Source organism: Candoia aspera, chromosome 3, assembly GCF_035149785.1.
Source record: "Candoia aspera isolate rCanAsp1 chromosome 3, rCanAsp1.hap2, whole genome shotgun sequence".
Lineage (NCBI taxonomy): Eukaryota > Metazoa > Chordata > Lepidosauria > Squamata > Boidae > Candoia > Candoia aspera.
This window is the reverse complement of record NC_086155.1, coordinates 4248458-4496076: the sequence shown is the minus strand read 5'-3', so window position 1 is coordinate 4496076 and position 247619 is coordinate 4248458. Positions and strand designations below refer to the sequence as shown.

The 247619-nt window shown below is 44.8% G+C and overlaps 5 protein-coding genes across 13 annotated transcripts; 2 read left to right on the top strand and 3 right to left on the bottom strand.

Moving 5' to 3' along the window:
• Nucleotides 1-2385: 2385 nt before the first annotated feature.
• Nucleotides 2386-11335, bottom strand: ZGPAT (zinc finger CCCH-type and G-patch domain containing). The gene is made up of 7 exons (XM_063296880.1): nt 10971-11335; nt 9588-10330; nt 6978-7111; nt 6327-6485; nt 5358-5489; nt 3871-4288; nt 2386-2914 (listed from the first exon to the last, which is right to left on the bottom strand). The coding sequence occupies exons 2-7, from the start codon at nt 10199-10201 to the stop codon at nt 2776-2778; spliced, it is 1596 nt and encodes a 531-aa protein (XP_063152950.1). The 5' UTR covers nt 10202-10330; nt 10971-11335; the 3' UTR covers nt 2386-2775.
• A 7136-nt stretch (nt 11336-18471) lies between these two features.
• ARFRP1 (ADP ribosylation factor related protein 1) lies at nt 18472-51690 on the top strand. Of its 6 annotated transcripts, XM_063296910.1 has the most exons (8): nt 18472-18491; nt 19998-20097; nt 20914-21001; nt 23364-23455; nt 26567-26648; nt 30152-30222; nt 41595-41695; nt 51416-51690. In XM_063296910.1, the coding sequence occupies exons 2-8, from the start codon at nt 20005-20007 to the stop codon at nt 51558-51560; spliced, it is 672 nt and encodes a 223-aa protein (XP_063152980.1). In that variant the 5' UTR covers nt 18472-18491; nt 19998-20004; the 3' UTR covers nt 51561-51690. The 6 variants fall into 6 exon arrangements, with proteins under 6 accessions (XP_063152980.1, XP_063152979.1, XP_063152977.1 ...); XM_063296909.1 differs by lacking the exon at nt 18472-18491 and having other exon boundaries at nt 19836-20097; nt 51416-51689; XM_063296907.1 differs by lacking the exon at nt 18472-18491 and having other exon boundaries at nt 23373-23455; nt 51416-51683.
• Nucleotides 51691-69458: 17768 nt separating this feature from the next.
• Nucleotides 69459-78013, bottom strand: TNFRSF6B (TNF receptor superfamily member 6b). Its single transcript, XM_063296879.1, has 5 exons — nt 77948-78013; nt 74810-74929; nt 72390-72765; nt 70370-70564; nt 69459-69846 (listed from the first exon to the last, which is right to left on the bottom strand). The coding sequence occupies exons 2-5, from the start codon at nt 74855-74857 to the stop codon at nt 69563-69565; spliced, it is 903 nt and encodes a 300-aa protein (XP_063152949.1). The 5' UTR covers nt 74858-74929; nt 77948-78013; the 3' UTR covers nt 69459-69562.
• Nucleotides 78014-106733: 28720 nt separating this feature from the next.
• RTEL1 (regulator of telomere elongation helicase 1) lies at nt 106734-199341 on the bottom strand. 4 transcript variants are annotated; one of them, XM_063296874.1, is made up of 35 exons: nt 199208-199341; nt 191865-192063; nt 191193-191286; nt 190383-190464; nt 187843-187903; nt 185346-185421; nt 182699-182783; nt 179710-179775; nt 173747-173900; nt 172432-172470; nt 171546-171624; nt 164115-164212; nt 161396-161451; nt 150168-150242; nt 148888-148969; nt 147251-147383; nt 146138-146251; nt 143321-143361; nt 140896-140981; nt 140715-140792; nt 137933-138010; nt 135994-136137; nt 135114-135229; nt 134258-134381; nt 132142-132298; nt 130148-130296; nt 128290-128385; nt 125852-126062; nt 125192-125329; nt 124563-124676; nt 122255-122500; nt 117400-117576; nt 115876-115998; nt 113406-113509; nt 106734-107742 (listed from the first exon to the last, which is right to left on the bottom strand). In XM_063296874.1, the coding sequence occupies exons 1-35, from the start codon at nt 199307-199309 to the stop codon at nt 107650-107652; spliced, it is 3870 nt and encodes a 1289-aa protein (XP_063152944.1). In that variant the 5' UTR covers nt 199310-199341; the 3' UTR covers nt 106734-107649. The 4 variants fall into 4 exon arrangements, with proteins under 4 accessions (XP_063152944.1, XP_063152946.1, XP_063152947.1 ...); XM_063296876.1 differs by having other exon boundaries at nt 125852-126059; XM_063296877.1 differs by lacking the exon at nt 113406-113509.
• A 7942-nt stretch (nt 199342-207283) lies between these two features.
• On the top strand, nt 207284-234338 carry STMN3 (stathmin 3). Its single transcript, XM_063296873.1, has 5 exons — nt 207284-207415; nt 224627-224722; nt 228584-228759; nt 230375-230566; nt 232509-234338. Exons 1-5 carry the CDS (start codon nt 207397-207399, stop codon nt 232566-232568), a joined length of 543 nt encoding a protein of 180 aa, XP_063152943.1. The 5' UTR covers nt 207284-207396; the 3' UTR covers nt 232569-234338.
• The last annotated feature ends 13281 nt before the right edge of the window (nt 234339-247619 follow it).

The window sequence follows — 247619 nt, the reverse complement described above, 5'->3', positions numbered from 1 at the left end:
GAGGGTCAGAGATGAAACCAAACCTGGCAAGATCCATCTCAGCTGAATATGATCTTTTGCCCACAGCTGCGGACTTCTCAATCCCTGGCAATGGAGGGTGAAGGCTCCTTCCTTCCCAAATGTGGCTGCCTATTACTAAACATTTGATCTTGCATAACAACTACAGACGCGGTCTGAAAGCTGAAGCCCCCAAGAAGTCTTCGATGTCCAACCTCGACGTCCCCAGCCAGGCTGGGGATATTCTGGTCTGGAATTTAGCTGCAGTTCCTCTTGAAGACCCCATCCAGTCTTCAGTTTCCATTGCTCGACAGAAAACAGTGAGAAAGGAAAAAATGGAGGCTTCTGAAGGCCAGTATCCAAGGACCATCATCATTAGGCATGTTCTTGTAGCGAAAGTTCTCTTAAATGTTTTAGTCCAGGTGCAAAACCTGACCTTTCTTTCCAGGATTTGGATTTTTTTCTTGAAGTAGGCAAAATATTGTCAGGACCCTAGCTATGTAATCCTATGAATAACCAATTCTGTCCATAGAAATTGGCTCCGTGCTCCTTAATGAGGCTCAAATTTACTTAGTAGACTTCTATCTGGCCCAGTCCCCATGGTTCTAGGGAAGGGGGTTACAATCCAAGGGGGTGGCCCAAAACTTGAGCTGACTGCCCCCCTCACCCCTTGGAGCTTCATCCAGGTAGCATTCCTCATGTGAATGAGAAACCTGTTTACCAGTAAAGAAAGGGTAGACGTGGAAACATTGATGTACTCAAATCTGCACGAGACAGGCAGTTTTCAAGCTGTGTACCTTCCCACCCTTTTGCGGCTCTCGCTTTTAAATTTCAGCAGCAAGCCACAAAACAGCCACGGTCCAATTTCCAGCAGAAAACAAAACAAAACAAAACCTGCTGAAAGATTTCCTGTTGTGCACCAGGACTACATGCAGAGCTTACACATGGTCCAGCAGTCCACGCCAAGCCTACACGCCTCTACTGAGAAGCAAGCATTCATGAATTCAGCGGGTGCCCACGGATGCAATCTTCAAAGGGAAGGGGAAGGTGTTCGGACAGTTAAGGACACCCCACTCTCTGGCAGTTCTTGGAGGAGGGTGGCAGCTAATAGGGAAGACCTCTATTAAACCTGCCAACATGAACAGGAGAACCAGATTAGTTGGCCGCCATCTTCCCCAACAAAGGAGATCACCCCAGTCCATATTTAAAAAGGAAAATGAATGGGTCCTTCCTACCAGCAGGCTGGACTGCAGCCCAAAAGCAAAACCGGCACACACTGAAATCTTTTTCCACGCTCCCCTCCGTGAGAACCCACTACTGTTGCTCCTTGCGAGGCAACGAACTTGAGGCAGCGACAGAAAAGTCTATTTAACAAAACACACCTGGGGGCCGGGGCTTCACAACTGTTCCGATCCGGCATCCTGCTGGTTGGTTATGGGCTTGTACTTTCTGTATTGGCAATGTATATTAAAAAAAAAAGGGGGGGGTGGGGGGAGGTGGAAAGATTCATGGATATCCAGGGTGAATTTTATCCAAAATGGAATCTTCCTAATTGGGGAATTAGAACAGCAAAGAAAACTGCGTCTTCATCTCAAAACAAACAAACAAACAAACAGAAGCCAAGTTGGTCTTTTACCAGTTATAATGGAGTCTGAATTACATAAACGGCTTTCAAAGATGAAAGGGAGTGGGGGAAACCACAGCAAGCTATTTTTCTTTTTCATGTAGAATGATGGTCTAAAAGGAAATGTGCACAGGAAACAACAGCGATATCTGAGTTACCCTGGAACTCTGAATTCATCACTGTTCTCCCCATGCACTCCAGCAGCACACTTGCTGATCCTCTTCCAGAGATCGACTAGCTTCCCAATTTGCAGTTACGGTCTCTGCTGGGTCCAAGGAACAGCAATAGCAATTTCTTTTCCAGACCCAGCCAATGCTAGTTGGCAAGCTGTTTGTATCCCTCCCCCACAAACGTTAGGCCGAGCAAAGGATACAGCCACATATCCCCCAAATTAATGTAGAATTTTAAAATTCCAGCATCTCAGTGATCACTAAATCAACACAAGGCAAGGGCGTTCTTGCGAGAACGTTAAAAGTTGAATGCTTAGGAACACTGAATTTAGGGAGATTGCTCAGAGGGCCTGAAAAAGTTTCCTGCTGCTTGGATTACCCGCTTCTGTCTTGAGCCTTTTCAGAGCAGCCAGAATGAACAGCTTTCAAGTTGCCAGGACGAAACACGGTAGAACTGAAAGAGGCAAAGCACCTGGGGAAGGGGGTGGGGGGATGTTCTGCCAGCTTGAAAACTGATGCAACCCAAGGATGGTTTTGTACAAGAACATCGTTGTGCCTTCTGCTGGGCAAGCAGATTAATGTTAGCACAAAGCCCAGAATTTTTCTTGTTTTATTTTTCTCTGTTCTCCACTGTAGTGTTTGTCTCTGCTGGGAGGGGAGAAGAGAAGCCACCGAGCAGCCATAGAGGTCCTGGAGGAGGCAAGAAACAAAGACGCGGGCAGGACTGTAGCAGAAAACCTTCCCAAACCAGATAAATATTTGCAGCTCTGGGCCTGGCTGTGGATATTTTCTGGGCATTCTGCATAAAGAGGAAAGCAAACTGCTAGGCGGTCCACATTCCTGGGCCACCATTTCATACCCAGCCCACTTGTGCAACTGGAGAGAAGGGAATCCAGAAGAAAGGAACAGGTTTCGGTCTAGCAGCCCTCTGCCGCCCAACCTGGACCGGAATCTCCTTCCACACACAAATCTGATGGGCGAAACCTAGAACTCGGTCATTTTTTTGTGCGTATCGGCTTTCTTCTGCTCTTGCTGAAGACTCGCCTCCAAAGCCTGCAGCTCGCCCAGTTTCTTGTGGGCCCCAGAGAGCTTCTCTTCCAGGTTAGCTGTGGCAACGGTGTGCCTGGAAACCAAGAACAGAGCATCAGGAGCGTATTAGGAAGACTGTTTCCCCAGTTCTCCCACTCCCATCCAGAGAAAGCAAACTCTGCTGGGAGAGCGGAGAAGAAATCCAGAGGTCCGCATGCAAAAATAACCCGGTTATGTTTGTTTGGGCGAATGCTGCCAGAGAAATCAGGCTCTCTTCATCTAGGCCCAAATTCCCTGTTTGACTGGCAAGCCTCAGCTGGAGAAGAATCTGCCTGTCTCTCGCTTCTTGGTCCTGCAAACCTTTTTCCTGGTTCCTGTACTGGGGACTGCTGGTTGCTGAAATTCTGCTTCTCTTTCCCCAAGCTTCCACACTGGGGCATTGAGGCACGAACCCTCTCTGGAGGACCGTCCAGTTCCTGACACCCACAAAGAAGCAAATGCTGGTTTTCACCCCCCTAGCACTGGGAAACTCCCCCATGCTCTTTTGCCCTCCCCCTTCCCTTCCTCACTCCCTTCCCCTATCTCTCTCCTCCCTCCCTCCCTTCCTGTAATCCCCTTTAGAGAGATCCTTGGGTTAAGATCTATTCGTTTTCCTGCTCCCCACCCTAAACCGCACAGGAAAAAATTCACACAACCTCCTGACCAAATTAACTTACTCTCTGAGTTCGCACAATATACTAGATCATGAACTAACCCGACAGTTTGAGTTCCACAACCTGCTACTCCAGAAAAGCCTTCACCAAAGTTAGCAACAACCAGAGTTTGCACGTTGGGCAAATCCAACCTCTGGAAGTTGATCCAACCTCATTAAAGGCATTTTGTAACGGCAGACCATTCGTGGCAACCACCTCGTGCCGAGCCCAGATCGGTGGGTGCCTGCCTGACCCACGCACTAGGCACAAGGGGCGGTGGAATTCCACCCGCAGGGTCAGCGGAGAAGCCGAGACCAGCTGACCGACTGCTCTGCGGCAAAGCAGGCGCGCTCCTTACCGCCCGGCGTTGCGTGCCAAGGCCTCCCGAATCCCCCGGATGTCCTTCTGGGTCTGGTCGATTTGTTCCGTGGTCTGCAAGAGGCGCACGCTCAGGGCCTTCCTGGTGGCCTTGCTGGCGTGGTAGATCTCCTTGCTGCTCCTCTCCAGTGGGGGCAGCCTCCCTCCCGGCTCCCTCTCGGCGTCCTGGCCCTGAAGCTTCTCGTTCAGAAAATCGAACACGCTGCGGGGCCTCGGGTTCTGCTGTCGGAGCCGGGCGGGGCCGGTTCCTCTCGCCCTTCGTTTCCTGGGCTTGGGCAGATCGAGCCTCCCCTCCCGCTTCTTCTGGAGGATCTCGGCACACTGGTCCAGCGACTTCCCCTTCGGGAGCACCACGGCTAGTATCGGCTCCACCCGGCCCTCCGCATTCTTGCCCAGACCTGACGGGGAAAGGGGGGGCAGCAAGGAGAACGACAGCTGAGTCACCGCAGCAAGAAACGGCTCGCTTCCCACCTTCGCCCGTTAGAAAAAATGTTTTGATATGTATGACAACTCATTGCAAAGAATCCCAAAGCAGTTAGCAAATCCAATAAAAGCCGGAATTAAAGTTGATGCATTGGAAAGAAAAATGCTACCCATCTTCTACCGCTGGCCCTTCGAATGGGGTCTTTGTGGCAAGACAAAATGCAAAATGCAATGCACCCTGCAAAAGGAGATGGGGAATCTTATTGTCCTGAGTTTTCAAGACTGTTACAGGGAGGGAATATCCCGTGTTTCTGTCCTCATCAGATCTGGGAAGGGAGGCAAATGCTTACAGGTAGTCCTCACTTGATGACCACAACTGGGACCAGAACTTTGGTCACTAAGCGATGCCATCATTAAGCGAATCCGACCTGATTATACAACTGTTTTTGTGACGGTTAACAGAATCACATGGTCACTGAAGGAACCACATGGCCGTTAAGTGAATCACACGGTTCCCGATTGATTTTGCTCGCCGGAAGCTGGCTGGGAAGGTCAAAAATGGAGATCACGTGACTGCAGGATGCTGTGATGGTCATAAGTACGAGGATTGGTCATCACTCAGTTTTTCACCACCATTGTAAGTCTGAACCATTGCCAAATGAATGGTTGTTAAGTGAGGACTACCTCTATACACGTTGTGTAGAGCCTCAGGAGCACTGGGGAAGCAACAGGTAAGAGTCAGGGTCTGAGCCCAATGTAGCCCTCGACACAGTGGAGAAGTCCTCAAGTCTTTCTGATGAAGTACATTAATTAGAAATTCTGGCTGAGGACAACAGCTAAGGTGACATGAGGACAACAGCTACTCCCATGGGCTTTCTTAACACCTGCTTCTGTGTTTCTTCTAAGGATGGAAATCTTATTTCAGCCCACGACAACAGCTCACCCTCTCAAAATGAAAGCAGAAATAACACTTCCCTTCGTAAATTGGAGGGGAGAGCCTCCTTGGGTGGGCACATCCCGCCTCCCTGCCACACCCACACTTACCTCTACCAAGCTCGTAACCCATCTGAGCCAGAAGTTTAGAGCCGATGCCGCGCGTGTGGGCTTCCCAGCTGCCAAAGGAGGAACAGCAGGTGGATGTTCCTTCCCCGTTCCCCGGAATGCTGCAGTCAATGACTGGATGACAGAAGGGAGACGGATTAGAGCAGCGTTTCTCGACCGTGGCAGCTTTAAGATGCGTGGACTTCAACTCCCAGGGATTGCGCCCTTTGCGGGGATGCACGCGGGGGGGGGGGGTCTCTATTCTGGATTTTTTTCCTTTCCAGCCTCTGGCTGCATCTGGCCCATTTGCAAACCAGATCCTTCTTTTGCCAGCTTCTCCCCCTACACCAATTTTTGTCCCATTTTGTTTGTTCGGGTTTCAGAGAACTAGGGCACTGATGGATAGAAAGAGAGTCTCCAGCTGCCTTACATAATTTCTTTCCAACACACCATTCCGTTGGGGGGAACAGAAACCGCGTGCCTGCCGTTTACAGCACGCCAACGTTTCTGCTAATGGCAGGCCCTAGAAGCTGGAGATGTCCCTTCCCACTCCATCACCCTTGCCAAAGCTGAAAAGATGTAGGTCTGCTGAACAGCGGCTTGGATGGAAGGGGATGCACTAAATGTTCTTTAAGCAGCGGAGGCCTCCAAACTGGGCAGAGCTACCCCATATATGTGGGCAAAACAGATTTGTGGCGAGGGAAGTCTTTAGATATTTATTTATACAAACACTTCATATGCCCGTCCACCTCACTACTGCGACTCTGTCATATGGTGATTTTAAGATTTAAATGACCGTTTCCCCATTTCTCACCTTAAAATGGCAAGAAACGGTGCTGGGAAGCTCCAGCCGTGGTGGCCAGTGGGGGACCTGGGAGGTACGAGGAGCTGGGAGGGTGCAAAGCAAACGCAGTGATTACAGGGCGCTGGAAAAGTCAGAAAAACACAGCTGGAGCCCCCAGCACTTTTTACCTTTAGCGTACCCAGCGCTATCCAATCCATCGTCTTCTGACTCTGAGGAAGAAGAGCTCTCCTCGCTACGCAGCGGAGGGATAATGCCATCCCCTTCCACCACCACTTCCTTCAGGAGCAGCGAGTCAAACTTCACCGTGTAATAACCGCTGTCAATGTCTGAGAAAGGAGAGACAACGTCCTTCAAGGACCATTCATTCTACGCCATGGGAAATCAAGGGAGCACTTTGCAGGGTTTCAGCCTCAGCAACTTTAAGCTGTCTGGACTTCAACTCCCAGAATTCCCCAGCCAGCATGCTGGCTGGGGAATTCTGGGAGTTGAAGTCCACAGGTCTTAAAGTTGCTGAGACTGAGAAACACTGAGTTAAAAGAATGGCAAGGGGTGGGCCGCCTCAGGTCTTGGAAAGCTGTTGAATCAGTGCAGCCCAGGGGACTTAAAAAAATGAATGAGCAAGCTTGGAATATGGCAGCGAAGCTAGCGAAAAAAGTTATCTCTGGACAGATCATCTTTGGATTTTCTTAAAAGAGCAAATATCCACCACATCGGTGTGCAATCAACGGGCCCCCAATGCCAGGCCAGAGTTCTGCCTGTCCCAGGTATAGCTACCAGCATACAACGAAGCCCAAAGCGCATGCTGAAATCGGCCTCACCTGTGATTTTAGCAGCATACCAGATCCCATCCTGATGTCTCGCCAGGCAGGCCGACCCCACTGCCAGGCAAGCAAGGTCAGGCTCTTCGAAGGGACGCAGCTCCTCTATGGATACCACCTGCCCATGGGAAAACCTGCCAGGAGGACCACGAAGGGAGAGTCGACTGTGAATGCCTTGGTTTCAAAACACCAGATCTTTACACCCCAGAAGCTGAAGAATGACATGGAAGAGGGCTACAGCTCTAACATCCTAGCTCCAGGGCTATCCAGTTTGTTTTTGCCTCTTCCCTTTCACCTGTCCCAGTCAGTATTCAAAGGACAATTCGCCATCCATCCTACAAATGCAAGATGACTTTATTCCAGTATTGCAGTAATGCAAATACTGCCTTCAAGTCAGTATCGACTCCTGGCAACTGCCTGGACAGGTCCCTGTAGTTTTCTTGGCAATGTTTCTCAGACGTGGTTTGCCATGGCCTGCTTCCTAGGCCTGAGAGAGGGACTGGCCCAAGGTCACCCAACTAGCTTCGTGCCTAAGGTGGGACCAGAATTCACAGTCTCCTGATTTCTAGCCCGGTGCCTTAACCACTACAGGTAGTCCTCGCTTAATGACCACAATTGAGAGCAGAATTTTGGTTGATAAGCAAAGACGTCATTAAGCAAATCTGACCCGATTTTACAACTTTTTTTTTGCTGCAGTCCTTAAGTGAATCACTGCAAGCATTAAGCGAACCATGTGGTCGTTAAATGAATCATGTGGTTCCCTGGTGATTTTGCTTGCTAGAAGCCATCTGGGAAGGTCGAAGATGCTGCGATGCTCATAAATGTGAACTGGTCGTCAAGCGCCCAAATCATGATCATGTGTGTGAGGACCGATCATAAGACGGTTTTTTTCAGCATCGTCCTAAGTCCAAACCGTACTAATGGTCAGTACGAATGGTTGTTAAGCGAGGACTGCCTATACACCAAACTGGCTCTCACAGATGTAACACACTTTGCCCCAAAATGTCACACATGGAAAGGATCCTTAGAATTTGAGTTCGTGACAAGCTGAGTACAAGTTATTAGTATGACGTGCCTGCTAAGAAGGCAACTGTAATTTTAAGCTGCTTAACACAAATACAGTTTCCAAATCATAGGAAGCAACAGCTTCGTTACCTTCTGCTTTAATCAGACCCAGCCTTGAATATCCAGTTCCAAGTGGTCTGCTAAGACAGGCTCAGAGAAAGTAGACTAGGAGTAAAGAAGGGTAATAAGGATGATCTGGGGACTGACAATGAAAAGAGGCAGAGAGAGTGGCTTTTTTCACTCTTGAGGAATGCTAACTCGGAGGAATGTGAATTGGCAGCAATTACTCCAGATGCTTTATTATTGTATTGTGGATATTTTATGTTGGATTATTTCACATTCTACCAAGTTTTTTTTTTACTGCATCACTAGAGAAATTTAGCAATTAATAACAACAGTAATAACAGGGGTGGCAGCATCCAGCAGAAGGCCAAAACCCGTTCGTAATCAATGCAGGGGAGATGAAAGAATGGTCTTAAGTTACAGGAGGGCAAATATAATTGAATTCTAGGAAAGTCTTGCTACGGCTTTAATGGGCACTTTAATCAGAAAGCCAACTACTGACGAGGAAAGTGCACTCCTTTTGCTGAAAAACCCTTCCCTCGAATTCTTTCATACGGATTTCTGCACTGACTGGGGGGTGGCGGCGAACGCCTTAAAAGGTCTACACCGGCGTTTCTTAAACTTGGCAACTTTAAGGCACGGGGACTTCAACTGGCTGGGAAATTCTGGGAATTGAAGTCCGCATGCCTTAAAGTTGCAAAGTTTGAGAAACACTGATCTACACAGTAGAAGTATGCATACTTTGCATAGCAATTTGGAAGAAATTCTTTGCACCACAGATGACCTTAGCCCTTCTCTGCTGTTCATTGAGGCAGCCCTGCATTTTTTTTTCCTGGTTTCTGCAGAAGACTGAAATATAATGTGGCTGCTTCAAGAGCGGCTTGAGTCATTAATCCAGTTGTATCCTTTTTTCAGGCTCCTGCAGAAAGGCCAAAGCACTTTTTCCAAATCATTTTCAAAGTCTGTACAGCCCTGCTAAATGCTCCCTTCCAACTTTAAGTCCATGAATTTCTGTGCCTATTTTTTCCTGCAGAGAAACAGATGCATTCATCTAGCTTCCAATGCTAATATTTAAACACCCCGATATTTGTCAAAGAAACTTCTAAAAAAGTGTTATTTAACATTTTTATGGACGAATGCATAGTCTGATGGTTTGCAATAATATACCACTGTATCACTCTTAAGCATTGTTCCATTAAACACCGATCACAAATCAGTTTCAGTATTGCAAACAGTAATTCTGCAAGCATGCTCAAACATCTCTGTGAGCGACTCCAAAAACCCTCTTTGGGGCACTACATAATCCGGTTTTTGAAGGAAACTTAAAAGACAGAGCACAGGGATGCCCCACGTAGGAAGACAGTAGGAGAATACAAGCAGCCTTATCACACAGATTCTCCCCACAGGATGTGGCCTGCATAAAGGAAGAAGTGCTTCCTGGATGTATTGGGAACCCCATCCCCTACCAGTTGATCTACTTACCGGCAATTCTCTTTAAATCGACATTTGTCATCCAAGAAAAAGGGACATGGTTTCAAGGACTTGTGAGTTGGGTAGAGGTACAACACTCTAACTCCAGGACTTCCATCTTCCAAGCACTCACTCCCTACAATCATGGCATTGTGGTACTCAAGGGTTCCCCAGGAACTGTAGTAGGGAGCTTTCACTTTCATCCCACTGGCCATTTCTTCTTCGTCCTCTTCCTCCTCCTCCTGTTCTTCCTCTTCATCACCCATTCCTTCTCTCTCATCGTGAGTTCTTAATGGACCATCCTCATCCCCAATTTCTGCAATGGCTTCCTTAAAAGCAGCGTATTCGTCATCAGCACTCAGACGGCCAGCTTCACAACTGCTTTGCGGTGGATGGGCAGACAAAGATGTGGAAAGTGCCTCAGAGTCCAAAACTGAACAGAGCTTGCTTTTTTTCATGGAGACAAGGCTGGCCTCTGTCAGTTCTATCAGCTGCTTTAAGTCAGCCTGCAGCTGGATTAGATCAGACTGTTGTGCTGGGTCCAGGCCAGCTCCCAAAGCCAGGTCTACCTGCTGCAACTGAGCATTATACGACCGAATTGCTGCTTCCAAGCTCTCCTCATCCATGGCTGTGCTCCTGTCCCCCTCCTTCTTTGGGAATTCAATGCATTTTCAGCTTGATGGGTAGCAGAGAAATACGATAGTCATCCAGAACCGCACACTTTCACGGTTGTTGTTTTTTACATCCAAGCTCATCTCACTGCAATAAACACAGATAATATATTATCAGTATGTTTATACTACTTTTCAGTAAAAGCTTTCAAAATGCTGTACAGTGGCATACAAGCCATCAAGGGAGTTACAAAGCAATATTATTGGGAAGCTATGAAGGTAACATCTAAAAAGCAGTTATTCCACTAAGCATTAAAATATTTTATTCTATCTCCTAAAGTGGAAGAAAATTTGGAGTAAAATGTGCCCCGGCATTATGACTGCTGTCGTGAGGGGAATACGCCACGTCAAGTGCCTCTTCAGGAAAGAGAGATCTAAGTTTCAAACATAAACCAGCTTAGAAAAATCCAATAGCATTTTTGTCAGGAAACCAGCTTAGAAAATCCAACACTGTAGATAAAAACTGCAAGTGAGGTATACTTTGCCACCTCGTCTGCTGCTTCTGGTGTGCCTTTAAGAACAGCCAACCAAATGCTTCCTGATATGAGGTGATTAAAAAATCATTTGCTTGATTTCTGTGGCGGGGGAGCAAAGGCAGTAAAGAAAATGCGGCAACTCTAGCTGGCCGCCGGGCACGGAGAAGGAATATGGCCTTTTCTTTTATTCTTCTCGGCAGGGAGGTTGTGCCTCGTGAGCCAGGCAGAAATTCAACCCAAAAAGCCACACCGAAAAAGAAAGGGATTTGCGAGCAGGTCGGAAGCGGCCTCGTTCCAAGCTAGAGCTTTCGTTTGCAGGTAACTCAGACCAAATCTGGGGGAAATCTCAGCCTTCGGAAGACACTGGACTCATTTCCCATCATCCACAGCCACATCGGTCCACTAGGATGGAGGACGATTGGTGCTGTAGTCCTGGGGTTCTGGACGGGGACCGACTGGAGAAAGCTGGGACTGTCGGAAGCTCTCTCGCGCCACCCGAGCGAGGGAAAGCGATTCACCAGCCAGACCTCCCTGGCCCAACGACAGCCAGCCTTTCCGCTTTCAGTACCCAATGACCGCCATGACGGCTCCCGAAATCCGCATCCGGTCTCCTACAGAGGCTTCCACGACCATAGAGAGAAGCCGACCGGAAATGGCTCCGCCTCCCCATCCTTTCCTTCCCTCTCCCGTCTATGGTTCATGTCCGGCGACGCGAGAGAAGGCGCGAGTCGGGGGCGGTGCTCGCGGAGGGAGAGGGCGCGGCGTGGAGGCGCAAGGCCTCATGGGGATGGTGGTCCTTTACGGACAGCGGAGACGCCGTCGCCGGCAGGGGCAGGACTCCATTTCCCAGGCCACCCTGCTCGGGCGGGGCGGGCTGAGGAAGAAGCGCATGAGGAAGGCGAGCAGGAACCGTTAGCCGAATTCGCCCCCTCGCCGGTAAGTCTCCTCCAGCGCTGCCCGCCCCGGGGGGCTCACGGGGACAGCGGAGGCCAAACCCCAGCCTCCCTCCGCCCGGCAAGGTGGGCAGGACTACAGTGCCCATCGCGCCGGTGGGGAAGGCAGCTGGGTGGGTGGGACCCAGAGGCGGCGTGTTGAGTTTCCTCGGGCAAGTGAACTCACTCTGTGCATGCTCAGGGGCCCCCTTGACACTTCCCAGCGGATGTTGGGCGGCCAAAAGATTTAAATACATAATCATAATGGGAGGAGAGGCGGCGCTTTTCACATTCTCAGGAGCCCTCTGTGTCTCGGCGTGGCGTGCCTGCCTGGTGCCCTAATCCCGTGGAGGGACGCGCCCCTTTCCAAGGGAAGGGCTGGGATTCTGGCCTTCGCTGGGCCCGGAATTCAGCCCTGGCCCAGCTTCCCGTCTCCCAGACCCCGGAAAATCCCTTTTTCTCTCCTTTGCACGACCAATCCTGAGCTAAATTTCAGTAAGTCAGGCCTTCCCCCATGCACAGCCCCCATTATTTGCTAGTCTCCTGAGAAACTGCCACTAGAAGCAGGAACGATGCGTTTCACAACCAAGTTAGCCAGTCAGTTTATCACAGTCTTAGACCAGTACAACCAATGTGCCCATGAATGCTTTTGTGAGCCCTTACAAATCTGTCTTAAGAGACGGTAAATAAAATTGAACACAACATTAAAATACATCTGTAAAACAACCTGACTAGAATCCGTGAGCGAAGTCCAAAAGGAGCAATCTTTGTTTAGGTTATAAGGTAGGGTGTTGTTGTTTTTTTAAATCTGTTCACTCACGTCCGATTCTCGGAGACTGCCTTGGCGGGTTTTTCAGAAGTGGTTTCCCATTGCCTTTTTCCTCGGGCTGAGAGAGAGGGACTGGCCCAAGGTCCCCCCAGCTGGCTTTGTGCCTATGGCAGCACTAGAACTCACCGTCTCCGGGTTTCTAGCCTGGTGCCTTCACCACGACACCAAACTGGCTCTCAAGGTAGTATCTAGAATTATACAAAATGTGATAACATCTAAATTTACGAAAATGTGCGGGTATCTAAAACATATGTAAACTGTGATAATATGTAAAATTACAAACAATATCTAAAATTACATAAGATACGTCTGTGTAGCAGGAACGTGGCCCGTCAAGGTCTGGCGGATCTTCCATGCTGCTGTGCAAAACCTAGCCACGTGCACTGTAATAAGTGGCAGTTCATCTATGAGCAGCATCTGGGCATAGGCCGGGTCTATGGTGGTCTATCAGGATATCCACTGATCAGAGGGAGGGTAAATCTGGTTTGAGTTCCTTTGTAAAAGGAGCAAGGAAGAAGAACGTGTTCTGTGGTCTCCCCCTCTCCAGAGTCACAGGGACAGAGCCTTTTAGCCAATGGCACTTTTTTTGTATTTGCCATCCAATACTGCAGGGAGGAAGCTTTCGAAAGGCTGGGTGTTTCTGGCTGTGTGTATACAACCAAATCAGAAAGATTCAAAGTGGCTTGTGCTTAAAAACTCAGGATATGAAATTCAATAAAGAAAATAAACAATATAGTTCCTAGTGGTGTGCTGAGGCCAGATGTCACAACGTGGTCCATGTTCAAAGCAAGGGTATCTGCAAAGGTAGCTAGGAGGCTCAAGCGTCCTAGGAAAGCTCTCTGTGCAAAGAAAGACTTTAGCCTGAGGTCTTCTTCAAGCCGCTGAACATATTTTTGCTCCTGGTGGTAAGATCTGGACGGCAGTTTGAGCTACAGAGGTAGTGGATTCTTCATCTCTAGAGAAGACACTTTGCTGCGCACTGTGGGGGGCTGGACTAGGTGATCCTCGTGGCTCCTTCCAACTCTGATGACTTTGTGGAGCAGTGTTTTCAACCTCTTCGGTAAAAAGGTTCCAAGTTACACTTCATTTGCCAAGCATCTCCAAAGATCATACAGCTGAGAAACCATAATCGCCCAAAATCCATAAAGGAGGCTTAAAAGCACAATCAAATAAAGCAGTGTTTCTCAACAGCATAGCTGGCTGGGGAATTCTGGGAGTTGAAGTCCAGACAGCTTAAAGTTGCTGAGGTTGAGAAACACTTGTAGATAATGTTGATGGTAGTTTCTCGGCAGCAGTATGAAACTGGTTTCTGTTGCCTGCTGGGACCATTTTTTATCTTCCCATTCTAGCCTACTGCTGGGATTTCCTGGTGGTGTCCCATCCAAATACTTGTGGAGGGGGTCCCATTCCCTCCCGCTCTCTTGCTAGATGCTTCCTTGTTCTTCCAATATTATTTAGCTTCTCTGTTGGAGCGGAGACGCCTAAATGCTGGGGGAAAGATTCTATATATACTGCCTCGAGCTCCTTGAAGATAGGTAGGATATAAATATAAAATACTTTTAAAAGTGGCTGCTGTTGGTTTAGTGGCTAAGCCAGGAGGGATCCATAAGTGTCCATTAGAAGCCACAGTAGCATTTCTTCCTCTGTACCATGAATCCTCACAAAGGGATCAATAATATTTTTCAGGATATAGAATTAAATGCTGGGCTGATCCAGGGTTGAACGGCTGAAACACAACTGCATTTCTTATATCTGACAGATTCAGGAGTTTCTTATACAAATGAGTTCATGCCTTCCTAAAAGATGACACAGGATTGGTGAATGTAGAAATCATATGTACAGTATTTATTCCCAATCTATCCTAAGGCAAGACTCAGGAAATCTGTTCTCCAGCCCCCACTTGCTAACCCCTGAAGCCGAACACTGCTGCAAGAGTTTCTGTTTTCGAGGCATTTCCTAAAATATAAAGCTTTATTGTAAAATATAAAGCTTTATTTGCCCCTGCTGTCCTATTATTTTAGTTGCACTACGGTGAAATGTTGCAGTAGATTGTCTGCCTGTAATGATGGTCTCCGGACATCTGTGTTATTCATAACCATAAAAAATAAGGGGAGAATTAATTATGATCCTAGGAAAAAGGGGGGCAGCCATTCCTGCTGCGTTCAAATGTTGAGCAGGCCATGTTTTATTGAACCTAATTGCCTGGGTTCATGCAACACAATAAACATGCAAACAACATCTGGAATTAATGCAGGGGGTGATTTTATCCACATGCTCCTCAGAGGTGAAAGATGGAGAAGAAAAGTTACTTAGCCAGTTCACTTCCAACTGGTGATACTTTTGCTAGGCTACAGGCTTCCCCACTTCCCACAGTGCGGATACCAGTTCATCAGACCCTAAACTCAAGTATGTAGTAAGCTTGTGTTACTAAGAGTTTGCTACAGCACGTCACAGCTGTTCTCCCTGCAAAAGCAACACGGCGGTGCAAGGTACTCTTTTATGATTAGTACTGTAATACATTGCAGGCAATATAACTCATCGTGGGAATATTATTCCAAACATAAATGATAGCATGTGGATGCTGGGGTTTAAAAGAGAGGACTTTTGGCTGCTGTTTGCACAGATCCAGGCTTTTTTCTAATGAATCTCTTTATGGCCCCTGGATATCTCAGCCTTCAAATGGATCCTAAAAATGTATTTTTCTAGTTTTCTAGAATAGCTAGTGGGAAGCTGTTGATTCTGCCTTTTGGTTGTATTTTAATTATGTTTATCATTTTGATTCATAAGGCCTCCCTGTTTTAAAACCAACTCTGAGCAGTTAAACTAGTACAAACCTAAACAATCAAACAAAATAAACAGAAAAAGGATGTCATGGAACAGAGGGAAATACTTGGTTTATTAGATTTCTATTCCAGCTTCCTTCCAGGAGTATTAAATGCCTTCTCCCAATTTTTCCTTATACTAGCCCTGTGAAGTAGGCTGGGCTGGTCCAAATTCTCCCCCTGAACTTCCCTGGCAGAGGGTGAACTTCAACCTGAGTTTTTCTTGATCCTAGTCTAACACCTTAAATGGTGTTTAGATCTAACCACCTTATATGGTTAGATTTATGGAAAAGGACGGCAATACCTAGCCATGCCCTGCCCTATACATTTATATTTTATGGCTTATGTAAGCCATCTATATATTTAAAGGCAGCCTAAATATTTTTCCACAAATAAATGTAGCTTGCCCATTTGTTTTCTCATCATAGTGTAAATTACCAACTAGCATCTGCGCAATTACATATTTGAATGAATGCCAGCAGTGTCTCACTTTCCAGGCATAGGAAAAAAAGGCTTTGAAAGAAATTAAACACCCCTCATCTCTGCAAAACAACTTGGGTTTTGTTCAGATGCTGTATCTACAAAAGAAGCCACAGACCTATCTGCTGGTTTAGAAAGCTGACATCATATTCTTCATGTAGACTATAATTGTTATGAAGTAGGAAAACCACACCACCTGCAATGGAACCTTTTTTTTTTTCTTCTTCTCTACTGTTCGGTAGCCGCCATTGTGGTTTTCCAGCTTCCTCCCTAAAGAGTGAGAAAGGTGCTGATGAACTGAGTGATTAGCTGCGTGCTGAGAGGTTAAAGTGGCAGGCTGGCTGTAACCATGAAGTATTTGCACTTTAACCCAGCCGCTGATGACTTCTTGGACAGGTCCATGTAGTTTTCTTAGCAGCAGTGCAAAAATGTTTTGCTGCTGGATGGATGGTTTTTCAGCTTCTAAGACTACTTTACAAGGGAAGTCCTGGTCTGGGGATTTTTCTGATCATTGCTGCATGCTCATCTGGCCCGACCCTGTGTAGTTTTTCAAGGACAGCTGGAAACAGCCAGGTGCTGCCACCTGTTGTAAGGTACATGCACCTGTGTGTACAGTACTTGTGTGTATATAGATAACATCTCTGTCAAGCTGAGCTTCACGCATGGTGGAGCTGTCCCTGTAGTTTGCTGGACAGCAACATGGAATTGGTGCACTGCCAGTTCTTCTCGTATGAAAGAAGGTAGACCTGGCCTTGGGAGGGAGAAAGGAATGATCTCACAGTTGGGGGCTGGGGTTTACTGAAGAGATTACTCAGTCCAGAGATAGAAGGCAACAGGAGAAAGAAAATAGCCCCACCTTGATTTTGTTTGGTATAAGACGGAGGAAAGAGAAACTCTGATGGGCTTTAAAGATTCTGTTATTCTGTTGTACAACAAGAAAGGACATTCCTGGAATCCCTGCTTGCCTGTTTCTTGACCTGGCCTACCTTGAAGGGATGTCATCTACGGTGTTGTTTCAACTTCCCTGTCTGCCTTCCTGCCCTAGGTTTTCCTGGTGGTGTCCCTTCCAAGCACTAGCCACCTCGGACCCTGCTTAGCTTTTACCAGGTGAGCTAAGATTGCCCAGGTGCCGCTACCTGGTAAGCTAAAGGTAAGCTAAAAACTCCCTTGAGCTGAGATGGCTCTAAGGGGTTCATGACCACATCCAGGCAATTTTTTGGTAACAGCATGGAAGTAGCTTCCCATGACTTTCTCTTGGGATGTTTTTGCAATTTCCCAGTCGAGCTTACAGCCCTGATGATTTTCCCTTCAAGGTACTAATCAGGTCTGACCCTGATTAGCTTTTTGAGATCAGCCAAAGTTGGTTATATACTGCCATCTAGCTGGGCATTGCAGTTACACTTGCTCGCTTATCCTTATTTCCTTTTTCTGTTTTGTATGCATCCTTTTATTTTCCCTTAGAAGACACACATCTCCTCCCTTTCTGTATCAGAAAGATCAACAATTTTAAATTGCAGCTGCTTTTAAATACTGCTCTTCCCCTTTCTTGTTTTCAAAAATCCACATATTGTAACAAGGGAACCTATAGCTGATCTTGGGGAAGGTTGACAGAGCGGTTTAGGGGCACTTACAGAGAAAATTTCATAGTCCTGAAATAAAACGATGAACTCAAGATAACCTTGCCCTGTTTTTGTTTAGCATAAGATAGGACAGAGAGGAACTTGGACAGGCTTTCAGTAAAGAGCATTCGTGGAATCCCTGCCATGCCCTTTTCTTGACCTGGCCTACCTCAAAGGGCTGGCAAGGGCCGTCCATCATACGAAGCCAGGGGTGAGCAATCTCAGTGGCTGAGATACTAATATTAACTGGCAGGTGAGTGGAACAATGACTTGAAGTAGATAGGACTAACAAGGATTTTCTATTTTTCTGGGAGCAGTTTTGGTGAGAATCCCAGCTCAAAATAGTGAGAAAATCGCACCACTAATTTTTAGCAATTTTACCACCATAGTCTGGTAGCAGGGACTGTGAAAAGGGAATTTGAAGTTGCAGATTTCCTATTTCTGCTGTAACGTGATGTGTTTGGTTTAGGATTAGAGCATGCCACACAATTAATGCATATTGCTATTTTCTGTTCACAAAGAAGTATGCAGACGTGGCTTAGTCATATAGAAGAAATAAATGAGGGTCAAGTGAGATAACACATATAGGGAGGAAGAGTGGATGAGCTGAATGGAAGGGGAAGACCATGAAAATTGTGGTTGGATAGAGTTGATGAGTTCTTCAAAAAGAGAAGCGAGAAGTTTAAAGAACAAAATGCCATGTACGAAATGGTATGTGACTGGTGGAAACAAGGGAGGTTCGCAAGGTTAAAAAAGTATGAGCAAAAGTTTCAATTAGACTTCCTTTTATCTCCTCTTATTTTCTTTGCTCACAGTAGTTTTCACTGTTTTTCTGTATAGTGCTGCTTAGCTGAAAAAGACTAGTGAGTGTGATGGGTATTTAAAGGTTATCCTTTTAGACAGGACTTTGGAATCCCTGCCATGCCCTTTTCTTGACCTGGCCTACCTCAAAGGGCTGGCAAGGGCCGTCCGTCATACGAAGCCAGGGGTGAGCAGTCTAAGAATATGCTGAGCTAGAAGTGTTCTGCAAGGAAGAGTGGGAAAAAATACTCAAAGCAAGAAGACTCTTAGCTGGCTAATATAAGGGGTAAAATCCATTGTTTCTGGCTGTCCGGTAAGATCCAGCAGAGTGGGCATGCTCTAGACCCCATCCTTAAAACAGTGCCATCTGATGGGACCTAGACGGAATGGCTTCTCTGTGGCAGATTCTGCCCTCTGGAATAGTATTCCCCTGGAGATTTGAGCTATGCTGACTGTGCCATCTTTAGATCCTTAAAATCCTGGCCCTTTCCCCAGGTGCTCAGTTAGGATCATGTGCCCTTGGGAACTTTTATCAAATGTTTGTTGTTTTTGTCCCTGGTTTATATTGTATCGCCTGTATTTTTAACTCTGCATTGCCCAGAGTAGCTTTCCGTTGGGCAGCTTGTAAATGTGAGCCATGAAGAAATAAATAGTAAGTATGCATCTACATCTGCAGAAAGGCATCATGTTTAGCTTTGTGCCATGTTGAGGTTGTCTCAGCTTTTGAAAACTTGAAAGCATAAAATCTGAACAAAGGTTCCTAAATTTTTGCATGCATCTCTGTGCTGTTCTTCAGTTGTACTCGGTCAGACCAAGCACCTAGCTACAGGTAGTCCTTGACTTACGACCATTTGTTCAGCGACTGTTCGAAGTTACGACCGTGCTGAAAAAAGTGACTTATGACCGGTGCCCAAAGTTACAGCTGTTGCAGTGCCCCCACAGTCATGTGATCAAAATTTGGGTGCTTTCTAGCCCGCTTGCACTTAGGACCACAGGGGCGCTTCAACTCCCCCCATCTCCCCCCCATCTATTCCCTTTTAGCCCCATCACCCAAGCTCCTGAGCCTCAGTGGCCAGGGAGCACCAGCCAGCATTCATTCGCCCAGCCACCTTTGCTGTCTCCTTTTTGGACCCCGGTTCTCCTGCGAACATTTCCTCCACATGGCAAGCTGCGTGCTCTCTGTAGAGCAGGGTTCCTCAACCTTGGCAGGTCTAAGCTGTGCGGACTTCAACTCCCAGAATTCCCCAGCCAGCTTTCCTGGCTGGGGAATTCTGGGAGTTGAAGTCCGCACAGCTTAGAGCTGCCAAAGTTGAGGAACCCTACTGTAGAGCCTTCGGAAAGAGCGCGCAGCTTTCTGAAGTCTGCAGACTTTGTGGTTGAATCACAACAAGATTCAGGACTTAGCATGCAACTGCTATTTTGGCACCGACAGTGGAAAATCAGTACTTTCATCTTGAGACACGAATCAAGCTGTTATTTCGAGAAAGGACTTCACGTGTCTGGAATAATTTTTCCTGAGTCAAAGGCATCTGCTCTGTTTCTGCAGGAAACCCCCCTCCCCCCCAGTTCTTTCAGTGGGAATGACAGCTCTATGGAGGAACTGTAATTGGTCTCCGGGCAGAGGGTTTCATCATTTTAGGAGCTCTTGGAAAAATAACCCTTGTGCCATTTGGTGAATCTCAAACAATTCTGTTTCTCCGAAGCGAACTTATGAAAAGCAAGGTTTGGAGCAGGAAGTGGTAACAGGGAAAACAACTTTTGGCCAGCTAATTTTTGTGGGGTTTGTTTACAGGAGCACAATGTACACACTGCTTTCCGGGCTTTACAAGTATATGTTCCGGCGGGATGAGTACTGCATCTTAATCCTGGGACTGGACAATGCTGGAAAAACGGTGTGTATCTATACTTGTTCGTAGAAACAGGAAAATTGTGCCCTCGCCAATATTTATTCCTAGTCATAAAGTAGAAACTTCCAGACTGCTGGATGAGATCAGTTAAGTCCATCTCTAATTTCATTAGGTGCGGATGCTGTCACACTGACAGCCTTCTTAAAATTAAAATTTTACAATTGTAAAAAAAAATCATTTAAACTGCCAAGGTTTCATGAGCTTGACTGTTGCTTGATGCATTCCAGGAAAAAAACCAGGATGTTCCATTCTGGATCATAGAGTTTTATACATCTGAGCCTGGCCACCGCTGCTTCCTGTGCCACTTGGAGCCCCATTCTGTTCTGATACCCCAGCCTATTACCTGATATAAATGTTTGTTTGATTAGTTATTAAATTTATCGGCTGCCCTGATCTGTATGGACAGCTTACAGGATAGAAGAGGGAAAGCAGAAAGATGCTGAATATGTAATTCAAAATAATGTCCTCAGAGAACCAAAGTCAGTTGAACAACAAAAATATTCCAAAGGGCTCCACGTCTCATTCTAAAACACAGCTGGGGATACAGCCAGATTTTAAGGGCTTGCTTAAACAGTTCCGCATCAGAAGAGAATACTTTTTCTCTAGTTTCTAAACAAATTGCTATTTTAAGCAGAAATGCTGGAGTTAACTGTTCTGAGACAGCAAGATGCTTTTTGCTTAATCTCAGGATCCCGAACCTGCAGTGATCTTTTCCCTGTTCCACGGCAACCAGTGAATACAAACAACTTGAGTTTTCCTTTTCCTTTTCCTTTCCTTTCCTTCCTTTTTTTCTCCCCCCAGACCTTCCTGGAACAGACTAAAACAAGATTCAACAAGAACTACAAAGGAATGAGTTTTTCCAAAATCACAACCACTGTCGGCTTGAACAGTAAGTCGGTCTAGATCCTAGATTGCTAAAGAGTGGGAGAATGCCAGTCGGTTGCACTGCCCACTGACCGTGGCTTGGCCTTGCACAGAGCTGTGGGGGTCACCCAACAGATGCTGAGGAGACAAAAAATTGATCCAATCAATGCACATTCTCAGGAGGAATCTCTTTCAAGTTATCTCCCTCTCAGAGGCCTGCTACAATAATCAGGCTGTTGTCGCTTTCCTGAACTGCAATATTGTTGAAGAAAGTTGACTTTTGGTGGTGAGAGGGTTGGGTTGCTGTTCCACAGAACAAGAACTGGGAAGAGCCCTTTTCCTGAACCCCCTTGATGTACATCCCTTAAGAGGAGAAACCCAGGGGAATACCCATCTTCTGGATCTAGTAGAATGGGCAGACATTTTGGGAGGCACGTGGTCCTGCAAATGTCATCAAGGACCCTATCACTTCCTCTTGTTCTGCTGGCAGTTCCAGCTGCTCCCCATGCTTTCTCCAGCAGGCTCTCCTAGTGAGACTGGATGATTCTCTCTGACCCACAGCCTCAGTCTTGGTTCCTTTGTTCCTCTCCACCGGGCTCCAAACCATTAATTCATCAACACTCCAAAACCACACCATCCTACAACAGCTTCACCATCTCACTTGCTCCCAATGCCAAAACCTCCCACTACTTCTACAGCTTCCACTTTCCTACCCACACAAAACTATCCACTTCTTGGCATCGTTTAAAAAAATTAAGAAGGCATGTCCTTGAAGTCATCAGGATTTGAGCTTGACTCAGAGGAGACATTTGTTGACAAAGGTCTACACAGCCTGGGACCTGACTAAGGGACGTCTCTTGTTACAAAACTGTCCAGCCCTTATGGATCACAGCAGTTGCCCTACTACAAGGTGTGCTGCTGGCACCATGAGATGTGCTGTTGGCTACCGACTGGCTAATGTAACGGGCTGTGAGAATAACCTTGAGGAAGAGGAGGAAGAGCTGCAGCCAAGGCAGCAGTCAGATAAGAGAAATCAGAGTCCAAAGCAGGAATGGAATACGGGAAAGCATCTCAGACTTGACCCTCCCTCGTTCTCTTTAGAATAAAGGTAGGGAGGGCGGAGGCATATTCAGAGTTGCAAGATTCTGTTACTGTAACCCTATAATAAAAGTAGTTTTAATATTCATGACTACCCTTTGAGGCAGGCCAGACTTGAATACCAAAGTCATGAATACTGTGCCTCCCCCCTCCCTGCCTTTATCCTAAAGGGAACTAAGGAGTGTCAAGTCTGAGACGCTTTCTCATATTCCATTCCTGCTTTGGACTCTGATTTTTCTTATCTGACCATTGCCTTGGCTGCAGCTCTTCCTCCTCTTCCTCAAAAGTTATTCTCACAGCCCATTACAGCTAGCTTAAAAAAAAGGTTGGACCAATTCCAGGAAGTCCTGGGGATCCGTGGCTCTTAGCTGTGATGGCAGTGGGACTGCCTCTGAAGGCCATCTGCTGGGAGACCAGTGGGCTTCCTTGTGCAGTTGGGAGGAAACAGCTCTAATTATTTTCTTTTAAAGAATGGGTCTTCTTTTTACCCTCTTTTGTTCTGTTTTGTTTTTTGCAGGCGAGGTGTAACACTCTAGATTCCCCCTACATCTTTTATTTAGCCTATTTCTGGAGTCACCCGTTGGTATTCCAGAGCAGTGTTTCCCAACTTCAGCAACTTTAAGATATGTGGATTTCAGTTCCTAGAATTCCCCAGCCAATTCTGGGAGTTGAAGTCCAGACATGCTGGCTGGGGAACTCTGGGGGTTGAAGTCCACACATCTTAAAGTTGCTGAGGTTGGGAAACACTGCTCTAGAGAATGTTACGCAGTCACTTCATGGAGAGAGCAGGTTTTGTTTATATGAACTCAGCGTGCATATGATTGAAATTCTATATCAGCACGTGGCAGAGGAAGGCTGATCAAAGCAAGCCAACTACCTTTTCCAGGAAGTCCGTGGTATTTGTTCTCCTCATTAAGTCCAATGAATGTCTAGGAAATTTCAGATTTTCCAAGAATGCAGGTTGAAAAGTACTAGCTTAAAAAAGAATCACTAAGCTATGTTCCAGCCTGTGGGCATATCCTGGATATTGAAGTCAAAACAAAAGAAACAAAAAATACCTAAATTCAGTTGAATTACAGTTGAATTAAAATTACATTAAATGAATTGAATTTGGGGGAAAAGATTCAGCAGAAATTTGCATTGGGGTGGCAAATTTTCTAGGAGCTCTGGAATTATACCCAAAGCTCTTTGGGCATCCTGTTGCATGCCTCTGTTTTCGACAGAGGAAACCCTGAAGAAGTTAAATTGATGCAGAAGAAAAAAAATCACACCCTGCATTGTCTGTTTATATCTCCTAGTTGGCACTATAGATGTGGGAAAAGCCCGGCTGATGTTTTGGGACCTTGGAGGACAGGAAGAGCTTCAGTCTCTTTGGGACAAGGTAGGGTGTATAGATGTGATTACAGAAGCATTTTTGTCCTTTTATTGATTTTCTATTTATTTTACAAGATGTATAACTCACCTCGGTCAGAACTGACTTTGGGCATTATACATCAGCCAGCTAAGAAAAAGACACAGTGACACCTAGCTGCGTAATGAAACGTGTGCAAGCAAACAACCAAGCTCAGAAAGCACCAAGAACTTCACAGTTCGAACATGAGCTACAGATATTCTCTTCTACTGGAAAAAGATACAGGTAGTCCTCACTTAATGACCATTTGTTCAGCAACCATTTGAAGTTACGACAGTGTGAACGAATGGTACTTATGACCGGACCTCAAAGTTACGGCCATTGCAGCGCCCCCCCCACCCCAGTCACATGATCAAAATCTGGGCACTTGGCAGCCTGAAGTGTGTACTTCCACTCCCCCCCATCCTCCCATCTCCCCCCATCTCTGCTCTTTTGGACACCCTGCACTCCACCACCGCCTACCTCTGCTGCCCCCTGCTGGCCCTGGCTGACCTTCACTGTCATCTTCCTCCCGCTGCTGACGCGGTGCACCCGGCCAAGGCAGCCATTGGCCCTTCTCCTGCGGCCTCACAAAGCTGCTATATGCTGAATATATATTAAGGGGAGCTGAATTGGAAGAAGAGGAGCGTGGTTTAAAATTGGAGGAAAAAACGTCAATAACCTGCAAGATCTAGTCATAAAAGTCAAGGAACACAGTGAAAAAATGGGACTAAAATAAAACATAAAGAAGTCAAAACTAATGACAACACGCTAAATATACCCAGATCCTTTAACCATTCTTCATAGGGCTTGGTCTTCAGACCCCTTGCCATCTTGGACTAGTTCCAATTTGTTGCTGTCCTTTCCCATGAAAACTCCTTAATCTCATGACACGTGGAGAGACGCAACCACAGTTTCAACTGGGAAACGGTGAGCATCCCAGACCAAGCCAAATCCAAAAATGCTAGGGAATTCCTGGAAGTTCGGCATTCAGGCAAATCAGCCATCAATAGACACACAGGGATAAACCACATTTACGCACCATTCAAAAGAGACAATAAAAGGCTAAGAAGGAAACAGAAAAAGAGCAGGGCACATCCCTTTCAGCAGCCGACACCCAGAGAAGCAGGGATTGACACCAGGCAAGCAAGCAAGCAGAGGACAATACCCTAATCAAGGGACTACCAAGGAGGAAACCAACACGGGCAGGGCAAGCTGCTGGATATAAACAGGGAGCAAACACTACAGTCCCTCGCACTGATGATGTTCCCTAGTTGGGTCATGAAACGTCTGCAAGCCAACAGCCAAGCTCTGAGAGCACTGAGGACTCCACATTGTTTGATATTTCTGGCAACTCCTGATGGACTTTTTGTTGAACCAGGACTGAAAAGGCAGTGATTTCTGGATTGTGTGTAGCTAAAAGTTAGGCTATGGGGGGAAGAGTTTTTTTTATTTGGAACTTTAAAAGAGGGTGAAAAGTTATATTAGCTTATGCTCAGTGTGATCAAGGTTGGAAGTTCTTTATTATTGTCTTTTTCTTTTCTACTTTTTTCTTTTTTTCTCTCCTTTTTTCCTTTTCTTTTTTTCTGCACCTTCTGAGCTTTTTTTTTTTCCTTTTTCTTCTAGTTTAGTTTAGTTTAGTTTAGTGGGGACGCGGTGGCGCTGCGGGTTAAACCACTGAGCTTGCCGATCGGAAGGTCGGCGGTTCGAATCCGCGTGATGGGGTGAGCTCCCGTTGCTAGTGCCAGCTCCTCCCAACCTAGCAGTTCGAAAACATGCCAATGTGAGTAGATTAATAGGCACTGCTTCAGCGGGCAGGTAACGGTGTTCCGTTTAGTCATGCCAGCCACATGACCACAGAGGAAGTGTCTTCGGACAAACGCCGGCTCTTCGGCTTTGAAACGGAGATGAGCACCGCCCCCTAGAGTCGGACACTACTGGACTTAATGTCAAGGGAAACCTTTACCTTTACCTTAGTTTGCAGCAGTTTTTACTATGTTTAGTAAGAACTTCAATAAAACGATGAAAAAGAAAGTAAGTGGTGGGTCTAGGCTCAAAGTGGGCATATGCTCGATCAAAAGACAACTGGTTGATCCTGCTGGTCTAGAACTCCAGTATGGCTAAGAGTTCTCTAAGAAGTAGGCCAACACAGCTGGAGAGTCCTAGCTGGAGGAGAGCATATTAATGTGGTGGGAAACCATTAGGTATCCCCAGCTGCTCTAGGCTTTTCTGTTTCAAAGAAGGGCCTCCTGTTGGAATGATGTCCTGCTGAAGCCTTGAGATCTTGCCTGCCATGACTTGCACATGCCAAAAGCCACCTGTGAAGTCAAGGTGGCAACTCTGGAGAGATCTTCACTGATTCCTCTCCGGGCCAGCCTTAGGCGGGAAGGCAGACTGGACAGAAACAAGCTTTCTCTAGAAAAGGTCACAGGGATCAGCTTCTTTTCATGGCTTTACACTGGGGAAGCATTTGCTTCCACCTCCAGTTGAGTGGCATGTTTTTTTGGCTGTGGGACCTCTACTGTCCCCTGTTGAGAGAGAGAGATTCTCAGTTATTTCTTACCTCGCCCTCTTTAAGATAGGAGAAAATATTCCCGTCCCTCCTTATGACTTTCGAAGGATGAAGTATGTACTGGGAAATGGGTCATTGGAAGAAATTGAGCAAAAGACCATTCCAGCTTCCTCAGGATAGTGCTGGATCCCATGAATTGTGGCCCAAGAAGAAACCAGTCCTCCAGTTAGCCTTGTGAGCGAACTCCTGTGCGTGATTTCAACATCTATTATTAACTTACCACCCTTCATATATTTCAAAGCCCAAATGCTCCACAACTTGGGCCACTGGTTCTTCCGTTTTATAGATTCCTAATATTGTTTAATCTTCTTATTGCTTATGGGTTTTATTACATTTGAAATTGTATAAAACATGTTTTAACACAATGCCATCCAGAGATGCAAAGTATAGGGTGTACATGAAGCTATTAACAGGCTGTGTTGACAAAGTCCAGAAGGAACATTGAGGAAGTCTGAAGGGTTTTAATTTAAAGCAGAAAGTTTCCTTAATCAACTGCACTTTGTTTTGTTTTGTTTTCTATGTGACCTCAGTATTATGCAGAGTCCCATGGTGTCATTTACATTATTGACTCCACAGATGAGGAACGACTCTCAGAATCCAAGCAAGCTTTTGGTAAGTGTGTGCGAGTGAGCGCGTGCATCCCTTCGCTAGCAGAGGAAACGTTTTGTTTATTCATTCAGTCGCTTCCAACTCTTCGTGACTTCATGGACCAGCCCACGCCAGAGCTTCCTGTCGGTCGTCAACACCCCCAGCTTCCCCAAGGATTGCCCAATCTTAAACCAGTCTGTCACCTCTAGAATGTCATCCATCAACCTTGCCCCTGGTCGGCCCCTCTTCCTTTTGCCCTCCACTCTCCCTAGCATCAGCATCTTCTCCAGGGTGTCCTATCTTCTCATTATGTGGCCAAAGTATTTCAGTTTTGCCTTTAATATCGTTCCCTCAAGTGAGCAGTCTGGCTTTATTTCCTGGAGGATGGACTGGTTTGATCTTCGTGCAGTCCAAGGCACTCTAAGGATTTTCCTCCAGCACCACAGTTCCAAAGCATCGATCTTCCTTCTCTCAGCCTTCCTTATGGTCCAGCTCTCGCAGCCATATGTTACTACGGGGAACACCATTGCTTTAACTATGCGGGCCTTTGTTGTCAGTGTGATGTCTCTGCTCTTAACTATTTTATTGAGATTTGTCATTGCTCTTCTCCCAAGGATTAAGCGTCTTCTGATTTCCTGACTGCAGTCAGCATCTGCAGTAATCTTTGCACCTAGAAATACAAAGTCTTTCACTGCCTCTACATTTTCTCCCTCTATTTGCCAGTTATCAATCAAGCTGGTTGCCATAATCTTGGTCTTTTTGAGGTTTAGCTGCAAGCCAGCTTTTGCACTTCCTTCTTTCACCTTCATCATAATGCTCCTCAGTTCCTCTTCGCTTTCAGCCATCAAAGTGGTATCATCTGCATATCTAAGATTGTTAATGTTTCTTCCAGCGATTTTAACTCCAGCCTTGGATTCCTCAAGCCCAGCATGTCGCATGATGTGTTCTGCGTACAAGTTGAATAGGTAGGGTGAGAGGATACAGCCCTGCCGTACTCCTTTCCCAATCTTAAACCAGCCCGTTGTTCCGTGGTCTGTTCTTACTGTTGCTACTTCGTCGTTATACAGATTCTTCAGGAGGCATACAAGATGGCTTGGTATCCCCATACCGCTAAGAACTTGCCACAATTTGTTATGGTCCACACAGTCAAAGGCTTTAGAATAGTCAATAAAACAGAAATAGATGTTTTTCTGAAACTCCCTGGCTTTTTCCATTATCCAGCGGATATTGGCAATTTGGTCCCGAGTTCCTCTGCCTTTTCTAAACCCAGCTTGTACATCTGGCAATTCTCGCTCCATGAATTGCTGAAATCTACCTTGCAGGATCTTGAGCATTACCTTACTGGCATGTGAAATGAGTGCCACTGTTCAATAGTTTGAACATTCTTTAGTGTTTCCTTTTTTGGTATGGGGATATAAGTTGATTTTTTCCAATCTGATGGCCATTCTTGTGTTTTCCAAATTTGCTGGCATATAGCATGCATTACCTTGACAGCATCATCTTGCAAGATTTTGAACAGTTCAGCTGGGATGCTGTCATCTCCTGCTGCCTTGTTATTAGCAATGCTTCTTAAGGCCCGCTCAACCTCACTCTTCAGGATGTCTGGCTCTAGCTCACTGACCACATCGTCAAAGCTATCCCCGATATTGTTATCCTTCCTATACAGGTCTTCCGTATATTCTTGCCACCTTTTCTTGATCTCTTCTTCTTCTGTTAGGTCCTTGCCATCTTTGTTTTTGATCATGCCCATTTTTGCCTGGAATTTACCTCCAATGTTTCTAATTTTCTGGAAGAGGTCTCTTGTCCTTCCTATTCTATTGTCTTCTTCCACTTCCGTGCATTGCTTTTTTAAAAATAATTCCTTATCTCTTCTGGCTAACCTCTGGAATTTTGCATTTAATTGGGCATATCTCCCCCTATCACTGTTGCCTTTTGCTTTCCTTCTTTCTTGGCCTACTTCTAGTGTCTCAGCAGACAGCCATTTTGCCTTCTTGGTTTTCTCTTTCTTTGGGATGTATTTTGTTCCCGCCTCCTGAACGATGTTGCGAACTTCTGTCCATAGTTCTTCCGGGACCCTATCTACTAAGTCCAGTCCCTTAAATCGATTCTTCACCTCCACTGCATATTCCTTAGGAATATTAGTGAGCTCATATCTAGCTGATCTGTGGGTCTTCCCTAATCTCTTTAGTCTGATCCTAAATTGTGCAAGAAGAAGTTCGTGATCTGAACTACAGTCAGCTCCAGGTCTTCTTTTTACCGACTGTACAGATGTTCACCACCTTTGGCTGCAAAGGATGTAGTCAATCTGATTTCGGTGTTGTCCATCTGGTGAAGTCCATGTATAAAGCTGTCTCTTAGGTTGTTGGAAGAGAGTGTTTGTTGAGCAGAGTGAGTTGTCTTGGCAAAATTCTATCAGCCTATGTCCTGCTTCGTTTTGTTCTCCCAGGCCATGCTTACCTGTAATTCCAGGTGTCATTTGACTGCCCACCTTAGCGTTCCAGTCTCCCGTGATGAAAATAACCTCTCTTTTAGGCGTGTTGTCCAGTAGGTGCTGCAGATCCTCATAGAACTGCTCTACTTCAGCTTCTTCAGCATCTGTGGTTGGGGCGTATATTTGGATCACTGTGATGTTAGATGGCTTGCCCTGAATTCGAATTGAGATCATTCTGTCGTTTTTTGGATTGTATCCAAGCACTGCTTTTGCCACTTTACTATTAATTACGAAGGCTACTCCATTTCTTCTGTGGTCCTCTTGTCCACAGCAGTAGATCTGGTGGTCATTTGATGTGAAGTGGCCCATTCCAGTCCATTTCAATTCACTGACGCCCAGAATGTCTATCTTTAATCTGGACATCTCACCGATAACCACATCCAATTTGCCCTGGCTCATAGATCTTACATTCCAGGTTCCAATGGTGTGTTGATCCTTAGAACATCGGATTCGCCGTTCACCACCGGCACCGTCGGCCGCTAGCCGTCCTTTTGGCTTTGAGCTAGCTGCGTCATCACGTCTGGGGCTAGTTGAGCTCATCCTCTGTTCCTCCCCAGTAGCATTTTGACCATCTTCCGACCTGGGGGTCTCATCTTTCGATGGCATACTGACATATCTCTGGTTGTACTGATCCATTTAGTTTTCACGGCAAGAATACTGGGGTGGGTTGCCATGACCTTCCCCAGGGATCGCATTTAGTCTGACCTCTCTGTCATGACCTTCCCGTCTTGGGTGGCCCTTCACGGTTTAGCTCATGGCGTCATTGAGGTGCTCAAGCTCCAGCACCACGGCAAGGTAACGATCCTTTGCTGAAGAGAGGAAACATACTAAGCAATAAATTGAGACCTTTGAGGCTTCACAGGTCTCCAGGTGTTAATCCTTTCCTCTCTGCAGTGATGGCATTTCAGTTGCAGAAAGAGCAAACAGCAATAATACGCACGCCATCTTGCAACCTAATTTTCAGAATGTACTGTGACAAATATAAGCTGGATGTTTAATGTCTCGCTCTCAGAGTTTGTCTTTTACTTCTTTACAGAAAAGATGGTAACCAATGAAATTCTGGAAGGGGTCCCTTTGTTGGTTCTCGCTAACAAACAAGACATAGAGGTGCAGTTTTGTTTTGTTTTTTAATTTTCTAAAATGTACCTTTATTTATTTTAGTAGATCCAGGTTGTTTTTTTCTGTCCGGAAACAAGCAAAGCAGCTAACAGCATTGAAAGATAGATAGATAGATAGATAGATAGATAGATAGATAGATAGATAGATAGATAGAGTCTGTGTGTAAGTAATTAACACAGAGTGGCACACCCCTTTATTTATATATTAAGAAGAAGTAAATGTCATATGAATGTGACAGTGGAAGGGGTCAAATAAAGCAGAAGCCAAAAGAATGGTTTTCCCATGCATGAACTGAAGAGGCCTCACTTTCTGGTGGTTTTAATATAGCATTGATGTATAATCTGTGGTTTGTTTGATGTAGAAGTCACTGGAGTCAGCCCCCTGTTTTGCAGTAGTAAATGGTTGAGCTTCTCTCTCATGGATTCTGCATTACTCACAATGATTCTGCGGGTGTGCATTGGTCAGATTTTAATCTAGGTGTGGGCACAACAAAAGCAACAGAGTTTTGTGAAACCTTGAAGATCATCAGGTATGTTGCATGATGAACTGGCATGGAGTAAGTCTCCTTGGAGGAACCTTGGTCAGTCAGGAGAGGGAAAGAAGGATCTCTGCCCCAGGATGAAGCAGCATGACGTTCAGGACCTGCTGTTTATGGCAATGCGGTGGATGGCTCACGATTTCAAAAATAATAATAATAATAATAATAACAACAGCAATTCATGACAACCATAAATGGGGATAATCAAATACCTTAGGTCAGCTATCTTAATTCCCAGCTCTGTTATTTCAAACCAAGCTCAGCAAAAGGCATCACTTAATTTTACATCTGCATAATCCATAATTATGCAGGAGAGTCCTTGTGAACTTTCCTCCCTACCCCCACAAAAAACAAGTGAACTCTAGCGCAGTGTCTCTCAACCTTGGCAATTTTAAGATGTGTGGACTTCAACTCCCAGAATTCCCCAGCCAGCAAGGCTGGCTGGGGAATTCTGGGAGTTGAAGTCCACACATTTAAAGTTGCCATGGTCGAGAGACACTGCCCTAGAGTGTCTCAAGGGGTAGAGGTCTTTTTTTTTTGTTTGTTTCTGGCTGTTATCCTTTCTGGGGTCATAACTGCCTGTTTATTCTAGAGCTAAGTCTGTTTATTGTATGAAGAAGGCCAAAGAGCACTGTTAACAACTGACAGTAATAGATGCTGAGTGAAGATCACATGCTGTGGCTGGATGCAAGCTGAGGAACAGAACTCCAGGATTATTCCTGATCAAGAAATGGGGATCCATTAAAATTAGTCTTAGGGTGTGCCTATCGGTTGACTTTTATGTAAACAAATTTAGTATCATGTAAGCATCTAAGACTGGCTGTATTTCTTGGACAAATAGGTTTATTGTCTTGCGCCTCCAGTCTTAATCCAGGAAGCCGCATTCTTGAGTAGTCACAGCTCTCCAGATCAAGCCAGTTTTGTTCCTCAGAGCAACAGGTGTTGAAGAGAGCCACCTTCTTTTCCCTTGAATCTCTTCCCAGAATGAACCTGCTTCGCTTTGACTCTTGTTGAACGAAGCACATCCACAGAGTTGCATAATTCTAGAGGCAAACCGTTTGGTCCTCCTTGGGAAGTTCTGCCTGCAATGTATAGCTTCCAAGGCTTGCAAACATTCCAGCTCGTGGCTGATCCCCTATATAGTGCAAGTCATTCCCAGCCTGGAGCCCTTCAGATGTCCTTGACTACAAAGGCCATGCTGCTTGGGATTTCTGGAGATTGCGCTCCAATTTGCCCAGAGAGCACTAGGCTGGAGAAAGCTGACGAGGAGCCTTGCACGCTCTTCAGAGAGATGCCGTTGACCCTCCTATCAGATTTCAATTGCCTTTTCTGCAATCTCAACAGCTGCAGTAGCAGGGATTGTTCCCTAAAGGGAACCAGTCATTTGCTGAAAGTGAAGATTGCCATTCAATGCCACCAAGGGGTCCTTGGTCGTTTTGTGTACAGGTAATCCTTGCTTAACGACCATTCATTTAGTGACGGTTCAAACTTACGACGGTGCTGAAAAAACCAACTTACAACTGGTGCTCACACAACCGTCACATCATCACACTCTGGGTGCTTGGCAACTGGTTCGCACTTAAGACCATCACAGCATCCCGTGGTCACAAGATCACCATTTTCAACTTTCCCAGCTGGCTGCTGGCAAGCAAAATCAATGGGGAACCATGTGATTTGCTTAATGACCACGTGGTTTGCTTAAGAACTCTGGCGATTTGCTTAATGACCACCACAAAAAGGTCATAAAATTGGGTCAGGTTAATGACCGCTTCGCTTAGCAACCAAAATGCCGGTCTCAACTGTAGTTGTTAAGCAAGGACTACCTGTACCTCTTTTCCCATTCTGGCATCACAGCAGGTCCACAGAGTGCATTTTTTGTGTACCACCAAACATGCATTCAGAAAGGAAGAAGCCACTTCTGCTTCCGAACATTTATATATCTAATTCATCACTCTGAGAGATGTAGGACATCACTTATTTACTGTCTAGTAGGGCCTGCTGTCTCAAAACAAGATGTGTGGAGTCTGTTGGTTTGTGTAATAAATCAGCCCTATATCTCACATTTCGTTACTTTTACAGCGGTTGTCTGCTTAAGTCATTACAAGCACGGTTGCTGATTCGTTGTCCCAAATGAACCCTGCTACCTCTTTGCAATCTGTCTAGAAAAGGCCACAGGATTACAAATGTACACAGGAAATGGGTCAAGCATTGCGTGCTCTGTTTTCATCTTTGTACTCCAATTAGGCATGCTCCCCACATGCTTTATTCTCTCAGTGCCAAGGCTGCATTCCTGACAGTTTTTGGAAAAAACGGGGAAAGGACCCAGACCAGGCCTCTTAGTGTTATCTGGAGGCAGAAAAGAAGATAAATAAAATAACCTTGCCCGTGGTTCCACATCCTTCTGGGCTTGCTCAGGACTGGTGTGGTCCCGCCCAGTGTGGTGTGGTCCCTATTTCATTTGCAGGATGCCCAGTCAGAGTTAGCAAAAAAGCTGTGATGAGTTTTGTCTTCAGAGGAATGTCATCAGGTCCCTTGGGATGTGAAGCCTAAAGGCTGACATTCTCTATTCACGCAAAGATGGCCTTCCCATTCAGAAATGGAGGATTCTCCGTGGGCGACATGGCAAATTCTTTAGGCAGGCAGCGTCTGCCTCTAGCCAGGCCTCTTTGGTGGGAGGCTTCCAAAGATGGCTTCCTGGACAAACTGAACAGTTCTCCCACCACCACTGTCTGTGTTTGCAGCAGCACCTCCTCTGAAACAGGAGTGCAAAGTCTCTAGCGAGAAGGTGAGCTGTTGCTGCTGAAGCTCCAGGTTGAAGAATTGTTGTGCTGTTCATGAAAAAGTCGCCTCTTCCTTTTAAATCAAGTAACACGATGCAGTTCTTTTTGGCAAATCTTTGGCCGAGTTATCAAGCTGGCTCTGTAGGAAGTCTCTTAGCTACATGGGAATGAGCAGACATGGAACTTAGGAATGGGGAATGAGAGTTTATCGGGAAGTCCACCATGATGGTGCATCCTCTAAAGTTCCAAGGCCTTCGCTTGGAGGTTCCAGTGGAAATCACCTGGGTGAGAAATGTGGCCGCTGATTAGGAAAGCCTTCAAGAGCAGGTAAAGGTGGGGTGCCCTGTTGTGACACCCCAGTCCCAGCAGGAGTCCATTAAAAGCTCTGCATCAAAATGGAGAAGGTATCCAGATGGTTTGGACAGAAGCAGGAGGAGGAGAGGTGCAGCCGCTACAAAGCTTGGATGGGTAGCAAACATCTCTGAGTAGTGGATTAAGACCGACAGGGTTCTGGGGCAGTGAGAGAAACACCCGTGATGGAAAGTCACAGATACAGCCCTGCCTTTAAGTGTGAAGGAAGTCTGGGGTGGCTTGAACCAACTGCTGCCGTGTGGCTATTGGGAAACAGAGCACAGGATCTGCAGGATCTGAAATGAAATTCCCATTATATTTTGCCTTGGTCTTCTCACAGCTAAAGTACGATTGCCAGTTCTGGGTGACACGGTGAGAAGTAGACGCCGAGAAACCGAAGCCGCTCCAAAGGATAGGGAGCAGACTGGTGAGGCGTCTAGCAAGGAAGCCATAGGATCATGGCATCCTGGCGTTTGAAGAGCCACTTAGATCGTTAGGCCCAACTCCTCTTCTGTGCAGAGCTCCAAGTCAGAGCATCCTGGACAGGGGGTCATCCAGTCTCTGCTTCCAGAAACCCTGCAAAGAGGACACCGCCACCTTTCTGAGTGACTGGTTCCATCACGAGGTTCTCAGGGAATATTCAGTTGAATCTGCCTTGATAGTGAACAGAAATCCCTTCTCTCGTGTCCTGTTCTCTGGAAAGAAAAAGAAGTGGACCTTCCTCTCCTTTCAGGGATCTGAAGTATGTTATCATATTGCCCTTCTCTGATCTGTTCTCAGCGCTGAACATGACCAGCGCCTCCAGCCTCTCTTCATAGGACTTAGTTTCTAGCTCCCCAATCATTCTTACTGCCCTGTTCCGATCCGTGGTGCCCACACCCAGTACTTCAAGTGTGCTCTGAGCCGTGCAGGAGAGAGCGGCCCCATTACTCCCCTGATTTGGAAATTGTACTTCCTGGCCGCTGCCCATTTGATACAGCTGCGTGTGTTTGTGGGAAGCACAATCAATGCAATCAGCGTCTTCCAGCATCTGCACAACGACGAACTTTCTCTTGCTCCAGAAGGCAGGGCAGCGCACAAGAGTAGTGACCTTAGGTAGTGTCCACAAACTCTCAAATTCTAGAGATGGCCAAAATATCCTCTGAGGTGAACAAAACCTTAGAAAACTTAAGCAGGAGAGAGGCGGGTCCGTGATGTGTGATGTCAGAAGCTGTGGTTTCTCCCTGATAGCTGAAGATGAGTGCTTAATTAAATCACCCCAAAGGTTTCTGTGATTCTGCCGCAATTCGTTTCTTTTTTTAAGTGTAGGCCGACTCTCTTTTTTTCTTGGGCACAAGCCAAAAACGTCTATTCAGCAATACTGTTTTCTTCGGAACATTACCTAAAGTTATTCATGAACCTTCTAAGAAAATGTGCAGGTTTTCCTGTTCCCACTGCTTAATGAGTAAACTGTCCTTTCCTGTCCTCATGCATTGTCATGCTTTAAAAATACCTTTGACCTCCATGTGAATGTTTGGGAAACAAGTTCACTTACTGAAGAATTTCAGGCTAGTGGTGTGATGGTGCTCAAAAATAGCTGCCATGTGGCGTCTTAGGAAACATTGATGGCAGTTCAAGCTGGCCCAGGTTGCTGTCGCATTAGCCAATTAGCTGTGAGTCCCTTCTTGTTCTTTTGTTTGCGCTGGTGTTTCAAGAGAAGGGATGACTATTAATTGATTTATTAAGTGGGTTCATAAGGCCGGCCAGCTCACACACTGTGACTCTGTTCCGTCCTTGCGCTGACTTTTAAAGGTCTTAAAGATTTAAAGGGTCAGAAATGTCCAGATGGTGGCCGCAGCTGCACGACTGAAGTCCTCACCCTTTTTTACGAATGTCATGCACACAGCGTAGATTAAAAGGGGGGCTGTTGCAGCCCCCATCTGGACTGTTTTGTTACCTCCCACAGACTCCCTGAAGACCAGCCAAGGTACATCCTAGAGTTGCGGGCAAAACCATAGCAGGGATCAGGAAGTGGTTTGCATGCACTGCTCACCATTGGCCACTACCAGTCATCGTCCCGGACCCTGTCCATGCAGAGCCAAAACTGAAGCAAGTTTGGGCAATTTGGCCAGCAAAATGTGCTAATTGGTCACAGATGCCGGATGGGCTTCTTATTGTTGGCTCTTTCCTAGTAGGAAACCACGCAAAAGACAGCCACAGGATGACAACTTGTTGACACAAGGAGAGATGGATTTTGCCTCTCTTATTGCTATGGAAGAAGCCCAGACATGGGCACATGCTTGTGCTTGGTCAGGTTCACTTCTTGGCTCTCTTCACTGGCACACTAAACATCACTTCTGTTGCTTCATCCCCCACTCTCTTGGTTAACCAAGGAGCCATCCAGGATCAGCCAACAGAATCACTCAGCAGTTTCAACAAGGACCAACAGTGATCCGGGTGCTCAACAGATTAACCCCAAACTGTCAAGAAGTTCCCCAAGTTTCAAATCCATGAGGTGCCTGGGGTGGACCATTCAAATATGGTCAGCCTACAGAGGTGGCAGTCAGTCGCATCTGGATAGGAAGCGTCCCATCCATGGCCAAAGGTTGATGGTAACACCACAGCCAGATCACATAGTAACTACTCTGAAGCAAAAGAGTGGGCCCGAGATTGTCTGAGACAAACCCCTGTTTGCCACAGAGGCCATGAGCTCCAGGGCCCAACTTGGCCCAATATCTGCAAGAGGGAAGTTGAAGTCCCCCAACATCAGGTGATGAGGATCTCCACCATCAGCCCAGCAGCCAGGTCCAGAAGCCCAGGGAAGGGCCCTGCCCGAGCTTATCTTTGCTGCCCATGAGCGCTCACATCCCGCCTCTGCAGGAACAGAAATGCTAGTCACAGGCAAGATTTCCTGGCAGATGGATGCTACCTTCCGTCCCCTGAAAATGCCTTTACAATGGCAGGGAATTGTCTTACTGTGAACAAACAATGCCCGTCTGCCCCCACTCCGCCCGGGAGATTCCAAGCTTGCTTGTTAAAAATCATCTAATTGCTGCTGTTTTCACCTGAACTGAGCCCTCAAGGGACTTAGCCGTGCACAGTTGCAGCGGTGGTGTCCTGACTAAGCAAGAACCACGCTGAGACGAGGAAGAAGTCTCTAGTGCTTTATTATTGCTATTGTAGACAGAAAATCCTACCCAACTGAAGAAGTGTGGGAAAACCCGACAGATAAACCCCAAAGTTAAGGAGGGTCTGACCTGTGTCTCTAAACTACGCATGCGTTTTCCCCCCTGGATAGGGCCCCCTCCTGCTCACCATCAGAACTCATGACAGGTGGACGGTGTCTGCTTTCTCCTTGAGTACTGGAAATGCTTTGTGCAAGAGCCAATTCTGTAAATTTTCAGGAAAGTTTTGCTTTCTGTTGCTGTTTCTTAGAAGTCTGCGGTTTTCAGAAAGCAACTTCTAACATTGTCCTGAAACCACCTGCTGTGTTGAGGACACGGCTTCAGAATTACTTGCAAATCTGGGATTTATTTCCTTTCGGTTTCCATACCTACGCATTTCATTGCTCGCTGCGTGGTTGCGAGGCTGTAAAATTGCTTCCAAAGCCCAGTTAGTTGTTAGGATTAAAGCCAGTACCCAAGTGGGGCATTTTGAATCAGGTGCCTCCCACTCTCCAGGCTTGGAAATATATTTGCGGGGTTTCATAGCCAGAAGTGATGGAATTGATTCCAGCTTTAGAATAGTAAGAGTGGCCGAAGCACCATCAAGGTAGATTAATGGCTGAAAGTTAGGATAAAAGTGTCTGCTTACCCAGAATGTGTGGAATCTTCCAAAATAAATCTGTAATCAAAGGCTTGCAATCCACATTCTGTACCCTGTTAATGTCGCAAATAAGACAAAAACAAGAAGGTGAAACAACACAGCTTTCTCTCAGAACTGTGTGTTTTTTTTAAAAAAATCCCAGCCTGATACAGAATTGTTTTTAACTCTAAATTTCCACAGCAGACTGGGGGTAGCGGTTACTCCTATTACAGACGTCTGGAACAGTAACTTCCAGAATTCCAACAGGAGTTGGACATTCCAGGACATGAGAAAGGCAGGCGCTAGAAGGAAACCCTTTTCCATCCTCTGTCAACGGGTTAGGATTGGCAAAATGGTCGACCTCATGGGAAAGCAAGGGTAGCAGTGTTTCCAAATGTATTTTATTTGCATACATTTAATGATTGCCTGGTTCTAGACAACGCTGGGCGCTGGAACACCGTTTGCAGCCTCACATGGCTCTTCAGCAAAGGATGGTTACCTTGTCATGGTGCTGGAGCTTGAGCATGATGACGCAGCTGGCTCAAAGCCGAAAGGACGGCTAGCGGCCGACGGTGCCGGTGGTGAACGGCGAATCCGATGTTCTAAGGATCAACACACCATTGGAACCTGGAATGTAAGATCTATGAGCCAGGGCAAATTAGATGTGGTTATTGGTGAGATGTCAAGATTAAAGATAGACATTTTGGGCGTCAGTGAACTGAAATGGACTGAAATGGGCCACTTCAGATCAGATGACCACCAGATCTACTACTCTGGACAAGAGGACCACAGAAGAAATGGAGTAGCCTTCATAATTCACAGTCAAGTGGCTAAAGCAGTGCTCGGATACAATCCAAAAAACGATAGAATGATCTCAATTCGAATTCAGGGCAAGCCATCTAACATCACAGTGATCCAAATATACGCCCCAACCACAGATGCTGAAGAAGCTGAAGTAGAGCAGTTCTATGAGGATCTGCAGCACCTACTGGACAACACGCCTAAAAGAGAGGTTATTTTCATCACGGGAGACTGGAACGCTAAGGTGGGCAGTCAAATGACACCTGGAATTACAGGTAAGCATGGCCTGGAAGAACAAAACAAAGCAGGACATAGGCTGATAGAATTTTGCCAAGACAACTCACTCTGCATAACAAACACTCTCTTCCAACAACCTAAGAGACGGCTTTATACATGGACTTCCCCAGATGGACAACACCGAAATCAGACTGACTAGATCCTTTGCAGCCAAAGGTGGCGGTCATCTATACAGTCAGTAAAAACAAGACCTGGAGCTGACTGTAGTTCAGATCACGAACTTCTTCTTGCACAATTTAGGATCAGACTAAAGAGATTAGGGAAGACCGACAGATCAGCTAGATATGAGCTCACTAATATTCCTAAGGAATATGCAGTGGAGGTGAAGAATCAATTTAAGGGATTGGACTTAGTAGACAGGGTCCCGGAAGAACTATGGACAGAAGTTCGCAACATTGTTCAGGAGGCAGCAACAAAATACATCCCAAAGAAAGAAAACCAAGAAGGCAAAATGGCTGTCTGCTGAGAAACTAGAAGTAGCCCAAGAAAGAAGGAAAGCAAAAGGCAACAGGGATAGGGGGAGATATGCCCAATTAAATGCAAAATTCCAGAGGTTAGCCAGAAGAGATAAGGAATTATTTTTAAGCAAACAATGCGTGGAAGTGGAAGAAGGCAGTAGAATAGGAAGGACAAGAGACATCTTCCAGAAAATTAAAAACATTGGAAGTAAATTCCAGGCCAAAATGGGTATGATCAAAAACAAAGATGGCAAGGACCTAACAGAAGCAGAAGAGATCAAGAAAAGGTGGCAAGAATATACAGAAGACCTGTATAGGAAGGATAACAATATCGGGGATAGCTTTGACGGTGTGGTCAGTGAGCTAGAGCCAGACATCCTGAAGAGTGAGGTTGCGTGGGCCTTAAGAAGCATTGCTAATAAGGCAGCAGGAGACAACGGCATCCCAACTGAACTGTTCAAAATCTTGAGATGATGCTGTCAAGGTAATGCATGCTATATGCCAGCAAATTTGGAAAACACAAGAATGGCCATCAGATTGGAAAAAATCAACTTATATCCCCATACCAAAAAAGGGAAACACTAAAGAATGTTCAAACTATCGAACAGTGGCACTCATTTCACATGCCAGTAAGGTAATGCTCAAGATCCTGCAAGGTAGACTTCAGCAATTCATGGAGCGAGAATTGCCAGATGTACAAGCTGGGTTTAGAAAAGGCAGAGGAACTAGGGACCAAATTGCCAATATCCGCTGGATAATGGAAAAAGCCAGGGAGTTTCAGAAAAACATCTATTTCTGTTTTATTGACTACTATAAAGGCTTTGACTGTGTGGACCATAAAAATTGTGGCAAGTTCTTAGTGGTATGGGGATACCAAGTCATCTTGTCTGCCTCCTGAAGAATCTGTATAACGACCAAGTAGCAACAGTAAGAACAGACCACGGAACAACGGACTGGTTTAAGATTGGGAAAGGAGTACGGCAGGGCTGTATACTCTCACCCTACCTATTCAACTAGTACGCAGAACACATCATGCGACATGCTGGGCTTGAGGAATCCAAGGCTGGAATTAAAATCGCTGGAAGAAACATTAACAACCTCAGATATGCAGACGATACCACTTTGATGGCTGAAAGCGAAGAGGAACTGAGGAGCCTTATGATGAAGGTGAAAGAAGAAAGTGCAAAAGCTGGCTTGCAGCTAAACCTCAAAAAGACCAAGATTATGGCAACCAGCTTGATTGATAACTGGCAAATAGAGGGAGAAAACGTAGAGGCAGTGAAAGACTTTGTATTTCTAGGTGGGAAGATTACTGCAGATGCTGACTGCAGTCAGGAAATCAGAAGACGCTGAATCCTTGGGAGAAGAGCAATGACAAATCTCGATAAAATAGTTAAGAGCAGAGACATCACACTTGACAACAAAGGTCCACACAGTTAAAGCAATGGTGTTCCCCGTAGTAACATATGGCTGCGAGAGCTGGGCCATAAGGAAGGCTGAGAGAAGGAAGATTGATGCTTTGGAACTGTGGTGTTGGAGGAAAATTCTGAGAGTGCCTTGGACTGCCAGAAGATCAAACCAGTCCATCCTCCAGGAAATCAAGGCAGACTGCTCACTTGCGGGAGTGATATTAAAGGCAAAACTGAAATACTTTGGCCACATAATGAGAAGACAGGACACCCTGGAGAAGATGCTGATGCTGGGGAGAGTGGAAGGCAAAAGGAAGAGGGGCCGACCAAGGGCAAGATGGATGGATGATATGACTCATCCCTGGGGGAGCTGGGGGTGTTGACGACCGACAGGAAGCTCTGGCATGGGCTGGTCCATGAAGTCACAAAGAGTCAGAAGCGACTAAATGAATAAACAACTCAGATGGCTAGATTGCAGGCCCCAAATTTCTTGGACCTCCTTGTAGGGTGGAGAGCAGAGCCGCTGTTACGTCCACAGTTTTGAGCACTTTCAGAATTTATGCACGCTTCTGCATGCAGAGTTCCAGGGTGTGGCTCTTTTTACGTGCAGCAGAGGGTTGAAGCAGAGGGTGCAGTTGTCCAAGGCAAAGCACGGACATAGATTTTTGCGTCGCATTGTAAACCCGGCCACCTCCATATTTTGGGCTATGCAAAGAAAACCCCCACAGACTAAAAAAATACCATGCTCCTGGGGCAGAGTTGTTTAACGAAGGGGCAGTTGAGAAAGCCCTTCCAATCTATCTCTGTGGTATCTGCCCCCCCTTTTTTTTCAAGCAATAGCAGAGTGCCAGAGGCCTTTCAGGCTACCCGTTCTGTGCTGGTTCTGAGAGGTTCATCAAAGAGATTTGCTGAAGTTTAACTCCGTTTTCTCTTCCTCCTCTAGAACTGCCTGTCGATCCCTGACATCAAGACAGCCTTCAGTGACTGCATCAACAAAATTGGGAAGAGGGACTGCTTGACCCAAGGATGCTCGGCGCTCACCGGGTAGGTGGAGAGCCTGTTGGGGAGGATAGCAGGGGAGGTGCTGCAAAAGGGCTGTTAAGGATGCAGTTGACTCACTCTTATGACCCCCACCCAAGTAGCATTTGGCTGGAGGCTAGCCCAGGGTTCCTCAACCTTGGCAACTCTAAGCTGTGCGGACTTCAATTCCCAGAATTCCCCAGCCAGCTTCCTGGTTGAGGAACCTGGGCTAGAGGATCCTAGAATCCAAGAATGCAAGGCTCAGAAGGGGCTTTGGAGGTCCTCTGGTCAAGCCTTTCTCAACCTTCTGCCCCGGAGGAACCCTTGAAATATTTCTCAGGCCTCGGTGGACCCCTGCACATTCAGGCTCAGATATAGTTACACAATCATTCCATCTGTTTCATGGGTAGGCCTGTATATATGCATTAACCGTGTTCTTAAACTGAAGATAAAGAATGAAGCTTACCTCTTCGATGCCAAGTTGCCCAAATTTGAAATAATCTTTTAAATAAGTCGTGATCTCCCAGGGAACCCCCGGTGACCTCTCATGGAACCCAAGGGTGCCACGGAACCCTGGTTGAGAAACCCTGCGCTAGTCCAATCCCCGCCCAGCCCAGGAGTCCACCACTGTGGCACCCCGACAGATGGCTGTCCAGCCCCCCGTTTAAGCACCTCCAGAGGAGGAAGGCCTGTTACTCCTTGGGGCGGTCTCTTCCGCTGCTGAACTGCTCTTATCCTTCCAAAATTCTTCTGATCTCCAGCTAGAATCTGCTGTGTGAAAGGTCCCCTGTGCAAGCACCGAGTCACGTCTGACCCTTTGGGGGGACGCCGCTTTCGTGACGTTTTCTTGGCAGACTGTAGAGCGGGGTGGTTCGCCGTTGCCTTCCCCAGTCGTCACCTCCCCCAGCCAGCTGGGTGCTCACTTTACCGACCTTGGAAGGACGGAAGGCTGAGTCAGCCTGAGCCGGCCACCCGAGAATCCGGCTTCTGCTGGGATCGAACTCGGGTGTGCCACACAAGGCTCCTTTGTGATTTAAACCCACATATTTGGGGGCCTTTGGTCTGCCACCACAGCCCAGAGGAAGAGATGGTGCTACCATTTCCCACTGGGTTTTTTCGTATTTCCCCCCCCCTGAAAAAAAGGTAAAACCAGAGTCCCTCTAACCGCCCAGAGTCCCTCGTTTGGGGGAGATGGGCGGTGGCTAAATTTGATTAATAAATAAATAAAAATAAATAAAATGCCTGGGAGAAAACACCATGAGAAAATTGACCCCTCTCCCTCCAAAAACAAACAGTAATTCCAATCTGGTCCTGGGTTGACCTGATTGCGCCCCCCCCCCTGCTGATCTGTAGGCTCCTCCGGTGCCGACACGTCGCCTCCACGTGCCTGCTTTGAACGTGCGTATTTGAAAGCTGGGCACTCCTGGAAGGGGAGGCCGAGTACCTGGAATGAACAAGAGGGGTGTATGGAGAAGGCATTCCTAAAGACTAGGGGGGCTCCCACAGATGATTTGGGATCTGTGACTGGCCCTTTTGTGTCTCTACGTTTCTACAGCAAAGGAGTAAACGAAGGGATCGAGTGGATGGTGAAGTGTGTGGTGAGGAATATTCACCGTCCCCCGAGGCAGAAGGACATCACATAGAGAACCACCAAGGATCTCAGCGCCAGACTCTTTTCTCCTGCACAGAGACCCCTTTCCTTTCTCTTCCCCGCTTTTTCTCCTCCCCATTCTCTGTCCCTCAAGGAGATTCTTGGAACCCCTGTATTAAAGGCACACTTGTCCTCTCTCAGTGTCTTGCAAGAGACCTCATTAGCAGAGAAGAATTGGGACAGGATCCTTTCTTTCATGATCGCTCCCCCACTTCTGAGCATGGAGAGAGATGGAGCGATTGATGTTCCAGAAATGCATGGGACTCGTTCCTCTTGCAAAACTATAAACCTGTGGGGTTGAAGACTCTGGGGGCAGTTTATCAAATGGAGACAAGGTGTTGGGACATCGGAACTCCCATTTTCCAGTTGTCTTCTGGGATGTTCCACAATCTGAGTTTGCACTTGTATGGAAAAGGAGCAATTGAAAGTGGGGAGTGGACTCTTCTTTTACGGCGAACGTACACCGATGTACACTTCACAAATGCTGCAGTTGGAGAGAGAGGGCGCTGCCAGAACACTCTGTCCTCCTCCTTCCACTCAGTTCCTGTATTTGTGCGCAGGATTAAAACTGATTTATAGTATTTTCTTTCCTTGTCTGTTACTTTTCTCTACGGTATAGTACAGTGTTTCTCAACCTTGGCAACTTCAAGATGTGTGGACTTCAACTCCCAGAATTCCCCAGCCAGCATGGCTGGCTGGGGAATTCTGGGAGTTGAAGTCCACACATCTTAAAGTTGCCAGGGTTGAGAAACAGTGGAGTAGTAGAAAAAAGATCCAAGGCACAGTGCTGAAGGAGGACTCTTTGAGAAGATGTTTTGCCTCTGGTTGTCCTGGTTAAATGAGGAAAAAGAATAGCCAGGAACCATTTTATAAATGGGTGAAACTAAGAGGCATTGCACATGCCCAGCATCTGGAGAGACTGTAAAAAGATTATTGCCCAATAAAGCTTCATTATCCCTTGGCATAACATTGCCCTGAATGCAGATTGAACAGGATTGGTGCCTGTCTTACGTTTTGTGCAACAGGGGTGTTCAGCGCTGCACGGTGTCCCATGGAAAATGAGGTCACTCCTTGCAAGACCTAGCTTTTTATAGAATTTAGGACCAGCTGGATATGGATTAGAAAGCTGTGACTGGAATTCTTTCTGCCCAGCCAGCCACAACGAAGCAGCAGCTGCTCCACTGCTTTGTCCAACATGGTTACACTTGTTTAGGCCTATTCAGTAAATTCTGTCCGTTAGAAACCAGTACGGGACTCTGGTTTGTGGTCACAGAACAGGATAAGCCTAGCTCATGGCTGGCACAAGATCTCACCTCAACATTGCTTTTGAAGGACTGGCACTGGGATGTTTCAGACTTAGTATGGCATCTGCTTTCAGTATTGGCCAAATGTCACATTACAAGCCTACCAAGCCATGGGTGGCATGGAGATGGTGGTTATGAGCTTATACCTAAAGCCTGGTTTTCCATATCGTACACATACCCTGATAGTTCTTTGCTTTTAATTAAGTTTATATTGCATTGTTAAGAGGGCACTACAGAGCTTCAGAAATAAATGAGAAAACATGCTTCAGAGTATGCAGAATCATGACCGTAGCAGCTCCCTTCAACTCTTTAAAGCAGCTGTGTCTTGTTCTGGAATAAGGCAGCTCCCTCTGCAGCTACCCCATTGCCTTGGGGAAAGACACAGCTGCTTTAAAGAGTTGCAGGTGGCTGTTGGGTCTGTGGCCTCTCACATGCGAAGCGTTTAATAGAATCTGAAGCAATGCACAGACCTGTTGTTTACTGTGTGATTTTGGCTCAAGACTTTCAAACGTCCCCTGTGAAACAGGAAATGATACTGCCAGGATTTGCATGCATTTGGATATAGTTTAAAAAGCAGAAAACTTGGTGTGGTGAGCTAGTTTGGTTTTGTGGACTGGCTGATCGTGTGAGAACAGAATGTTCCAAGGAATGATAATTGTTCAAGGGCCCTTCCCCCCACTCCCCAATGAATACATCAAAAATCAATGACTTTGGTTTCATCATTTTCTTTCCAGCTAATTCTTTCTTGCCTCTCATTTTTTCCTTGTGGTCAGAGGTTGCTTGAAATTAGCTGAGAGTGAAATGTTCTGTGAATGCCTGTGTACTTTGGCACACATTCTCCCATTCAGCTTTGGGATATCCGTAATTGGTTGATGCACAACTTGTTCCCACCTTGTAAGAAGACTTTGAAAAGGGAAAGAGGAAAAAGGCCCTGACCCCGCTGTCCTTCCAAGGCATTGTCAGATTATGTCTGAGAGTAACTAAGCAAGCTACAGGCTTTGGCAAACTGAAAATTAGGCACAAGGGTAAGAAAAGTGCAAAGCCCAAATATGAACAAGGTGTAATGTCCTCAGTATTACTTTGTATGTATTTATTTTTACGGTATTTATTTTAAAGTTGATTACATTCATTAACTGAGCACGGAAAACCCGCTATAAGATCTACTGATCTTCACAGAAATAAATACGTAATACAATCAAACAGCGTGCAAATCTCAAAAGGGCAGTGATGGTGGGGGGACCTCTAATATATGACGTCTTCACTGCCTGGATTTGTTTTGTCCCTCAAGACAGAGGTTCCTACCCAGTGATCTAAACTGAATAGGAATGGTTATGAATGGTTCAACTTTGTTTGTTTCAGGAAGGCCAACTGATTGATTATGTGCCATCAAGTCGGTGTTGACTCATAATGACCACATAGATAGATTTTGTCCATACTAGTCCAACCCCAACCTGGTCCTTCAGGTCTTCCAATGGTGCCCCCTTTGTCATGGCCCAGGACTCAGACTCTGACTCCGAAGAAGCTTCTCCAGCTGAACCAGTGGAATGTCAGCCTCGGGAGACTCTGAGCCAAGAGTTGCCTGAGGCTGATCAAACACAGGCACCATCAGAATAGCTGGAGCAGTCATCACATGATGAGGTATGGCCTCCAAGCCCTCCAATGCTCCTCCAGGAGGCTCCTTGCCAAGCAAGGAGGTCATTCTTAATTAAAGACCATTGGCTGCAACCTGATTGAAGAGGCAGCCCTGACCCTTTTTTCACCACTGGAAACAACTATCGGATTTTCTGCTCTGGTGTGTCTTTCCTGTGCATCCTGCTTGTGAACTTCTGACCTTGGACTGGCTGACAAACCTGACTTGGCATTCTGAACTTTTCTACTCTTCTGCAGGCTCCTCTTTCCAAGAGACTTTGTTGATTTACATTTCTTCCCTTGTCTGCTGTTACCTGCTCAGCCTTCAGTAAATTGCTTTCTTCCCTAGCAACTGTGTGTGTGTGTGTGAGTTTGAGACCTGAAATGGGACACCCATCGCTGCTGGAACTGTGTCCATTCACCTTGCTGCTGGCCGTCCTCTTTCCTTCCACTTTCCCCAGTGTTACGGACTTCTCAAAGGAACTTAGTCTTCACGCTGATTGACTGTGTGCCATCAAGTAGTTTTCACCTCCAGGCCACCACATAAATAGATTTTCTGCATGATGATCTATCCCTAACCTGGTCTTTCAGGGCTTCTAATGGTGCTCCCATCGCCACTGTTACTGAGTCCATCCACCCGGCTGCCGGCTGTCCTCTTTCCTTCCAGGAAGGCAGACATCTGCATAAAATAACACTTTTTCATCTTTGCTTTTCCAAGACTTGCTGCCTTAGCTAAATCAAATCCCTCCGGTGGGAGGAGATGGGTGGTGACAAATTTGATAAATAAATAAAAATAAAATTAGTTAATAAGGGAGAGGATTGACAGTGGCTGATTGTGATGTACTAGCAACAGATAGCTGTGGTGGATGAAGTGCTTTTTAAGGTTTATTGGCCAATAGAGCAAACACAGAGCATTGTCATTAAAATTATAGTATATGTGGGAAATGCTGGTTGGGATGATCTGAGGACAGAATGCGTGTGTACACACTGAACAATATATACTTTGCAGTCAGTTCCAAGTGTATTATCATAAGATGCAGACAGACAGACATTTAAACAGCTTGACCATCATTGAAGTACAAGATTTTGTATTTCTGTATAGCGATAGGCTCAGAACAGAGGTTCAAAGGCTTCTGATCGTGAGCATATTTGACTTGCCATCATTGCTCTGAATGTATGTTATCGCAGAGAATAATTGCGGGGCTCATTAGATGCTTTGAAGGCCTGTGTTGGAAGGATGGAACTATTAGTATCTCCTGAGGAAGGAAAGTGTTGGGAACGTGTGGTGTGTCATTCTACGTACTGTCAATTTCATTTGGCAAAGGTCCTGTGTCTTTGCTTCTTGTAAATGTAAATGCTCCATTAACTCAAAGGCTGTGTTGATTCAGACTAACTGTATTTTTGCTCCAACAGGGAAATTAAAACCAGATAGCTATGGGAAGCCCCCAGTGATGGAGAGCAAGGTGATAGATCCACTTCTAGTGTTCCCCAAGAACAGATCCCCATAAGCATGTCTTTCTCAAAGTCTCAAACGCTGCAATTCCATGACCTCTTAAAACGATAAATGAATTTGTACCAACTGAAGCGACTACTTGTAGCTCAGGGTTGACCTGTGGAGTCCTTGGTGCTCTCTGAATTTGTCTGCATTGGTGCAACTCCCTTATGAATCAAGTTAATGATTTCATGGGAGTTAGGACTGGACGAGAAACCTGTCTCTGAAATGTAACACTTAATTTTAACCATTGCATTTAAAATCATACATCAAATGGTCCTCAAACTGCAGTATTGCAGCTTGAGGTCTCTGTGGGGCTGTCTGAGCAAAGTTTAGGCAGCACAGGCCACGGAGTTTCAACAGGAAACTGTGTCTGTGCAAGCTGGATTAAAATTGTTCTCTCCTCCTCCCCAATTTCTTCCAAGGAATTCTGACTCAGTCTGACAACTGCTCTGTACTATAGTCTTTGTGATTATGGCCCCGTGTTGGGCACTATAATCATTGGAGGAAATCCCTTGCTTCCTGCTTTGATAGGAAGACTCACAAACCAACGTGGAGGAAAATCAAGATACCATTAAGCAATGCTATGGCCTCACCATGTGTCTGTGGTTAAATGTGTCTTTTGACATAAAAGTCTATAGAGTCTAACCCTAACCCAACTGATCAACAGAAACAATGATCGTGGGCAGAGCGATGAGATAAAATATCAAAGAAGAGCTATGGAATTTAGCATAAGACTGGCATCAAATAATGTTAGCTTCATTGCAAGTGGCAGACTTACCTAAATACATTACTTTTGATACAGAATGGAAAAAGCTGATTACAGTCGTTAACTGAGCATGGGAAATGCTCAGTAACCCATGAGTAACCAATGACCATATGGAGACAATTCCTAGAAAAATACTAGCACAATCTTCCACAGTCTTGTATCCTCCAGATGTGCTGGGCTGCAACTCCCAGAATTGCCAGTCAGCAGATCTAGAGCCCATTCGGCGGATAATTTCTGCCGGCCAAGGAGTAATGCAAAGAAGAGAATGTGAAGGCTTGAGATCTCAGATCCAGGACTGGGAGCTGTCCTGCCTTTGGGAAACGGAGCTATGAACCCAGTTGCCAGCAGCTCCAAGAAGGAAATGAAATGGGAGACAGCCAGAGAAGCCAATGGGGCTACCCAAAAAAGACTTAGTGAAGATCTGAAAACAAAAAAGGAAAAGAAAGTGAGTTGCTGAATGTAGGTGGCAAAAAAAAAGAAAAAAAAATAGCAGGTAAAGGCAGAGCTATTTGGCTCCCATGTTGGGTTGCTCTTTTCCAAAAAAAAGTGATGTGTTCCAGAAAGAAATTATGAAGGACTGGATATAGTGGAAGGCTTGAAGTTGGGATTGCTAGAAGGACGCTCAAGGAATGCCTCTTCATCTCTTTAGAGATAGTTTACATCTCCAGGTTCAAATGACTTTTATCCCATGGTCCTGGCTAACAGCCTCACCACAGCCTTACGTCTTATTCCGAGAAATCCTGAAGAATGGATGACTGGAAAGCAAATATGGTCCCAAAGCTAAAGGAAAAAAGGAAAAGGGAGGCTTTGGGGGACTACAGACTGACCGGTCAATCTGAATTCAAAACCTTGAGGAGGTTTTGGAGCAGATCATTAAGCATCCTTCAATGGTCCTTTCCAATCCTGTGAAGCAATTCCAATTCAACATGCCTCCGTGAGCAGGTTCTTCAGCTCAGTCAGACAAAAGACAATGAATCGGTCAATGTTTTTTTTTCCTTTATTTGTAGCATGATCAAAGTCAGAAAAGTGTTTGGTAATTATGCAAGTGGCATTCTGCTCCTCCACCACTTCTAGCTTCTGCCTTCAAAGGGATGAAATGGATTTCTTTATGGACTCACTGTGCTATCATTCCCATATTAACTCTCTCTCTCTGCCAGTACCAGGGTTACTTCTGATATAACAGAGTGCCTACCAAATTCCCCAGAGTTAATCAAGGGCTTTAATTAAAATTTACCTGGCAACATCTCACAGCTAGAGCAACCTTGGTCTTTTCTGGTGTCTTCAGTTCCTCTCTCTAGAAATCTGTGCTGAGTAAATAGATCCTACTCTGCACTGTTCTCTCCTTGGGTAGTGAGTTCTATGACAAGCCATTTCAGTGATCTTGAATCTCCCGGGAATCTGTTTCTGGCCGAATGCATCTTCATGTGCATTGCTAGACATCTTCCTTCCATCTCTGTCTCTGTCTTTTTCTCCTCCTCCCTTTCATTCTCCTCCTCCTCCTCCCCTTCCTTCCTTCCTTCCTTCCTTCCTTCCTTCCTTCCTTCTCCTTCTCCTTCTCCTTCTCCTTTTCCCCTTCCTCCCCCAGTGAGATACTCTGTGTGAAAAACTCACCTCATTCTTCTCTCCGCTCTTTCCTAGACTTACTCTAGGTTATTAATCACAAGGACAGTCTGTATGTCTGGGAGATCAAGTGGCAAGGTGGCAGATGGTGTCTGCCTTCTCTATTGTCACAGCCCCCTTCCAGCTTCATGAAACAATTCTGGTTCTCTGTAGCCCCTTCCAGTTTTATGAAACCTGAGACCTCTAGTGGTTAAGGCACCAGGCTAGAAACCAGGAGGCTGTGAGTTCTAGTCCTGCCTGAGGCATGAAAGCCGGCTGGGTGACCTTGGGCCAGTCCCTTTCTCTCTGCCCAACTCACCTCACAGGGTTGTTGTTGTGGGGAAAATAGGAGGAGGAAGGAGTGTTAGGTATGTTGGCCACCTTGAGTTATTTATAAAAATAATCAAAGCGGGGTAGAAAATAAAATAAAAAAAATAGTGTGTCCTGTTAAATGGGGGCCATTGCCTTAAAAACAATGGCCTGTGGTGAGTTAGTCATCATTAAATGTTTCAGTGTTTGATTTCAGTGGATGTAGTAATTCCAGCTGGTGGAAATAACAGAGACTTAATAAAAGTAATAAAACACAAATGAAAATAACAGTCTTCGAGATTTCGTAAGTGTCAAAAAGAAGGGAGAAGTTGCAGGAATGAGGTTACCAAGCAACGGGAAGCTGGTGGTCTGACTTAAGAAAGGAACCATCTTGTATGACTCCAGTAAACCTGGTTGACAAAACGGGGGGCATGAGCTACAGAAAGACGCAAAACCTGACCTCAGAACATTCTAGGACACACATTTCCCCCTCTTTTCCTACTTTCAGTTGTAGTTGGAGTGTCTCCCATCACAAGGAACACCGAGCTGAGGTTTTACTTACTTAGAGATCCACAGCTCTCCCTTAGAAAGTGCCAAAGGGTTTGCTGATGTTCCCTTCTCTTTCCTTTCCTCATAAACTGTCTTTTTATGTTGAAGTCTCCTACGAAGACATGAATAAACAAGAGTTTATAGGCTTTCTCTCGTCTTCTGGAATTTGTCCATTTTCCAATAAAAAGAAATTGGCAGTGCTCCTTTACCTTCTTCACCCATTCAGGAACCATATCAAAGCCAAAACTCCCCCATGTACCTCATTTTCTTTTCTTGTTTAGAAACAAGTTTTGCAGGGAAATTCCCTGTGCCAGCTCTTAAATCCAAGCAACGGTGCCATCTGGGAACCTGACAGAACAGGTGACGAGACACAACCTTTTCTGTTTCAAGTACAATTCATAGTGTCAATACCTTGTATTTGATGATATCCTTGTTTTCTCAGAAAAGGACACTGGGTGAACACCTTCTCTGCATGTCAGAGTTGGATCTCCTTCAGATATTACAGTAAAAGTCCTGGAGAAGATTTCAGACCCTTCTCGGTATACAACAGTTTCCTTTCCAGCGTTGTGATTCATACCTGGCACTAAATGAAGGATGAACATAGTCACAGGTTGGGAGGAATTTATTTTAACTAGGAATAGACCATGAATAATGCTGAAAATGCTAATCTGTCCCATAGACATGACTCTTCTTTCTGGATATACAGGAGGTATAGATAAAAATACAGATGTAGGTACAGAAATAGATATAGACTCTCAGAGACAGGAGAACACATTGTTTTTCATGTCATGCACCCCTTCTATGAAATACATGCTTCCAAAAGCTTGTATAGTACCCTCCCTTGTTGCTTTGGAAGGCAGTCAAGATAGAGTTCTTCCATAGAGCATTGAAGGTATGAATGACAGAAGAACTGCTCTGATGCTAGACTTTGGGGAGATTAATTTTGGGGAGATGGAAGTGGTGGAGTTTCAATGTTCATTGTTATGGGTTCCCTATGTTGCCAACCAGTCTGAGTGTGCTGGAGATGGCAGGTCATTGTGTGGAATGGCCAATAAGTCTCTAAGTAAATAAGGAAGGAAGTAAATACATGTGGTAAACTAGTACATATCCACCTTAGTTAGGAATAGAAGGTTGAAAGTTGCTGACGTTGAGTCCAGGAGACAGAAACCCAGCAAAGACCAGACGTGGATCTCCAGCTGCAACACCTATTAGGGATAGGAAATTTCCTTAAAGGAATATAGAAGTAAAGGCATGAGAGAGATTGGGCTAATCAAGGCCGAGAAGATGACAGGAATTATCAAGAAGGACATTAACAAGAGGGAGAAAATTCTGGCTCTCCAAATGGATTTAGCCAAAAAACACTACAACTGGGAGGAATTACCTACCTCTTACTCATGCATGGTGGATGAAAAATGGGAAAGAAGAGAAGAATCAAAGCTTCCATTCTCCGTTCCTCTCTCTTGAGGTCTGAACAACAAATGAGGCTCTGTCTTGTCCAGATTGTCTCAAAACCTGGAATCAATATTTTGTTGCATGTGTTACTTGTCTGTGTGTGCTTTTATACAGATGTGTGTGGATAGTGGTGGGTCATCAGATTCAGCCAATCCCCAATCGAGAAGTGACTTGGGCTGATGGGGAAAATCTGGGGAGAGCCCCAAATCATAGATTCATGGGGTTGGAAAGGACCTTGGAGGTCGTCTTCTAGCCTATCCCTTGCCCAGGGCAGGAATCCTCAGACCAGACAAATGGCTGTCCAACCTTTGTTTGAAAGCCTCCCGTGATGGAGCAGCCACGATTTCAAGAGGCAGGCAGTCCCGCTGCCGCGTAGCTCTCATGGTCAGAAGTCCCTCCTCACTTCCAGTCTGAATCTCCCTCTGCAAAGCTTCCACCCACTGCTTCTTGTCCTACCCTGGGGCACTGCAGAGCATAAATCCACCCCCTCTTCCCGGTGACAGCCCTTCAGGTATTAGAAGACCATTATCATGTCTCCCCTTAGCTTTCTGTTTTTTAGGCTAAGCAGACTCAGTTCTTTTAACCACTCTTTATAGGATTTAGTTTCCAAGCCCCTCACCATCTTTCTTGCTCTTCTCTGCACTCTTTCCAGTTCCTCAGCCTCTGTCAGATAGACCAGATTGGAAAACAGGCTCCCCAGGAAGACCAGAACTATGCTTTATGGAGACAGGCTATAATACAGAGTCTTGCAAGCAGGACTGCCTTCTTCCCCCCTCCCTCCGTCAGCCCACGTCTCTTCTTAATGCTTTCTCCCTTCTCAGCATTTCATGAATGCTTCTGTCCTCTGTGTTTACATCATTAATATTTGCCTCAAAGCCATCTCCCTGGCTCTCTGCAGCATCCTTCTCGTGTTGTGGCAACCAGAACTGAACACAGTATTCCAGATGTGGTCTGACGCAGAGTGGAAATATTTCCCATAATTTTGGCGTAGTATTTCTGTTGATATTCTGAGAGTGCCTTGGACTGCAAGAAGATCCAACCAGTCCATCCTCCAGGAAATCAAGCCAGACTGCTCACCTGAGGGAATGATATTCAAGGCAAAACTGAAATACTTTGGCCACGTAATGAGAAGACAGGACACCCTGGGGAAGATGCTGATGCTAGGGAGAGTGGAGGGCAAAAGGAAGAGGGGCCGACCAAGGGCAAGATGGATGGATGATATTCTAGAGGTGACGGACTTGTCCCTGGGGGAGCTGGGGGTGTTGACGACCGACAGGAAGCTCTGGCGTGGGCTGGTCCATGAAGTCACGAAGAGTCGGAAGCGACTAAATGAATAAACAACAAAATTTCTGTTGATGCGGCCCAAGATGGCACCACAGCAGGGTTCCTCTAACATGCATCAGACGGAATTTCAACCATCACCACTAGAAGAAAAATATGGACATAGAAAGAAATGCAGTGTGTCCAAAATAAGCAATACACAAAGCATCAGGTGGCAATATGTAGCCAATGTTGGTTTGTCTGGCAAAGTTAAATAGAATTGGATCTGATTATTACTTGGATGGGAGACCACTGGCTTTAGTTTAGACCAGTGTTTTTCAAACTTGGCAATTTTAAGATGTGTGCTGGCTGCCAAGGTTGAAAAGCACTGATTTAGGCTTTCCAAAAGAAGGAACGGTCAGCTATATTACTTCCAAGGAAACTATTAATACATGATATTTGTCAGGAGCAGACTTGATCTGAGACAGTGTTTTACTTTAAAATAAATGCTGCTCTTCATCTAAATATCATCTAGATAGGTCACCTCAGTCATCTAAAATTCTCTATTTAGATGACTGAGGTGCCCTGTCCAAAATAGCCAATCTCCAGGGTAAGAAGAGGGGAGGCAGGCTGCTTACGGTGTGATTGCAATAAGTCCTGTTGCTACAACTTTCCAGTTAATGGAACTTTGGAGGAAAAACGGTATATTACATCATAAGGCTATTTTAGCACTATAGGCTCTTGGTCTTTTGCATCCCTTCCAGGAAAAAACAGAACACTAAAAATGGTTTGATGGAATCTGCAGAACCCAGGAGAAAAAAAACTGGGGCTGAGCAAAGCCAAAACAAAGCATTTCCTTCTTTTTAATTACCCTAATTACACAGAGTGTGTCACCCATTTTCAGCCTAACTGGGTGTAAGTCATCCTTTTCATCAGATTTAGGTCAATTTCAAATTACTTCTGATTAATAAAACACATTATGTCATTCAGACTGACTGTGTACTAATGGGGAAGTCTGGAAGCCTGTCATAATACTTGTCCTCAAATAACTGTGTTAAAGTGGAAATTTTGATTTCTTGTCAACAAATTATTTTGGTGACATCAATAGGTGACCGGTCTACAGTCTGAACAGGCTTATTTTATTATGCTTACTATGTCAGAAACAGAGGCAGTATCTATTCTTCTTGCATCATATGGATGACAGATAGCATACAGGTAGTCCTCACTTAATGACCATTCGTTCACGTTCAAAGTTATGATGGTGCTGAATGAATGGTAGTTATGGCCGGTCCTCAAAGTTACAGCTGTTGCAGCACCCCCTGATCACATGATCAAAATTTGGGCGCTTGGCAGCCTGCCCACATTTACGACCGCAGGGGCACTTCAGTTCTCCCCACCCGTCTATCTCAACCCCATCTCTGCCCTTTTGGCTGCCCTGCACTCTGCTGCCCCTGTCACCCTGCCACCTGATACTCCCGCTGCCCCTGCCGCCCTCAGCTGACCTTTGCTGTCTTCTTCTTCCTGCTGCTGAGGCTGGCTGGGGAATTCTGGGAGTTGAAGTCCACCAACTTCAAGTTGCCAGCTTTGAAAAACACTTATAAAGTCTCAATGGAAGCAGATGGAATTGCCATCCAATTTCCTTACTTAATGCAAATACTGGGATGAAGGGAGAGATAGAAGGGGCTAGACATAGCTCTATTTCAGGACCGAATTCCTAAAAGCATTTTTTTTTAGGCCTGAAGCAGACTCAGACCACCAATGGGGCATCAGTTCTGTTTGGCTTCCTGGGGAGGTCTTCAGTGGCCATCTGCTTCAGCTGCAGACAAGAGCCCATTGCAGAATGGGAACCTCTCCTGCAGAACTCGGGGTGGGTGAAAATACAAGTGTATTAAATACTAAGGGAAAGCACACGCCTATGTTGATGAAAGCTCACACCGAATGGCATTTTGGAAAGAACAATCCCAGGTGCATTAGCTAGCTTGACAAAAAACTGCCTTGATGACTCTGAATCAATACAATAAGAAAGGGGAAGAAAAAGGTAAGGTGTGTCAGTGTTGCAAATTCACTTTATATGTCTCTTCATATAAAGGAAGAAAAAAAAAAACCATTTGTTTCAGGTAATGACTGAACACAAAATTCTGTGTTCCTGGTTCCAGGGAGGCTCAGTGATATATTTAAAAAAATCTCAAGTATGTCTGGCAGCTGTTTTGCTAAGGGCTTAAAGAGGGCCGTAAAAGGAGATTTACTAAATCAAAAAGTACATTGGATGGAGCTCTCGGCTCTCCAGTTTACTCCAAATTAGGTTTGTCCGATGCTGGGCTTCTGTGATGCTCCAGGATATTTGGAGTCTTAGAGCAAGATTATGCATGCAGCGTACTTAGATCTGTCAAAGTCTTGGAAAACTGAAGGGCAAAGAATGGAGGTGGAAATTGGTGTGAGATTATAGTGGCTATTAGGTGCCCCTTCCAGTCAGAAAGCTCCAGGTAAACGTGAAAATGTGGCCAGTTCAATGCCGGCATCATGTGTCATCAAGTCGGTGTCAACTTTCAGGGACCGCGTAGGTAGAAATATCTGGGTACCACATCGTACATGAGTGAGAAGCACCACCTTTGCAGAAGCTGACTGGCAGCCAATGCCATGACCTCGAATTGAGTGCAGTTCTGCAATGTGGGTTTTCCAGATTAGCAGTTTCCCCCATATCATATTGTATGGGAATAGGTAACAGGAAAGCATGCAGATGCTTTTAGTCATCAGCCTCATTTTCTGTCTGTGTGTGTCTGTGTGTGTGTGTGTGTCATTTTTATTAAAACCTTTAAAAAGAAAGATAAACACTAATACAGACTAATATAAAGGAAGGAAGGAAAAAGAGAAAGAAATCAAACAGAAAGTTTGAGAAAGTACAAAAGGGGGGGGGGAGTAAAAGAAAAATTGAAAAGAAAGAAAAAAGACGCAAAGAAGTGGCTTCCGATCTTCTTCACAGCAATTAGAAGAACAATTATATATTTAACCTCTCTCTTTAAAGTTACATTGTGACTCTCTTCTTTCTATAATCTATCCTGTCTAATCATCAAAGTCATAGATCACAAGTTCTTTTTTTTTTTCATTTTTATGCAAAAAGTCCATAAAGGGTTTCCAGTCACCAATAAAGGTAGATATTGTCCATCTTGCTGAGATGGACAGAAGTCAATCTGTCCATCTCAGCAAGATCTGTCAATATCACCAGCCATTCCTCCACAGCGGGTAATGCTGAGTCTTGCCATCTTTGTGCATACAATAATCTCGCTGCAGTGATCATACACTGAAATAATCTTCCATGACTTTTTTCTAACTGTGTATCCATCAGTCCTAAAAGGAAAAGTTCTGGCTTCATTATGAATATTAATCTTTAAAATCCTCTGTATCGAGGCGTGTATGCATACTGTTTCTCTTCCATGATATGGTTCTTGAGCTGAGGTCCACAAAGGTGTTTGTGGGCACAACCTGGGTTTATATCTATTCCATATTCTCAATCTGGCACGACTAATAAAGTGGTTTTTAAAATCCACATTAATTTTAACTACCTCCACTACTGTTTCCTTCTGTAACAACACCTCATTAAATCTCCACCTAAAGGATCCATTTTTTCCTTTTAAAAGTCACTGGATTATGATCTGAAAAAGTCTTTGGTTATATCCCCACTTTATAAACATTAAGAGCCAAAGTTTTAGAAAGCCAAATCATATCTGTTGTCATGAGTAAGGATGGCCAGCAGGGGGCTCCCATCCAGACTGTCAAGCGCATGCGTAGCACTGAGGAATTGGGCAGCCATTCAAAGAGACACAGATCGGGACCGCCTTAACCTTTGGGGTTTATATGTCTGGGTTTTTCCCACGCTTCTTCAGTTTGTCAGGATTCCTGTTAAGTACTAGCAATAAATATTAGAAACCAGTTCCTTGTCTCAGCGTGTTTCCTGGCTGTTAGGACATCTGTTCTTGAAAAAAATCTATGACTTTCAGAAAAATAAGTATATTCTTTTGAGTCACCATTTTTATATCGCCACGCATCAACAAGTTCCAAATTATCCATTAAATAATAATTAACTCTTTGGTAGTTTACCCTCTGTATTTTTAATATTTTTTCTCATTTTCTGAGGCTAAGGAAATCTTTGTCAAGCTCTCTAACCAAAAGGTCACTTTTACAGTGAGATGCGCAATGCATAAATTTAATAAATAAATAAATAAAAATAATCCTGACAGGGTTCTGTTTGTTGAGTTCTTGGTGTTTATTTATTTATTTGCTATCCTGCCTTTATTATTTTTATAAATAACTCAAGGCAGGGAACATACCTAATACTCCTTCCTCCTCCTATTTTCCCCACAACAACATCCCTGTGAGGTGGGCTGGGCTGAGAGAGAGGGACTGGCCCAAGGTCACCCAGCCGGCTTTCATGCCCAAGGCAGGACTAGAGCTCACTGTCTCCTGGTTTCTAGCCCAGCACCTTAACCACTAGACCAAATTGGCTCTCCAGACTGGTGTCCCCTGATCTTGGCTGCTTTCCTGCAGATGCCTCATGATCAGGCTAGGGAACATCATCAGTGCAACAGAGGGTGGAGTTTGCTGGTTGTTTATATGGAACAGCTTGTCCTGTCAATCATGGCTGGCTGTGGTTTCAATCTTCCTTGATATTCCTTGCTTGGGGTATGGTTTCTTCCCTGATTGTTTATCTGGTGCCATTTCCAACTTTTCTGGGTGTCGGCTGCTGGGAAGGATGGACTCTGGAAGGATGCTTTTAAATAATATGTAAATAGGGTTTATCCCTTCGTGTCTGTCAGTGGCTGAGTTGTCTGAATGCCCAGCTCCGCAAAATTCCTTAGCAGTTTTGGATTTGGCCTGGTAAAAATAGCCACCATTTCCTGGCTGAGATTGTGATCGAATTTGTCTACATGTTGAGAGATGAAGGCATTTTCATCATGCCTTCCAGCTGCCAGTTGACCTTCAGGGATGGATTTGGCTCCTAGAAGGTTCGGCTTAAAGATGGGCCAAGAATGGAAAGCTGACCTCTGCTTTTGCACTGCTCATATTCTCAAGAATTTCTTTCTTATGCCATTGCCTTCCCTGATTCTCTATTTAGTCAGCTACCGTAGACACCCTCTTGGCTTTGAGACATTTTATGTTTTCATCTCTGAGAGACCCATGAATATTTGGGGAAGGCAATTTCTCAATCGAGACTTGAACAAACAGGACAGAATTACACTAAAGCATAACTCTGCCCAAGCTCATGCAATATTCCTAATAATTTGCTATATTACACCTATCTGAATAAGATTTGCAAACTTGTGAAACATTTTAGGATGTTCTTGAGTACCTTGTTCAGCGACAGAGAAAGGGGCTCGCTCCCTGAAATGGAGCATCCAATAGCCTGTTGAACACATTTGCTTTGCAGCTGGCTTCTGTTTTTTAAGTCGAAGATCCTCAGTCATCCGGGTGGAATTGTCTGTAGGTTGAGTTGTGGCAACTGGATTTCTTTCTTTTGGTTGAAAGGTTTCACTGCTTGTCCAAGCAGCTTCTTCAGTCTGGGCAAAGGTCGGTGAGGGGACCCCGTATATGTCTTCCAGGGTGGCTGCATGGTCCCTACACCTGAACGGCTGTTAATTGTGCCATGGAGGTGTGGATTTTCCTTGGGATGTCTTACTCCTAGATCCTTTGTTCATCCCCCAGTGGATCGTTGGGAGTGGCCTTCCTGGTGGTCTTAATCTTCCTGGGGACTGACGAAAGAGCAGCATGAAAAATGGGGGACAAGTTGTGTCCCAGGCCTCCGCCTCTATTGAGGGAAGGATTTCCCACTTTGGCATGAATGGATTCCTTGACCCCTCTCTCAGACCACCTCTCTTCTCTGTCCAAAATGTGAACATGGTTGTCCTCAAATGAGTGTCCTTTTTCTTTTAGATGAAGGTAAACTGCTGATTCTGGTCCTGTGGCGTTGCTCCTCCTGTGTTGGGCCACCCTCTTGTGCAAAGGCTGTTTGGTTTCCCCAGTGCAGAGCTCAGAACACCCCTCACTGCCCTGGATTGCATATACTAAGGTTTTTAAGGTAGATGAAACATATCTGAACATTGCAATTATTTATTGGTAAGGTTTCTGTGCTGTTCCATGCCAATAAGTTCTCAGCCAGCAGAGAACTAACTATAACAAATCCGTTTTTCCAGTTAACCCCAGTAATATTTCTCTGCAATGCGTTGTTTTTCAATGCCGTATCTTCTTCTTACCAGAAAACAAACAAACAAATCCATACAATTTTCCTTAGAAATATAAGTCTCATGTGAGTGACCAGAATTCATTCTGAATCACAAAAAGCAGCACTGAACATTTCCTGCTGCTTCACAGAAGTCGACTTGCAACTTAGGTTTTGCTGAATATGCTTTTCAGCAAGGAGGACCACAAGCAATCAGTGCCTGGCACATAGAGTTTTGTGTGCTTGGTTTTGATTGATTGATTATGCACCATCAGGTTGTTTTCAACTCCTAGCAACCACATAGATGGATTTTCTCAATGATGATCTGTCCCCAACCTGTTCTTTCAAGGCTCTCAATGGTGGCCCCATCACCACTGTTGAAAGGTTGGGAAAAACTGCTGTAGCCTATCCCCAGATTGGCAAGCAAGTCTGAGGTTTGTTTAAACTGTTCTGGGAAGTAGTTAGTTTAGCTAACCTAAAGCATTATTCTAACCATGATTTTCCAACATTTCCCAGGAATGTACTAATAAATCAAGGGTGGGGGAGGGAGGGACACTGTGATCCAGCTACGTTTTTGTAATTTATTTATTTCAAGATTTATTGGGCCGCTCAGCTCGGACAGTGTGACTCTAAAATCTGTCTCCAGGAATGATGTCTTTGATGTTCATGGACAAGAAAAGAATCCAATGTTACATTGACTGTTATTACTGTTCCCAATGCTGCTCATATATTTCATATTATTTGATATTTCATATTACTACTTGACTCTTGATATGGCTGCAAGAGCTGGACCATAAGGAAGGCTGAGAGAAGGAAGATCGATGCTTTGGAACTGTGGTGTTGGAGGAAAATTCTGAGAGTGCCTTGGACTGCCAGAAGATCAAACCAGTCCATCCTCCAGGAAATAAAGCCAGACTGCTCACTTGAGAGAATGACATTAAAGGCAAAACTGAAATACTTTGGCCACATAATGAGAAGACAGGACACCCTGGAGAAGATGCTGATGCTGGGGAGAGTGGAGGGCAAAAGGAAGAGGGGCCGACCAAGGGCAAGGGGGATGGAGGATATTCTAGCGGTGACGGACTCGTCCCTGGGGGAGCTGGGGGCGTTGATGACCGACAGGAAGCTCTGGCGTGGGCTGGTCCATGAAGTCACGAAGAGTTGGAAGCGACTGAACAAATAAACAACAAAACTTGACAGCTGTGCTGTCTGGGGAATTCTGGGAGTTGAAGTCCACACATCTTCAAGTTGCCAAGGTTGAAAAACACTGCAATAAACAGACGAACACAGAGGAAGAAACAAAACTGTTTTTCAACTTGCCCCTTTTCCATATCAGATCCGATGTCTGTCTGTTTTTTCTTTAAGTTTGTGTTTAAATTCACACATGTTTTCAGTCATATTTGTGCTGGACCCATTTTAATGTGTTTTTTTCTTAAAACACCCTTCCCGCAGACATTTCTCCTGCGTGAAGCCTTCAATTCACCAATATGCATCTTTTTGGGGTGGCATTTTTTGCATTCCCAGCAAGTGGAATTTGTTGGCAGATGCTGGGAAAGCCTTTAGCCCAGGAGAGGTCAAAAAAGTCACACACCAAGCATTTCTATAAAAATAATTTATTTACAGAAAACAAAACAAAAGCAAAACATATTTAAAGGACTTAGCTCCCTTGGAGCAAGCCTTGCTCACCTCCATTGCCGGCGGAGAGAAAAAGAGGAAGTGAGAACAAGTCCGGGCAGGTTTCCTCCCCCAGGTGATTTGCATGAAGCACGTGAGAGGAGACAATCTAATATAACCTTTTAACCCGGCCAAAATGATTAGGCACAATAGCAGTCTTAATCTATTAGTAGGAAAACCTCAACAGAATTGACCCTGAGTGGTAACGGGGAAAAGGATCAGTCACGCACCTGTGGCCCAGTAAAGCCAATTGTTTCTATTCACTGGCCGTATCTCAGAGATAGCATAGCTGCTATATTTGACCTGGTAGGAAGGGGTAAATAATAATAAGAAAAGCCTGGATGGATTTATCAAAAACTTTCCAATGTCATGCTGTAATTTGCACAGTGTCAGCTTTTTTCTTTGTCTTGCCTTTGTAATGGAGTAGGCCAAAGGTATGTAAACTTTGCTTCTGCTTTAGCTCAGCAAAGTGTCAATGCTTTGCTGGCAGTCTGGTATATACCATGTTATTGTTTGCAAGCTAATAAATTTATGTTGTATCTTCTAAGTGATTTGGGTGCCTTAGGTGGGCCAGGTTTTGGCCACAACAAGTAACCCGATAAAAAAAGTAGTTTTAGCATTCATAAGTTTGGTGTCCATGTCTTGTCTACCTCATAAGGCTGACATCAAGTTTGCATCTCTCAATCTGCCTCCCCGCTCCCTGCCTTTACCCTAAAGAGAACTAAGGAGGGTCGAGTCTGAGACGTTTTCCCGTATTACATTCCTGCTTTGGACTCTGATTTCTCTTGCCACATTTAGAAGGCTTGCCCGATTGATACCAAGAATTTGCAGACGTATTTGGGGAGATGGAAGCAGTTCGGTTACCCCCCCCCACCGGAAAACTGACTGTGCAATAGAGTTGGTCCCAATGCTCAATTGCCCAAGCCAAAAATTTATCCGATGACTCAGAAGGAGCTCGAGGCATTACGGGACTTCATTGACAAAAATCTGTCAAGGGGGTTTATTGAACCTGCTAATTCCCCAGTTGGGGCCCCTGTATTATTCCAGGAAAAGAAAGATGGCACGCTTCGACTCTGTACAGACTATCGAGGGTTAAATTCCATCTCTATTGTCAACAAGTACCCTCTGCCCCTCATGAAGGACATGTTAGCTCATTTGTCAAAGGGCAAGATTTTCTCCAAGCTCAATCTTCCCGAAGCCTATTTCCGCATTCGCATAAAAGCTGGGGATGAGTGAAAAACTGCTTTTAATTGCCCATTAGGATCGTTTCAGTACAAAGTCCTCCCTTTTGGGTTGGCAGGGGCACCTGGAGTCTTCATGCAATTGATTAATGAAGTATTACATGATCATTTGATTAAAGGGATCCTGGTTTATTTAGATGATGTTCTCATTTACACTGAAACTGAGGAGGAACGTGAACACCTCCTCAGACAGGTGTTACGCAAACTTAGAGATGCCAAACTCTATGCCAAACTTTCCAAATGTGAGTTTCACAAAACCCAACTTGACTATCTGGGCTATCGAGTGTCTGACCGGGGTATAGAAATGGACCCTGCAAAAATTCAGGCGATTCTAAGTTGGGAATGTCCCCGCACCCGGAGGCAATTACAAAGTTTCCTTGTTGTTGTTTATTCGTTCAGTCGCTTTCAACTCTTCGTGACTTCGTGGACCAGCCCACCCCAGAGCTTCCTGTCGGTCGTCAACACCCCCAGCTCCCCCAGGGACGGGTCCGTCACCTCTAGAATGTCATCTATCCACCTTGCTCTTGGTCGGCCCCTCTTCCTTTTGCCCTCCACTCTCCCCAGCATCAGCATCTTCTCCAGGGTGTCCTGTCTTCTCATTTTGTGGCCAAAGTATTTCAGTTTTGCCTTTAATATCATTACCTCAAGTGAGCAGTCTGGCTTTATTTCCTGGAGGATGGACTGGTTGGATCTTCTTGCAGTCCAAGGCACTCTCAGGATTTTCCTCCAACACCACAGTTCCAAAGCATCTATCTTCCTTCTTTCAGCCTTCCTTATGGTCCAGCTCTCGCAGCCATATGTTATTACTGGGAATTGTTGTTTATTCGTTTAGTCGCTTCCGACTCTTCGTGACTTCATGGACCAGCCCACGCCAGAGCTTCCTGTCGGTTGTCAACATCCCCAGCTCCCCCAGGGACGAGTCCATCACCTCTAGAATATCATCCATCCACCTTGCCCTTGGCCGGCCCCTCTTCCTTTTGCCTTCCACTCTCCCTAGCATCAGCATCTTCTCCAGGGTGTCCTGTCTTCTCATTATGTGGCCAAAGTATTTCAGTTTTGCCTTTAGTATCATTCCCTCCAGTGAGCAGTCTGGCTTTATTTCCTGGAGGATGAACTGGTTTGATCTTCTTGCAGTCCAAGGCACCCTCAGAATTTTCCTCCAACACCACAGTTCCAAAGCATCGATCTTCCTTCTCTCAGCCTTCCTTATGGTCCAGCTCTCGCAGCCATATGTTACTACGGGGAACACCATTGCTTTAACTATGCGGACCTTTGTTGTCAGTGTTCTGTCTCTGCTCTTAACTATTTTATTGAGATTTGTCATTGCTCTTCTTCCAACGATTAAACGTCTTCTGATTTCCTGACTGCAGTCAGCATCTGCAATAATCTTCGCACCTAGAAAGGCAAAGTCTTTCACTGCTTCTACTTTTTCTCTCTCTATTTGCCAGTTATCAATCAAGCTGGTTGCCATAATCTTGGTTTTTTTGAGGTTTAGCTGCAAGCCAGCTTTTGCACTTTCTTCTTTCACCTTCATCATAAGGCTCCTCAGTTCCTCTTCGCTTTCAGCCATCAAAGTGGTATCATCTGCATATCTGAGATTGTTAATGTTTCTTCCAGCGATTTTACTGGTATTTTCTTTTTTTTTGTTGCTTTCATTGGTTTTTTCCCCCCTTTTCTTTTTGCAGGCTGCCCAGAGTCAGATTGTCTGAGTTGGGAAGCCATAGAAATGATATAAATAAATCAATAAATAAAAGAAACAAAGAAACAAATAAAAAAATAAAAAATATAACTGTGGTTGCTAAGAGTCGACACCAACTTGATGGCACATAATCAATCAATCAATCAAACATCACTTAAGATGTAGGCTGTCTTTCCCTTGGTTTCCCTATGGAAATCTCAAACAAAATGGTTTGTGGCAAAAATGAGGTGGGACCAAGGGTGAGAACAGCAGGAATGATCATAACAACCTGTAATGGTCTGTGGGAATGACCTTGGGAGACAGAAGGAAGAGCTGCAGCCTAGGATGGGTCCCTCCTGAGCCTCTTGTCACGTTTGCCTCAAGACTCCGACCACGCGTCGGATATAGTGGGGACTGTTCTCACTGAACCACAACTGGGCTTGGTTGCCGTCACCCGGAGCCAGACCTGTGCGCAGGCATCCCTGCCCCCAGCCCTGTCTGGGAAGCAGAAAGTGCAAGTTCCTTGTCAATTACAGAAGGACTTCCTCCAGACACTGAAATCTGGCACTTGGTTGCTAGCTAATAAAGACAATGTTTCTTTTGAAAACGGTCTGGCGTGGGTGGAACACTGCCTTTATGTGCCTGAAGCTTTGAGGGCTGATGTTTTGCAGCATTCCCATGATGATAAACTTGCTGGACACTTTGGTTTTGTCAAGACCTTACATTTGGTTAGGCGTCAATTTTGGTGGCCAACCTTACGGCGGGATGTCAAGAACTATGTTGCCTCCTGTCCCATTTGTGCCATCTCAAAGCGAAAAGGGGGTAAACCACAGGGGCTTCTGCAGCCTGTAGCTAGCCCATCCCATCCCTGGGAGGAAATTTCTATGGATTTTATCGTAGACCTACCACCCAGTCAGAAAAAAACTGTCATCTGGGTTGTTAAGGATTTTTTCTCCAAACAAGCCCACTTCATTCCGTGTGCTTCCATCCCGTCCGCCCCACAATTGGCCCGCCTCTTTCTGGTCCGCATCTATCATCCTCACGGTTGCCCCTCCCGTTTGGTGACTGACGGCGGGACACAGTTCACTTCCCAGTTTTGGAAGTCATTTTTAAAATTGTTTGACACCAAACAGGCGTTGTCCACCTCTTTGCATCCCCAGACTGACGGATCTACAGAGGTTTTAAACTCTACCCTTGAACAATTCCTTAGAGCATACATAAATTACCATCAGGACAATTGGGTTGATTTATTGCCCTTTGCTGAAGTGGCTTACAACAATGCTGTCCATCAGAGCACTGGACAGACCCCTTTTCGTGTGGTTTCTGGCCACAACTTTGTTCCCATCCCTGAGCTGCCACAAGCCCCTACCCAGTCTTGTTCTGCATCTGACTGGGCTGTTCAGCTGGCTGATTCCTGGCCGGTGATTCAGCAGGCTTTAGCAGATGCCCAGGCTGCTTATAAGTTCCAAGCCGATAAACACTGGTCTGTGCAGCACGATTTCAAAATTGGGGATCAGGTTTACCTTTCTACCAAGTTCATAAAGTCCCCACAACCATCCAAAAAACTTGCTCCCAAGTTCATTGGTCCTTTCCCCATTGTTGGTATTGTTAACCATTACTGTTAAGTTGGGTTTGCCTCACAATTTGAAACGCTTGCACCCTGTTTTTCATTGCAGCTTGCTCAAGCCTGTCCATCAATCTTCCTGCTGGCATCCCCAACCTCCTCCTTCTGCTCCTATCATGATTGACAGGCAACAACATTTTGAAGTCAAGGAGGTTGTTGATTCTCACAAGCTTTGTGGCACCCTCCACTATCTGATCCGCTGGAAACACTTTCCTCACCCTGAATGGGTGCCTGCTCTCCATGTTAACGCTCCTGATTTAGTTAACCGTTTTCATTTAGCTTACCCTTTGAAGCCTTCTGCTTAGAATTTTTTTGGGGGGCGGTATGTCACGTTCACTGTTTCAATGTGCCCTGTACATCGTAACGCTTCACATGCCATGCTGCTGACGCGCGTTGCTGTTCGGAGGGAGCTGCTGGGAGACCTTGTACCAAGCTTTGTATCTATGTTCGTTTCAATGGAATGTGTTTGGGTTATGTGCTCGGCTCAAGGACTTTTCCACCACATTGTCAGAAGCCATTGGGAGCACCTGGGATTGTGAGCCTGGGAAGATTCTACGGGGGGAGGGATCTCTTTGGTTTTTTAGTTTGTATTTGGCGCGCTTTTCTCATTCTCAGCTTTCTTTGTACTTGCATACTGTTCTTAAATAAATCAGATTTTACTTGGCTTTTGCTTGTGAGTCTGAGAGTATTTTGGGATAGGCAATCGTTACACTCTCTTCGCCCTGTCGCTCAAGGTCTTTCCCACGTACCATTACAATTTGTGTAATGGTATGTCGGATGACCTTGGGAGACAGGAGGAAGAGCCGCAGCCTAGACAACAGCCACGCAAAGTGTATCTCAACCCACAGAAGGAGAGGAGACGTGGGAATCGTTTCAGAAGGGACCCTCCCTAGTTTTCCGGAGAGTAAAAGGAAGAAAGGGAGAAAGACTTTCAGACTTGCAAGGTCCTGTTAATGTAACCTTACAGCAAAGACAGAGCACACTCTCCTGCTTGTGCTTCTTGTCTGGACAACCTCAAAGGACTGACACTTGTAATTTTAGGGGGTGATTTTGGGGGCGGATGGATGAGTGGCCTCAAACAATACCTGGGACACTTTGGAGGAAGAAGAAAGGATGCAGCAGCAGGAGCCAGTGTATTTATTAACATTTCAAATACTTTTCTTTATTGTAGACAAGCTTAAAAAAATATAAATCTAAGAAAAACAAAACCCACTCTTCCTAGAGCAGATAAACATGGGTCTTTCAAGGCTCTTACTGACAGGAAGGTGAATTTTGAATGTCATTCAAAACAGAGGTAATAGACAATTTTACAGGTAAAACATCTGCCCCATCTTGTAGGCTCAGGTTAGGCACAAGGAAGAACCTTCAAGGCAGACCCCATTTTGTTGCAGTCGAAGCAGGGAGAACAGGAGGTACGCTTCAAGGAAAACCAAGTAAAATAATCCAAGCTTTTGGTGGGGTGCAGCAATTCCATGGGGTACTGCAGAAGGCCTGCCTGTCCTCCCCCATCGCACCCCAAGGTCCTTTTTCCCTGAAGTCCACCCTGCTGATTCCTGTGGCCTGGATTTGCTCTGTGCCGCTGGGACATTCCAAACAAGTGTGACAGAACCCCAAGATACACAGCTGCAGAGAAGGGGTACGTCGCCCCCAACCCAGGCAGCTGCTTGTGCCCTCAAATTCCTTCCCAGCCCTTTCAAGCCACGATTGGCAGCTTGAAAAGCTGTTGATGGAAAGCAGGAGGGAGGGGTGGTCCCCAATAGCCACAACTGGATCCTCCACGTGCACCCCTTTTCCCTCAACTGAGAAACTGGGATTGACTCAAGAAGTGGGTTCAAGGCATGACACTGGAAAGGATGCCCACCAACTCTTTGGCATGTTCACCCCAGACCAGGCTAAATGGAAGGGTGCCTCTAGTAAATCAGGCCCCATTTTCCCCAAGCATCTTCTGCCCTCCAATATTTTGGGGTACAGCTCCCCAAATCTCTTGCACTTTACAGCCATTGGGAGTTGAATGTCAGAGTAATCTGGAGACCATCAAGCGCCTTACTCATGGCTCAGATCTGACTGAAATAACTTGCCCCATCCCAACTCTCTCACTTGCTTTCTGGCACAACAGTTGCAATCCTTCCCTGCCCCAAATGTGTAAAAGCAACTCGAGCACAGAAGCCTATCCAAAGCACCTCAAAGCTGAAAAGAAGGAGGCACACAGCTCAAGTCGACGTGCCGTCCTTCTTTGAAATGTAACAGACCATCTAAATTGGATAAAGAGTGATTAGGTTAGGACAGTGTTTCTCAACCTTGGTGACTTTAAGATGGGTGGACTTCAATTCCCAGAACTCCCCAGGCTGGGGAATTCTGGGAGTTGAAGTCCACCCATCTTAAAGTCACCAAGGTTGAGAAACACTGGGTTAGGAAATGGAGAAGATATAGGGATGGGTCCATTCAGCTGCCTGCAACTGATGCCCCTGGAAACAAGGCAGGGGACACCCTCATTCCATTAAAAAAATAGCTGCATTTCTCAGAGCTGGGTGCCCTTCTTGGCTCCCTAGGTGATCACCCATGAGGACAGGCCACCTCTGAGAAATTCACATTCAAGTTCTGGAGAAACAAACTAATTCCTAGAAGCAGATAAAAAAGCTCTAATTCCTAGAAACACACACAGTCACTCCAACTGATTGCTAGATACAGGACCATGATAATTATGATAAGGGAGGGGCAGTTTGGCATGTCAACAGTTCAGGACAAGATTTGGAGAATGGGCCCTTCCCCAACCTGTGGCAACATTCAACCTTATCACTTTCAGTGGCATAAAAATCACAGTATTTCACTGAAATGCACATGTGCAGACTTGCACCTGACATCAGACACTGTAATGCGTGTAATTTTTCCCCCCAGAGTTAAAGAATCAAGGAAAGTTGGATCAGAGGCATCTAGTGACATCATCATGCAGATGACAATACTTATGTACTAGCCCCATGTGGCACAAAAATGACGTAAGCCCATCATTCATGGAATGATGATGGGACACCTGGGCACCCCACTGTAGGCCTCCATCCAAAGTTATGGGTAACAGGGTGCAGGCCAAAACTCAGGAGCGCACTGGAAATAAGATTCCCATGCCCAGTTATGGAAATGCATGATTTTCAAGAGCACAGCTCCTAACTGATGCTGCCAACCCGTTCATTGCCATGGCCTGTGGCACTGAAGAAGGCTGCAAGGTTGAAATCCACATGGAAATCGCCCTTCTTACGAGCGTGTATTTTGAATTTGCTTTCCTTTTTCCTCACCCGAAAACCAAAATGCCTGGCGGAGGAGGGGGAAACTGATTTTTTTTTAAATGGCAGCTTTTTCATAAATAATCTAACTCAAACATACATGAACAGCAATCTTGCGCCTGTCTTATGAATGTAATAAATACCAGAGACACAGACAGAGTTGTCTTGTTAATCTCATAAGCCCACAAGGAACTGCTTCTGGACTGTCTCCAAAAAGTTTTGCAATTTCATCTTCTCCAGGGCATCCTGGAGCCTCTCCCACACACGCTCTTTCCCATGCATGCTCTTGAGCTGAATGAGCTGGGTGTGAAGGTCCACCTGGAGCTCTTCTTTACTCTTCTTCTTCTCCGGCCCAGGAGGACTTCTACCGAGCTTACGCTGCAGGCGCCGCAGCTTTCGTACGGACTTGATTTGAAATGGTACAAAGTCAATTGCAGCCTCTTGACACTCTCCACTTCCTAGAAGAGAAAGCATCAAACCTAAATAAGAGGTGCTGTGCATAAGGCAGGCCATCTTTTGCACCATCCTGCTGTACGGCTTACGCACAGAACCCCTGGGTCAGCCTCCTCAGATTAAACAGCAGTTAAATCTGCATGCCGTGGTAGGCTAAGACAAAACATGAGCAACACGTTTATTGAGTAGCATGATGTAGGGCACCCCGCCATTATATCTCGCCAGGTGGTGTGAAAGACAAATGCGTCAACACATTGAGCCATCAGATGGTTTCATTCATTGGCACTTTATGTAACAATCCTGACTACGGGGAACTGAGGATTAGGGATTAGTGTCTTGTGTGAACCCAGGCCATCCATGACTCTGAGGTTGGATTTTTCATCTGAAGCATTAACTCTTCCCCAAGTTCTTAAAAGCTTGACAGGAAAGAGGGAAAAATTAATTTTCTAACGGATAACCCCCACATTCATCCTAAATGATGTTTCCACCAGACAAGTTCTCTGAACGAGTTCCAAGTGCGGGTCTTACCTGAGCCCTCCTCCAAGCCTTTGCCAGCCCTGCAGGAGGTGCAGAGGGCATCGTGGACCTGGTTGCCAGGAACATTGACCCGAAGGCCTTGCGCAGAGCAGTTCTGGTGGGGCCCACAGACGGCTCTGCTGGAATGATTGCTGGAGAAGGTCCCCTCCGGACAAGCTCTGCATTTGGTATCTTCTCGTGGGTTGCCTAAAAAAAAGGAAGCGGAAAAGAACGTCTGGCTTCCTCTCCAACAACCTCCAGCAGTGGCATGGCACTGCTGCCGAATGCACAAAACAGCTGTCCCAGTCTGGCACCTTGCAGACAGATTGAGACTACGTATTCCCAGAATTCCTAGCCAGCACACCCTCAGAGCCAGACTGGAGAAAGCTGGTATAAATCTCTACTTGCATTGCAACAGCTGACCCTCAGCTGGACCCTGCAAAGTGATGGTTTGAGTCAGGGGGCTTCAAGCCCACCACCCAGCTGTACAGCCCATCGGCCCAAGGACCCCTGCCTGCTAGAGGTTGATGGATAAAGCACACAGCAACTGACTCGGAGGGCAAGGCAGAACGAGCATGGTCAATTGGCTTGCTTGGTTTCGCCACTCTGCCATAATGAATCTTTTTCACACATCCCATATTATGACACACCCAGCTTAATTATCTGGTTTTTTCTTATAGCTCAGAGCTTCAGCCAAACTTGCTATTAGTGTTTTATCCCAGTTTTTCCCAACCTAGTCATCCGTTCCCAGAATTCTCAGCAATGGCCACGCCAGCTGGGGAATTCTGGGAATTGAAGGCCACATATCTTCAACCTGCATTCTACCCCGTGATCACATTCGTCTTAGCCAGGGTTGCATGACTACCGCAGCCTTCTTGCCTGCATCTCGACTTGCCAACTGCTTATAAAAATCCACCAACTATTTGCAAAAATCAGTTCTGCCCCGTGCCCTACAACCATGTGATAAAGCCCTACAGGCTACCAGCCATGCGTGTTGGAGAAGGCCAGGGGTTTGGCTGCATCCTCACAGCCTCCATCTTGACTTTTTTTAACTTGGCCCTGTGGCAGCCCCTTGTGGTAGCCAAACAGCTGTTTGGTCATCAAGAGCTGGGGAGCCAGGAGTCCGCCGTTGTCCGTTGTTGTCTCAAAAAACCTGAAACGAGGCGCTCAGTTTCCAATCTCTCCACTTTGAGGTCCGTGACCTACAACAAGCTCCTGGCTGAACCCTGATTTTGGACTTTTCTATCCTTCTTCATCCCTAGGTTTAGACACATCTCAATGGAAGACCCCTGGAGGGCTCAAAACTGTGCAGTCTCTCTCATGCCACCTTGGTTAGTCCTAACAAAGACCCGACTCAGCCAGGGACTGAAATCTACACAAGAACTGGCTTCCTGCCTGCTTAACCAGGTCTGTTAAAAATGTAATGGCTGCATTTGCACAAGAACTGCAAGACTCGCTAGGGAGCTTGGATATTCTGTACCTGTTTGCTGCAGTCTAGCATCACCCAGATTTTTGCAGCCTAAACTTGGTCAGTTTTAACCCTGTGTAGGTCTTTTTTAGTGTAAGGGGAGAATCGGGGCTAATTTAATAATAAAGTATTGTGCAAACCCAGCCATCCTGCCTCCCCACCCTTCTCCCTAGAGACATGCTAAATTTTGATTTAGTCTCTTTCCAAACTTTCCAAATAGGTTTAAAGACCCTATTCACTAACCTGACTTACAAGCATTGGGGTCAGTCCGGTGCAGAACCTAAACCTTGGATCAGGCTTCTGTGACTTCATTTAGTCCAGTGTTTCTCAACCTCAGCAGCTTGAAGATGTGTGGACTTCAACTCCCAGAATTCCCCAGCTAGCATGAATCCTGGGAGTTGTAGTCACACATCTTAAAATTGCTGAGGTTGAGACACACTGATTTAAAGAGGTCCTTTAGACTTCTCACCCCTCCAAGCTTCCAGGTGAGGTCAGTCTGTTCCTGATCAATCTGTGTTTATCACCCCGAGAGCAGAATTACCGCGTTCCTCCCCCAGTACATACCAGGCTGAACCACTCCACTTCCTGGAAGGCACTTTGAGTGCTCAATGCAGAAGAGCCACTCAGCGTGGTAGCCCGGCTTGCACTGGCACACCCTGTTGTGCGTCCTGTTGCATGCCACCACCTCCACTTCCATGGTATTGCAGAAGACGCTGCAGTATAAGCATCTCTCGAGGTAGTTCCAGTACTGGGTGAAGTATTGATCTGGACATGGCTTGCAAATGGTGGGCGTGTCCTTGGTGCAGTGCTGTGCCATGCTTGTCCCTGGCGGGCACTTCTGACACAACAACTTCTCGTTGGACTTTGGATCTCTCCATTCGTAGGTGGGCTCGGAAGCACAACTCAGAACAGTCCAGAGCAAGACACACCAACTCACCCACTAGTGACGGGGGAAAAAGAAGACTAGTTAGCAGAGATTCCCAGACTACTTGGCAGGCAATCGCCTTCTGCAAATACAGAACCACAAACTATCTGAGGGACCAGCTACCTTGGAATGAACCTTTGCGGGCATTAAGATTGCAGGAGAGGTCCTCTTGAACATACAGGTAGTCCTCGTTCAGCGACCACAATGAGGAGTGGCAACTCGGTCGTTAAGCGAAGTGGTCACTAAGTGAAACTGGGACTGTGCTTATGATCTGGCTTCAGGTTTCCTTTGCTTTATAGACCTGCAAAGGTCATAAATGAGAGGATTGGTCACAAAGTTACTTTTTCATCACCGTCGTAACTGCAAACAGTTGCTAAACAAGGTGGTCACTAAACAAGGACTACTTGTATTATTGATTTCTTATTTCAACCACCTTTCCACCCATCAGGCGCATGGGTGGAACCATTTGGTGGCTGACAATTCAAAAGCAAAAGATGAGCTGTTAAAATGCACTCAGAAAAGCAGCTGACCAGAGACCTCACAGAACAGGCCTGATGCCTTACTGGAACATGGAGCATATAGCAGAACTAAACACAAATCCTTCAGCTGATACCCCTGCAATTTACTCTCCAGAAAGGGCCCTGGGGCAGCTTCCAAAAGGTCACTTAGCTTCTCAGCCTTTCAACTTCTCAACATCCCTGGAAGTTTCCAAGGCAAGATTGGACAGCCATTTGTCCAGAATGGCATAAGGATCCCTGTGCTGGGCAGGGGGTTGGACTGGATGACTTCCGAGGTCCCTTCCAATCCTATGATTCTACAATCTGATCAGGTTCCTCATGAGAAGGGTGGTCCCTTGGATAGCCAGGTCCTTGAAGCTTAGAGAGCAGTGTTTCTCAACCTTGGCAACTTTAAGATGTGCGGGCTTCAACTATCACATCCCTCCCTCTGCCTTCTTTTCTTAAAGCTAACTCTACCCAGGTCCTTCAAAGCCTGTTCTTTGTTGATCCAGACAGCAGGATGTAGAATAATGGATTTATTTACTACAATATATAAGCTGCAGGAAGGAGGATTCTGCAGATCTAATCAGATTTTTTTCTGATTAGAAAAAAACAAAACACATACAGTCAGAGACCATTACTTGGAGCAGCGTTTTTCAGCTTTTTTTCTTTATGCCCCCCAATGCTGCATTATCCCATCTCCTGCTCATAGGACAGACAGTCTTAAGTTCTCCATAGCTTAAAGGAAGGCTTCCCCTTGGTTCTGACACCATCCTGGGGCAGCCTCAAAGTGGATAAAGACTGTCAGAGGACAGCAATGGCTTGAAACAGAAGCACAGATCAGCAATTCAGACAGCAAATTTTACCCCCAGTTAGATTTTTGTTGACTCAGTGATGGGTTGAGAACAGTAGTGGGAAAAGGGTGTAAGTCTCGTTCAAGCTGCACTCAGCTTTGGATGGTTTCATTACAGGTAGTCCTTGCTTAATGACAATTGGGACCAGAATTTTGGTTACTAGGTAAAGCAGTCATTAAGTGAATCTCACCCGATTTTACGACCGTTTTTGCGGTGGTCATTAAGCGATTAAGGCATTAAGCAAACCACATGGTGGTTAAGCGGATCATGTGGTCCCCCACTGATTTTACTCACCAGAAGCCGGCCAGGAAGGTTGCAAATGGCAATCACATGACCATATGACCCTGTGACGATCATAAATGTGAACCAATTGCTAAGCACCCAAATTGTGATCATGTGACTGCAGAGACGCTGCAACCGTCGTAAGTGTGAGTACCAGTCATACATCGGTTTTTCCAGTGCTGTTGTAAGTCCGAACCATCACTAAATGAATGGTTGTTAAGTGAGGACTACCTGTACAGCTGGCTAAATGCTTTTAGGGAGCCCCAAGCAGAATATGGGGACAACCCTGTGGTTTGCCCTCACTCCTGGCATTTCAGACTAAACTGCCACTGGATATGCCTGCTCAATTTAGCTTCACAGCTAACGCGCTAATATATCCCAGACTTAACATTAAACGCTCCTGTTCATTCTCTCAACATTTATTACCAGGAATAGATTTTCCATACTCTTGAGAAGGTCACTAACCCAATTCATTCTCGGGGAATTCAAGGAGGTCTGCAGCTATATAAACACCTCACACAATGGAAATTTCCTCTTCTTATAATTCTGGGCAGGAAAAGAAGAAACAGAAAGCAACTTATTACCATTGTACCATTCTTGAATGCAGGAAAACATTTTAACGTTTTGCAAGAATGTTTCCTGCTATATAAAAATTTCTCAAGCTATGTTTGCAGAGCAAAGACCAGCAGGAAAATTCATACAACCCACATGCACAAAACACATCGTCATCGTACCCCAGACTGCAATTCTGGTTGTAGCTAAATTCAATTTCCCTTTTTGGAATTTACACTAAGGAGCCAAGGGAGCTCTCTAACTCGTCCTCCTGGCTCACAAATATCCTTTCCTTATAAACTGGATTTGGGTGGCTGTATTAAAATTAATAATATTATTAATGAATAATATTAATAAATCAATAACAATAACAACACCATCAGCATTGACAAAATCACCATCGGTCAACTGCAAAAGGCAGCTTTACTTGGAACATCCTGCGACGATACCTTTAATATTATTAAACAACAGCATCTGCCCATCCCAGGTCCTTGGGAAGGACTCGGTAGGTGGGTAAAAATGCCAAATCCAGTCTACACATCTGGCTGACTGCAACCAGCCATAATAATAAACAGTGTCAAGGAGCAAAAAATTCAGGAATCCAGAGGCATTTTTTTCCAACTTTGTTCAAAGGCAAAAGGGTTTGTGAGCTGTGGCTAGACCGATGCAGCATTTAGATTGGGAAGGGCGGAGTGAAAAGCAGAAGACAGGGTGTTTTACCAATTGAAGCAAATATTTGTAGCTCAGGATTGAACTGTGGAGTCCCTGGTGCTCTCTGAGCCTGGTTGTTTTCTTCTTGCAGACGTTTCATTGCCAGACTAGGCAACATCTTCAATTCTTCAGTTCTGAGAGCAAGTCCCACTCCCTCTTTGCACTGAAGATGTTGCCTAGTCTGGCAGTGAAACGTCTGCAAGAAAACAACCAGGCTCAGAGAGCACCAGGGACTCCACGGGGTGTTTTTTCCACCAGTGACCACTTTGGACTCTTACAGCACCATTAAGCAAGAGACTGCTGGATTGACATTCCTCAAAAGGTTTCAGAAAGTCTCAACAAGAACAACAGGTTTTTAACACATTACGATGGCTGATGAATGGGGTATCTGCAAGCACCTCACATCTGCAGAACCACCCTGGGTTCCCCTCCCTTCCCTCCTTACATCAGTTTAACTGCTTATGCATCCAATGAAGTGAGCTTCTAAAATTTTATGGTTGGAAAAGGTGCTACCAGGCTCCTCCTGATTTTATTCATCCTCTCCATAATACTGGCCTACCTTAAAGGGTTGTAAGTCACATCATTAGTATTGCCATCCTGTAAAGCAAGATAATTCAAGAACAGCTTGCGCGCACGCACGCACGCGCACACACACACACACACATATATATAACATTTATTTCCCTTTTTGTTAGAAAGTAAAACCTAGTTTCGTTTCTCTCTCCCCTACGCATTTTGTATCTGTGTGGTATCACAAACAAATGAACAAATCAGACTGAATTTTTGCCATCATGGACTAATATGGTTCTCCTCCTTCAGTGGCCAAACTAGTTGAAAATTCAACAGGCAGCAGCACCTGACTGGCCTTAGGTGGTGTTGAAAAGGACCTGGCTAGTCCTTGGATGGAAGACCACCAGTCAATTCCCTGGTCTCTAAACTAGACTGTAAAGTAAGACAAAAATCCTTCAGGCCATGCCAAATCACTTCCACACTGTGGCCAAGGAAACTTCCATAGTTACAGCCATGAAGTCACCAGAAGGCATGTAGGTGGCTTAGCTAAGCGAGGCTGGCTTTGGCTAGTCCTTGGATGGGAGACCAGGAGGAAATCCCAGACTACAGGCTAAAGTGGAAAGGAGGAAAACCATCTCTGAAGAAGGGAATGGCCACGCTGCCAAGAAGACATGTCCACTAAGTCACCAGGAGCTGAGACTGACTCAAGGGAACTTGGATCAAGGTCTCAAAATACCTGAAAAGCATCACGCTGTGGAAGGGCGGATAGTGTTGAGTATCACCATCCAGTTGCCAGGAAGACTAGGTCACTTCTGGGGGGAAGAATACACCCTCCTAGCCTATCCAAGACATTGGGTTCCATTTGGAGCGTCGGGAGGTATCTTTCCATGTTGTCCTTTCCTGAAACAATACCTTGCTTTTGAGGGGTGGGTCAGGGAATTCTAGTTCAAAAGCGGGTGACAGTCCCTAGTTGGGTCTGCAAGCCAACAACCAAGCTTAGAGGGGACCAAGGGCCCCCCAGTTCAACTCTGAGCGACACAGGCGCCCTTCTACTGGATTCAAAAGCAGAGCCAATCAAATTAAATTAACAGCAGGGTCTCCCCCATAATCCACGCCTGCATAACCCTCACCTCTTCCCCTCCCTTGTCCCCCCACCATCTCATCCCAGTTTAAATCCTCTATCCGTCTAGCCCAGCATCTCTCAACCTTGGCGACTTTAAGAAGAGTGGACTTCAACTATGCTGGCTGGGGAATTCTGGGAGTTGAAGTCCACACTTCTTAAAGTCGCCAAGGTTGAGAGATGCTGGGCTAGACGGATAGAGGATTAAAATTAAATGAGATTGGGGGGGGGGGCAAAGGGAGGGGAAGAGGTGAGCCACTCCATGCATCTGAAGTGCGCTGCAGCCAGCAAACTTTTCCAATCAAGTTGGCTAGCGGGAAAAGGGGCCACCTTCCTTCGGGTTTTTTCTGCCCCGGGGGACGAGCACGGGCCCCCTCCTGCAACCCCCGCAGCTGGGCATCGCCGGCGCCTTCGGTCACGTCCCAAACCCAAAGAGCGCCGCGGCGGCACTGGGGGCGCTTCGGGGCCACCCCAACGCTGCGGGCGCGCATCGAAACGCGCCGGGCCGGGCCGGCGCGCTCTTCCCCACCCCCCCAGGCGCAGCCCGGAGCAACGCCTGGACGGTCGGCCGGCCGGAGCGCGCTGCCCTCCGGCCGGCCGTCGCGAGCAGCCGCGCGGGGCCCCGCCTGCTCGCCCGCCCCTCCCTCCGCCCGTCCCGTCGGGGCGGTTACCTTCCAGCCGGCGCCGCTGCGCTCGAGGCTCGTCCTTGCCCGGCGCTGTCCCGCCGGCGCGCTTTTATCGTCTGACTCCTCCTGGGCGGGGGCGGTTTGCTTTGCGGCATCTGGGCCGTTTCCCCCCCCCCCCCCACGCCACCCCCGCAGGCCCTGGGGTCGCTCCGGGCTGGAAGGCGGCCGAGGGGGCAGGCTCGGGGCACCCCCCAAACGGGCGCCGAATCCGGCCGCGGCGCGGTCCGGCTGCGGGGCCGCCTCGGACGCTCAGCCGCGCCCGGCCGCCTCCCCGGTTGGACTGCCCGGCGCCGTGTCGATCCGTTCTCCGGACCTTCGGTGGGAAACGAGCCCTCCCGGAACGGATTCCCCTGGATCTGTTTGGGTGTCCTTACGGGCATGGGGCTCGCTCATCCCGCCTTCCCTCCAGGAGCACCGAACAAGGTCTTCTCGGGCTTTGCCCCCCCCGCCCCGTTACAACTACCCGCGAGGTAGGTTGCGTTGAGACGGACCGAATTCCTCTGCGCCGACGCTCCTCAGACTTGGAACGCCGAGGCCGGGAAACACGCGGCCGCTCCTTTGCCCCGAATAATGAAAGGCGGAGAGGCTATATATGCTCAGCTTGGTTAATGTTCAGACTGGCTGAATCCAGCTCCTCGGGTGTCTGTCCTTTAGGGTATTCTGCAGGCTCAAACCTGTTAATCGAGTCATCAGATTAAGCCAAAGGGAAGCAGCTGCCACGGGGGGTGGGGGGGCAAAATTCTCGGTTTTTTTGGTCTCAGGTGGCCCCATAGGCATTTGGAAGGCGTTACCCACCCACCCACTCACTTTCATCCAGGTAATACAAGGTCTCCTTGATTCCCGGTGATGGAGTTTGCATTGCATATTCCCCAGAATACTTTTCAGTAGCCAAAGTGGGGGATCTCTTGGCGGTCTCCCATTCCAAGAATCTCAGTCTGCTTCTCAAACTTGGTTGGGTGTGAATTATTTTTAATCCATCCCTGCTGCAATATTCCTTGTGTCATGGGGGTGTGAGGAAGAGTCATTGGGTTTAAAGTTGAGGGAAATGTATGACTTGTGAACATCCCAGTTGATAAGCCAAAGTTCCTGGCCAGCAATTTCTGTAACCCAACCAAGTGTAGATTCGGCAATGTGTGGTTACATTACACTGAATCAAGGCTTAGGATAGACTAGATTTTTTTTCATTTCCCAGTCAGGAACAACCCCAAATTACATTATGAGCCTCTAAGCAGACTGTGGTTTACATGATGATACTATGGAGGTGGGGGACTTTTTGACTCTGGGCAGCAGAATTAATTTGGGTCACACAGTCTGGGGACTGAGTAGATGAGCCTTGCAGAAACTCATTTGAAGGACATAGCAGTTTTTGTGAGGGGTTACACACTTCTGGTTTCATTCATTCATTCATTCATTCGTTCATTCATTCAGTTCATACAGCCGCCCATCTCAAACAAGAGACTCTGGGCGGCTAACCACAATTATTAAAAAAAGAATCAAAAATGCAAAATAGACAATCGGCAGGCAAGTTAAATAACTTTTTAAAATTTGGTCTTGGGATTTGATTGTATAAGGTTGTATAAGAATATAGAAATAATGTACTTTATAGATAAAACAGAGTAAGATGTTAATGTATTTTTATGCTTATATCTGTACTGAAATTAGTCACTCCCTCTTTCTTTCTCTCTTTTTGTTTCTGCACTTTTAAGTTTTTCTTTCTTTTTTTCTTATTTTGAAATTTAATAAAGTTACTTAAAAAAAATGTATGGCTCAGCTTCTATGAGAGAGGAGGGGTGGTGCCCTGCTTCTCTAGCTAAGCTCCCCTCCCTATGCCTTGGTCACCTTTTTTCTATTTTATTGTAAACTGCCCAGAGTCCCTCTTTTGGGGGAGATGGGCGGTAACAAAATGTGAATAATAAATAAATAAATAAAAAATAAATCACGTCCCCAGGACCTTCATCTCATTCCCAACCCAGCAGTGAAAGGGGCTTCAGTCATCCATCACTGGACCACTGTTAAAAGCAGCATTTTCTCCCTTCTGAAACCACCCAAGGCCACCTGGAGATGCCTGTGATCGCAGCCAGAGCAAAAGAGAATCTTACAGCCTCCATACGAGGGAGGAGGAAGAGGGAGGAGGAAGAGGAGGGGAAGAGAGTCCATGGCAGCCAAAAATCAGGAGGCGTCAGAAAGCCCCTTTTCCTGCTAATACATTTTATGGACAGGCAGAAGCTTCTGGGAGTTGCAGCTGTCTTTCTCAGATGCCCGGAGAGGCTAAACTGATGTAGGATTTAAATTGGGATAAATGGGGGGGGGGGAGGAGAAAACTGGGTGGTCCTGCAGATGCAGGTGGCATGTCAGACAGATCACAAGAACCTCATCCATTGACAATTGCAATGTGCTAAATGGGTTTGGGGAGACTTCCTGCGATTGCCCGAAACCTTTGGCTGTATCCGAGTCCAGCCATTTTTCACTGGAGGGTGCTGTTAAAGTCCCACTTTTCCCAAAGGGTCCCTTTGAGGTCTGCCCTGGAGTGTCCTGGGAGGTTGGAATGCTCTGACCCTGCTTTATCCTTGCTTTGGGTCCTGATGTCACACTGGGGTCCCTTCATGCTTTTTGCACAAAGTTTGCAAAGAGACCTGCCGCCAGCATCTGATAACATCCAGGGCCCTTGTCCAGGATGGGCTGTAGCTCATTAATAACCCATCTGAGTTGTTTGAGCTGTGAGCTGTAAATGACAACCAGTATTCCATTGTCTTTGAACTAAACAGTCCTTTCTCACTGGAAGACAAGTCCTCAGCCCTACATCTGTTTTCCCAAGTTATGCCAGGAAGATGAAGCCACATATTAACGCAATGTGTTATTGAGGTTGCCATAATTCCCACTGCCGACCCAGCCAAAAGATCAACACTGTTTAATGCTTGTTTGGCAAAACATGCCACCTCAGTCTGGAAAACCAGACAGAATTTGGTTTCCAGATGGCAGATGAATGGGATCTTTTTTTCTTTGAAGAAATTATGGAATTAAAGCACTCCTCACCAGATCCTGGGGGAAACAAGCTTGTATGCAAAGTCATCCAACTTCCAGCTCTCTTTATCCATGATGGGAACCCAGTGGAGATGCCTCAGCTATGATGGAATTGGGAGATAGGTGTGGAAGCAAGAATCAGCACCCCTTTTCATAGATTCTGTAAAGGTGTTCTACACTGTGAGGGGTTGATGGCGATGGGAAGCTTAGCCTATATGCTCCTGGCCATTTTTAACAAAACAAGGAGTATGGGGGTGAAAATTCAAGCAGCAGCAACATCCTGTGCAACTGATAAGCAGGGCTTTCTCGCTGTCTGTATTTGTTGGTGGAAAATTGAACCAGTATACAGGAAGTCCTCGCTTAATGACCATTTTTAAAGCGATGGTTCAGACTTATGACAGTGCTGGGGAAACTGACTTATGACCGGTCCTCACACTTATCACTGTTACAGCGTCCTCACAGTCACATGATCGCAATTTGGGCTTTTGGCAACCAGTTCACATTTACGACTGTCACAGAGTCCCATGGTCACGTGATCACCATTTTCGACCTTCCTGGCCGGCTTCTTGCAAGCAAAATCAACGGGGAACCACATGATTTGTTTAATGACCACATGGTTCACTTAATGCCTGCAGTGATTTGCTTAATGACCGCTGCAGAAAAGGACATAAACTTGGGTCAGATTTCCTTAACGACCACTTTGCTTAGCAACTGAAATTTCGGTCCCAATTGTGGTCATTAAGCAAGGGCTACCTGTCCTTGGACAAGCAAGGACAAACACCTTCTAAAGGAGAGCTGGATGCCTCATCTCCTACTTGAACTGCAGGTGATGGTGCTGACAGAACCTCTAACATACAGTCTTCCCCTTCCAATATGTTTGGTCCATATAAAAGGTAGAGGAGAATGGTCTTCATATCCAAAGAATGTTGGAGATCACCCAGCTGAAGAGCACCCTGCAGTTCAATCTTCACAACAAATGCTGGCAGTTGTGACAACCTCAGGGCCTCGTGGCCATGGACAGCTGGGCCTCATACTGCTGAGAGAGCATCCTTTGGAACTGGTAAGAAGTGGGGAGAAGGGCTATCTGGAGGATCTAAATGTGTTGCGACAGGCAGTTCCTGGTTGCAGGATCACTCTTGCGAGTGACAGTCAGTCAGATGTGCTTAAGGGGGGCGGAAGTATGCAAGAGGAGAATGAAGCCATGGGCCAGTTGACATCAAAGGCTATCCCATGATCACAAGGAATCTCCCTGCCTGCTTAATAACATGAAGACAAATTACTGGTTCTGGAAGCCACTAAAAGATGTAAAGAAATTGAGGGAGGTCGAAGAATGGCAGTCCCAGAAGGCAGAATGGACACAAGGGGATGGCCTGTGGACGAGGAGCGATGGTCCCAAGAACAAGGTTGTGCCAGGGACCCACTGAGAGTCTGAGCTAGCTGGTCAGACAAGGAGACTGCCTTAATGGACGGTCCTTTTTCTCCTGGATTGATTTGCTCTGAAACAAAGAGAATATTTGATCAAATGTTCTTAATGGTTTCTAATATTTTATTTTCAGTAATAACACTGTTTTAATGTTTTTACTGATTTTTACTCTACGGTGACACAGACTGGTTCAGAATCAGCAAGGGTGTTAGACAGGGGTGCATTTTATCCCCACTCCTTTTCAATCTCTATGCTGAAGTGATCATGCAGAAATTAGACCTTGAGTTGCTTGATACTGGAGTGAAGATTGGCAGAAGAACCCTAAACAATTTTTTTAACACTCCAACTGGGAATAAGTTCTTCCCATAATGATGTGTGGGTGTGAGAGTTGGACAATAAGAATGGACAACCGAAGAAGAATTGATGCATTTGAATTGTGCTGCTGGAGTAGATTGTTACGTTTACCATGGACAGCCAGAGTAACCAACAGAGAAGTGCTGGACCGCATAAAACCTGATGTATCATTAGAAGCCAACATTGTCAGACTATGGCTCGCTGACTTTGGCCCTGTCATACGTGCAAGCTCACTAGAGAAGTCGGTGATGCTAGGAACTGTTAGCGCAACAAGAAGAAGGGGCAGGCCAAGAGTACGCTGGCTCGACACCATCAAGACAGATAGCAAGGTGAGCATCCAGCAATTGAAAGACACCGTGCTCGATTGGGCTGCGTGAGAGCTCTCGTCCATAAAGTTTGCAAGAGCTGGACACGACTGGATGGTTAAAGCAACAGCAGCAACTGATTTTTATACATTTTAATCTCTTTTATTAATGTCTGCCCACTTTTGAGCAGGTTGTTTCTTGTTCATTATGACTGGTGGTCAAAATAAATAAATGGATGGATGGATGGATGGATTACTTTGATAGGTATTGAGAGCTCAACAGCTTATTCTGCCTTTTGTACAGGGACTCCAGGTGGCCTACAGAATGTTCCCTCTTCCATTCCACGCCCCCCACCCGCCCCCATAACCCTGTGAGGTAGTTTGGGCTGAGAGCATTATTTTACTGTACCCCCTCCTAAAAAACACTCCAACTGGGAATAAGTTCTCAACCATCAGACCTCCCTGGTGGTATCAAAACCATGCCCTGATTTTGTTTTAAAAGTATGCTTTCCTGGGCAACTGAGTAATAGATGGGTTGGCAAGCAGTTCAAAGTTAGCACATGTATTATTCCTTTTGCAATGCATTACTGATTCTTCAGTTAAGTCTTTTTTTATTATTACTGTTTGCAAATCTGCAAGTATTTGAAGGTTTAAGGGGATGCCCTGCCCTCTTATACAGCTTGGTGTGCTGGCTGGAACATTTGCAGGCCAATTTGTATAAAGTAATTCGCTTGGCTATCAAAGGAAAAATGTTTTAAACAGCCCGCTGATTTTCCTTTGCTTCAAGCAGAGCAATTCTCTGAAGGCTGTTACTCATGGCTTGCTAACCCTCTGAGATTGTGCTGCTGCTGCAAATTCTTGAGCTGAGACAGAATATTTGAAGCATTGCCTTCATAACCAATTTGCTGTAATTGTTTGAGGTATCAGAAACCGATATCCAGATACCAAATGAGTAACTTTTGAATGATGAATTGTGTTGCAATCTTTGTAAATTACAAATCTGAAGATGCGAATGAATCATTCTAATTTTTTACTTGTATTTTCTCCAAGATGAGACATGAAATATTTTCCCAATGTCTAAGAGCAGGTATTTGCTTTTTTTTTTTTTAAATACATGCTTGCTGAGCAATTTTGGTCTGTAGAAAGAAAATTTATTCCAAATCCTGGAATACAGTTTCAGCTTCCAGTTTGTTCACATAATACTTGGAATTATTTAGATTTGGATCTAACCGTTGCCTTTGATTTTTGCCTGCTTCCTTGTAATTTCTAGACCACAGTGGGAAACAGTGTAGTGGATACAATGAGGTTTCAGGAAGGTTTCAGCGAATTGCCAGATCTTCCCTTGTAAGGAAACTTTGTTAGATTTGTATCTCACCTTTTCTTCCTTGTGTTCAAGGAAGCCCACCTACCACTCCCCCCTTCAGAGTCATACCTAGAACAACCCTAGAAGGGGGTGGGTGAATTGAGAGTAAGGATGTGTCCCTGTCACCCAGTGAATTTCCATGGCAGAAGAGGACACTTGAACCCGTCATTTCGTCCAACATCTTCATCCCTCTAAAATTTGAGATTTTTAAGCTTTTATAAAATGATCTATCTATCTATCTATCTATCTATCTATCTATCTATCTATCTATCTATCTATCTATCTATGTAACAAATTTATATGGCCACCCAACTCACACACAGTGACTCCAGGTGGCGTACAGAATTAAAATCCATAAAAACAAAACACACACCCCACGGCAGCAGCAAACACATTCAAATGAATCGCTAGATTGGCTCCAAAATGACCTGGGGTCCCCAGGCCCGCTGACAGAACCACGTCTTCAGGGCCTTGCGGAAAAGGAGCAAGGAGGGGCCAATCTTATCTCCAGGGGAATGATGTTCCAAAGGGAGGGAGCCACCACGGAGAAGGTCCTTTTTCGTGGTCCCATTAGATGTATGTCCCTCATAGATGGGACCCGCAACATGCCCTGCCTCCCTGCTCTGGTGGGCTGGGTAGATGTAACTGGGAAAAGGCAGTCTTTCAGGTAACCAGGCCCCAAGCCATGTAGGGCTTTAAAGGGGGTAATCAGCACCTTGAATTGGACCCGGCAGCAAATCGTCAACCAATGCAGCTCCTGCAAAAGAGGTGATGTATGCGCTGATCTAGACTTGTGCAGAACTGTGCGGGCCACTGCATTTTGAACCGACTGAAGCTTCCAGATACTCTTCAAGGGCAGCCCCATGTACAGCACGTTACACTTCATGGCATGGGGCCAGGCTACCTGAGGGACCATCTCATCCCCACAACATTGACCCGCCCCACCTGTTTCAGGCAGAAAGGGCATGCTGCGGACCCGGTCTGTAAGAGAACTTCATCTGGCGGGGTCCAGGAAGCGGGCCTTCTCTGCAGCAGCCCCCCCCCCCACTTTGGAACATCTTGCCCCCAGAGGTGAGGCAGGCGCCTTTGCTTCCCACCTTCTGGAGGGCCCTGAAAACCTGGTTCTGCCGTCTTGCGTGGGGCGGGAAGGTGGGCAGCCATTCATGGGGGTGGCTTGCGCCTTAGAGCCCACCTGATTAGAATTTTTTAGCCTCTTGGATTTTACACTTATTTATATTGTATTTTATATTTGTAAATCGTTTTATTTTTCATAGGACTTTGTTTATTATTATAGTTTTGATTTTATTGTGAACTGCCCAGAGTCCTCCTTTTGGGGGAGATGGACGGTAGCAAAATTTGAATGAATACATAAATAAATAAATAGTCCAAACGGGAGGTGACTAGGGCATGGGTGACTGGGAAGGGCACGTTGGTCCAGGAATGGGCATAGCTGGTGCACAACACGCAGTTGGGAAAAGGCCCTCCTGGCCACAACTGCCACCTGGTCCTTGAGCAGGAGTCATGAGTCCAAGAGGACCCCCAAGTTACACACCGGGTCCGTCTGGGGCAGTGCAACCCCATCCGTGACCAAAGGGTAATTCTCCAAGAACCAAGGAGCCCTGAACCCACAGCCATTCCGTCTTGCCAGGGTTCAGCTTCAGCCTATTGCTCCCCATCCAGACTTCACCAGCCTCCAGGCACCTGGAAAGGGCAGTTGCAGCATCGCTTAGCTCACCATGGGCAGAGATATGCAACTGAGTATCATCAGCACACTAATGATACCTTACTCCTTGGTGACGGACGATCTCACCCAGAGGCTTCACGTAGATGTTAAACAGAAGCAGAGAAAGTACGAGACTGCAGAACCCTGTAAAGCAGGGGCTGCAGGTTGGACCTCTCGCTCCCAATGAGCACTGACTGAAAACGGCCTCAGAGGGAGGACGTGAACCAAAACAACACAGTGCCCCCCACTCCCAACCCCCATAATTCGTTATAGACAATGAATGAGAAAAGACTCATGGCAGACTAATTTTGTATATGGCAAGTGCGGCAAGACTGTTGTATGCCTGCTGATGGAAGAACAATGAAATCCCCACCACGGAGGAATGGATTGTGAAAATGTCAGAATTTGCAGAAATGGTGAAACTGACCTGTCTGGTCAGAGGGAAAAATAACAAAAACTCTTCTGAAAGACTGGAAACTTTATATGGGCTTTTTGCTGAAAGAAGAAAGAAATGACATGATGATTTATGGATTGGAAGATTAAGGTGTGGATTAAATGCGGAGCTGAAGGGACTTGTATAATGTGTAAGAGGGCAGAGGGATTATAAAATTGTAATTACCTGTTGAAAAGAAGGTTGGAAGGCATTATATTTCTTTAGGGTTTTTTTTTTCTTTTCTTTCTTTTGATTTGATTTTATGAAAAATTCTTAATAAATATAAATAAAAAAGGAGAGGCTTTTTTTTAAAATGTAGATGCTAACATTTGTTTCAATAGTAGAAAATCTACTTAGGGTTGAATCGTTGGGTTCATGATGTTCTCAACACTTTGTGGTTTTCCTGCAGACATTTCATTACTAGATTAACATCTGCCAGAACACCAAAAACCCAACTAACTTTTGTCTGCATTTTGCTGCACATTCTTGCACAGACATGCAAGTTTGCAGTTAGCTGACAGTTTTTGTGACCAAATATAATCCATTGCTGTTTATTATTTTCATGGAGGGCCGGCCTTTTGTGCAGACTTTTCCTTTATGTTATTTTTTATAAAAATAGGCAAAATTCACTACAATATTTGGGGGGGTGGGGGGGGGGAAGAAATTCAGAACGGCAGCAAACACCTGTGTTTTATAAAGATGACAAACTGTCACCAAGTCACTGCTGTGGTGCCTGTCATTCATTGGCATTCCACGCTGAACTGTCCTGCCCATCATTTCAAGCGGGGGGTGGGGGTGGGTGGGTCTCGGCCTCCACCTCAACCCAGCATCCATAGACATGGGAGAAGCCTCGATCCTAGGGGAGCGTCGTGCAAAGCAGGGAGGCCGAGATCAGGATGCAAGAGCAAAAATTCACCCCCTGGAACTCTGCGGAGAATCCTCCTGGAAAAAGACCTCCTCAAGGTGATGCCATGGACCTGTTGACGAGCCTGTACTTTTCTAGGGGGGTTCCCGTCCCTGTACTCACCAGGTGCGAACCAGCTTATTTTTCTCAAGGTCCACTGAGGTCACTGGGTGATTTCTGGTGAGTTCACAAGCAGCCATATCAGGTTTTTTGGCAACAGACCATGTGGTTGGCCGTGGCTGCCTCCTGGGATTGTTTTTCATTTCCCTATTAGCCTCTTCTGGGGCTTCCCGGTGATTTCCTATCAACTACAATGCACAGGCTGAACTTTCCTGAGCTCAGCCATGGGCAGCTGGGTGCCACCTCCTAAGAGCACACAGGCTGATTCCACCAGCAAAGGTGTGAATTGTGTGTGAATTCACACAATGCAGTTCTGATTCAACTGCAAGGGGCCCTCTTCTGCCTCCCTTTTGTTGTTGTTTATTCGTTTAGTCGCTTCCGACTCTTCGTGACTTCATGGACCAGCCCATGCCAGAGCTTCCTGTCGGTCGTCAACACCCCCAGCTCCCCCAGGGACGAGTCCATCACCTCTAGACTGTCATCCATCCACCTTGCCCTTGGTCGGCCCCTCTTCCTTTTGCCCTCCACTCTCCCCAGCATCAGCATCTTCTCCAGGGTGTCCTGTCTTCTCATTACGTGGCCAAAGTATTTCAGTTTTGCCTTTAATATCGATCCATTTAGTTTTCACGGCAAGAATGCTGGGGTGGGTCGCCATGACCTTCCCCAGGGATCGCATTTAGTCTGACCTCTCTGTCATGACCTTCCTGTCTTGGGTGGCCCTCCACGGTTTAGCTCACTGAGGTGCTCAAGCTCCAGCACTAGGACAAGGTAACGATCCTTTGCTGAAGTCTGCCCCCTGCTGACCCAAATTAAGTCTGCCCCCCAATTCTAAAGAGTGCCTCTGTTTTCATCTTCCCCGCATCCACTCCATGCTCTCATAAATAAAAGGAGGTCGGGCCAGTTGTTTTTCTCTGCTGTTTCAAGGTCTCTTGGCATGTGAAAAAGAGCTGGTTTAGGAGCTGCTAACCTAGAGACAGGAAGAAAACACGGGTGAGAATGGGCAAGACAGCGCCTGAGATTTTGCCTTTGCCAGTCACACCAAATATGCACCTGCCAACGAGACCTGTGGACCGTTCTCTCGCCTCCTCTCGGCAGATGAGCCAGGAAAGGGGCCCAGGTGAGAGCCCAAACTAAGGGGGCAACCTCTGGAGAAAGAAGAAATCCTAAAAAAAAACAGAAACAGTGGTGGTGGGGAGTCCATACCTCTTAACACCCCAAAGACACAGGGGAGGTGGAGTTCATCTGACTCCACCTCCCCAGAAGGGAAAATTACTCTCATTCCAGATCATGAAAGTTACAGCATAAGGTTATTTAAATTCTGGGCAGGGGGAGAGATGGGAACCATACCACATGTTCGAAGGGGGAAATACTGGCCAGTCAGGGTTTTCTATTGCTGATTTAAACTGCAGATAGGGAAAAGCTGGGTTTCAATTTGCATGTGGCTTTGAAACCAGATAGCTTTGCAGTCAAATACAAAATTCTTCCCCATTCTGAACCCGGGGCTACCCCAGTTTAAATCAGCCATTTAAACCTGGGGGTAGGGTATTGCAAAGCCCTTTATAAACCTGTTTATAACTTAACCAAAGTTTTCAATGTGATTTACGAAGAATTAAAAAAAAACAGTCCCAATCTGCAAGCATACAATTGAATGGGGAAAAAGAAAGATGGAGAAGGAAGCACTAAAGCAGGCAGATTCAAGCAGTTACATCAGTGTTCCTCAACCTTGGCAACTTTAAGATGTGTGAACGTCAACTCCCAGAATTCCCCAGCCAGTCATGCAGGCTGGGGAATTCTGGGAGTTGATGTCCGCACATCTTAAAGTTGCCAGGGTTGAGGAACACTGAGTTACATAATCATTTATGGAAGTTCAGGCGAAAGGTGGAGCAATGGAGGAATGTCCATTAATCTGATTTTAATTGCTTGTGATGCCAGAGCTAAAAATCTTACAGTAGGATGCTTAAAGTTAGCTGGTTAATCCCTGGACCATGGTTCTCAAACACTTATGAACAAGTACATTTGTTGTGCTGAAAATGCTGTCTTCCCTCCTAAAATGCTGTATTTCTTTTCCTTTTCCTTTTTAAAGTGCTTGGTGATGTTGATTTCTTCCTGGGGGAAATCCGATGATGGAGACTTGAGATAAAACCATTCAATTATTGTTTGGCATCCCTATCAGATATACATTTAAATTGGCAGAACATTCTTAGCCCTAAACTGAATTTATCTAGGATAATACTCTTGAGCCAGGTTTCAGCATAGACTAATACATTTGGGGAGAGGGTGTGGAATTCAGTTCAGGAAGTGACATGTTTTTTTTCCAAGGTTAACATCCCCCCCCCCTTTTATAGTCTTTTTGGGAGTTTGGATGGTTTCCCCCACCCATATAAATAAATCCTTTAGAAAGTGTTTTGTTTTTCCTTGCCCCACAGTAAAATAACTCTGCGGGCTTTAAATTTATAGCATAATTAGTTCAAACTTTACCATGCAATTCTATCTACTTTCCATCAGAAAGAAGTTCTACCAAAAGCTGATTCCGGGATAGCTGTGCGTCAGATAAGTTACTGGAAAGGTGAAAGTAAATTTGCTTCGATAGGTGATAGTAAGCATGTTATTTTGTAAGCTGTTAATTGGCCTAATGGACATTTGGGTCCTTTTCCCTCGTCCCTGCTTCCTTTGAGGCTTCAGTTTTCACTTTTTATAAGTCTTATAAAAGCAGAGAAATCTCAGTCACTGGACGTCAATTTACAGAGACATTTGAGTGTTCTCTGAAGTCTCATTTGGGAGTTTCAGCTGATTCACTCTTTTTAAATGAGTTGCCAATCCTCAAAAGAGCGACACCGGCCGGGAATGTTCCAATCCGCTTTCAAACAGTTCTCTTTGCAGCTTTGTTAGTCCATAGCAGCAGGGGAAAAATAAATGTAAGCGGCCATTGTTCGCTTTCTTCCTTTTATTTCTCTCCATTGCAGCAACTTTTTGCATCCTGCCCCCACAGCAGAATTTCCATTATTGTTATGTGTAGATTTGTCTTTTCTTTTTTCTGTAAAGCTTTCATTCAATAACCAGCTTTGATTGCAGCACCAGTAAGATTTTCCAAAGACAAGCTGAGATGTAATTAGACGTCACCCTTGAGTCATGCTGAGCGCTACATGAGTTATGGCCATGCCAGGTTAATCCTCTTGGCAGCCAGATACCAGCATGGCTTCCTCCAAGACTTAACTGCCCATCTAATTATGGGTGGCGATTTTAGTGACAGAACAGGGGCAGCACAAACTCTACCTTAAGTTCCAGCAGTACCAGCCTTTCCAGATTTCAACCCCCTCTCCCATCATTCTAGAAGTGCAAATGAAGCCCTGACAGACAGTGTCATTCAGTAGACAGGATCTGATCATTCTAATGGGGTTGTTACGTTACCTGGAATGTTAAGGCTTCATTATTAGCTTTTTAAAAAAGGTGATACTGGTATTTAAGCATGGCATCCATGCCTTCTTTTCAAGTTCAAGAAACCATGTTTTCCCTTCACCCAAAACCTTTTTTCTTTTATGTGCAAAAACTAGCCTTCTCAGCAGCTGAAGAGTAGAGAGTGTTTTCTGAAAGTCCTTGAATACACTTGCAAGTTTTAAGATGATACAAAACCGGATGGGAAAGGGAGTGACATAACCCATAAGTTTGCCACTTCTGGAATGTTATCTGCAATCAATGTTTTCTATTGTTCAATTCCCACATGTAATCATTGTCTTTTATTGTTCAGTTACTGGCTTTATGTCGTAGCATATATACTGAAGTATCATTTGTTTCTGCACCCTATAAAAGGACCTGACACCACCCCGCCCATTAATACATGCTTTTGCTTTAGCAGTTCCTGTTTTCAGGTAGGCAAAAAGCCACTTTGAAAAGTTAGTTTCTCTCCCAAATTCAGGGACCAAGTTTTTATCAGCTTCACACCAAACTTGAGGCGCCTGAGTTTCTAGGCAAGTTAACGGGAAGTCTCTGTGGGAAATTACTTTTTGGGGACAGACGGATTATGTGACCACAGTGGTCCAGAGGAAGCCACAACTGGCTAATTGTGAATTTGGTCATGTGCAAGTTATGTAATTTCCATGAAGTCATGATGTGACATCTCTTGCCCCTCTCTCAGAGACAGCTGTTTCTCAGAATTTTCTGTAGTTTCTGGTAGTCTAAGAATTGAGAACCCTTTTGATGGTGCCCACCTATAGGAAATCCTTGGGGTCCATCCAATGGGGCCGGAGGCTTTCAGCCTGCATTGAAAGCAGCGGTTAGAGCCCCTTCTTGAAGGTGGCCAGGCCATCAATCCATGCTAAGTTGACAGGAAAATTGAATTTCATACAATTTTTACCACTTAGAATCCCCAAACTCTTCAGCATATCAGCCCCTTCATGAAGTTTCAGATTGTTCATTGACCACCAGACATTTATTATATGACAATAATTTAATAAATAGTGCTTTAACTAACAGTACTATGAACAACAGCAGCAACAATGGGTAGCCCCATCAACGCTTGGGGGTCGATTTTGACCACTTGGCGGAACCCTGTTATAGAGAACCAACCTAGCACAGATGCTTGACGTGTTCAGATTCTTCCACCAGTACTGTTACTGTAAAGGAAGAAACATGTCTAATTTAACTAACTTGTTTGTTGTTTGAAAAGATATGGCAATTTTTTTTTCGTGTCAGAAGCACCTACCAAGGCGCTTCTGTATTGAGAGGATTTGCCAGTGACGTCATTGTTGCCCAGGGGACGCCCGAGGGGGCTCCTTTCATGTCCCTGTTATTTTCCCACCAAAGTGGTACCTATTCATCTGCTCTCATGTGCATGCTTTCGAACTGCTAGGTTAGCAGGAGCTGGGACAAGTTGAGGGGAGCTCAGTCCATCATGCGGCTCGCGCTCTCGGGTTTTGAACTGCCGAGCTGCCGACCTTGATGGTCCCCTGACTCAGCGTCTTAACCACTGAGCCACTGCGGCCCCATCAGGCAAATAAAGTTCTTACATGCATTGTGCTTACAGGCTAATTCTACCCAAACTTCTGTTCAGACAGCTCTACAGATTGAAAAACAGACAGACTAGCTGCAGCAAACTCGAACCATCTCTCCTCTTTTTGAGGACCCTAATCCATACACCAAGCCTTCTTATAACGAAATAGAAGGTGCTCTTTCATGAAGAACCTGGGCAGAATGCTCTCTCCAAGGCCGATTTTGGTCCTCTGCCATCCTGAAACTGAATACTCAGCTTAAACACAGTAATGTCATGAGGCAGATTTGATCCCCCAGAGTGGTTTAGAAGTAATTTGAGGCTTCATATTTGAAGCCAAGCATGTTTTTTCACAGAACCATGCTTCAAGGTAAGGTTGATGTAGGTGATTTGCAATAAGTGATATATAAGTAATAATGCTGTATATGATTCAAAAAAGACTTCTGCTATTTGTTAAACCATACACTGAAGCCTTTTTTCAGGCTTCCATGTGGAATGAAAAAAGATGTGTCTGTTTTTAGAGTCACACTGAAGATACAGGTAGGTCTCGACTAGCGTGGTTAATGAATACCATGAAATCGTCACATTATTCAAATTTGCACTATTCAAATATGGTAATGGTTCCAGCTTGATGGAAATAGGCAATGAAAAATTTTAAACATAAATTTTCATGTGTGTGTTAATGAAATATTACAGTGAAGGATAAAAAGAATATACTTGTAATTTAAATTTATGGTTAACAAAGTCACAGAGTAGTTACAGAAAGCAAAATAAAAACAAAAAAGAAATTCTAGCATAGATTCAGGCATGCCAACATCTCGTTCTATTTTAGCATTGCTATGACCACATTCATGTTGTTCAAGGACTTGCTGTCTAATTTTCCCTCTAAACATTTTTCAGTCTTATTTTAAGAATGGCAAATCAGCACTAAAATTATGCATGCCTGATTCTAACTTCCTTCAGCATACTGCACAGTCATCTTCAACTGCAGAGCAGTTTCTCAGCAAGATATCAAACTGAAAGGAAGGGACTTTCTGTGCAATACATTGTACTTTGACCCATAATTCATCTGGTATTTGATAATTTCCCATCACGTTAAAATGTGTAAGCTGATGGCCATTTTTAGAAGGTCTTCTGAATGGAGGCTTGGGCCATGTGGTGGGGGCATGTGGTTCTTAGCCATTGATGGAAAAGGTTGAGGAAGTGGGCAGAGTGGACTGGCCCTGACCATTGATTCACGTCGGAGAGCACCTGTTTTACAGAGACTGTCCCGGGCAGGGACGGGGGGTGAAGATGGTGGCCCTGAGTCCACAATCAAAGCTCTGACCTGTGTTTACTTGTGTTGCACTCATGGCACATATTAAAAGGGGGTAGGGTTCAATTGTGTGGCCAGGGCTTCCATCTTGACTTTTCTGCCCTCCCTGCTGGTGTCCCAGGTTTATTTTCCAGGACTACAAAAACACCTGCTAAAGAGTTGCCAGCAATTAGGGCCTGGATTCAAACAACAAATTTTTGTTTTAGATTTTTTTATCCCGCCTTTATTATTTTTATAAATAACTCAAGGCGGCGAACATACCAAATACGCCTTCCTCCTCCTATTTTCCCCACAACAACAGCCCTGTGAGGTGGGTTGGGCTGAGAGAGAGGGTCTAGCCCAAAGTCACCCAGCCGGCTTTCATGCCCAAGGCGGGACTCGAAATCACAGTCTCCTGGTTTCTAGCCTGGAGCCTTCACCACTGGACCAAATTGGCCATCAAATGTTTTGTTGCTTTTCATTTAGCTTATGAACCCAGCCAGGGATGATTTAGCTAACACAAATATAATTAAGTAAGCCAGGCACGTATAAATCAGTAATCTCAGAAATTTAGAAAACTTTCCATTAAATATGTTGTATCTCATGTTGGTGAATTAGGGGTTGGTGTTCTGCTCATACCATAGGGCTTGTCTTGGGAAGACTTAAACTATGACAGTCAGCATTCACAGAATACCAATCGTGAGGCCAGATCACAAAAATCGACCACAAGAAAGTACACATCCTAGCACAATATATTCCCCAGAATTATTAGAAAGGCAATAGAAATGTATAAACCAATTTAAAAGGGGAGAAAGGCAATCGACTGTTACCTACATGATGGTGAGTGGGTGGGTGTGGACGCTGGCAGTATATAAGGACGTGACCTTTGCTGCAAATTCAGTTTCAGATCTGCTCTGGAGCAGCCAGCGGCGTAGTGAGCAAAATGTTACCCTAAGCATTGGCAAGCTACCTTTTGAAGTGAAGTAATTCTACCCATGTTAACCCTTATTTTGGAGGCCGAAACAGACTTAGTTTATTACAGGATTAGCAAACAGTATTTGGCGTGGGACAGCTGAGTTTGCCTTGAGCAGTTGTCAAGCCTTGGTTACCCCAGCAGGTGGTTGACTGTCTGGGCTGGAAAAAATAAGCAGGATCGAGCCTGGGGACAAGGAAAGGAGACACCCCCGCACACACCCCACCCCAATATCCCTGGGCCATAGGCTAGGGTGGGAAATCCCAAAAACAAGGCAGCGGGAAGCCACTTCAGTATAGTGGGTAAGAAAGCTGTGTGGGTAGATCCATGAAGCCACCAGAAGCTGAGCTTGACAAAGATGCGTTACTGTTAACACTCTGCTTACCGCCTGTTTAGTGTGATGCTTGTCAAACTATGAGAGTTGCACACAGTCACTGTTAAGACATTGTGTGGACTAATGTCATACAGGTAGTCCTCACTTAACGACCACAATTGGAACCGGAATTTCGGTTGCTAAGCAAAGTGGTCGTTAAGCAAATCCAACCCAATTTTATGACTTTTTTTGCGGCAGCCATTAAGCGAACCACGGGGTCCTTAAGTGAATCACATGGTTCCCCATTGATTTTGGTTGTCAGAAGCTGGCTGGGAAGGTCGAAAATGATCACATGACCATGGGACGTTGTGACAGTCATAAATGCAAACTGGTTGCCAAGTGCCCAAATCGTGATCATGTGACTGCTGGGACACTGCGACAGTCATAAGTGTGAGGACCGTGTTGTTGTTTTAGCACCATCGTATGTCTGGACTGTCACTAAACAAATGGTCATTAAGTGAGGACTACAAGGTTTGGTTCTAGGCTCAGTTTTTGAATCCAGGTGAATAGGTAAGGGCTTTGTAACAACAAGAAAGAATAAACAAACTTGAGACTGAAGTCTTGGGACCATCATCTCCCAATGACTTCTGCCCGCCCAATTCGACCAGAACGGGTAAGCTGGCACCTTTAGGGGTCATGGAATTGGGCCTTCACAGTTTTGGCCCCCCCTTGTTTGGATAAACTAGTTCCAACTCAGTTGAGCTCCAAACAAACTTGTTTTTCAAAAGAGCCCTGGGTATGGAACTGATGTGAACAGCAAAGCTCCTTTGTGGGTTGCGTTTAAAGGCTGAGTGTTCCTCCTTGCCAAATTTTCTGTATATTGGGTGTAATTGTTAATGGTTATTTTGTTGTGTTGTTTTTTAACTTTTCCTTTCAATCTCTTACTGAAAGAAAGAGGGGAATGCAAGCCACAGGCAGTCCAAAAGCCTCACTACATTTGCATGGAAGTGGGTGAGCCTGTGAAGACAAGGCTGTTCTTGCAATGTTGGTTTCATCACTGCAGTAAAACAATCGCTGAACCCAGAGACAGAATTAGCAATCTAATTGGTAATGTGGTTACCAGGGTTACCTGTCTCAAAAAACCAATGGCATGGTTTTTAAAATTTCCAGACTCATCTTACAACTAATTTGAATGGCCTTGAGGACTTTACCAGCCGTCTTCAACTTCCACACTGTGCTTTTCTATAGATTCTGCTGATGCAAGAATCATCAGCAGAATCACTTACTTCTAGAACAGTCCAAACTAATTACGAAGTTGAATCTCTCCCAATAGTCCTGGGATTCATTCTCAGGCCAGTCTCAGGCCAGCTGTATGCCAGCAGCAACTGTGCTGGCAACTGGCACCTCTCCCGTTGTTCTGTCCTGACTGACTACTGCACGGTGCTCTTCCTGGGGCTTCCCTTGAGGACTGTCCATCATCTTCACCTGGTGTAAAATGCACCAATGGAAGGCAGTTCGTGCTCAGAGACCCACGGGGTGCCAGCTAAGGTCTGCCTAGGTTGAGATGAACCTGTCTGGATCTTAAAATGTGCATTTGTCGTAGGCTGGCCATACGTCCCATTTTGAACCGGACAGTCCAGTCTTTTTTAACATTTCCCGACCGTCCCGTCGTTTTAATATAAACGTCCATTTTGCCCCGTTTTTTAAAAACGTTGGAGCCATTATTGGGAAAAGCGGGGAAAAATTGAAATTGAAATTGAAAAGGAGGCTGGCTTACCCATCGGCAGTAGTTCTCAATCCGGCGGGAAACCTAGAGAGGAACCGCAGGAACCGCTGATCGGTGGTGAGCAAGAGGGAGAGTCGCTGCCACCAATCGGTGCGGTGGAAGACGGCCGGAAAAGCGTGCCCAGCAGGAAAGAAGCCGATTGGCTCTCAGGCCAAAACGGCGGGAAGAAAATAAAATAAAAGGGCATGCCAGAGAGGAGCAGGTTGTCGGGGACAACCATTCACTAGACTCTTCCATTCCTGTTCTCCAGTCCCAGCTCGCCGCCACCCTCAGCCCTCCTGCAACCTCTCTGCCCAACGCCAGCCCTGCAGCAGCCTCTCCGGACCCAACCATTGCCGCACCTCCCCCTCCTGCACCTTCCCAGCTTACCGTCAATAACTTTTCTTATCTTTTTTGTGAATACAGAGTATTATGTACTTTTAACCCCGTCCCGTTTTGCCATCCCAATGTCCTGTTTTTATCTCAAGGAAATACGGTCAGCCTAATTTGTCGGCTTTCCACTCCCTTCTTCCCAAGCTATGTGTCATGTTCACCGTTCCGGTGTTTCTGCATCGTCACGGTTCGCTTGCCATGGTGCTGATACGTGTCCTGGCTGGGAGGGTGCTGCTGAGAGCCTTGTACGGAAGACGTGCTGATCTGTGCCAGGAGGAATGTGTTTAGGCTCTCTCTGAAATGTCAAGGTCTCTTTGCCCGTTGAGCAGCAGAGCTCGTTAGGAGCACCTGGGAATGTGGGGAGGGCTGCCTGTGAGGGAGGGGCTGGGCTGCTGTTTGCAAAGATGCTATTTAGTTTGAGTTTAGGTGCGCTTTTCTCATTCTCAGCTTTTTACCTGTTTGCACCGTTTTCTAAATAAACCCAGAACCTGAATTGCCATTTTGAGTCTGAGCATTTTATTGGAATTAAGGCAACCATCACATAAAACTGAGAATCATTTTTCAAACCAACCTCGCTGCTCTTTACCGGAAAATTTTCTTGTGAAAGAGGATCCAGCGATGGCTGAAGGGGGAGAGGATCTTACAGAGCTCGATGAATGGGCGGAACAAGCTCCAGAGTCGACGGCCACGAGCAGGGACCCGAGCCCTGTCCCCACCCGAGCAACCTCTCAGTCGGGGGACTCCTATTCTACAGCAGGATCAAAGAAACCCCCGCAGGACGACAGAGCGGGACAGGAGCAATTTCTATGTCATGTTCACCGTTGCGATGTTTGATTTATATCGTAACGTTTCGCGTGCCGTGGTGCTGACGTGCGTTCCAGTTGGGAGGGAGCTGCTGGGAGACCTTGTACCAGGCTGTCTGTCTGTTTTCTTAAGAATGGAACGTGTTTGGGTTATCACTGGTGTCCAAGGTCTTTTTGCCCGTTGATTAACGGAACACGTTAGGGGCACCTGGGATGGGGAATTTGAAACCATTGCACAGGGGGAGGGCTTACTTTTACACCGAGGGTTTTTAGTTTGTATTTGGCGCGCTTTTGCTCATTCTCAGCTTTCTTTGTACTTGCACACTATTCCTAAATAAACCAGTTTTGTTTCAAGCCAGTGCTTGTAAGCCTGAGTGTGTTTTAGGATAGGCAACCATTACACTATGAAATGCTTCCCTAAGAAAAGGTACTCCCCCCCCACCCACCTTCCTGCCTTTAGCAAAGGAGTTGAGACTTTTCTTTTCAGCAAGGCGGCTTCCGTTGCAATTAACAGTTGATTTACCTGCTTTTATCAGATGTTTATTTTTTTTTTGATGCTGAATTCCATCTGGGAAGAATATGGGCCATAAATCAAATGAATAACATGCTGCCACCACCTTCCAGTGGGTTGAAGCTCTGCATGAAACCACAGCTTCTTTTAACCACTGTGTGTTTACGAAGCCACAATTGACCATAAATTGGCCATTATCATGCCACATACGAAAGAGGATACCTAAACCTAATTATATAGATTTTATTGTAAACCGCCCAGAGTCACTCTTTGAGTGAGATGGGCGAAGACGAAATTTGAAATAAATAAATAAATAACTCAAAATGTCTATTATTGGAGAGGATATCAATAATGTTAAATAACTGAATAAAAATGATACAGACTGGGATTGGACAGACCAAGGGCAGGAAATTCATAGCCCCCAGGCCCATTTTTTGCTGCCCCACCTCAGAGCTCCCTAAGACCAGCCCAAAGAGGTGAACAAGCAGCAATTTTCAATGATGTCATTTTTTAAAAGTTTTAAAATACCAAACAAAGGCTAAAATAGATAGGGAAATAGATGTGTTAATTTCTATAAACTCACTAAAAATGCAAAAGAGAACCATGGGTTTGGGTACCACGGTCCTGACGGGCCTAAAAAAAAAAAAAGAGAAACGCTGAAAAAAAGTTGACAATCTCCAATCTGGGTAAACAGAAGACAAAATTACTGTATGTGAACAGCACATTTAAATGCAACTCCTTTTGTGATTAGTAACAATTTTTGAAACAATTTAACTAGAACATCATTAGAACTGAAAGGGGATGTAGTTGTTTAGAAAATCTTTTCCTCCCCCTCAAGAAACAACTCCTCTCTGAACAGAGCTTGTTCCAAAAACATGTATATTTTTAAAAATGTGACTAGAAACATACCCCTTGCGATTTCCAGAAAGTATGGAAAGGTGATTGTGATTGCATGGAGATAGGATTCCTTGCATTCTTGAAGTCTGAGTGGTATTTCGGGTTTTTGAACTATCACATCCCTCCCTCTGCCTTCTTTTCTTAAAGCTAACTCTACCCAGGTCCTTCAAAGCCTGTTGTTTGTTGATCCAGACAGCAGGATATAGAATAATGGATTTATTCACTACAATATTAAGCTGCAGGAAGAGTCTGCAGATCTAATCAGACTTTTTTCAGATTAGAAAAAAACAAAACACATACAGACAGAACCTGTTACTCAGAGCAGTGTTTCTCAACCTTGGCAATTTCAAGATGTGTAGACTTTGATTCCCAGAATTTCCCAGCCAGCATGGCTGGCTGGGGAATTCTCAGAGTTGAAGTTCTGGCTGGGGAATTCTCAGAGTTGAAGTCCACACATCTTAAAATTGCCAAGGTTGAGAAACACTGACTTAGAGAAGTACTGGGCTCCTCTTAGCTTAAACATGACAACTTAAACATTGCAATGTTTGAAGCCCAAGCTGGACTTCAATTTGTTGGGAAGGCTTCCTGCACTGAGCACAGAGTTGGATTGAATGGCCTTAAAGGTCTCTTCCAACTTCTATGTAGGCTAATAAAAAAAGTATAATCCCTGAGAAATGGTGCCAAGGTGAATCAGTTCCAACTCCATGCATCACTGTGAACTCCGTCTGAGTCCTTCCTTTTCTCAAGCATCATTGCTGAGTCCACCGTTGTGTCCTAGAGCAGTGTTTCTCAGCCTCAGCCACTTTCCAGATGTGTGGACTTCAACTCCCAGCATTCCCCAGCCAGCATGGCTGAGAAGAGCTAGTCTGACCAGTGTAAATGTAGTGGGGCATTGCTGACAAATGAAGATGTGTCTCCTTGCAGGATGAACAAGCAGCACTTGTGGGTATTGCCAGTGTAGATAAGAGGGCAAAATTGGCATCGATTGTCACGATTTGCTTCCTGAATCTGTACCCTTACAGCATGATCTCCTGTTGCTGGCTAGTACCTGTAAGCAGCCTGTGAAAGTGGAGTGCCATTGTCCAGGATGGACTGCAGTTGAATGAAGGTGCAGTTGATTGTTTATAATTGGGCACAGTAGAGGACCCATTTCCTATCTTCTGGATTGTTTTAGTTGATTAATTTTGGGAACCAGTATTTAGCTGGACACCATTTTTAACTTCACTGGGTGGAAAGAATTTATTTTGAATTAGTTTATAGCTCCAAGACAAGATCAATTCTGAGGAGCTGCCTGATGATACTGCAGAACTCTTACGAACGAGGAGTTCTGGAATGGCAGGTGACTACAGGAGAATCAGCAAACTACAGAGCAGTCCCTGAAATGGCTATCTGGGAAAATTCCACAACAAATCATTGAAAGATTGATCTGAAAGCACCTTGAAAACAATATGGCAATTGCAGAAGTCAAGTCAAGAACAAATCTTGTTAGGTTCATCTTAGTTCGTTTTGATCTTCTTTAATAGGTTATGAGAATGCCACAGACAGGCTATATATTTTGAGTTCAGCAAAACCTGTGACCAAGGATCCCATGACGTGATTTGGAAACTAGTCAAGTAGGCCAAGGGCTCAGTTGAGAGGCTCGATTCAAAGGATGGTTGACCAAATCTCTCAGTCGAGCTGATTTTGTTGACTTGAGCTGAAGGATTAAATGGAACAATTTGCATGTGAATTGATTCCCAGGCCTTTTGCCCAAGTATTGTTTATTCGTTTAGTCGCTTCCGACTCTTCGTGACTTCATGGACCAGCCCACGCCAGAGCTTCCTGTCGGTCGTCAACACCCCCAGCTCCCCCAGGGACAAGTCCGTCACCTCTAGAATATCATCCATCCACCTTGCCTGTGGTCGGCCCCTCTTCCTTTTGCCCTCCACTCTCCCAAGCATCAGCATCTTCTCCAAGGTGTCCTGTCTTCTCATGATGTGGCCAAAGTATTTCAGTTTTGCCTTTAATACCATTCCCTCAAGCGAGCAGTCTGGCTTGATTTCCTGGAGGATGGACTGGTTTGATCTTCTGGCAGTCCAAGGCACTCTCAGGATTTTCCTCCAGCACCACAGTTCCAAAGCATCAATCTTCCTTCTCTCAGCCTTCCTTATGGTCCAGCTCTCGCAGCCATATATTACTATGGGGAACACCATGGCTTTAACTGTGCGGACCTTTGTTGTCAGTGTGATGTCTCTGCTCTTAACTATTTTATCGAGATTTGTCATTGCTCTTCTCCCAAGGATTAAGCGTCTTCTGATTTCCTGACTGCAGTCAGCATCTGCAGTAATCTTCGCACCTAGAAATACAAAGTCTTTCACTGCTTCTACATTTTCTCCCTCTATTTGCCAGTTATCAATCAAGCTGGTTGCCATAATCTTGGTTTTTTTGAGGTTTAGCTGCAAGCCAGCTTTTGCACTTTCTTCTTTCACCTTGATGTTAAGGCTCCTCAGTTCCTCTTCGCTTTCAGCCATCAAAGTGGTATCGTCTGCATATCTGAGGTTGTTAATGTTTCTTCCAGCGATTTTAACTCCAGCCTTGGATTCCTCAAGCCCAGCATGTCGCATGATGTGTTCTGCATACAAGTTGAATAGGTAGGGTGAGAGTATACAGCCCTGCCGTACTCCTTTCCCAATCTTAAACCAGTCTGTTTTTCCGTGGTCTGTTCTTACTGTTGCTACTTGGTCGTTATACAGATTCTTCAGGAGGCAGACAAGATGACTTGGTATCCCCATACCACTAAGAACTTGCCACAATTTGTTCTGGTCCACACAGTCAAAGGCTTTAGAATAGTCAATAAAACAGAAATAGATGTTTTTCTAAAACTCCCTGGCTTTTTCCATTATCTAGCGGATATTGGCAATTTGGTCCCTAGTTCCTCTGCCTTTTCTAAACCCAGCTTGTACATCTGGCAATTCTCGTTCCATGGATTGCTGAAGTCTACCTTGCAGGATCTTGAGCATTACCTTACTGGCATGTGAAATGAGTGCCACTGTTCGATAGTTTGAACATTCTTTAGTGTTTCCCTTTTTTGGTATGGGGATATAAGTCGATTTTTTCCAGTCTGATGGCCATTCTTGTGTTTTCCAAATTTGCTGGCATATAGCACGCATTACCTTAACAGCATCATCTTGCAAGATTTTGAACAGTTCAGCTGGGATGCCGTCGTCTCCTGCTGCCTTGTTATTAGCAATGCTTCTTAAGGCCCGCTCAACCTCACTCTTCAGGATGTCTGGCTCTAGCTCACTGACCACACCGTCAAAGCTATCCCCGATATTGTTATCCTTCCTATACAGGTCTTCTGTATATTCTTGCCACCTTTTCTTGATCTCTTCTTCTTCTGTTAGGTCCTTGCCATCTTTGTTTTTGATCATACCCATTTTGGCCTGGAATTTACCTCCAATGTTTCTAATTTTCTAGAAGAGGTCTCTTGCCCTTCCTATTCTATTTTCTTCCACTTCCGCGCATTGTTTGTTTAAAAATAATTCCTTAACTCTTCTGGCTAACCTCTGGAATTTTGCATTTAATTGGGCATATCTCCCCCTATCACTGTTGCCTTTTGCTTTCCTTCTTTCTTGGGCTACTTCTAGTGTCTCAGCAGACAGCCATTTTGCCTTCTTGGTTTTCTCTTTCTTTGGGATATATTTTGTTGCCGCCTCTTGAACAATGTTGCGGACTTCTGTCCATAGTTCTTCCGGGACCCTATCTACTAAGTCCAGTCCCTTAAATCGATTCTTCACCTCCACTGCATATTCCTTAGGGATATTAGTGAGCTTATATCTAGCTGATCTGTGGGTCTTCCCTAATCTCTTTAGTCTGATCCCAAATTGTGCAAGAAGTTCGTGATCTGAACTACAGTCAGCTCCAGGTCTTGTTTTTACTGACTGTACAGATGTCCGCCACCTTTGGCTGCAAAGGATGTAGTCAGTCTGATTTCGGTGTTGTCCATCTGGGGAAGTCCATGTATAAAGCCGTCTCTTAGGTGGTTGGAAGAGAGTGTTTGTTATGCAGAGTGAGTTGTCTTGGCAAAATTCTATCAGCCTATGTCCTGCTTCGTTTTGTTCTCCCAGGCCATGCTTACCTGTAATTCCAGGTGTCAATTGACTGCCCACCTTAGCATTCCAGTCTCCCGTGATGAAAATAACCTCTCTTTTAGGCGTGTTGTCCAGTAGGTGCTGCAGATCCTCATAGAACTGCTCTACTTCAGCTTCTTCAGCATCTGTGGTTGGGGCGTATATTTGGATCACTGTGATGTTAGATGGCTTGCCCTGAATTTGAATTGAGATCATTCTATCGTTTTTTGGATTGTATCCAAGCACTGCTTTAGCCACTTTACTATTAATTACGAAGGCTACTCCATTTCTTCTGTGGTCCTCTTGTCCACAGTAGTAGATCTGGTGGTCATTTGATGTGAAGTGGCCCATTCCAGTCCATTTCAGTTCACTGACGCCCAAAATGTCTATCTTTAATCTTGACATCTCACCAATAACCACATCCAATTTGCCCTGGCTCATAGGTCCTACATTCCAGGCTCCAATAGTGTGTTGATCCTTAGAACATCGGATTCGCCGTTCACCACCAGCACCGTCGGCCGCTAACCGTCCTTTCGGCTTTGAGCTAGCTGCGTCATCACGTCTGGGGCTAGTTGAGCTCATCCTCTGTTCCTCCCCAGGAGCATTTTGACCATCTTCCGACCTGGGGGGTCTCACCTTCCGATGGTATACCGACATATCTCTGGTTGTAGTGATCCATTTAGTTTTCACGGCAAGAATACTGGGGTGGGTTGCCATTACCTTCCCCAGGGATCGCATTTAGTCTGACCTCTCTGTCATGACCTTCCCGTCTTGGGTGGCCCTTCACGGTTTAGCTCATGGCATCATTGAGGTGCTCAAGCTCCAGCACCACGACAAGGTAACGATCCTTTGCTGAAGTTGCCCAAGTATACCAGTAAGTATATGTGGCTTTTCTTAAAAAAACAGGAAGAGTTTGAGTCAGCTTGGTTCAACAACCTAAACGAATGGACCTAATCTGAAATGAATTATCAAGTGGGGGAGAAGGGGTACACAGTTCAGTTCTGCTGAGCCCTGCACTGTTCTCCAGACAAACAGGCGAAAAGAAAGATAATGAGATGCTCAGGAGACTAGAAGTTAAGTCATATCAGAAATGTTTAGCCTTGAGAAACGATGATGGAGGCAAGAGGTCAGATGGGAAGCAACCATGACCTGTTGCAAGGGAGTGCAGGACATAGAACAATAGCTTTAAATTACAGGAAGGCCAATTTTGGTTAACTGTTAGGAAGTTTCCTCATAAAAGGGCAATTCACTGGAACAGTTCAGAGGGCAAAGAATCCTGTCAAGAATGTTTTAATCTGGATTCCCGGACAGAGTAGGAGGTGAATTTGATAATCTCAGTGGTGCATTCCTGCTCTAGGATTTCTGTTCAGTTGGGAGAAAGTTTTCAGTACATCTGGGAACCTTTTCTGAGGGATGCTGAGCTGTCATCTCAAATTTATACTGTAAGTGTGGCTCTGATGGAGCAAAATCTTCTCTCTAGTTTAATATGCAGTGAAGCTATTAACAATATTGTTGTGAGAATCCCGGGTGTTACTCTTAGGTTAGTCAAACTATGTAATACTTTAAATACTTTTGTTTCTTTTTGTTAGGGAAGTCAGTGAATTATTATGGGGCTACAAATGACTTTGTTATGTATAGGGGAGTACACAACATTTTGCAATCAAAATGCCCCAACTTGGAAACATTCCATTTCAACATTATCAGTATTGTTCCAAAACAGGACATTTTATTTATTTTATTTAATTTTTATCCCACCTTTATTATTTTTATAAATAACTCAAGGCAGCGAACATACCGATTGCCCCTTCCTCCCCCCATTTTCCCCACAACAACAACCCTGTGAGGTGGGCTGGGCTGAGAGCGTGCAACTGGCCCAAGGTCACCCAGCTGGCTTCAGGCCTAAGGCAGGACTGGAACTCTCCTACCATGCCTGATTGGCTCTTGGGCTGAGAGGGAGGGACTGGCCCAAGGTCACCCAGCCAGCTTCATGCCTAAGGTGGGACTAGAACTCTCCTACCACGCCTGATTGGCTCTTGGGCTGAGAGGGAGGGACTGGCCCAAGGTCACCCAGCCAGCTTCATGCCTAAGGCAGGACTGGAACTCTCCTACCATGCCTGATTGGCTCTTGGGCTGAGAGGGAGGGACTGGCCCAAGGGCACCCAGCTGGCTTTCAGGCCTCAGGCGGGACTAGAACTCACAGCCTCCTGATTTCTAGCCAGTTGCCTTAACCACTAGACCAAACTAGCTTTTTTTTTCACTGACAAAATATTTTGCCCCCGTTCAGTTTTGAGGTATTTCTGCCAGGCCTCAGTCTATAATAGGGTTTGGGCCTTAATTAAGAATTGAGACCGAAAATTTCTGTCTAATAATCTTGCTAATCAGATGGTACAATAGCCTTTTTCAGAGTATGTAGCATAATTTCTCACCATGGTCTATGAGGTGGGCAGGTAGAATGAATTTGGGAATGATGTCCTATTCACCTCTGGAGACAAAGATAACATCAGTCACTATCTGTGCAACTTGCACAATGAGACTGATGGATTTCTATTTCAGGTGATTCCACCTGGTGCCTTCCTTTGTTATGATTTCCAGAGAAGCCGCCGCCTTAATCATTTGCATAAAAATCAGCAGAGCCTTCTGGCACGTTAAACGACTAACCCATTGATGATAGCATAACTTTTTATGAATTTCCATTTTCAGAGGTGACTGGAATACAGTTCTCAAAGAGCAGCCTTATATACGTAAGAGACTGGGAAATGGAGGGAGAAAAAAAGTAAGAGATGTTGAGGATTACTTATCTCCAGACTCAGCCATAAATCTCCTCTCCTGAGATGCTTCAAACACACAGCATAAGTAGCTTTTATTGTAGATAAATATTTGCACAAGATTTGCCTACTGTAGAACACAGAGATCAATGCCTCCCCCCCGCCCCACATCTATACATGTGCTTGGATTAAATCCTAGACCTTTCTACCTTGTCTTAGCTGGGTTTTCCCCCCAGCCCTCTATTCATTTGGGTGTGTAGGTATATAATTTATAAACAAAGAATGGAAAACAACATCCACATCTTTTTATTTACAGTTTAATACCGCAGATTATTCACACTTCTGAAAATGGACACCATTTCTTAAGCTTTAATTTACTATATAAAAAAGAAATACTCATTCATGACCTCGAAACGGTTGTTTCTGGGTGTAGAAACAGAAACCGAGGTAGGCTCCCTCTCTCTCTTAGGCTGGGAATGCTGGATCGGGGTCCAAGAGAGGACAGGCAAGAGAAGTAAAATGGTCTTGAAAAATGGTAAATTCTGAAGCTTGGAGTTAGTCAGGACTAGTCAGAAGGTCTTTCAACAGAACTGACATGCCCACAGCCTTCTAAAGAAAAAAGAACAACAGGCAGGTTTTCCTTTAGGTATCTCTGTTCTGGTAAATATTTATTAAAGACAATCCCAGAGTTTTTACTGGCTATCCAAATGTGACCAAATACGTTATTCCTTTGTTTAAAACATAGGCATATCAAGCTCCTGTGGAAATTCAGACTAGGGTGACTGTGGAATCTTTTCACTGAATCCATATTATAAGGGCAACAAAGTAAAAGAAAGAATTAAAAAAAAAAACACACATGTAAGGGGTGGTTCTTCAGGGACAGAATGGAAAGCCCCAGGCAGAGTCCGTATCAGTCCTTTTTAATTTTCCCATGATAAAGACAATAGGCTTTGTAGTACTCAGCCTTGCTGCAAAGATCATTATTAGAAAAAATTATAAAGTGTTAACGCTCTGATTTAAATGCCCTCTGGACCTACTGAAAAGTACAGGAGCATTTGAAGGGTTCAGATACCTGGAAAATGATAACCTTGAAGAGAAGAGCAACACCAAGGGTGGGGAGGGGTCCAGAGAGGTGATTGAAAACCACTTGCACTTTCGTTGTTCCTCCTCCTCACAGACCAGCTGCAGCAAGCCATACATTCCTTGGGTCCAGTTAAGCAGCTAATGTGTTCACTCTACATCGCTTTCACGGAGGGATCTGGCCAGTAAGATATGGCTAAGTGTCTTCTCTTGGTATCCGCTTGGCATTCTGGGCACTTCTTGGCAAGCTGTGTGGGGAAGCACAAGAGCAGTCAAAAATGGCACTTTTCATCAAGACCCTTGTGCTAAAGCTACTTTCTGTCCTCTTCTGACACCTATCCTGTCTAAGAGTCCCCCGATGGCAGGAGATGGGCAGGGACAAATTAAATACATAAATGACCCACAGCACTAAACTCTTGGAACAAAAAAATAAATAAATGTGATCTCTGACCCACAATGGTGGAACATTGCGGGGACAATTTATTCTGCTCCCAAGATCTGGCGTCTGCATACCTGCGTTAGGACGAAACTGAGGAAAGGAAGGAAAAGCTACTGTATGTTGGGAGAAATATAGGATGTTAAAGAAGAACCTGGACACTAAAAACAACGGGGGGAAGAGGGAGATGCCAAGATGTCAAAATCAACAGGCTCTTGTTTATTTAGAAATCTGGCACGCAATGGAGGTGGCCCCCTACATTTAAAAGTTAAAGTTCAAAATATTCATTATGATCTCACGACTAAACCACTGACGAAGGAGATGCATCGTTACATGTGATGAGGACAAATGCATTCCGTAGCCTGGGAACAGCAGAGAAGACCTTCTCTTGTGTGCCAGAAGGACCATCAGTAGGAGCATCTTCAAGACAATCTTCCGGCAGATCTTAACTATCAGGCTGGTTTGTGGTGGGAGAGGCACCCTTTATATAGTCAGGCCCTGTCCTTCAATGCGGTCAGTGGTGCCCACTGGCAAATGGAGTCTATTGGGGTGGGCAGCCATAATAAATGTACTTAAGCAAATGCCAGTCAGTGCAGGCCTTTCTTCTGATCCCTACATCTGGTAGCAAGCAGCCCAGCCGCTGCATTTTGCACCAACTCCAACATCCAGACACTTGTGCAAGAGGAGCACCACATTCTGCTGACCTGAGGTAGCATCTGTCTTATCTTACACTGCACAGACCAAGAGCCAGTACGGTGCTGACCTTGGGGTCGGCTCTTGCAACCACTTATCTTGGCCAGGAGTCCATGCCTGGCAGAGCACTGCGCTCCCTCCCCTCCCACAGCACTCATTCATTCTAAATAAGCCTGGCTAATAATAGCCAAGGGTGGCGGACATCTGTACAGTCCGTAAAAACAAGACCTGGAGCTGACTGTAGTTCAGATCACGAACTTCTTACTGCACAATTTAGGATCAGACTAAAGAGATTAGGGAAGACCCACAGATCAGGGAGATATGAGCTCACTAATACTCCTAAGGAATATGCCGTGGAGGTGAAGAATAGATTTAAGGGACTGGACTTAGTAGATAGGGTCCCGGAAGAACTCTGGACAGAACGTCACAACATTGTTCAGGAGGCGGCAACAAAATACATCCCAAAGAAAGAGAAAACCAAGAAGGCAAAATGGCTGTCTGCTGAGACACTAGAAGTAGCCCAAGAAAGAAGGAAAGCAAAAGGCAACAGTGATAGGGGGAGATATGCCCAATTAAATGCAAAATTCCAGAAGTTAGCCAGAAGAGACAAGGAATTATTTTTAAACAAGAAATGCATGGAAGTGGGAGAAGACAATAGAATAGGAAGGGCAAGAGACCTCTTCCAGAAAATTAGAAACATTGGAGGTAAATTCCAGGCAAAAATGGGTATGATCAAAAACAAAGATGGCAAGGACCTAACAGAAGAAGAAGAGATCAAGAAAAGGTGGCAAGAATATACGGAAGACCTGTATAGGAAGAATAACAATATTGGGGATAGCTTTGACGGTGTGGTCAGGGAGCTAGAGCCAGACATCCTGAAGAGTGAGGTTGAATGGGCCTTAAGAAGCATCGCTAATAACAAGGCAGCAGGAGACGACAGCATCCCAGCTGAACTGTTCAAAATCTTGCAAGATGATGCTGTCAAGGTAATGCATGCTATATGCCAGCAAATTTGGAAAACACAAGAATGGCCATCAGATTGGAAAAAATCAACTTATATCCCCATACCAAAAAAGGGAAACACTAAAGAATGTTCAAACTATCGAACAGCGGCACTCATTTCACATGCCAGTAAGGTAATGCTCAAGATCCTGCAAGGTAGACTTCAGCAATCCATGGAGCGAGAATTGCCAGATGTACAAGTTGGGTTTAGAAAAGGCAGAGGAACTAGGGACCAAATTGCCAATATCCGCTGGATAATGGAAAAAGCCAGGGAGTTTCAGAAGAACATCTATTTCTGTTTTATTGACTATTCTAAAGCCTTTGACTGTGTGGACCATAACAAATTGTGGCAAGTTCTTTGTGGTATGGGGATACCAAGTCATCTTGTCTGCCTCCTGAAGGATCTGTATAACGACCAAGTAGCAACAGTAAGAACAGACCACGGAAAAACGGACTGGTTTAAGATTGGGAAAGGAGTACGGCAGGGCTGTATACTCTCACCCTACCTATTCAACTTGTACGCAGAACACATCATGCGACATGCTGGGCTTGAGGAACCCAAGGCTGGAGTTAAAATCGCTGGAAGAAACATTAACAATCTCAGATATGCAGACGATACCACTTTGATGGCTGAAAGCGAAGAGGAACTGAGGAGCCTTATGATGAAGGTGAAAGAAGAAAGTGCAAAAGCTGGCTTGCAGCTAAACCTCAAAAAAACCAAGATCATGGCAACCAGCTTGATTGATAACTGGCAAATAGAGGGAGAAAACGTAGAAGCAGTGAAAGACTTTGTATTTCTAGGTGCGAAGATTACTACCGATGCTGACTGCAGTCAGGAAATCAGAAGACGCTGAATCCTTGGGAGAAGAGCAATGACAAATCTCGATAAAATAGTTAAGAGCAGAGACATCACACTGACAACAAAGGTCCACATAGTTAAAGCAATGGTGTTCCCCGTAGTAACATATGGCTGCGAGAGCTGGACCATAAGGAAGGCTGAGCGAAGGAAGATCGATGCTTTGGAACTGTGGTGTTGGAGGAAAATTCTGAGAGTGCCTTGGACTGCAAGAAGATCAAACCAGTCCATCCTCCAGGAAATAAAGCCAGACTGCTCGCTTGAGGGAATATTAAAGGCAAAACTGAAGTACTCTGGCCACATAATGAGAAGACAGGACACCCTGGAGAAGATGCTGATGCTAGGGAGAGTGGAGGGCAAAAAGAAGGGGGGCCGACCAGGGGCAAGATGGATGGATGATATTCTAAAGGTGACGGACTCGTCCCTGGGGGAGCTGGGGGTGTTGACAACCGACAGGAAGTTCTGACGTGGGCTGGTCCATGAAGTCATGAAGAGTCGGAAGTGATTGAATGAATAAACAACAACAAATAAATTGCCGGGAGGCGGCGAAGATACAAATTCAGAGAAAAAAGCAAAAACAAGAGGTAGTAGTCGTCTTTCCTAAGTGAGTCATCTTTTCCTGAGAAATTTAAGATGAACCCACTGTTAAACAGTGGAACAGTCTACCAAGTATAGGGATCCTACCCTGGGCAGGGGCTTGGATAAGATGATCCATAAGGTATGGCCATGCAACCGTGCAATTCTGGAAAACAAAGCACCTGCTTTGAAAAACTGCGGTTTTTTTGAACTCTGCAGTTTTGAACTACAGTCTTCAACTGCTTTGAAAGACTGCATTCATGCTCCTGTGCATCCAAAAGAACTCTTCTGACCTGATTACTTCCACCGAATTGCCAGGCGAATCAACACCGCCTCTCCCCGCAGCTGTTTAAACTGTGCATTTAGGTTCACACAGAAGTTAACCTTGAGAGATGGAGGAGTGTTTTCTAATCTGCTGAAACTATGTAATTGCAGTCAGGAATGGATTAAACCACGGAACATTCTCTTGGGAGGGCAAGGTTGAAGTATGGAAATATGAGGAGGCAAAATCTGTCTCTCTCTTCAGTCTGGAAACTCTTCTGGAAACTGAGGAAATTCCCCCCCACAAAGGTCAATGGGACCAGAGAAAATGGGCTCCTGATGAGCAGACTAGATAAAGCCCTGTAAGTACTTTATAGCTCTTAGGGCATGTGACATCATTTATTCATTCCTGCTAATAAATTTCATGCCAGATGTACAAGCTGGGTTTAGAAAAGGCAGAGGAACTAGGGACCAAATTGCCAATATCCGCTGGATAATGGAAAAAGCCAGGGAGTTTCAGAAAAACATCTATTTCTGTTTTACTGACTATTCTAAAGCCTTTGACTGTGTGGACCATAACAAATTGTGGCAAGTTCTTAGTGGTATGGGGATACCCAGTCTCTTGTCTGCCTCCTGAAGGATCTGTATAACGACCAAGTAGCAACAGTAAGAACAGACCACGGAACAACGGACTGGTTAAGATTGGAAAAGGAGTACGGCAGGGCTGTACACTCTCACCCTACCTATTCAACTTGTACGCAGAACACATCATGCGACAAGCTGGCCTTGAGGAATCCAAGGCTGCAGTTAAAATTGCGGGAAGAAACATTAACAATCTCAGATATGCAGATGATACCACTTTGATGGCTGAAAGTGAAGAGGAACTGAGGAGCCTTATGATGAAGGTGAAAGAAGAAAGTGCAAAAGCTGGCTTGCAGCTAAACCTGAAATAAACCAAGATTATGGCAACCAGCTTGATTGATAACTGGCAAATAGAGGGAGAAAACGTTAGAGGCAGTGAAAGACTTTGTATTTCTAGGTGCAAAGATTACTGCAGATGCTGACTGCAGTCAGGAAATCAGAAGACGCTTAATCCTTGGGAGAAGAGCAATGACCAATCTCGATAAAATAGTTAAGAGCAGAGACATCACACTGACAACAAAGGTCCGCACAGTTAAAGCCATGGTGTTCCCCGTAGTAACATATGGCTGCGAGAGCTGGACCATAAGGAAGGCTGAGAGAAGGAAGATCTATGCTTTGGAACTGTGGTGTTGGAGGAAAATTCTGAGAGTGCCTTGGACTGCCAGAAGATCAAACCAGTCCATCCTCCAGGAAATAAAGCCAGACTGCTCGCTTGAGGGAATGGTATTAAAGGCAAAACTGAAGTACTCTGGCCACATCATGAGAAGACAGGACACCCTGGAGAAGATGCTGATGCTGGGGAGAGTGGAGGGCAAAAGGAAGAGGGGCCGACCAAGGGCAAGGTGGATGGATGATATTCTAGAGGTGACGGACTCGTCCCTGGGGGAGCTGGGGGTGTTGACAACCGACAGGAAGCTCTGGCGTGGGCTGGTCCATGAAGTCACGAAGAGTCGGAAGCGACTAAACGAATAAAGAACAATAATAGTTTATCTGGGTATGAAAGCCTGTAGCACCAAGAGCCGCTCCAGGGAAGGAGCCCATCCTGATCACGTACCCCCCCACCCCCGTGGGTTTCTGGTTAATGATGACAAGCATCAGAGAGTCATCTGTGTGTAATGTTGTGTCTTCTTTGGCTTCCTGAATCAGCTTTCTTACATCCAAAGATTCAGGATCGCTTCTCCCATTAAATATATCAGGGTGAATGAATTCCCAAACTGCATCCAGCCAAAAGGCAAGCTGCAAGAGAAGGGAAATGTAACAACTCGAGTTCTGGGTTCCTGCTTCCCTTCTGGGTGATTTAAGTCACATACAAGTACAGGGAAGTGGAATCATGCCCTGCAGAAATACAGTGAGGGAATTCTGTTGCGCTTCAAGAGCATGCAAGTTGATATCCGCTGATGCAGGTAGGACAAAAGGCAAAACAAGCTTAGAAAATGAGGGCCAACCTTCAAGGAACTCTCCCAGCATTTGTTGCAACACGTGAAGGAGCACCGCTGGCACTTAAAGGGCACACCATGCTCAGACCGGCATTTAACACACTGATAGCCACCTAAGCAGGGAAAAGAAAGAGGAATAATCTGGCCTTCAAACCAGACCGATCCTTTGACCTTGCAGATTCTTTCTGCTGTTCAAGCACTTCAAACACAGATAAAATGCCAACAAGGTCACAGTAATACTTCACATACTTAGATATAATGGTTTCCAGACTGCAGAACCAAACAGAAGCCCATGCTGATCTTGGATCCTGACCAGAGGACCAAAGCTATTGGGAAGTTCCCTATCCACAAAAAAGTGGCAAGAGGAAAACCACCTACTTACCTACTTACTGCCATCCAGCAGCCAGAAGGAAAGAGAAATTACATGCTTGTAACTCGGCCAAGGGAACAAGTACCATCAAAGCTTGATAAGGCAGGTTCTCAGATGGAATATAAAAGTCCACAACTTTATTGTGGCCTGGAAGAATTTATTTTCTGCCTTTCTTTTTCTTTTTCCTTTTCCTTTTTTTTTTTTTTCATTTTAGTTTATCAGACTTGATACCAGCTGGTCTGGCAGACCTCAAGCAGGACAAAAAATATAATAAATAATCTGATTACCCCCACTCCACTGCAGCATAATTATCAGACTGTTTTAAGGCAGAATCTCAATCTCTTGCAACACATAACAATGAATCCATAAAATAAGGAGGCTCTCTGATTACACTGACCAAAGGAAGTTCCCACTTCTCAAATTTTGGCACTTTCAAAAGTGATAACGATAGAGAACCCCCTAACTCTCAGCCGGATGTACAAGCCTATCCTGAATGTTGGAACAGGCCATTGGGCCACCTGGTTTCTCACTATCTAAATCAGCCTTCTTAAAACAGGTAGCCTTGCAAGTATTGGGATTACAATTTCCAGTGGAAAGTGGTTTAATGTTGGGCTGTGTTGGCTGGGATGATGGCATTCCAACACACCTGGAAGGCACCAGCTGGGGAAGGCAACTCTACTGAAATTGACAGCTGTCTCCAAATTATTGGTGTCATGAGTAATGATGGCGAGCAGGAAGGGGCTCTCATCCAGGGTGGAAAATGCATGCGTAGTACTGAGGAATTAAGCAGCCATTCAAAGAGACACAGATCAGGCCCGCCTTAGCTTTTGGGGTTTATCTGTCTGGGTTTTCCCACGCTTATTCAGTTTGTTAGGATTCTGTTATGTAGCAGTAATAAACACTAGAGACCTACTCCTTGTCTCATTGTGATTCTCACTGTTAGGACAATTGGCAAGGAATGTGCAACGTGCTGTCTAGACAGAACCACCATTTTTTATGGCTCATGCCTGGACCAAAACATACTTATTTCAGATGTTTTGGTCACTGCATGGAACAAACTAGACCTAGTCTAGGCAGAAGTGGTTTGGGGGACTGGAAAAGCAACAGAGGCGGGATAGGCCATGCTGGTAGCTGACGAGAAGGGAAGAGAAAGGACACTTGCCAACCTTGTCCTCCTCATCCTATCTGGGTTTTGTTTTTTCTGAAACTCAGGACCAGACTGTTTTGGGTCTCACTTCTGCTGAACGGTGGCTGACCTGAAATGGTTGGGCAGAATTTCCAGAACACCGTGTTTTGTTCTGGGTTCAAAACAAAACAGAGAGCCAGTTTGGCCTAGCGGTCAAGGTTCAAGGCTAGAAACCAGGAGACTGAGAGTTCTAGTCCTGCCTGAGGCATGAAAGCCAGCTGGGTGACCTTGGGCCAGTCCCTCTCTCTCAGCCCAGCCCACCTCACAGGGTTGTTGTTGTGGGGAAAATAGGAAGCAGAAGTATTAGCTGATGTCATGAGTTCTGAGGGTGAGCAGGAGGGGGCCCCTATCCAGGGACAAAAACGCATGCGTAGTTTAGAGACACAGAACAGACCCGCCTTGACTCTTGAGGTTTATCTGTCTGGGTTTTCCCACACTCCTTCAGCTGGGTAGGATTTTCTGTCTACAATAGCAATAATAAAGCACTAGGGACTTCATCCTCGTCTCGGTGGGGTCCTTGCTTAGTCAGGACAGCTATGTTTGCTACCTTGAATTAGATATATATAGAAAACACAGGATAAAAATCTAACAATAATTTTTCAGTTTTGTGCAAACACTTACCTGAGGAAGAAAAATCTTTTCCACCTATTCACCTTGACCCCTTAGCTGAAGGTGCGCAACACAGGTTTTAGTCTGCACTGCCATGCGTGACCTGCGGCATTCCATCTGAATTTCCCATGTAGCCGATGAGCCTTCTTTTAGGGCAGTGTTTCTGAACCGCAGCAGCTCTAAGACGAGTGGACTTCAACTCCCAGAGTGCTGGCTGGGGAATTCTGGGAGTTGAAGTCTGCACATCTTAGAGCTGCTGCGGTTCAGAAACTCTTTTTAGAAGGAAGGGCACTACTTGACCTAAAGATACCTACCACCTACTGGGGAGATAGGCAGGCTGCCGTCATCTGTGGGTTCTCGTACTCTGCTGGGTCCTCCCTCGATCTCCTGTGAGTCTGGATCTTGGAGCTGTTCTAGTCTCCCATCCTTGGAAGCACCTGCAGAAGATATTGCGCGATCACATCCCCAAGAGCGTGCATGACTCCGTTCAGCCAGGGCTGGCTATGCAGCACTCACAACGCACCCAAATGACACCCGCGGAACCTCCAGGCTGGTTTGTTTTGATCTCTTTTTTTAAAGCAGAATTACAGAAATCTGATAGGTGAGACTGACAAAGCTTTGGTGATCTTGCAGAATTTTGGCCATCTGAATTAGATTAAGGTTATAACACTGCCTGAAAAGGTTAGCTACTTCTGATATGTAAGTATGAAAGAAAAGTCACACCGGGCTGTGGATTTCTTAAGTGTTTAAATAAATGATACCATGGACTGGCAAAAAAAAAACCAAAAAAAAACTTACCATGTGCAAGTTTTCTTTTTATCCATGGGAGTTTATTTGCATATATGTCACTTGTGTATATCTTATATACAGTTAAATTTTTGTCTTTAATTTATGCATTTGCATCTCAACTTTCTAATGTTCAAGATGGGTTGCAATAAAAAAGTCCATTTGCTTGTAAGTAATTATATTATAAGTAATGTTATGATACGTTGAGTGTATATTTTCTCAGCTTTCAGTTGTCTGTGAAGAATTTTTACAATTAAAGAAAAATCTGCATAACCAAAAATTAAGAGTAAATTATTTCTTTCGGTGGGTTTTCTTTTATTGTTTTGTCCTCACCATCTGAACTAAATAAAAGCAATCTAGGAAGTATTAATCTGTCTACCTGCTGCTCTGATTTTTTGTTTGTGCTAATTTTGGGTGAGAACTTATGATATGCCAACTCCAAAAAGTTGTCCTAACACTGAGCTAGTGAGAGGAAACAGCTCACTTGTCAGAACCCTACTGGATATTTATTTATTTGTTCTTCAAATTTCTACCACCGCCCATCTCCCCCCAAAAGGGGGACTGCGGATGGTTTACAATAAAATTGACAATTAAAACCATAAAAATAAATCGTGATATTCTCCTCTCACCTGCACATCCCATCCTGTCGTCAGCTAGGGAGGCTAAAAGGACTCCCTGCTGTCACTGGATGCTTTTTCCTCTATCAGCCCAGCCCTACATGATATGCCTAGCAATGCCTACTAAGCTATTTACTGTACCAAGAATATGCAACGGTGTGAAGGGTTTTCTTTCAGAAGCCTTGAGCTTCTTTTAGCCCCCTTCATGAGTTTGTGGTAGGAATTCTACTTGTAATTCTGAAATCTCTGGGGCATTCCAAGGCTTATTGAGTATTATTCTGTCACTTCAGCTAATGAAACAAAAATGACCATTAAGAACTTTGTCAGAGAATGCAGAAAGCTCAACTGCATCCTGATTTTTAAAAATATTTTCAAATTAAGATACAGCACTTTAAAAATGAACATGGAAATGCCAATAACAGCAGCACTGTAAACCTGGGCATTGTCGGGCAGCTGTATCCTGAATTTCGCTGTCTTCCACAGTGCAGTATGAAAGCTCTGGCCCAACAGAACAGGTCTCCTTGTTTTCCCCAGGGCAAGCCGCCCCCATCAGCTCTCTGCACATCTGTATGAACTGTTTCTTATGATGTGGGCGGACAAACATGGAGAATCCTATCAGTGAAAGTAATAAACATAAGCCAATGAGTTCCAAGGAAAAAGAGAACACGTTTTAGCTTTTTAAACAAAGAACTCTTCTGACCTGATTACTTCCACCGAATTGCCAGGCGAATCAACACCGCCTCTCTCCGCAGCTGTTTAAACTGTGCATTTAGGTTCACACAGAAGTTAACCTTGAGAGATGGAGGAGTGTTTTCTAATCTGCTGAAACTATGTAATTGCAGTCAGGAATGGATTAAACCACGGAACATTCTCTTGGGAGGGCAAGGTTGAAGTATGGAAATATGAGGAGGCAAAATCTGTCTCTCTCTTCAGTCTGGAAACTCTTCTGGAAACTGAGGAAATTCCCCCCCACAAAGGTCAATGGGACCAGAGAAAATGGGCTCCTGATGAGCAGACTAGATAAAGCCCTGTAAGTACTTTATAGCTCTTAGGGCATGTGACATCATTTATTCATTCCTGCTAATAAATTTCATGCCAGATGTACAAGCTGGGTTTAGAAAAGGCAGAGGAACTAGGGACCAAATTGCCAATATCCGCTGGATAATGGAAAAAGCCAGGGAGTTTCAGAAGAACATCTATTTCTGTTTTATTGACTATTCTAAAGCCTTTGACTGTGTGGACCAGAACAAATTGTGGCAAGTTCTTAGTGGTATGGGGATACCAAGTCATCTTGTCTGCCTCCTGAAGAATCTGTATAACGACCAAGTAGCAACAGTAAGAACAGACCACGGAACAACAGACTGGTTTAAGATTGGGAAAGGAGTACGGCAGGGCTGTATACTCTCACCCTACCTATTCAACTTGTATGCAGAACACATCATGCGACATGCTGGGCTTGAGGAATCCAAGGCTGGAGTTAAAATCGCGGGAAGAAACATTAACTATCTCAGATATGCAGATGATACCACTTTGATGGCTGAAAGCGAAGAGGAACTGAGGAGCCTTATGATGAAGGTGAAAGAAGAAAGTGCAAAAGCTGGCTTGCAGCTAAACCTGAAATAAACCAAGATTATGGCAACCAGCTTGATTGATAACTGGCAAATAGAGGGAGAAAATGTAGAAGCAGTGAAAGACTTTGTATTTCTAGGTGCGAAGATTACTGCAGATGCTGACTGCAGTCAGGAAATCAGAAGACGCTTAATCCTTGGGAGAAGAGCAGTGACAAATCTCGATAAAATAGTTAAGAGCAGAGACATCACACTGACAACAAAGGTCCGCATCGTTAAAGCAATGGTGTTCCCCGTAGTAACATATGGCTGCGAGAGCTGGACCATAAGGAAGGCTGAGCGAAGGAAGATGGATGCTTTGGAACTGTGGTGTTGGAGGAAAATCCTGAGAGTGCCTTGGACTGCAAGAAGATCAAACCAGTTCATCCTCCAGGAAATAAAGCCAGACTGCTCGCTTGAGGGAATATTAAAGGCAAAACTGAAGTACTCTGGCCACATAATGAGAAGACAGGACACCCTGGAGAAGATGCTGATGCTAGGGAGAATGGAGGGCAAAAGGAAGGGAGGCCGACCAGGGGCAAGATGGATGGATGATATTCTAAAGGTGATGGACTCGTCCCTGGGGGAGCTGGGGGTGTTGACAACCGACAGGAAGTTCTGACGTGGGCTGGTCCATGAAGTCACGAAGAGTCGGAAGTGATTGAACGAATAAACAACAACAAATAAATTGCCGGGAGGCGGCGAAGATACAAATTCAGAGAAAAAAGCAAAAACAAGAGGTAGTAGTCGTCTTTCCTAAGCGAGTCATCTTTTCCTGAGAAATTTAAGATGAACCCACTGTTAAACAGTGGAACAGTCTACCAAGTATAGGGATCCTACCCTGGGCAGGGGCTTGGATAAGATGATCTATAAGGTATGGCCATGCAACCGTGCAATTCTGGAAAACAAAGCACCTGCTTTGAAAAACTGCAGTTTTTTTGAACTCTGCAGTTTTGAACTACAGTCTTCAACTGCTTTGAAAGACTGCATTCATGCTCCTGTGCATCCAAAAGCACCTCTTCTAAATTGAACCTGAAGCATTGCCCAGCCTTATTATAAGGTCCTTCCCATTGATGCATTCTATGATTCTACGGCAAGAGAGAAGGCAGGCCACTTTCAGCTCCATCAGGCTTTGCTTCTCCCCTGACAGGGATCGAAGCGACCACTGAAGCGCATGATGGCGGGAGAGGGGGAGAAGGAAAGCCAGGTCACCGTCTTTGATTCCTTCCCAGGGCCCCCCAACAGACCTTCAGAGAACAAAGCACAGCATTGAGAATTAGCACTTCCCCTTCTCTGTTGTGCCTTTTTAGATAGTAAGATTAAGCACAGATGGTCTCATTTTTGTTCATCGGTAAAGGTGGGCTATATAAGCTTTACTTAAATATGGATTTTGGGTAGAGAGCAGGAGAAGCTGTTCGCCTTCACACTGAAAGACACACACAGCCACTCCCGGCGACAGCCTGAGAACTGTTTCTGAGTTCCAGTCGTGCAGAATATCCTCCGTGCCTCTTGCTTCCAGGAGACCGTCATCCACTGTAATTTTCAGGCCAATAAACAAACAGCTACAAGCATTGCGGGCCATTACTGCAGACAAAACTCTGCCTGTCCATCCTCACTTCTTTTGTTTTAAAAACACTTTTACTTCTTCTTGAACTTTCAGGGTGGCCTGGCACATGCTGTTTATTTACGTAGAACATTGGTGAGGGATTCCTGCTTCAGCTGCTCCACTGAGCTGCTCTGGCAAACTCCCACTGGCTTTCCCTTTGAGTTAAACGTATGTGGGTCTGTTCAAGATAGGCCGCCTCCTCCACACAGTCCTTAACATCCGGGGAGGGGGCTGTTTGGGCGGCACCGTGCCAAAGGTTCGGTTAGTAAACTGATAGGCCCATTTTAGGGCTTATGCTGCAGTGTTTATCCGTTTCCCCTCTTGAAATTGTGGGAAAGCGTGCTTTTGGCTTTCGGCAATCACAGCCTGAGGGGGTTCCAAAGAGCACTCTACCCCCGTACCCACACAAGGCCTTGGGGCCTCTTGTGGCCTATGATACGTAGCCGATGGCCACCCCTCCAACTAGCGTGTTGGCCTTTTCAGAAGATGGTCCCTTGTTTCTCTGCCCTAATCTACAACAGGCTTTTGTTTCTAGCTGTAAGGAAGTCTTAAAACAGTAAATATGACGAATGGGCAAGTCTTGCAAAAGGATTTGCTTTCTTTTTTTATAGCTGAGGGAACCAAAGTTGCAATTACAATTAAATCTCCTTCCCTATCAAATTGTGCCCTGCAGGAGGTGAATCACTCTTTGTATATCTACCATTCTGATCTTTTTTTAAGAGTCCGAAGGGAGTAAATGCTTTCAATCCGTTTTCTGGCACAGAAATAAAGTAACTCACCAGTTCATGACGACCTTGGGGTAAGAAATCCATTCCAAAGTGTGTCAAGCTGATCCCTACATTTTAGATGCTAGACTGATACGCCTCGTTTAGGGCTTACATTATTTATTTAATCCATTTCCTATCTCCAAATTACAGGACAATGTGCTGTCAATTTATGGGAATTATGGGAAAAATAGCTTTACTTAGATACTGAATTAAAATTAAAGGGTAAAGCAGAAATCAGAAATAATAATGGATATTTTTCACATCTGATGTTCAGCAGAGGAATTGATGACTGGACAGAGAACTGATCCCTCTTTTGGAATGCATACAATGATGATCCACTGTTGTAACAAGTCCACAAAACCATCAAGAGTCATACTCACAAGTATTTACCTTACATTGCAATAATCGCTAGCATGTCTTTACAGAAAATACACCCCGTGATTCCTGAGTCACTAGAGCACACCTGCTTCCAGCGATGGCCTGGTAGGCTTCAGGGAGAACCAAACCTTCCTTCAACATTGGACAGTAACAATTCCTAATGCCAAAGTGATGTCACCCAAAAGCAGGGAGCCGAGACACAGTTTTCACACCTTGAGTGGGAATACGCTGGGTTTCATGTGAGCTTCTTGATGTGAAGTCTACATCAGAAGGATTAAATAATCCAACCATGCCTGATGTTTGCTTATGGTAGAATGAGCAACCCCCAGAGGTGACTTCCCTGGGCAGCTGTCCCTGTGCAGAAGTACTTTGGACTCATACAATTAATTAAATTAATTCTTGCTACAGGTAAGCGGATGTCTTGCAATCTAGGTTCTGGGAATGGCTGCCCCAGAGGAAAGTCAAAGCACAGGAAGCACGCTCTGGGCTGAAGCTGTCTGATCTCTTTCACTACAAGAGAGTCGAGGTGTTGCACAGTTCCTTGAGGAGGGCAATGCATTCTATTCCCCCACGTGAACCATAATGGACTGGGCTTAACGGGGTACGGATGGGAAGAGTTCAGCTTACTCTAAAAACAGCTGGGCAGTGGGACGGAATGTGAGGGGGACCCTGGAAGGTGGGGTGGGGGAGAGATGCCGCCTAGGGAACGATCGGATAAAAGAGAAAGGAGCCCGCAACAGGGTAACGGCCAGAGGAAGAAACTCAGGAAGGGCCTGCCCAGACCACTCAGGCGGTAAATAGGGACGGTGGGAGATTTGTACATTTAGACTTGCTAGATTCCGTTAATGTAGCCTGACAATAAAATAGAATTAGCTCATCTGCTCAGGTTTCCTGTCTCGTCTACCTGGGAGGGCTGGCAGGCAGGCACTTACTCTGTAGAAGATGAAAGTGCTCTGGCTTTTCTGTAGTAAGGGCTGCCACCACAGATATTACAGAGTCATAGTTATCTGTCTTCTTGTACGCCAGGAGTGCTGAAATAAAGCGACTATAGCTGGTTTTGTCTAGAGTCTTCTTGAGGTCACTTAAATAGGCTGACAGATTTATCTGGTGGCTGTTCTCCTTCGTAGTACTGAACGAACTTCTGGAGGAGTCATCCGAGACCTTGGTACAGCTTTCTCCTGAGATAAAACACAGAACAGAGCTCCTGAAATTACTCACGTTCACTTGTGTCTGCATGTTCTGTTGCTACTACTCAGAAATAGTTGCACTCTGAGTAAAGCATTTCTTTTTTAATAAAGAACTTTATTATTTTTCAGAGTATAGTTAAAATACAAAATATAGAATATAGAAAAGCTAGAGTACAGGACTAAAGAAAAAACTAAAAAAGTGCAAAACAGAGAAAACAGATTACTTTGGACACATTATGCGAAGACCTAGTTCTCTGGAGAAAGCTCTGATGCTGGGAAAGGTGGAAAGAAAGAGAAGAAAAGGACAAGTGGCAACAAGATGGACTTGATTACAGCAGTGATGGGTGCACTGTTGGAAACTTGAAGGTTGAGGACAGGGTTGAGGACAGATCATCCTGGAGAAGGTCTATCTGTTAAGAGTTGACACCAACTTGATGGTAGATAATCCATCCATCCATCCATCCATCCATCACATATGGCATGTACTTGTGAAGACCAACACCTGGAATCTCATTGGTAATCAGTGTAGCACATGGAGCAGAGATGTTACAGGGGCAGAGTGAGGAATGCCCATAACTGCATGGCTGCTTTCTGGACCAGTTTAGCTTCCTGGTGGTCTTCAAGGATAGCCCCATGTAGAGCGTGTTGCAGTAATCCAGGCTGACCCTGTACCTTTTCTATTGTGAAAGGTCCTCTGTGCAAGCACCAAATCATGTTTGACCCTTTTGCAACGTTTTCTTGGCAGACTATAGAGCAGGGTGGTTTGCCATTGCCTTCCCCAGTCGTAATTACCTTTCCCCAGCAAGCCGGGTGCTCACTTTACTGACCTTGGAAGGACAGAAGGCTGCGTCGACCTGAGCCGGCCACCCGAGAATCCAGCTTCCGCTGGGATCGAACTCGGGTCATGGGGAGAGTTTCAGTTGCAACACTGCCGCCTACCACTCTGTGCCACACGAGGCTGCCACCTTTTCTATTACCTAACAGTAATTCTCCATGGTGTAACTGTGACTGCTTCATGATGTGCTTTGATTCCCAATTAAATATCTGAAAAGCGCATAGTCCTGCTGTACAGTATGCCAAGCCCAATGCAACTAGGCAAGATTAAGGAAGCAAGAACTACACAGATTTCAGAAGTGAATGGAATGTTCAATTAATTTTATTTCTTTTTTGAGTTTCCCCTCTTCATCCTTGCCCTTAGACTCCTTGGAAGAAGCAGACCCAGAGTTGAATCTCTTTGGTTGTGTTCTTAACACCCTCTTTAACAGCTTTACTATTGTTGCATATATCAGAAGCAGTTCTTAAGTTTTTTAAATAACAAAACAGGATATAAAGTGATACATTTCTGCATTGTTGAAGCATGTGCAGTGCTTTCTGAGGAACAGAGTCATCCTCTTATATTAATAAGCCGAAAGTGAGGACAATGTTTATTGCTTCAAGCTATAAGTCTTACTTTTTATTAATTTAAATTCAAAGTAACAAAAACATTTCATTTCCTCCTAAAATGGAAAAACATACAGACTCACAATCCTTTGAGTAACAAATGGGATGATTAAGAATAACTCACAGCAGAATGGTTACAGGTACTTCCGGGTGCATGTCTTGGAAAGAGCATTTAACAGATTCCTTTCCCTCAATTCAAAATCTTATTGAGTTAGCTTCATCCTAATAAACGTCAGCGAGTAGTGACCTGAGTTCGGTTTTAATGATGAACTGGAAACGAAACCCCCCCACAGCTATTATCAGGCCTTATGTACTTTATTTAAAGCATGGAAAGGAACAGCTAAAGACCTGGCTCTGTAATTATGCCTGGGGCGGGAGGGAGAGTAGCCATTCCTGGGGAGGGTTAGTTTCTTAGAAGGAACCAGCTCTGCCTGCAAATCGTAAAGAACTTCCAGCCATCGAGGTTTTTATTATATTTATTGTATTATGTATTATAGTGTTTTACAGTTTTATATTCTTATTTATGTTTTATTGTAAACTGCCCAGAGTCCCTTTTGGGAGATGGGCGGTGATAAATTTGATCAATCAATCAATCAATCAATCAATCAAGTACCTTTCATATTTAACTCAGCAGTCAGGTGGGATCCACCTTTGTTTAAATGCTGCACAGAATTAAGCTGCCTGGAGGAATCTTCCAAAAAGCTCATTTTCTTCTCGCACTGTCGTCCTAAGATCAAACAGAACCAGATACAGATGCTGGCTGGCTGGCAGAGGGCAAACCTTCGGAACAGGTTAGGAGCAAAAAATAACAAATGTACCAGAATGCAAGGCATGATGGAACCCACCCAAGAAATAATCTTATTAGCTGGTTTTAACAAGGCTGTATGCACCCGGAGGTGCTCGGCACGACAGGCAAGAGATTACTCGTCTTAAATGATCGCAGCTGACAGCAGGTGGCAAGGGAAGATCCAGGACCCTTTAACCCAGGTAGCTGCCCTTACTAATGAAGCAAGAGGGCAAGGCAGCCTGACTTTTTCCCTCGTTAAGGTGCGTTTGTTCTCTTTTGTTCTGCTGTTTGTCTGAGAAGCTTAAAGCCTCTACAAAGACTGAAAACAACAGGCTGGAGAAGGAAGTTCTGCACTGGAGAGGGCATTGTTACTCTTTTCCTGGGAAAGTGGTGTCTTCTATTAAGAAAACATTTCAACTCCTGTGGGGCTGCCAAGTGCTCAAAGAGGGCCTCACCTGCATTTTTAGCCAGTAACAATCTCTCTTCTTGCAGAAGGCTGTGCTCCGGTTTGTAGCCGCAACCAACGCCGGTCAGGGAACAGCAGGCTTCGTCAAACTGCTTTTTGTGCTGAGGCCGAACAAACTGGTAAAACTCTGGCAAGTACAAAATAGCGGGAGAGCTAATGAGAGCAGTTAACAGGCTCACACACTGGCCTGTTTCTCCCAAGATGCTTATGTTTTAGCACATGCAAACCCAGCACTGTGCTTCGTCAAACGTGGTTAACCATTCAGTGTTGGAGCAGGCTACTGCCAGTGGACCCCCCCACTACCCTATAAACTGTGCTGCCAAAAGGGCAAAGCGATGATTTTCAACAGCACTATGTTTGTTGTTTGGGGATGAAATGAAGACTAAGATGGTGTGCGGGTCCTCCATGCCTGTGACGCTCCAGCAGGCATGATGCATTTCTTCCACCTTAGCTGCTCAACCAGTCCTTTCCATCAGCTGGCACTTAAGGCCCTTTTTCCTGGAGGCATCTCCAGGCCCCACCAAGAGAACTTAATTCACCAAGAAAGCCATTTTGGGGCAGAGGTTAAAGTGCTGGCTTAGACTCCACATTTAATCACATTTAATCATTGAAACAATTGCTACGAGAGAAGCCAGGGCATTTAAAATACCTCGCATTAGGACATGGTTTTTCCGGTCTTTCAGGAAAACTCCACTCATCTGAGATAACATAGCATTGAAATCATTTGAATTTTTGTACTGTTGGAGGGCTCGTGAAAATATATCAAAATTTAGCTGGCTCAGAGACCGCTTCACTGTTGCAATAAAAACCACAGCTCTAGCTTTCTTGGGGTCTGAGGAATCTGGTACCTCGTTGGTCTGCTGTAAAGTTGAGAGAGAGAGATTATTTTTTCTCTACCAAGTATGCCCAGATGTTTTAGAACCAATTGGAAGACTAACTTTGACAGTCTTTTTTTTCTTCCCCTTAAGTATCTTCACTGTCCAAATCCTCTCTGGATATTTCACAAGCTCAATTTCAGGACCTCAACTGCTACTTATGCCCCAGTAAATATTTTAAATGTTATCCTTAATTCTAATTTTCTAGCAGGCATCCACGTTCTGTGAATAATGGCCTAGTTAAGACTTGAAAAAAGAAAACGTGAAACGTTTCGAGCTCTTTCTCAGTTTTCCCCCAAGACACTTTTCTGAGTGTATCTGATGTTGCCTTTTCCTTAAGGCCCCAAATAGTTCCTTGCGGAGAAAGTAGATGTTTTACTTTTATGGGCAAAGAGCCAAGATTATTATGCAAAACTATACTGAAATAAATACTGATGAGTCCACATACGTGAAAGGAACTCTTAGTCCTTCAGCTCAAGCTTGTCTAATCATGCTAACCTGTAGTTCTCCTGAATTTCACCACGGTGAGTTCTCTCACCCCCATCAGTTTTTATCTGGGCCTGTTTCCTTTCTACTTTTCTAAATGGGTAATCCCCTGGGACAATGCATGTGCTTGGCCTCTGAGACAGACTTGTCTTTCCCTGCAAGTATCACCACTCCTTAAATCTTGGTATAACAAGAGATGGCAGTGAGATTTCACAGCCCAGCCTAGAGCTTTTTTGGCAGATGCTGAAAAAGAGATGCTGTGATTGATTGATTGTTTGGATTTATATCCTGCTGCCATCATAAATAGGCAGCTCACAAAGGAGAATAACGTAACATTGCATAAAAATGCAAATAGTGCCTGGTGTGAACCCCCCAAAACTCTCTGGAAAAGCTCCGTTTTCATCTGTTTCTGGAGAGCAGGCAACCTCCCGCAGAAGGCCACTCCAGACACAACCCCATTAGAGAAAAAACCCTCTGGGTTTTGGAACTCCTGACCTCCCCAAAAATGGAGGACAGTCAGCTGCCTCTCCTGGCATGATCAAGATGGTCAGGCCAATTCCTGAGCAGACACACGGTCCTGCAGGTAACTTGGTGCCAAGCCATAAAGGACTTTATACAGTAGGTTAAAGCCAGCACCATAAATTGCACTCGTAAACTAATGGGAAGCCAACACAGGGTCTGCAGAGTAGGTGTAAGCGGCCAGCACCCCTGAGCACCCGGGCACTGCATTTTGAACCAACTGAAGCTTCAGGGTACTTCAAAGGCATCCCCATGTAGAGTACATTGCAGTAGTCTAACTGGGTGGCGATGAGGGCATCAGCCAGTGTAGTCAGATCCTTTCGCCCCAAGTAAGGCCACAACTGGCCCACCAGCCAAACTTGGGCAAAGACCCCCTGGCTACATCCTCTATCTGCTTATCTAGTAGGAGCTACAACTTGGAGGAACCCCAAGTCATGGATCTGCTCCTTCAGGGGCAGCACAACCCCTGCAGAGGCAACACAGGGACATAGAGGAACACCAATGCACAGACGGAAGCTCCATCTGTTTTCTCCCTTCCAGACAGAATGTGCCCATTGTAGTGGTCTCCAACTAACGTTCTTAACCAGATAAACCAGAGAAACGTAGCTGCTGATTTGCCCAACATGCTAGTCATGTTTACTGGTAGCTTAGCATGCAGAGTAGTGCAAGTCTAACTTACCTGCTTAGCTTATGGTTCAATGCAGAGGAGTAAAGGTGCTGAGGAATTTAATTCAAGAGCCCAATAAAACAACCCAAGAGAATCATAGCTGCAGCGGAAAAACTTTACTCAGTGCTAAGGATCAGAGCAAACTCTTGTAAGCACATGGAGTATTAAGGCAAAGACACGGGGGGAAAAAAGCACTTCTCTATCTATAGCCTATGGAGTATATGCAGAAACCCAGCAGAAGGGTATCTGGGAACTGGACATGTTTAAGAGGAAACAAAACTTAATGTACTTGTTTGCACAGGCAATCTGTGTTTCCTAAAGACAAGGGGACGGGTGGACGAAATGAGCACGACAGCTGTGGAATAATGAAGATAGTGTAACAACTTGGCTCTTATGAGGACCCTATAAAGAATATTAAGGGCTTTGGGAGGAAAAGACCTTTCCTCCACAATGGGTAATTAAGGCAAATAGGTTGTGAGGATGGAGCTAATCTGGTTATTGCAAATGTATCCTTTCACAGCAGATGCAAGTGCCACATACCAAACTGCTGACTATCTTGATTTTCTTCCTGCCGCCTTTCTGCTGATCAATGAGTTTTTTTTCATACTGAAGGGACAGAGTTGACAAACGCTTTGTCTGCAAAAGTAACACGGTTAATAACAATGTCTTCGTTTTCTCTGGGGACATTTTCAGTAGCAGAGGCAAGCATTCCTCTCCTGAGATTATTCCAGGATACCCCAAAAACTGTCACTGAATCCCACGGCATGTGAAGGAACAATTCAATTTGGGGGAAAACCATCAAGGTGAAAAACAAAGCATAACCAGTGGAGATTTTGTGGAGACAGAAACCCAGTATAAGGGCAAGTGGGATTTCCCTCATGAGAAATAAATGCTGACGCTTGAGGATCAAAAAGCATTCAATCTTCTTTCTTCTCCCACATCCTCCCCATATTTTTTTTATTTTTTAACTGAAACACTTGAGCAGGTACAGAAATAACTAGAAAGAAAAGAAAAATCATCTCAGAAGGGGAAAAAAGCAGAGAGAGAGACAAAAAATATGCTAGCAACAGGTAAAACAGCTGAATGAAACATTTCTGTTGTGCAATTAGCAGTAGAGCAAAAAAGAAGGGGAATTTTGCTTTTTCAGCCTCTTCTGCAAATGTTTAAATCCCTAATCAATTTGAGAATCAGAGTTCTGTATTAGTTCAACGGAAAGCAACCTGATCCTTTAAAATCCAGGATTAATCCAGGCTGCCCCTACCAGTTTAGAGAGTTTCTGCTGATACTCCAACTATCTTCAGTCAAATGGAAGACAACTATAGAAGATTAGTTTAAAAAATACATTTGATTTATTTAATGTAGCTTCTAGACGACAGGCTTCCCAAGGCAGCTTACAATGTAATAAATATTATACCGTGCCTCATCCTTCAGTTTAAGAAGTTTTAAAGGAGATGACCTGTGGATTGCTTTGAAGCTGCCTTCCTTAACAAATGTTAGTCAGCCAATTCCAGACACCCAAATCAGCCCATTAAAAACTGTGCAGAAATTTAAAAGCAACAGATCTAGAAGACATCTCGTTTATGAAGGCTGTCTTAAAGGTACTGGGAACATTACAATATTTCCATGAATGTACATGAGCTCATATAGGCATCAGAAGCACACTTTGACTATAGGAAATCTATCGGGTAGTCCTTGACTTATGACTGTTTGTTTAACAACAGTTCAAAGTGACAATGGCCTCAGAAAAAGTGCTTTACAGCCTGTACTTGTACTTATGACCATCGTACCACCCCCGCAGTCATGTGATTGCAATTTGGGCACTTCACACCCAGCTTGCATTTATGACCTGTTGCAGCGTCCTGCAGTGACATAATCACGATTTGCGACCTTTTTTGCTGGTTTCCAGCAAAGAAGTCCATTGGGGAAGCTGGTTTCGCTTAACAACCATGGTGATTCGCTTAACAGCCCATGATTCACTTAATGATCATCATAAAAAAGTCATAAAATCGGGTTTGGTCACATGGTAACTCGACTTACAACCACAATGACTTGCGATGGAAATTATGGTCCCAATTGTGGTTGTAAGTCGAGGACTACCTGTATTTTATTTTCTCTAATACACAGCAAGTGATGTTCCCAACAGGCAGCCAGTGCCAGTCTTAAAAAGCAGCAGTGGAGTCTTAGAAAGTATGAAAAGAGAACCTGACAGTTAATCCAAAGTTCCCCTCAGCATCTTCCGAAAGAGCCTTTGAAGCATGGGTATCTCTGTGAGAACTGAAATGGAAAATTAAGGGCAGGAGGAAGCTTATGTTTACTTCACTGCCACTGACATCAAAGCAATTTTAAATAAATGGAGCTGTAAATGAGCTCTGCTTATCACTCCACCACATGTGCATACCGTTTCCTCTCCTGGCAAGCTTTTCTCCCCAGCCATTTCATCACAGCTTTTATCGTTGTGCTCCAGGGCATCCAAGAGGCCACCAGGCTGCCTTCTGGAAGAGGATGGACCCTGCTCATAGTCCAAGCACACGCTGGCCACTCCATTATCTGAGACAAGAAACAGAACTTGAAAAATGCATTCCAAACAACTTTGTTTCTTTCTGTTCCATTCAATGACAAGAAGAGGAAGAGGAGGAGATCCCATGTGTCCCATTTAGAATATATTTGAAGAAACTTAGGATTAAGACTGTATTTTCCCTAGTGTAGATAAGCATTCTCTAAGAAATCTATTTTTTCCCCCTCAACAGCTGACCAAATGTCTTGGAGTGGATTGCCAGTCATATCCAGTTTATAAAAGCTTTGTTGCATGACTCCACTAATGACTGTTTATTACATTGATATACTGATGACCCTTGTTTACAAAAGTAAACCACAAAATTCAATATATCATAGAACCAAAAGTAAATTGCAACACAACAAAAACCAATTAAGGTAAAAACAGTATCTATTGCCCTCAGCAAAGACCTGTAGAATGACTCGATCTTTTGCATCTAACTGGTGAAGGGGTGTGGGGGGTCCAAGAATAGCACTCCACTCCTTTAAACAGCCATAAATAAGCAGCAGACACACAATTATGAGACATACAAATGGAATGATTTTGTGTATATTCCAATTTGCACAATGCAACAATATAAATTAATGGAGTTGAAAGCTGGGAATGTTTCATCTGTTGGAGGATGTCCCAGAAAATAAAGTCACCACAACCCTCTAATAAACTTGCTCCCAAGTTCATTGGTTCTTTCCCCATTGTTGGTCTTGTCAATCCAGTTACTGTTAAGTTGGACCTGCCTCACAATTTGAAACGCTTGCACCCTGTTTTCCACTGCAGCTTGCTCAAGCCTGTCCACCGCTCCTCCCGCTGGCATCCCCAACCTCCTCCTGCTCCGATCATGATTGACGGCCAACAGCACTTGGAGGTCAAGGAGGTCGTTGGTTCTCGCAAGCTTCGCGGCACCCTCCAGTATCTGGTCCGATGGAAACACTTTCCTCATCCCGAATGGGTGTCTGCTCGCCATGTTAATGCTCCTGATTTAATTCGCCATTTCCACTTGGCTTACCCTTTGAAGCCTGCTGCTTAGTGTTTTCTTTCTTTTGGGGGGGCAGTCTGTCATGTTCACTGTTTCAATGTGCACTGTACATCGTAACGTTTCATATGCCATGGCGCTGACGTGTGTTTCTGTTTGGGAGGGAGCTGCTATGAAACCTTGTACCAAGCTCTGTATCTGTGTTCATTACAGTGGAATGCGTTTGGGTTATGTGTTCTGCTCAAGGGCTTTTCCCGCAGACCATCAGAAGCCGTTAGGAGCACCTGGGATTGTGAACTTGGGAAGATTCTACAGGGGGAGGGATCTCATTTGCACCGAGGGTTTTTAGTTTGCATGTGGTGCGCTTTTATCATTCTCAGCTTTCTCTGTGATCCTGCATACTATTCTTTAATAAATCAGATATCTTTGAACTCCTGCTCATGAGTCTGATAGTGTTTTAGAATAGGCATTCATTACAGTTGGTGGATCATTGGGAGCAATGAGCAAATGAATGGGCAGTGTAGCATGGCACGAGAAAATAAAAAATGAAGGGCTTAGGTAAGACTAGAGTTGCCGCCTGCAAAGAAGGTGGCCCTCCAGATTTTCTGCGTGCTCTGATTCTCTGGGCCTTGGCCTTCTTTTAGTTAGCCGTTGTCTTTTAGACATTCTGCTGCATCTCCGCTTTGAACCACTGAATCAATTCTGGTGGAGAGATGAAGCAGAACCGTCCTTTTGCCAGAGTCCTGAAAAATCAGAACACAAGAAAGATACTTCGGGAAGAGGGGGCAGCTTAATAACAATATACAGAGGAGCTTTTCAAAAATACATGTTCCCGATTTTAACATGTTAAGAAAAGGAATTTACTTACCCATCCACTTCCTTTTCAGACTAGGAACATGATCATCCAGAACGTTGGCTTTTGTCCCAGTAGGGGACTGCTTGCGTGGAACTAAAGATGGAGATGGAGAATCATTTTCTTCTGCAGCGATGGTACAAGGGAGAAGACGAGGAGTAGGAGTGGGCATCTGCACAGGAATGAGAAGCATCACATTAGAGGGAGATAATTTTTTAGTGGCCAGTAGTCACACTTACTATTTTGGGGGAAGGTGCCGGTAATGGGTGACATTGATGCCAAATGGATGCTGCTGCATTTACACGTTAGCCAAGCCAGGATTCTCTGTTCTTCCCTGGATTCTGGGAGTGGGGTTTGGGGTTGCTGTAAATTTTGGCAATTGTGATGGGGCAAGGGGCTCGAGAAGCTCTAAAAAGGGGTTCAGTCCAGAAATCTACAGTCCGATGGACAGATATTTGGTGTGGTCTTTACAATTCTCCCTCTCATTTTTTAGAAACAGAAATCTTTCTGAATACTGTATATGGACAGCTGCTCAGGGCCATTTAGTGGCTATTCAGAGGCAGGCCTTCTATATTGTAGTACCTGTGCTGGAATGCTCCCCGCTTCGAATGTGACAGACTCCTACTGTCACTTCTTTCAATGTCAGATTGAAAACTTCACTCAGGCTTTCCTGCTATGCATATCAGAAAATGAATATGCTTGCTTTAAATGATTAAAGGTAAAGGTTTCCCTTGACATTAAGTCCAGTCGTGTCCGACTCTCGGGGGCGGTGCTCATCTCCGTTTCAAAGCCGAAGAGCTGGCGCTTGTCCGTAGACACTTCCTCTGTGATCATGTGGCCGGCATGACTACACGGAGCGCCGTTATCTGCCCGCCGAAGCGGTGCCTATTAATCTACTCACATTTGCATGTTTTCGAACTGCTAGGTTGGCAGGAGCTGGGACTAGCAACGGGAGCTCACCCCATCACGCGGATTCGAACCGCTGACCTTCCGATCGGCAAGCTCAGCGGTTTAACCCGCAGCGCCACCGCGTCCCTTTTAAATGATTGCTTGCACATATTATTTTAATACATCATTTGTTATGCATTTTAAATTTTCCGTTGGAAACTGCTTTGAGATGCTTTGGCATTAGAATTGGTACGATGTATACATACACGTACGCACACAATATATCTTGGCAGTGAATATGAATCTCTCATTTCTAAAGCATAATAAGCTAATACTTTGCAATTAAGTTTTCCACTGCAGATTCAGGTTAATCTTCCTGGAATGGTCATGACCAATTTGAATTAACTAGAGGGCTCTTCTTTTGGTGCTAACACGCACCACTGTACTGAGCTTTGCATTTCTGCACTTTGTGGGCATGTTGACACACACTTAAATAGGTAGGACAATGAACTTGATGTTGTGATGAGAAAGTAACGAGAAAGAATATTCAAAACAGTTGTTACTTCTTTAAAAGAAACATCCATTTGCCACCAAAAGAGATTTCAACTCTTAAACAGGTTTGGAAACTGTGAAGTTGAGCTTGGAGAGGTTCTTACAGTATTTATTTATTCCTAAGAAAGCATGTTCTGCTTTGCCAAAACAGCACTCAAGAGAATTCTCTAAAAAACAAGTGATCAAGCTACTAGAAAACAGATCAGCTGCCCCAATTCACTGAGATTACCAAATTTAGTCCCCAGTTCACTTAATGGATCAGGTGAAACAGCCATTTAAGTGAAATAATTACAAAGTGGGGCCCAATCATTATCATGACATGCTTGGATGTAAAATTCAGGGGAGACTCTTGCATCTGAGTGAGCGATCTAAAACTGGTCTGAATATACCACTTTATCAAGTGCCCTTGATCTTAGATTACAAGACAAAATAATTAAGAAGAGTTTCAGCAAACTAAAATCTAATTCCCCCAAAATCCCATGACTCCACTCTGATGCTTCTATGTATGCACTGGAGGGCATCCAAATACTTTTGTTAAAAAGTTAATAGGTCAAGTTCCTAAACTAACAGTATCTGCTGACCTGAAACTGTCTCAAGATTCCAGAAGAGGCTGCAGGTAAATTCTTTAAATGTCTGAAATACTAGTCATAACATAGCCTCAGATAGTTTGTTGTAGTTGTTTTATACTTACACACTGCTGTGCAGTACGGAAGAACTGAGAAACATCCCTGACTGCGTGTCCAAATTTTTCATAAACTTTAATGTAAGGGCGGACCCAGGAAGGCAACTGGGCTGTTGAATCAGTATTCATGAACCTGTGGGAAATTGAAGACTAGTAGTCAGCCCTGACAAAAAGATTATTTCCGAGCCTTCCTTAGGATATATTCCTAAAATAGTTTAGAAAGGTAATGTAATCAGCTGAGTGCTTTGCACTGTATGACTGCCATTGAGAAAAGGAAGCTTTTTAAAACTTGTAATTACGAAGTATTACAAAAATCTTAAAAGAGTTAAACTCCTGTTTTATGCCTTTTCTTCCTTCAAGAGCTGAAATGGCAAACCCAGGAGAGATTCAAGAGCTGCTGAAAGCGCAGAGCAGAATTCACAGGGTAACTAAAGTTTTATAACTATCACATTGTAAACCACGGTGAGTTGTTTGTATTTGGTGGTACGTAAAGAAGTAAGCAAGCAAGCAAAGCTTCTAGCATTAAGATGACATTAGGCATAGTACTCCAGATCGGGAGTCTATTCAACTGGCTCCTTTTAAGCACTGCTGAACTTTCTGAGTGGAGTGCTTTTAAAAGTGGAAGGGTACATGGGCTTCCAATCTGCTTGGTAAGAGAAGGCGTGGGCAGGCCTTCGGCGTCCCGTTGTTTTCCTGCCCCTTCCTCATCTTCACAAAACCCCTTTTCCCACCCCGCTCTGCCATACAGAAGGGCCTTCAACATGGCTCTTTCCTTGAGTAAAAACACGACCGATCCCTGTGTTCACTAGCCGTGAAGGAAGAAGTGGCACTAACGGCACAAAATTCTTGTGGAAGGTAAGGTCACCTATGGTCGCAGAGGAAAATGGCACCATAATCTTGCCGATGTCGGATAACTCTCCCAATAGCCTGGTTCACTGCACGAGAAGCCTGCTGTTTGTACCAGGTGTTCCCAGACAAGTACTAAATGTGGTGGAAAGAATACAGCCTTATTTTAGATTGTTGTGTTCTCTTTTTCATTCCCAGCCTTTATAAAAAACAGAAAAAGACCAAATACAGGTTTAAAAATTTCACCCCTGCGCCATCTTACGATAACATTCCTCACAGTGTCGTCATCTACAGTGGGTCAGAGCAGGGGAGAAGGGAGCAAGTGGCAGTCCCAGTTCTGGGAAATGATCCAAACCACTATCCAAATGAACTCCCAGTTAAATCTGGAAGCATAAAGGAGCTTATCATGTATGTGATCTGCATATGGTTCCTTCCAGACTGGAGACAGATGAGAAGACCAGGATTTCCTGAAAGGCTTTGATAGCATTTGAAGTGAAAAGCAAGAACTTCTGTTTTGCATTTGTTTAACAATGGCAATAGCAACCGCCTCCCGCGCCCACAATGTTCTCCTGAAATGAAGAAAGAATGTGAGCTCAGTTCAGTCTGTTTAGAAAGCATGCAGCAACAATGCCTGCAGCCCAAGAAATCAGGATGGAAATCCGTAAGAAAGGCAAGAAGGATGACGACAATCCAACTAGAAAGTATGCAGGACACCTCCAATGACCTATATAAGAAGGATAACAATATCAGGGATAGCTCTGACGGTGTGGTCAGTGAGCTAGAGCCAGACATCCTGAAGAGCCCGTTAAAAGGTCAGAATGGAATGTTTTAGAATTAGAACATTTCACCCTTGAAACGTTTACACACCTCCACTATCAAAGCAACATTTATCTCCTTACCTGCCCGCCAATATCTTTTGCCCTCATTTCATCCAAGAACTGCATCTTTAAAATGATCCTGGGGTCCATGCGAGGGGGGAACGGAAGACCTGTGATGATGACACCTCGTCCATTCTTATCAGCAAAGTCCAAACCTTCACTAGCCTGAAAGCAAATAAGGTGTTTTATCAACACAGGTCACCATAAAGGACAAATGTCTGCAAGAATCAAGGTGCTGCCTCATGTTGCATCATATATTGTTTTTCCTTGAAAACCTTAGCTTTGCCCACTTTTGAGGGCTCCCAGGTGTTCTGCAGAGACCAGCGCAACCCTGCCATCCAAAAAGGTCAACTGCTTTGAGACTTTATCCCCCTCTCCCTCTGGGAATCAGAAGGGAGGAAGACTTCCAATGTACATAAGAGAGCAGTGTTTCTCAACCTTGGCAACTTCAAGATGTGTAGACTTCTACTCCCAGAATTCCCCATCCCACATGCTGGCTGGGGAATTCTGGGAGTTGAAGTCCACACATCTTAAAGTTGCCAAAGTTGAGACACACGGCTCTAGAACATAGTCAGGTTCACACTGACAGTACACTGACTGTACAGCTTCAATATACACAGCTCTCATTCTAGAGCTTTACGATGCTAGGCCAGTTCCTGGGCCAGGAACTGCATGAAAAAACTAGTGACAACCACAAGGAAGTGCAGAATGACTAATTAAAAAAAAAACATTCAGTGGAAACCAGCTGATCTTGCGAAGTTTGTGCCCAAACTGAAACATGCATATTGTCTTATTCCTGGTATGGACCAAATCATGGCTGTTCCGGTCAGAAGTCCTGGGAGGCCAGGACAGTGGGAAAAAGCCAAGGATATTGGTGGCAGCAGCAGACAGGAGAAGGGAGGGGACTGGGAAGACAGGAGAAGGGAGGGGACTGGGAAGATTGGGTGGATGGATGGGCTGATGCAATATGCCGTGCTAATTGGGAACGGTTCTTGGGCCTTCTGTAAGGCGATGCGTTTGTCGCAGGAAACAAAACACATTTTTTGCTTTGTGCGCATCTCTTTGGTGCAAGATGACAACTGCCCCTCTGCTAGACGGTTGTGCAAAAACGCCAGCATTTAACTCTCCTATGACTCCTTATTATAAGGATCCTAATTATAGGATCGGTTTTCCTGTCATGGACATTATACGGCGTCCAATTTATTCCTACTGAAACGAGTACGGGAAATTGCCAATCACCTCAGTGAATGATGGTTCATTCTATCAACTTCTCAAAACAAGATAGGATAAACGGTAGCAATCAGCTTGTTTGTGAATCCCATACATAATGTCAGCACGCCATTTTGGGAGTGCTGGAAATGGTTCGCTTTTGGACAAAATGTCTTTTATAAAAGATTAAAACGATCAACTGGATAAAAAAAAACCAGAAGAGGTGCTTCAGAGCATAAGCACAGGACCTTTTTCAAAATAGCTGGATTTTTTTCTAGGTTTTTGTCTGAGACTGAAAAAAGATGTGGCTGCTTTAAGGAATCAACTTCTCAAGCATCTGTTCAATTTATTTTACATTTAACTATAAACCCAGGCACATTTGGTTGAATTGCTTTCTCTTCTTTTAATCTTGTGGTGTCCAATGCATCCCAACATTTTCAATGTTTTACTTTTTTTTAATGAAGCACCTATAATATTGAAATGTGTACATTTTTTAAAGAGTTTTTTTATCCCGCCTTTATTATTTTTATAACTAACTCAAGGCGGGGAGCATACCTCATACTCCTTCCTCCTCCTCTTTTCCCCACAACAACAACCCTGTGAGGTGGGCTGGGCTGAGAGAGAGGGACTGGCCCAAGGTCAACCAGCCGACCTTCATGCCTGAGGTGGGACTGGAACTCACAGTCTCCTGGTTTCTAGCCTGGAGCCTTAACCATTAGACCAAACTAGCTACTGTCTGGACAATACATACCTTTCCCCGGCACACAGCCAAGAAAATAGCACCATTTGATTTAGGGCACACAACCTTTTCATAATAGGCATCTATAACCTAGAAGAGAAACTAGATTAATTAAAATAGAAATATTAACAGACAGCCCTTTTAATTAGCAATAATATGTAAGTGATGATTTCAGAATCCTGTTTTATATTTCACTCATCCTATGGAATTAAATAAAGGGAGCCATCCCTTATTGAAAGACACCTGCATACATTTTTATGCAGATACTGAATGACATCAGCTTCCATGGAAGATTAAAAAAAAGACCTCATATTGCTTATGTCTGTTATGTTTTGGCAAGTTACCTTCAAAGCAAAACATACTGTAACTAATTAGTGCTTTAGATGCAAATAAATGAAATGCATGAATTAGGAAAGAAAAAATTGGTGGTTTCCTTAAAGAATTGCGAATCCACTGATGGCTCAGTCTGGGTTAATAGAGATGCTAATGATCAGTAGGTATGTTCATCAACAAAGTAATGTCCAAATACAGACTGTACTTTCTGGGTACATCCAGTTAGTCTCACTGGAACTTCAGCATCATTAACTGTCTAAAGGGTTATGAATGTGCTTGTTCCTCCAGTAGAAGTACAGATGAAGGAAGATTATCTTATTTCAAAATGTGCTTTGTTTTTTTGGAAGCATTCGGGAAACAACATTTCCTCTAGAATAGCTCCACCAGAAGGAGAGAAATAGAAGGGATTGATTGGACCAGCAACTAGAAGTCTTCTCTGTCTCTTTCTGTGTCGGGAAAAAATGAAAAACTGGGGAGAAACCAGGGATGAATTTTTGCATGAGAAAGCTAGGAACTCACTTCAAGTAATAAAAGCAAAGCCCTGGATTGAACATACATTCATATATTCAGCACCCTTCTCTCTTCTTAAAGTTCTAATTAAACACTACCCAGCCTCAGGGATTTAGTAAAAATACCAAAATGGATCCACTGCTCTGTGCAGAAATACAAACAGAGTGTTCCACACAGATGGCTTTCTGTGGAGTCCCTGGTGCTCTCTGAGCTGGGCTGTTGGCTTGCAGAAGTTTCATGACCCGACTAGGGAACATCATCAGTGCGAGAAGATGCTATGCTGGGGAGAGTGGAGGGCAAAAGGAAGAGGGGCCGACCAGGGGCAAGGTGGATGGATGGTATTCTAGAGGTGACGGACTCATCCCTGGGGGAGCTGGGGGTGTTGACGACCGACAGGAAGCTCTGGCGTGGGCTGGTCCAGGAAGTCACGAAGAGTCGGAAGCGACTGAACGAATAAACAACCACAACATCTTTTTTGGATATTTGGAAAAGACATGTACTTTGGTGAGCCACACCATAGTTGATTCCTGGGTACCTGTGATATACCTGCTAGCTGACTCTGGGTTCAAGCTTTAACAAAACACATTGTGCAGCCTCACAAACAAGAACAAGCAGGCCAGCAAAGCACAAACAATGAGAAGGGTGGACACAAGATTGGGCTTTGGCAGGCTGTATTCCCTCTTTAGACCAATCCGGAGCGCTAGACGTTTTGTTGCTGCAAACTGCTGCATTTATTCAGCCTGCAAAAATGTGGCCCAGAAACTTTTCTCCAAGAGCTGCCCTAGTGTCCTCTCTGAGATCTTGGGAGATGGTTACACCCCACCTTTTAAACCAAGACTCGCTGGCGTTCATGATATCTGAATGCTTCATGTTAGCGCTGCTGGCTTCCAGCTGCTCGAAGAAATTCCCCAGGCTGGCCCAGTTGTGCTCAGGAAAGGAAAACAGGAAGGAACTGCATAACTCCTTCCTTGCACCAGAAGGTCACCTGCCTTCACTCTCACTGAAGTGAAAATAGTTTCTCTAGCTCATCTTTACCAATTGTGTCTTTCCGAACAAATAATTATGCAGTGGCAGATTCCCCGAAGCACAACACCTTAGGTAGGCTGCCTCCAGACTGGTAGGCCACATGTTGGCTGTGCCTAACCTGGTTACCACATTAACCCATTGACTGGGTTTGTACAGTTCACTGAGTTACAACCAACCAAACAGGCCGGGTTTGCATAATATTCCTAACACACACACCCAAAAAACTAACTGAAGCTTAACACGAACTAAACCTAGCGTGTTAGCCAAACAGAGCTGGCAGGTTTTTGCCTGACCTACTGTGTGCACTGCTGCTGAGTAGGCCTGTTCTACAACAAGGAAGACCAAGAATCATTAACAAGGAAATAGGGTACGATGCAGGCAGGAGAACATGTTATCAGGGACTTTGTTCGGCCTATTTATCTCACCAGGTAAACCAAAAAGAGGAAGATTAAAGTAACAGGACTGGGTCTGCAACATCAACCACTCGGATAAAGGAAATGGAATCTCTCCACAACACCAGCTCCCAAGCACCTTGTGAAACTGAAGAATATTATCCAGAAGACTGAAGAGGACCTGCCTGCACTCTCATTCATGATCAATCTCCTGTTTTACAGTAACGTTGATGACACAACCCTTATGGAAACTGCGAAGCATTAGACTGTCATCATTTAATATTATGAATATATTTTGACCAACCTCCTTTCCTATCTCCCCATTGCATTTTTCCATCTTTCCCAGCCAAGTTTTTCTTTAGCCAACAAACTCAGTTTCTGTTTACAAGCTCAGTGTAAAGCCTGTAAAAACATCTGAGCATATAACTAAGCCAACACTATCAATTAAGAAGGAACCTCAGAGAGAATGACTGCGTAGGGCTTCTGAAGAGAGTCATTTCTCAGGAAAAAATGTTATGAAAAATCTCACCAACCTCTGTGAATGCTCCTTTGTGTCTTGGTTCTACAAACACTGGCTTCACTGCTTCTATTTTCCCCACAAAATCGTGCACCTAGCAGAGCAGAGGAAGATATTAGATTAAAATAAGGTAAAAATAGGGGGAATGCCCCCCCCATCATCTAAGGGCTAATTTGCTCCCCAAGGTGGAAACCTACCCTCCAATATTCCAAGCTTTTATCCATGACTGGATATGAAGGGAAAAACACCAGGAGTCCATGAGGTATTATTCGGACAAGGTTAACTGCAATAAAACAGAGTGGGTTGAAACCCAGCTTACCCTGGCTTCAGTACTGAGATAACTCTTTTTGCTTCTCTGCATACCTTTGTGCATTCCTCTTCTGACCTACTTTGCTTTAGCTCAGTCATCCTCAGCAAAGCAAGGTCTCAAACTCTCAGCAATTCTGGTTCTCCTACCCCTAGAATGCTGTGGTGTGGGCCTCTTTGAAGAGAGGGTAATGCCCCAGGCTTGAAGGAGACATTGGTGTACCCCTTCCTCAAGACACTGTCCTTGGACTCAGTAATTTTAGACCACCATCATCCTGTCTCCAGGAAGGGAAGGATGTTGAGAAGATGGTTGGACTGCAGTTACAGAGGACCCGGGAGGAAGCCGATTATCTAGATCCATTCTGGTGCCTTCAGCACGGAGTTGCATTTGTAGATGACCTGTGACAGAGCCAAGGTGGTGGTGGTGCATCCATCCTTGTGCTCCTTGATCTCTCAGCAACCTTTGAGACCATCAACTATGGTATCCTTCTGGACCAGCTCCATGCGTTCGGAATTAGGAACACCACCTTACTGTGGTTCTCTTCCTTCCCTCATGGTCAATTCCAGTCGGTGTTGGTTGGAGGGGAGAGGTTGCTCCCTAGGCCCCTCTTTGGTGGGGTGCCGCAGGGCTCGACACTCTGTCCCCACCTGTTTAACATCTATAGTACATGAAGTTGCTAGGTGAGGTCATCTACCAGTTTGGGGCTCGATATCATCACTATGCTGATGATACCCAATTGTGTCTTTTCATCCCAGGCCGGTCAAGTGAGGCTATCTAGGTCCTGTCCCAGGGCCTGGAGGCTGTGCGAGGAGGAACTGACTCTTAACTCAATCCTACCAAAACTGGGTGGCTGTGGATATAAGAGCCACCTCGATTCAGGGATTTTACATTTCTAACCTTGGATGAGGTGGCATTTCCATACCCAAGAATAGTGCACAATCTGAGGGTCTTCTTGGACCCCCTATGCCAAGGCCTTTGCACAGCTCCATCTGGTTCACCAGTTGCACCCCTTCCTGAATCAGAAACCCCTTCAGACAGTCACTCATGCTCTAGTCACCTCACAGCTTGACTACTGCAATGCACTCTACAGTGGGCTGCCCTTGAAGACCACTCAGAAGCTTCAACTGGTCCAGAACGCAACAGCGCAGGCAGTGATGGGCATGCCTCAGTACACTCATGGGACACCCCTGCTTTGTGGGCTGCACTGGTTACCAGCTGGCTTCCAGGTGCTGGTTATGATCTATAAAGCCCTACATGGAATGAAGCCTGGTTATTTGAGGGACCACACATTTCCCATGGTTTCTGCTTAGCCAGAACAGGCTGACAGAGTTGGTGTGCTCCGGGTCCCTTCGATTAAACAGGGCCATATTACAGGACTCAGAAAGCGGGCCTTCTCTATCACGGTGCCTGCTGTCTGGAATGAAGTCCCCCCTAACATCGTGTGGCTCCCAGCCTGCTGGCATTCCAGAAGGTCTTACAGACCTGGCTGTTCTCCCACACCTTGTGGGATGTGTTTTGCAGGCAGGTTTGTTTTTTGTTTTGGTTGAGCGGCCAGATTTCCCTCTTGTTTATCTTGTACTGTGTTACTTACTTGTTGGTTTTACTGCATTATATTGTAAGCTGCCCAGAGTCATTTGGGAGTCGGGCAGCACCTAAAGCAAATAAATAAATCAGGAGGTGCTTCCCGACTGTACAAGCTGTCAGCCAGCAGAAGAGGCTGCCATCTGTTGTGATGAGGCTGGACAGTCATTTCTCAGTGATGCTGAAGTGGATCTCTGGGCTAGGTGACATCTAAGGTCACTTCCAACCCTATGATTCCCACTGACAGGTGACTCCTCTCAACATCAGGAAATCTATTATTTCTGCACCACAGACACAAGATCCTGAGGATAAGACATGAAAATGTGTCCAGGCTGAAACCTTGCAGAGATGCTCAAGTAGTTGACTGACTGACAGATCCTTTGAAAGGATAACTTGGGGATGGGTGTGTGCATGTGGTGACCTGCATACGCACACGCACACGCACACACACGCACACACACACACACACACAAAACTGCATTATATAACATCACATTGTAAGTCCCTCTTGAGTACTCTGGACTAACAGCTACTTTCCAAGAGTGGGTCCAGGAACGGATTTTATGGTCCCCCAGCCTTTAAATGATCACCAATGGCAGACATGCTAAACACAACTTCATTGCTCTTGGCTGCTCATCCTTAACCCTCACTCATTCTGCTGCTTTAGCTGTGAACCCCATCAGTTCCACTGCAGCAATCAGTCATGACTTGCAGCCAGACTCTTCCTGCTTTACCTATTGTTTTCCCAAGAGAGGACAGACATTCTTCTGAAAATCTGTAAATGAAAAGATAACGAATCCCATCAGTACACAGCTTTCAGGTGTTAAGAAGAAGGTAATACTGCTCAGTTGCCACAACAATTTCCAGGATAATAACCGAATCTCTTTTCCATGCCCAGTTCATGGTTCTAAAACGGCTTTCCACTCTACTGTCAAGCTTCAGCTAGCATATGTGGGAATATGTTTACATTATCCTTGTTCTAGTTGTGATCATTGTGATTAAACCCCACCTTTATTTAAAACTGAAAGAGGAAATATGTAGGAGCCAGTCAATCCAGCTTGCAGCAAATATAGGTGTCAAAATGCAGTGTTCAGAACATAGTCAGAATTCCACAGGCATAGTTTCATATAATGCTTAATCAGGAATGTTCCCTCGTAAGAAGGTTTCTGGGATAAATTCTGTGGAACTGTTAGATTCCTGTAACAGTTTATCTCCATATATAGCAAATTATCCATTGTCTGTTTTCTGAGTAAAGAGGAACAGTATGATAACATTAACAAGGCGTTAAACAACACTTATGGTGTTATTAAAGAACAACAATGACACATTTGTAATAGTTACTTTTTAACTCAGCAATCCCCCTAGGTTTATCTGCAAATTTTGGCCAGAATATCTAAATGGCATCTTTAGAGTTAGAGGCAATAAGTCACTGAATGTGAATTTTGCCATCAGAGCAACTGGCAGTCAGAAGACACGATGCAAATTCCTTAATCTCCCAACACATGGATAAACTCAGCCATAGTTTCAACTGGGAAACTATGAGCATCCTAGACCAAGTCGAGTCCAAAACTGCTAGGGAATTCCTGGAAGCTGGGCATTCAGATAAATCAGCCATCAGCAGATACATAGAGATAAACCAGACTTACACAACGTTCAAAAGAGACAATAAAAAAGCTAAGAAGGAAACAAAAACACCGGAACACATCCTCTGCAGCAGCCAACACCCAGATAAGTTGGGATTAACACCAGACGAACAATCAGACAGAAACAATACAGGAAAGGAGCTTCCTGTTTTCCTTTCCTGAGCACAACTGGGCCAGCCTGGGGAATTTCTTCGAGCAGCTGGAAGCCAGCAGCGCTAACATGAAGCGTTCAGATATCATGAACGCCAGCAAGTCTTGGTTTAAAAGGTGGGGTGTGACCATCTCCCAAGATCTCAGAGAGGACACTAGGGCAGCTCTTGGAGAAAAGTTTCTGGGCCACATTTTTGCAGGCTGAATAAATGCAGCAGTTTGCAGCAACAAAACGTCTAGCGCTCGGGATTGGTCTAAAGAGGGAATACAGCCTGCCAAAGCCCAATCTTGTGTCCACCCTTCTCATTTTAACTCCCAGAATCTGATCTGACATGCTGCAAAGCAAAGAGGCACATCCCCACAGAGAGACGTCTAATAGAAGAGAATATATGTAGCTCAGGGTTGAACTAATCAAAGACTACCCTAATTACCTAATTAAATTACCTAGTTGAATACTCTAATTACCCTAATCAAGGAACTACCAAGGAGAAAACCACACCCCCACCAACACTGGCAGGGCAAGCTCCTGGATATAAAGAGGGAGCAAACCCCACCCTCGCCCTGACGATGTTCCCTAGTCGGGTCATGAAACATCTTCAAGGAAACAACCAAGCTCAGAGAGCACCAAGGACTCCACAGATTTGCAAGATTCCGCTACTGTAACCTTACAATAAAAGTACTATTAGTTTTCATGATTTTGATTTCCTGGTCTAGACTACCTCAAAGGGCTGACACCAACCAACTTCTCAAGGAAGCCCACCAGTCTCCCAGCAGATGGCCTTCACAGACAGTCCCACTGCCAACAAGACTAAGAGCCACTGTTCCCCATGCCTTCCATTAATTGTTCCAACCCTTTTTGGAAGCCAGCACCACATTTCATTGTTAGTGAATTCCAAAGTTGAATTGCATGTTGTGTAAAAAAAGAAAGAAATCCTTTTGTCTGTCCTGATTTTTCCAGGATCCAATTTTATTGGGTGAACTCTAGTTCTAATATTTTGGCAAGGGGAAAATAGCTTCCCCTTGTTCGCTTTACCCACACCCTGCATAATTTTGTATGCCTCCGTCATGTCCCCTCTCATTTACCTCCTTTCTAGACAAAAAAGCCCGAAATGTCACAAACCCTCAATGGGAGCTGCTCCACCTGCTTGACCATCTTAGTTGCCTTTCTCTGAACCTTCTCTACCACCATTCTATCCCTTTTGAGGTACGGCGACCAGAACCACACACAGCACTCCAGATGTGGTTGCACCCTTGATTTACTGTATATTAAGGCATTGGCATCTCTATTTTCAGCACTGTTTCTTATTATCCCTAATACGCTGTTGGCCTTCTTTACATCACAGGCACAGCGTCAACAACTTCATTGAACTGTTTATCATCTGGGGGGTTTTGGGTGTGTGTGTGTCATGCGGGGTTTTTTTCATTGGCGGGGATGGTGCCACAAGGGTTGAGAACCTCTAATGTAAGGAAATGGGTTTAACCCATCTGGTGCTTGCCACTGAAATCAAACAAAGGAGCTTTGATTTCCTGATACTGTGTCAACAGTGATTCAATAAAAACAGAGTGGTAAGCACTCAAAATCAAGACTTGGAAAGTCTCAGGACATCAGATGTTCAGTTATGCTTGGAGTTAAAATGTATAACCAGGACACTGTTTCGCATGAAGCACTTATATGAGTATTTCTGACTGAATGCTTGAATGAGGGGGGAAAAAAAAAAACAAAGCTGGGGAATACCAAACAGGAAATTAACTCCTTACCTTTTTTCGTAAGTGGAGCTCAGCAAACCTCCATCAGGCCCTTTGGGGATTATTCCTACCCAGATCTGGTGTTTATCAATAACATGTGGGTTTTCCAAACAAACTGGGAACGGTCTAAAGAAAAGGAGAAAAGTCACCACAGTATCCACAGCTCTTTTCTAATTGACTGTCCATTAATCCCAGCAAGAAAAGGTCTGGTTTCAGTTGAATGTTGATCTTTAAAATTCTTTGTATCATTATCTGTATTTGAACTCAGAAATGTCTGGCTTTTTTACAAGTCAATTGGAAACAGGGAGGTAATGGCAACCCTGGAAAATCCCTGACTTTTTCCTCTTTCAGTGTCACCACTGTCAATATTATTCAAAGTCAGGGCAGGTTGCTCCTGCCCAAGCATTTATCATCAGATAATTTTATACAGACAATTTTTCTGTGGGAACTTCCCTCCCTTGCAACAGCTTGCCCTGGAAGACCAGGGTGGCTCCCGCGCTTAGGGCCTTCAGAAGTTCTGAAAACCATTCCTGGAAGATCTTTAAGATTTGGGATTTGATGTTGGAGAGCTCCCAGGGCCAGAAATATTACATTAATTGTAATGGTTTAACCTTGATTATATATTACATTGGTTTTACTGTTAGCTGTCATTGAGTGTGGGGACCCAGGAGCGGGGCAGAGCCTGTGCAGGGGTTGTGCTGAGTGTTACTGAGGGATGGGAGAATACCTTGGCTATGGATTTTGCTGCAGGGTTTTTAATTTTTTTTAATATCCTTTATTGTTCCTAAATTGTAGTTTTTGTATTGTTTTGGTGTTTTTATATTGTTTTTAATTGTTTGTGAGCCACCCAGGGTCATATATTTCAGCTGGGCAGCTACATATAAATCGATACGATAAATGTTGTTGTTGTTGTTATTGCCTTGGCTGCAGCTGTTGCTTTCATACACAGCTTAGAGCAGTGTTTCTCAACCTTGGCAACTTTAAGATACGTGGATCATGCTGGCTGGGGAATTCTGGGACTTGAAGTCCACACTTCTTAAAGCTGCCAAGGTTGAGAAACACTGGTTTAGAGTCACCTTGACTGAAGCAGCTTATAAATTCAAAACTGAAGTAAGACAGACTCACATCTGCATCTCCATAGCAAAAGAGGAAACTGGGGAAAGCGTCCCACTTGTCAGAATGATTGCACGGACTCCTTGACGAACCAACTCATGCATGCTGTATCCAGGGCTAAAACACCAGTAGCTCAAGATCTTTCCTGTATCAAACAAATGCCAAAATAAAATGTTAAGAGTATTATCAAGTATCTAATCTCCGTAGCATCTCCTCACTCAGGACCAGAGGAGCCGATGCAGATCGGGGCGAGCAGGAGGCTTATTTCTGAGGCTGAGAGGCAGAGAAGGAGAGAGAGAGCCCTCTGTTTCTACTGTGGAGCCAGGGGCACATGGTGAGAGCTTGCCCAGTGAGAAGCCAAGCAAATTCTGTAAGAGCCCCAGGGCAAGCAGCAGAACCAAGAGCCATCTCCGCCTCTGCTTCCAACCAGGGAACCTCCGTCGGTCTCCCTCCACAGAGCTCAGCAGGGAGACCATCAATCAATTAAGGAGGGCTCATTCCGAGGATTCCAGGCAATCCTTTTACTACTTACCAGTAATAATGCACATCAATCCAGAGCACGAGGTCAAGCTAGAGGCCCTCATGGATTCCGGAGCTTCAACCAATTTTATTGATGTGCAGACCGTACAAGACTTCAACATCCCGACCATAGAATTGCCATGTCCCATAGAAGTGGAGACCATTGATGGCCAGCCCCTCAAGGCAGGGCCAATTAGAAGGCTCACAGAACTGGTGCAACTGACAACGGGAGACCACGCTGAGTGGATCCAGCTTTATGTTACTGCATCGCTTAATGTGCCTGTAACCCTAGGCACGCCTTGGCTGAGGATCCACAACCCATTGCTGAACTGGACTACGGGAGCAATCTCCTTCCCAGCTAAGGAATGCCAGCACCACAAGATTCAAGCCGCTCTCCGCTCTCCAGCAACCAACGCAGTCACGGAAGCAGGGGGGGTCCAGTTGCCAGCCAAGTATGCAGATTTCGCAGACGTTTTCAGCAAACAAGAGGCCACAGCACTACCCCCCCCCCATAGGGACTGTGACTGCACCATTGAGTTGATACCAGGAGCCAGGATTCCAGCAAGGAAACAATATCCCATGTCTCCCAAGGAACTAGCCACCTTAAAGGATTACTTGGACTCTAATCTCCAAAAGGGGTTCATCCGACCATCTACTTCCCCAGCGTCTGCTCCTACCTTCTTCGTACCAAAGAAGCCTGACCCATTGGCACCTGCAAACCAGGAGACACCCATGAGAGTGGTCCATGATTCAACCAGATGTTGAATCACACCAGAAGCCAACTGGTAACCAATATACTTCCCAAAGCAGCAGGGTCACCTGAGTATATTCGAATACATCCCTCACTGCCCAGGCCATCGCATTCTGCACCAACTGCAGCTTCTACATGTTCTTCAAGGGCACATTACAGTAGTCCAAACGGAAGGTAAATAGGGCATGGGTGACTGTGAGCAGGGCTTCCCAGTCCATGAAAGGGTGCAACTGGCGTACAAAACGAACAGTGCAAAAGCCCAATGAGGAAACAGCCTCCAATAGCATTAATTAATTATAACGATATGCAAAGTTAACAGCCAAATAAATTCACTGCTATGTTTTATGCCAAGCTGTAACATGTTTAAACTCAAAATCACCTTGTTTTTTAGTTGACAATGAGTTCCACAAGTCTGTCCTCTGCTTCTTTTTCTGATTATTTGCATCAGGATGGATGTGGACCTTGACAATTAAGTAGAACAGGATAACATCAAAGGAGGAGGAAATGAACCCACATCCCAATATCAAAAGTGGGTCCATACATCCATAAAAGCAGCCCAAACCACCATCTATTACAGTTTGAAGTCAACAAGAGTTATTAGGTCCACTTTCTCTAACTAATGTCAACCAGATCCTTTAGTCTACAATTCCCACTATTCCAGGTTAGAGAGGATTGACTTGAGAGTTATAGTGTAGGAGAATTTGAGTGATCAAGCGAAAAGCCCCTAACCCAAATACACATTTTATATCACCCAGTCATTTTGAGATGGATGGGCGATATAAAAATACAATAAATAAATAAATACATTTTCAGGGAAACTAAACTGTCAGCTCAACCATAAAACATTAGAAGGCCAAGGAATGCTGATAAGCTGGGACCAGACCCTGGGTAGTGAGCAAAGCTCTGGAAAAGCAAAAGAAAGGAACTCCTAAAAATAAACCATGTTTATGAAATGTTCTCTTTGTTTTTCAGAACACCAGTTTTTTTTGTTTTGCCCCATTACCTGATAGTCATGCCCTAATGGCCTCACTGATCTCATTAGGTGCATTATGTGCTGCATCCAAACAAATACTTGCTGTTGTTTATATCAATTAATGTCATCACTGTTGTATCCAATAACATGTATACTCCGATCTGCTTAAATCTGTAAACAGGGATGGTAAACTTTCCCCCCCTTTGGGCCTGACTTTAGCTTCCCAGATCTGTCAATAAACCAATTTGTGCTTCAGTGTGACTGCGTTCTGGTCTCTGGTTCAAACTAGGAAAATTCTCCTACAATAGCACCGAATATCTGCTATTGGAGGGCATCAGATTGGGTAAAGCTTCACAGAGCTTGTATACCTGTAAGGGCTGTGAAGAAACAGATGGATTGCATTTTAGCAAAGAGTAACTAACATTGGGATACTTTATCAATATCTGACAAATGAAACAAAAACAATTTGATTAAACTGAAGGGCTGTGAAATCTTGTACTTTCCACATTCTTAAAATGTGGTGACTGTTCAAATTTAATTTAATTTAATGTATTCAATTTAGGTGCCACCCAACTCCAAACAACTCTTGCTTAGCCTATTTCAATCTCACAAGGATTTGGAAACCTTGATTTTCTAGCAATAAGCAACTAAATAATATATCGTTGCCTTACAAGGGCGCTACTTACCTTATAGTATTTTGATACCATGTGGCCTGCTGCTACGCCAGTTGTCCCTTCTGATGGACCGAAGTTAAAAACAGTCTGCAATAGAGGGAAAACCTAGAACTAAATGGGTGAGAAATCCAACTATGTTTCTAGTAAAGTAAATAAGGTTACTAACATTCAAAAATGTCTTCCCCTTATCAACAAAAAGGATGATCTTTTAAAATACATTTTTACTAACTCTCTTATTGCCTTTCATGGCCTTAACTCAACAACCGAGTTGAAATCATAGCAATAGAACATTTAAAAGGCGTACTTTTTAAAGCATTTTACTATTTATTCTGCCAACATGCTTCTGCATGCTCAAAACAGGTACAAAAGGTCACCAAGACATTCTGAAGGGTTTTTAAAAGCTAAAAGTGGGCAGTTATGGCTATTTTAGTGTCAATAATGACACTGTGTTTGTTTTAATTGAATTTTGCTGTGTTGCTATTTATTTCAGATTTTATGATATATCATTTCTTTGTGTTTGTTGTATGATGTTGGGAAAAATTCCGTGCTATGTATATTTAATCAATCACCCACTATATAGCTCTATAACAACACACACACTGTATATATTTTATAAAGCATGATTATTCTTACTTCCTCAACCTTGTGCTCCTAAAGTTTCCCAGCAGATTATAGGGAATCATTAATGCCTTTCTGGGAAGATGTCAGTGCCTGGACAAAATGGGATTAAATATAGATACAAGAAGATTAATACTGTAACCCTATGGATGACTAGGTGGACGAGTGCTTCACTGACCCACATGAGGCTTACTCCCAGGGAAGTGAATATAAACTGTAGCCAGAATACCTGCACAGCTGCATCCTCATGACCTTGTTGTGTCCTCAAAGGTTGCATGGACTGGCATAATAGGGGCATTTCAGTTGGGGAAATGTTTTACTTTGGGAAACAGGGATCATTCCCCTTACGAGCTTTCTGACTTCTGGTAAAAGCCATTCTATTTTACCAGACCTTAAAAGTATTTGTGATCTGAGGGTGATTAACATCAGTCTCTCACCATGGTTAGTCTGAGGCTTGTGGCTACCACTGACATCAGTAGGGGAATGGGGACCATTCAACTGGGTATCTTATGGATCCTCTTGGGTTTCCAACTGGTGCCTCAGGAATTTCCCAGCAACCTAGCAGGCAGCATTATTTTGGGCTCTGGAACCCAGCAAGATCCTTCTGCTAGCCCTTGGTGGCATTTGCCAAGCATTTTGAGACAAACTCGCTGGATTATTTTTATGGACTTTTTTCGTACTACAGACGGTAAGCTGCTTAGAGCCACATAAATAGATGGCATAGAAATGCTGGAAATAAATAACAGGTGGCATTTTTGCTCCTGTTGTGAAATTGCATATTGATTAGCTTTGTAACTTACTATTCATTTTACAATTTTCATTTTATTATGTTTTTAAATGATGATGATGATGATAAAAACAGCCCTTAGGGAATTGCAAGAACTGAAGGGAAGGAGAGAAATAACATTATGCAAAAATAGATTATTAAATTAAACCCTCAGATGGGAGATGGATTCTTAACCAGGTCAGTTTCAAACCCAGTAGCTGTGTTTCCATAACCTGCTAAGTTTGTTTTGTTTTAACCTTGGTTATGGTTTTTGTACAGATACTCTTCACCTACTAATGGTAACTGGGACCAGGAACTCCACTGCTAAGTGACCACAGTCATAAGGCATGATGTCAAATGACCATGCCAACTTATGACGGCAGTTCCGGCAGTCCAGTTGCTGTTGCTGAGCCAATCCCGCACAGTTGCAGCATCCCACGGTCACGTGATTGCCATCTGCGACCTCCTGCTGGCTTCCCCATTGACTTTGCTTGTCAGAAGCTAGCAGTGAAGGTCGCAAATGGCAAACACCATTTGACCACAAGACACTGTGACATCATAATTGCAAGCTGATTACCAAGTGCCCAAATCATGATCTCACGACTGTGGGGATGCTGTGACGGCTGCAACTACAAAGACCCATTGTAAGTCCCCCTCGCTCAGTGCCATTGAAACTTCAGACAGCTGCTGAACAAGTGCACGTTAAGTGAGGACTACCTGTACTTCTTGTTGGCAGATGGCTAGGAAAGCCTTTGGCCCAGGAGAGATCAGAAAAGTCACACACCAGGCATTTCTATAAAAGTAATTTTATTTACAGAAAGCAAACATATTTACAGGCTCTCAGTGAGAGCTGCTTAACTCTCTACATGCCTACACAGAAGGGAAACTGAAAGTAAAACAAGTCCAGGCAAATTCTTCCCCCCAGGTGCAAAAATTAACATCCGAAAAGAGGACAATTAAATTCAACCTCTTCACCCAGGCCAAAATGATTACCATAGTAACCTTAATCTGTGGTAGAAAACATATTAACACTCCCCCTTTTATACTACAGAATAAGATGCAAACCAATTTTCTTTGACAACTCTGTATGTCTCTCCATTCACATTATTTTAACATTATCTCCCCTTTGGTTTAACAGAAAGCTACCATCCTTCTCCCTGTGTATTTCCAAGCCTAGGTAATTTGTTACTGTTCCAAGGCCTTTTAATGTGAAATGGCTTTTCATGCAGGCTTCAGAATCAAGCCTTTGTTTTTCTGTTGGTGTGAACAGCAGCAAATCATCAACATAAACACACAGATACATACAGCCTTGTTTGTCTTTCTTCATATATACACATGGATCTGCTTTTCCTTTTTCAAAACCAAAATTCTGCAGTTTTTCATCTAATTTTTGGTTCCAGGATCTAGCAGCTTGTTTTAACCCATAGATTTGACTTCTGCAGTTCACAGACTAGTTTCTCCCCCTTTTCATAGCCAGGGGGTTGCTACATGTATAATCACCATAGAGAAATGCAGTTTGAATGTCATAGTGGTGAACTGACATTCCTTTCAGTGCAGCAATTTTTAACAGTAATCTGATTCACCTTTAGTAACTGGTGCAAAAGTCTTCTCAAAGTCTAAATCTTTCCTTTGAGTGAACCCTTTTGCAACTAACCTTGCTTTATATTTTTGGATTTTGCCATCAGCATCCCTTTTCAGTTTGAAAACCCACCGACAACCTAGACAGCGTTCATTGGGAGGTAGATTTACCAGTTTCCATGTTTTATTTTCTTTCAAGGATGCTAATTCCTGTTGCATGGCAGAATGCCAATTTTGTGCAAACTCAGGTGGTAAAGCATTCACTTGTTCTAAAGACTCAGGTTCTGTGAATATGTGAAAAGCCTTTACTGTTTCAGCCTGAAAACGTGATGGAGGAACGCCTTTATTACTCCTCTGAGATCTGTGAGGTAACACAGGGCTTAAATTTTGACTCCTATCACTTTCCTGAGAAGCATCTGTCTCATCAGACAGATCTTCAGTTTGCTTTTCTGGTTTAATATCCTCATCAGGCAAAAGATCACCATCAGCAAGTCCTTGCTGTTCTCTTGTGGTGGTCAGATCAACTGGAGAGCTAGAATTTAATCTCCCCCAGTTTTGTTCAGCAAAGCAGTGCTTTTGCTAATTATCAATTTCTCTCCCACTATGAACCTGTAGCTCCTTTGGCTTTGTTCATAGCGAACAAAGATGGCTTTCTTTGTTGTGGGGCCTCCTTTCCTTCTCTGTTGTTTTGGAATATGAACCCAAGCAGTGCTACCAAACACTCTAAGACGGTTTACCTTTGGTTTCACACCATAAAACAAATGGAATGGAGTGTCCTGAATCACAGAGTTATACAATCTGTTTTGTACCTAACAGGCAGTAGATATTGCCTCTCCCCAATACTTAAAAGATAAATGTGAATCTTTAAGCATGCATTCCATCGCATTTTGCAAGGTTCTGCCCTTTCTTTCAGCAACACCATTTTGCTGAGGGGTGTAAGGGTTAGAAAGAATTTGTTCTATCCCCTTTTCTGCTAGGAACCTTTTGAATTTGTGACAAAGGTACTCTCCTCCTCTATCACATTGGAGTGCAGATACAGGCCTAGGGAATTTTCTATTTGCCCATGTCACAAAACCTTTAAATTTCTCAAATGCCTCATCTTTATGTTTTAAGATGTAGATAAATGTGTATCTTGAGAAATCATCAATGATGGTCATTGCATACCTTGCTTGTCCAAGACTTGGAGCAAAAGGACCAATAATCTCAGAGTGTACAATTTCCAAAGGTCTAGTTGTAACTCTGTCACTGTGCTTACTCACAGAGCTTTTAGTGTTTTGCATTCTTTGCAAACTACACAATCTAAGTATTTGTCACAGGGTTTTATCTTTAGGTCAGCACACAGCTGTGGCATTTGTGCTATATACTTGAAATTAGCATGACCAAATCTCCTGTGCATCAGGTGTACACACTGGTCATGATATGGCGTGTTGCCAACTGCAGCCTTGCAGCTTGGCTTCCTTGCATTTTGCACAATGTACAAGGAGTCTTTTAATATACCAGTAGCACACAATTTTCCATTTTTATGTATCTCACAACCATTTTTCTTAAATGTTATGACATACCCTGTTGCAGCCAATTGTGCCACAGATAAAAGGTTTGATTGTAAATTTGGCACATACAACACACCTTTTACAGTTTCTCCCAAGCAGGATAAATACAAGTCGCCTTGTCCCATAATTTTGGTCACAGACCCATCAGCCAAAGATACACTTTGTCTTTCAGTTTTAGACAGTGACACAAAATAGCTTTTTTTGTTGTTTATTCGTTTAGTCGCTTCCGACTCTTCGTGACTTCATGGACCAGCCCACGCCAGAGCTTCCTGTCGGTTGTCAACACCCCCAGCTCCCCCAGGGACGAGTCCGTCACCTCTAGAATATCCTCCATCCATCTTGCCCTTGGTCGGCCCCTCTTCCTTTTGCCCTCCACTCTCCCCAGCATCACCATCTTCTCCAGGGTGTCCTGTCTTCTCATTATGTGGCCAAAGTATTTCAGTTTTGCCTTTAATATCATTCCCTCAAGTGAGCAGTCTGGCTTTATTTCCTGGAGGATGGACTGGTTTGATCTTCTGGCAGTCCAAGGCACTCTCAGAAATTTCCTCCAACACCACAGTTCAAAAGCATCGATCTTCCTTCTCTCAGCCTTCCTTATGGTCCAGCTCTCGCAGCCATATGTTACTACGGGGAACACCATTGCTTTAACTATGCGGACCTTTGTTGTCAGTGTGATGTCTCTGCTCTTAACTATTTTATCGAGATTTGTCACTGCTCTTCTCCCAAGGATTAAGCGTCTTCTGATTTCCTGACTGCAGTCAGCATCGGCAGTAATCTTTGCACCTAGAAATACAAAGTCTTTCACTGCTTCTACATTTTCTCCCTCTATTTGCCAGTTATCAATCAAGCTGGTTGCCATAATCTTGGGTTTTTTTTTAGCTGCAAGCCAGCTTTTGCACTTTCTTCTTTCACCTTCATCATAAGGCTCCTCAGTTCCTCTTCACTTTCAGCCATCAAAGTGGTATCATCTGCATATCTGAGATTGTTAATGTTTCTTCCCGCGATTTTAACTCCAGCCTTGGATTCCTCAAGGCCAGCATGTCGCATGATGTGTTCTGCGTACAAGTTGAATAGGTAGGGTGAGAGTATACAGCCCTGCCGTACTCCTTTCCCAATCTTAAACCAGTCCGTTGTTCCGTGGTCTGTTCTTACTGTTGCTGCTTGGTCGTTATACAGATTCTTCAGGAGGCAGACAAGATGACTTGGTATCCCCATACCACTAAGAACTTGCCACAATTTGTTCTGGTCCACCCTGAAGGATCTTGAGCATTACCTTACTGGCATGTAAATGAGTGCCACTGTTCGATAGTTTGAACATTCTTTAGTGTTTCCCTTTTTTGGTATGGGGATATAAGTTGATTTTTTCCAATCTGATGGCCATTCTTGTGTTTTCCAAATTTGCTGGCATATAGCATGCATTACCTTGACAGCATCATCTTGCAAGATTTTGAACAGTTCAGCTGGGATGCCGTCGTCTCCTGCTGCCTTGTTATTAGCAATGCTTCTTAAGGCCCACTCAACCTCACTCTTCAGGATGTCTGGCTCTAGCTCACTGACCACACCGTCAAAGCTATCCCCGATATTGTTATCCTTCCTATACAGGTCTTCCGTATATTCTTGCCACCTTTTCTTGATCTCTTCTTCTTCTGTTAGGTCTTTGCCATCTTTGTTTTTGATCATACCCATTTTTGCCTGGAATTTACCTCCAATGTTTCTAATTTTCTGGAAGAGGTCTCTTGTCCTTCCTATTCTATTGTCTTCTTCCACTTCCGCACATTGCTTATTTAAAAATAATTCCTTATCTCTTCTGGCTAACCTCTGGAATTTTGCATTTAATTGGGCATATCTCCCCCTATCACTGTTGCCTTTTGCTTTCCTTCTTTCTTGGGCTACTTCTAGTGTCTCAGCAGACAGCCATTTTGCCTTCTTGGTTTTCTCTTTCTTTGGGATGTATTTTGTTGCCGCCTCCTGAACAATGCTGCGAACTTCTGTCCAGAGTTCTTCCGGGACCCTATCTACTAAGTCCAGTCCCTTAAATCGATTCTTCACCTCCACGGCATATTCCTTAGGAATATTAGTGAGCTCATATCTAGCTGATCTGTGGGTCTTCCCTAATCTCTTTAGTCTGATCCTAAATTGTGCAAGAAGAAGTTCGTGATCTGAACTACAGTCAGCTCCAGGTCTTGTTTTTACCGACTGTACAGATGTCCGCCACCTTTGGCTGCAAAGGATCTAGTCAATCTGATTTCGGTGTTGTCCATCTGGTGAAGTCCATGTATAAAGCCGTCTCTTAGGTTGTTGGAAGAGAGTGTTTGTTATGCAGAGTGAATTGTCTTGGCAAAATTCTATCAGCCTATGTCCTGCTTCGTTTTGTTCTTCCAGGCCATGCTTACCTGTAATTCCAGGTGTCATTTGACTGCCCACCTTAGCATTCCAGTCTCCTGTGATGAAAATAACATCTCTTTTAGGCATGTTGTCCAGTAGGTGCTGCAGATCCTCATAGAACTGCTCTACTTAGCTTCTTCAGCATTTGTGGTTGGGGCATATATTTGGATCACTGTGATGTTAGATGGCTTGCCCTGAATTTGAATTGAGCTTTTACAATTACATAAATGACAACTGGCCCCAGAATCTAACACCCATACATCAGAATTACCCTTCTCAGCAACCTGTGCAATCTGGGTTGCCTGAAGAGCCTTCTTCTGTGTTGCCCTTGTGTTCTTCTTCTGTGTCTTTCTACTCTTGGGTCTCAAGGCAGTCTTTCTGCAAATGTCCAGCTGAACCACAAGTGAAGCATTGCTGGCTGGCTAGCGCTGTGGCCTCAGGTTCCTTTCCCTTCTTTTCCCTCATTTTCTGGTATTGCAGCTTTCCAGAAGAGATGGGGGGGAATCTTTCCTCTCTCTTCTCCCATTCAGCGAGTAAGCGCTGTGTAACATACGATGGGGTGAGGTCTGCTTCAGGCATAGCCTCCAGGGTACAAATCAGCGTGTCCCACGTTTCATCCAGTGAGGACAGGAGGATATATGATTTTGTGAGAGCTGTAAATTCCATTCCTCTCTTCTGCAACTCAACAAACAGCTGCTGAATATGATGCAGGTGCTCAGGAAGGCTATCTCCTTCTGCAAGGTAGGCTCTGTACAGCTTTTTCGTCAGGGTAACTTTACTCCCTGCTGTTGCCTTTACATACAAGTCCCTCAAAGTGTCCCAAAGTTGCTTTGCAGACTGCATGCCTCGCACGTGGACTAGCTGATTGTCCTCAACTCCCAAGATAATGGTGGCTCTAGCCCGCTCATCCTGTCTCAGCCATTCAGCACTGGGATTCTGGGGGGTTTGCTCACCAATTGGCAGCCAAAGATTCTCTCTGCGAAGATACATCTCCGTCTTCAGGGCCCAATTCAAATAGTTGGTCTCTGATAGGCGCTCCAGAGGCATCGCTGAGGGCTGGGAGGTAGCCATGCTTCTTCCTTCTTTTGCCAGTCACCTCAGCTGGCTTCTTTGTCCTGTAGATCGGCAGTTGCTGGAAAATCTCCAGGTGGCTCCAAAGAAAATCTTCACATGTCTTTGCTACCTGCCTTTAAATTCTGCATGAGGTGTGGAGCTGATCTCTCTATTCTCTCTGGGTTTTACTGGGCTTACTGGGCTGTTTACTGGGCCCATAACCTGTTGGCAGATTGATGGGAAAGTCTTTGGCCCAGGAGAGATCAGAAAAGTCACACACCAGGCATTTCTATAAAAGTAATTTTATTTACAGAAAAGAAACATATTTACAGGCTCTCAGTGATAGCTGCTTAACTCTCTACATGCCTACACAGAAGGGAAACTGAAACTAAAACAAGTCCAGGCAAGTTCTTCTCCCCAGGTGCAAAAATTAACATCCGAAAAGAGGACAATTAAATTCAATCTCTTCACCCGGCCAAAATGATTAGTTACCATAGTAACCTTAATCTGTAGTAGAAAACATATTAACACTTCAATGTACTGTGCAAACCTAGAAAATTTGGGAATCGGGTGAAGCATGTACTGTACTGTCAATGCAACCACCAGACAGGAATTGTGGTGCCACTGGATTTGTAATTAATTATACTAATGCAGTTAATAAACCCTTTAGACCTTTGCAGGTGAGAAAAAGCATAATTGTTGCAATGAAAAAGCTACTTCTGTTTTTTGCTAATGTATGCATCTATCTATGTGGTCACTAGGCATTGAAAACAACTTGATGGCACATAATCAATCAATCAATCTATCAATTGCTACAGTAGATATCACCATAGAGTCTAAAGCAGTGTTTTTCAAACTCGGCAACTTGAAGATGTGTGGACTTCAACTCCCAGAATTCCCAGCCAATACAAATTGAAGTCCACACATCTTCAAGTTGCCGAGTTTGAAAAACACTACAAAGAAGCATTTTCAGATTTAAAAATAATATAGCAAGCTGCCCAATTGGAAGCCACTTTTTAGATGGTTGAATTGTTTTTGACCAAACACTGTACCTCTTCCATCCTGATTTACTCAGTGTAAACTATAGCTTAGAGAGTCATCTAGTGGTAGTTAGAAAAACATCGAGAATAATGAAAATCAAGAAGAAAAATTAATATAAACACTGCATTCCAGTGCTTACATACCACTCTACATACTAGTTTAAGTTACTTTATCACAGCGTTTCTCAACCTTGGCAACTTTAAGATGGGTGGACTTCAACTCCCAGAATAAGCCAGCCTTATCATACTGCTTTACCATATTCTGGCATTCTGGGAAAAGCTCCTACTAAACGCTTCAATTATTGGCAAAATGTCTATATTAATACTATGTTTAAAGCATGTGGCCTTTATTTCTATGAACAAGTAATAATACAGTGCAATTTCGGACCAACTATATAACTTGAAGAATTTATTTTTTATATTAGAAGTTGTAGAGGAGTACAGAGATGGCTTTGAAGGAGGTAGAGGCGAGGGGTGGGGAAAATAATCAAGATAGCCCCACCTCCATTCTCCTTAGTATAAGGACAGAGAAAGAATCTCTCTTATGATTCCGTTAGCACACCCTATAACAATAATTCCAGCAGTTCATGCAGGGGCTGTTTCCTGACCTGGTCTACCGCTGAGTGCTGAGAAGATATTTCAATGCCCCTTAAATATTATCCGTATCATTTACACAACCACACCCACATAAACAACTGTGTTATTAAAGTGCATTACTGAAATGAAGGTATAACTAAGTATGTTACTAGAATGTAGGTGCTACTAAAATTCAGACGAAATGCAATTCTGTGCAGAAGCATGTGACGAAAATGAATCGCAGTCCCACGCCCTTTCAGTATTTTGAGATCTAAAAAGTCTGCTTAGGACCTACCGATTTACAAAAAAGAAAAGAAAAGAAAGAAACAGACTGAGATTTTGGTTTGGGGTTTACAAAAAATAATTCTGAGTAAATCTAGTTATTTACTATATAGGAACACAGAAGCTATTTCTCAATAGAAATGGGAAAAATATTCAGAGTTAGAAAGCGGCCCCTACCCTCACACCTTCAGAAGTCGTATCAAGACACGGCTCTTCTCTCAAGCCTTTGGTGATTAATGTAGTCTAAGTGAGAGAGGCCCCGCAATTCGCATTGAAGTTTTTGTTTGTTATCGCTTCATTGGATTGTTACGGTATTTCATTCTGGCAAGATTATTGTGTTCCTTGTACTTATTGACTGTACAATGGTTTGTTCAAATGAAGCAGGAATAGAAGTCTTACCAACAAAGAGATAAAATGAAGCCAAAGTTCCATGGACGTAAGGCTTGGAGGAAGGCACTGCCTTCTACTCTGCCTGTATACAGTCATTTTAAGAGAGAGCTTTTACGGTATTCTGTTTACAGGATAACGGACTCCTCTTCGGTTAAGAGAAAACATACAGGAGCCAATGTCCTTTGTGATGTGGCATTATCCATTCATGGACCTGTTCTAAGATTATAACATGTTATTAATTGATCCAACTTAAGAAATTTCTGGATAATTCACTACTAGATTATGCGATTTTTTTTTTAGATGCAGTGGGTTTCTCAAAACTAGAGAAATAACTGATAGCAAAATTAACAGTCCTCTCCCGCAACAATTCTCCAGCAGCTGGTAATCACTGTTCACTTTGCAGCAGACAGCCATCCTGACTGGTCCGAGCTGATAGCCATAACCTCCAAGACTGGGTCTAATCTCCTTTCTACAGCCACGTAAAGTTGGTGACCATCAACATATCCTGTAGAAGCTTCGATTGTACAAGTTCAACCTTATCTCCTCCAGTGAACCTCTCCCTCTCTCTCTCATATCCCCCTCGCTCTGTGTGTGTGTATATTTAGAGGTGTGTATTAGTTCCCAAAACACACAAATGCAGCCTAATGAACGCTATTCCAGTTATTGCCAGAAGACAAACACAATTTTCATGATATATTTATTTATTTATTATTAAATTTCTCTACCGCCCATCTCGCGTATAACGACTCTTTATCACAGGGAGACAATCCTATGCAACCTCTAGTGTCACAACTACACACAATTGTAGGCCAAATATAATCACAAAGGTGGTTTTGACTATCCTAGTTGGTAAGTATCAACTTGCCTCACATTTACATGATGCAGATCAAGAAGTTATTTCCCAAATCCTTTACCCACAAACACCTGACTTTCTAAATTCTCTTTCAATAACATCTTTCAGCCTTTGGACACAACCACTATAGAAGCCAGACAAATGTTTACCTGAATTACATCCACAAATTTATGCAATCCGGCAGTGTTGGTGAATATCCCAGTACCTAGAGTAAAAAAGTATTAAAACATGATTTCCATATATCCAATATCTGTGCACATGACAAACATGCATTTAATATCCTGTTCTCCATGTTTTGGTATTCACTACCATATATATAGGAAGTTTAGAAGATGGTGTTAAATAAAATTACCTGAAATTCTGACCACAGAGATGACAATCTGAAGCCTCCATCAATTCAGCCCCCCAAAGCCCCTCCAAAAACTGACATCAAATTATAATTGTTAAGAGAAGGGGGGGACATCAAATACAGAAGAGCTCAACTCCTGGCAACTTCATGGAAGTTTCTTGGTGACAATAACAGAAAACGTTTGCCATTGCCTTCTTCCAAGATGCTTTTTCAACTACCCTACAGCCCTGGGTTTTCCTGGTGGTCTCTCATCCAGGTACCAACCAGGACTGACCCTAAATAGTTTCCAAGGCTAGACAAACTCAATCAGATGCCATAACCCACTGAGGCACGTGAAAGTTTACACTGAAAATGTAAACTGAAGTGCGAAGAAGAAAAGCAAAGATTTCACTTACAATTTCTTGTTGATATTATGCACACACTTGAGAGGGTTCACACTATGGTGAATGTGGGAATCAAGTTAATTTTCATTTCTGCATCTCAAAGGCTTTTGAGTTAATATTCCTTAATATTAACTTGCACATATATTTAATCAGAAGTCTTTAAACAGTTTTGTTTACCCTTGGTTTTAAGAGGAATGCTTAAGTGGATTATTTCGATCCTGAGAAAATTGTACTTAGCAGGTCAAAACCTGTCAAAAACACTTAACATATTCTACAGAAATGGCTCCAAAATTTGGACTGCCCTTTCATTAATGGATAAATTCAAGAGAAAGCAACCTTTAAGTTAACTGATCCACTGGCAGATGTGGGCAGGGGAGACTGTGGCTATGCGTGGCTTCCAAAACTCCCCTAGATTTTCAACCTGATTTGGGGGCATTTGAACAGGAAGAGGGAGAAGATTAAAGGACAAAATGGGTACCGTAAGTTGCTTAAAGCCTTCATTTAACTTCTTAAAGCCCTCCCAAATTTGAGTCGATTTTCCAGTTCTGGGGTCTAGGAGCAAAATGGGTACCTGAAATTTCTGGAAATGTTAAGGCACTCATTTTGCCCCTTAAACCGTAACCTTTCAGGAAGGGCAGAATCTTTGCCCCAGCTCACTCCAGGGCCTTCACAGCATCAACCATCTCTTCCTGCAGCCCCAGGAAACTAAGTTCCTCTTTAAAAAGTGCGGTTGCGGCTTTCTCTGCAAGAAGTTGTCCATGTTTGCATTAAGGGGTGCAAAGATGGAAATGAGGCTTTAAGTTAGATTTGCAGCCAGTGCAGCTAATTTACTTTCCTTCATTTATTTAACCGACGTATATGGCTGTCCATAATATATGCTGTAACTGAAAACAAAGATAAAACATAAAAACATAAAAAACCCCTAAAACTGTAACAAAACCTCCCGGCACCCCAGAAGCAAACATACCTCCATACATCCACATTCAATCCCACTGGGGCCCAGCCTCCCCTCAACTTCCCCTCCTTGCAGGAAGAGCCGGCTCTTCCAGGCTTGCTAGGAGGGTAGGGGGCCTGCCAGATCCCAGGGGGAAGTGTATTCCATAGGGTAAGGGTCTCTATGGAAAAGGCACGCTTCCTGGATCCCACCAGATGGCCACATTTGGTGGCACCAAGCTGCCCAGAGTCATTGGGAGTTGGGCAGCACACAAATTTATCAATAAAAAACAGAAAGGACCTGGAGGGTGCCCATCCTCTCTGACCTGGTAGAACAGGGAGAGGCGGTCCTGCAAATAACCTGGCCCTGTGCCATGCAGGGCTTTAAAGAGGATAACCGGCACCTTGGATGGCACTGAAAAGTGCAGCTTGTGCAGCAGCCGTGTAATACAGGCAAACCATGGAGAGGCCACAGCTGCTGCATTCTGGACCAGTTCTAACTTCCGGATACTCTTCAAGGGCAGCCTCATGTAGAGTGTGTTGCGGTAATCCAGCCAGGAAGTGACCAGGATGTGAGTGACTGTGAGCAAGGTCTCCCAGTCAAAGAATGGGTGCACCTGGGGCACAAGATGAATCTTTACAAAGATTCTGCTGCCCCAGCTGCCACCTGCTCTTTGAGCAGTAGCTGCAAGCCCAGGAGGACCCCCAAATTGTGTACCAATCCTTTTCCCACCAGCTAGAGTCAATGATGACATCACACCAGATCCAGGAGGACCAAAACCCCAGAGCTAATACCCCTTACCAAAAGGTTATCCAAGTGTCCTGTTCCAGTTAATATCATGGCCCTGCTTACACCCACTGCAATTCCTGGGCTGTTCCAAAGGCAGCTCAGCATGCCACCCACTGCAACAGAGCTCCTATTTAGGGAAAATGTGAGGAGGCCACCTTCATCCAACAGAGCTGAGACTGATGAATCAACCAGTATGACCACAAGGTTCCTTGACCTTCTAAGACAATGATAGATCACTAAGCCTCCTACTCCCACGCACCCAGACTCTGGCCTGCTTCCTTTCTGTCAACCACAGTGTTGCCCAGACCAGATGGCACAAAATTATTACTTCTCACAATCCCATATTACGTTTGTTCCAAACTTTTCCACCCTCCCCGTGACCTTTTTTCCCTAACAATGGTATCTATACTTACGGCCTGCTAAATATTGCACAATTTGTTCCAGTGCTTCAATGAGAGAATTCTGGGTCTGGAATGTGATTTGAGCCTTTGCAAACAAGTCAAATATGTAGCTAGAAATTCAAGCAGAAACATACTGTTAAGAAAGTATTTTTAGCACATCCTGAAACTGCCTTCCTTTCTCTGTAGGATGAAAACCATGCTGTTATTCTTTGCTCACAAAATCCGATGTTTTTTTTACTTGCCACAAACCATCACTGCGCCACCCACACTTGACATTGGATTGAAAAAGGAAAAAGGGAGGGTGACAAAATAGTAAACTTTATAGCTCCATGCCTAATTGGAAGTGCAAGATAGCAGAAAGCCCCATCTCATTTTGCAACAACTTTCCCAGGCTTTAAGACACTGCATCTAGTCTTAAAACAAACTATTCTGAAATAATTTCGGATTTAAAAATACGCCAGTCGCAATAAGGCTAGAATTCAGTTAAGAGTTATTAATCTTAGTTTTTTCAGACCTTTTGGCTGTAAAATAAAATTTGATTTGATTAATCTTAGCTCTGGGTCAACAAGAGGGAAGTCAATGGGTTTACACAGATACTTTTCAGCCTTACTTCCCTCCCAGGTTGTTGTGAGGATGACATGTGGAAGAGGAGGATAGTGGCCATTGCATGGAGTTCCTGAAGGGAAGGCAGGATATGATTATAATAAATGAATTCTGTACAGTCATTCAGTAATAAAAATAACTCTTTCCAAAGCTTTCAATTTATTAAGTCTCCATAAAAATAAAGACTAGAAATCTCTTTTTCTGAAAAGGCAAAAGCTTAAAGAAAGCTATTTTATAGTCCTCACCTTTTTCTTTTTCAAGAAACCAAGAATCCAAGACAGAATGCACTGGTCTTGCCACACACACCCCAAACAACCCTCAGTTAAGAGGTTAGACTATGATACATTTGATCAGGGTTCTTCAACCAGGGTTCCGTGGCACCCTCGGGTTCCACGAGAGGTCACTAGGGTTTCCCTGGGAGATCATGATTTATTTAAAAAAATTATTTCAAATTTGGGCAACTTCACATCAAAGAGGTAAGTTTCATTCTTTATTTTTAATTTAAGAACACGATTATTTATTTATTTATATTTCAAATTTCGTCACCGCCCATCTCACTCAAAGAGCGACTCCGGGAGGTTTAAAATAAAACTAAAAATAAATACTGATTAAAATAATGCATGTATACGGGCCTACACATGAAATGTGCATAATAATTTAGTAACTTCTGGCCTCTGTTTGAGGCTGAATGTGCAGGGGCTCCCCGAGGCCTGAAAAATATTTCAAGGGTTCCTCCCGGGGCAAAAAGTTAAGAAGGGCTGGATTTGGCAGATCACCCCACGAGCTTCACAGCTGAGACCATCACTGTGGAGCCCTTGGTGCTCTCTGAGCTTGGTTGTTGGCTTGCAGACGTTTCCTTACCCAACTAGGGAACATCGACTGATTGTTGAAACAATCAGCTTGGTTATTTGTCTCCTTGGTAGTTCCTTGAAGCTGGAGGTGTTAGAACTACACCTGGTCTTCAGCACTGCACACATGAGCTGGGAAATGGTGTACTTCTGCATTAGATTGCGCTTAGCTCTTCGTAAGATGTACTATTGTTGCTGTTCTTTATGCTAAGTTCTCCTATTTCTCTTAGGCCTCAGCATTAAAGGTAATTACCGAATTATAACGTACATTTATGAACTGTGTGTGTCACGTATGTAATGCAAGTGTCTGTGTCTGTGTTGATGGAGTTAATGAGATCCGTATTTGACATGGGTGGTCATATAAATTTATTAAATATATACATAGAAATATCTTGGGGTCATTGTAGATAGCTCAAAGTGTCGACTCAGCTTGTAGCAGTTGCGGAAAAAGCAAAGGCCAAATTCCATGCTGGAGATCATTAGGAAAGGAATTGAAAATGAAATGTTAGCACTGCAATGCCCTTATACAAATCTACGGCATGCGTGCATCCTGAAGTACTGTGCTGAGTGGAAGGGAGGGAGGACTTTCCCTACGAGACTAGGCTAAAATGTTTGGGACTCTTCAGCTTGGAAAAACAGTGATTAAGTGGCAACATGACTGAACCAATCAGGCGTGGTAGGAGAGTTCTAGTCCCGCCTGAAGCCTGAAAGCCGGCTGGGTGACCTTGGGCCAGTAACTCTCTCTCAGCCCAGCCCACCTCACAGGGTTGTTGTTGTGGGGAAAATAGGAGGAGGAAGGAGTATGAGGTATGTTCGCCACCTTGAGTTATTTATAAAAATAATAAAGGCAGGATAAAAATCAATCAATCAATCAATCAATCAAATAAATAAATATAAAATAAAATAAAGTGGTTTTCCTCCTTCTCTCAAAGTACTAGGACCAAAGCCATCCAGTGAAACTGATTACAAGATTTCATACAGCACATCATTGGTGATATGGTGATAGCAGGTAGCTTGGACAGCTTTTTCACTTTCCTTCTCCTCCCCCGCCGGGCCTTACTCTTAGTTGTAGGGCCAGGAGGAGACTTTTGAGGACCCCTGGCCCCTCGTGTTTGATGAGTCGGTGACAGAAGGAGCCTCCTGAACGGAGCAGTGGAGGACAGCGGGCCTGGGCGAGCCCCAGTGACGTGATGAGCCTGGAAGGGGGTACCGCACCAGCAGTGCAGCAGCTCCCCGGGGAACCTAACGGCATGGGGAGCCTGAATAGTGCGACCCAGGGGGACCCGGAGGGGACATCGGATGGCGGACCTGATTCGGAGGCATGGTGGGGCGGTGGTGGTGCAGTGGACCAGTGGCACAGTGAACCAGCCGGCCGGCCTCGGAGGACCAGCCTGGGAGAGTTTGGTGGCAAAACAGACCAGCGGCCCGATAGTGTGGCAGACTGGCCTCGGAGGGCTAGTCTGGTGAGGCAACTTGGCGTGGTAGACCAGTGGTGGGACAGACTGGTAGACCGGTTGTGGAAGGCCAGCCTGGCTGGGAGAGCCTGGGAGAACCAACCAGCCAACGTGACAGACCCAGGGGTGCAGGCATTGGCATGACAAGCCTTGGTGACCTGGAGTGGGGGACTTGGCATTGAAAACATAGCCATCCCCTCCCTAACTGCCCAGCAACGGTGGAGAGCTGTAGGGGCCCCCCAGTGTGAGTGAGGACTCCCTCCTGAGGGTGAGACGGGGGTGGGGGGGAGGTTGGGGAGTGTGTGTAGGTGTGGCATGGGAGAGCATTCACCTCCAGAGTGAGAGGCAGGAGGTGGGCAGGAGTGCATGAGATACCCCCCTGGCTAACCAGTGAGAGAGGCCAAGCAGGTGGGGGTATTGGAGTGACTGGCGAATGGGTTGGTGATGGCTGAGACCTGGTGCGCTGGAGGGCCTTCCATCACCTTGTGGGTAACTGTGCATGCATGAGAGGGTATGAGTCGATGGAGGGTCCCCTATTTCAGATTGGGGATTCTGGAGGTGCAGGAGCGGGGCTGGGGGGAGTCTCTGGGGGTTGAGGGCAGGTTATACTATTGAGGTGGTGATGGGTAGGGGTTGTTATGGCAGAAGCTGGAGGGCGGGCCATCTTCGGGGAAGACGCCCCCAGTGTTTGTTACTGGTGGTCTGCTCCGGCCCTCTGTGCTCAGACCCAGGCCCTGGCCAGCAGATTAATAGGGGCCCTGGACTCCAGCTGCTGCTACTTAACGCCAGGTCTGTTAACAACAAAGCCCCCCTCATGTCATGGGTACTGTTCCAATGTTCCTGGAAAACATCGTAACGGGTTCCCATGCCATGGGGCTGACACGGGTTGCTGTGTGGGAGGGGGCTGCTCCTGTTTCTTGTACCAGGCTGCGATGTGAGGAGGGAAGAATGAGGAATGCATGTTTGGGTTATCTTGCCTTGTCAAGGATGTTTCCTGCAGACCGGCAGGAACCGTTAGGGGCACCTGCGGGCATGGAATTGTACTGGCTTTGGGGGGAGGGACTGGGAGTTGCTTGGGGTTTTATTGGGAGAAATCCCGCGCTTTCACTATGCTCAGCTTTGCTTGTGATCCTGCACACTATTCATTATTAAATCAGATATCCATGAAAGCCTTGCGTGAGTCTGATGGTGATTTTGAACAGGCAATCGTTACACTCATATGTGATTTGATCACTGAGGAGGGGGCAGACCTGGCGTGTATTACTGAGACCTGGCTGGGCCCTGAAGGGGGGGGTGCCCCTTTCGGAAATGTGCCCAGCCGGGTTTACGGTATGGCACCAGCTGAGACACCAGGGCAGGGAGGAGGGGTGGCAGTTGTCATTCAAAAGCCTCTGGTGGCCTTCAGGGGCCCTGCTCTGCAAGTGGCTGGTTGTCAGACCCTGTTCTTCAAGTTGGGCTCCCGAGAACAGTTGGGAGTGTTGCTGCTGTACCAGCCTCCCTGCTGTGTGGCAGCCTCCCTGCCTGAGCTGCTGGAGGCCGTCTCGGGGTTGGCAGTGGAGTTCCCCAGGCTGATGGTTCTGTTGGACTTCAATCTGCCATCCCTGGGGCATGCCTCGGAGGTGGCTCGGCAGCCATGGGCTTGTCCCAAATTATTTGGGACCCAACTCGAGACAGTGGCCTCACTCTGGACTTGGTTTTCTTGTCAGAAAAGTGGCAAGGTGACCTGAGGGGAGAGTTACAGCTGTCCCCATTGTCATGGTCAGACCACACCCTGGTGGCCCTGAGATTCTCCTATGCTGCCCCCCTCCGCAGGGAGGCTGGACCGATTCAATTGGTCCGCCCCGGTGACTGATGGACCCAGTAGGGTTTCAGAGGGAGCTGGGGGTTATACCCAAGGATCTGCTGCACGGTCCAGCAGAGGCCCTGGCTGCTGCTTGGAATAGAGAGGCGGCTGGGGCCTTGGACAGGATCGTGCCTGTGCGACCTCTCTTACCCCATCGAACCCGAAACTCCCCGTGGTTCACGGAGGAGCTGAGGGTTCTGAAGAGGATTAAGAGACGTCTAGAGCGCCGCTGGAGGAAGTCAAAGACCGAATCTGACCGAACACTAGTTAGAGCTGCTATTAAACCCTACCTGGTGGCGTTAAGAGTGGCGAAGCGCCAATACTTCTCCGCCCTTATCGCGTCTGCAGAATGCTGCCCAACGGCCCTGTTTAAAATCACCCGATCCCTTTTGGGGAAGGTGGGCCGGGTGACCCACCTACAGGCCCGTGCAGAGGAGTTTTCAGAGCATCTGCAGGATAAAATCGCTTGGATCTGTTCTACGTTAGATTCCAAGCGTGAGGCATGGTCCGTGGAGATACCAAGGGAGCAGACTTACTGGATAACTATCTGGGAAGTTTGATCCTGTTGGACCCAAGGAAGTGGACAGGATCCTCTGGACAGTAAACACCACCATGTGCCAGCTAGACCCATGTCCCTCCTGGATGGTGAAAGCTGCTCAGGAGGTGACACGTGGATGGGTCCAGGTGATGGTCAATACATCCTTGAGGGAGGGGGTGTTTCCAACTGCCTTTAAGGAGGCGCTGGCACAACCCCTCCTCAAGAAACCATCGCTGGACCCGTGCACTGGATAATTTTTGTCCAGTCTCCCACCTCCCCTTCTGGGGAAAGTGGTTGAGAAAGTGGTGGTGTTACAGTTCCAGAGGGTTCTGGATGAAACGGATTCCCTAGACCCTTTCAGTCAGCATTCAGGCCCGGATATGGGACGGAAACGGCATTGGTCGCACTTATGGATGATCTCTGGCGGGAGCAGGATGGTGGCAGTGCATCCATCCTTGCTCTTGATCTCTCAGCGGCTTTCGATACCATCGACCGTGGTATCCTTTTGGGGCGGCTCAGGGAGTTGTGGGTAGGCGGCATGGTTTTGTGCTGGTTCACCTCCTTCCTCCAGGGCTGGTCCCAGTCGGTGGTGATAGGGGGGGAGAGATCCAACCCTCGACCCCTTCTTTGTGGGCTGCCGCAGGGTTCGGTACTCTCTCCTCTCCTATTCAACATCTGCATGAAACCGCTGGGTGAGATCACCCGTCACCACGGGATGAGGTATCATCAGTATGCTGATGATACTCAACTGTATATTTCCATCCAGGTGAAGTAAGTGATGCTGTGACTGCCCTCTCCAGGTGCTTGGAGGCTGTGGGGGCCTAGATAGGGAACAACGGGCTTCAGCTGAACCCTGGCAAGACGGAGTGGCTGTGGGTTAAGGGCTCTTCCGTATCCAGGACTTTGTCATCTTTGGTTCTGGATGGGGTTGCACTGCCCCAGACAGACCCGGTGTGTAACTTGGGGGTCCTCCTGGACTCACGGCTCCTGCTTGAAGAGCAGGTGGCAGCCGTGGCCAGGAGGACCTTTGCACAGCTTCGTGTTGTGCGCCAGTTACGCCCTTTCCTGGACTGAGAGGCCCTTTGAACGGTCACTCAAGCCCTTGTTATCTCCCATACTGACTACTGCAATGCGCTCTACATGGGGCTACCCTTGAAGAGTATCCGGAAGCTTCAGCTGGTCCAAAATGCAGCCGCGCGGGCTATTTGTGGTGCCCCTAGAAGGGTGCATATAACACCTTTGCTACGTGAGCTGCACTGGGTACCAGTTTGCTTCTGGGTCCAATTCAAGGTGCTGGTTATCACCTTTAAAGCCCTACATGGCATGGGGCCAGGCTACCTGAGGGACCGCTTCTTCCCTGTTACATCTACCTGCCTCACCCGATCTTGCAGAGAGGACATGCTGAGGACCCCGTCGGTAAGAGAATTCCATCTGGCGGGGTCCAGGAGGTGGGCCTTCTCTGTAGTAGCGTCTGCCCTTTGGAACATCTTGTCCCCGGAGGTAAGGCTAGCCCCATCGCTCCTGGCCTTCCGGAGCAACTTGAAGACCTGGCTCTGCCAGCTGGGGGGTGGGGAGGAGAGGAGTCAGGCCTGGGGTTGACTAGTGCCTTGAAGTACCCCTTCCACATGAAGACTGAATGAGATATAGCCATCTGGACTTTATTTTTATTTATATTATTAATAATATGTAATGTTATAATGTATTTTATATATTTATTGTTTTATTGAGGATTTTGTTGTAAACCGCCCAGAGTCCCTCCAGCGGGAGGAGATGGGCAGTGACAAATTTGATAAATAAAATAAAATAAATAAATAAATGGGGGATCAGATAAAATATATGGAAGAAGATCAGTCCTGAAATCTCCACTGGATTGGAGCCACCTGCCTTTAAATATCACTTACAAGGGAGGAGCACTGGGACAGGGGCATTGCCTCATGCTTGCAATCATCCCAAAGGCATTGCGTTGGCCATGGTGGGAATTCCTGCCAGACTTCAGCCATAATAGCTCTGAGTGCCAGGAAAAATACGCCCATCACCTATGGACAGCACCAGCTGGACAGGCTGGCCAAAACATAAGCATGTGAAAATAAGGAATAAGTAATGCCAAGTTGGAAGGGGTTTAAAAAAAAAAAATAATAATAATAATCTGGAACATACCTTCCATCTTTCGTGAGTCCACTTCCACTTGGTGGGAGCTCTACAGCATCAATAGCACTTTCTAGCTGAAGGAGAATCCCTTTAAGGCACATAAAGAGAAAGCAAGTAAAAATTTAATTATAAATGGATGCTCACTTTGGGTGGGTGGGGGGAGTCCTGTCTCTTGTTTCTCTGGCCAGGCGGACACACAACCTCCTCTGTTTTTCTATCAAGCAAGGGGTCCCTTTTGCTTAATCCAGGGCATGGAATAGAGTGAGGGGCCTACCCTGTTACATATATGCAGAAGGCCATCATGCAAGGCATCTTTTTGAAAAGAGAATACACTTTTAAAATACATGAGCAGCTCAAACCTCTACACCACCAGATCCTAAAATGGTCAGATCAATCATGCAAAGTGATAAGTGGACAAAGTTTGGAACAAAAAAGTTTACTGATGGTAATTGGGACCAGGAACTCTGTTGCTAAGCAACGCAGTCATAAGGCACTATGTCACGTGACTGTGCCGACTTACGACAGCAGTTCCAGTTACCGTTGTTAGGTGAATTCCATGCAGTCGCAACGTCCCACAGTCACGTGAACACCATCTGTGACCTCCTGCCAGCTTCCCCATTGATTTTGCTTGTGGGAAGCTGGCAGTGAAGGTCTCAAGTGGCGATCACGTGACCAAAGGACGTCATAATTGTGAGCCAGTTGCCAAATGCCCGAACCACGATCACGTAACCATAGGGACACTGCAATAGCCGCAACTATGAGGACTTGTTATAAGTCCCCCTTGTTCAGTGCTGTTGTAACTGTGAACAGTTGCTGAATGAGTGGATGTTAAGCAAGGACTACCTGTATAGGGTTATTTTGGCTAGACTGAATGTTTACAAGAAAACATACTTACGCTTTATTTTTGCTATATCTTCAAGGTCCATGTTTAGTCCTGTTTAAGAAAAGGAGTTTTCCTTCAGTTTAGCCTTAGAGCAGATGCCATCTTTCCCTACCATTCCACTTTTTTTTTTAATCCGTTCACTCATGTCAGATTCTTGGAGACTGCCTGGACAAGCCGCTGCAGTTTCCTTGGCAAGGTTTTTCAGAAGTGGTTTGCCATTGTCTCCTTCCCAGGGCTGAGAGAGAGTGACTGGCCCAAGGTCACCCAGCTGGCTTCGTGCCCAAGGCAGGACTAGAACTCACAGTCTCCCACTTTCTAGCCAGGTGCCTTAACCACTACACCAAACTGGCTCTCACCATTCCATATATTCATGTAAAGATAAATTTTCTTGTAATATATCTGCACCTATTATTAAATAAATTTTGAGATTTATTTCAGACTTCTGTGATGGGTGAAAAAATTAAGACAGGGAGGTACTGCCAAGAATGTTGATGGGAACATTGCAGGCCACTTCAGATTCAAAACAGCCATTCTGCACAATCATACGAAGGCAGATTATGCCAACAGCAGAATACTAACCATTGTCTCTTATGTTTATAAAGTCATGCAGAGTTCAATTACTCCCTGATATAGAGGGGGAAAAAACCCTTAGACCTTTCGAGAAAAAAACTATAAATCCCCTCAAACACCAGTGTCCCAAACTGGCCCAGAATTACTCACACAGTTTTATCACCCCCACTGCCAAATCCCCTCCACAGAACAGCAGTGTCTGTGCATAAACAAAAGAGACAGTGGGTAGATTTCTTTCTAATCCATCTTGGAGTCATTTATTTAAATTCAAGGGTAAATCTCGGAAAGAACAAATAAATATTGCAATGCGTTTTTAACTCACTATCTTGGAAGACTGATGAAACTTCAGTTATCCCAAAATAGAACTGCTTGCTAACTGGGATGGGCCTGTATGTTTACATAATATCACTGCTTCTAGTCTTCTGGCCCATTTCAAAATTTTGCAGATTTTTAAAGGCTTGAAGAGTTTGGGATCAAAGTATTTAAAGAAAGGTTTTCTCCTACTATCTGTAGCTGTTTGGATGCTTAAGTTGTCTTCAGGCCCCCCTCCTCTGAATGACATTGGATGGATGGCCGAGAGAGAAGAAGCCTTCTCACCGTGGCAGGTAGGCCTCTTCCCCCACCCAGGGAAGTGTCCCCTCCAAGGAGGGTTGTCCACTCAGTTATCCTTTCAAGAGTATGCCTGCTATAAAACAATGCCCTCAACTTTTAGGTGGCCCAGTCAGTCTGTACGTTCCTGTGCACTAAGACAATCTACCTGCATTGACATGGTCCATGTTGAATTCAGAGTTCATTTCATTCTGTTCAACTTTTCTGGCTTGGTCTTCTAAAACTATATTGACAGCATCAACAGCTGAAGCTAAGTCATAGGGAGTCAAATCAAACGATGTCAATTCTTCGCACAGCCGCTCCTAGAACAGGGGGAAAAAAACCAAACCTTTTGCATTTCACCAGATCAGTCGCACAAACAGTTCCTTTGCGTTTTTGTGGAAGGGCAGTTCCTGTGCTGCAAAGACAGCGGTATTAAAAGAGTAAACAAAAAGAAAACCATCCCTTTTAATATGTTTAGTTGGCTGCTTCAAGCAGGATCCAAACCTTTTTGTCCTCTGTTCTGACTGCTGTCATCAATCAATACCAGATGCTTCAGAGCAAGGCACAAGCTGTCATACAAATATCTTTTCACTGGGGAATTTTATATTCTTGTTCTATGACTTAAGGAAAGCCCCAAAATAACTTCAGAGGGTCCTTAATACTCTCCATCATGCTTCAGATCAAAAGACTTAAGGGTAGTGTGTTGTAGCAGAGGAAGACAGCATATTTTTCTGAAGCAAGAGTTAAATATTAATGTAAGATCCTTCCCCACTTTGATGCAGCAGTGAAGCTGTCAGTCCTTCACTCCTATATGCTCATAAGGCAGCTGTGCCTGTTTATGATAGCAAGGATGAGAGTGGGGGGAAAACATGGTATTTAAGTACAATTACGTGTCTCTCAAACAGACTACACATAACTGCCTGAAATGAAAGGTACCCACTACAGACAAAACATGGCTTCCCACTCTTCAATAAAGATACATCTGAACCGATACATGATCCCAAATCTGGAAGCAACGTCTGCACGCTTAATTCGAAACGTATCCTTATAATTTATCACTGGATAAAAAACTAGGGTATTTCTCAGCTGGAAATGTTGGTTTCAACATGAAGATGCACTATCTGAAAGGACCATTCACACTTTGTATTCTTCATTTAATAGCAAACAGCCAAGCCAGACTTAACAGTGATGGAAAGGGAACCATTCTGTAGATCAGAATACTCCAGCAGGGAGGATTACCTTATTATTATCAGCTTATCTTAAATTGGTACTTCAGCAAAGGATCGTTACCTTGTCGTGGTGCTGGAGCTTGAGCACCTCAATGATGCCATGAGCTAAACCGTGAAGGGCCACCCAAGACGGGAAGGTCATGACAGAGAGGTCAGACTAAATGCGATCCCTGGGGAAGGTAATGGCAACCCACCTCAGTATTCTTGCCGCGAAAACTTAATGGATCAGTACAAGCAGAGATATGTCGGTATACCATCGGAAGGTGAGACCCCCAGGTCGGAAGATGGTCAAAATGCTACTGGGGAGGAACAGAGGATGAGCTCAACTAGCCCCAGACGTGATGACGCAGCTAGGTCAAAGCCGAAAGGACGGCTAGCGGCCGACGGTGCTGGTGGTGAACGGCGAATCCGATGTTCTAAGGATCAACACACCATCGGAACCTGGAATGTAAGATCTATGAGCCAGGGCAAATTGGATGTGGTTATTGGTGAGATGTCAAGATTAAAGATAGACATTCTGGGCGTCAGTGAACTGAAATGGACTGGAATGGGCCACTTCACATCAAATGACCACCAGATCTACTACTGCGGACAAGAGGACCACAGAAGAAATGGAGTAGCCTTCATAATTAATAGTAAAGTGGCTAAAGCAGTGCTTGGATACAACCCAAAAAACGACAGAATGATCTCAATTCGAATTCAGGGCAAGCCATCTAACATCACAGTGATCCAAATATACGCCCCAACCACAAATGCTGAAGAAGCTGAAGTAGAGCAGTTCTATGAGGATCTGCAGCACCTACTGGACAACACGCCTAAAAGAGATGTTATTTTCATCACAGGAGACTGGAATGCTAAGGTGGGCAGTCAAATGACACCTCGAATTACAGGTAAGTATGGCCTGGGAGAACAAAACGAAGCAGGACACAGGCTGATAGAATTTTGCCAAGACAATTCACTCTGCATAACAAACACTCTCTTCCAACAACCTAAGAGACGGCTTTATACATGGACTTCACCAGATGGACAACACCGAAATCAGATTGATTACATCCTTTGCAGCCAAAGGTGGCGGACATCTGTACAGTCGGTAAAAACAAGGCCTGGAGCTGACTGTAGTTCAGATCACGAACTTCTTCTTGCACAATTTAGGATCAGACTAAAGAGATTAGGGAAGACCCACAGATCAGCTAGATATGAGCTCACTAATATTCCTAAGGAATATGCAGTGGAGGTGAAGAATCGATTTAAGGGACTGGACTTAGTAGATAGGGTCCCGGAAGAACTCTGGACAGAAGTTGGCAGCATTGTTCAGGAGGCGGCAACAAAATACATCCCAAAGAAAGAGAAAACCAAGAAGGCAAAATGGCTGTCTGCTGAGACACTAGAAGTAGCCCAAGAAAGAAGGAAAGCAAAAGGCAACAGTGATAGGGGGAGATATGCCCAATTAAATGCAAAATTCCAGAGGTTAGCCAGAAGAGATAAGGAATTATTTTTAAACAAGCAATGCGCGGAAGTGGAAGAAGACAATAGAATAGGAAGGACAAGAGACCTCTTCCAGAAAATTAGAAACATTGGAGGTAAATTCCAGGCAAAAATGGGTATGATCAAAAACAAAGATGGCAAGGACCTAACAGAAGAAGAAGAGATCAAGAAAAGGTGGCAAGAATATACAGAAAACCTGTATAGGAAGGATAACAATATCGGGGATAGCTTTGACAGTGTGGTCGGTGAGCTAGAGCCAGACATCCTGAAGAGTGAGGTTGAGTGGGCCTTAAGAAGCATTGCTAATAACAAGGCAACAGGAGACGACGGCATCCCAGCTGAACTGTTCAAAATCTTGCAAGATGATGCTGTCAAGGTAATGCATGCTATATGCCAGCAAATTTGGAAAACACAAGAATGGCCATCAGACTGGAAAAAATCAACTTATATCCCCATACCAAAAAAGGGAAACACGAAAGAATGTTCAAACTATCGAACAGTGGCACTCATTTCACATGCCAGTAAGGTAATGCTCAAGATCCTGCAAGGTAGACTTCAGCAGTTCATGGAGCGAGAATTGCCAGATGTACAAGCTGGGTTTAGAAAAGGCAGAGGAACTAGAGACCAAATTGCCAATATCCGCTGGATAATGGAAAAACTCAGGGAGTTTCAGAAAAACATCTATTTCTGTTTTATTGACTATTCTAAAGCCTTTGACTGTGTGGACCATAACAAATTGTGGCAAGTTCTTAGTGGTATGGGGATACCAAGTCATCTTGTATGCCTCCTGAAGAATCTGTATAACGACCAAGTAGCAACAGTAAGAACAGACCACGGAACAACAGACTGGTTTAAGATTGGGAAAGGAGTACGGCAGGGCTGTATACTCTCACCCTACCTATTCAACTTGTATGCAGAACACATCATGCGACAAGCTGGCCTTGAGGAATCCAAGGCTGGAGTTAAAATCTCTGGAAGAAACATTAACAATCTCAGATATGCAGATGATACCACTTTGATGGCTGAAAGTGAAGAGGAACTGAGGAGCCTTATGATGAAGGTGAAAGAAGAAAGTGCAAAAGCTGGTTTGCAGCTAAACCTCAAAAAAACCAAGATTATGGCAACCAGCTTGATTGATAACTGGCAAATAGAGGGAGAAAATGTAGAAGCAGTGAAAGACTTTGTATTCCTAGGTACAAAGATTACTGCAGATGCTGACTGCAGTCAGGAAATCAGAAGACGCTGAATCCTTGGGAGAAGAGCAATGACAAATCTCGATAAAATAGTTAAGAGCAGAGACATCACACTGACAACAAAGGCCCGCATAGTTAAAGCAATGGTGTTCCCTGTAGTAACATATGGCTGTGAGAGCTGGACCATAAGGAAGGCTGAGCGAAGGAAGATCGATGCTTTTGAACTGTGGTGTTGGAGGAAAATTCTGAGAGTGCCTTGGACTGCAAGAAGATCCAACCAGTCCATCCTCCAGGAAATCAAGCCAGACTGCTCACTTGAGGGAATGATATTAAAGGCAAAACTGAAATACTTTGGCCACATCATGAGAAGACAGGACACCCTGGAGAAGATGCTGATGCTAGGGAGAGTGGAGGGCAAAAGGAAGAGGGGCCGACCAAGGGCAAGATGGATGGATGACATTCTAGAGGGGACGGACTCGTCCCTGAGGGAGCTGGGGGTGTTGACGACCGACAGGAAGCTCTGGCGTGGGCTGGTCCATGAAGTCACGAAGAGTCGGAAGCGACTAAACGAATAAACAACAACAAATCTTAAATTGGTAATGTGGTATCTTCAGCAAGGGATACAAGAGGAAGACACATTTCCCAGGTGGTGATATTCCTTTTCCTACTTAAGCCGGCTGTCCCTACCTCTTTCACTGCTTGCTTTCACACATGCTAATTTATAGTGGATATTTTTCTGGGAAAGCAGAGCCAGTTGAGTCCTAGTACGCAAGGTCTTCTTCTGGCATAGTTTGGTTTCTGGGATCCCCAGTGAGACTGGCATCTTTGCTGAAACATCGTCACCCCCTCATAGGTAGGCTCAGGAGACTTCCTGCACATGGGATGAGGCATCTCTCGGAGAGAAAGAGGCAGGGAGACTGAGAAGGGCCCTGGGCCCCAGCTTGGTGAGAGTACAGGCAGGAGTGAAGTAGGCAGCAAATCCCTGGGACTAACGGGAGGGCATCCAGATGCTGTTCTACCATCATCTGGGATGGCAGAAGGTTCCAGTGGAGGGGAGGTGTTTGGTAATCGGTATTGGGAGAGGCCAACATGAGCAGCTGGCCAGATTGCTGGCCTCTCAAGTAAAGTGTGATTGTGGAAAGTGAATGTGAGGAGGTTACAATTAAAACTGGCACCCAAGTTGTGGGGTAGGTTCAGTGAGAATGAGGCAGGAGAGCAACCCCTGCAAAACGATGGATCAAACGAGATATAGCAGGCCATTTCAAAAAGGAAGGACCACCAGTTTTGTGCCGGTTCCCACTAGTGGCCCTTTAACTCCAATCCTGGGTCCTTGTGGCCAGGTCACGGGGGCCTCTTCTGTAGCAAGAACTATGACTGGGACGATATTGTCGCTGAAATGTTCTGCGATGTCTTTGGTGGTGGATGCTGTCTGGCTGATATCTAACTTGTGGTTTCCTTTTATGCTATTGCGTGTGATGGGTAGAGTGTTGTTGATTATAATTGAATCATGTTTTGATCCCACTGGGTTGGTGTTTGCTTGTTCTTACCACAGATGTTTCGACTGTAGGGTGTTGATGTTGTTTTAGACTTACTGTGCCTGTTCTATTATTTATATATTTATGCTGCACCAAGGAGGTTTTAATTTGGTTGCAAGCTGCCATGAGACTGTATGGAGTTGGCAGCCCAGAAACCCAATAAATAACAAACCACTGGTAAGCCCTAAAGAACTACTCACTGGAGTCCTCTAAGCAGAAACAACTTAAATCCTACTGTATTTGCTCATTTACTACTGAATAAAGTTTTAACAACTGGTCCCCTGAGGAAATGAGAGAAAAATATAATAATATCCCCCATTCCACACCTAAGGTTCAGTAACAGAGGGAATAACCTCAGTATAAGAATTCCGAGGGGGGAGGAGGCAAGATTTTAAAATATTTTTCTTCCTCCCTAAATTAAACTTGGAAAAAAATGTGCTCCTTCTGACCAAAGAGCAGGTTTTACATAGAGCTTACCATTACCGCACCACTTCTCTACTGCATGTTTTTGGGATTCAGCCTTTCCATCACTTCAAGGTGGAAGAGTTTGTCTAATGACTGTTCCTTGCTTGCTTAAGGTCTCTTAAGTTATATATACACTGATAGTAGGACTTTTCTGCAAAAGGGGACCTAAAACGTTTTCCAAAGAGCACAAACTGGGGACAAGTCAACCGTATTTTTACTTACCACGTTGTGAGCTTCATCAAGGATTACTACAGTCCCCTTCAAGTCCAGGCTGTGTGCTCTTCGACTCTATGAAAGAGCAAAACACAACACTTCTTCCCAATTAGCTGCAACAATTTATTTTTTATTTTTTATTAATCACCGCCCATCTCCCAAAAGGGACCCTGTCATGGCAGTGCAAGCTGAGTAAGAAACTAACCCATCCTTTCCGTAGATCTGATACTGTCATGATCACCGTTGCGATGCTTGTGACATCGCAACGGCTCACATAACAATACAGGGAAATGGGTACCGGGCGGATTAAGGGAAAAGGCAACTAGCTAACTGTGGCCAGGTCACGGGGGCCACGAGAGCAACAGGTGCTGGCAACAGAGTATCGACTCTAGCCGAGGGGCGGAAGGAAGAGATACAATGTTGCAAAGAAGGTAATGGACGAGACCCGACCACGAGGCGCGCCCGAGCTGCCAGAAAGATTACGAACCTGATCGCCCGGCAATGACCCATCACCGGCCGGGAAAAACAGTCAAGGAAACGCCCGGAGCACAGGAGGGGCTCCACGACCCCTCACCTACCGGCAACGGAACCAACGGGGCTCGGGGCACACTCGGAGTAAGGAGGGGTGGAGCGCTGACCGGCGCGGGCTATTTAAATCCCATTCCGGCGCGCTCCACTCACTCTCAGCTTTTCCAAGGGCATGCATTCTATACTCCAATAAAAACAGAACCTAAAGTCTACTCTAGCGTCTGTGTTTTACTGGGTAGCAGGCAGAGCCTGACAGATACTCAGTAAGCACCAGTGCAGAATGACAGCGGGAGGCCATTCTCTAGTACGAATGGAGATTCTACCCCAGGTGTTTTTCAACCTTGGCAACGGTAAGATGTGCAGACTTCAATTCCCAGAACTCCCCAGCCAGCATTCTAGGAGTTGAAGCCTATTCATCTTAAAGTTGCCAAGGTTGAAAAACACTGTTCTACAGAAATATAAGGAGCATGAATTTAAGGAATCTTAAACGCTAACAGATGAAAATGACCTGTCACTCTCTTACTTCAGAACATATGACACGAAACAAAAAAAAAGCACAACTTTGTCATTTCATCCAAATCCTCCATGATTCCATCTGTATGAATGCCAATGCAAAATGTCTAATTCCTTTTTATGTATAACTCAAAATCTGGTACTAAAACAGTATTAAAGAAAAGAAAAAAAGAGGAAAAAGAATGGAAATTGCATAGAGAACTTTTGCTAAAAGCAGAAAAAATTACAAGGTAAACAGGTAGGATGGTAACTCATTCTGGAGTTTCAGAACCTCATGGCTCATTCTTCCTTGTCTCTCAAACCAGTGAACTAACAATCAGTAGGGATCAATAGCGGTTAGTTCACAGGCTGATAAAGATTCAGGAGATGGTTTGTAAAAGGTCAGATGAAAGGCTCTCCATTACCTGCAAAGAGGTCTGCCTCCTCACCATTTTAAAGAGACGTTATTAAGAATAAACAGAGAGTAGCTCTCCATCCTAAGCTAATTCAGAATCATTTTAAAGACACGTTCTCAAGAAAAAACAGAGAGTAAATTTCCACCCTAAACTAATTCAGAGGATAAAATAGTTCTGTATGGGTAGTATTTCAGCTGCTTAGCCTTCTCAGCTCAATAAATCTTGTAATGAAGGCTCAGAATTCTGCTAAGTAAAGACATTTTTGGTCTGAAGCAGGCTAACAGGATCCTGTAAATCTAGTTATTCAGAGGAAAAATGTTAGCAGACAAAGTTTCCATAATGAAAGACGCTGCAGCTGCCAGAACTCAGTCAAATATGCGAAGTTCAACCAGGAAGCTCAACAACCCAGAGGATATTGAGTATATTTGAAGGATGAAAGTAAAGGAGACACGCTGCAGGACAGCCCTCTGATAAATCAGAATCTTAAAGTTGCCAGGAGAAAGCTCTCAAAAAAAAAAAAAAAAAAAAAAACCCCCACCACCAGAACCCTATGGGACACAAAAGAAGAAAGTAGGCCATGTAATAACAGCAAAATATTGCCCTTCCTCAGAAAGACAACACGAGAGGAAAATAAATGCAAATAAGTTTTCTGGATCCTGTTCACTTCATCAGGAGTGACAGGATCAAATTCTTCCCAGGGAGCTTAGCAAGACCATGCCACAATCGCCTCCGCTTGAGCTGCCCAGCCCAACTCTGAGAGGATCTGAGCAATTTTATCTGTCTGATGCCAAAAATATTTTTCACAGAAGCTGTGTCGATGCTCTTGAGGTCAATCTCTCCCTAGCAGGGAGCAGGTCAGCTTAAAGAAAGTTGCTGGCCACCTATCAATAGGTACGTTTTGCTGCTCTTGCTGCCACAGTGTAAATCCCTAATGTAGACTCTCACATGTGCTTAGCGGGATTCACTCCTTGTTTTCCTCCAACACCACTCTAGGGGTCTCTTTTTCTGTTTGAGCTCCTCAGAGAACCAGGGAGATCCCCAGGATCAACACATAGGGACAGGCCACAGAGGGCAACCCGACATAAGGCCCTTGTCACACGCCCATTCCAGGTGGAGACGAAGGCCTCGGCTGAATTGTCAACCAGTTCCTCAAGAGAAGTCCTAAGATCCCTCTGAAGCTCATCAGGTTCATCAGCTGCATGGGGATGACCAATCTAGTAAGTCCAACTTCCCTGCAGGGAGCAACCAGAGTCATCTGACCACGACAAAGATTCAATGATAATGTCCTCCACCCTTGGATCATAAGGGCAACCATCCATGTGTCAGGCACTTGATGACCGGGGTCAGCTCCATAATTGCCACTGTGACCACAAACTCCTGGGTTGATCTAGATTCTACATCACATGAGGACAAACCCAGCTGTTCCCTAGAGCCCAACTTCAACCTAGGGTCTCACATCCAGTTATCGGCATCACAGAGTCTCTAAATGCCATAGGTCATTTCCCAAAATGTACAAAACGGATTTGATTTTGTTTTAAAAACTCATCATATACATCATATACCTTTGAGTCCAGCAAATAGTTATAAGGCATAAAAATGATGTCTGCTTGCTGTTTCAGATTCCGAGAAAGATAATAGGGGCAAACTCTGTTTAAAGAGAAAAGAAAATAAAAATTACACAATGCCCTCTAGGTTAAATTGTGTTCAATAACGCTTTATTGTGTCTATCAAGAACCACCTGCCACCTTTTTAGTAAGTTAGTCTGATCTTAAAAGCAGATGACCTAGCATGTTTACATGTGGCCCACATCTCTGCTCAAATCTAAATAAGAAAATGCTATGAATAAAGCCTTCCGCCCTGCAAGGCAGCAAAGTAAGTAGGCTGAAGGACAGGGAAGGTCTTAGATTTAGCATTTAACGAACTTATTTTTTTATAGATGTATCTCAAAGGAATACAAAATAAGAGGAAGAATAATTGAAAGAAGGAACTTCATAAAGCTGGCAGGAAGAGAGATTATCTATTACGCTGTAATTTCTCAGTCACAGTTGTATCACTCACTGAAAAAACTACATGTTTACTTAATCAGCTATGTCTCAGAGACAGATGGTTAATAATTTAGGAGAGGCCGGATACAGGTAGCCCTCACTTAAAAATCATTCAAAAACATGCATAGCATAATAGATGAACAAATGCTACAGCCCGGGATACCCAACTTGCGGCTGGGCCACAAATTCATTAGGTGCTATTAAGTCGAAAGAACTGCCACTTTCCAACCGCAGGCCTATTCCAGCACTCTTTTTCAATACTGACATAATGCTGCCCCTTGTAATTCACGAGAGTTCCGTTTTGGCTACGGCCAGGGATAATAAAACCAGGGATAATGAGGCCTTGAGTCTGTAGAAAGGGGGAGGGCTAGATTCTGGAACCCTGGAAAATCAGGGAAAAAGCACTGGGAAAAAAGGATGAAAGGGCTGAGAAGATTGGTGGGTATACAATAGGACAGTGCTTCTCAACCTCAGCAACTTTAAGAGGTGTGGATGTCAACTCCCAGAGTTCCCCAGCCAGCATGTTCGCTGGGGAATTCTGGGAGTTGATGTCCACACCTCTTAAAGTTGCCAAGGTTGAAAAATACTGCAATAGGAAGACTGGAGCTGGGCAGGCTACTGGGAAGACTGGCAGCAGATTGCTGGAAATGTGAAGCCCAATAAATACTTTTATGTACATGCCAAACATATTGGAATCTCTCCCCATGAACATGGATATATGAAATCCTGTAGATAACAGGGTCTATATTCATCACCCACATTTGCAAAAGGTTGATTATTTAATTTATAAACTCTCCCATCTCCCAAAAGTGACTCTGGGCAGCGTACAAGGATTAAAAACAGTAGCTCAACAAAAATCATAACGTCCAAGGCTACAAACACAATCCAACTCATTAAGAATAATATTAACCAACATTAGCTAGCAGAGCTTGCCTAACCATACGGCCCAAACGCCTGGGAGAACAGCCAGGTCTTTAATGCCTTAGAAAAGGTTACCACGGTCAGGATCAACCTGATTATGGTTATTCTATGAAGAGAGTGAAACCAGAGACGGCACGATCCAGGATCATCTTGTTGGAAGGGACAACCTTAATGGAAGGGGCCCAGAGCATGCCTTCCCTGCTAAATCTGGTGAGGAGGGCAGTGACAATGGAAACAGACAGTCCCACAAATAGCCAGGTCCTATGCCATGCAGGGCCTTAGAGGTAATAACCAGCAGCCTGAATTGCATCCAGAATCCCACTGGGAACAATACTGTTCTATGGAAATGCCCCAAACCACCCACACCGGACCAGCTGCAGTTTCTGAGTGCTTTTCAAGGGCAGCTCCTTGTAGAGCGCATTACAGTAATCTAAATGAGGTGACTAAAGGCATGAGTCACTGTGAGCAAGGCCTCCTGGGCCAGGAATAGGTGCGACTGGTGCAGAAGACGACCCTGTGCAAAGGTTCTCCTGGCATGCTGCCACCTGCTCTTTGGGCAGAAGTTGTGAGTCCAGGAGGACCCCCCAGATGAGCCTCAGCTCTGACTGGGGAAGTGACCCTCCAGGCAGAGTTAAGGATGGAAAACCTCCCAATCCCGGGGCCTTAAAACCCACAGCCACTCAGTCTTGCCAGGGTTGGGCCAAAGCCCATTCTCCCCCATCGACACCCCCACAGCCCCCTGACCCTGAGAACGAACCTTGAGAGCATCGCTCAGTTGGCCCAGGGCAGGGATGTAGAACTAGGTATCATCAGCCTTTGGATGACACCTAACCTGTGCCAACAGATGACCTCACCCAGCAGCTCCATGCACTGTAGATGTTGGCAATGTAAGAGTGGGGACACAGCAGAGCCCTGAGGAATCCCAGAAAGCCACCTCTAACGAGAGCCACATGTGAAGTTTGCTTTAAGGATGATCACAATAAGGCATATAAAACAACCTGAATACTTGTGCTGTCAGCCTTCGTTCTCAGTGGCAAACGTAGGGATCCTGGCCAATCCCAGAATCAACAATACTAAACATCCTTTCTGCACAATCCTCAGCAAAAAAGCATCAAATTGCCTTCAGTTTTGAAAATTATGTTGGTAAACCTGGTTCCCTTTTTCCATTTCAGCTTAATACTAAGCCAAGCAGTTGTTGAGCTATATCTCCAGGAAAGCAAGACAGAGTTTTAAAAAGAATGACCTGTGTTTGTTTCCATTTTTAATAAGGTCTTCAATGTCCAGGATGGGATTAATCAGGTCCTTCTCGGTGCTTTTTTCTACATGAAAAAAGGGGGGAAAATGTATATTTGAAGCAAATACAACTGCAACCGTCTCTGTGCTGGAGTCTCATTAATCAGCCTCGGGCCTTTGTGGCACCTGTGGCCTGAGATGTGACTGGTATTTTTATGCACCACTAGATAATAGAAAATCCTGGGTTCAGTCTTTGGGCTGAAAGAAACTGGGTAGTGTAAATCTAATGATAACAGTGAATAGATCAACAGTACGCTCACCTATCTTAAAAATACAAAAGGGTATAAATTAATGGAAAGCTTTTTAAACAAAACATCGCTTTGATTGGTAAAACAAAATATCATCTGGAATGTTTTATAACACTAAACCATTAGCACTGTGTATTGGAGAGGGCAGAGGGAATGGCCTTCAAGGATGGGAGGAAGAACTGCTACCAAGGCAATGGTCAGATATGAGGGGCCTGGGCCGGGGCCAAGAAAGCAACTGGAGAAAACACCTCGGAGAAGCCGCTCCCTAGTTCACACGCAGGTAAAGGGAGGGAGGGAGCAGCACATTCAGACATGCAAGAGTCTGCCACTCCAGCTGTTACAATAAAAGTAATACTGACCTACATGGTGCTGGTTTCTTAGCCTGGTCTACCTTGTAGGGCTGACATGTATTTTCTCTCTCAACAGTAAGGAGGGGAAGCAATTAACAAAATGGGACTTCAGGGGTGCAAAACCTGGGGGCCCACAGTCACACAAGACCATTGGGAATGGCCTCTGAAAACTGTATCATAATTTTTAGGGTGACCAAGAAAGAAAAATTCTTAAAACTGTGACAAGCAAATCATCATATTAAAGTTTAAAATGTAGCGGTACAAAATGTAATATTTAGTTTTTGTCTAGCCCCAACCACTGCTTTTTGGAGTACAGCCTCTGCATACTGCCCAAAGCAATGTTTCTCAGCCTCAGCAACTTTAAGGTGAATGGACTTGACTTCAACTTCAAGCATGCTGGCTGGGGAATTCTGGGAGCTGAAGTCCACACATCTTCAAATTGCTGAGGTTGAGAAACCCTGGTCCAAAGGCTAAGCTGACCCTTAGCCCAGAAAAGTTATACACCCTTCCAGTGGTTTATGGGGGCAAGGCTTAACGACTGCATGCAAGATTCCTGCAGTTTTTCAGAACTATTAAACCTTTTTGAGAGGTAGCTGTGAAAGACGGCGGAAGGGAAGTGGGGAAGGAGCACAGTTTCTGGGAGAAGAGGCAACGCAGCCCTGATATGGTGGCTGTGGGCTGTGCTTCAGGGCGACTCCGCCTTAACTGACTTCCTGCAAAGGAATTCACCCTGACAACTTTCAAGATTACGTTTTTATCCTCACCTGGCCTTTCTGAAAGCTGTGTGGTTCCTGAGTTTGCCAGCTAAGTGGGGCTCGACAACAGCTCTTGTCAGAATCGTCCTCTCCCTGACATGGGGCTCCACAGGGGTGGGGTGGGGGACATGACGTTATTCTGATGCCATAGTAGCCTTTTTGCACAACCAGCACCATTTTTAAACACGAAACCGGCTTGCTGCAATTGTGCAGATGCTACTTCTTTGCTACAGCTTTCCCCTTTGTATCCCTTATTTTAAAACAAATGTGTCTCCAGTGTCAGCCAACAAAATGGTCAGGGCTGGGGAAGAACACCCTATCAGGAGAGCCTGAAGGGACAGGCTATGTTTAACAGGGCTTGAGATCCCACCTGCCTTAATCAAGTCCTGCAGTTTTTATCTGATTAATGCATTAACGCTACATCATAATCCCTCACCCCTCCACGGTCGTAATTAAAAAACCATTCCAGGGCGGAAGGGATTCAACACATTACAAGCACTGGCTGGTCCAAGCAGTGCTCGGCTGCAAGCCAAGAGAAGACACGGCTAACTTTTCCTAAACTCAGGACGCAACTGCAGCTTCCACCCTGGTTCCTATGATTAAAATATATACATCTGTATATACCTGAAGGGCCGTTTTCTGGGTGCAATTACCCAATTCTGCTGCAACAATTTCCTCTCATTTCTGCACTAATTTATTGATTTAATTCAGGCACCACCCTACTCCAAAGCAACTCTTTGGCGTTTAACGTTCAACGGGGTTGTGCCACAGTAAGACAGATGGTCGGCCAAGCCTGAATCTCAACGTAGTTATTAAGAAAACCTTACTGAGAAACTCATATGCTGACTAGACACCTGTTTAACCTGTCTTATTTTCCAGCCTAATAATCTGAAAGCTAAATCAGCGAATATCTATCCAAAGCAATACACAGGAATATAGGCTGTGTATATTAAACTCGTTAACGATGCTATAAGCCCATCAAACCATGACTATAGTGGCTTGGTGAACCAGAGCTGGTGAATGTAACAAACCATTAACACCAATGTGCCCCCCATCAATAAAAGCCTTATCCAACATCAGCCAACGCTACTTACCTTCCACATTGTTATAGAAATGACACGTCCGAGTTGTCACTTTCAAACGACACAAGTGGATCTGCAAATCAATTAAAATCCAGTTCAGTGCATTTCATAATGAAGCCAAAGTATGTTCATAACCGCACTGTTTAAATTCACCCCTTATTTCCTAGAAATACGGACTGCAAGCTCCTTGCAGAGGGAACTTGTCAGCTTAGCTCTGACACATGCAGTCTGTTACCCTTCAACTGGTCTTGACTACAAAATCATCAGGTGGCACGGGCAAGGGATCGTGGGAATTTAGCTTCATTTTTTAAGATGCCACATTTGTTAGCTATGCATACGAATCACCACTTAATGTTCTCCTCATCTGAAGATTGAGAAATGGACACGAGAATGTAGCACAGGCAATGTCAAGGGTTCAACCCAGCATGTACAATCATGAAAATCTTTGCTGGACAGTAACAGAAGGAAATGTGGAGTCCTCGGTGCTCTCTGAGCCTTGTTGTTTTCTTGTTTCACATCTCAGAAACTAGCAACTGACTGTTACAACCACATGGCATCACCATAGCACATAAACCAACTAAAACTCTTCAAAACATATTAACTAACCCAAAAGACCCAATAGCCCAAGAAGAAAAAACAGGAGTTACTTACAACATACAATGCAAAGACTGTAACAGCCACTGTGTAGGACAGACTGGCAGAAGACTAGCAGAGTTCATCCACAAACACCAACTGGCAGTCAGAAGACACGATGAGAACTCCTTAATCTCACAACACATGGACAGACTCAAGCATACTTTCAACTGGGAAACTGTTGAGCATCCTAAACCAAGCCAAATCCAAAAACGCCAGAGAATTCCTGGAAGCCTGGCACTCAGACCAAGCAGCCATCAACAGACAAGTAGAGGTAAACAACATCTACATACCATTCAGAAGAGACAACAGAAAAGCCAAAAGACCAGCACACTCCCTTGCCAGCAACCAACACCCAGATAGGCAAAAATCAACACTAGGATTAACACCAGATGAACCATCAAACAGCACAAGACACCCTAATCAAGGAACTACTAACTCAGGCAATGAACCAAGCAGCAAACCACAGCCCAATCAAGGAACTCCCAAGGAGAGAACAGCACCCCCACCAACACAAGCAGGGCAAGCCACGGCATATAAACCGAGAGCAAGGCCCTATCCCTCTTCGCACTGAAGAGGTTGCCTAGCCTGGCAATGAAACGTCTGCAGGAAAACAACCAGGCTCAGAGAGCACCAAGGACTCCACAGTTCAACCCTGAGCTACAAATATTCACTTCGATTGGTACAGAAGGAAATATCCATCCCTACCAAGCAAAAATGGCAAGATTGTAATGTAAGATTTGACCTAACTGTGCTGCTCAACAATAAAGGCTGCCTTTCATTTCTGAATGTTGTCCTGCCTAAAAGCCCTTTTTGACATCCACTAGTGATCCCTCAAAAGTTTCTGCCCTTCTTGCAAAGAGAACGTGGCGGCAACCAACAGGCTATCTATCCTAAATGACAGTCTATCTAAGCTGTCTGCTTTAGATTGCATTTCTTTATACTGAATGAAAGGCAGGATACAATGCAAATAGATAAATAAATAAATAAATAAATAAATAAATTGTATTAATGCAATTGGACTTTCCTTCAGAAAAAATTCCCAACGTTATTTGCATTAAAAGAAACCACTTAAATACAAAAATGGAGGGGGAATCCAAACACATCGTGAAGCTAAACGAACTAAATACAGTAACATTTTAAAAGCTGTAATAAAAAAAGATAAACAAGATTAAAATTATGGCTTGAAAAAGTAAAACAGGCCTTGGCCTGACGTTGAAATGCCGAATTACTTTTTGCATTGTAAGTCTTCAGAGTCATTAGAAGTTGGGTTTCTAAATTGATTAAATAAATGAACAGGTATTTGCAGGATCCTTCTGAAGAAGATCTCACAATCAGGTTACCACCAGAGGAGGACTTTATTCCTGGTGGCCAACCACTTCACTTTAGATCAGGGTTTCTCAATGAGGGATCCGTGGCACCCTCGGGTTCCGTGAGAGGTCACTAGGGGCTCCTTGGGAGATCATGATTTATTTTAAAAATTATTTTAAATTTGGGCAACTTCATATTAAAGAGGTAAGCTTCATTCTTCATTTTTAGTTTAAGAACACTGTTAATGCATAGATACAGGCCTACCCATGAAATGAATATGATAATTTTGTAACTTTTGGCCTATATTTGAGCCTGAATGTGCAGGGGTTCCCTGAGGCCTGGAAAATATTTCAAGGGATCCTCCAGGGTCAAAAAGTTGAGAAAGGCTTTAGATGATAGGAGGCTCTCTACTAAAGAATGTAAAAGATAGGGATATATCTGAAGACAGGGTTCCTTCAGATGCGAAGGGGAAAGACTAATGCTTTGAATTGGACTCAGAAAAGCACAAGATAAAATTAAGTTTCGAAATAGGGAGGCTGAATTCCCTATCAACCATAAGAGCAGCAGAATTATCTTGGGCCAGTGTTATTTTGCACGTAGAGTTTTACCTGCATATGGTTGCTTTCCTGCCTTTTAACTTCAGGGTGGATGCAAAGCTGGTCTCTGGAACCCAACACACACACTTTGGGTCTGTTTTAACAGAAAAAAGATCCAAAGCATTTCCATGTAATATAAAAATACAGATCAAGAAAACAAAAAATGTTTTTTTTATATATTTTAGTTTGAAAAACAAGAAACGTAAAATGGGAGCGGGATAAACAAGATAAATAGGCATAAAACTATGCGACATGGCCAGGGAGAAATTTTTCACCCTTGGTGAAAATACTAAAGCCCAGAGTCATCCTACACAGCTGAACAATATGAATCATCACAGATAAAAGGAAGCACTTTTTCAACCAACATCATTAAACCACCATTAAATGCACTGCAAGATGGGAGTGATGGATGCCAACTTGGACTGCTTTAAAAAGAGATGAAATACTCTCAGCTAGATAAATCACCAATGGCTAACAGTCATCTGTGCTATTTATGATCTCCATTATCATCCGCAATAGCCTCCAAACAGCAGTTGAGATAAAGTACTATTGCGTTTGGGTTCTGCTTGTTGGCTTCCCAGAGATATCTGATTTGCCTCTATGGATCAGGATACTGGGGAAAAAATTCAGCCTTTGGTCTGATCCAGGATGGTGCTACTTTTTATTTGCGTGTGTTCCTGTACTGTGCCGGCGGGGTAAGACAGCTTTTTCAGAACACTGCAATAAACAAGGACATTTCTGGAATAAATAGGGTGAGACAGTGGTAAATCCCAAATGCTTTCACACTTGAAATGAGAAGCAAAGGTTTAGTTCTTTCTTTACCTGTAAACAGTATTCCTTAATTCACTGATGACCTGAGCAAGCTGAGAATGTGTTCTGGAGGCATAAATTATTTTAGGGACATCAGTGTAATAAGCTGTCAAGTGAAGAAAGTGAGAAAGGAGAAGTGTGGGGGAGGGAGGAAGAAGAAAAAAAGTTTTTGTTTAGTAACTAAATATATCACCGGTCTGCTTTTCCTTGCTGGTGCTATGGTAACAGTTCAGCCTGTGGAGGTAGTATGGGAATTTACAACCCGACTGCCCACCTAACGGAGAAAAAGAAGACTGCATATTTTTACTACCTTCCACAAAGAGATTTGCTTCAAAGCACTGGTAGATAAGGATCTGCAAATGGCAGTGAAAATTGATGCTCTGGTTTGCAATGCTTGAAGTTCTCCCCGCCTCCCCAGACAACAAAATATAAGGGAGAAAGGGTTCTCAAGCTTTTCTCATAGCCAGTTTCTGATTTTGTTACGGAAAGGATTTCAGGGCATGCAGTAATATTTTTACCAGCTCATGTTCTTCCATGCTCCCTAAGTTTTCAAAACTCTGAGGTACTGCAAGAGGAAGGGGCATCAGCACTATCTGCCAACGCACCACCTCTTGTCCTACCCCTCGTCCATGGTCAAAATCTCCCTGCAACTCTAATTAGGGCTTCCCAATGAACAGGAAATACCTGGAACATCAGTCCCCGTGACAGCATTACCCCAAGACGACAAGGGTCGGTCCGGAAAGAGCTCTGCCCCATCTAATCGCTGTGCGATCTTTTGTGCAGAAACGGCGTCCTTGAAGTGCCCTTGCCAAGCCAAGGTTGAGCACAGGAGGCATAATGTCTTCCCTGTACCTGTGGGGCTCTCCAAAATTCCATTCACTTGCTGAAATGAGAATTAAAATGGGGGAAATCTGAGGAAATAAATATTCACTGAAGTACCAGATCACAGGGATAAACACTTCCACAAAGTCATTCTACACACTTCACAAAAGGCAAATAGGTGTCTATCGTACACTGCAAGCCTAGCCAAGGCCAAAGCAGTGACCGCAGAGGTTGCTAGGAAGACCCAGGTAGCTATGCCTGAGGTGGACAGATTTCGATCAGAGCAGGGCAGACCTCTCTAGATTCCCAGGGATATTAAAAGGGACACAAAGGGTCAGGAGAGAAGTGGACAGGACAAGAGTCTTGAAGATGGCTGACTTAGAAGCTGCTTCTGTAACTGGGTGGCACACCTTCACCTATGGGGCAGCAGGATCAACTCAAGCAGGCCACCAGCTGAGCTTTCCTCAGGCTTCACCACATAGCTTAATTTGTATAAATCATCTGCGAAAAGATTTAATTAATTTGTTAGGTCAACATTATTTTAATATATTGGAGTGAAAATATTACTGTAGAAATATCTTACAGCACAACTATCTTCTAGCTATGGCTGTATTGATCAACACTCAAAACCACTTTTCTGGCTTGGGCTTTGCCAGACTGGGGAAGAACAGTGCAGCAAGCAGGGTGGAATCCCTAGGGTTGTTCTGGGCCACTTCAGCTCAGAATGGTTGAAAAAGGATTTGAGACAGCGTTTCAGTGCTCTTTCCCGCTAAAGAACATAACAGCGAAGAAGCAGGTGTATCTCAGTGCAGGGAAACTCAACTGTAAGGTGAGACTGGCAGAAAGAGGGCAGATAAACAGACAGAATATTACAATGTTCACATGAGGCACACAGTATCTAGCTCAGCCTCCTTCACCCTGGGCCCTCCAGATGTATTAGGACAGAAACTTTGGGGATTCCCAGACACACAGCAAATTTTAATCAGTGAATTGGTCTGATTAATTACAGGCTCCTCAGTTCATGTGAGGACAAATTTTAAAGAACCAATGTAAATCTATCAAGAAAGCTACAACAAAGAACTCCTGAAAAGTCACCGTGCAATAGATATAAATACTTTGGCTGTCAACTGTTGGAATACAATTGGGCATCCCTGGTTTTGTTCAAAATACTTGAATTTATAATGCATTTTGTACTGGGACAAAACTGCCTTCTTCCCTCAGGAGTCTCAAGGAGACAGCTGCATATTTACAATGTTGGCAGCTTGTTTAATCCATTTTTTTGTTCCCTTCCTCTCCCTGAAAGGCAAACTGTGGGTACTGAAGGATTGAAGGAGAAATCATTATCTGAGATTGGGTAGAGGGATGTTCCACAGTGGAATATGCCCCCTCCTGATTTCACAGATAGACAATCTATATCATGCAGTCCTTTGGTGCCCGTTTTATGACTCCTAGAGTTTCCTACGGGTAGATGGGACCAGCCTGGATTCTGGGGGGCACGGTTAAGAGGGAAAATGGTACCTCTTTGCCCCTTAACCTCTATCCTCAGGAAAATCCTGAAAGAGCGTGGTCCCTGTTCCCCACCACAGCCCCGCCTGCTATTCCAGTGACATTATGGCATTCCTGGCCATGCCTCATGCAGCCCAAAATGGTTTTCAGGAAGAAATGTGACCCCTAGCCATTAAAAAAATTGCCCATCCTCGGCCCAGTTAGTGACATAGTACTGTTCAAAAGACTGTTCATTATCCTTGGAGAAATACTGCTAGCAGAAGGGAAATTAGTTGTACAGACTGCATTCTGCTTACACAACCATAGGATACAACCTACATTTAATTGTTTTCCTGCAAGGTAAAAATAACGAAAGTCAATTTAAATTAGTCGATAACCGTAAGAAGCAAACAAATCAATAAATGGCATTTTAAATTATGCAAGCTTTTATACTGTGGTGTCTAGGAAGACAAGCACCCTCATACCAGTAGTAAGACCAAGTATCATCACCACAGCAAAGCCAAGCTATCCCTTTGCAAATGAAATCCCCTGGTTTCAAAAAGATGCTAGGTCTCCTGAGTAGGGCAGTGATAATGTTTACAAAACAGTCCATGAGCACAGTACAGTATTTCCACAAGATTATCTTGCAGTATTAAGCAGAGACAGGATGCATTTTCCGAGTTACTAAAACTTAGCAACAGATGGTATGAACATAAGGGCTTCTTAAGTGTTTCTTTTCCTTCATCAAGAAGAGAGAACCCACCTACCCACTTCTCTACCTCCAGATCTCATTCAGACATATTTGGCATTGACAAGAGAAGGGACTGAAACATAGCTTCTTTCCAGGAAGTGTGAAGCAGGTTTCATATGTTCCAAATGCATCTGTTCTACATAGGATAAAAATATATGTAGAATCCAAAAAACTGTATGTCAATATTGTTAACTAAGCCAATTTCACTTTTGAGTTTAGAGAATTGTATTCACTATACCTGCAATACTTTCAAAGCAGTCCTATATACGACCACTCAAAAGCAAGTCCTCTGAGCTTATTTTCAAAAAAAAAAATTGAGTCTAGCAATGATATGCAGATTTTATGGATTAATCAATTAAATCACAGAATAGTTACCTTTGCAACCAGTCTAAAAGGTATGTCAGATTTTGTATGAAACATTATCACTTTAATTATCACTGGCTTCTCTTCCTTTACTTCATGGTCTAATCACAACTTAATTGTAGCATGTACAGCAAGCCCTGTTAAACAGGCGCTCAGTTTTAGTTCAGCTCCCGGCAACTTTACGGACAAACGTTTGCCGCTTCGACCTCTGCTACCAACAAGCTGCATTTTTCTAGGATCATTCCAGGAATCTTTGTGGTCCCATTCGCTCCCTTCATCTATACCCCTCAAACCTGCCAAGTGTAATCATTTCTCCTAGCTCATCACCTGGCCACGCCGCACGCTTGCTGACCGTTGCCTCAAGGAGCCAGCCTGTTCCTATGTCATCCAGGAGTGACTCATCAGTTCTTCCTGGAGTCCATGGTACTCTTAGTAACCACCTTCAAATCCATAACGTCCCCATTTTCTTGGTCTTTCTCACGTCCAGTTTGCATAACCTTGCGCTAACAAAACACTGCTTTTTTATTCTAATTCTAATATTCAGTGACACTGAAATAGCTTTATCTTTTATTACCTTGTCTAAGTATGTCATTGTCTTCCTTTCTAGGACTGATGTTCTTTTTACTTCTCCAGCACACTGTCCATCTCTAGCTATTCTTGAGCCTGAGAAAACAAAACTATCCACCAACTTCACTCCTTTGCTGTTAACCGTGTATTCGCTAAGCCTGTGTTTCTCAGCCCTGGCAACTTTAAGACGTGTGGACTGCATCTCCCCGAATTCCCCCAACTTCTGGGGGAGATCATGCTGGCTGGGGAATTCGGGGAGTTGCAGTCCACACGTCTTAAAGTCACCAAGGTTGAGAAGCACTGCACTAAGCACTCTGAGATAACCTTTACCTTCTTAATATTTAGCATTAACTTGGTTCTTTCCCTTGCAGTGTTACTTTCATAATGAGCTCCTCCAAGTCATCTTTATTCTCAAATAACAAAATCTATTTATTTGTTTGTTCATTAGATTTGTACCGCTGCCCATGCTGCCCAACTCTGGGTGGCTCACAACGATAATAAAACTACAAACCATAAAGACAAAAACTAAAATCCCAGCACCTCGGTCATCCTCCTAGGGTGCCCCAACAACCATCCAGAGGCTCCCATCACTCTACCTCAGTGTCTGGGGAAAGAGGCAGGTCTTCATGGCCTTCCAGAAGACCAGAACGGTGTGGATAAAGTATTTTCCCACTACCTTCTTCAGGGTTTGAATTTGAAGCTTCTTCTCCTAGATGGTTGGTTTCCTACACATCTCCAGAACACCTTCCTTTAACCCTACTGTGGATTATTCTAGCTTCAAACCTCCTCTTTCAACTTTATTGACAAGTGTGAGCCTTTTGCTTCCACTGGTGTGATTCTTAGAGTCATAAGGGCTACTAAACTGTCCTACCACATCAAGGTGATAATCTGCCGGGAGGGACGGTAACTTGGCATAATGGAAAGGGGAATATTTTTTACCTTTACAGAAAGAGCAAAAAGTTACAAATGCAATTTAATTTCCCTTTAACATGAAAATTGAGAAGCAACTGATCCAGCTAAAAGAACAATTTATTTTATTCTCAAATTCTGAGCTAAACAGGCCATAAGTTTAGATTTCAAACTGTCTTTCATCCTTGCAAAAGCAGTTATAAAACAAAGGTCTACCCCCTCCTCAAGAAGCCATTGCTGGATCCCACCATACTGGACAACTTTCAACCATGTCCAGCCTCCCTTTTTTAGGGAAGGTTGTGGAGAAGGTGGTTGTCCAGCAGCTTCAATGGACCCTGGATGAAGTGGGTTATTTGGACCCCTTTCGGTCAAGATTCAGGCCTGGACACAGGACATAAACGGCACTGGTTGCGCTGGTCGGGATGGGGGCAGTGCATCCATCCTGGCTCTCCTTGACCTTTCAGCGTCTTTCAATACCACCAACCATAGACAGTATCCTTTGGGATCAGCTTTGGGGATTGGGAGTGGGCAGCATTGTACTGTGCTGGTTCACTTTCTTCCTACGGAGCCGAAACCAGTTGGTGTTGATCAGGAGGTGAGAGATCCCGCCCCTGACCCCTACTATGGGATGCCGAGGGTTCGGTGCTCTCTCCATTCCTGTATAACATCTACATGAAATTGCTGGGGGAGATCATCCATCACCATGGGGTGAGGAATCATCGGTATGCTGATGATACTCAACTGTACCTTTCCATCCTGGCGAACCAAGTGATGCTGTTGATGTTCTGTCCTGGTGCCTGGTGGCTGTGGGGGTCTGGATGGAGAACAACGAACTTCAACTGAACCCTGGCAAAAGTGAGTGGCTCTGGGTTTTGGGGCCTTCTGGATCTGGGACTTTACCATCTCTGGTACTGGATGAGGTTGCACTGCCCCAAACAGACCCAGTGCGCAATCTGGAGGTCCTCCTGGACTCACGACTCCTGCTCGAGGAACAGGTGGCAGTCATGGCTAGGTGGGCCTTTGCTCAACTTGGTGTTTTGCGCCAGTTGTGCCCGTTCCTGGATCATGACACCCTACTCACAGTTACCCATGTCCTGGTCATCTCCTGAATGCACTACTGTAATGTGCTTTACAAGGGGCTTCCCTTGAAGATTATCTGGAAAATTCAGCTGGTGCAAAATGCAGTGGCATGGGCAGTTATGGGTGTCCCTAGGAGGACATGTCACACCTCTGCTCCGTGAGCTGCACTAATTGCTGGTTTGCTTCTGGGTGCAATTCAAGGTGCTGGTTTTGACCTTTAAAGCCCTACATGACACGGGACCAGGTTATCTGAAGGACCGCCTCTCCCCAGTTACTTCTACTTGACCCATCAGGTCCAGCAGGAGAGGCATGTTGCGGGTCCCATCTGCTAAGGAGTTCCATCTGATGGGACCCAGGAGACAAGCTTTTCCTGCTGTGGTGCCCGCCCTCTAGAACATCATCCCCCAAGGTGAGGTTAGCCCCAACCCTTATGGCCTTTCGGAAAGCCCTCAAAACGCGGTGGTTGTTGCTGTTTTTTAATCAGGCCTGGGAATCCCCTGGCAGAAGAGAGCCCCGGTATTGTCTGCACCACATATGACATCTTAATTAACCCTCTCACATTCTTGTTTTTACTTATGTTAATTATTTAATTGGTTTTTATATTTGGTTTTAATAGTTGGTTTTATTATATGCCACCCAGAGTCCCTTGTGCGAGATGGGCAGCCGTATAAATCTGATAAATCACGATCGTTTGCCGTACTAATTCTGCATCTCATTTTCTGAGAGCCAAAATGGAACAAAACAGTACCGAGCACTCCAAGAAGACATTAAAATAATACACGTTGGCGTTCATTTGAAAAACTCTCATGAAGAATCATCGTAACAGGAAGTGCAAAAAAAACCAAACCAATAAAACCATACAAGGTAATTTAAAATCATAAACCAGTACCATTGAGGTAGGTAGGTAGGTAGGTAGGTAGGTAGGTAAACTTTTATTGTCATTTCACTGTACACCAAGGTGTACATTAAAACGGAATTTCGTTGCATTGGCTCAGGCAGTAGAAGAACACCAGAACCACCACAACACGCAACACACCTTCTTCGCCCATTCCACTCCTCCAATCTTTATCCCCAATAAATGTCCGTCCTGCACCCAGCACGTGTACCCATGGAGTGAGAAGGGATTATTAAGTTCGGGAGAGCAACAGCCCAGGGGACAAAACTGTTGCCCAGTCTGGCTGTTCTACGTCCGATGCAGCGGAACCTTTTCCCAGCGGGCAACAAGGAGAACAAGCCACGGTGAAGATGGGCGGGGCCGCTCACAATATTTCAGGCTCTGGACGGGCAGCGTGCATGCGCTGTGTCCCGAATGAGAGGAAGTGAGGTCCGAGTTATCCAGAACAGTAAATACTAAACAAACCAACACAGCAATGTAAAGGTTAAATAAACAGCCTGGTCAATCACCTGAAGCAGGTAGAGCAAGAAACTGGCTTGAAGCAGCACTAGGATATTTCCTTGTAGGAAAAGCCAAATGTGGTCTCCTGACTTTATCTGTCGCATATAGTATACAAATATTTACAGACCACGTCTGAGGACTTGGGGTTGTTGGATCAAGCAAAATGGAAACAGAATAGGTTAAAGCAGCACTTCGGCCTAATCTACTCCGGTTTCATTAGGATAAGGCAGCCCTTTCCATCAGCACTCAGCATCTTGAGAAGCAGGAAGACCTTCGCTGTCGTCTTAAACATCAAGAGGTTGAGGGCATTTCTTACCTCTGAAGACAAGTGAGGGGACAACCCAAGGAGGCATATTGGCCCCACGTCCCCACCCGCAGAGGCCACACAGGGAGGGCCAAATTTGGGGGGCAAAGATGATGATACGGATGCTTTAACGGTAGTAAGCAGCCCCTCGAATTGCCCCTCGAAGCAAACCAAGGCAGCTACCATAGCAGGGATGCAAGGTTGTTAAAACAGACTGCCACATTTTGGATCAGTTGAAGCTTCAAAGGCAGTCCCATGTAGTGAGAGATGTTACGGGCTCCAAACTCTTTTTCGCCTGACACACACGCAGGCTGAACTGTGCTTTACTTAGGATGTCATTGAATGCTTACCTTTTGCAGGCACTCAAGCACTTTGGACATATATTCTTCCTGACATTTGTAGGGTGGAAATGGAAAATCGACAGTAATACCATTCAACTCTATTTTGGGCATATTTCATCTGATATCTCAGGATCTCAAAACCTAAAATTAAGAGTATTGTTTCATTAGTACTGAATATCAACAAGACAGTTCATAATCCCCCTCCAAATTCTATTCCAGCAGTGAGATTTCCTTTACAATCTCCCAGGTGCTTGAGAAACCTACTACATTCTACCCGTTCAGCCGAGATGAACCACATATTTCCAGTTCTCCCCCAAGACCATCGCAAACTCTCCTCCTTTTAAAAAGGTTTAGAATATAATGGGAAGAGCAAGCAACTGCAATCCCAGTTTTACTGTGTTGGCAGGCTGGGAAAAAAAATTGCCATACCTCCTCTCCTTGCTAATGCACAAAGGTCAGCTGCCATCAACACAAAAGCATCCTCAGAATGTTTTGCAGTATTTGACCACAGTGAGATAACAGGTGATTAGAAGCCAATGATGATCCTCATAACAATATGATAGGCATGCTTATTTGGCTGTAAACAGGATTTATTGCCTTTGAGTAAATGATGGAATGCTTTCAGACAAATTTTGTATTTATTTTGATTGGTGGGTTACAACCAAATCATAACCACATATGACATCTTAATTAAACCTCTTGCAATCTTGGTTTTACTTCTGTTATTTGTTTTAATTGGTTTTTGTATTCGATTTCAATGCTTGGTTTTGTTGTATGCCGCTCAGAGTCACCTAGTGTGAGATGGGTGGCCATACAAATTTGATAAAATAAAGTAAGTAAAATAAATAAATAAATTTAGGAATTCTAGTCAATGTGGTGTTGTAAAGCATTGGACTAGGACTAGAGAGAGCCTGTTCCAATTCACTCTTAATCACAGAAAAGTCTTTGGGTGACTTTGAGCCAATCATTCTCTCCCACCTGGACCTACTCCATAAGACTGTTATTGTGGGAATAAAATAAATGGAGATCTCTATGTAAGCCACCTTGAGCTCTGCGGAAAAGGTGGGATATAAGCCTAAAGAATCATTAACTACAGGCGAAACTTAGTTTTAAAAACCAGTGACAGTATCTTCTGTAAGATAACATTGCCTGATGTTGTGTGAACTTAAGTTTATATCTATCCCACCCATCTTTTGTAGAATTCAAGGAACAGTTTCCCATTTAGGAACAGATGGGAGCAAGCCACTGGTGAGTGTTCTGCCAGGAATTCGTTTTACTTTTTTTGTATTTTAATTTTTTGCAAATCCGTGTTTTAACAAGAGCCTTGTACACATTCAGTAAAAGTACAGATGTACGTAATGTTCCATTCATTAACCATTCTGTGTATGAAACAGTTGATTTAGGGTGGTCTTTGTCCCAAAGGATATAGGGACGTGGTGGCGCTGCGGGTTAAACCGCTGAGCTGCCGATCGGAAGGTCGGCGGTTCGAAACCGCGCGGCGGGGTGAGCTCCCGTTGCTCGTCCCAGCTCCTGCTCACCTAGCAGTTCGAAAACATGCAAATGTGAGTAGATCAATAGGTACCGCTTCGGCGGGAAGGTAACGGCGTTCCGTGAGTCATGCTGGCCACATGACCCGGAAGTGTCTATGACAACACCGGCTCCAAGGCTTTGAAACAGAGATGAGCACCGCCCCCTAGAGTCGGACACGACTGGACTTTACGTCGAGGGAAACCTTTACCTTTTTACTTGTCCCAAAGGATAGTCACATTTTTCTGTGGTTTTGGTCCATCCTCAAACACTGCTGTCCTGGGCAGTAGTAGTTTTGGGGACAGGAATGAGACAAAAGGCCAAGGCTGAGGGGTTTCCTTGGGTTGGTGTGAGTGAACATCAGGCCATTGATGGCTGAGGGGAGGGAAGATCAGGGGGCAGGCCATGCTATGCTGGAACACCAGTAACAGCAGAAAAGGAGAGGCTGCAAGTGTTCCTCAACCCTGGCAGCTTGAAGATGGGTGGACTTCAACTCCCAGAATTCCCCAATTCTAGAAATCCATGCATCTTAAAGTTGCCAAGGTTGAGAAACGGTTCTAGTGACACTATAGAACAGCCACCCAGTTGATATCAGGCTAACACCCTTCTTGTTGACAATTCCAAAGCTGTGAAAGTTATTTTAATTTCTGCACTCTGTATTTCGTATTTTAACTTTATTTTGAAAATCTAATAAAGTTGTAATAAAAAAGGTTATTTTAATGAGCCTTCCCTTGATTTTACCACATCATCTTTCACTCCTATTTTTATTGTTTGTATTTTTATGTTTGGTGGGTGTTCTTATGGAATCTTACACCATGGATGTTTTAATCAGTTTTAGATTCTATGGAGCTGCCAAGAGTCATTGGATTGCAGCAGGATAGAAATGTGAAAAATAAGCAAACTGTACAAGTGGTCCTCACTTAACAGCCATTTGTTTAGTGACAGTTCAGACTTACAATGGTGCCAGAAAAAATGACTTACAACCTGTCCTCCTACTTATAACCACTGCAGCATCCCCACTGTCACATGGGGTGCTTGGCAACCGGTTCCCATTTATGTCCTTCACCGAGTCCTGTGGTCATGCGATCGCCATTTTCAACCTTCCCAGCCAGCTTCTGGCAAGCAAGATCAGTGGGGAACTGTGTGATTAACTTAATGACCACATGGCTCCCTCACGCCCACAGTAATATCACTTAACAGCTGCCGCAAAAAGGCCGTAAAAGCAGGTTGGATTTGCTTAATGACCGCTCCACTTAGCAACCAAATACTGGTGCCAACTGTGGTCGTTAAGCGAGGACTACCTGTATGACCCCTACAGGTGACCTTAGGTCTGAAAGGGCTTCACCACCACCAGGGCCATGAACAGCCTCAGCGCATCCATTCACTGAGAACAGCCTGTGGTTATTTGCAGGCAGGACCTCCCCCACCCAGAACCTTAGAAGACGCACTTCCCAGTCCCAGGAAGGCCTCCTGGCTCAGGCATTCGCTCGCCTTTCAGATTATTAAGAGGTCTCCGGGTCACCCCCCCCCCCACCGAAAGCTCTGACCACTTTACGAAACAAAGGCACGTGTCCGTTAAAAAAACAAGTTTCAGAGGCGTCAGGACCAAGCCCCACCAGGCCCTCCACGGGCCGGGTGCAAACGCAGCGGTGAAGCCCCTTGCTGGGGGGAGAGGGACGAGCCCCCTCCCTCCGCGCCCTCCCCCTTCTGAAGAGCCCCGGCGGGATCCCCCCTCCGGCATGGCGCGACTCGGGTGTGGTGCGTCAGCGGCTGCCGACCTGGAGGCCTCCCGCGGCTCTGCTCGGGGCAGGGAGAAGGCCCAGGCCGCGCAGAGCGCGCCAGCCGAGCGGCCTCCCCGCCGCCCCTCACGTACCTCGTCCGAAATCACTCCGCTCGCGGTCCCCGCGCGCCGCGCCACGTGGCCGCGCTCTCGCCGCCCTATTGGTTGGGCGGCTCGCGCGCGCATGCTGGGGGGTAAAAAAAAGAGCGCCGAAGACAAGTTCTCGCGAGGGCTTCGCGTTGCCTCGGTAACCCTCTCCCCGCCCCTTGCCGCTTGTTGCCATGGTGAAGCCCGCCCCCTCCCCTTCAACCCATTTGACTCCAAAGCGCTTTCCACCCGCCCAGCGTTGGGACTACAAATCTCATTGTTCCCCAGCCGGGCTCAGTGGCGGAGTTGTAGTCCGAGGCGCCGTGCTAGGCCAGGCTGAGCAGGAGGCAGCCGGGGACCAAGCGTCAAAGGGTCTCCGAGCTCATGGAGTGATGCCTTTGCTGTTCCCGGCTTGGAGTGATGGGAGTTGTAGTCCGCAACGCCTGGAGGGCGTTCCAGGCGGGAATGCTGGGATCAGTATTCTTTTTTCTTCTTTCAATACCTAGGCCACCTTGACTGATTTTGAAATGGCAAGCTGGGTCAAGGTGGAATGGAGACCACCTGGAGATCCAGCTGTTTAAGGAAGTTGAAAATCATTCCAGAAAAGGAAAATCTCATATCGCTTTTAAAGAAACCACATGGATGCTTTCCGAGAAGTCCCCAGGAGTCGAGCTAAACTCAAAGGAGCATTTATTATTACCACTGGTTATCTCCAGGCCCTCTGTGAGAGAAGCGGCTGTTTGCCCGCTCAAGGCCACCTTGGCAGGTCAAACTCTGGGGACATCTGAACCAGGGTTTTCTTGCAGCTTCATTACTATTCTACATCGGCACTTCAGAATAATGACTTGATTCACCCACGGTGCTAAGCCAACATTATCTCTTTGGTTTGGGCTTAGTGTGATGTGTGAACTCGGCCAGTTACAGCTTATTCAACCATCCATGGTTAAGCAAGTGTTGCATGTAACCAAACTAATTAGGTTTGTAAAGTCAGTGCAGGTTGAACTTCGCACAATATCCCCCCTGGGGCGCTGCCCCCCCCACCCCAATTTTCATTCAGGGAAAACAAGATGACCTCTTTTGTGGCTGAGTTCATACAGCGCACTGACCCAGCAGCTTGTCAGTCACAGTTTGCTCTTGCAGGTGGCCCAGATCTAGCTGTGGATTTTAGCTTACAGTTCTGTGTTCTGTGCAAACTCAAAAAACATAAAATACGTTTGATTTGACCAGGGTAAACAGGTCCTGCAAACAGCCATTGGGATCTTATTAATTTCACTTTTCTTCCCGTTCAGTTTTATCTTTGCCCCAGAAACTCCAGTGTAACAGCAGCATTTTTTGAAATAGCCATAGACTTTTTCAGGAACCCTCCAAAACACGGTGATGCTTTTTGCAAGTTTAAAGCATCGTTTTTGTTGTCCTAAGATGTCATTTGCGAAAAGGAAAAAGACTCCAGCATAGTTTTGTGCTTGTTGACTTGGAAATAAGTCAAATTTAGGATTATACTCTTAAGTCCAGACATTCTAGGTGTTTGCTAGTTTTTTAAAGAATAAAATGGGAGATTTTCGAAGTGCCAATATCAGCACTGAATGCAGGTATGTTTGCCTATAGATAATAACATGCTATGTCCATCAGTAGGTTTAGCAGGCTCCTTGGTTGACATTATACACACGTAGTGGAGGAGATACCAGCAGTACCGAAATCATGCATCTAAACCGCTTTCTGCACCAGTATACCAGTTCTGGATATCACCACTGGTAATAATAGAAAACAAGTGTTTTGGGCAGAGCCCATTAAAACAGAAGACCATTGACTTTATGGAACTAAATCTGTCATGGGAACATTGTCTCAGCTCGTTTTCTTCTTCCTGTTGTGAGAAAAACACTCACCTAAAAGGAAAACCATCTATGCCACCATATTCTTTTTTTTTCATTCTGTAGGTTTCTAGACTGTGAGCTTGTGGGCAAGAACACTTCTGTTCTTGAGTGCCTGTTCAGTATCCAAGGCCTGAAGTTCTACTGTTTGCAATCACTTTGTTTCTTGATGCTAAGCCTCCAATGTGGTCCAACACAGGGCTGACCGTGGCACAGTTAAATCAGTTAAGAGTTAAATACAGCCCCATTTTCTCCAAATGGAGGCCAAGAAGACTAAACAAGCTGGTAACGGACAGAGTTCCCCATGCCTGGCTTCACTCCTGATGTCGATGTGTTGTTTGCTTGGGAGCAGCCCAGAAGGATTTTGCCCTTGCCTTCCAAGTTGGCCTTTGGACTTCTCAGTCGAACCTGCAGCCTTGGGATTCCCTGGTGGTGTCCCATCCAAGCGGTCCCCATTTAACATTTTCAAGGTCAACCAAGGTCAGTGAGGTACTGATGAGCAAAGACAAACAGCAAGGCAGGATAAGTGGGACTTTGCCAGAATGCCAAATGAGATAATTGAGCCTCCTGGCCTCCTTTGTAGAAGTAGAAAGGCCATCTCTGTTTGTCCCTCAGCTGTCATTTAGCAGAAGCCACCATTTAATCAGGCCAGAGACCCTACTTTCCTGAAGTAGGGTCAGGCCATTGGTCTTCCCAAATGACCAGCCCCTTCAAACTTTTTGAACTGAGGCCAGTTGGTTACTGGTTGATATCAGAATGTCATTTTAAAAATTGCAGTCTCAGCTTCTTTTTAATGCCCCCCACCCTCTTCCGTACAATGCCTTTTCCCTTCTTTTTTAAGCCTTTCAGATTAGAAAGCTGCAAACAGAGGCTTTTTTTTTATCGATTGAATTTAAGCTGTCCTGAGAGCCTTTTCCCCTCTGAGGAGCAGGACGAAAATGTTATCAATAAAACAGCCATTTGCACAGCTGAGTTCCAAATAAGGATGGGACTTGGTGGCAGTTTCTCATTTCCACCCCTTCTGCTTGATGCTACTAGGCAAGGCACTTCCACAAACCAGCTTTTGGCTTTGCAGAATTGGCATTTAGTTCCTAGCTTTGGTTCTTGCGCCAGCTAAAATGGGCGTTTTTAGTTCTTTTTGATAACCGTTCGTTTTTGCTATAGTGGTATTTTGCTGTCTTGGAATACAAGCATTTCAAAGAACCCACTGCATGTTTCTTGCAGATCTGCTTTCACATGTTGGTCCCCCTGGCTATGCCCTTGGGGCTGATGTGACAGCCAGACTAAAGAAATGTTACCGAAGGTTTACCTTCATGTTTGCAATAGGGAGGATGTGTTGCTGTCTGCTATACGTCTGAGCCTTCGGCCTCTAGCTTAGTGATCAATCATTTCTCAGGAACTCAGGTTTAATGCAACAGCTCCATCTAAACCAAACACCATTGAATAGGCACATCTTGTTCTCCTCACAAAGAATGAGCCGGAATGAGGATGAAATCCTAACAGTTATGCAGACCATGCTGGCACTTTGATGCAGGGATGGCAGTTTGCAGGATGTGGCTCTTCATGAATCCCCAATGATGTATCGGTAGCCAAACCTGATGTCCACTTCAAATAATGGCCATCTTAAGCTTTGAATCGTTTGTTTTTTTTTAAATAAGTGTAGTCATAGACAGAGTATGAACTTGAGAAGATCCCAGCTCAGATCTTAGTCTTGGGAGGAAAGCCCACGATGGTGTTAATCAGCCTCAAATCCTACCCCAATGAACATCTGCAGAACAGAAGGTGGACCTTCCTTACAAGGCTGTTGTAAAGACAATGGAGAGAGTGCACCAAAGGTGCTTTAATCACTCAGAAGGTAATATATAAATCAGGGAACACCAAAAATGACAACAGGCTTAGCTGTCATAGGTTTTTTAAATGAAGGCAGCATGTCCATTGGGATTATCTGTAAAACTATCTAAATTCTTAAAGACGTATTAGAAAGAGGTGTTTGGGACCGGTGAAAAGAAGGATGAGAAAGATCAGCAAACGTGTTGATAAACAAGGTAGAAATTAAAATATTCAGATTTATAAGGACCCTTAAAGATACTCTTATCTCTATGACTTAAAGGCTTGAATGAGCAAGGGGAGGTACAGAGAAAAAAGGAAGGTTATCAAATTTTGCCTAAATGGTATTCCTCTGTCTCTTGGTCTGCAAACTAGCCACAGGCCTGGTTTCAAATTAATAGTGAGAATTCTATGTATTTCTGTCACGGGAACCTGAATGGGAGAGTTCAAGCCCCAAAGCCTAAACTGTAAGATAAATTGCTTGGCATCTGGTTAGAGCTTTGAGATGGAAATCACAGCCAGGAGCAACCAAACAGCCAGCATTTTCTTGCCAGGTTAGCCAAATTCTCCTCCAGCCTCAAGGCCACCGGCAGAACCTTTTCTCCCCGCTTCGGGAAAGTCATTCCCCCCTGCCTTTTCCTCCATGTTGTTTTCAACTCCCAAATAAAGTGAAGCGGTGGGTCGCTCTCGCCCATCTCTGGTTCTTATCTGTGCCAGCCAAGAGAAGGGCTGCGTGTTGAGGAAATCTTCAACATGGGTGTGTCGCCTCGCGTTCCACCTTTGCCTGGAGTCTCTGCGTTTCTACCCAAGACTCCGGACACTGGAAAGATTTTGCTCTCCAAAGCTAGACTTGCTGGCCAGTCGATCTTCTGATCGGGGCACCCCATCTTTCTTCCAAGTCCTTTCCCCACCACCACCCGCCGCCGCCCCTTGCACGCACTTCGCCTCTCCCTTTTCTCTCCTCCCTTCTTGGAAAGCCACAGCCCCCTCCGGCTGAGTCAGACCTCGTCCTCCTTCCACAGCATTGCAGCACTTCAGCAGCAAAGCCAGCCTCCCGCTTCTCCACCTCTGCGTTTCGCAGCATCCCTTCTACCGCCCATCTCACCACCATGGCCAGCACCGTTTCAGGTAAACTGAGCGAGGATTTCCTTTTGCTTTCTCTGTAGTCATAACCTGAAAGGGGACTTTTTGCAAGAATTGATGCAATTCACCGTTCTTCTTTCCGGGGGGTGGGGGCACTTGCCTGCAGAGCTGTACCCAAGTAGCTCAGCATCATTGTCTTTTCTTGATTTCAGCTTTCTGGGTTCACTGGCTGCATGGATGGACTAATTATATGGTAAATTTACCTGAATGTGGAACAATTGCATTATTATTATTATTATTATTATTATTATTATTATTATTATTATTATTATAGATTTCTGTACAAATTGGGAGTCAAAAAGGAAAAAGAATAGGATTTAAGAAAATTTGTGTTAAGAGAGCAGGCATTTGGATCATCCAAATCAGAGGTGGATAGCTACAAACTGCTTTGGAGGGAGTGGTCCGCCCATGGCGCTGAACGAAACCCAACACTCGCTGACAATCTTTTCCTGCAGGGGCCATGACACCACTGCATAGCTGCACCCTGTTGCCTTCCCAGAGCAGAAGGCCTGGATGGGGTAGCCAAGAAGCACACAGTGCCTTGCTCTAGGGACTTCTGTGTATGTACAGCTGCTTTCTCATCCTGAACGTGTAGCTGGTTACGCCTTCCATCTTTTTTTCCTTTTAAGCGGATGAAAGGGTGGTGTGGATGGAAGGTGACTGTTCGGTAACCTAAGCGGGAGATGGTTTGCAAAGGTTTCTGAGGACTCTGCCTCTGAAGTGCCATCCTGAAAGGCTTTTAGAAATAGAAGCACGAATCACCTTCTTCTGTTATCTGTCCTCCTCTAAAAAAAAAAACCAGAGAAATTATAGGGAAGCAGCCGCCGTGCACGGAGGAAGGAAATGTGGGGAGAGGAGGGAAGGCAAGGTGCAGACGGGCATCCAGGCACAAACTGGCTGGAAGGAAGATCCTGTTGGGTGCCCTACCCTGCCTACCTCCTGACTGTGGTGCTCCTGTCCTTTCGAAACGCACAGGGATTGAGAGACCCTCTGCCTAAGGATGCTCTGAGGCAGCTGAATCAGGCAGATGCCTTTGAAAAGGAGCCGCTGACCTGTGCTAGAAAATCCACATTCATTGCAGCTGGTTGGAGGGGAGACAGCGAGCGAGCAAGAGAGCCAAAGGGACTCTGGGGCAGCAGCCCCCCCCCCTATTACTTTAGTGCAGAACTGGCCTCTGTTAAGCCAAAGGCTGGTCTTGGCTGCTCCGCCTTGGGAGCAAAAGCTAAAGGAGCTGCTGTGAAAAGGGGGGTGGGAGAGGGGGGAGTACCAGGTGCATTCTCCATATGGCGCTGGGAAACAATCTGGTACTTCCCCCGGCAATCTATTTCAATTTACTGACAATGGGAGAGGGCTTTTAAAGCTGCACATCTTGCCTTGGAGGGCTGTTTCCAATCTTCTTTTCCAATCGGATTAGCAGCCGCATTACTGGATTGGGGAAAAAAAAAAAAAGAGGAAGAAAAGCAGGCTTCCAGGGTAACAGGACTGCCGTAAAGATAAGAGGAGGAGGAAGGTGGAAGAGGTTTGCTGAAGACAAAGCAGAGCTGTCCCCACCGCGATTGCCACCACCCCGCCCTTGCATCTGCATGAGGCAACTCGGGACCTGAGATTGACTGATTGACTGGCTGATTGATTTATTTATTGATTTCATCCCTGCGTGAATAAAAACCAGTTTTCTTTCCATCTTCTTGCCCGGTAAAAGCAGGAAGGAGGGCAATCCGGAGGATATTCGCAGGAGGGCTTGCCTTGGAACATCCCGAGCATTCTAGTAGGGTGCAAGCAAACCATGCCTGCAGCTGAAAAACAGGAGCATCTTTCCTCTGGGTCCTCTTTCCCCTGCTTCCTCGACCGATCCCACTCTCCTGAATGGTCCGTTCCCCACTTAGCTAGCTGAGGAACCAGCAGCACATGCTCAGTGGAAGCTGAGCTGCGGTGTTCGCACGGCCAGGCCAAAGCATTCCGCCCAGGCAGGGCTCTCGCAGACAACCCCAGATATTCCTTGCACACAACCAGGCCACGCCTTCTTGAATGTTCTCCCCACAGAGGCTGCTGCAAAACCGCAGGCATGCTTACGGTGCACGCAGGCCCTTGTATCTCGGCGGGAAGTCGCCACCAGGGCATCTATAGGGCAGAGGAGCGGTTTGAGCCTGAAGCAGTGACCGGTACCTCTAGAGTCAGTTGCTGGTGGAGTTTCCTTGTCATTTGAGGGGCAGAATTTGGTCCACAAGGATGGAATCTGTCGGGGTGGTGTAGGAGAATGTCCCCCCGCTCATTATCTTCAGCCATAGGGGAGATTTTCTTGACCACAGCTTTACCTTGAGATATGAACTGGAGACCGCTCCACCCTCCAAGCTGTTTTGAGATCTGCATATTATTAGAGAATGGCGGATGTAGAATACAAAATATTGTCAGCACAGGCTGCGTAGGAAGAAAACGTTTGGGTCTCCCTCTTCCACACAAAAAGGTGGTTTTCTTGATTTGTGGAGCAACGTAATAATTGCTGTAAATATGTTTCTTTGGAAGTGCACTACATTTATACTGAGATGTTTAGAGAAGACAGGTGGGGCCGCAGTGAACATGGCAAACCAAAGTCTTCTTTAACTGTTGAACGATGAACCTCATTTTCTGGCCCCACAGCTGAATCCTACCGAGGGTTGCATTTTGTTTCCCATATATGTGTGTACGTCTTTCTCCAGCAAGAATGCACAAGTCTGGGTCTAGTTGGGTGCAGATGGTTAGAAAAGAGAAGTGAAGAAAACGTGTGATGGGAAGACTCTAGGCTTGAGCCAGCTGGAAACTGCAGGTCTGATGGATTATGTGCCATCAGGCCTGTGTGGACTCTTAGTAACCACGTGGACAGACCTCCTCCAGGATGATCTGTCCCCAACCTGGTCCTTCAGGTCTTCCAGAGGTACTTCCACCACCAATGTAATTGAGTCCATCTTCCCTTTTCTTTCACCTTTACCAGTTTTATGGGAAGCTGGGTCTTTGCATAAAGTGTCCAGAATATGATCCCTTGAGCCTGGTCATTTGTGCCTTGAGTGAGAAGAAACAAAACAAAACACACAAGTTTGTTTTGTCCATTCATTCCCTCTTCCAGAAGCTGTTTTTTTTACCCATCCACAGACATCCCTGTGTGAGCTGTTGGACAGAAAGGAAGTGAACGAAAAAGATGCTTGTCCTAGACATCTGCTTTTTCTACTATAAAAACCCCTCTCCCTCTTGGCAATGGGATCCTGTCTACTGTATGGACCTCAAAAACAAAGGATCCTCTGAATCTGCACGAGCACGTAGACAAGTTCTAAGAAACCTCATATCTACCATTTACACAGATGGTGTGGCACCATTGATAAACCCTCATCTGCATCTTTTTGCGAAATGTAACGGTACAGAATAGCTAATTCCCATGGAGGTTTTCAACGTGGCGGGTGAGGAGATACTGTAGGTAGCTGAAGCTGCAGAGTTGGCTTTGATAGGAGTGGCAAGTAAGCCTTGCAAATAAATAAATAAGTGTCTTCAGTTAAATACCTTCCTGCCACTGCTAGAAACCTCTCTAAGCTGTATGGAATTGTTCCGCAGCATCAGTTACCTGTCTGTAGGCTCCCGCACAGACTAGCTGGCTGCAGTCTTTTCACCCATCAGTCTGCAATTCCTATCAGTTCTCCCATAATCATGCTGGCAGATCACCTGGGATCCCTTATTGGTTGCAATTCTTTCTTCCTCCTCCTCCTTCTGCTTGAGCTGAATCCTGCTCCCTGATGGATTCTGGTTTTGTTTTTATTTCTCTCCAAGTTATTCCTTTTTTCTAGTTGATTGAGCCCACATCTTTCCTATACATACCTGAAGCAAAGGTTTCCCAGGGAGGGTAAGGGAAATAAAATACAAATTAGTGTATTGCTCATCTCTGGCTTAATTTCATTTTCAGAATAAGGCAACGCCTTCTGTCTACATCAGTTTAGCCAGTCCAGGCATCTAAAGAAGAGAGCTGCGGCTCGCAAAAGCTTCTGCCGTTTACTGTAATGAAGTTCGTTAGCTGAGAAAGGAGCTACCAGACTCCTCCTGATTTTTGGATCCCTGAAGGGCCGCTCCTGTCAACCATTAACAAGGTTATGCAGAAGTAGGAATTTGAGCACCTACAGTTTAGCTTATGGAATAAGAACCCTGTGCTTTGCAGAATTCTCAGCAAAGGACTTTTCCTCTCTTGCTATCTGCCTCCTAATCTAGGCCAAAGTCTTATTTTTCCAGGCCTTTCAAACTGTACTATCATTATTTTACTGCTTCGGGTCTGGATTCTTATTCCTCTTTCTCATTTTTAAATTTATTTTTATTTCTCTGCCCTTTTTAATATTCACCTTTTGCAGCAGAGTTCCTTTCCCTCTGCTCTGTGTTTTAAATTTCTGTCCTGTCCCATTCTGCCTGGATATATTCAATGCATATATAACCAAATCTGGATGTATTTGGCTATTGAGGGAAGCACCCTCTTGGCCAGGAGCTGCCTTGCAGGCTAATTGTATGGGCTAACTCTATAATTCCTCAAAAATCCCTTTGTCACCTGCTTGCAGCAGCCCCCCCCCGCCCCCCCCCCGCACCACTAAATAGGATTTGGGTTCCTGGTAGATTCCCCAGAGTCATTTTCTTTCTCCAGGGCCCCAGGTTCACATGACAGAGCTCAAGTATTGACAGTCTGAGAGCTGAGCAAGCTATTTTCACTTCCCTGCTTCTCAAGAGTCAAAATGGAAGCAAGCTCAAAGGATGAATCCTGTTTAGTCCAGAAGTCTCATCTCAAATATTCTCTGCTTCCCTTTCCTTCATCGTTATCCTTTAAACAGAAGGCATTGCCTTATTCTGGAAATAAGATTAAACTAGAGATAAGTAATGCACTAATTTGCATTTTGCTGTCCTCACCTCCCAGAGAAACCTTCAATCCTACCTGCCCTGCAAGAGGTTAGGCTACTTCCCTCCCTCCCTCCCCTCTCTCTTCCTCCCTCCCTCCCTCCGTCCCTCCCTCCTTCCTTCCTTCTCCCTCCCTCCCTCCTTCTCTCCTCCTCCCTCCCCTCCCTCCCTCCCTCCTTCCTTCCCCCTCTCTCCCTTCCTTCCTTCCCTCCCTCCCTCCCTCCTTCTTTCCTTCCCTCACCCTCTCTCCCTCCCTTCCCTCTCTCTCCTTCCCCTCCTCCCTCTTCCCCCTCCCTCCTTCCTCCCCTTTCCTTCCCTTCCTTCCCTCTCCCCCTCCCTCCTTCCTTCCCCCTCCCTCCCTGCCTCCTTCCCTCACCCTCCCTCCCTCCCTTCCATATCAAAGTCAGTCTCCCTCCCTCCCTTTCTGAGTGTCAGCTCCCTTACCTATAATTCTCCTTTGCTTGGTCTTTTGGCAGGGGATAAGGTGTGTTTAGACTCAAAGTCATAGGTAGCATGTACAAATCTTTAGCATGTACAGACTTTCCAATCCTGTTCCCCTGGAATTTTTTTTTTTTTTAAAAAGCTCTTTGGCAGGCAAAGCTTTTTTCAAACTGTGCTTTTTTGGAACTAATTTATTAAAGAAATGGGCATAAGTGTTCTGTAGTGAACTTCCTGCTGCTACCCATCTTCAGCACTCCAAGACACACATGTACTGTATATTGTGATTGCCCACAGATATTTTTTATGGAGAAAGGGGCGTGTACTATTATTCTCTCTCAAATAAAAAGTGGCAGTGCCTGTCCTGTCCTGAGTGTGTGTGGGGACAAAGGTCCCTTGCATTCCAGATGCAACCTATCAGTAGAGGCGAAGGCTGTGCGTTGGGCTTGTGAAAAAACAGGATCTTGCAGAAACCTTTCAGAGTCTGGTTTTCCATTACTAGCCTGGCAGTTACAAATCTGGTCATTTGGATTCTCAGTCAGCAGATCTACAGGCAGTCCTCGATTAACGTTCATAACTGAGATTGGAATTTTGGTTGCTAAGTGAAGCAATCATTAAGAGAATCTGACCCGATTTTACAACCCTTTTTGCAGCAGTCATTAAGCAAATCACCGTGGGTGTTAAACAAACCATGTGGCTGTTAAGTGAATCACGCGGTTCCCCATTGATTTTGCTTGCCAGAAGCTAGTTGGGAAGGTCAAAAATGGCAATCACGTGACCAGGGGATACTGTGACAGTCATAAATGCGAACCCATTGCCAAGAGCCCAAATCAAGAGTATGTGACCGTGGGGACACTGCCATGGTTGTAACTGTGAGCATCAGTTGTAAGTCGATTTTTTCAGCACTGTCGTAAATCTGAACTGTCACTAAACAAATGGTTGTTAAGTGAGGACTACTTATATCAGCATAATGGTTTTATTGGGTTGGAGCTTGTACTCTATTGAGACAGCACTTCCTAGATATCCTAAGTGTATCTTTTAGCTTTTGTCAATGCATTTATCATTACTCTGGGCAAATTCAATCTAGTTTTTGTTTAAAATGCAAAGTAATGCATTAATGATGCACTTTCCAGCTCCTGATGACCACAGCCATGCCGTATTCTTGGCAGTGTCATAGAAGTCCACCATTGGCTTTTTCTGGGAAGGTTGTTATGGTTTGTGTTTTAACTTCCCATCTGGCCTACAGCTTGAGGATTTCCTGCTGGTTTCCCATCCAGATGCTAACCAGGGCCAATACTTTCATTTGTGAGATCCACCAAGGCTGGCTAGGTGATACCACATACTTTGGCTTTTTATAGTCCTAATACTGGTATAATACAGTTTGGTGTAGTGGTGGAGGCACCAGGCTGGAATCCGGGAGACCGTGAGTTCTAGTCCTGCCTTAGGCACAAAGCCAGCTGGGGGACCTTGGGCCAGTCCTTCTTTCTCAGCCCTAGGAAGCAGACAGTGGCAAACTACTTCCAAAATTCTTGCCAAGAAAACTGCAGGGACTTGTCCAGGTAGTTGTCAGGTCAAGACTGACCTGTACACCCATGCGCGCACGCACACACACACACAGACACAAACACACAAACTGGCATAACAAACAATAACAATAGCAATAACAACAAAGTTCCATCTGAGCTGTGCTCAGCTCCAGGTGACTTCAGGGATATATCCGTATAATTCTGTTAAAGCCGTTTGCCTCTGCCTTTCCTGGCATTTCCACCCCCCACCCCCCAATTTCCCAAAGTAGCCAAAACTCTCTCACTAAAAGGACATATTTAACAGATACAGTAATGGAGCAAGGAAAACAGAATCATATAGATGGGCAAAGTGAACAGCCCAGGGCACATAGGAGCTGATGTGAAGGAGCATGCCAAAGCATGTGCCCTGACCCACCAGACAGGTTTGGAGATAAGCAAGATTGGCTTTTGTTTTTCGCCTCCTTCCCCTCCACCCTTCAGATTTTGGTGATTAAAAAGATATATCTGCTTGTGTTGTATAATAACTTGTCCAGCCTTCCTTAAACAAGTATTTGGAATGGGCTGGAAAAGACTGACAGGAAGGAAGGAAGGAAGGAAGGAAGGAAGGAAGGAAGGAAGGAAGGAAGGAAGGAAGGAAGGAAGGAAGGAAGGAAGAGCTTGGAGCCTGGGACAGGTGGGCTGCAGGAATTAGGGATCAGAATTAGCAAGGAGTCAGTGAGGAACTGTTCAAATGACACATGTGGCATCCCTGGACACTGGGAAATTAGCTTCTTTTAGGCCTCTGAACTGTGGTCCAAGATGGTTCAGAGTTTTCTCCATTTCCTCTGAATTCATCAGAGCTAGAAACTTAGGGAGGCTTTTTAAAGCCTTAGCATTATCTCTGGATTTTTTTTTTACTCTGAAGATCCCAGAATTCCCTCTTCTATGATGAGTAATTTTTCTTATTACCCAGTTTGCTTCAGCAGCACAGCAGGCATGTTCTAAGATCCTGTAGGGATATAAGGCTTTGGGGAGATTAAACAGCTGGAAACGGAACAGCCCAATGCATAGAACACACTAAGGGAAAAGCTGGGTTTCCACAACTCACTGACCTGCCAGCTGCCCATCTCTTCTTAGCTTTTAGTATGTTTAGCCATGCCATCATGCCCCTTCAGCCTCTATGGGTGTCTTGACTGCTTTGCTAGTTTGTTCTAGCCAGTCATCTGCAGTTGGCCAGTCCCATGGCCTTTTTAGTGAGAAAGCAAAGTCCTACGATGTACAGGGAAAATTAATAGCAAGGTCAGAAAGGCATCCTTGGGGAGTCTTTATGCGCCTATCAATCTAAAGCAAAAATGAACCATTGACCAGTGGTGTGCTTTAGTATATAAGCTGTTTCAAGCAATACTTGAGATGTTTCCCATTTTAGTGCTGGCATTGTTCATCAATTTCCCCTCATTAAGGCTTACCATTTATTCACATTCCTTCCCTGTGCCGATCCTTTCATCTTTCAATATGTATTATTGACTTTCTGATCTATAAATCTGTAAGCACCTTTGAAACGACCCCACTGGAGCATCAGATTTTAGACGGTGGACTGCACAACGTCTTCCAACTCTAAAGAGGCAAGACTGCGATATAACACAATGGTTTCCAGCCTATGATCTAAACCCTGCTGCTAGCCACAACAGACAATCCTTGGTGCAGATTGGTATAAATGCATATTCCTTAAATAATCAAAATATTTCATGAGCAAGATTTTGATGCTTTTGCTCAGAATCCTGCAGGATGTGGGTGTCCTACCTTGAAATCTTGCAATATTTCAGTTGGGAAGACCTGAATTATTTGGGCCATTAAAATATTAAATTTACTGACATTTAATTTTAGACCTACGGACATCAACTAAAGTGGGTTGTGTCTGCTCTATGCCCACAGGCCCTGGCTTATGTGGCAGTCCTTGAAAGCATTCAGTGAAACATGATTCTGCACTCTGGGCTGGGGAGTGCAACTTGTTCCCCAACCAGCAGGAAGGCTGCAGAAAGTCTCCTGAGCATATCTTATGATCAAAAAGGTATGGTTCCCATTTCCACACAGACATACCCACACCCAAAAAGGCCAAAGGAAAAGGTTGTGACTATTAACAGCTTTACATACTGTATAACACATTGAATTCTCTACTTGATTTCTGTGTATGTCACATATGTACTGACCTGCAATCCTCACTGGTGCCAGTAGAGCCTGCTTATAATACGGTAATGAACAATAATAGCTTGGCGGCTGGAATTTGAAGACTTGGACTTGGATGCCACCTCAGATGGAAGTTCTGCCTCAGCTTATACTCTTTCAGGCTGGTTATTGAACAGCAATGTAATCAAGGAAAAGGTGCTCATCTGAGTGCAGAGGGAGAAGGAGAAAGGCTCTTAATTGAGTGCCAGAGAGATTTTCTCCATTTATAAAATGGGAGCTTTGGAAATCTTCAAGAAATGGAACAGTTACTGTGTATGGGATCAACAGGCAGAGCTGTAGGTTGGATGAGTAAACTCAGCCATCTCAGCAGATATAGCACCTGAGCAATGTTGTATGGGCTCTGAAGCTAAGCAAGGTTGGGCCTGGTTACCACTTGGATGGGAGAACTGTGAAGATTATTAAGATAGACCAAGAAACCAGGAAAAAAAAACCCCACCATCTCAAAAAAGGCGATGGCAAACCACTTCCATGCTGCTGCTAAGGAAATTACATGGACGTTCCATGAAGCCACCAAGAGCTCAGCTCAATTCCAGAAACTTTACTAATCAGCACCTTGGACAGCACCAAGGCAGCAAACTCGCACAAAACTCATCCGGGGAATTCGCTGCCTGAAGATCCCCTGATGACGACCAAGCTTAGACTTGATAACCAAGATATTTAAGTGGCAGGTACTTTCTGTCTTGTAGGATCAAACAGCAACAGTAAAGCAACAAGCAGTCAAGAAATATGCCACAGACTAGCACTTGGTAGAGTAGCAATAAAAGCTTGGAAAACATACTCAGATGCCTGGATATGGCTATACCTACAAAAATCAGAATTGTGCAAGCCATGGTATTCCCTGTGGCACTCCATGGAAGCCAGTGTTGGAGTTTGAAGAGGCAGGCAATGAAGAGTGTTGATGCCTTTGAACTTTGGTGTTGGAGAAGACTCCTGAGGATACTGTGGACAGCCAAGAAGACAAACAAATGGATCATCCAACAAATCAACCCAGAGTTCTCCCTTGAAGCACAAATGACCAGGCTCAAGGTACCCTACTGCAGACACAGTATGTCAAGACCTAGCTGTCTGGAGATGAAATGGTATGTGGGAATGACCTTGAGGGGCCAGGGGAAGAGATGCTGCCTAAGGAATGATCAGATAAAAGAGGGAGGAGCCAGCAGCTGCTTAATGGTCAGAAACTTAGGAAGGATCCACCCTAATTGATCAGGCGGTAAAAAGAGACGGCAGGAGATTTGTACTTTCAGACTTGCAAGATTCTGTTAATGTGGCCTTACATTAAAGTAGAATTAGCTCATTTCCCATCTGGTTTACCTGGGAGGGCAGATAGGAGAAGGCTCTGATGCTGGGAAAGGTGGAAGGAAAGAGAAGAAGAGGAGGACCAGCAGCAAGGGAGATGGGCTCAGTTCCAGTGGCGATGGGGCTGCCATTGGAAGGCCTGAAGGGCCAAGTTGGAGACAGATCGTCATGAAGAAAATCTATCTATGTGGTCGCCAAGAGTTGACACCAACTCAATGACACATCATCAGTTCCCCTGACTGGCTGCAGTGGCTGGCTTTGACAAAAGCCTTGCTGTGAGGAAAACTCTTCCCTCTCTGAATGCTGTGACCTTCTCCTTTTTGTAGTCAGTCTTCCATTAAGCAGCAGATTTCAATTACAGCAACTCAAACTGTGCTTAAGATGGAATGTCTTAATTGTAGTCAAACTTTAAAGCTTCCTCACCTTAATCTCAACTTTTGATGTTAGCTAGATTGAACACAAAAGGTTACTCTGGAGTTAATTTGCAGACAAAAATCAGAAGGATATAGTGGCCTCAAAACAGGGGTATTCCAGCCTCACCTTTTCTCTTCCCAACGATTTATTTCTTGCACACACCTAGTGGGTGTAGTGAAGATGAGGATACAAAGGAGCAGAAGGAAGTTAACCCTTCCCTCCATCCCATTTGTAGAAACTCTGACTGTGGTCAAGCCACCATGGTGTTTATTTTTGCTACTGTAAAGCAAAAAATAAACAATTTTCACTGCAAGCAACAAAACTGGCTGGGATATCAACCAGAATGGCTGTTCCCAAACAAAACTGGGCTACTTCTGTTTTGCTAGGACATTTGTGCTGTTTTCATAACTAACCCTAACCTATGAGTAGCACCAGATCAGCCAGGATATTTTGTATGACTGCCCCATTGCTACCCTGACTCTGCTCGTCTTCTTGATAAGACTGCAAGGGGCAGCACAGAACACAGTGCTACTAAACAGTAATTCCAAACATGCAACAAGTTTCAACTTAATCAGTTAGTCTTTAGATGCAGTTTGTTGCAAAGAAAGTCCCTTTGAGGAATGAGGGAATTTAGCAGCAAACAATATTGGAACAGAAGAAGCAAATACTACAGCTATATTCTCACAGCCTACTTAACCTGGTTACTGAATCAACCTATTCTGAACCATTAACTTAAAAATGGTTTGCACAATATACCAAGCCAGTAAAATTAAAACTAATCAAGGGCTGGGGTGGGGTGAGGTTGGTGCTAGTAGCATCAAAGGAGATTGGTTGTGGCAGCAGGCTTTTGTTTTTGCTTTTACTGCTTTTTTAGATGTTTGGTCTCACACAACCATTGTGAGCTGCCCAGAGTTGCGTTTCTTAAGATGGGTGGCCATATAAGCCTTTTAAATAACTAACTAAATCACTACATAAATTTAAGTTTAGTGTGTTGTGTAAACACAGCTTAACCTGGTCTTTAACTGATCTGGTTAAGTGCATTTTATGAACAATTAATTCTAACTTACTGGTTCAGAAAGATCTGGAAATTGACAAAGAGGCCTTTTCAAATACCCCTTCCCAAGGATCTTATTATCAGGGGGGAACCATTCATAAATCCCCTCTGCCAAGTGAGTTTCTCCTCAGATTTGTCCACTTTCTTGGACCCAGTGATTAAAGCATAGAAGGCCCAGGCTTTCCAAAGAGTGATTGAAAGGGTAGGAGTGAGGTTCTGAATGGAAAACACTAAACCTTTCCCCTGATAAAGGGAAAGAAGACACATGATTGTAGGCTTATAAAACTCCATAATGTTAAAAAAAGTAAACACATGCATTTGTGTTATATACATTTTTGCTCAAAAAATGAGCCCCATAGTGTTCACTGGATCATATTCCTACTTCACAGTACATGGGACTGCATCTTTCATGGTAATCCTTTGGCCAATCTCATCGGCCACAGGGCTTGGGGGCAATGTCCCTCTATTCACGTAGAGGGGGGGGTCTATGGGGGGGGGTCCTTGTGCCTCTGGAGGAGCCCTTGCTACATCATCAGAAAGCAGGATGAATCCCAGTTTTAATAATAGTTAGGCAGTCTAAGTATTTATTTTATTGCTTTGATCTCTGCTTTGAAACTGTTTATATTGCTTCGGTTTTAAAATGCTCACTGGAGCAGAAAGGGTGCTAGCAATCAAAATAATTACAATTAAGTACATTCCAGGAGAGTGTTTTTGCAAGGATGGGTAGAAACAGGATTTGGGTGGGGGGTGGGCAGATCAAGAAGGCTTTCCACCTGCCAGATCGAGTGGAACTGTCCCACTGAGTTACCTTCAGAAAGAATCTAAAATATGCCAGACCCGGATTTTCCCATCTATTAATGCTGATCAGGCAGAAGGGGGGAATCCAAGCATATCAACCTTCTATCCTGGAAATTTAGGAACTGGTAGCTTCCCTACTACAGAACTAGCACTTGTTCCTTGTTTAGGATTACTCTACCAACTATATTTTTCCTTTGCATGGATTTGGGTTGTGGAGCGCCAGTTCATGTACTGGGAGATGAATCTACTGCAAAATCGGGTCTTTGGGAAACGAGGCTCAAAATCTATGTCTTAATTCATCTTTGGGACTCTCCTCAGCTGGGCTTTCCATGTGTGCATCCATTTACAGAGCCCCTCTTTTGGAGGAGATGGGCGGTAATAAAATTCGAATAATAAGTAAACAAATAAAAATTTACATCCCAGACTTTAGGAAGAGTCAACACTGGGCTTTGTGTGTGGAAAAGCCTGGGTTGAATCCCAGCCTTGCACCCAGGAGGCTAAGCACTTTCAGTGGTGCATGTGCAACGCAGAAGATCCTTTCTACGCACGCACGCACGCACACACGATCCCTTTAACAGACTTGGTTCGCTTGAGTGCGGCTGAGGCAGGGAGCCGTGGTGCTGAAAGGACAGCTCCCCCTCTTCAACCTTCTGCCGGCGGATGCACCAAAAGAATGGCAGACCAAGCTATCTTCTGCGGGGGCTGACGTTTGAGCCAAGGTGGCGGTTCTGCTGTTTGTAGAGGGCAGCCAAAGAATGGTAGCTCTGAGAGAATCGGCCAAGGGAAGGACAATCTCGTTCTTTCTCTTGCTGAACAGCTCCACAAAACTGCTGGGTGACCAAAGGCGGCTCCAAGCGGAACACTCAGTTACAGTTTCACTGGACTGCAAGGACAGTTCGGGGCAGATGCGTCTCCAGATTTCTCTCCCCCCCCCCCCCGGCTTTCTCTGATACACCCCCTGCCAAGAGAACTGCTCCTCCCCTCCTTTGGGTGTATGTTGTCAGGAAGCAGCTAATTGCTCCTGATCGCTGGCGCCAAGATGGAGCGACAGGGTCCCCAATGCCAGGAACTGTACACACCCCTCTTGTCCCATTAGCTTTCTTCCAGCAGCTGGGTCCTTTGTCTCCTGCTTGTTTCTGTCTTCTTGAATAAGCGGGATCTTTATGTTTTAGGGTGTTGGAAAGCACGAAGGCTGGAATGGGAAAAAAAGATCCCAGCGCAGGGGTCACTTGTAAGACAACACAGCTGAAATGCTGAAGGTCCTGCAAGATATGTAGCAAGATGCCTGGGAGAATGCACAATCTAGTTTTGCTTTATCCTTTTCATCTTGTCTGCATTCACATAAACATTTAGCCAGGACAGTTAAACATCTTGTAGTTGTATGGGTACAATATGCCAAGCTTGCTTAGTGCTAACCCTGGCTGCATGTGTGTGTGTGTGTGTGGCCATACTGACTCATGATGTACAATCCATTGGGTTAGGTTATTGTTCAGTGTACTGTGCAGACCCAACAATGGGTTACTGTAATCAGTTAACAGGTTTCATGTGTTGTGAAAGCAGTCATAAAATTTCCAACAGTAGATACAGGTTCCAAATGATGTTTTATTGCATTTTTATTATATGTTCTGTTCTCAATAGAAGAGACTATTATTAATTAAATTAGGAGTGCCATGTTGGGATGGCTAGATTACTCTACTGCAGTGTTTCTCCACCTTGGCAACTTTAAGACGTGTGGACTTCAACTCCCAGAATACCCCAGCCAGCCATGGGGAATTCTAGGAGTTGAAGTCCACACGTCTTAAAGTTGCCAAGGTGGAGAAACCCTGCTCTGTTGAGAGGTAGGCACTTTTATTTATTTATATAGTAAAGGTAAAGGTTTCCCTTGACGTAAAGTCCAGTCGTGTCCGACTCTAGGGGGCGGTGCTCATCTCCATTTCAAAGCCGAAGAGCTGGCATTTGTCCATAGACACCTCCGTGGTCATGTGGCCGGCATGACGACACGGAACGCCGTTACCTGCCCGCCGAAGCGGTGCCTATTAATCTACTCACATTGGCATGTTTTCGAACTGCTAGGTGAGCAGGAGCTGGGGCTTAAATCAGCTTTCTTAAAATGTCACCTAATGCAGATATAAACCCCACTTAAAGTAGGCTGAAAGGCACATTTTATTTTTCAAGTTCATTCTTGTCCCTAATGTTCATATGCTGTTTACTGCAGTATGTGAAAATAAAAAGATGAAAAACGGGCATTGCTGCCCACCAGCCAGGAATCATTTGTAAAATAGAGTGGAGCCAAACATTCAAAGCCAAGTTTGGATTTAATGTGATTCCCATGTTTTAATTTCTATTTATTTGTTAAATGTTTGTCCTGTCTTTCCTCAAAGGTCTTAAAAGTGTCGTTCCTAACATTTCCCTCTTCCAATTTTATCCTTGAAGCGATTTTGGGGAACGGGTTGGTCACACAGACATTGACTGCCCCAAAGTTATCCAGTCAGCTTCTGTGACTAACGGTGGATTTGAACCTGGTCTATACTACACTGCACTAGTACAAGTGTGCCCATTTGTTTCTATGGCTGCGTATGTTATCCATGTGCATGCTCATCAGGTTTCCTCTTTTCAAGCCACAGGTCAGAATGACAGAACATTTGTCGTACATTCTTGCTGGGCCATTGTCTTTTCTAATGAAGTGACTTCCCTATGAGTTTTTCAGAAGCAATAGACAAGAACGAAGATAATTACACTGAGATGCAGCCCCAGTGTTTCGGTTCAGTGGCATCTTGGAGACATAAATTCATATCTCCATTTTCTCTTGGCTACTTGATCACCTAAAGCGGCATCCAACACTAATTATGCTATTCACACTTTAGGGCTATTAATTCTGCGATTTATATAGCCCCAATCTGAGAAGCGTTTTCTTGGTTGTTGTAAATTGAACATTCTCTGCCGGAGCTGCCTTCCTGTGGAACGCCTTCCCAGCAGACATAAGATTCATGCCCTCATGTTTAACATGCATGGAATGTTCAGGCGGCTTTGATTTTCCAATGTGCATTTGAGGACTGAGGTGGGAGTAGTTACAGGCCCCTGGGTGTGTGGTAAGTTCTTTCTGATGATACCAGTGCGGTGTTCTATGATTATGATTGTCTGAATGCATCATTATTGTTAAAATGTATTTTTATGTCTTTTAATCATTGTGTTACTGTTGATAGTAATCAACAGTATTATGTGCTGTTGTTGTAGTGTAGTATTTTATTTCTTGGGGGCTGCTTAGAGTCAAAAGGATTAAAACAGCATGAAACCACTCAAAATAGATAATTGGATCCTTCTTTGGCCAGTCCCCCAATCCTGTATATTTATTATGTTTACTCTTCCCACTTTAAGAATGAAAAGGAAGTTGCCCAGAACCACACAGTTCAAGATAGAACTTACTTATTTCTCTAGACCATAGTCTATTCTTCTGTTAGAATAGCTGTGCCAAACTGGTATTCTGACCTCTATTTTTTTTTTCATTTTATTCTTCCTTGCTTTTCATTATGAGACATAACCAAGTCAGAGAGAAGTCCAGGTCCCAGCATGTGTTTCTTGGCTACTGATGTTAAGCTCAGGGAGAAACATTACTCCATCAAAGCAAGCAACCACCAGTTATAGCCCAGGACTGGTAAAAGGAAGCATCCACCGTATTACATTGGCAAAATGGATCTGCACAACTTTACTTTACATCACATTACTACTGAAGACCTGGCTGTGCGCCTGGGCCTAGGGTCCCGAGTGTGTGAAGGCCCCCATTCCCTGGCTGTGCTGACACTGACGGGCTTTAATCTCTCTTGGCTGAAGCAGATAGAGTGACCTTAGCATATTAACATTGTTATATCAAGTATCAAGAAACAGCCATTGATTAAAAAGACACAGAAAGGGCTCATGAATAGTATGACGTTACTTCAGGTCCCTTCCATAGAACAGGGCCATCACCTGGAATCCAGGTCTGCAGTCTGTGTTGTGGCGCCTGCACTTTGTAATACCCTCCCTCCCACCCCAACAGGTGGATAGTCCCCACCCTGTTGGCCTTCAATGATGCTCTAAAAACTTGTTTTTTTTCGCCCCCCCTGCAAGCAGTGGGTTAGGATGCTGGATGAGCCTTTCTCAAAAATGGTTTACAATTCTGAACATCTTGTGTCTGGGGCCTCAGTTTGCACTGTTATATATTGTATTGTGGTTTTATGTTTATTGTTTATCTTTGCTTTCTAATCCCATTTTAGCTACCCAGAGTCACATTTTGTGAGTTGGGTGGTCATATAAGTTGTATAAATAAAAAGGAAAAAAATAAATCTTTCACTGTCAAGTTGAGTGGTGATTCTAGGCCCTCCCTCCCAAAATTCCACCTTGACCATCTCATATACTGTAGCATCAAAGTATATTCATGTAGCTAATGAAGCAGAACAAGACATCGTTGGTCACACTGGCTGGGATTTACAAGAGTTGTCGCCCATTGATTCTGGGGAGCATTAGATTATGGAAAGCTGCATTCGACCATCCTCAACTTTCATTTTTATTCTGTTTCTCCAGCTTACAAAGAGAAAATGAAGGAGCTGTCTCTGCTTTCACTGATCTGTTCTTGTTTCCATACCCAGCCACATCCCAATACCATCTACCAGTATGGAGGTAAGTGGCACAGATGCGTATGACCTGCAGAACCCCAAACTAGTGCCTCCTAGAGATCTTGGGACTACGGTACCCACAATTCCCCTTGCTGGGTCAAGGAGGATCAAAGGAGTGGAGGGCCAATTGTGGACAGCTGATGTACACCGTTGCATTTCAAACTGGACAGACCCTCATCTTCTTTGCAAAATTGCTGGCTGTATCTTGTCTGTAGTCAGGAGTGGGACTCACTCCATTTTCATCATCCTGTGACAATGGGAGGACCAAATGCTGCCTTGAGTATGTGAATGGTCCATTCATCAAAGAGTAAAACCACAAATATTGCCTTGTGCTCATATGAAAGGGACCACAGCTTGCAGGAAATGAAGGGACAGGAAAGCCTGTTCCATTGTCTGTCAGATCCTAGTCTCACTCCTGATCCAACCCCTCTGATTCCTTCAGGACATGCCCATTCTGCAGTTTAGCAGATGGAGAGAGCGGAACAGGAGGCTGTTCTTCTGGCCTGCTTTGGACAATGTCTCGTATCAGTTTGCTGAGGTTCCTATGGGGAAAAGGCTGACATATATATAAATAAAATAAGACAAGCTAAAAAAAAATCAATTCATGCAGTCACCTGCAAATCATCAGGCACTGAGTAATCAAGTGATGTAAATATACATGTGATTCAGTCCTTATTTTCTTTAAGTCCCAAGGAAGTCAGTGAGATTTAAATAAACTGCTTAGAATTGCAGATTTATGTACTGCAGAAGTGTGCTATTTCACTATAAATGGGTTCGGCTTAATTTGGCTTTAGCTTTGCCTGTTGTATGAACACATACCATTGTGTTACCGTATGTGAATGGTGGAAACCCAGCCTCTGTGGCTTATTCAATGAATCATGGTTAAAAATTCAGAGTTAGCATGCTACCAAAACCGACTCACTGCTTTATCTAGCCATGGTTTGTTAAATAGACCCTTATGACATTCAGGCAGCTGCTAAAAACCTGGTTTTCCAAGGCCTTGGGACAGGGAGGTTACAGGCCCCCCTTTAGTTATATTTGCCTTATGGCTAGGTGTATTGATCTTCCAGTCAGCCAGGATCTCTTTTCTAAAAAGAATCGTTTTTCTTTTTATCTATAAGCTGCCCAGAATTGTCATGGAGCCAGGCAGCCTCAAAATTTGGATAACTAACTACCGTAACTAAATAAAAGAAGCCACAATTGGCTGGTCTTTCTCACGGTGATAGCTATAGGTCTAAAAACCACAGTAGCGAGGTTCAAAAACCAACCAGGGATTTTTACACAATACGTCAATACGGCCATTGATTTATGATGGGAAGGAGGGAGATCCAGATAAGAGTTAAGAACAATTCAGTGAAGTGCCAGATGGCTGGAGGGGAGGAAGTGCTGTCCCTATCTTCAAAAAAGGGGAAAAGGCCAACCAGCTATAGACCAGTCAGTCTGGATGTGGGAGTAACGCTGAGAGCCAAGGTTTCCCACAGCCGGAACGCCGGTTCTGTCAACAGCCAACTTCCACCTAGGACAGTGGTGTCCACAGGGAGGACAAGGAGTCAGAGTGATGCAAGCATTGTCATAGCATCACAACACCCCCCCACCCCTTTTGTGTGTGTTGCAACACTGCCTGTATGCCCAAGAGAGTGGTGCTTGCAGTGCCTGTGCAACACTGATTTCATCATTCTGATAAAACCAGCAGACACCCCTGGCCTCACATTAAGCCTGAGGAAGGCAAAGCGAGGTGTTCGCTGAGCTTTGGGAGAGATGGGAAAAAGCAGCATTGTATTTAAATTGCAGCGCCCGCTGAGGAATCTGCACTCTCACGTTGACAAGCAAGGGGGCACAATCAAACGCTTAAGCGGCTTCATCCTGTTTTGCAATAAAGATTCTGACCTAGCTGGGCCTTGTGGAGCACCTGAGCTGCTTCTCCTGGGTTCAGCAGTGACACTGATATCAGGGACGAATCTGGAGCAGATTGAAAAGGAACTGATTTGCAAGGACGCTGAAATCAATTTAATAATTACTGGATGTCAGCAAAGATTTGTCAAGAACAAACCTTGCCAGAGTAACCTTATGTCATTTTTTGACTGAATAGGCTCCTTAATAGATTGCGGGAATGCTGTAGGAATGATATACGTGTCTAGACATCAATAAAGCAACTGACGAAGTATCTCATGACATGCTAATTAGTAAGTTCGTTAAGTGTGGAGTACACGGCTGACAATGCAATGGACCCACAGCTAGCTTGAAAATCCTCAGAGAGTGCTTATCAGTGGTTCGTTATCAAACTGGAGAGGGGTGTCAAGCGGATGCCCCAAGAATCAGGATACTCTTCAATATTTTCATTACTGAAGGAATGCTTATCAAATTTGCAGATGATACAGCATTGGGTATGATACCTGACAGAAATAAAACTCAGAACAGTCTAGATAGGTTGGGGAAATCAGCAGAAAGTAACAGAATGTGAGAGAGACAAGTGTGAAGTCCCTCATGTAGGGAAGAAAAATCAAGCATATAGATATAGGGTGGGGGCTATCTGGTTTGATAACTGTGCTTGTGAAAAAGACTTTGGAATGGTTGATTGTGAAAGCGTATGAGTCAGCAGTGTGATAGAGCTGAAAATTTAGGCTGCATCAACAGAACTATAATTTTCAAGTTGTGGGAACTTACTGTTCCGTTGTTTTGCTTCGGCCACACTCCACGCCAAGCTCTGTGTCCAGTTCTGGGCAGCACAGATAATGAGAGATTCAGAGATATTAGAACAGGTTCAGAGAAAGGTGATGAAGATGATCATGGAGCCAGAAACCAAGCCCTAGGAGGAAAGGTGGAAAGAGCTGGGTAACAGCCTTGAGCAAAAGGGTGACCAAGGATGGCTATGATAGCACCCTTCAAATTCCAGAACAGATGCCATACAAAAGGTCGTGATCAGTTCTCTCTTGTTCCAGACCGTAGGACATGGAATAATGGATTTACATTACAGGAGGGCAAACACATGTGTCCTTAGTGTGCTGTCAAGGATCCCTGTTTCTTCTTCCTTTGCTAGTACATTTCCTTCCTTTCCACCCAACACACTAATTCAGCCCGCCTAACAACTCCAAGACATGGGCAATGTGGATCGAGATAAATTCGGCTCCCTTTTCCCACCACGTTAAAACTTACGGTCATCCACTGAAACTCCGTGTAGTTCAGGACCAGTAAAATGATTTATTTACACAAGGGGTGGCTGAACTGTACAAAATCACGACCATCCGAGGTTGTTACGGTCACTTAAAAAAAAAAGAAGGACTGGATATATTCATGGAAGATCAGGCTGTCAAGGGTGACTATTAGCTTGATGAGTGTTTGTTTGTTTTACTCTGCTTATATGCCACCCCTTCCCCAAAAGGCAGCTCTTCCTGAATCATAAGCAGCTTACCCCAAACATCAGCTGTTAGGGAGAAACAGTGGAACAGGCCATCGTCCAGGTGTGTGAGAAACCTTGCTGGATTCAGCAATGGGCATCTCATATTCTTAGGTGGGTACGAGCAACTTGCCAGTGAGCTGTTAGAGCCATCACAGTCAACGCTGGACGCATACTTCAAAATCAATCCTACAGCACGTCCATAGAGTTGGTAGCTTTTATTATCAGTATAAATTTCATCAGTTCCTATTTAGCATTCAGAACTAAACTAACTATGCAACTAAATGAATTGGGTTACTTGTTTATGGAGAAGGGTGCATTTAAATCCTTCAGTGGTGGATTCTTGACTGTATGGGAGAGAACCAAATGGCGATGGTCAATAAGAAATGAATCCATTCATTAGTAAGGACCAAAAATGATGCAGCAATACTTCCTGTTAAATCTGACCCATAACCCTTTTCACTTGCTCAGATATGGAGGTCAAGCAATTGGACAAGAGGGCTTCTGGCCAAAGCTTTGAAGTGATTCTGAAGTCCCCCTCTGACTTGTCCCCTGAAAGCCCAATTCTCTCCTCTCCCCCCAAGAAGAGGGATCTGTCCCTGGAGGAACTGCAGAAGAGATTGGAAGCTGCAGAAGAGAGAAGGAAGGTAATGGGATTGTCAACAATTGTTTATGGATTGCTCGCTGATCCTTCCCCAAATTTATCCTCAGAAAAGTTCTTACCACAATTCCCTGGCTACAGCTAACATCGTATGCTGATGAATACCTGGAGGAATCCTTGGGACCCTATGTCCGAAAGTCCTCCAAAATACTGTCCGTGGGCAGAAAACTGAACAAGAAATTCCAATCAAAATCATATATATCTATATATTACTACTGTACTGCTTTAGCATTAAGTGCTTAACATGCTTAGCAGTTATTTGTATACCAGAAGGGCATTTATGTCTTGTATGTCTATTTCTCTGAACTGTGAAGCCCTTCTCATTGTCCCTTAGTTACCTTCCAGTTAAACTACTGCATCATGCTCTACGTGGAGCTGCCCTTGAAGACCACTCAGAAACCAATGGTCCAGAATGTAACCATGCAAGTAGTTACGGGTATTTCCCCACATAATATTTCTGCCCTGCGAGCTGCATGGGTTGCCAGTGGGATTCTAGGTATAATTCAAGGTTTTGCTTGTCATCTCCAAAACCCTACATAGCTTTGAAGTTGAGTACCTTTGGAATCATCTCTCTACTGTCCTTTTTGCCTGACCAGTAAGATCTGGTGGCGTTGGCGGCTGAGCACGCCCTGTGGTACAGCTTTCTTCCTGAGGTCTGTATGGCTTCTACCCTGATGGGCTTTCGTAAAGCTCTTTGGGATAGGGTGAGGCGATCTACTTCCTGCAGCTGTTATCTTTATTACTGGGATGGAGTTGGCTTATCTTTCCCCCAGTTGTGTTACATGTATTATTGTTTCTCTGGCTTCTGTTTTGTTTTGTTATTCCCATTTTTCTGTTTTAAATCCTTCTATATAAGTTGCCTAGAGTCACTCTGGCAATAAGAGGCAGCATACAAGACAGAGAAATAGATAAATGTGTTCTGTGACATTTTATGGACAGCGGGGCTTTTTCATGAGTAAAATGAAATCCAGTGAAGAGTTAACTGAAAAAATGAAGGAAAACTCAATACTTAAAGAGAAAAAAAAAGTAATTTTTTAGAAGACGCGTTAGACTGAGTTCTTTGGGCGGAAAGCAAATTTTCCAGATCTTTTCCTATTTACACTTAAGCTAACCATAACACTTTGATAGGGGGGTGTTGGAGAAAGAGGTATGATGGGCTCAAAACCCTTTTATTTTCATAGAATTTCAAGGCTATTGGCCAATCATTGTTAACAGGGCTGCACCGTGTGTGCAAGGGAACCAAAAGAGAAGCTAAGCGTCTTTCTCCAACCTGCCCAGCTCCAGATGTGCTAAACTTGCAATTTCTGGACATCTCGGCCAGTAGGGTCTGAGACTGAAAGTTTGAAGAATGGCGTTTCCAACCGATCTCCCCAGCCCCCGTTTGGGGGAGGCTAAATTAGCATGCAATAGATACCAGTAGAGCCCCCCATCTCACAGCAGTGGTTGAAAGTATTGTGATATAGGAGAGCCAGATGCTGTGACAAACTCACAGGCTGAAAGCATCGGAAGGATGATGCACAGATCCTCCCTGGGACAGTTTCACAGGCCATTGGCTACTCAAGAGCTCTTTAATCGCCTCTGGCTTATGGATTTTATTACAGAACCAGGAAGCTCAAGTCCTGAAGCAGCTTGCAGAGAAGCGAGAACATGAGAGGGAGGTGTTGCACAAGGCCCTGGAGGAGAACAACAACTTCAGCCGGCTGGCTGAGGAGAAGCTCAACTACAAGATGGAGCTAAGCAAGGAGATCCGTGAAGCTCACCTAGCTGCCTTGAGGGAGCGACTCCGCGAAAAGGCAAGGGCTGAGGCCTCCCCACTAACGGATCCCAACAGGTCATGTTCCTGACCCCACCCTGCCCCAGTTGTGAGCCTCTGGGCAGTGCATGCGGAGAATAATAATGACAGCAGATTAGATCACAGCAACACATAGATGAGCATCTGCAATCAGACAACTGGGGCCGAAAGCACAATAGAATATAAGGTTTAACCCCTTTGCAGGACGCAGGGAGGGGAAGCGTGTTCCAGAAAAGGCCTGGCTCCTTGTCCAAGTCCCAGCTACGTCCCGCAGAAGAGGGACTCTCAGCAAGCTCTCGAGATGTTTGGACTGGACGGGCAGAATCAGTTCTGGCCAGGCCGTGCCTGATATAACCTAGCGCTCTGCCGTTCAGGGCTTGGAACGGGGCCTGGAAGCCTATCGATAAAATGACTTCGAGAGCTTTAAAGCAGTGTTTCTCAACCTTGGCCACGTTCAGATGGGTGGACTTCAACACCCAGAATTCTGGGAGTTGCAGTCCACCCATCTGAACGTGGCCAAGGTTGAGCAGTACTGCTTTAAAAAATACACCCAGCTCTAATTATTCATTTTACTTCCATTACCAATACTTCTTTTATTACTCCCAAAACCTCATCACAGTACAGATAAAATCAGAGGATCAAAAAGCAGCACAATAATAATTAGCACTACATAACAGCAGGATCCAAGACGGGGAGATCGCAAAATCCAGTATCCCCCAATGTTCTCCTATCGTGTGCGACAAGAGAGGCATCTACAGTCTACCCCCATCTTCTGGGGGGCACCTTGTTCAATTTACTGGCCCTGTCGAAACCGTCAGACAAACCTGTTCTGCTGCAGCCACCCGGCGGCACTTAAAGCATGGTCAGAGTCAACGGGAGAGTGCACAAGCCGAGATAGTCGGCACTGAGCTGCGATTTATTTTCAAGGACAAACGCAGCACCGGAATGGGAGGAGGATTTTTAACCATCTTTTCTCAGCATTTTTTTTTTGGGGGGGGGGCGTGTAGATACTATGATGGAGCAAACAGCAGCTCTGTTTGAGAGGGCAGGGGGCTTGGGGCAGGGGGGAAATTGCCAAGGAAGTAAAAGCTATGAAATGCCTTTTCCCAGCACGATGACCTGGATGTTTCCTTTCCCTGGCACATTCCGACTTTGTATGACTAATCCCCTAGGGCCAGGCCTTAAGATATGAGAACACAGTCTCTTTCTGCCAGGGCAGTTTAACGAGGCTATCCCTCTGGAGCAGTGCTGCTCAACCTTGGCCACTTTCAGATGTAACATAGCTGGCTGGGGAATTCTGGGAGTTGAAGTCCACACATCTGAAAGTGGCCATGGTTGAGAAACTCTGGAGTCTCCTCAAAATCTGTGAGAAGTAACTTGTGTGAAAGAAGAAATCGCGTCCCTTGCTTAGGTGTAAATCTGGGGTGGGGTAGAGGAAGTGGCTGCAAGCCAGGGAAGAGACACCCCAAACCTCCTTCACGTAGCAGCTGAAAACGACAGGGCTTCCAGCTGTTGAGAGAGTTGGGGAGAACTGCCTCAGAATGCAGCCGAGAGCTTCTCAACCACCCCAACGTGCTTTGTTGAACTGGAGTGCACAGGGCCTCCTGACCCATCCCCCAAAGGGGCATGAGCCCTCTAGGAATGCCAGGGGGGCATGTTTTCTGCCACCACCACCACCACCACCCCAACTTTACAGTCGTGGTCCCTTGGTTTTGGGAGTTACAGTTTGCAAGATGGACAGTGCTGCAACTCAGGGTTCCTCAACCCCAGCAACTCTAAGCTGTGTGGACTTCAACTCCCAGAATTCCCCAGCCAGCATCCTGGGAGTTGAAGTCTGCACAGCTTAGGGTTGCAGGGGTTGAGGAACCCTGCTGCGACTGATCTGCTTATCCCTGCAGACTACTGTACTGTGTTCACACCAGTATCGTGTCCATGTTTTTCAGGAACTGCACGCAGCTGAAGTGCGCAGAAACAAGGAACAACGGGAAGAGATTTCTGGATAAAAGGCTTTTCTACACAGCTAGCACCTGCTTCCTAATAACTCACAAACAAATCCCAACTTCTTCTTCTTGTTCTTCTTTTTTGTCTAGACAGGGCAACATCTGGTTTCTCCATTTCTTCCGTCTCCCCATTTCCCTGCCCTCTGGTGTACAAGCTGCATATCTTTCTCCTCTCTGTGTCTTTAACATGGAGGTTCATAGAGACCTCCCAGCAGAATAGCAATTAGTTTACCCTGAATATAGAATCCATAAACCAGCTTTTCTTTGGGCTCTTCAAAGAAAAAAGCAAACGTTTTAACACACAAGAATTAAGGTAGCACTTGGGATGTGTTGGGCAACGTTGCAAAGGGCTGCTCTCTATGAACCCTCATTGCTCTTATTATTCGGCCCCAGCCCAGGAACACTATGGGACTGGCCAGACAGGATCCTTCCCTGTCAAGAATGGCAACAAGGCCAATCTCACACATCCTGTGCTTAAAGAATACATCTTGAGTTAAGTGCACACTGCAAATGGAAAAGCAACTTTCTGTTTGCAAGCAGGTGCATTGCACGCATGCATCCGAACCATGATTTGCTGTGGCTTCTTCCTTCAGACCCCCATCTCGGTCTGCCTGTATACGAGCAAATGAGTCATAAGAGGCCACTGCTTTCTTGGTGGTGGAAGTTATGACTAGATAGTTGAGAGATTCGATTAAGAGACACCTCCTGCAGTTTCATTTTTGCTTCCTTGATTGATTGACAGGTGATGGTAGATTTGTTTAAGGGGCTTGAGTTTGAAGAGCACATTAAAAAAGCAGGAGAGCAGGCATGATCTGCTGCCCTATTCAACCTCAGACCTAGTCAGGCTTTTAGACTGAACGGTACTTTATTTTCAGAAGACCTCTCTCCAGGTTTAAGGATCATGGGGCAGCAGAGTCATTATGTATGGCATGTGGTCTTTGGCATCATAGCGCAGAAAAGGTGCCTGGCTAGACAGCTACCAACAAGATCTTAGCTAAACGTTGTCCCTGGAGACAGTCAGCTAACTTTTCTCTAAAGACGGAAGTGTCTTGTAAGAAGCACAGCCTGGTCTTTTTGTAGTAAAGGATGTAAGAACGGGATAATTTCAGCCTCAGTTAAGTACAATGAAGCAAGTTACGTACAGTGGGCGGCTGCCTCAAATAAAGGATCGAGAAACATAAAAGAAACGGGTGAAGCTGCAGAAGTAATGGAATGCTGAAGTGAGCGAATGTTTGGACTGCAATACTCTCTCCCTATCCGAAGTAGGGTGTTTTAGGCACATGTAATTTTGAATAGTTTAGAAGTCTGTAAGAGCTGATTTTCCCTTTATTTTTTCGAACGGGATCAGGCAAGTACCAGATTCTGAATGGCAAAACATACGCCAGCATCTATCAAGTGTGACTGTTACTTTTTTCATTTACAGTTCATCTTTTAGTTCGCGGCATACTTTAAAAAACAAACACCAGGAGAGTAAAAGGCTTATTTAAACTGCAGGGAAGCAAACAAGAAGCCAGGAAAAACAAAAGACGATCACCCCAGGTTTGTCAGTTCTCGAATGTCTGATAAGAAAATAGGCCTTATGAAGGCACACTGAAAGAGATGAGCTGTTTTAATGGGCAGAAGTTTCTAACCCCCACTGCGGCATTTTAATTCAGCAAAAACAACCCATCAAATATCAGAGTGAGTGTCATTTCCAACTGTCCTTCTCAGGACTTGTATTGTGACATTTTAACCAAAATATAAAGTGGAGTTTTTGCATCAGTTCTTCTAGGAACTTGGTATGTGTTGGGTGAAGTGGGAGAGATCTAGTACCAATTTACTACTCTGGCAAGTTGTTCTCTGAGTGGGGTTGGCAAGCTGCTTGGCCTCGGCTGCTGGACTAGAACTGTCAAGCTCTTTGGTCAATGAACTATGATGTAGGAAGGGTAATAATATAGGTTGACTTGTACCATTGTCATCAATATCACCACCATCACCCAAGGCAAAATCCGATCTGAGACAAGATTCATTTTAGTACCTACGATCCTATGAACAGTCCTCTTGGACCAGGCCAAGTCTCATCTTGGTCCAGCATCATCTTTCGCCCAGATGTTTCTGGGGTGTTCACAAGGCGAGGGAGATTGAACTTCTCCCCGCTAGTTCCTGTCCAATTGGTAATTGGAGGCAGGCCGCCTCTAACCTGGAGATAACATAATCTTCAGGACCAAGACCTCTTGATAGACCAGTCTTCCATTAACTTAATCCATTCTCTTTCAAAGCCATCCAAGTTAGAAGCCATCTCCATATCATGTGGTAATGAATTCAACAGATTAATTACGCACAGCAGTTGGTAAAAGGCAGCTTACTTTTTGGTTTCCTGACCCTGTGTTTAAGGAGTTAAAAGTAATTCCTACTGAGCTCAAATATTACTTCATTATATTAGGGTTAATGTTTAATATGAATAGGGTTAATGTGTGTCCATAGGTTGCACTCAGTATTCCCACTTGAAGTCTACAGACCACGTTTCATTTTCTAAGCCAAATGATTTTGGTAAGTCAGGAACTAAGGTCTACATTTCTGCAGAAGTGCCATCTTTCAGTGACATTGCACAGAAGAGAAACCCCCCCCCCCCAAATAAAAGAGAGAGAGAGAATATGTGAGTTTATGGCACTAGAGTCCCGAAGGGAAGAATGAGACCAACATAGGTTTTGATATTGCTGTGCTTAAACAAGAACACTGGTTAGACTTACTAATGTGGGTGACATTTTGTCCCCACCACCAAAAAAAAAAATTCTGTGATTTATGCTTCTTTTTCTTGTAAATAACCTATGCAAATCCAACATTACAGTTTTGGGTCCTGAGAGTCAGTAGTAAAGCAAATAATCTCAGCACAGCCTCAGAACCCCAGATTTGGAAGACTCTTGAGGCAGGGTTCAACTGTTCCAGCCTGAAAAGCTAGAACGCTTTTGCCTACCCCCGGTCAGGAATATTAGGGTGGAGCAGAATTGGGGTAAGGCAACTTCCCGTATTCTTTTGCAGTTTTTCCAGGGATCCAGCAGGAAAACGAATCCATATTCCCCAAGCCACGGACAGGTTCCTGGAGAGCCATCCATCATAAATCCTAGCCTATTGCATAGTACAGGCTTTATATTGTATACAGCACTCTTTATGGCTATATAAAAGTGAGGCTGGGCTCAAGTGCCAACAACTCAAAGGGATTTCTAGTTAGTCCATAGGGGGGTTAAAATGTCACATAACTGCGGCCAACTTAGCTGAATACCTGAAATTGTCTTGGGAACCTCCAGCAACAAACTGAAATTTACAGGAAAAGGATTCAGCTTAACAATGCTTTACTTTCTTTCCACTTTCAAACCCACTAATAATGTCACTGTCCTTTTCATCTTCTACCTGGGGACAATATCAAGAAAATCTTCCTGCCTCTGGAAGGGCTGGGCTCACTTTTGAGACAGTCCTCAACGATGCAACCAGTAGCGAAAGTGGCCCTTTTACTAAGGAAGCCAAGTTTAGGACAAGCCCCGGAAAAATCTTATCTGAAGATCTGCCTCCTGCAAGTTCCAGTGGGATTTTCCCATATAATGAAATGGTACCCAATTCCTTTCTATATTGTTGTCATGGCTATCTGATATTTCTTTAGTTATTTATTTCTAAAAATGATCAGTGGCTCTATAGCAGCAACTCTCAGGGCAAGATACACTAAATATAGCTAAAAATATTTTTTAAAAAATTAAAAAGCTAATTAGCAGCCACTGAACAACAGACATGTAAACATGAACGGCTGCGCTGAAGACGACCGGGATAACCTCTTCCAAGTAGTGGTTTCAATAGACTTGGCACTATAACGTTGTTTTCTGCCATACTAAACGGATCCCAGTTGATAAAATAGGAAACAAACTCCAAATTACAATTGGTTCGCTAAGCCCATGTTGGACCTATATTGGTCACAGATGCCAAAATAGCTGCAAGGTCTCAATTTATTTGTTTGTTTGTTTATTACTTACTGAATTTGCTGCGGGCCTGAATTTGGAGCACAAAATTATACCCCAATGCCAGCTTCCTGACTAGCGTGCATGTATTATCCCCTTGAGTAACTATTATCCAACCCTAGTCTGGCATTCCCATGCTTTGTTTTGTTCTGTTCTAAGTCCTTCTGGATCTCTAAAGCTTCCTGTCTTTACAGCCTCTGATCCGATCCCTGCTGTGCCTTTCCAGGCACCAGGATATGGCGTCTCAAGAACCATGTTGCCATTTTATAAGTGCTAGTGATGTCAATAATGTAGCTTTGGGGATGCTTGTGAATTCTCGGTCTTGTCTAGGTTTCATAGCTGTTGCCCCTTGTGTGGGGCAAGAATTCTTACCTTTGGAATTCAGATATGTGGCCAACATCTGTCAAAAAACGGCTGTTTTGGCCCATGCAGATGAAGGGCGAGGGCAATTAGGTATTTCTCACGGACAGTATGTTTATACAGCCACATTAGAGCAGTAGCTCTTCTTAGACTGATGGAAAAAGTATAGTCTGGTTTCAGAAACTGAAAGAGTCTCTGGGACTGATGGGCAAGAAGTGAAGTGTTGTATCATGGAAAGAATGTTCCAGAAATCTTTGAAGACAGTGGATAATCCCCAAGGATTATCTGTAGCATACAGGAATGGCGAAGCATAGAGACATTTAAATTGTTAGACAAAGGTGAATGTTCTACCCACTGAGGAAGACAAAAAACAGCTGCAAGTCAGGTGCCCTTGTTTACTTTCCCCAATATATAACCAGCCTGGCATTAATAAAGAAGTCCTGAGCAGGTGTTCTATCTACATATCCAGAGAAAAGGGCCATTATGCTGCAAAGGATTTTGAGTTAAATTAGGAAAAAGAGAGAGCCATTGGAGGCATCGGACAGGGTTAGGAGGAAATGTGCCTGGGGACAGGATAGAAGAACTGGGTTCAAAAGTTCTAGCTCACAAATCAGTTCCAAAGAGCAATCATTGGTAAAAAACACCAGCATATAATACAGAATTGTCTTACCCATGTTTGATACATTTAAAAGTTAAATAAATTCTAAGGGAAAATAGAATTGCCTGTAAAGCAGCGGTTGCCTGTATTCCTCAGGTGGGACCTATGAAAATGTCTGCAGGATGTCTTAGTTGCTATGGTGCTGTGAGCTTGTGTGGTGTGTAATTCTGACTTGCTGTAAATTTAGGTTTTAGTATTCTGCTTCTAACAATCGATGTTTATTTCAACGTTGACAACAACCAGAAAATGCCCTACTCAGGAGTGCAGGCAAAACAGCGCAGCATTCCTGCCTGTAGCTATCCATCTGGGGCCAGCTGCATAGTGAATTAGGCCAAAAGCTGGAAGCTAGTTTTCAGTAAGATGACAGACCTGAGCTCAGCCGTCGAGATTGCTGGGGAAGGAGGAGAAAGCTGTTTGGTTAACATTGTAAGGAATACTTATTTAATCTGAACTAACACTTGAACATTTTGGTATGTGTTTGAATTGCGTTGGCAGAACCTGCTTCAGAAGTAAGAAAGGACCCAACCTTCATACAGCACTGCTAACATTGGTTAATTTTAGTTATGATTGATTTTTTAATAGTGTGTTTCTGTATCTTAGCATGTTGTGCAAAGGCAGATCAGGTGATCGGTTTAAGATAGGGAAACCGGATCTGGATGTCAAAAACCTAGCCAACACTAGGTGGTTCCCTGCGTTTTCACAATCCTAGTTCATGTATGGCTCACAGTATTCTGAAAACTCAGAAAATGGGTTAGTTCAGTAAACGGTGTTCTGAAAAACAGCCCCATTATGTTGCTCAATGATTGTGTTCACACAATACACTTATCTCTTCTCTGCCAGGGCTGCTGGCTGGCAGCCAACGAGACAGGAAGCTGGATGCCTGCTGTGGTCCCGTGACAGGCAACGGTCAGGTGGAACTTTTAGAAGGGTCTTTTTACCAGTATCTTAAGACGGCAACTGTAGACATAGTCCACCGGTTTAGCACAGGTCGAGACCAGGAATCCAGCGAGTGAGTGACAAATCCAAGGGAAAAGGCAGGAGACACGGTGAGGTGGAATCCAGAGTTCTAAGCATGGCAGAGCAAGACAGATGGCTCAAAAGGTATGCTGTCAGCGTCTGCTCCGGGGGAGTGAGGCCGATAGGTCAGCTGTGCTGAGCCTCCACCACATACAGCAGGGTTTCTCAGCCTTAGCAACTTTAAGATGTGTGGACTTCAACTCCCAGAATTTTCAGCTCCCAGAATTCTGGGAGTCGAAGTCCACACATCTTAAAGCTGCTAAGGCTGAGAAACCTTGGCCTACAGAGCTGTGGCAGTTGACCTCCAGCACTGGCTCTTCTGGTGATTTGTTCCTTGGCTAGTTTCTCAGATCTGAGGAGATCTGCTCCCTATTGTTGAACCTTTATCACACGTCTCTGCTTAACACTGGGTGGCTGGACTTGAGGGTCTGAGAGGCTGTCAGTGGGTGCAGGCAAGGCGTCTTGGGGGCTTGCTGGATCTGCCTCGACCAGTCATGGGCTTCACCACGACCGGAATCGCCCACCCCAAGTCTATTGTCCCTCAGTGCCCTGGCCCCACTTCCTCCCTATCGTCCTCATCTGAGGAAATGTCCAGCAGGCCCATAATATTAACCAGTTACAAACCTAGCAGCTGTGTTTGCACATGTGAAGCTTGGTTTGTGTGTGTGTGTGTGTGTGTGCGGGTGCACGCACATTGTGGGCTTAGCACGCTGTGCAAATCCATCTCATTTAATTAGTTGGAGTTCAGTGTACTTTGCAATCCCAGAAAATGGGTTAATTCAGTAGGTAGGTTAAGCATGTTCGTGAAAATAGTCACAGAATGGGAAAAATCTGGAGGAACAACATGCATGAAGAGAGGGAATTCAACAGGTCAGGTAGAAACTGGGATAATCTCTTCAAAGGATGGAAGGAGAAAGGCTAAGTGAGACATTTTAAAAGATGAACTTAGATGAGCTAATCTGTCTCCTAGGATATCAGGTCAAGGAGCTGTTTTAATGACAGCAGATCCAGCTCTGTGGAGGCTTTCTCATCTTCCTAATTCCAGACGGTATCTGGAGGCATTGATGTACAAAATTATGGGAAGATGTACAGCCCAGATCAACGTATGACGCTTCCAATGTGTGTTTTGTGGAGTTCAATGGGACTGAGCGTAGGATTACAGACTAAAGGGGCTGATTTACATGTCTCTGCTTGCTACTCAACGGCTGGCCACTAAACGGGAACTGACTCCACTGAAAAGCATTTAAATGTCATGGAGATCACGAACATCTCAACATGTTTGTGCTTTGAGAGCTAAGGTTGTGCACACAGAAGTCACAGTGTCTAGTTTCAGTCAAGTCAGAAACAAGGATGGGTGGATCCGCCTTCAGGCATCCTTCTCCTACCTAATCACCGTGAAATACATTGCATTGGGCTCTTAACCATCCCCAGTGTCTCTACCAACTGAAAGTGATGGGCTTTCTCGTCAAAAACATCTGATGGCTACGAGGTTGCAGAAGACCTTCTCTGGCAGCCAATGAATTCTGCCATGTGGTCTTTGGGTATAGAGAATGACCCTCTTCTTCTTTCATCTTAATGTCTGAGTGCTTCGAAGACAGAAAGTATATGCAAGGAAAAATTAGCTCAAAATATGCTTTAGCTGTCGAGTAAACACTAGAGGCATTTTATCAGACAGACCTTTTCATCAGTCAACACGATCCCTAATGTAAATAAGTGGATTCCAGGAGGATAGCTGGATACAACAGAAAGGGCCAGAAATAAGTTCAGTGTCAGTGTGTGTGTGTGTTGAAGAAAATAAGCTTTTCCATATAATAGGGTATAATGTGGGCTTATAAGTGCAAATCAATCATGGGAAAATACACAGTTGAACAATCCACTGGAAATAATTTTAAAAATCTGGATGCACAAACCCAGTTAAATTTATATCAGCGCACTTCCCTCCAAAGTCTATTGTTTGCTATGTTATACATTCTACACTAATAACCAATCCGTTTCCCCAAGATTTGCTCCTTGTGAAGCAACGAAAATATCACCCACACAAAACAGAGGTCTCAGTAATCTTGAGAAAACCATGATTTTTCTTTTTTAAACACAGACAATCTTTAAGGGAAAAAACCCCAATAAAGCAAAATTCTAAACTGGCCCAGGAGGACTGACCAAGCATACAGACGGGCGGGGGCAGGGTGGAGAAGTAGAAAACGGGGACAAGAAATGAAATTCCTGCAGAAGAGCACAGCACACTGTTTTGCAGATCCAGGCCAATAATTTTCTTGTGATCCATGGATTTTATTTTTCAGTCACTGCTAAAATAAACCTCTGCAACACAGGTTACTAGGGGTAGGCCTTTTACTTTGGGAGGTTATGTACAAAATTATTACAACAAATAGCTAAAATTAGATAGTTGCTAAGTTTACTTTAAGCGCAAGAGAGGAATGAATGAAGAAGCCCTAGGAACGGGAAACTTGGGGGCTGTTCTGCCTCCATATCTTAATTACAGAAGACTGTTCTTTGTATAGAAGTAAGAACTTCGGAGTTAGCTGTAACATTTTGGCATTACTAAGCCCAAGAGAAGGTAACAATAGTCTGTCTTGTGTTAATGGACTACATCTCTCACCTAGATTAAGCAAGCAAAAAATCTGCCTGGGTCTTTTAAAAAAATCAAACCAGATTGTCAGATCTTGAGTCCTCTGATTCAAATGTCTGTTGGTGCGTAATTTGGTTTCCTTTTTGGACGGTGTTACATTGCTGCGTTGTGAAACAAACCCTAGCGTTAAGAAGAAGTGTACATCCTCTCTCAGTGCAAGGCGGCTATTACCTGAGCAGGGCATCCAACGCCTCCACCGTGGTTCTTGCTGCTGCTTGGTTAATATCTTCCATTAACTGTAGGTATTTTCTTGGTTGCCTGCCGCTGCCGCTCCGCGCCTCCTAAGCCTAGGTTGCAATGTGTGGCTATGTGCCTGCGTGCATTATATAGTTGCCAGCTGTGACATCATAAAAGCGCATGTAGCAAAAACCACACACAATCCCTGGATGGCTGAGGCAAGGAATGCTTGTTTATGGTGCTACTGATACTACTGCACAGCAGATCTTGTATTAAGGGCCCGTGGCAGCCTACACGGACTGATCGGGGTAGAGCACTGGCGATGGCCGTGGCTGGGCTTCTACGAACTGTAACTGACAGCGCGCGGTGAGAAGACAGCAGTGACCACCGAATGCCAGCGAGAAGACCGGTATCTGGAAAAAGAAAAGGATTCAAGGATGCTGGGATGCATATTCTGTTAGACGGGTAGAACAGCTCTCATCACAACCTTCTGCCGTTAGGGCTACCATCCCTGGAAGTATCTTGTCAGAACTTGTCCAAATTTCAGCAGCAACGTGTGCCACTCCTTCATATGTAAAATGGAATCCTCTTCTCTCTTACAGGTGTAGTCTAAATGTTCCACTATGAGAATCACTATTAAAAGTTGCATTACATATAATTGCAACAAGGGTTGTCTCCCTGCAGCACAGCTTACAGGAAGTCTCCGAAACACCCGTGCGGCAAACGTAACTTTTATGGTGTTTCATCCCCCCAAGGACTGTCCTCCTGTTTTCTCCTGAAGTCTAGTTAAATGTTATTGGCCTTGCATAAAAGCCACTTCTTAGGGTGCAGTGTGTGCTGTTTTTGTCTTTCCAAAGACGCAGGAAAGTAAGAAAGCGTACTGGTGTCATGAATGGATTTTTCATACTTGAGCCTAATCTGATTCCTTTAATTTCACATGCATTTCATTGTCAACTTGAGGTTGTTGTTGTGCAAAAGAAGTGATTAATGAGGAAAAAAAAAAGAAATAAACTTGGTATGAAACCACAACTCACCATTTTTATTTATCTGTTGAAAGTTAATTTTTGTTTTACTGCAGTTGTTTTCAAGTGCTTTTCTGGGAAACCCAGAGATAACCCAAAAAGAAAAGTCTTCTACAGAGGATCATCAGCTGTTTCTATTTTGGCTAAAATACATTGAAGGTTCTGCCTGGTTCTTTTAGTTGAGGAACTAGGTACTTCTAGTTGAAATACCTAATAAGAAAAGAGGAGAAAGAGGACTTTCAAGGGCAGAGAGATCACACCCAAGAGACATCAGGTATTTAGTACAAAACTAAAATTACAAAAAAAAAAAAAAAAAGATTAATGGAGGGAAATGGGATTTAAAAGGTCACATACCTAGCACGATCAGATTGCTTAATGGCTCTCCTGCTGGCAGGAACAAAGGTAGTGGGGAGAATGCTGAGGTCTGCTTATTTCCTTAACTCCCAAAAGGAATTCCCAGACTTGTAAGTTTCTGTTATGTCTGCTATTCTTTTATCTTGCTCCAGCAATTACAACGCAACTCAGAAGTTTGCAGAACCCTGAGGTCGCTGGTTTTACTCCCTGCTGTGGCCAGAATTTGCTGAGCCAAAGGGGCCACGGAGTGCCTGGCTGTCTGGCAGAAGCAACAGGGTCGGAGACGATCAATGGGTTAGGCACGTGGATCTGCCCAAGGAAAGGAGGGAGAAAAAGGGCCATAGTTGGCCACCCCACCACAAGAAAGAATGGAAAAAGAGCAAGTAACAGCTCTCTGCTAGGCAGAGGGAGGGAGGGAGAGGGGGAATGAAAAAAAGATCAAAGGAAAGGAAGACCTCTCTGCTCAACAAGGAGGAGAAGAAGAAAAATAGCTCTTAAAGGGTGGGTTTCTTAGATTATGCTCTCCTAGATATAAATCTTGAAAAATTACATATGAATCCAGAAATAAAAACAATTGCTTTTTCTGGTTAATGAAAAATGCTGCCAACTAAGTGGTAACGGTTCCGCTTCGCAGCAAAGTATGGCAAACAGTGATATTCTTCATATATTTTTTTCATTTTTTTGACTCACTAGGGAATTTTTGTATAGAAAGACTTGAGGTCTGAAGCCCTTGGGCTAAGGAAAAAGGGGGGTCCTTCAGATTATTTGAATTTGAGGCCCCAGCCTGGTGCATAAAGGCGCCAGTTCCACTAGAGGAATAATGCATGCTGACAGCAGCATTTTTACCTGTGCAACCCTTGAGGGGAACTGAGGACAAGGGAGTAACGTTTGGGAAGTGGGCAGCCAATCAGGTAACAGATGGATTCGGGTGCCTTGGTAGAGGGCTTACTGATCTTATTCATTTTAAAAGATTTGTACGGCGGCCCCTCTTAAAACAACCCTGGGTGGCTCACAGCAATAGAACTATAAAAACATAAAAACTAAAAACCTGCTGCCTCGATCCACCTCCCAGGGTGTTCCGACAACTCTCTGCAGGCTCCACCGCTCTACCCCAGTGGCTGGATGAAGAGTCAGGTTTTAATGGCCTTCCAGGAGGCTAAGAGGGTGGGGGCCTGCCAGACTGCTGGGGAGGGGAGTGTATTCCATAAGGTAGGGGCAGCCATGGAAAAGGCACAGTTCCTAGGTCCCACTAGATGGCAATGTTTCAGGGAAGGGACCTGGAGCGTGCCCATCCTATCCGATATAGTGGGACGAGCAGATACCCTCAGGGAGAGGCGCTCTTGCAAGTAACCTGGCTACCTGGCCCCATAGGGCTTTAAAGGTGATAACCAGCACCTTGAACTCCACCCAGAAAGCAACCGGGAGCCAGTGCGGTTTGCGCAACAGGGGGGTGACGTGGGCGAACCTAGAGGCGCCCAACACCGTGCCCCCATCTGCATTCTGGACCAGCTGTAATTTCCAGCAAGGGCAGCTCCATGCAGAGTTTACAGAAGATGGAGAAATCTTAAGATGTGCAAATGCTGCTAGAAACATCACGTGGTCCGCTAGGAAAGATCAATGTTTGCCGAAAGAGGCAAAAATGCTTTCTTCCCACTTTGTTACAGGGAAGTGAGAGTTGGGTCTGTGAGGAGAAACATAAAAGATGAATGCGGTGGGAAGAGGTACTAGATAAGTGTGTATGATAAATAATTATCCAATATTGTTGCTTTTTGAGAGATCTTGACATTCACCCTAAAGCAGACAACTGTGTATTCTCTACAACAGTGTTTTTCAACCTTGGGAACTTCAAGATGGGTGGATGTCAACTCCCAGAATTCCCGTGTTAACTTTGCGGGGGGGAGTTGTTTAGGAGGTTTATATGAATCTTTTTTTCCCTTTATTTTAATATAACAGGAGGGAGTAACTGTACTTAGTGGTTTTTATAATGTGCTAAATGGGAATGATTTGTAGAAATAATGTGGTTTTGGTTTAATATAGAGTAAGAGATTGATTATGGAACAGTTTTGTATATCCTTGCTGTTAAAAGTCGGAAGTTTCTCTTGTGTTTTCACGTCTTTTTAGTTCTTTTCTCTTTTTTTGTAGTTTTTTGTTTTTTTGTAGTTTTTATCTTTGTCTTGAAAGCTGATAAAATTCTAAAAAAAAAAAAAAAGAACAACTCCCAGAATTCCCCTGCCAGCAAGCTGGCCATGGAATTCTGGGAGTTGAAGTTCCTAAGGTTGAGAAACACTGCTCTAGATGTTTTGGGCTGCAATTCCTAGAATTTCTGATTGAGGGCCACGCTGACTGAGGCTGGTAGAAGCCGCAGTTCGTAAAATCAGGACTGCACAGCATCAGGCTATTTAACTTTCCTCAAGCCTGGACAAGCTTTTCAGCATGTGCACTGCCAAGGAAACCAGTAGAAGTGTAAACCTAGATATTTATGTAAAGCTCCACAGGCCACATAGTAAATTCCAATCACAAACTGTCATTTTAGGAAGTGAGAGAAAGCAGAATAGCGACTGTCCTCATATATGAGGTGAAGTGATTCATCCTGGAGGCTCCCACTTACTGAAAAGGGAAAAACTCAGCAGAAAGCGTGGGGGTGTTGCATCGAAGTAACAAAAAAATACATTTGCACAGAAATTCAGGAACTGGAGCACTGAAGTGCTTTTGAAAACGTCTGGGTACTAATAAAAGAAGAGATAAATAAAAACGATACCATATGGGGAGCTCGTTATGGATGGCCTGGGCAAGCAGGAGATACAGATGAGGCTTTTGTGCATTAGATGTCCGGTCTTTCACAGAGGTCTGCAATAGAGAAAACGGAATTTCAGCAATCCTGACATCAGCTGGGAATGTGCCAAGAGTCAAGAGGTTCAGCAAATGTTTGTCCTCTCTTGTTGGCAACTTGTCAGAAGGTGGAAGAAAGAACAAGGAGATTTGCTTTGATATTACCAGCAGGGAGAAAATGGTTGAAGAAGTGGAGGTGAGCAGTGTCTGGAAGGAAAATGATCATGTAAACCTTAAATATGTAGTATCTGTTGGAAGTTGGAAGAATCAGACCTGCATATTTGGCCTCTGAGGAGCAGATTTTAATGAACTCTGAGGGAAGACAGGATGGATGGCATGAAATCCAGGAGAAAAATACCCACGAAGGATGAAAAGTCCTATAAAACAAGTCACTGAACAATTCCTTCAATAATGGGAAGTGGGGGGAAATCTAAGGGCATCAGCTTGGGTACATGGAAGCTGGGAGGAGCGGCTAACACTTTGCATGAAAGAGAGAGAGTTCAAAAGACCTAGACGGGCGTGAGAAGTAAATCGAGATGAGTATTGTATTATTTACTCAACAAGTTTATACAGGGGCAGCATCTAACCAGAGAAGCTCTGGGAAGTGAAGAAAAAAACCTACTGACTGCAGAAGCTGTCAGCCAGTGGGACAGGCTGTCATTCAGCAGGGCACGTTTTCCTTTGCTGGAGGTCTTCAGGCAGATGGACGCTGGAGGTTCATCTGTCAGAGATCCTTTAGCAGATCCTTGCGAAAGACTGTAGGCCAACAAACGATTCCTTGCAATCACGGTAGAAGAATTAGCATTTGCCAAATAAAACGGCAGAGAGTGGAATGATGAAGCTTAAGATGTTATATATTTTTATCCTGCCTTTATTATTTTTTTTTATAAACAACTCAAGGCAGCAAACATACCTAATATGCAAAGAACATAAAATCTAACTGCATCTACATTTAAATTTTTCAGTGACTGGAATTACCCAGAGCCCAAAATAGTGAACTTTCTCTGTGAGTGTTGTCATTCATTCTGGAAACCAGGGCTTTTCCCTCTGCATTCTCCAGGAATAGTCAACCTAGAGCTCTCCCAGATGTTTACCACCCCTCTCAGCATTGCCAGTTGGAATGGGCAGTGGTAATTATAGTCTAAAGCACCATTTTGCCTAGCTGTGGCATACATGTTCAAATTACCTGTGAAATTACTTTATTTCACAAGGTATTTTTCATTTTTCATCTCTTTACTTTTTCACAACCTTTAAAAATAAATTCAAGGCCATTTCAGGTATCCTTAGAGACAGCAGCAGAGTATGTAAGTGACTTCTTTTTGCAAAAAGATATTAGTTGATTGAGACAGATCAATAACGAATTATCATCTGCAGCATCAAGGATCTCTCCCCTTTCCAGATTAAACTGATACAAGTAGTCCCAATGTTTCCCCCTCTGTGAATTCTCAGCCCAGAATGGAACCAGCCTTCTGCTGTCACTTCACATTCTGGATTAACAACAGTTTTTCCTGCCTAGGCTCTGTCAGAGCAAGGAGGACTGTAAAAGTGATGCCACTTTACAGCTTCTTTTCAGGGCAAACAGATCTGGCAACTTGCTTCTAGCTGTTGTCACAGATACGTGCACCATATCCAGAGGTGGTCAGGCCCTTCTTCCTCTGTCACAACCAGCAGCCACCACCTTCAGTTCTCTCCTCTTCCAGCATCTGCCTTCTCAGCTAAGGCCAGACCCAAGATTCTTTCCCGATTCCTTTTAAAATTTTACATTAAGATATTTATCAGAATACGAGGGTCATAGCTTCTGCCAACCCTCCACCATCATCAGCTGCCCCCAAGCCAACACATCACTGCAAAATATCCCAGAAAAAGTGTGGATTTTCAGAGCAATGAAGCATAGCAGTGAGGATTCAGAAGGGAAAAAGTAAGTAATTCCAAATGTTCATACTCCTCATTCATTTCAAAGGCCTTTCTTAACAAACTTTAGCCTATTTCACCTTCCAGCCTAATGTTCAA

Bases quoted from the DNA above. Each gene is read 5' to 3' on its own strand.
- RTEL1 (XM_063296874.1), bottom strand. From the start codon at position 199,309: ATGCCCAAAATAGAGTTGAATGGTATTACTGTCGATTTTCCATTTCCA. The intron at 134,382-135,113 runs GTGACCTTACCT...AATTTCCCACAG, and splicing joins ATTTTCCTCTGCGACCATAG to GTTCATGAATACTGATTCAA. The intron at 117,577-122,254 runs GTAAGTGCCTGC...TTTCACTGATAG, and splicing joins GCACTTTCATCTTCTACAGA to GATTCTCCATGTTTGTCCGC.
- ZGPAT (XM_063296880.1), bottom strand. From the start codon at position 10,201: ATGGATGAGGAGAGCTTGGAAGCAGCAATTCGGTCGTATAATGCTCAG. The intron at 6,486-6,977 runs GTGAGGCCGATT...CTCCTTTCTCAG, and splicing joins GTATGCTGCTAAAATCACAG to ACATTGACAGCGGTTATTAC. The intron at 4,289-5,357 runs GTAAGTGTGGGT...TTTCCCCGTCAG, and splicing joins GGGTTACGAGCTTGGTAGAG to GTCTGGGCAAGAATGCGGAG.
- TNFRSF6B (XM_063296879.1), bottom strand. From the start codon at position 74,857: ATGAATTGGGTTAGTGACCTTCTCAAGAGTATGGAAAATCTATTCCTG. The intron at 72,766-74,809 runs GTAATAAATGTT...CCCCGTCACTAG, and splicing joins GTATGGAAAATCTATTCCTG to TGGGTGAGTTGGTGTGTCTT. The intron at 70,565-72,389 runs GTATGTACTGGG...CCTTTTTTTTAG, and splicing joins AAGTGGAGTGGTTCAGCCTG to GCAACCCACGAGAAGATACC.
- STMN3 (XM_063296873.1), top strand. The intron at 224,723-228,583 runs GTAAGTGGCACA...TCACTTGCTCAG, and splicing joins TACCATCTACCAGTATGGAG to ATATGGAGGTCAAGCAATTG. The intron at 230,567-232,508 runs GCAAGGGCTGAG...CATGTTTTTCAG, and splicing joins GGGAGCGACTCCGCGAAAAG to GAACTGCACGCAGCTGAAGT.
- ARFRP1 (XM_063296910.1), top strand. From the start codon at position 20,005: ATGTACACACTGCTTTCCGGGCTTTACAAGTATATGTTCCGGCGGGAT. The intron at 21,002-23,363 runs GTAAGTCGGTCT...TTGTCTGTTTAT, and splicing joins AACCACTGTCGGCTTGAACA to ATCTCCTAGTTGGCACTATA. The intron at 41,696-51,415 runs GTAGGTGGAGAG...TTGTTTTCTCAG, and splicing joins GGATGCTCGGCGCTCACCGG to AAAAGGACACTGGGTGAACA.